The 220,589-nt window shown below is 41.3% G+C and overlaps 12 protein-coding genes across 31 annotated transcripts; 7 read left to right on the top strand and 5 right to left on the bottom strand.

Annotated features, from left to right (window-relative positions):
- The first annotated feature begins 9,599 nt into the window (after positions 1-9,599).
- CPAMD8 (C3 and PZP like alpha-2-macroglobulin domain containing 8) lies at positions 9,600-65,203 on the top strand. 2 transcript variants are annotated; one of them, XM_062596016.1, is made up of 43 exons: positions 9,600-9,760; positions 12,602-12,753; positions 14,020-14,042; positions 15,454-15,619; positions 15,761-15,813; positions 16,303-16,320; positions 17,299-17,353; positions 17,499-17,612; positions 18,415-18,499; positions 18,774-18,882; positions 19,362-19,589; positions 19,762-19,932; positions 20,316-20,444; positions 22,215-22,404; positions 23,454-23,626; positions 23,736-23,885; positions 24,006-24,167; positions 26,172-26,314; positions 27,018-27,080; positions 30,317-30,545; positions 31,161-31,314; positions 31,882-32,024; positions 32,521-32,572; positions 33,289-33,587; positions 34,038-34,263; positions 34,859-35,035; positions 38,103-38,184; positions 39,697-39,853; positions 40,295-40,369; positions 42,338-42,503; positions 43,060-43,146; positions 44,202-44,338; positions 44,703-44,858; positions 45,289-45,351; positions 45,734-45,972; positions 48,313-48,400; positions 53,090-53,164; positions 53,866-53,971; positions 54,060-54,170; positions 54,864-55,076; positions 55,528-55,602; positions 60,684-60,852; positions 61,158-65,203. In XM_062596016.1, coding segments are annotated over exons 1-43 (5,547 nt in total). In that variant the 5' UTR covers positions 9,600-9,677; the 3' UTR covers positions 61,159-65,203. The 2 variants fall into 2 exon arrangements, with proteins under 2 accessions (XP_062452000.1, XP_062452001.1); XM_062596017.1 differs by having other exon boundaries at positions 60,687-60,852.
- F2RL3 (F2R like thrombin or trypsin receptor 3) lies at positions 65,096-67,344 on the bottom strand. The gene is made up of 2 exons (XM_062596018.1): positions 67,168-67,344; positions 65,096-66,433 (listed from the first exon to the last, which is right to left on the bottom strand). Exons 1-2 carry the CDS (start codon positions 67,301-67,303, stop codon positions 65,358-65,360), a joined length of 1,212 nt encoding a protein of 403 aa, XP_062452002.1. The 5' UTR covers positions 67,304-67,344; the 3' UTR covers positions 65,096-65,357.
- Positions 67,345-72,052: 4,708 nt separating this feature from the next.
- On the bottom strand, positions 72,053-86,745 carry SIN3B (SIN3 transcription regulator family member B). Its single transcript, XM_062596315.1, has 19 exons — positions 86,641-86,745; positions 86,264-86,370; positions 85,533-85,686; positions 84,247-84,510; positions 83,618-83,761; positions 83,240-83,362; positions 82,618-82,707; positions 82,089-82,207; positions 81,144-81,351; positions 80,329-80,445; positions 79,716-79,954; positions 78,846-79,029; positions 78,024-78,618; positions 77,345-77,514; positions 76,614-76,787; positions 76,238-76,330; positions 75,824-75,918; positions 75,169-75,373; positions 72,053-74,783 (listed from the first exon to the last, which is right to left on the bottom strand). The coding sequence occupies exons 1-19, from the start codon at positions 86,743-86,745 to the stop codon at positions 74,553-74,555; spliced, it is 3,417 nt and encodes a 1,138-aa protein (XP_062452299.1). The 3' UTR covers positions 72,053-74,552.
- Positions 86,746-87,514: 769 nt separating this feature from the next.
- On the bottom strand, positions 87,515-105,940 carry NWD1 (NACHT and WD repeat domain containing 1). The gene is given in 16 exon segments (XM_062596580.1): positions 87,515-87,738; positions 88,482-88,590; positions 89,313-89,374; positions 89,377-89,868; positions 90,223-90,496; positions 91,209-91,363; positions 91,766-91,856; positions 92,640-92,912; positions 93,054-93,253; positions 93,418-93,540; positions 94,019-94,216; positions 94,797-94,871; positions 94,874-94,966; positions 95,439-95,556; positions 104,318-104,377; positions 105,932-105,940. Coding segments are annotated over 16 exon segments (2,556 nt in total).
- Positions 105,239-111,720, bottom strand: TMEM38A (transmembrane protein 38A). 3 transcript variants are annotated; one of them, XM_062596421.1, is made up of 7 exons: positions 111,488-111,576; positions 109,913-109,991; positions 109,389-109,545; positions 108,619-108,794; positions 108,242-108,329; positions 108,008-108,125; positions 105,239-107,398 (listed from the first exon to the last, which is right to left on the bottom strand). In XM_062596421.1, the coding sequence occupies exons 3-7, from the start codon at positions 109,532-109,534 to the stop codon at positions 107,177-107,179; spliced, it is 750 nt and encodes a 249-aa protein (XP_062452405.1). In that variant the 5' UTR covers positions 109,535-109,545; positions 109,913-109,991; positions 111,488-111,576; the 3' UTR covers positions 105,239-107,176. The 3 variants fall into 3 exon arrangements, with proteins under 3 accessions (XP_062452405.1, XP_062452406.1, XP_062452404.1); XM_062596422.1 differs by lacking the exon at positions 109,913-109,991 and having other exon boundaries at positions 111,499-111,720; XM_062596420.1 differs by lacking the exon at positions 109,913-109,991 and having other exon boundaries at positions 111,488-111,695.
- Positions 111,721-111,833: 113 nt separating this feature from the next.
- Positions 111,834-113,983, top strand: SMIM7 (small integral membrane protein 7). 2 transcript variants are annotated; one of them, XM_062596423.1, is made up of 5 exons: positions 111,834-111,888; positions 111,967-112,008; positions 112,365-112,417; positions 113,170-113,266; positions 113,872-113,983. In XM_062596423.1, the coding sequence occupies exons 1-5, from the start codon at positions 111,863-111,865 to the stop codon at positions 113,885-113,887; spliced, it is 234 nt and encodes a 77-aa protein (XP_062452407.1). In that variant the 5' UTR covers positions 111,834-111,862; the 3' UTR covers positions 113,888-113,983. The 2 variants fall into 2 exon arrangements, with proteins under 2 accessions (XP_062452407.1, XP_062452408.1); XM_062596424.1 differs by having other exon boundaries at positions 113,176-113,266.
- A 3,266-nt stretch (positions 113,984-117,249) lies between these two features.
- On the top strand, positions 117,250-140,925 carry MED26 (mediator complex subunit 26). Of its 5 annotated transcripts, none has more exons than XM_062596391.1 (3): positions 117,250-117,352; positions 136,521-136,595; positions 138,215-140,925. In XM_062596391.1, the coding sequence occupies exons 1-3, from the start codon at positions 117,278-117,280 to the stop codon at positions 139,904-139,906; spliced, it is 1,842 nt and encodes a 613-aa protein (XP_062452375.1). In that variant the 5' UTR covers positions 117,250-117,277; the 3' UTR covers positions 139,907-140,925. The 5 variants fall into 5 exon arrangements, with proteins under 5 accessions (XP_062452375.1, XP_062452376.1, XP_062452377.1 ...); XM_062596392.1 differs by lacking the exon at positions 117,250-117,352 and adding an exon at positions 117,854-118,113; XM_062596393.1 differs by lacking the exon at positions 117,250-117,352 and adding an exon at positions 132,933-132,951.
- A 2,448-nt stretch (positions 140,926-143,373) lies between these two features.
- Positions 143,374-151,528, top strand: SLC35E1 (solute carrier family 35 member E1). Its single transcript, XM_062596387.1, has 6 exons — positions 143,374-143,819; positions 144,692-144,762; positions 145,275-145,412; positions 146,147-146,272; positions 146,778-147,023; positions 147,515-151,528. Exons 1-6 carry the CDS (start codon positions 143,426-143,428, stop codon positions 147,746-147,748), a joined length of 1,209 nt encoding a protein of 402 aa, XP_062452371.1. The 5' UTR covers positions 143,374-143,425; the 3' UTR covers positions 147,749-151,528.
- Positions 151,529-153,151: 1,623 nt separating this feature from the next.
- CHERP (calcium homeostasis endoplasmic reticulum protein) lies at positions 153,152-166,888 on the top strand. 4 transcript variants are annotated; one of them, XM_062596079.1, is made up of 18 exons: positions 153,152-153,252; positions 153,356-153,529; positions 154,005-154,186; positions 154,943-155,080; positions 155,767-155,918; positions 156,298-156,409; positions 156,767-156,856; positions 157,490-157,724; positions 158,070-158,248; positions 158,521-158,917; positions 160,945-161,183; positions 162,015-162,148; positions 162,441-162,527; positions 162,829-162,978; positions 163,092-163,208; positions 163,718-163,812; positions 164,397-164,582; positions 165,836-166,888. In XM_062596079.1, the coding sequence occupies exons 1-18, from the start codon at positions 153,228-153,230 to the stop codon at positions 165,838-165,840; spliced, it is 2,697 nt and encodes an 898-aa protein (XP_062452063.1). In that variant the 5' UTR covers positions 153,152-153,227; the 3' UTR covers positions 165,841-166,888. The 4 variants fall into 4 exon arrangements, with proteins under 4 accessions (XP_062452063.1, XP_062452060.1, XP_062452061.1 ...); XM_062596076.1 differs by lacking the exon at positions 165,836-166,888 and adding an exon at positions 165,413-165,826; XM_062596077.1 differs by lacking the exon at positions 165,836-166,888 and adding an exon at positions 164,783-165,406.
- Positions 166,889-166,951: 63 nt separating this feature from the next.
- On the bottom strand, positions 166,952-171,843 carry C27H19orf44 (chromosome 27 C19orf44 homolog). 2 transcript variants are annotated; one of them, XM_062596081.1, is made up of 8 exons: positions 171,714-171,843; positions 170,849-171,481; positions 170,245-170,386; positions 169,621-169,697; positions 168,890-169,364; positions 167,975-168,070; positions 167,680-167,846; positions 166,952-167,140 (listed from the first exon to the last, which is right to left on the bottom strand). In XM_062596081.1, the coding sequence occupies exons 1-8, from the start codon at positions 171,759-171,761 to the stop codon at positions 167,054-167,056; spliced, it is 1,725 nt and encodes a 574-aa protein (XP_062452065.1). In that variant the 5' UTR covers positions 171,762-171,843; the 3' UTR covers positions 166,952-167,053. The 2 variants fall into 2 exon arrangements, with proteins under 2 accessions (XP_062452065.1, XP_062452064.1); XM_062596080.1 differs by having other exon boundaries at positions 170,245-170,593.
- A 289-nt stretch (positions 171,844-172,132) lies between these two features.
- CALR3 (calreticulin 3) lies at positions 172,133-175,661 on the top strand. Its single transcript, XM_062596581.1, has 9 exons — positions 172,133-172,268; positions 172,434-172,535; positions 172,672-172,875; positions 173,448-173,542; positions 173,852-174,061; positions 174,193-174,306; positions 174,396-174,539; positions 175,176-175,268; positions 175,390-175,661. The coding sequence occupies exons 1-9, from the start codon at positions 172,133-172,135 to the stop codon at positions 175,552-175,554; spliced, it is 1,263 nt and encodes a 420-aa protein (XP_062452565.1). The 3' UTR covers positions 175,555-175,661.
- Positions 175,662-178,140: 2,479 nt separating this feature from the next.
- On the top strand, positions 178,141-220,280 carry EPS15L1 (epidermal growth factor receptor pathway substrate 15 like 1). 8 transcript variants are annotated; one of them, XM_062596241.1, is made up of 24 exons: positions 178,141-178,184; positions 183,012-183,053; positions 183,292-183,381; positions 184,332-184,379; positions 185,127-185,222; positions 185,843-185,905; positions 186,823-186,948; positions 188,394-188,453; positions 188,795-189,031; positions 189,601-189,758; positions 190,219-190,375; positions 192,339-192,424; positions 192,880-192,952; positions 193,500-193,661; positions 194,063-194,260; positions 194,541-194,705; positions 196,740-196,866; positions 196,989-197,039; positions 197,348-197,484; positions 198,583-198,643; positions 199,005-199,087; positions 200,542-200,674; positions 212,254-212,459; positions 217,239-220,280. In XM_062596241.1, the coding sequence occupies exons 1-24, from the start codon at positions 178,155-178,157 to the stop codon at positions 217,383-217,385; spliced, it is 2,736 nt and encodes a 911-aa protein (XP_062452225.1). In that variant the 5' UTR covers positions 178,141-178,154; the 3' UTR covers positions 217,386-220,280. The 8 variants fall into 8 exon arrangements, with proteins under 8 accessions (XP_062452225.1, XP_062452228.1, XP_062452224.1 ...); XM_062596240.1 differs by lacking the exon at positions 178,141-178,184 and adding an exon at positions 181,061-181,153; XM_062596244.1 differs by lacking the exon at positions 196,989-197,039.
- The last annotated feature ends 309 nt before the right edge of the window (positions 220,281-220,589 follow it).

Raw genomic sequence — 220,589 nt, forward strand, 5'->3', positions numbered from 1 at the left:
TTACCTGTGTGTACTGCTGTTCAGGCCATGAATCATAGATGCTGCAAACAGCAGGATCATAGTCCTGCTATGAGTTGCAGCTATGAAGTTGGCCACAGGAGGAGAACTTTGCTAAAGGGACAATTCTTGAGTTAGTAACAAGTTGGGAGGTCTTTTTATGTGTTTTTTTTTTTTTTTTTTTGTTTTGTTTTGTTTTGTTTTGTTTTTTCCCTCCCTGGGTAAAACTCTCAATAAAGGTTCATATATAATGAAACCACTGGTTGGGCAACTGTTTTTTTTTGTAGGTTAGGGTAATTTCTAAACTGTCTGTCCTCATACCTTTAACCTACTCATCAGAAATACGTCATTCTGACACTCAAATTGTACTTAGAAAATTAAGAGGGTTCTTAAATTTGACAGGAGAGGGATGTAAAAAGTATACTATTTTGATATTTTTTTCTTTGCACAGATACAAGGCAGACGTGTTTCTCCTAGAATTTCATGATGTTAGAACTCATTGCTTTCTATGATTACTATTCTTAAAAAAAAAAAAAAGTAAATAAATAAATACCTAGTTTTAGGAAATACTTGACTCCTAAATTAAACATATCCTTTTCAGTCAAGTGACTTTACACCATTAAGATACTCTAGTATATATACCAAAATATTACTTAAGCAACTAAATTTTTTTTTAGAAGTACTTTTATTTCTAAGTAATGCGTAGTTGATCTTAGGGACATAGTTTCTATCTAAAGAATAAGTGTGCATGCTCCAATTTTAATAATGTTTTGTAAACCCTTTTGCTCTCCCCTTTGGAGCTGGAAGAGGTCTTAGGTAGTTTCAGCTTCCTTCAGGACTTTCTCACTCTGCTCATTGATACTATGAAGTGGAATACTACTCATTCGCTCCCCTGAAGAAATGTGTGCAAGGGGGTTCTGCTCACAGTGGTCAGAATTAGAGGCTCTAAGTCTTTTGGTGCAGTAGTTCATCTCTGATGCTGCAGGTGGCAGTCATTATCTATACAAGCAGAGTGGGAGTCTACAGTTAAAGGAGCTAAAGGCCAAATGCATGTACAAAACAAAGTGCTCAGGGATGTGTTACTCATTGTTTCAGAAGAGTAACAGACAGTGTCTTGATTTGAACATTCTGGCTGTTCTTTTCCTTAAGCTGAACTCTTGAATAAGTCTTTGTACAGATGGTAGAACAAGCGTTAGATACAGCAGCTCAGCCTGTCTAAGGAAGGAATTTGTACTGTTTTGAACTGAGTCTTTTCCATTTTGATCTGCCTGCATATTAGTTCTAAGTGGCTTCATTTTGGCTCTTTGAAGAAATAAGTGTTTTAGCGTTTAATGTCTATGACTATTTTAAAATGCAAGATCCTGTTACAGTTAAGACTGTACAGACAAAAAAAGAGAAAAGACTTCAGGATCACTGGAACAGGGGCTAAGCAGATATGACACCACTTATTTTGTATTTTCCACTTATTTTCTGGAAATGTTACGTATCTCAAAAGCTCTGAGTCTGGTAGGAATCTTGAACAGCTTAAGAGTGGTAACAGAGCTCTTTACTGGTTACCGGTCTCTCTTTTCTCTTGCACCTAGAATTAAGAATGTTCCCTTTCTGATATCAATGTACATTTAGGCCTGTTCTGTCTGAGCTAGTGCAGTATTTAATACCTATGTATTCATCCTTCAGACCAGAAGTTCATATTGTTCAAATGTTAGCAGCAGTGTGTCCTAAGGTTTTTGTTAGCTTGTTTCATTTTTATTTTCTTCCAAAGAGTAAAGACAACTTTAAACAAGCCAACTAGCTCTGAGAGCCTGGGTGGAGGGAAGACTGAGAGTGCTAAGGGGGGAGGGGGACAAGCCACAGAGATGGAGATATTTGTCTTCTGCAAAACTCTGCTGTATTAGTTGTCTAGAAGGCCACTGGCAAAGATCATTTTAAACTAACTTTGCCCTGCCTGGATTCTGGTATCTCTTGGAAAGGTCTGACCACTTTCTCTGAGTTACGCTGGTATTGCCTGTCTCTATACCAGCTCAGAAAGGCTGAGTCAAAGTGTTTTTTTGATGCAATTCCTGTGCTCCCTGTGTTAGGGTCATCAGGGGTCAACATAAGGGAGCATCCCTACTTGCCTGTGGTGTGCTATAGTGGAGCTGCAGCCCAGGAGATAATTGAGGCCTGTTTGTCTCTTCACCACCAGCCCCCAACACTCTAATTCTTTGTTCACACTAGCTGCAAATGGAGCTGATTCTTTGCTCATCAACAGCAACTAAGCAGCTCATGACCCCAGCAGATGTTTCTGCATTTTAGGCTAATGAGAATTTACTGGATTACTGCAGTCTTCCCTGCCTTGGAGTAAATACTACTTTGTTGGACATCCGGAAATTCATACTGAAAATGATAAACAAACTTCTGGCTGGACTGTGATTGCCAGGACATGAAAAGAGTTCCACAGCGGCGGAGAATCTAACAGTTCTGAATTGCACCACTGAGCCACACCAATTAAGAGCATTTCCAGTGATTATGTGAGCATTCCTGTTCAACCCACAGAAATAATTTTAGATTGTTTCCTCCACTGCATTTGTGTGTGGTCTGTAAAACAAGCACAAGAGTGGAGGACTTTGTTTGCAGAATAGTCTCGAATGCTGCTCATCAGGTTCTTTTAAAATATCTCTGTGTTAATGTATCTGTAAGACCTATCCTGTTTCTTTTTCTGTGTATGTACAAGATCTATCCTGTTTCCTGTTATTTCAAGATTTTAAACATTATACATTAAGGGAACAAACACAATTTGCTTCTTAGAAGACATAGAAGACTTTTTGGTTTATATAGCTCACATATTTTCAGAGATGGCCAGTGTGATACCCAAACTTCATTTCTTGTTTTACTATCTACTTCATGCAAAAAAAAAAAAAAAAAGAAAAAGAAAAAAAAAGAAAAAAAAAGTGGTAGCTGACTGAACAGTAGAGTTTTCAGGATTATTACCCCAAAAGATACTCTGTTTGTGCCAGTTAGTCCTTTCAGCAGTCAATTTTTGTTGCATAGTTCTTCAGAATTTTTAGGCAATGTTTGGTAATTGAAGTGGAAGACATGGAACTGTAGGAATACAGCGCGGATCCCAAGTCGATAAGCCATATGCAAAGTGATGCTTATCAGCTTTACTATAGAACAATATTAGTAAAGTTGTACCTCTTCTGCATATGGGCAGGTTAAGCATATTACCTGTTTACCAAAGGCTGTATAGGCAATACCCAAAGATATCAAGAGTCTTTAACCTCTTTTTGCTACCTTCTCTGCCTTGAGAAATTAAAAACAGCTTCACTTTAACTGAACAAAATTAAATTTTTCAAGTGAGTATGATTCATGTGATTAAAAAAGGTTCCTCTAACCAGTCCTCTTTATCAAAGGTTCCTCACACCTTCACCAAATCTGATACCCTCCTTAACTGAACTGCAAAGCTATTACAGATAGACTTTTTCTGTAGATTAAGAAAAAGGAATAATGACTTCCAATTCCTTACAGAACAAAGGTCACAGAATCATTTAATAGTTAGCAGAGCTAACTTCGAAGTAAATTAGATTGCTTAAGGCATTTTCCAGCTGAGTTTTGAATAACTTGAGTGGAGATTCCACAGCCTCTCTAGGTCCCTTATGATTTGTACATAAAACTTCCACCGAATGCTAAGACCATGCACAACTTCTATTATATCAATCATATGTGGAGCCTGTAGCAAATTACAATTCATTATAATAGAAGACAACTAAAAAGCAATTTCTTATTAAATGCACAAATGACAGTCACTTGCTTCTGATTAAGCACATTCCTGTTCTAAATGAGTATCTGCCCCTATTAATGGTTTCTTAGTACTATTTCAGTCATTTGATAAGAATTTAAAATATAGTATTACACTGAGAGTTCAGTTTCTTCTGTTCTGGTAGATGAATAATAGGCATTTTTTTCAGAGCTGTATAATAATCATATTCTCACTATCACTGTGTGCTGCTCAGATTGTATTCTTATTTTTGATTGAACTCTTTAATCAATCTATCCTGATAATTTTGTTCTAGAGGTGTTTGTATTCCCATGAGGCAGGATCACTCTTGTTTTTACCAGTGTGTATCAGAACTGATAATATAGTTACTGTAAAAAGACATTATTGCTGGTGAGCTTGGGTTAGTATGGCAAAACCAGTAGACACTTACTTTGCAGTTAGCAGTTTCTACATTAGATATCTATGTTTGACTAACAGAAAGGAGACTGTTACAGAAACACAAAAAAGAGAGAACAAAACCAATGGTTAAAGAAGTGGGTGTGTTTTTTTGCCATGAATATAGTGCTGTAAAAATTAACTAAGACCTTATTCTTGTCCCAGAGTTTGGAATGACTGACACATGTTTTTCCATTGGGAGGGAGGGGAAATAATGATTGTGGCTTCCCTTAAAGCTGATGATGAACTATTTGTCCCATTTTCTCACTTACCTTCTTTTGAAATTTAGTGAGTACAGGATTTAACAGCAGGAATAAGTCATTAATAGCTCTGTTTTTACTGCAGCACTTTATTTATACAATATGTGCAAGTGTTTCCAAAATCTTCTAATATGTGAACATCCATCACCACTTCTGCCTTACTGTGATCTTGGGCCTGGACATCTCTGTGACAGGTTAGAGCGGTAACACTCTTGCTGAGGCAGCGCACTGGGATTGGGGTAAGCACCGATAAACCTACCACTTGATTCTTTTGAGTAATCTTACTGATTCAAACCTATATGAGGAGGAAGGGGCACAAAGGGGGGCACAACTGGGAATAGCAGTGCCCAAAGCTTTTCTAGAGCATGGTGTTATCTATTGTTTGACCAGTACCTGTCTAATAATTGTTGCACATGTAGTTTAATTTATGCAGTAGTAGATGGGACATGGGAAAAACTCTTCTCAAGAGAAAAATGATGGAGAGAATGGTTTTGCATAGATCTAACTTACATGTTTGTACAATTTAGATGTATTCACACCTTGCTGTATAACTGCAAGCTCTTCTTCACCTCTATGACATGCCAGTATAGCCACATGAATTCCACACCCACTTTCGACCTGGACAAGTGCCTGAGATTCCTAAAATTTCATGAGGAGCAGAATTCCGGTTTTTGTAAACGACATAAAAATCTGAACTATGCACAGTGCAAGCGGTGGCTGAATATGGCCCATAGATTTGACTGATGAATAGTTTTTATACATAAGCAGTTCTTACAGAACTTCCTTTAAACTCCTAACCATTACCAGATGTGGGTTGCAGGCAGCTGCTGGAATTCCAACACCTGTTGCATCACACTGAATAGGATTCATTTTGGCAGGCACAGAAAATTCCATTTCAGTAACTAAATAGTTTGAAATGATATCTAAAGCCTCCTTTTTTCAGACCAAGCTGATTCTAGCCTTATTTACAGGATAGCACATGCTTTCATAATTAGAAGACAGCTTGCAGTCTTTAGAGGCTGTAATTGACTGATATTTCTTATAGTCAGTAAATATCAAAAGGAAGTTCTTTAATTAGGGACTACGGTTGTCTGATATTTCTTATGATCCGTAAATATCAAATGGAAAATCCTTAGTTCAAAAAAAGAGAAAAATCCTTTTATAAGAACAATGATAAGAAAAAAAAAGGCTATACTCCAAATAGTGGTAATTTCTAGCTGTGATTTCTGAAAAGTAGGACTATCCTGTTTAGTATTCAAGAATGTTATGGTGTTACATTGAATATGGTGGAGCTCCGCCTTAGAAATATACTCTGTTGCATACCTCAATTCATTGCTGGATTATTTTGCTTCTTCAAGTCCATACCCAGAGGCTTTTCAAAGATGAAATATGTACCAATTTGGATGACTACAGAATGGATGTTTAGTGGCACTTTGCAGTGAGTTTTTGTGGTACCAGCCTCCTAGATCTTGGGCACAAGAGTTTGTAAGGAACCATTTGCATGTCTGTTCTGTGTTCAAGTGTGGATGATTGGGATAAACGTAACAATAGCTATTTTTTGAAAACTTGATGCTGTTTCAATCAAAATTTACCCCATCTATAGAACTAGTATCAAAGTCATTATATTGATAATAGCAGCTATTGAGGTGTTGTGCATCAGCTGTAGATGTTACAGTATGAAAATGAGAGGTGTTTTGTTTTCATTTTGCCCTCCTTATTGTCTTTAATAAAAGACTTTCAAAGTGCTCTCAGGTATTACCCCTAGGAAGGAGACTAACATTAGTTACTTTGTAGGTGGGAAAATTGAGGCATAGTAGAAGGCTGTATGGATGTTTCTGAGAAAACAGTGAAGCTGAAAAAGAATTTGAAATTACCAGGTTTTGCTTTGTCAATGCATACTTCAATCTAGTTTGTTTTAATGAAAAGATTTCCCTTTTAGTGTACTTCATAAGTTGCTTCTCATAAGGTTTAGCCAGTTTGCTTGGAAATGATCTCTATGGGTCTAAATTTTAAATGAGCTTTATTTAGTTCAGTATGCAGCAGTACGAAAGAACTTGCTTCAATTTAGACACTTGCTATTTCCATTACGAGTTGAGTCTCAAAGGCCAATCTGTGTTACAAAACCCAATGGGTTTTTTTAATCAAAAATATCATAAGCTATTTGAAATGAAACCTAGGTTTGACAGAATTGGTGCAAGTGAGTTACAATCACAACTGTGTATCATGGTTGCATTTAGTATGGAGAAACATAAAATTAGTATGTGTAGAAAATGTGTAAGAAAAAAAATAAGCTCTTAAAAATGGCATTATATTTAATTTCTTATAAAAACAGTATAATGTCAGTTGAACTGACGTCACCCTGTAGAGTACTAGTGCAAGGTTTGTGAAGAGTAGTAGTATGTATTAAGTAATTAATGCAGTCTAACAAAATATCTGTCTCCTTACTGATACTGCCTCGCTTACATCCATGACCATCATAGCTAGAACTAACTCCTAGTAAAAGAGTAATAGTAACATTAGACTGCAGTTACATGATGTTTGAGGAATGGGAGATCAGAGGAAAACTTCTATATACTTTAAGGACAGAGGGAAAAGATGCATTAGGAGGGCCTCTTTTTGACTTCATGCTTTCTTGCACGTGTCTTCAATTTTAGACAAAAGAGTCCCCTGGTAGCTCTCATGGCATTGTTTTGTCATGTGAAGATACATGAGCAATGAAGTGAGCAGGAGAGGAACAGTTGTGCTTAAATAGCACAGCAGCAAGCAAAATGGATTCAGCTTACATAATATTAAAAGCTGAAAGCTGCTCCAAGACATTCTGCAACTCCTCCCACATATGAGCTATAGCTAGAAAAATCCTATTAAAAATAAATAAAAATAACCTTTCCCAAGGTGGTGAGCAATCCTTAAAAACCTCTTGTTCAGCAGTGAGAGCATAATTCTGAGTTTCTTATTATATTGAATAGAATTTATTCAATATTCCACCCTGATGTTGACAGTTAGAGAGGACAACTTTGAAAACACCATCTGTAGACAAACATTTGTCAAGGATGGTCGGTTTACATGTATTTATTTATGCCTTAATATAAGGGGTTGGACTAGATAATTTATTTAAAAATCTTCCAAACTACTTGTCTATGACTCTTCTTGTCCAGTCCTAAAAATTGTAATGAGCTTTGCAAAATACAGTCCTTTCAATTTGAGACTATTTTTTAAGTTGTCTAGTGTAAGAATTTTCAGGTGATAAGCACTTCTTTTAAGTCCCAGTCTATCTTTTTTTTTCTTTTTTCTTTTTTTTATCAACAAAATGAGTTCCCTCTTTTTCTAGGTTTGTTACACCCTCTCCACAGATCATTGGACAGTGCCGATTTAGCATTGGCTTTAAGCAAGAAAATGTAACAACATCTGGCAGTATTACCCATTATTGAAGATGATCCAGATTTATTAAAGAGTTATTGAGTTAATGATTTTTTTTAGAAGTCATTAAAATCTGTAAATTTCAAACAAGATTAAAAAAAAAAAAGCCAGCATTTTGTTGCTGTCCTGACTGTGGACTGATCAAGTTCTTAAATCCTATTCTGAAGTAGCCAGGAAAACGTCACTACTTTGACTATATTTTCAGGGCGTAGACTGCCTTGCAGAAAATGTATTACTGGTAATGACTCCACTAAAATATATGACAATTGAAATAATTTTGAGAGAGAAAAATAACTTTAAAGTTTAGTAGCTTTATTAACTTGATCAGCTATTCTGCCTGTCAGAATCTGGAAGAAAGGGTCTTTGGTGTACCACCAAGTAGACCTTTGAAAAGAGCTGTATTTTTACTAAATGAAATGTCAGGCCCTGTATCACTGATTTGTAGAAAATATAGAACTGAGATGCAAATAACTGGGCTAACCTAGAAAAAAGTAGATTTGAAAAAAAATTCTCTTTTCCTAGGTGTTTATTTTTTAAGCCAAGTTTATAGTACTTGAAAAAAACTTAGCTCTAACTATAAAAATGTATCAAGGGTTTTCGTTTATTACTGAGGGCATAGCTCAGCTCCCTTGAGGTGCACCTGGGATCCTGGGTTGCCTGGGTCTTCTCCAGCAAGGCTCAGAGAAATTGTTCCCTTGATAGTTATATATAGAGGCATGGCGTTTATTCCATCACCCTGAATCACTGCTGCTGTTTTGAGTATGGATGATCTGCTTGTACATCTTCCTGCTAAAGACCAGCTACGAGAGGGTTTTTTTTTTCCTTGCAATTTCCGTCTGAGCGATCTTTGCGTAACTTTTTGTGTTCAAGAACAGCTTTGCCTTAGAGATCCAGCTGAAGACATTTGGGTAAAGAAGGTGGACTGCTAGTGTTGTACATATAGCGTGTACAGGGTGTTAAGAACTAGGAGGAGAAGATGGATACGGTCAGATAAAATTAGAGTGAAAACTGAGGAGATAAAGGCCGGGTTCCCTGCTTTGCCCTGATCTGTGTAACCTCCCCTCTGCATCCGACTGGTGCAGTGAGAGCTCCCTCTCCTGTCCCCAACCCCTGTAACCACTGGCTGGGATCACGGGATGGGAATGGATAGATTGGGGCCTAAGAGTGGAGGAGGATAGCACTGGGTTTTGAGTTGGCAAGCAGTTCTTTGGCAGTGCTTGATGAAGCCCCCCTGAGTACCAGCGCTCAGTTACTGGGACCAGACCGTGCAGTAGATGCTGTGCGCTGGTCCCAGTTGACAGGACCTTGAGGAACCAGAGCTTCTGCAGGTCTTGCAGCTCTGGGTGAGAGCCGTGGGCACCGTCAGGGTTGGAAGGAAGCCAGAGAGCTCGGGCAGGTCTCCTCCTACGCGGGCTGGGGCAGGAGGAGGGGAGCCGGTGCCAGAGCAGCCCTCGGGGAGGAAGGCCGGCCGGGGCTGTCAGGGCAGCAGGGCGGGTGGCGAAGGTGAGGAGCGGCGGCTGGAGCAGCGGGGCCGGGGGAGCGGGCGGCGGCCGAGAGGCGGCGGTGCGGGGCCCGGCCCCCTCCCCCGGTGCACGCTGTCGGGAGCGGGCGGGGAGCCGCAGACAAAGAGCCGCGGCCGGAGCCGAGCGGGCACCGGGGCCAGGAGGGGGCGGCCCGGGGGCGGGGACGCGGCGGGGGCGGCGGCCAGAGGCACCGGGGAGCCGAGCCCGGCGGCGGGGCGGCCGGGAAGCTCGGGCTGCGCTCGCCGGGAACAAAGGGCGGCCGCAGCCCGCCGAGAGCTCCGGAGCACCATGCCCCGCGCCGGGCCCGGCCGCGCCTGGCCGCTGCTGCTGAGCCTCTGCAGCCTGAGCGCAGCCCAGCCGCGGGAGAGGCAGTAAGTAGCGGGCGGAGGTGGCGCGCCCGGCGGCGGGCACCGGGCGGCAGCCTCGCCCGGGCAGGTAAAGGGCGGCGGGGAGCGGGGAAGGGGGGGACGGCGAGCCCCGCCGGCGGCTCCGGGGGCCCGAACAAAGCCCGCGAAGTGCCCCCCGAGGGGCTGGGGTCCGGGAGCCGAGCCCCGGCCGCCCCGCTGCGGGGCTGCGCGCTCGTGCTCGCCGGCGCAAAAGTGCGTAGCGAAAAACAAGCGAACAAAAAAATCTGCTTGGAAATACCTGTCTCTGGCTCCTCCGGCGCGGGGCTGCGAAGCTTTTATCTGCGAGCAGTTATCTGAGGAATCCGGGGTGTTGCGCAGGGGCTGCCGCTGCGCCGGGACGGTCCGAGGCAGCGCTGGCCGCTCCCGCCGGACATGTGAAACCTTTGCTGGGGCGCAGCCACCCGAGGAGAAACGTTACACGCCGGGGAAACTTCTCTGGCTTATTGGAAACTGAATCCCCGGGTCGTCCCAGTGTGTTTGGGTTAACTTTGGTTAAGGTTCGCTTTGTTCTTTATCACTAGCTTATTATCGTCCATTGACCTCCTGAATAGCTGCATTAACCGAGTGCCGTGCAGAACTCCTTATTTTCTCTTGCTTACTAGAAAATATTTTGCATCCTGCCAAGCTTTGGTGAAACCTGACGGAGTTGTTCATTAAGTATGCTTACCCTTACGGGATCTGTCCAGTCCCTGTCAAGTTAACTATTTCATTGCCGAGTTAAATATTTAATATTCAAATGCCACTTATTAAATGACTTAGATAGTTATATCAACAGACTGATACTTCACAAAGAGTTGCAATAATTTTGAACCATGTGAATACATGTGCTCCACATATGGCACTGTAGTTCTGTGCTTATGTGACAGTTTGAATCTAATCATTTCATACTGGATGCAGATGGTATTCTTTCTCTCTTTCCAGATAGATCAGTTATGCTTTTCTTAGCAAGAATTTGCAGACTAAGTAGTAAATTTTTATTGTTATTTATTATTGTTCTGATGAATTTTCAAACCTGGCAACCATAAGGTTTTGAGTCTGTAAGTACCCCATGCAACACAATTCAAATGCCACAGAGATCTGAACTTCCTTTGGGGGTAATGGGATCTCCATGGCAATGAGGCCTGCTGAGAGAGAAACATGGGGTTGGAATTTGATAAAAGATGACTTGGGGGCTGTAAAACACCATCATCCCCATCCCAAAGTGATAATTAATCATGAACTAAAGCAACCTGGTTCATGGAATGGCAGAGAGGCAAGGGGCTGAGAGAGAAGGCTGGAAGAGTCATATGAAGAACTGCCTTGTTTAAAAAATCCTTTGGGGAAGAAAAAACCCCCAGAAAGGTGTGTGATGTCATCAAGAGGGTATGAATATATTGCTAACACCCCAGCACATCAAAGAGCTCAGAGATTGTAATGGAAAGACTGTAATGCTTTTAGTTGTTGAGTTCATGGCATGGTGCCATTCAGCACTGAGGAATGGTAACGATTCCATTCAGAAACACAAGGGCCTTAGTATGTACAGAGTATCTGTTAGGGTGGTTTCATACCTGCGTGGTTGTGTCTGTTACCGTAATTCCTCTTTGACGACAGGGTTTTTAACCTCACAAGATCTGACTTTTTGTTCAAACAAGTTTAGCAAAACCGAAAATTTGAGCCCAATCTTGCAACTGCGATTTTTGAGTTGCTTTTATTTAAGTTTGTGGTTTAGAAGTGTTACATGTATGCGAGTCTGGCATTTGGAAAGTGCTGGGTATGGGCAGAGAGAGTCGCGTTTCTTGTTTATCGAGTTGAGTTCTAAAAGATGGAGGCATGAAAAATAATTAAGGCAAAAACATTAAAATATATAAACTGTTTCAAAACAAAGAGTAAATCTACAAAACTCTATTGGAAGTTCAACTATCATCTTACTCTTTCATGAATTTCAGCCTGTTTGTGTGTAGCTAGTCATATATCGTAGTTTCATTGTATAGAAACATTAATATTAGTGCACTTATTTAAATATTAAGGGTTGAATCCCATAAGCCGCTTAAGCTCTGTTCATTTCTGTGTGCAGTTATGTAAACATGAATTTGTAGTGTATTTGAGAAAGACGGATATATTTTTGTCATATAAAATAGTTGACTGTGTTGATAGATTCAAAATACTTACAACATCTAATTATGGTTCCTGTAATAGTTAATTTGTTGTTGCTTTAAAATTTGAAGACTTGGTGTTTTATTTTTCCTGTAAATTACTGCAGCAAATCACAAATTGTTGCCCTGATATTGATTACAAGAAATTCTTTCAGTATTGTACAAATTTATATTGTCATCCCAGAAGGTTCTGTTTGCGGGTATGTGCTCGTAAAGTGTAGCTATTTTTGCAGTTCTATTGTAATCACTAATTACTTTCAGGTGAATCACTTTAAGTATGAACTATAGAGTTGTGAAGCCCAAATTTGTCCTCATCTGTCATATAGTTTCATCCGCAGAGCTGTGGATTTCTGCTTGTGATGGCTTATCTTTAGTCCTTTGATCAAGTTGGAACATTGCAGATACCTTGTTTTAGTTACTAATGCCAGGGCAAATTTCAGGCAGCAATCTACACTGATCTTCATTTTATGGATCCTAGGTATAGGCTTAGACTGCTGTTACACATGTGACCTGACAGGGGCAGATTCTGGGAACCTGTGTTACAGGATAGTCTGTTCTCTACTTTTTATTAGTCCATATGTGGTTTTATATTCTCTTACAAAGAAGCATCTAAGAAAGATTCCACTCTTGTTGCTGTTCTTACTGACTATCTACTTATGCTCTTATTCCCCAGGGGCTATTTGATTGCTGCACCTTCTGTTTTCCGGTCTGGTGTTGAGGAATCTATAAGTGTGACCATCTTTAACTCTGTTAAGGAGACAACAGTCCAGATTCAGTTAGTGGTCAAAGGAGAAACTGTATCACGAGGCCATGGAACAGTTTTGGGTAAGTTCTTACTATTGTGAACTTGTACGCAAGACTGATGTACATGTTGAGTATTGTGGGAGCATATCAGTATCTCTTAGAGAATTGCTTTAGGTGATAACAGAGCTGGAACCAATCCATTAACCAATCCATTGACTATGGCTGCATGTTCTGAGCATTGTGCTAACCTGGGTTTGATATCTGTTGTCTGAAACATCCAAGATCGATCATTTTGGAGCATCGAGGCATATAGAGACCCTGGATAAAGATGGCACGTTGATACTCAAGTATCTTATAGTGAATAGCTCTTTCCTTTTGAAATGTGAACTTTTGACACTGGGGAGCTGTGTAAGGAATAAGAAGCTAAATACAAAGAAAAATACAATGTCTTCAAAAACATCGTTTTTTATCTTCAATTTAAAATCAGTGTTGGAAATGTAGTCTCCTCATCTTCAGGACTGAATATTACTGTAGAGGTGGTAACACTTGTGCAGTTGGATAGGCCTTTCAAATCCAAGACTAATATCTGTATACCTATGTAGAAAGACAAAAAGGCTTTTAATTATGTCCAGCTTAATCCTGAATGAATTCACATTAGTGAAAATGCCACTACCAATAGTGATGGAAATTGCAATTTAGACAAGGCTTAGGCACTCAGTCTTTTTAGCTGTCATGTTTAACCCTTCTCTGTGCAAAAATTTGGAATGATAAAAATGCTATTGCCTTTCTTGGAACAGATTGTATCTGTTTTTATCCTCTCCTGTCCTCTTTGAAATTGGCTGACAATTGCTTTACTAAATGAAGGGGAGTGATGCTTACACATGTGGACAACATATGCTAAAAAGAAATCTTAGGTATGGCAGTATCCAGCAATCAAAATAGACTCTCTGGGTGTTTGTTTTGAGAATGATTCAAGTCCCAAGAAAGGCGAGGTCTTTTTTTTCATCAAAATGCTTATGGAAGCATAAGATGCCCTGTAATGAATCCTCAGCCTTGGTGGCACTCTCTGACTGTAGAACATTTTGCAGTTCACTCTGGGCTAAAATTGCACATAAATGTAGATCAGGGTTATGTTGGAGAACTCTACTAGGTCTGACTTCACTCACCCTGCAAATTGTTTTACACAATGCAGGAAAATTGCTTAATCAAATCATAATGAAGGGCGATTTTAGTTAGCAGCTTTAAGATTTTAGATCTCATTTCACTGAACCCTAACTGGCTCAAAGGATAGTACCTTAGCTTGAGAAGAGTATCACTGTTTAATTCTCTCTCTCTTTCTCATTACAGATAAAGGAACAATTAAACTGAAGGTAAGTGTCAATTTTTCTGTAATGTTTTTTTGGAGAGAATATGAGGGACTTGTTTCCAACCACATCAAGCACTGAAGCATTTGAGGCACAGATACAGGTTGTGTGCTGCTGCACTTACTACGGAGGAAGCAACCTTTGCAAGAGGAAGGGGGTGGAGTGAAAAAGACTGCGGCTTAATCCACTAGAGCTTGTCTGTCAGACTCTTAAACCACTGGAGAAAATCAATGGCTGAGGAGAATGTGAAGGAGTTTGGGGCAGAACTAGTAACTCTGGTTGGTGCAGACTTCAAACTTTTCTTTTTAAATGTGAACAGCCCAAGCATGAAAAAAGATCTATGTGGTTCGTTGTTGAACGTAAAGTTCTGCACTGTGGTTATTTTATAAGAGTGGCACTACGCTTGTAAGTGTGCAGTACTCTGGCCAGATCCAGGTGTTTGGAAACAGTTCTAATATATTGCTGCAACACGGCATGGATGCCTTCATGGCACCTACTGCACCGTCTACATTCTCACTGGCCTATAAGTAAATTGAAGCCTTTGATTTACAGTCATTTAACTAGCTTGATGATGATCTGTCGTGACTGGTTGGGCCTCTTCTGCCTTGGTGGCATATCCCAGAGTTTTGTTTGCCTTCTCTGTAATTGCTATATGACTGATGTTCATATTGTTCTGTCCTGCCGCTAGTTAAGCTGTGTCTGGGAATTAGGTTCTAGAAAGGGTTTGATGCATATTTCACCCCTCCCACCACCCTTTACTGGGCTAATACACAAATCCATTAGCATCTACTCCTTACATTGCTGGAAGGTATAATGTAGACATATGTGAGAGGAATCATACACAGTTAAATCAAATGCTGTAGACTTGTTTACCCAAAGCCTACAGCTTGCTGTTGAATAAGATCTGCAGTCATTGCTGATTTCAGAGGTTAATAAAGGCAATGCATTTTACCTATTTTTATCTTTTTCAATCCTAAATGAAGACCCTACTACCATAATATTAACAGATTTCTTTAGTTTGTAATTTTTAATTTAAAACTATTAAAGAAGGTCGGGTTTTGTTTTTTTCCTTTGGTAGAGCCATGTCTTCATAGCATGGTTAATTTCCCTATGTAGGATATCTTTGGGAGAAGCTGCACATGCAGGTCAGATCTTGCTTTGTTTGAGTGATAAGGAAAGGGTAGAAGAGAATTTTCTGCCATGTTTTAAAATAACTTTTCCTCTTTTGAAGTTTTTCTTTCATTATAAAAAATCTAATATGTTCTTCATTTTATTGCTAACACGTAGTTACACTGAAATGTAACAGGTGGCTGCTTTTTGCTCATTTCAGTGTCAATTGTTCTGGAGTAGTAACTGTACTACCCATAAAGCTCAAAAGCTCTTCTACGTCTTCTTCACCTTATGGTCTGTTTTCTAGGTGCCTTCAGGACTTCGTGGACAAGCACATCTAAAAGTCTGGGGCAACCGGCATGTGACAGAGGAAGGTTACATTTTTCACAACTATACCACAGTAACCATTGATAGCAAAGGGTCGTCGGTGTTCATCCAGACTGATAAACCTGTCTATAAACCTAAACAGAAAGGTAAAGTGACCTCAGAGAAATTCCCAGGTCCAAGGCTGCTTGCAAGCAAAACTTTTTTTCAAAGGTAAATTCTAGCATGAGATCATGTGTTCAGGGTCAGCTGTGATAAATAATAAATTTCCTCTTTTCCTATATTTTTAGTGTTAATAAACCTCTTTATGGTGACTTCTGACTTGAGACCAATCAATGACAGGGTAAGAAAAACGTTTTTTTCTTCCCCCAATGTAAAATGTGATGGAATACTTGATATCCTGTGTTTTACTCTGGCATATATTTGTACAAAATATATTGGATTCCTTCATCTATTTTGGCTCCTCTTGTGATTGCTTGTTATTATTTACAAATTATCATTATTTTTTAATTTGGGCACATTACTGTTAAAGGAGAATACACACTTTTGTAGTGGTATCAAATACAGCATTACTATACTAAAGCAGTTACGGAAAGAAGAATTTTTTTGGAGACTTGCATTCTATCAAGGCACAGATGTTTGAAGTACTAATTTTCCGGTCATTTGCTTGAATGCAATATTTGTTTCTCAGACTGCTCTTATCAAAAAAACATATGTTTAAACTTTCTTCCTTTGTGCATCATACCTTGCTTATGCAAGCTCAGCAGCTTGTCACAAGCAGAAAAGGAGTGTTGTTTCATAGAGCTTTTTTTTTTTTTATTATTTCTTTCAGATTGAAGCTTATGTGGTGGTGAGTATCTGTCTGCCAGTCATCTAGCATGTAACCTGTAAAGACCCAAGATTGTAGTAGCCTTAAGAGGAACAAGTAACAAGTCTGTATCTTCCCAAGTTCATTATGGCCATTCCCAGCTGTAACCTATGCTGTTATCTCTAACCTTGTGTCTTTAACAGATCTTTGTGTTGTGGGTTTTTTTGTTATCACCAACAAATATACTTGTTTTTTACTTCAGTTTCAGAAATCCATTCTCATTTTTCTGCCTGAGAAGAATTGGCTAAGTTCATTAGGCTTTATAAATATAATAGTCCCACTCAATTTCTCCCTTCTTTTCAATGCAGACATACTCCTATTCTTCATCTGGCTGGGCTGATATAGCAGGGCCAATTTCATCTCTGCACCCAAACATTATGATAGTGGACAATAGAAATGCATGGCAAGGAAAGGGTGCTCCTGTCTTCTTCTTTATGAGGTGAATGAGAGGTTCCTTCTGTGTCTAGTCTTTTTTTTTTTTTTCTTAATCCATATATTTTCTTTAGCTGTCACCAAGTAGAACTCACCCTCTTCCTTTGTTTGCATTCAGCCACAAATTTAATGCTGACAAAAACAGCAGGATTAATTTCATCCAACTTTGCCATCTAAAAATTGTCTTGTCAGTTTTACAAGTCTCTCCATGAATGGAAAGAAAGCATCTCAGAAGCCAGCTCCTCCCATCCAAAATAGGTGTCTAACGTAGGTGGCAGATTTACCCCTTGATGGCGCTTATGCGTGCCCATTGGCTATAAAAGCAGTGTAGCTTAAAAAAGCACTGAATTTTAGAAAACAAATCCCACTCTCCTACCCATATCTTCAGAAATTTTTGAACAGATAGATGCTTAGCTCTTAGTGAAGTGCTTAGATAAAATGAAGTTCTTTGTTGCAGAACGAGAGTTAAATGTTTTAGCAATATTCATTTTCACTGTGATGTTTCTCATTCCTAAACCCCCTATGCAGGATCCTCGGGGGTCTCGTATGATAGAGTGGGGCAATTTGAAGCCATTTTGTTGTGGTAAGTTCCAATTATCTTAGCTCTGTGTGTTATTATTTACCATTGCTAGCTGCCAGTAGCTTCTGCTTATTCTGAATTGTGTTAAATAAGCCTTTACAAGGACTGATAAGTGACAGGGAGTTCAGTGTCATCTTTTCTTTCTCAGGAATTGTAAATATGAGTTTTCCTTTGTCTGATCAGCCAGTGTTTGGCGAATGGCTCGTCTTTGCTGAAATGCAGGGGCATACATACAACAAATCCTTTGAAGTTCAGAAATATGGTGAGTTGTGTACAAATCAGCTTTGACTGTGACCCAAATGTGTTTAGAAGAAAAAAAAAACGTTGTGAAGTGTTTTTACTTAAGGTGAATCACCTGAGAAATAGTGCATCAAAAATGTCAGGTACTTCGGGCATTATAGACTCTTGAAATATAACCAAGTTCTTTGTTAATGTCCTTCACAGTATGTAAAGCAAAGGACCTCAAATGGAGTGTTGTATTGCACAAATTGTGCATGTAAAAACAAAGATTTCACTTTGCTTTGGAAAGCTCTTAAGGACATTTTTATTCAGTGGTTTCCTTCTTTCTCCAGAGCCCTCTTGGAATTTTAAGTTCCATTTTTTTTTTTTTTTTTTTTTTTTTTTTTTTACCCCACTTTTCAGTCTCAAAATGCCCCTGGGCATTGTTCTCCTCCCATGGGTGACATCAGACCTGCGTTTACAGGCGCTCACTGGTACAGGTACAGCTGCTGAGTATCTGAGTTCTGTTCCTGACACAACATGGAGGAATAGTGAATTATCCTTTTTGCCTTGTATCTAAGAGGGAACCTTAACCTTAACCAACCTGCAACTTGGATCCCTCTGAGAAGAAGTAATACTCTGGGAGGCTGTTGCTAAGGTCACCTCGCCAAGACGGTCTTGATTTGCTAACTTTTGTTGTTTCATTCTCTGGTTAGTGCAGTCCTGTGTAATGTTAGCTACAGTGCCCTTATCTGACCTTAAGCAGTGATATTGTCAGAGCTGTATATTTTTGCTATAATCTGAAATTCCTTGAAATGGCTCTGTTGTATTCCTTTTCGTTGTAGTATTACCAAAGTTTGAGTTGCTGATTGATCCCCCTCGCTACATTCGTGACCTTTCGACGTGTGAAAAGGGAACTGTCCATGCCAGGTAGGTACATTCTACAAATAGTTTCATTTGTTTAGACAGTAGTACAGCCGCAGGATGGTGCAGACACTGAAACTCAGATCTTGTCCTTTGCTGGTCATCATCAGAAGCTTTCATGTGCAAGAGCCTTAACAGAACATGTTAACAAGTTGGAAAGCCTTCTGTTACCCTTTTTTCCTCTTTTCTAGATGTGCAGGTCACATTGTTTTAGTCTTGATCTAGTCAGAAAACCAGAGAAAAGGTCTGGAGGTTTTTCATCATCTTCTTTCCATTTCAGATATACATTTGGAAAACCAGTGACAGGAAAGTTAATTGTCAATATGACTATAAATGGAGTGGGGTACTACAGGCATGAAGTGGGACACCCTGTTCTCAAGACCACCCAGGTGAGGGACATCTTTCAGTCAGCTGCAATAAAGTATCTGATCTCACTCTTTGAAGTTAATGTTACAGCTCCATTTTATGTCACTGATGGGAGATCATAAATAAGTAAATAAATAAACATGACAATTTGGCCTAGCATAAAATATTATGTATTTTTACACTATATGCTATGATTTAGGGGATAAGAATTTATTGGAATAGTACTAATCTGCTAGGTTTCTAGAGCGTAAGTGGCTGAGGGAGAAAATGAGAGTGAGAAGCTTGGACAGAACTAGTCCAGACAAGGGATGAGGGAGGAAAATGAGAACTGTTGGTTTTTCCCTCTGCCCCCGTAACTCTTAGGAACTAATTCCTTCCATTCTATATTCTTAAAAATACTGCTACAAACTCCAGTCAAGTACGTACACTTTACATTTGGCCTCTAATGCCTTTTTGATTGTGCATGCAAACTTACCTTTCCGTTCCCCAATACACCTGGTAGATTGATGGCTCTGCTGTTTTCGACGTGTGTGTGAAAGATATGATGCCAGCTGACGTTCCAGAACATTTTCGAGGCACAGTCAATATCTGGGCCACAGTGACCAGCTCTGATGGGAGCAAGCAGGTTACATTTGACGACTCAACACCTGTTCAGAAACAGCTGATTGATATCAAGTATTCCAAGGACACTAGGAAACAGTTCAAACCTGGACTGCCTTACAAAGGAAAGGTAAGATTAAAAATGGAGACACTGAAAAGTGGCTGGTATAAGGTTATATAGACCTGATTCCCAGATGTTACACCATGTTCTGATGTGTTTTTCCTACCTGCTATTTTTTGTTATTGACCAGAATTGCCAATAATGTAAAACACCTTGTTCCTGTGAATGAAATATTGTATAGGTAGAAGTCACTTATCCTGATGGGAGCCCAGCTGACAGAGTGACTATCCGAATTAAAGCTGAATTAACGCCAAAGGACAATGTTTATACAAGTGAACTGATATCAAGAAATGGCCTGGTGGAGTTTGAAATCCCCTCCATTCCTACAGCTGCCCAATATGTCTGGCTGGAGGTGGGTGAAAGCTCTTTATAGGATTAGTGGGCTTTAATGTAACTAATCTTGTCAAACCTGCACTTTATAAATCATTACCACAAACAGGAAATCAGTGCCTTTTAGTTTCAACTTCTCGATTTAAATGCATCAAACTGTTGCTTTGCTTCCTGCTGCCAATAGAACTGATTATTACAACCAACGTAAAAGGACGCTTCTCCAAATATAGCTTAACACAGTAGTAAATAATGGTCCAATATCTTAAGGGTATTGTTATTATGTAAAGATGACAAAAAGATAAACAGCTGGAAAGTGTAAAATGGGAGATGGGGATACAGGGTAAGAACAGACTAGGAGTCAGGCTTGCTATGCATGTGTAACATTCAGATGTGACTTTTGTTAAGACCAAAGTGACAGCGATTGATGGGAAACCGTCAGGGGACCAGTATCTGCCAAACTATTTGTCCATCAGTAGCTGGTACTCACCCAGCAAGTGCCACATCCAGCTCCAGGCACCAGATAAACCTTTCCAGGTATGTTGGCTTCATATTCCATTATGGCAACACTGCATTTCTTGGGTTTATGCACTTTTTTCTAATTAAAAATTTCCTGCCGTTGTTACCTGGGATTCTGGTCTTTTACTGTATCCTCGGCAAAGCTTAAAGTAGCTGCATGTTAGTCACCGAATAATTGTTCAGTATCAGCTGCACACAATGCTAAGCAATGTGCCTTTGATGCACAAGGGGAAAGGGATTCTAGCAATATGTACGCATATAGATAGATTTCTATTATCTGCGAATCTGGCAGGTTAGTGTTAGACTTATTGTAGTGAAATAAGAGTGGTATAGGGTGTTTTTTTTTTTTTTTTTTTTTTAATCACTGTATTTCATGGTAGTTTAATGGCTAATTAATCTTTTACAAGATTCCTGAGGAATAGAAAGGAGATTATACACTGCTAATCTGAACACATTGTTCTTATTATAACCTGATTAGAAGTAATTCTTCTGTGGGAAAGCTAGGAGTTGGATGTCCAACTGATGTGGGAACTGTTTCCCTGCTTTGCCAGCTCTTACTGGGTGTTCCAATTAGCTACCTTAAAAAAAAAAAGTTTCATCATTTTACAGTAGGAAATTCTTAATACTTCAAATATTTGATGTCACGAGATACCTCTCCCTGGACGTTGCAGCATTCTTATTGTATTTAACCACTAGCAGCTTCTTGTTTTCCTGTCCTTGCCATTTTGGTTTACACTGTATATACACTCTGATAAGACAGCGCTGTTGGTATTGAAGAAGAAGGCTTTTTAAAATGTTTAATTGGTATTTAACATTACTGCTCAGACTTATTTGGGCATGCTATGCTTTAAATGGCAGGCAGGTCAAGACTGGAAATTGCTGAAGAAATCCTGCTTAACACAAGTGTTGGTGGCTTCTTGTATGCCAGAAGAAAAAAAGTTTGTGTTTCTAGGAAATTCAGCTGCTCCACGGAAAGCTTATTACTCAGCCAAACATGACCCAATCCTATTCCCCTGACCATGAGCACTGAAATGTGTTCTGTTAGAATTGACAATATTTGGAGGATTTTATCTCCAGGGGATTTAGTGCTTATAAAGTACGTCTAGGTATAGAACTTGGAAGTGCAGAAAGTCAGGGTGCATCTTTGCAGCCTTTTGCAAGTGTCAGATGTGTTTGCCCTGAAAAAAGAAGCTCTCCTCATGCTTTCCTGTATCTTTGACAGCTATTTGAGTGCCAGACTTGCAAATTAATATCAAAACCTGTGTAATTTGAAAGCATTTTCTCCGGTCCTATTCCCAATAACTTCAGGCCATGTTAGTTATTTGAATCAGTGTTTTCCTTGTGACAGTAATCATGATGTATAATCTCAGTTAAAGAGCAAAAAATGTCAGACATGACACATATCACTTCCCACCCCTCAAACCATCTCTTTCAAGGCTGGACTATTGAAGGGGTGTCTAAAATTCAACCAATTCTGACAGCTGCTCTGTGCCAAAAGGCTTAACTTTCAAGATTCCAGAGATTCCTTTATTGTTTTCATTAATGCATACAACCCCCCATCCCATTCTCCTGCTAGACTTGCAGGAAGTGAAGAGCTGCACGTAGGCCCCTTCTTATTGTGAAGAAAATCCACAAAAACAGTGCTAATACAGTATCTTCAATGCATAAATTTCATAGGAGAGGTGTCAAATCTCTTGTGGACTCAGACACAAATCGGTTTGTGTTTTATAAATAGAAAGAGTGCATTATAACAAACCAAATCTCTTGCTTTTCTTTCTCTGGGCACAGGTAGGAGAGGAGGCTTGGATTGCAGTTAAGTCCACATGTCAGTGCAACTTTACTCTGCATTATGAAGTGGCATCGCGAGGCAACATTGTCCTTTCAGGATTGCAGCACAGTAACATCACCCAGCAGAGGAGCAAAAGAGCCACCAATCTCTTTGAGAAGAATGTTGATGTTTTGCGCTCCCCAGGAACAGGTAGCTTGCATCAGATGTGCTACCTCTCCCTTATTTTCAGGAAAAAAAAAAAACACCTTTCTGCAAAGTTTTCAAAGTGTAATTCTTTTAATTCAATGCTGTTTAAAGGGCATAGAATAATTTTGTGCAACCAAAATAGTAATATCCATTGCATACAAAATCATATATACAATCATATAACAAATTTCTCTAGTTGGGAAAGCACAGTTTTTCTTAATATATATAGCCTTTGGGATCAGTTTGAGTGGTAGGGAAGGAGGTGATGGGGCCAAGGAAACTTAGTAGACCAGTTGAATTTAAACTGGGAAGATGATGATAGATGGACTGATTGCGCAGGTGAGGCTTGAGAAGATTATGAAGTTTGCAGGGGAAAAGGATATCATGTGAAAACTCCTATTTTGTACAAAGGATAGCAGAAAGATACCAGATCTGGTAAATCCAGGGAAAAAGAGGAGAAAAAATGATTGGCCTCAGAAGATGCGCACAATGACTGTCAAAGGAAGAGTCTTCCTAGCCTCGCAACATGTGCAACAGCAGCAAAAGTCAGTTAGGGAAAAGGAAAAGAAGCATCCCTAGATGTATCCACCCAGCTTCTGGTAATCAGTGGTTTAAGAGTTTGTAAGAACTTTCTGCACAGAAGTTGGATCTGAGCTGTTGTATTTAATTATGTTAACAAACCTATCCTCTCACCTATAATTCTTTTTCAAACCCATTTGTATAGTGCTCTCAGCAGCATTCTGTGGCAATAAATACTCTTTTTTGTTTATTTTATACCTATGGTTTGATAGTATCATTGTGTGTTTCCTTGGATTTACATTAGGAATAAACACCAGGTAATCATTACTTACTTACCTTGTCCACACGATTCATCAGCTTACGCAAGGGAAAGGAGAAGGGAAGAGATGCTGAGCCCAAGACAAACTCTTGCAGCAGGAACAAGGGAGAGATTAAAGTCCTGGATGAGGAATTCTGCACCTCGCAGCACTTAGAGGAGGCAGAGAGACAGAGATTTTGATAAATAAAACTGCAATTTCTAATTTATTTTTCAGCACCTACCAGTAATCCTGCAGCAGAGGTTGAAGTCTGCGTGACGTTCCTCCATTTCTCAGTAATTCACAACATGGCTCCCTTTGGCCGTCTTCTGGTGTATTATGTCAGGGAAAATGGAGAAGGGGTCACAGACAGCCTGCAGTTCACTGTCAAGTCCTCCTTTGAAAATCAGGTATTGGCAGTGCCGTCAGTGGAGAGGAGGGGATGGTGTCTTGTTATTTTTCATAGTTTTATCTGCTGACTATGAGGTGAGATGGTGGGATTTTATGTTAAACTCCTAGGTTGCAGTGACGCTCTCAGCAAATGAGACCAGACCTGGTGATGTTGTGAACATCAAGGTCACAGCTGCCAAATCAAGCTGTGTCTGCATTGCCACAGTGGATAAGAGTGTCTACTTGCTGAAGACAGGTTTTCAGCTGACAGCTAGCCAGGTAAAAGGAAACTTAAAGCATTAATGTCTCTTTCTCTCTTAATACCAGTATCTGCACTTTACCTTCAATAAGAAACCCTTATACCTGGAAAGGACAGCAGTCTCTTCCATTTCTATGTAGGTTTTTCAAGAACTTGCAGAGTATGATGTATCTGATGCTTTTGGAGCTCCCAAGGAAGAAGGGCATTTCTGGTGGCCAGGCATGTCCTCACGTAGACGCCGTCGATCTTCTGTCTTCCCCTGGCACTGGGACATCACCAAGGATGCTCGCTTTGCATTTACAGTAGGAAGAATCATCCTCCACTTCTCTGTGGGGTGTTTTTGTTACTTTTATGTATGCAGGATAATTTTTAGTTCCATAGGCTATTCCCTTTACACATCTGAGGTTGTTTCTCTGGGGGGTAGCCTGAAAAGTAATTTCCAAGAACAAATAGTACTTTTGTTTCATCAAAGATATGAAAGAAATGTGCTTTGACTTTGGCCAGTCTTGAGGAGTGGGCCAGATTTCCAACTGGCTGAAGGAATCGTGCTGGGGCTCTGGAGGATCAGATGGGACAAGAAGGTTCCTTCTGTTATGTGTGACCTTACAGATCTGTTCTGCAGTTACTTTGAAGGGAAGGGAAGGTGGAACATGAGCCTTTCCTTGTAGGCTTTTCCATTTTAGATTATCCTTTGAAAATCCTGTAAACTTCTTCCCTGCCCCAGTTCTGGCACCTGCTGTGGCCATCTGTGTGTAAGATCAGTTATATTTTCTTTGCATTTTTGTTCAAATTATTACTTTAATGCTGTATATTTAAATAGTTTTGCTAGTTTGATTTCCTTCAATACTTTAACTTGACCAGATTTAAAAGAAAAACATTTTTCCTTTTGATCTGTGGTATTTGCTTTAACTTTCAACCTGAGTGTTTAAAACAAGTTAATTAGTTCTCAATGCACTAATCCATTTCTTTGTTGCTTGAGATACTAAAAATGTAATCCTTTAAGTTAATCTGTCTTCTGTAGGTTTTAAGACATGTTACTATATTTCCGTTTGCTTCTTGCATTCCTTTTTATTAAAATTAGCATTAAGTGTATCTGATCTATTTGGAAATTTCTGCATGTTCCTCCTTTCCAGCAGTTGCATGGTAGCAACCGTCCACCCTTTCAGGCTCTGCTGACATCCTGCCTCTTTGCCTTCCACACCATTGCAGCACATAATCTCTTTTCCATGACTGTCTCTGCTGACTGCCTGAAACTGTGAGGACATGCTATGTGAAAGGCCACGCTATACTTGCCATATGATTTACATTCTTTCCCTCGGCTTCCATTACTGGCCGCTCTTAAAGATAGACTGATCTAGCAAGCCAGAGTTGCAGTGCTAATGTTTTATGTTCTTTCCATTCTTAATTCATGCCGGTGCTAAATAATAATTCTTGCTTCCCCAAAATCTTTTATCAATTTTCTTTGTGCTTTCTGCATATTTAGCTAAACTGCTCTATTGCGTTGTCTTAAACCCTATAATTTCTCACATATTCCTCCAATGGCTCAATTTCTTAATAATAAAATCAAAATCCTCAAAATCCCACTTATGCGGGAAGCCCTGCTTACTCTCCTCTTCCTGGTCTGTTAGGTTTTTTACTTTGATGCCCTTTTTCTTATTGAGAGCTATAAACTCTTGGGAAAACGTCTATATGCTCATTTAGTAAATAGCTTGTATGAGTGCCTTGCTGTAAATCTGATTTGTAAAAATGGATGCGTATGTGAAAGAGAAAAAGGTCATTTTCCCTTTGGTGCATGGGAACTGCTGTCTCCTATGAATAAGTATATTTTGGGCACAGAGCTAGCAGACAGTTTTCTTGTGAATTCTGTGTTTTTACTGTAAAGCTGTGTGGACAGTTTTCATTTTGTTTACTTGGCATTCCTGGTAGAGCAGAACTAGTGACATCTGGCATGAGAGCTGCCTGCTCGCTATAGTGTAATATTCAAAGGGAAACATGCAAAAACTTTTCACCTGTAGTTTTCTGACAGTTGTACACATGGCCAGTAATGCTAGATATTGGTGAAATGCATTTTTCAAGCAAACAAGAGCTTTCTTGTAGAACTCCTGCCTATAAAGTACCTACGTATTCTCACATTATTGGTCATTTTTATTTTCCATAAAGTTTTTAAAAAATCTACAAGTTTCAACAGAACTTTACCCTATAAATGTTGGGATGAAGTGGGGGAGTTCCATTCAGAAAGGTCTTCAGTGGTATATGCTGAATTTTTCTGTGATTTCTGTTTTGTGCTCTTCATGTTTATTGTCTAGGAAACTGGCTTGGTTGTAATGACTGATATAGTCAGCTTAAACCACAGACAGAATGGAGGCATGTACACAGATGAGGCTGTCCCAGCCTTTCAGCCACATACTGGGACGTTAGTGGCTACAATGCATTCTAAAATTGCACCGAGGTAACATTTTTGATGTAGTGTGTACTGTTTGCGATACTCTTACATATATATATATATATATATATATATATGTATGTATGTATATATTATATTCTCAATTGTTTCTCACCTGCTATGTCCTAGGAAATTGCTTAGTTTAGTCAAGATTGGGCAGGGGAAAGGAGGGAAACCCTCTTCAGTTGTCTTGACAGACCTTAAAATTGTAACTGGCGGTATTTTCTTAAATTCAGTTAGTTCCAGAAAAATGCAAAGTAATATTCTTTGAAAGGATCATTTGAATTATGAAAATATTAGAGACTAAGACAGTTCCAAGTGAAAGAGAGGGAGAGGAATATGAAGCAGTGATTGTAGTAACTCTTTAGTCTGTGGCCAGGTCATGGGAATTCACGTGCTGTATGTGTTCCTGTTGTGCTTTTACTTGGTGAAAGAATTTGGAACTTGGTGAAAAAAACATTTCTTATACTGTCTTATTTATGGCTCCAGACTGTTTGATATGTGTGTAAACAATGGGATCATTTGGAAAGATTGTATTATGAATGATGCACACATTCACTTTTTTGTGATCTGTGCTAGCTAGAGCTTTAGTTGTTTGTTTGAGCTGCATTCATTTATCAATGAATACAAACATTGATTTATCAGTTATTATAACTAACTGTCTTATTAAAAGAATTCATTGCCAAGGATTTATTTCTTCTTCTGGCAGAGCAGAGAAGAAAAAAAGAACCTTCTTTCCTGAAACGTGGATTTGGCACTGCCTCAATGTCAGGTATCTACTGGGAAATCCTTTAATTATATCCAGTGTGTTGTATCCTCTTCAGCTGCAGAAAACAAAGCTCTTTAAAACCATTTAGGAGCTGCACTGGCATCCTCTGATTTTTATGTAGCTTTTCTTCGTTACTGCTCTAAGCAAGATTCTTTCTTTATAATACTTCTACTTTTGAAGTATATTCTCTTACTTCAAGTTGTAACTACCAGTCTTGACTGACTGCCTTGCAGTCCAAGTGTAGTTCACCATGGTGTCATAAGCAGAGGAGTATCTTAAAGGAAGAAAAGGAACAAGGAATTAGATTCAACACAGAAGTGAATTTCTAGGTTTTACCCCCTTAGGGTAAGAGCATACTGATAAGTTATTGAAAAGCAAGTGGAGATACAGCTTTGCAGTGATCAGCTGTGCTGGAGTACTGCCTCCATAGACTTAATTAGAAGGGACTGTAGGATATACAATGAGACTTTGCTTCCAGCTGTACACTAGAATCTTCGTATGGGCCAGAATTATATGTACCATATACTTAGGAAAGTAAAGAGGGATGGGAAATCTTGCTAGAGTTCACAATCAAGTGATAGCACCAGCTCTGCAGGGGTGCCGCTTTCCTTTTGCAACAGGGTGTTAGTCTGGTCTGGAGTTGCATTTGGGCCATAGGATAGTCTAGAAATGCCAGTTTCAGCAGTTGCTGGCATCTTCTGTCTTCTCAGCTCTGTGTTCTAGCACAGATTGCTTATGCTGTAGTGTAGAAATGATCCCAGAGCAATACACGTGAGGAGATGAAGGCAGAATGGCTACCTCAGTAAATGCTGGTATAACCTAGCCTTGCGCTAGTGAGTATTCTACATTGATTGCTTTTTGAGTTGTACAGAGCCTTTCCTTTCTCCTTCATCTGATGCAAGATGCATCTCCCTCAAATCTTAGTATACTGCCCAGTAAATCACAGCCTGTACCTGGTACAACTGGAACTACAAAATGAGTAAACAGATAACTAATCTCTCCCATAAATACTTTATCCGAGATGTGCCATTTGAGACTATTACAGGCATCTCCAAGTTTACAAGTAAACTTTACTCTCAGTAAATGATTATAAATTAAATTTGACAGGAATTTGCAGTAAGTGTATTCAAATCTGTTCAATTGAGCATGAAATATGCTTTGTAGAAATACACAAAGAATTTCAGAAGTGCCTGTTCAGGCCTCAGCAAGCTGGGGCAGTTAATTAAAAGTGGGAGAGTGTGGAATAAAAAGTTGCAGATTGCATTTTCTCCACTTCATTTCACTATAAATAACTGAGCTGAGCATTGCTTGATTTCCACTCTCTTGAACAGGAAGAATCTTTTTTTCTTCTACCATTTATAATTACAATATACAATCCTCAAAAAGAAACAAAAACCTAATGTCAACTTCCCAAACCAATTCTAAAAATTCCTAGAGCCTGGCTAGAGGGTCTAATGGCTGGAAATGTGTGTGTACTTTGGCCCCCCGCCCAGAAGAGTAAGTGCCCTCATGTGTGAAAATAATGTTGGTTATGGGCTGAAATCCCAGTGGAAAGAACATCAGCTGCAACAAATTGTCCGATTAAACAGACTGGAATGCAGCCAGTTCTGGGGCTGGGACACCCTTCCGCTTTTCTCTTCAGGGTCGAAGCTTATATTGCAGGTACCAGCTAACTAACTACAGTTAGGATAAAGACCTAAGCATTAAGAAATATGTGTGCTTACAAGAAGTTAAAATACATGTGGCTTGACTGTATCAAGCTGTTTCCCAGGCTTTCCACTCTGTAACCTGAGCTGAGGAAGTATCTTCTTTGGACAGGCTGCTTGGACTGATCCTGACTGAAGCTAGCATACCTTTCTGAAGGCATAGTGAGCTCTAGGTTTTATCAAACTACTTGTTTTAATCTTTTCCTATTGTAATATCAGTATGGAGACCTGCTATTTTATTAGCAGTTATATTGGCCTAGGCTTGTTGAAAATTATGCAAAGATTTGATTTAGATGGTGCAAATAAAGGTACTTCACTGGAGTCCTAAAACTTAAATAGCCTTCAGCATTGAAAAGCATGGTGACGTGTTCTTCATTTCGCTCTGGATACGAATTGGTAGGTATTGCAGCATTGAAAGGCATGTTATGCTGTAGGCCCACAGAGCTTGCTCTTAAGATCTCACTTTCTCATCTTCCATGCCAGCTAAGATGCATGTTGCTCTCAAAAGATTATGGAGTTAGCAGCATGTGTATCAAGCTCTGGGGAATAAATAAGAACTTGAGAGAAAACAACCTTAGGGTGTACTCATAACTGCACCAATCATCCTGCCAGTTGAGCCATGAAATAGCTTTTGTTCTTGCTTTAGAGGAAATGTTTTCTGTTTCAGGCAAGCCAAAGCTGCTTTGCAGGAGGCAAATAGCAAAGGCTGCAGAACAGAACTGAATTTATATTATTATAAAACATGGAAAAAGATACCAGGTTTATGATATCCTGTTGTGGTATGCACAGCAAAGCTAAATACCCAAAATAAAAATTTGTTTTATAGTATTTAGTCACAGTCCTCACTGTGGGAAAAAATGATTGTTGGGGAAATTTTCTATGAGTCAGACATACCAAAAATCAACCAAGCAATGTTTCTGAATCAAAATATGCCCCCCTGAACAAGCAGTTGCTGAACTTGGTAGCTGGAAAATTTCTCACTTGCCTTGATGTTCAAGCACAGTCTGTAATGTGGCAGTGAACACAACAAGGATGATAGATTCCAACAAAGATTGCTTTTATTTCACTAGCTGTTGAATAAACTATTGCTTAACTGTTTTTATCTAGGACTAGCTGTTCTTATCTAGGACTTCAGTCTAGGAATCTTTCTCTTTTTTCACTTAGTATAGACATTTGCCTCTTAGAAAAGCGACCCTATAGCTAGGATCCCTGTAAAGCTTTTAATCTAGTAAGGATTGCTATGTTAGATTCTGTGTTCTGCAGTAGCAGCTACTTGCTGTCCTGGTCGTTGCAGATATGCAAGCCTCGAGTCATGCACAGGTCTCAAGTTGTTACTTAGAAAGAAAATGTTGAGCGTATTTATAATCTGATGTTCAAAGCAGACACTGATATTCTTGAGTCACAGGTGATACTGTGTCATGAGTTTGTATTTGCAGAGAATTCCCAAGTTGTTTGGCTCTATGTGCTTCGGCTTCCTTCAAAGACCTTTCATTAATCTGACCACTCCAAGTTATTCCTTATTCTCTTTGACAGTCTATCAGGAGAAGCACAACTGCGTATGGAGGTGCCAGACTCGATCACTACGTGGATAACAGAAGCTGTGGGACTGTCCAAAGAGAAGGGGTTGGGCATTGCCAGTCAAACAGAACTGAAGACATTTAAACCTTTCTTCATTGATTTCACCTTGCCATACCATGTCATCCGGGGGGAGCAGACCAAAATCCCATTGACTGTCTACAATTACTTGGCTGTCTGTGTAGAGGTAACAGCCCCTTTATTTCTGTTGCAATGTTACTAAATTATGTTTCATCATGAAAGAAAATTTCTTAAGTGTTCTACAAGTTGCACCGGATAAGAAATAGTGATAACAGTGGTAAGCTCAACATAAAAACTTTGAACAAGATAAAAATACTCCTTTGCAATACTAATAAGTTATTGCTTTATTTACATTTAGCTTGAAACAACTGTAATGATCTGAAGTGCCTTGCAACACTTCAGAAATCCAAATACTGAAAAATTTGATGAAGATAGTTAGAAAACTCTAACTGAACAACAAAGAAGAATTTGCTTCTTAATTAGAAAGCCTCTTGAAATAGTTTATTTTGAAAAAACGTTTTTTTCAAGACGTACTTTCTCTATAGGTGATTTTTTTCTCAAATGCATTACCTCTCCAGCTAGTATCATTCTGAACTTCTAAAATTATTGAGCTGAAAGTAATCCTGACAGTTAAATATTACTAGAAGTTTTGAAGAATTGTTAATCTGTGCATACTGTGGTTTTATTAAGCATTATTTTTTGATTTTTTTCGATCTTTTACTAATATCTGTCATTTTTGCAGATGAAACTTGCAGTAAATGGCATTCAAAAATTTTCACAGGTTCATGTGAAGATTTCTGTTCCAAAAAGCATAAAGTTTGTTGGGCATCCTGGGAAACATCATCTGACAAGAAAGAAATGTGTTGCCCCTGGGGAAGCTAAACCCACCTCTATCGTTTTGTCCTTCAATGAGCTTGGACTGAGCAACATCACTGGTAGTACAGAAATAAAAATATCTTCCTGCTTGAAGGAATTTTACAAGTGTTTCTCTTTATTCCCTTTGCAGAAGAAAATTCTTACCTCTTCAGTACCCTAAAATGGAATCATTTACTGTACTTGCTGCCAACTTAGCTTTCAAACCTATTTATTTCTTACAAATGTATTTAACTAGAATGCACTGAAGAGTTCATATGACCAAACTTCAGGAGATTCCTCTGTCTTCAGTATTCCTACTGTGTGATATGTTGGCATGTATGGTTTGGACATGTTACATCTACCTGAAGAGTTGGAGTTTTAAAGTAAAAAGAACAATAGCAAATTATTTAGATCTCTTCAGGCAAATAATTATAGGTAGTAAAATTCACGTAACACTGGAAATTAGCAAAAAGTTTTTCTGTTGTCCTCTGACTGAATACTTATGGAATACAGCAAAGCTCTAGTTACAAAACACTTAATGTGTTGTTTATCAGCTGTATCTATTTAGTTTAGATCAGTGCTTTGAACTCCTGAAGATCTTCATATCTTAATCCCTGCTTCTTCTTTGCTTCTTTTCTGTTTCTTAGCAAAAGCTTTTGCTTATGGTGGAACTAATTGCTGTCAGGATGGAATACAGACCCCAAAGAACAGCAAGCACCCAGAGGACAATTATATGGATAAAAGGACCCCAATTGGAGTGGATTATGTTCGCAGTAGTGTTATTATTGAGGTAAGAAAATATGACTTTGTAATAACTCAGAGGAAAAAATGATATATGCATGGGCAACTCATGAAAATTCTTTGGTAGTGAATCAAACCTTAATAGGATTATAATGATCTTTGGTTCATGGTATGTTTATGTGATTGCAAATAATCAATTTTTGTGTTACATACACTGAAGGGGCCATTTAGTTCTGTTGGTGAATCTTCTATACTGCTTAGAAGAAGAAGGGATAGAAATGTACAGGGTATGTTTGCTCTGTCGGCCTAAGAAATGTGATATGATGCGAGGGTGGTGTATGGGGTTTTTTGTTGTTTTTGGAGGGTTTTTTAGTAATAATTATCATTATCTCTAGCTAACAGAATACAGTATAATCTCTTTTCTATAAAGGACTTGAAGCACTGTACTGCAGCAGAATTTTACTTATGTATTTTCTAAGTGAAATTGAATAGCTGTCATAACTAATCTACTGTATTTTTACATATGGATTTCTGTCTTCATATAGCCAGAGGGACTGTCAAGAGAATACACTTATAGTGTGTTCTTCTGCCCAAATGGTAAGTTCATAATTTGAATGAGATAATATTAAGTTTGTTTGATTTGGTTATAAATAGAAACATGTGGCTTTATCCCATGGGGGGAAAAAAAACCCTCTTTGTTTTCGTCTATTCAGTGGAAAAATGAATAAACTTTTTATCCTGTTTGTGATTGATGAGTTACGGTGTGTAGAAGGAACTTTTGAATAAAGAGTCTTTCTTACCTGGTTGGCTAATTATGAATTTGGTCTAACTGCCCAAGTGATTTCTGGAAATGGCAATTAAATTCCTTTACTTTATGAAACAGTTTAAGTATTCAGCACTGTGGACAGTAACTGTGGCTGTACTATATTTTTAGTTGATGTTTTAAAATTCAGTTCTGGAATCAGTATGTCCTTTCTGCCTGAGATTTGGATAGCTCAAACTTGGCTCCACTAAGCTAAACAGAGATGCTTTTGACCACTAAATTTGAACTGAAAAATCATATACAGACTTCACAGGAAATCTAACTCAGTGATATTGAACTGAAGTATCTTCTATATTGAGGAGGGTGTAAGCAGAAATAGGAAGAAACATCTCCATATATTTTTATAGTTTGATTTAAAGAAGCTGGAAAGAAGAATGTGTATTTAAGAAGAGGAAAGGGCCATCTGTTTAAATTTTAGCAGTTAGCTGTGGGTTATTTTTTAAGTATGTGAGTTCTAATTCTTACAACATTCCATTATTTTTCTGACTAGAGAAAATTCACATTTCTACGCCTAACAAATATGAGTACCAATACATGCAGAAACCTGCCCAGATGACACACTTTGACATTGCTGTGAAAGCACACAATGATGCTCACCTGGCCTTGTCCTCTGGTCCATATGACATGGCAGAGATGACTGAGATTGTTATTGGTGGACATCAAAATACTAAAACATGGATTTCCACCAGCAAAATGGGTGAGCCAGTGGTCAGCACGGACACAGCTGGTATCCTCTCCTGGGATGAATTCCGCAGCTTCTGGATCAGCTGGAAAAATGGAATTATCCAGGTAGTGAATATAGCTATGTAACAGTCTGGAAGCCTCTTGCTTTCTTAACTAGAGCTGGAGAACACAAAAGGCAGATTTTTAGTAGGTGTGTTGTAGAAGGAGAAAGCTTAATTCCTATTGCTTTTCTATATTAAATCTTGATCAGGCTGTTTTTATCAGAACACTTGTTTGCTTCTCATATTATACACTTGAGCCATTAAAAAACAAAGTTCTTAAAGCTAGATACGCTGAAGGCATGGGAGGCCGGGCCGGTGGCACACATTCCGGAGTTATCTCATTAAATTTGCCTAGACTGTTTTGGGGGTGGGAAAAAGAAAGGGATCTGTTGATATATAATATTCTCTTAGATGTGTGGTGCAGACATAGGTTACTGGGTCCAAGGGCACGTGGCAGGCTGATTTCACATGCATGGGTTCTTGGAACTGCATGGGTTTTCTTTGTTCCTTTCAGGTTGGCCATGGTACTCGGGTGCTAAATGAATCTATTATTGTGGAGTGGACAGTCCCCAAACAGCTTGAGGTGAAGTACATTGGCTTTTCCACAGGCTGGGGGTCAATGGGAGAGTTTAAAATTTGGAGAAAAGAAGAGACTGATGAAAATCACAATGAAGCATTTACTCTTGGAGTTCCCCACAACATAATTCCAGGATCAGAAAGAGCTACAGCTTCAATAATAGGTATCAATTATGAGGAGGTATCAGTAGGTATTAGTTATTAAATATGTGGAGATACTTCCAGCTGTTATTTGCTTCTGACCAGTATTTGAATAATATGGACCAGATAAAGTAGTCATAGGCAGTTACAAAGGTACATACCACTTAATTCTAGGACAGGGAATTTTTTTTTTTTTTTTGTTACAGTCACTTGTTTGAACTCCATCTGAGTTGATAGTGACTTAAAGTTGACACCATCTGAGGCGTCTTTAGAGGCCCTGTCTGTTGAGAGGCAGCATTTCGTAGCATTTGTAGTATACATTTCATGATCATCATAATCATAAATTGTACTAACTGCCTCCTGAGCTGGTAGTCTAAACTGAATACTCACAGATAATCAAAATCTGAAATGTTAAATTTCTTCTTTATTCCAGCAAGAACTTGAAGGGCTAAGACTGAAAATTTGAAGGATTTCCAATATTCTGCTACAGTTTATTTAAGCTGAATATGTGTAGCTAATAGAAACTAGTTTAGTCAAGTGGGTTTTAATCATAAGACATCAAAAAGAGGTAAAGCAAAATTCCTTGATACTGAGCATATCACCTCCTTTTTCAAACAGGAGATGTGATGGGTCCGACACTAAACAACTTGGACAATCTTTTGCGATTACCATTTGGATGCGGAGAGCAGAACATGATCCATTTTGCTCCCAATGTTTTTGTCCTGAAATATTTGCAGAAAACTAAGCAACTCAGCCATGAGGTGGAGAGTGAAGCTACCGATTATCTTGTTCAAGGTATCTCATTAAACATATAGTTTATAGAAAGAGAAAAGGCTTGTGAGTTAGAAGAGAGTTTTATTAGTGTTATTCTTTCTAATCAAGAGGATTCCAAGTGATAAGGATTCATCATTTCTTTAGTGTAATCTCACAGGTTAACAGATTTTGAATGCGAGATGTTTTCCCTTGAAGTGTAGCCTGTTTCCATTTAATAACTCCTATTTTACATAGTTATTGATTTATTGCTCTCTTAAGTAGCTTGTTTCTCTGTGTTTACAAATTTCAGAGTTATGTAAAATTAAATTTAGTCAAGATCTATGTGTTTAGTTCTTTTATCTGTGTTCCTAAATTGTCTTTTCAGTCCTTGAATTGTTCACATTACTCTTCTCTGAACTTTCTCCAGTTTATCAGTATGTTCTCAGGAACAGTATATGCAGAATTAAAAGTTAGTATCCAAAGTTGTTATCCAAGAGCCATATAAAGACAGCTTCCCCCCGACCTTTCAGTGCCTTGTCCTATCTCTCTGAACAGCTCAAAACAATCTAACTTTTTATGCACTGTTTTTCTTAACATTCAGTTGGGAAGAGTCATACACAAAATAGTTTATAATTAAATGCAATTCTCAGGACAAGTAAGAATTCAGCAATCATTAGTAAAAACAAGAATGACCCAGAGGGACATGGCTGTCTTGTATGTGAGTCAGAAAATAGTCATGTCATGAAATCAGAGGTGACAGGGTTAGGTGGTTCTCCTCTGAAAGTGTAAATATAAAACGTAATATATTCCTTGCATTCAGCAGCAAAAGCCCAGTGCTGCTTCCTTTGCCTAGCTGCAGTCATTTCACTTGTAATTTGCTGTGCTTGCTGATAGCACTGAGAAAAAGGGAGTTTTCTAATAGTCTGGGTTAGTTTTTCCTTTTCAGTATTATTTGGTTTTGTTTCTTTTTATGAATCTGCAAACCTTCCAGAATTTTGATTCCAAACTTTGCCTGTTCATTAACCCTTAAAGAAGAAATCCTCAAGAGTTTTAAGTCTCTGAGTTTATTGGAGCCCTGCCAAGTATAAGCTTCAGTTGAAAAAGTCTGTTCGTTCAGTCTGGAAGGTTTTTGTGACTTACCAAACCAGAAAACTTTATTTCATCGCTTAGCCATTCATCACAGAATATGCTGATGCTCAACAATTCCTACGTTTTCCCTAATCTTCAGAAGTGGCTTGAGCTGAGCTGGTCAGTAATTTTTCTGCGTTCCCATAATGCAGTTCTAAATAGGTGAACAGGTGAAAATTAGAAAGGTAAACCTTTGCGGTGAGCCTAAGCATCTAGAGGGGCGCCTAGAAAAGAGAAGGACAAAATTTCAGAAGAGCAAGCAGGACAGAAGCCAGTGGCACGATAACACTGGCAAACAAAGAGTAAGAGCAGGGGAGAATCGTCAACCCTAAATGAACATTAGAATAAAAGAACAGGGAGAACTGTAAGACTCTGAACTGTGAACTAATGTCCACTACCTACTTGCCCATCTAACATGCTGCAAGGGAATATTTAGGAACAATTAAAGGATGAACAGCTCTGCTTCAGTAGTAAATTGTATCAGAGGCCTGTGTAGGAAAAAAAGCAGGCTAATTTAATACAACTGTTCTTGTTTGAGAAGAAGAATACCATTGCTTGTGCTTTCTGTCACATGTATATATCCCACAATCCCCAGTCAGACTTTTATTTCTTTTTTTTTTTTAATTTTTTTGTTTACCATGGGAGCAGTTTCGGGTGTCTTTGCCCACTCCTCAGACCGTTCCACCTGTGTTCACTGCATTCCCTATAAGCACTGAAAGGCTAGAGAGCAACAGGAGAAAGTTCCTCGGAGATCATGGAGCTGCCTGTATCTAGAGAGGTCAACAAAGAAACTTGGTCTCTGGAAATGAAAAGTAATTCATTCCCATAAAAATGTCATGCAGTGTGGAATTAAAATGTCTATTTATGGGTCAGAGGATTAATCAGGCACTAAATGTGTCTCTGATCCAAAGCCCCTTGCGTGTTTGACACATCTCCGTGCAAGAAATGTTCATTTTAACAGTTTTGATTCCAAGGGGCTTTTAACAGTTTTATCAAAATGTGTACTGGGTATTCTTCAATATAGAGACTTGGCCTGCTTTGTTAGCATATGCAGTTTGTGATTATAAGGTTTGAGAAGCAAATTGTCCTCCTGATAGGAATAGCATTTTGACTATCTCTATTTTCAGTCTCAGAAGACGTTCAGGTAAAGAGTTCTTCAACTTAATTATTGTTATCTAAAACAGGCCTTATGTAAGCCAGAGCCAGTGTCTAGGAAGTGTTCACATACATTAAGATCACACATCATCCATCACATCTCAGAAGTAGTTGAAGGAAGATACGACTGACAAGGTATATGTGTATATGCTAAGGGCTCCTAAATAAGTAAGAACACGAGAAGACAGCGTGATTTTTTGCCAATATCTTTCTCTGTTAAGTGAGAGTTGTTATGTCTTCCCCTTCCTTTGGGATTTTGTCACTAAACAGTCAGCTGTTATATTATATTAAGTTCTCCCAAGTAGTAGTTTTGGAGGAAAATCTGAGTCCTGTGATAGCACTCAGGGAAATAGCTCCTTGGCTGCACAGTGCTTTCAGTAAATAGAAGTAGAAGGCTGTACATTTAAGTAAAAATCTTTCTTTTAATATTGCACCTTACTGAGGGCTATCAAATTTTAAAAGATTTTAGCGGCCTAAATGCAGGAGTTGATCTTTAATACAGAATGTTTCAGGATCTTAACTTTCTAATCATTTTTTGGATAGATGTGCTGCTCAGTAAGAGGCTAACAGCTGGACAAATAATGTTTCTTTCATTTGTATTCAGGAGGTATATGTAGACTTACAGATGTTAGCCTGAAAGGATTTCTGAATAAGCTCTAGCATACGTACACAGAGTTGGCTGTATCACACACAGCAAAATAGGAGGTTGCCTCGGGCAGCAGAATCCCTTGCACTAGTGCCAGATGTTCTGAGTCTTCATTCACTTTAAATGCTTATTTTCCTCTGTGAGGAGTTTGGACTCCCCCAATTCTTTTGTGACTTCCAGGCTACCAGCGCCAGCTGACCTACAAGAGACAAGATGGTTCATACAGCGCTTTTGGCGAGAGGGATTCCTCAGGGAGTATGTGGTGAGTTGCTATTTAAAACAGAGTTAGAAAATTCAGTGTTTGCTAAATGGCAAAAATACACAATGGGCAGGGAAAGAAGAGTAATTTTCCAGGCTTTGTCATGGTATGGCACACACCGGAGAACAGAAATAATCCTCAATGACTATAGGCCTACTATTCCAATGCTGCTGAGCATTTTATACTGAGCTAATAGGTGTATAATAGTTGTTTCCCGACTCGGGGCAGTTGAGATGGTCACTTCTACTAACGTGTCTGGGTGTTAGGCACAGCAGTTGTGGTATAGGGTATACTTGGTCCACTGGAATTTCAGTAACGATGTATGGGACACTTAAAACAATTCCACTAGAGAGTGGAACTTCACCTGCACGTCTGTCGAGAAGCATGGTGCCTCTAGATATGGCAGAGGCTTGTCCTGCTAGCGTAGGAGAAGCATTTCTCCCAAATGCCTTATATCCCCTCACAGATGAAATGGAATGGTATGGGTTTATGCCCTGGGAATCTGAAGTGCAGGATCTTTCAGAGTAAAACAGTTTGAGAAGGAGAAATTAAGGAATTGAGAGATCAGCTCATCTCACTAATGTCCTCTTCGAGAAATCACAACTTTTAAGGTTGCCTATTACATCACATTAGTGTGGTAGTTGACTATAGTGTCTCAGACCTAGTAGATTCTTGTCTTTTGTTTGCTTAAGCTGTCATTGACTTCTTCATCTGCTCTGTATTTTCCTTTAGAATAATTTTCTTCATGAACTCATCTGAGGGAAAGTACCTCTTCTACGATAGTGCCTCTTTTTAAGACAGTAAACCTTTATCTCAGATCTGGCATCTCCCAATCCCTAGATATAAAATATGGTGACACAGAATTACTTAACACTTTAAAAATCCCCTGCCAGGCAGCATGCCTCCTACCCTCCCATTCCTCAGGGCCTTGTAAAATGAATGATTCAGTCTCCCAAAGCTGGCCAGAGTTCACACTTGTTGCATGTCAGAGGTTTAGAATTCCAAAAACACTTCTGTTGCTTTCTTAAGTCCTAATTCTGTATAAAGTCTAATACAGCCTCAGACATTAGCAGTGGGTCTGGATTTCTTTACATATATATATGTATGTATTAGACGAGAGTAATGAAATCTGAAAATTTACTTCTCTCTCTTCTTTACAAATACCTCCATATTTATAAGCATATTGGCTGTTAATTTAAAAACTTTAAGTTGAGCAGCAGCTGGGCACCTATAAAAGAGAACTGAATTTTGGAATGTGTCATAACTAAGACAAATATCTCTTTTGGTTATAAATTTCGATTTAGTTTACTGCCCCTTAATTCTGCTCTTATCCAGAAGATTGAACAGTGTTTCAGTGACTTTAGGTACCGTTCAATATTTTTGAAAGGTATTTAGGGCTTCGCCCTAGAAGATTTTTAAAATTTGTGCTTTCTAAAAACATTGTTTTCCCTTGACTGATATGTTATCCTTAATTTGTTTTCTCAAAAATGCTGATAGCTTTTTTTTTTTTTTTAGGCTAACAGCTTTTGTCCTCAAGTCCTTTGCACAGTCTCGTGGATTTATTTTCATTGACCCAAAAGAACTAACAGCTGCAAAAGACTGGATCATCCAGCATCAGAAAGAAGATGGTTCTTTTCCAGCTATGGGCAGGATACTAAATAAGGACATTCAGGTAAAAACTATACAGACTTAAAAGTAGGAAGTGATGTAGTTTCCTTAAAGCCAAAATGAATATTGTGTTTGAGAGGCTGGGATAATATAGGAAAAACTAATTAGGAAAATTTCAGTAAAACCGTGTATCAGAGCATATCTGTATGCTGCCCAATGAGAACAGAAAGCAAAAAGTCAAGTCTTTCAGAGCACTTCAGTCATGCCTCAGAGTATCGAAGACATGGACTTTGAGTATGTTCTCAGGCTGTTACCAGGGAAGGAAGCTACAATGAGGAACTGGGTTTCTAAATTTCATATCCCTTATGTGCAAGGGAGAAGCAACACTATGGTGCCACAGCTTCTACTTTGGTTGCAATGTATTCCTTGCTTTGCTTCAAGAATCTTCTTATCTAGTGCCCTGTTCTCCAGTTTTCATATAGTGGTTTTGTTTGTTGCCCTCCAGGGTGGAATCCATGGTAAGATATCCCTGACAGCTTATGTGGTTGCAGCTCTTTTGGAAACGGGCATAACTTCTGAGGTAACAGAAACCTTGTTAAAATAGCTCTTGCATTCTACAAGTTCTCAAAATTCTCCTTTTCTTTTTTTTTAAACTTGATTTTACTACTGTTTGCTTTCAGAGGCTCTGTGTTCATTAGAGTGGTAGCACCTGGGTCACTGGCTGTTTTAAAGCCTTGTGACACTTCAGAGTAAAGAATCTATTCTGAAGTTGTTCAGGGTGGTTCCTCCATCCTCCAACTGTCAGCTCAAAGTTTATTCTACAGGAGCAAAACTCTTCCCTACAATTCCTGACTGCCCCCTGCCCGGACTGCAAATAACATTGTTTCTCTCTTGTAATTTCAAGGTGTAATTGCAGCCTATGCAGATAAAGGTTGCTTGCCTTGATATACTCAACGTAATTTTAACTAGCTAGCTTAGTGCTGATAGTTTAACTGGGACAGCGTAAGTTTCAACCACATGAATACTTAAGCGGGATCCAGAAAACTTTTGCAGTCTTGCCTTTGCTACAGTGGCCAAACTGCTACTGCTATTAGATTACAATGTCTTTGGAGAGCCATACTCTTATGATGTGCTGGACTAGAGGCTCTGGACAAAGATGTTGGCCTTTTCTGTAACGAGAGAGAATAGCAACGATCAGGAAAAAAATAGCTACATGGGAATGTGCAATTGCACTGCACAATTTTTGAAGCAGATAAAAGAAAGATCTGTTTTGTTACAGTTGGCTTTTTAGAGGTTCCTTTCTAAAACCTAGGGTAAAGACAGTGTTACTTTCCTCTGCGCTTTTGTCTGTGTGAGAATTCAATAGAGTGAATAATCTGAGATAATAATTGAACATAGTTCATAGTTGAACATTCCCACCAACCATGGTTAGGAAAATCTCCTGGATTGATTGATTAGTCCATGTATACAGTTCTCCATTTGTTCGTCAACAGCTAGGGAAAAGAGCGGTGATGGGTAAGTAGATCTGCATAGGTAAAATTGGAAGATGAAAACAGGAGGTGTAGTTAGTTGTAGAGCAGGTCTTGGTGATGTGTGTTCAGAAAAAAGGATAGCCCATTTGGGCAAGAACCAGTAAGTTTATGGGGGCTTTGAAACAGCCAGTTCAAACTGCAGTATTTATTCAGAAACCCTTTGATAAGTTTGGCACTTTTGGTGACCTCCCTGCAAAGCTCAGAGAGAGCGAGCGCCTGGGCTGCCACTGCATGCAGACACTCCCCACACATGTCCTCCCCAGTTCTCGTGGAAGTAGAGGGCATTCAACCTTATTAAAAACCAGTTCCTCAAGTGATAACGGAGGAACTTGCTGCCTCCCTGTCAGCAGTTTGCCTCTCTCAGAAGTGATGTGATGCTCTCTCTGGACTGCTGTGAGTCAAGACAACCCTAGAGTTTTTATTTGCTGGAAGTGCAGTTTATGTGGATCTAAGTTTTCTTAGAGGAGATTTGCAAGTGTTACTAATGATCTTAGCTAGGAAATGAGGAAGGGGAAGGTTAGTGCCACAGGGAAATCAAAGGAAACCAAATTACATCAAGTCCAATTAAATTGTTTCTATAAATTATCAGAGCCACGTTCCTGCATGGTGAGGTCATCGAGGGAGTTAATAAAACATGTTTGTTGGCTGCAGAGACCCCTGGGAACCTTGGCCTTTATTATCCTCTGGCGTCTGCTAGACGCTCCAGAGTGTCAGGAACACAATCAAACACGCAGAGCTCACTTCTGCTCTGTTCTGCTGCCTTGCAGGGGCATGAAACTTCTTCAGCTTTAGGAGGATGAAATGTGTCTCACCATTAGTCTAAGTGATTCCTGCTATGCTGTTGCTTCCTGTTTTTAAATTCTTGATGCATGCCTGCCTTAGGGAAAGGGGAGAGTTGGGTTTATTCTACTCAGTAAAATTCTTTCCTGGTTTTCTTAATCATGAGAAGTATAGTGATTCTAACTCTTGAGATATAGAGGCTAGTAATATGTCTGGGTTCTTTCCCCTGAATATAGGAAGAAAGAACAGCTGTTGCCAAAGCAAAACACTTCTTACAGTCCAACTTATATTCGGCAGAGGATCCCTACACTACCGCCTTGACTGCGTATGCCCTGACGCTGCTGCACAGTCCCTCCGCTGCTGTGACACTGCGGAAAATGAACAGCATGGCTATTACTCAAGGTACTGTGCACCTGGGGCCCATCTGACATGTCCCTCAACTGGCCACCATCTTAAAGGAACAAGTAAATAGCCCTTGCAGCTTGAATGGTGTGTTTGAGTTACTGGAGAGGATAGCACCTGTGGGTCGAGGATTTCCTCACAACAGAATTCAACTGTGTAGGGCAGCCAGTTTTCCTGATTCTGGGGAGAGAAGGCTGAGTGCCTTAGTTCTACAGATGTAGCTCATGCTGCAGAAATGCAAGTGCACTAGAGGCTTTGCAGTGACTTTCCTGTCAGTATGACAGAGTTTGCTTAGTAACACAGGTCAGATACCTGTGTATTTTAATCCGAAATCCTGGAATTACCTCGCTTGTCGCATCTTTGTAATCATAAAGTCAGCAGGAGTCTGCATCCCTTGCCCAGAGGATACTGGCCTAAAAGGAGAGACGGTGCAACTCAGGGCATGACTCTGTTCTTAGAGTTAATAAAATAGTGCAATTTGATTCTCCCCTTATGCAGAGGCTGAGCTGCAGGCCTGTGGTAGTATCATACGTATTTCATTGTCCTGTTGTTCTAGATGGCTTTACACACTGGAGCTTGACGGGAACTCTGGTCGCTGATGAAGATGCCTTCATGGGATTTAACGATGGTCTTTCTCAATCAGGTACTGGCATTGCAAAGACAGAGATAAAGGAATGGGCTGCAACAGCAGGCCAGTGACTGCATGCGTTCTTGTGTATTGTTTATATAATACACGTTAAAGTTTCTCTCACTTTTTTCAACTTGTTAGCATGTTGAGAGGGATACAAAATTTTGGTCCCCAAAGGAAGTTTATTTTACCAAGCATTCCAGAAATGGTAGGCAGAGTGGGGTGCAGATGAAGGCCCACCTAGAAACAAGAGCTGATAGGAGGCAGGTAAGTTGACATTGGAAGAGCTGGTAAATCTAAATGAGAGACAGAGCTAGGTGTGGTCCAGGCAGGACTGGCTTGTCAGCCCCAGCTATATCAACATTTCTCACTCCAGTTTTGTAAAGACACTGAATAATACAGAGGAGTGTTAACCATGTGCAATTCTTTCAGACAGGAATCACTTGAAATGGAAAACTGAGGGAATTCAGATATGCTTAATTTTACAGTAACAGCTGTTTGACCTTGGATTTCCAAGTGGACCTAGGAATTACGTGCCCAGCTTCTATTGATAGTCACTAGTAGTTCAGCACTATTTGCCTAGACTTTTTAAAGTTATAGCATTATTTATTATTATTATGGCTATAACCTGTAAAGTCACTTAAAACAATTGTGCCTTCTAGTCATATGCAAGTGCACAAATGTTCAGGAAGGAGGTAATTGGATTTTGCATGAAAATCTCTAGGACAGGAATACAGTATTGGCAGCAGAGAGTAGAATTGGAGTGGGAAATAAATAAGGTATAGGATAAAGTCAAGCAGAAAGAAGGCTGTCTGTTGTGTGAAGATACGAGCTTGTGTTGGAAGCAGAAATAGTTTTGAAAGCTGATGCATCTTGGGTGCACACAATTATTAACTTCATTTTTTCTCTTCCTGTGTTTACTTCTACAGACTAACATTTTTTTCAGTTAATGACTATTCAAAGAATCATCTCTAGACCTGCCCGGATTCTCAGCTCTAGTTGGTAGTTTGAACTTTTTTCCCCCCTTTCTCTCCCCCCCCTCCCCCCACCTTTTTCCCCTTGTCTTTCAGTTGTTTCTGCTGAAGTAGAAATGACATCTTATGCTCTTCTGACGTACACACTCCTAGGAGATGTGGCTTCTGCACTCCCAGTGGTTAAATGGCTTTCACAGCAGAGAAACGCACTTGGAGGGTTCTCATCTACTCAGGTGGGGCCATCTCTGAAAAAGGTAGCTTCAGTGCCTACGCAGTGCCTGTAGAAAACAATTGATTGGTTAATGTTGAGTCCGCATTAGACTTTAGATAAAGTCTGGAGTCTAGAAGCTGTGTCTTAGGAGAAGCTTTTCTTCTTCCCACCAGGACTGATGGTTTGAAGATAACCTAGAATCTGCCCTTGTAGATGCTTTTGGAAGGGTGACAGCAGAAGGGAACAAAACCTGAGATTTCTTTTGCTGTATGAATTACTAAGGATGTTTATGCTATCAGAAGCTGATGACTATACAGCACAGTACTTGTTAGTAAGTTTACTCCTGCGTTCTTTACTATTCTTATCCTCCTTCTTCTCATCCCTAGGACACATGCGTAGCCCTGCAGGCTCTGGCTGAATATGCTATCCTGTCTTATGTTGGAGGAGTCAACCTTACCATTTCCTTGGCTTCTACTAATCTAGACTACCAGGAGACTTTTGAGCTTAACAAGATGAATAAAAAAGTCCTCCAGACTGCAGTGGTAGGTGACTTTGTGTTAGTGTAGCCAAATTCATAGTGATCTGTCTAAGCTGGGTTCTAAATGGTAACAGTAGTAAATTCAGTAATGGCAAAAGCATGGATTAAATCTGATCTTGGAATCATCAGCAGAGAGTAGAATTGGAGTGGGAGAGAAATTACTTTTGAGGGCTTTTTGGCTATGTTCTGATGTGGAAGAGGCAGCCAACACTCAAAGTTGAGGGCATTTTTCACCATAACCAATGCCCAATGTATGTTTTGCCCTATTGCTAGCTTCTACCATCGTTAAATGCAGAATGTTCCATATTTGCTTCACTTGTACCATCTTGTTTATAGCTGGAAAGATCCTTCACACACAATGAAGCTAAAATTGGTATTCATTTCCTTTCTGAGTGCCATGTCTTTTCTGTGTCTTAACTGTGGATTCTCCCCAGATCCCCAGTATTCCGACGGGGCTGTTTGTGAGTGCCAAAGGTGAAGGCTGCTGTCTGATGCAGGTAAAGTTGCCTTGGGGCTGGAGAAAGTACATGAGTGGGCGAACTGACACAGTCTATTTGCTATTTTCTAATCCCAGCTTGCTATGAGGAAGGAGTTGCGCTTTAAATTTCTCTCAAAGTAATTATCATATATATAATGAGGTGTTGCTTTAATCCATACAAGTAACTGTGGTAGTATCAGGGTGAATTTGATCTGATACAATTTTATATAACTATCCCGTAAAGCCTTTATTAGCTTTGTGCCTGCCTTTACCTCTCTCTAAAGTGATCTGGGGTCCATGCTGGACTATGAGGAACACTTGCAGATGCTATGAAAGATTGAGCACCAAAAAACATCTCTGGTATGTTTTGGTTTATTTTATTTTTCTCTTTTCTGCTGCAGATTGATGTCACTTACAATGTGCCTGATCCTATTGCCAAACCAGCTTTTCAGCTCCTGGTTAACCTGAAGGAACCAAAGTCAGAGCAGCATCTTCAGGCTCCAAATCTCCCGCGGTCTGTCTCTTCAGATGAAAATCGCTCTGAAGCCTTGCACAGAGAGAGGGCACTGGTAGATGATGATGACCCAGCTTCAGATCAGGACCATCAAGAATACAAAGTCATATTGGAGACGTGCACAAGGTAACAAGCTGCATCCCATCCCACCTGTTTCTCAGAACTCCATTCAGTTTTGGATACCAAAACCTAATAAAAGATGCTGGCTGCCATGGTATCAATTTGGAATCTAACTTTACAGTAACAGTACAATATATGCAGATATTTATTAGCAAGTTCTCCAAAGTTGATTGCTTATCTCCTTATTTTATATAAAGAAATGTACAAAATAATTTTTTAAAATGCCTGGCATGATACTAAAGCTCTACAAGTTTCATTCCTAGCTCTCAAAGCCCTTTGCAAAGACATCACCAGTTTTGTCCTCATTTTACAGATTGGGAAACTGAAGGTATTAAGAGAAAATAGCTTGTCTGTAGACAAACAGAAACAGCAAGAATAGATTCTGACCTGTGTTCAATCCGCTTACATATGTTCTGCTTAGCATGGCAGTCCTGCTGTAGCTATCGGGAGCTGATGGTGTCGTTACAAATACTTTGGTTTTTAAGGAAATGATTGAAAAGTTGGCTTGAGAGAAGGAAACCCACAACTAGAGTAAATAAAGAAGGTTTATGACACCCCACTGTCTAACAGAAGACACTTCTCTGGAATTCCATAACTATTTTGCTTTTCTGTGATGAGCATAGCAAGTGTTGGGGCTACAGCATCATTTAAACAGCAGAAGTCAAGTGAACAGCTCGAATGTAGTTCATGGAAATGGAAAATTTTTGTTCCCCTATCTGTTTCCGTCTCCTTCCTATCTGAGGAAGCAAAACCATACAGTGAACTGCAGTGGCTCCAGGCCACAAGATGAAATCTTGTTATCTCTGTCAACACACTTGTCCCTTGCTCACATGACCATATTGCTGGCAGCTGCATTGTCTCCAATTGCCACCAGCCTGTGAAATCCTGGATCAGGCATTTTTCAGGCTAGTTGAATTCCTCCCTTCAGCAACAACAGCCAGTGACAAAGCAACTCAAAACTTACTGCTCCTCAAACTCATCATCCAGAAGATTGCTAGGGTCTGGCTAGCTGTACATAGCACAACAGCACTTCCTCAGCCACCTCTCTCCCTGCCCAAGCATTGCAGCTTGTGTTGGAGAGGCAGGTTTATGAAGTTTTGTCAGTCCCTTCAAGAGGCCTGTAACTAAGGAGGCTGCCCTGCATCACCACCACCTTTCGGTTGTTATTTCTGAAACTTCTGCCATGGGAATTGCTGGAGCAGAGACAAATTTGAGAGGAAGCCCAGGCCAAGAAAACTGATTGCTTGGAAATGAAGCAAAAACAAATGAAATCTTCCCTTGCCCCCTGCTTCTTCCTGTAATGATGTGTTTTAACTCCTTCAACATCTTATTCAGGCGGCTTGAATAGATGGGTGGGTCTAAGGACTGCAAAGGAAACATTTTGAGCAAGGGATATTGTTCATAGTGTAATTACTGTTTTAGAGAGCTGTCACGCTCAGTGGAGTCCTTGGGGCATTTTCCTTTAAAGAGCAGTAAGAAAGAATACAGTATGGGAGAAAGAGTGCTGTGATGCAACAGATAGGGGGAAAATGCAGGCGAAGTGTAATGCATTGAGTTAGCTCAAGACCAGCCACACTTACTGGCTCTGGGATAGTCTTAGCCCTGAATTAGCTTACCCAGAGCCAACTGGATCTGTCCAGAGTGCATTCCCTGCCACTGTGGGCTTCTGAGCTTGGGTGCAACATTAGATCCAGGCTGGCTCTGTGCATTGCTTCAGCAAACAAACCTGCCCTGGCTTTGGAGGCTTCCTTACAGAGCTCTCCAAGTCATCCAGCAGGATCCAGTCCAGATCTGGCAAGCTTGGAAGCTATATGCCATGTTTTCTCAATACTGTGCTTGAACCAAGCCCAAGCTCATTGTCTTCATGTCTGTGGTACATCTAATCAGCAAACAGGTAAGCTGCCAAGGAAGGATGGTTGAGAGCTGACTCTTTGTGAGAAGAGATAACCTTGTTTGGAAATTAGGAGGAGCTTCCTAGTTGCAGTGTCATCTCTTCTGCCATGCTGCAAGAAATTGAATTTTTCTGCAATGGCCCAAATAAGCTTTCTTTCCACATATTTTCATCGTATTTTCTTCTGCTTTTCTGCCTCTACTTGCCTGGATGTCTCCTATCTCTTTCTCCTCTGTGAGCTGCGCTCAGTTTTTGTTGAATATAAGCAGAAAAGAGGAACAAAATAGATTATGGCTTCCAACAAATTCTTTAAAGAAGAATAGATCCTTTGTATTTTTTTTTCTCTGAAACTTCTGTTTGTTATGCTCCATCCTGAGCTGTTTCATGTACCATTTGTTATCTTGAGTTGTGAGTTTATTTTCATCCTTTCTCTCTCTTTTTGTTCTCATCGGAAGATGGCTGCACTCCGGATCCTCTAACATGGCTGTCTTGGAGGTGCCCTTGTTCTCGGGGTTTCGTGCGGATATCGAGAGCCTAGAGCAGGTAAGAAGTTGCAATGAGAGTGCAAGGCGAGATCTTCAGCTGGGGCCCAGCTTTCTAATTGGCAGGGATTCCCTTTGGGAAGCGGTTGGAGGTAAACACCATTGTTCGTTAGAGCGCTGTCTGAAAAGATGCAATTACAGTTGAGGGGGCAGGAGATTTCACTCGTCAAAAAATGTTTGTTTGAAATGAGTAAACAGATGTTCTGAGTGAGATAAACAAATTTACTTAACATAGTCAAATAAAGGTTTATTACTGAGCACAGCCCATGGTAATTAAATGAGACCCATTTGGAAATGCTGAAGTGAAAATGTGCTCAAACAGGAGCTGTTTATGGCTTCTTAGGCTGTGTTATCTCCAACATCTGGATTCCATTTCTTTGGAGGCTCTGTGTCTTGGAATTTTTTGCCTTTTTATTTATTTATTTATTTTCCTCTCTTCCTTCTGGGAGAACATCATGTTTATTGCAAGCCAAGCTGAGGTGGACAGAATGTGCCTCTTACCCAGCCAGCCCTCTAGGGGAGATGTACTGTAATCTTTAACTTTCGATTTTGTTGAAGCATTACAGGGTATTCACTTTGTTTAATGCTGCTACAGTTTTTAAGGATGGTATAAGTGAAGAAGCATAGAAAAGAACTAAATCTGATCCTTGAGAATTGGTAAAGAACTGAATAGGATTTTGTTTCCAAAAGACCTCTTTCTTTAATAATCTTATCTTCATATAGTGAAGAGAAATCATATGTATTTTTTATATATATATATTTAAAAAGAGAGAGACAGAAATTAGATGAGGGTCTTGTCATGGTTCTGGTTTGTATTTTATCTCCTGCTGCTGAAGTGCTAGAGTGATGTTGTTTGTACTGCTTTCAAATAAGTTCTTTTTCACAGTAATTTATGCAAGCAGTGGGGGGGGCGGGGAAAAGGGGCAAAAAAAGAAAAGATGGAAACCTGAGTTAGAAGCAGAGGTCTCAAAATGGGACAGAAGCAGAAGAACAGGTTATCTTTATGGTGTTTATGGATTTTGATCACAGAACAGAAAGATTGTTAGCTTAAGTAACTATTCCCAGTGCTCCTTATTTTTTCTTAAAATGAACTAACAAAAAAATAGAGAAATAGGAACTCCTATTGTCCAGCCTGTTCTGGGTGAATAGCCCCTTTACTAGTTTCAGCAGGGAACAGAGTAAGAGTTTCTAGGCTGACAATCTGACAAGGCTTCCTGTGCTGACATTTCTAAAGGGACTGCACAGATGCTCTGTCGTTTCGGTTCTTAAACTTTCTATTTTTTTTCCTTTTTGCCAAGGCAGCTGTGCTGTGGTATGAGACTTGTTTACATGGTTGGGTCAGCCATGTATCCAAGATAAAGACTTGTAAAGCAAACATGCTTGTTTTGTATTAAGTTATTGCTACAAGGCGGCCACGTGCAACAATCTGCTCCTGTGCAATGCCTGATGCTTTGCACTAACACTGAAGACACAATGATACACAGTTAGCATCAGGACATACACTCCATGAGGGAACTCATATTCTAGTTCTGCAATGAGCTAACTTTTCAGGTGACTTTTGTCTCTGTTCTCCTTCCAGTGTGCTGCCAGAAGCCTGGGGCTCTGTGACCAGCCTGCCTTTGACGTTTGGTTTCCCATGGCTTCAGAGATTTTTGTATCATGTTCAATACCATCCTGCCAGTGCCTGAGCACTGTTGGTTTCCTGACCAGGTGCTGGTCAGTACTCCCAAGTCAGAACAAAACAGCAAATGTATTGAAACTCAAGCAGAGAAACAGGCAAACTTACCCCCACTGCTTGTATAAGATAAATGCATCAATATCTGGGGAGCATCATGTGCCAGCTTCATACCCCTCCTCTATTCTGTCACATCCCCTAGCCTGGCCTGGATGGAAGTACTCGGAGAGTAAAACAAGCTACCCTGCTGCTGCAGGAGAGCTGAATGAGCTCCCCAGCACATCAGGCACAAACAGACTTTCTCTGGCATTGAGCAGATGAGTCTTGTGCTCTCCCTTGTGGCATCTTCCCACCTCTCTGAATCTCATGTTCCTGCCTCTATTGATAGAGAGGCAATGAAGAGTCCTAGTACAGCCTGATCTGGGGAGGAGAGGACAAAACTCACTAGGGTATAGATTAACAGGTGGTTTGGTTTCCTTTTTCCATAGCTTAATGGGAAAAGGAGCCAATTCTCCTCCTTTCTTACTTGGGAGGCTGAGCTCCTGCAGCATAGAGCTAAGGCAGAGTTAAGTCCTTGCAAATCCCGGAAGGATGTCACAGGTTTCATAGGCTGAATACTTAAGTGCAGGTCAGATACTAAAGAGCTGGTTCAGAAACAAACAATCTGAAAGTTCTTTAGACAAAAGACTCTGTAGTTAGTGGTTTGATTTGGAGAAAAGATTCAGTGCTGAGCAGTACATTTCCATAGCTGCAACTGAATTACTTCCTTTGGGCAGTAGAAGATTTTGCTAAATTGGGAAGAATATTGCACTTTCAAGGAGGAATGTTCCCCTTGAAGAGCTGAATTCCATCTTTTCTTTGGCAGACATCCTTTGTGTTTGTAAAAATGGAAGGTAGGGACAAAGCTCAAACATACAGGTAGATGGTGAAGACACAGGTATAACCCCTATAATTTATTCATGGATACCAAATGTGTATCCAAACCAAGCTCTGAAAAATGAAGTTCTTCATGACGCCAGTTTTGTATTGTATTTTGGATGCCTTGTTCTGCGTTTGCAAGCCCTGTCGTTCCCGTTACTGCTTTTCTTTTTTTTTTTTTTTTTTGATACTACCCTAGCCATTTTCCTTCCTTCCCGGTGAGCAGCGGCAGGACTGTAAATCAGGTTTCCCTGTTTGTTGTTTGCCCTCGCAAGGGAGCAGTGTGCACGGAGCGGACCCGCACGCAGCTCGGGGAGGCCGCGGTTAATGACCGCTCCCCCGCGGGCTGGGGCAGCCCCCCCGGCTGCGCAGCCACAAATCCTTCTAATAACGCTGGGTGTCGACAAGGCCGGGAGGTCACCGCAGGCTGCTATATATCAAGCTTCACCAGAAAAATGCAACTTTAGCTGAGCCGAGCATTTCCCGGTGGCGCCAGGCTCTCCAAGCCCTCATAAAAGGACTGTCTGCAGCCATCTACTGCTGAGTAATAACAGCCACCACCAGGCCCCTAAAATTATAAGGACAAATTAAATTGGCCCTTTCCATATTGTGTGGGACTTAAACACATGTTCCTTTGCTTGTTACAGTAATAGCAGGAAGCTATGTGCAGGGTTTTACAACGAGGAGCACTATGCTGAAGAAATTCACAGCTAAAAATGTTGGTAACAGGTTTGGGCAAATTGCAGTACAAATGCTCTTTGCTTCACGTCATTCTTTCTAATGTATAATAATAATAATGCTTTGTGCTCCTTTCTGCAGAGCTTTCGTTCTAGGATTCCAAAGCACTTTAGGAACAGTTAAAAAAAAAAAAACCCAATGAGCTGAGTAAATATTATCCTTGTATCACAAATGGGGTGGACAGACAGAGTAAAGTAATAGAGCGGTTTGGAGAACTGGATTAAAGTATCAGCTCTAGCTCGCTGGTCCTTACTTCACTCCCAAAACAGATTAAAACACAAGAATCCCTTTCCACAGACCATCATCCTCCCCAGTTTCTGGATTAAATATTTTTTCACATAATGTACGTTTTGAATGGAATTTATCGAAATGGTGCTTGATCCGCGGATCAGGCATGCACACTGTGTGACAGTCATTGCAACATCAAGATGTCAGTTTTCCCACAAATAGTAAAAATGTAATAGCAATTTTAATGGAAATTTTAAAATAAGGTTTTATAGAATTTCATTAGACAATACCATTTATATTTGGGGGGGAGCATTCATTAGCATTCTGTGACAGAGAGATAATTACAGGTTCTTTGGAAAGGTGCAGTAATCGCACTAACAAGTGCTCTTGTGCTTTTTCCTGATGCCTGCGATCGTGATGCAGGTACAGAGCTGTGGTCAGCACGAGGGGACGAGGCAGAGCGTCCCTGCGAGCGGCTGGGGTGGATTAGGGGCAGGTGGGCAGCAGAGGGCTGGCCTGACCCCGTTCTTCGGGAGGGAGGATGCCTAGGGCTCTTTCAAATGGCTGCTCATTTCAAATGTAAGGATTAATTTTCCTGGCAGAAGAATGTTTTGGATTTTTCGGCTGGTGGGAGAAGGGAGCCATTAATAACTGGTGCGATACAGCAGCGTGATTCCCTGGCAGTCTGAAGGAGTGTGAGTAAGAGACTTCATCAGGTGTTCTGGGGTCTCTGAGGTTTTGCTTGAGCCTTGGTACTGAAAATAGTCTGGGAATTCTTCAATTAAATTATGGACAACGTGTCAGGCATAATCGAAGGGAGATAAATAACCCCTGTCCTCAAGGACCAGGAATAGCGCTCGGCATTGCGCACCTTGCCAGCATTCCTCGTAAGATCACAGGAAGGAACGTGGAGGGGGGGGTTTCCTTAAAAACAACTTCAGAGCAACTTCAACCCTCTTTTGCATTTCCCCTCTCTCTTCCTGAAGCATCATTTTCCAGCAGAAGAAATCTCAGCCTTCTCGCTTCTAATCATACATTTTGGAGAAGTCTGAAATCTTTCCTCTCACGTGATATCAAAATGCTTTCTGTAAGAAAAGTGAGATGAAACTAAACCTCTTCATTTCTTCCCAGTTATTGGTGAACAAGCAAATTGGATTAAAAAGATACGAAGTTGAAGGAAGAAAAGTCCTTTTTTATTTTGATGAGGTAATGGATTTTTTTTTATTGTATTACTTTTCAATGAAAGGCAAATGAGCAGCGGATCAGGCATAGATACTGTGTATTGCTGTTGATGGTCCTTTGTAGGTAAGGATCACGATGCAACTTTAACTGCAGTTGCCTGAGCCTCTTTTGAGGTAGGTAGGTTTGTGTTTTTGGTTGGAAACCAAACCATAAGGGTGACAGGTGATTAACTTCAGCTCATATAAGATCTCTGGGAGGATGACACTTAATTTTTTGCCCCAGAATAATCTGACCTTCCAATACAGTTAGCCTTGTTTGAAGGTTGTGGTAAAAATGCTGTCTAATTCAGATCTCACAGTACATACCTGAGAAGGGGAGATGAGATCTCTCCTGCCGTGGTGCCATCAGTAAGTTGTTAGCTAGTTGCATTTGCAGGCCCTTTGACAAGAGTGATGATAGCCAAGCCAGGGAACGCAGCTTGAGTTCCAGGTTTAACATTCTGATGTTGTATGTCACGTACATGCTTTAAAGGTCAGCAAAATATCCAGTTGGACTTTTATTTCATTATCTTTTCCTCTATACCTAGTACTGGCAGGTGTCCTTAATCTCGCAAAGTGCCCAGCATAATGTGCTACATTAGGGGCACATACTGTCTGTTATTTGTCTCTCTTTTTCATTTAAAATGTGATTTCTGTTGCAACAAATCTTTACATCGCTTTATACAGATTCCTAGCCAGTGTATGACCTGTGTGAAGTTTCAAGCTTTCAGAGAATATATAGTTGGGAAAACAGCTCCTGTTCCCATCAAAGTGTACGATTACTATGAGCCAGGTAGGTGCTGCTTTCCTTTGATTTTTGCCAGCTTTAGAGCTCTAGCCATGAAGCTTAATTGTGATTTCTCATTCTTGCTGGCCTGCAGCTTTTGAAGCAACTCGTTTCTACAATGTGAGTGAAAACAGTCCCTTGGCTCGAGAGCTTTGTGATGGGCCAACATGCAATGAGGTGGAAAGTTCAGCTAGCCAGTGGGTTGGTAAGTTGCACCAAAGCCTAGCAGATATTTTGGAAAACAGAACCCAAAGAAATGCAGTTGAGGAGTTCAGAACTCAAAATGATGTTTAGAAAAGTATTCTATGCCAGTATCTCTGTTAGTAGAAGGTTTACAAATGTCTCTGTGATAGCAACATTAAACTTAGGACAGCTAAACAGACCAATGTAGTCTGACCTCCTGTCACCAAAGTGATTATTATTATTAGATGCTTCAGAGGCAAGATATAACGTATAATTCTGCAAGAACCTGCACAAAGTGAGATGTGATAATAAACATAAATGTAAAAACTTTTTTAGTGCAATTTGGTTGTCTTTCTCTAAAATATCTCATATTAGAGAGTTCCACAATTAACTGTAGGAAGGTGAAACTCTTTCACATGTCAGTGATAGAAATAACTTTCCCCAGAAACTGTCATTTACTTTCTAGCTCATATGTTTTACAAAACTGGGAGAGTTGCATTGTCCTGTATCTGGAGTCTGCTGCAATCTGGTTCTTTCAGAAAGACAGCTTTAATCCCATAGCTTTTTACTTCACTAAGTTTGTAATTTCCTATGAGAAGCCTTAGGGAATTCAACATGAAAGCGTATGTCAGAGAAATAAAAAGTTATCACCTGCTTTTCTCCTTCCCCACACTGTGCAAAAATATTCTTTTGGATGTTTTTGCTTTCTTTTCAGGCTTTGTTCACTCTGGACCATGCAATAACATTTTTGGCTGCTTGGAGGATGAGTATTTTGAGCAATGCATGTGTTCGCGAGACTGCGGCTATGATGGGGAGCCTGTATGTGGATCAGATGGACTGATTTATCAGAACCATTGCCAGATGGAAGTAGCATCATGCAGGAATAATACAAGGATAGAACAGATACCCATGTCTCAATGTTCTGCCTGTAGGTTTCCTTTGGTTCCTTTTTCTGTTATGATCTAGTTGCAGAACACTACAAATCCTCCTCTAAGCAAATGATTGATTACATCCGTGTAGTAGGAAAAAGAGGAGAATCAAAAACCTCCTATTAGTGTTTTGCTACTCATACTACAGGAGACTTAAATTTTAAGAGCAGCTGCCATCTTGCTTTGCTCAGAACAACTAGATTTTATGAGTATGCTTTACTAATCAGAATGAACTTCGGAAGAAATTAGTGATACTGTTTATCTGAACTGAAGTGATAATCCTAAATAAAAATAATGTCCATGAAATGTAATATTTTGTGGGGACTCTGCATGTGCTTCCAAGATGTGTGTTGTGGCAACTCAGTGAACTGTACTACCTGCAGAAGTGCAAATGTTTTCTAGAGTTTTGTTATCAAATTTTATGACCACTGCATTTATTTTTCTTCACAGCCAAGAATTTACCAGAAGAAAGGGAGACACACTTCCTCACAGCTGAGCAACCCAGTGTTCAACAAACTCCAGCAGGTAATATCATACCTTTGCATTTGTCCAAGGCCCTTTTTCTTTAGAAGATTAGAATTTATCATCCCGTAATTCTGCAAATATATATATACGTATATATATATATATATGGCTCTTAAGCTCATTTAAATAAAGTTGCTGAAATTGTATCTTCATGTTTTAGAAAAGACAAAATATATCCAGAAATCAGATAAAATGAAGATGTCAAGGAAACTTAGGACGATAAGTCTTCAACACCAGTCTAGCTCTTCTAGTCCTTTCCAGAAAATCTTGCACAATACCTGATGCCTTCATCGCACATGCAAGATTTAAGTAATTGTTCATAGGAATAGGCAAGTGACCCTACTATTTTCTCAGCCTTGATATAGTTGAACAATACAGACTCTGTGATCTTTTTTTTTTTCAATATAAAGCTGGAAAGATCCTGTTTGAAACCAGGCTGATGTAATCTGTCACAACAAACAACTGAACAGGACAACAGACCAACTCAATACAAGACTCAGAGTCCAGGTGGATTGACTTTACCTTTAGCAGTTCTGTACAAAATTTGAGCTGGCAGTCCTGATCCTCTCAGAGCTGCTGTTTGGAATAAAGGGCCTTAGTGAGCAAAAATGTTAAGGTCAGTAGATGGAGCAGTCAGGAATTTGGCTGCTCATTTTATTTGGTGCTTACATTCATACTTTTTTTTTTCCCCAAGACTCATGTCGAACTTGCTCATGGCTCACAATAAATCTCACCAAGAAGCAGTGGAGGGTCAATAGAATAGTTTGTTTCATGCTGTTTCTAGTAAATAAACTGGACTAGATTTTTCCTGGCTGCTTTCCACTCATTAATTCTCCCCTGGCCTCTAACTCTCCCAACAAATTGGTAAAACAAGTTAATTCTTCAAGAGAAGTCTCTGCCTTCTCTTGTCCTCCTTGCATCAGGATTCAAGCTAGCATGTGTCTATACTGTAAGCCAGCCTTATGTTCTTTGCCCTTTCTCTGCTCTACAGAAGTTGATGGGCAGGTTTTTTTTTATTAAGGTGTAAAAGCCCGGTGAGTATTCCATTATGATCATTTCAATCGGTTATCCAGTCTCGGTGTGTTTTAATGCCTTTCCTGTTTTTTCCTCCCTTTGAACCTGGACTTGGAGTGAATGTATCTCAGACTGTTAGAGTAATGGAAATGAGTGCTTGTCTTTTATTTTGGAGAAAAACAGTATACCCAACATGGAAATTCTGTATGTAATCTGAAGTTTTTAAAGAAGTGGTCCCAAACTGCTCTGTAAAACACTGCTGGTATGCAGGCTGTCAGTAAGCCCAGTAGTCTTTCAGGAAGCTAAATAATAACAGTAAAGCAACAATAGTATATAAAATTTAAATAAATATGTAAACATTATATTAAGTGAAGTAAGAGCAATAAAAGATCAGTAGGCTATGGTGGCCTGTTTTGCTGTATGGCATTTTATACTTTTTTAATCTCCATTAATATCCACCTGTGTGCTCTAAGGATATGTTGCTAAAGCAAAAGCATTTAGGGCTGGCTGTATTGTAGGATCTATGAGCGTTAAATTAGAGAGTCTCCTGGAAGACAGATGCTCTTATGAACTGAGCTGTCTGAGCAGCCATGGCAGAGTGAGCATTCAAAAATAAAACAGGCTAAATCCTGCATCAGGAAAAGTGCCCAGCATGTGATTTTCATTAATCCTCTGGGCTCCCCTCGGGTCAGCCACACGGTACATGAATCAAAGTTTAACAAATGAATGAATCCCTCCTTATACACAGGTCTCATTTGGACTCACTGGTTTGTTATCATTGAAGCATGTGATTGGTTTAAGTCGACTCAGGTGCTCTGAGTTTCTAGTGAAAGTTCAGATGAGCCGTGTCTAAATCTGTGATTTCCTAAAAGGATGCAAAACTCCAGGAGCCAAATCAAGTTTAGGGCAGGTTGTTGAAACTGCCTCAGTGTGTTAATCTCCAGGAAATACCATTTTCTTGCAGAACCTCGTGGTGTTTATATTGTCTGCAGTCCTTCTGTATTTGCCATATGACTTGTGCAGGCTCAGCTTGGCTTGATTGATGCTTTCATTGTTAGCTCTTGTATATGTTACCCCAGCAATGGAAACAATGAGAGACAGCTTCCTTCCAGCAAACAGCGTGGAGCTTCGTAACGCGTTTGGGCTCACTCTGACAAGCACTAACTTGCAGTGTAGTTCATATACTCTAGTGACTTAGGTAGGATAAACAATAGCTCTTGAGTTTTGCTCTTCAAGGTAAGCAATTGTATATTGATGATCCTGAAAAATCAGGATGCAGGGCTTCTTGCAGCACCTTGCTGTAGTCAAAGCATTTTACACTGCTGTTAAAAAGTCTGCAACAGATGTTGCAGCAAGTGAGCTGGAATGGCTTGGGTTTGATCTTAAAACTGTTTGCAACCTTTTGTGCGCAGATAGGTAGGTCCTCTTTGCATCTTAAGAAATATTCTTTTGATTTAGAGGGAAATGTGCGTAGTGGTAAGACTCAGCTGAGATGAACACTAAGGTGGGGCATTCGTGTGTGAATCCCCATCCTCATTTCTTCTTTCTCACAAGTGAACTACTGAGACACAGAGGTATGGAACAAGTTTTTTGAGTGGGGACTCAGCTCTGCCCATTGAGGCTCTGCTAATATATTTCCTTAGGTCATTCTAGTCCTGTTTGTTTGGACTGAAAGCTCTTTGGGCAGGATTTTGGTTGACAACCAGACTATTAGTATCTTAATAAAACCAAAGACAGAAAGGCACTCAAGATCTTTGTCATACTAGGGTAGAAAAAATACTGGGTGGATTTCAGAGCTTCAGGGATCCTCAGCAGCTCTGATACCATCTCTGGTGAAGTAGTGCTTCAATTGCTTCCATAGTTTGTAATATTGTTCTGAAATTGCCCATGTCTTCTCTGCCCAAAGTTAAAAAGGTATTGCTGGTGGTGGTGGTAGACAGTATATTGGTATCATAGAAATATTGCAATTCTAAATGTATTTGATGGAAAAGCAATGAAAAACTACTAGTACTATGGTATCAGTGCTGCTGTTCTTGCACTCTCTATTGCTCTGAGCAGTCAGGCCACCTAGCTTCATGCTGTCTGACCCTAGCCTTCTCCCCGCAGCTGGAGGCATGTTATTGTACAGTTCTGCTCTAGCAGTTAGAAGGACCAGGAGCTGGAAGCAAATTCTTGGTGGTATGATGATACTTTAATTTGGTGTAATTATTATTTTTTTAAAAAAGTTGTCACCCATCACTAGCTCCTAACTGGAACATCAGAGTGAATTTTGCCTTCAGGTGGAGTCATCCCACGACACCCCCTAGCAGGGACATTATTCACAGGAGCATTGCTTTTTTAGGATTGATTGGACTGGCTATGGGCCATTTTTCCTTTCACCCCATCAGTATTCATCAAACATTGGCTTAGGCACAAACATTTAGAGATGGGGGAGTGGTTTGCGTGCAACAGGAAATGTCGGTCTTTCGACTTTGCTTTGCCTCCAATGCTGCATTCCTAGGAAAAGTGAGGTCTGTGATGTTAATTCCGTCCCTGGTGGACAGCAATCATCCATTCATAGAACGACCTCATGATCTGGCAGGTTCTCATGTGGAGAAGGCCAAGGAGAAGTGAACACTGAGACTGACTCTCCTTTCAGGCAAGTGTTCTCTTGCATAGGACTGAGCCTGTTGCTGGAAGGATGTGGGAGGCAGCAGGGAAGAGCCTTCAGAAACTTTATTCCTAGAGAACAAACATTTTCAAAGGCTTTGAAGAGTGTTCTCATTAAATAGAGCAAATTTTTATGGTGAGACTCTTCCTCCCTGTAGCAGCTATATTTAAGTCATCGCTTTGGATTAGAGCAGTAGCTTTAGAAAGCAAATAGGGATGTTGGGCAGCTGACTCGAGGAACAGCTTAGAAAACAGGGAGCTATTACAATTCTTAGAAGTTCTATCTTGTAGTCTTACCCTCTGGACAGTGAGGAATCACCCGCAATAGAGAGTTGCGATGTTTTTTTTAAAGCAGAAAATGCACTGTGTGAGTGACTTGCCAATGTTTTACTGCAGAGTGGAGCGAGAGCAATGAGGGTAAATATCTATTTTTAACTGTGATGTGTTTGTTCCTTTCTTAAATGATGGAAGTTCCTTAGCAGTATGTGACTGCTGAAGAAGACATAGCTACTACTAGTTAGGGCTGAGGGAGAAGACAAGATTTTTGATGTAGGTGTCTGGTCGATGAGGCTGAAATTTGCATTCTGATTGGGCTGAAAAGAAATCTTTCTCCATACACCGATCTCTATGACATGCACCAATAAATTGCTCTAGCACACTCTGCCCTCTAGCTTTGTAACTGATTTTTTTAAAACTAAGGTTAAAATTCCAGTTTCTTTGCACGTAGTCTCAAAATATTTCATTAAGGCTGCATCTGCTCTCTGCATAGACATAGCAACAATGACAATAAACAAAAAGAAGGGAAGTGGGTTTATCTAAAATCACATGGAGAATCAGAAGAAGGCTTCGTTAATGAAATGGTCCTTGATTCCCACATTGTACCTCTTTAGATGATTTGGTCTCTCCTTAACTGAGGTATTCAGCTTAAGACCTAGTAGTCGAAGAAGAATGGTGTATTTTCAGAGTGCAGTTTGTCTGGTGTTCCCAAAGACACCCCTTGCCTTTATTTAGCTATATACAGATCTCAGGGTGAATTGATTGCTAACTTATGCACCTCAACTACTGCCTAAAATTAGATACTTTAAAGTCTCTGCTGAGACTTCTCAAGTTACATGACTCTTTTCTACAATTCCTTTTACTTTTTCCAGTGCTCAGATCTCAAAGGGAAACTGAAGATTCTGATTTACAAGAGCTTTTTTGCTTGCATCTGAATCTGAGCATGCAAGGACGGGTTTGCTGACATACGTTGCCTGCTTTACTGCTGTGGTGTACTCATTTGGCCCAAGTACATTTGCCTCCCTGATTAACACTCCTTCCCTCTTGTGTCATTCCCCTTCTCTCAGTGATGCAATATGTGCTGCTGAAGTGTAGTTTCTTTGGCTAAAACACAACCTGAGTCTCTGTGGTTTCCTTTCCAGCAGAGGAAGGCCCTCCACTACAGTCAGATCTGTCATATTACTCCTATGAATATGATCCAGACCCTTACGCCTCTGAAGCTGACATTTTTGAGATTGTGGCAGAACTGACAACAGCAAGCACGTTAAAAGAAGCGGACAAGATTCAGGAAGTAGTGACCACAGTAGAATGGTGAGCCAGAGAGCAGGGAATCTAAATCTGGTTTGAGAGAGAAAATATAGTGTTCTAACTCGCATGTTGGATTAAATGTATTCAGGTCCTCAGAAGGGGTATTCTGGCAATGGATTTGCTAGCCTTCTTGGCAGGAAACAAGATTTTGTTGGGACAGTGCATAGGTCTTAATGGCCTGGGTGTCCTTATCCCTAGCACAATAAAAAAGTGACCCTTTAAGCTTTTCTCTGCCCGTGCCCAGTGATGCTTCACAAAGACATGTAATATAAAAGTGACTTTTCTTCATTATGTTCTCTTTTCAACAGAAATACATAATTTAAATAAAAAGAAGAGGCTCAGAATGAACTCCTGAATGAGTTTGTTCCTACAGATGACCTGCTGCAGAATGGAAACCAAATGATGACTACTTCCTGATGCCCTCAGAACTGTAGGCTTGGCTGCCCCGTGGGGGGGATCTGCAGCTCTAAGGGAGACACTCAGCATTATTTCTCTGTCAGTTTTCCTGCCTTTTGTGCATCGTCTTAGGAATAATTCCAAGGATCGGAAACTAATATGCTGTCCCCCTCTAGGTGAGAACAGGGGCTGGAATTCAAACCTGTAGGCCACTTCAAAGTGTTTTCTCTTTTACCAAGATTCCACAAATGCCGTTTCCTAGCTCCATTTAGAAGCTAAGTCCAGGCCCTGTGCTTAGCTGAACTGCTGTTTGAGGAAAGATGGCTAAGGAGTTTTCTCTCAAATTATAATAAAAATCAGTGTTTTGCTAAATATAACATAGCAAGAGGCTAATCGTCTTCCCCAGCCCACAAGTCCATTGCACCCACAGTACTGTCTCACGAGAGAGAAACTTTCCTAATGCCTCCATGTTCATCGGAGTTGTTTGGAGGTCCATTTCACAAGAGAGCTGAAATCTGCTGTCAGACTGACAGGGCTGGAAAGCTCGGCGGTCCACAACGTGGCTGTGGGCTTTGGCCAGGGAGCTCGTGAGCCATACCAGTGACGAGGTCAGGTAGGTGAGCCCCCTTCATGTTGCACTAAGTGCTGACAAGTGCTGCATGCAGCCTTCTCAGCAATGCAGCCCCCTTTCCTCCTTGTAACCCTGACATGAAAATAAAACTGACTCAAGGTAGGGTCCTTTTAAATGTTTGCCTGATCTTACCAATCACTTCTATTCAGCTTCCACCAGGGCCTCCATACAATGGTTGTTTTGGATATGGTTAACAGCGCGCAGTCCGTATGGCTCTGGGTCTGCTGGCCAGTGCAAACTGCCCTGGAGTCATAGCAGCTGGACTCCCTTAGACTGACCTGCCCCAAGCGATGTGGTGAAACAAGAAACTAAAGCTTTGTGCCTCCAAAATTTTGGGAGCCAATATTTTTTGGTTTCCCTTCTTGCCTGGAGCAGCGTCCTCCTCTTTGGATGAGTTACATGCAATTGCCTGTTGCAAAATAGTGTTAATATTTTATCTTTCTGCTTCCATTGTTAGCAGGACCCAGAGTGGGGTGGAAACTTCTTTTTGAGAGTGTTTATTGGTGAACGGAAACAGGAAAAAGCCCAACTCCATTCATTTTTAGGGCTTGTTTATACAGGAACCCTGACAAAATTATATCCCAGCATAGACATTCCATTCCAGAATAAAAGCAATTTTATTCCAGAAAAATGTCTACATGGGGACAAAACAGGAGGTATCCCAGAAGCTGGGCATATGTAGTTTCCAGTCTTTTTTTTTTGTCTGGGCCAGATATTTGCAGAATGTAGCTGACATGATGAAAGTCTGGGTCTTGAAGTTCCCAGAAATTTCAGAACTGCTTTTTGGCAAGTTTCCAAGCCTTCTTTCACGGCTGCTCTGAGCTCTCCTTGCAGCATTTTGACGTGGCTGCTGCCCATATGTACCCACTGCTTCTCAGCAGAGGCTTTTGCCATGTCTGTTCAGCGTGCATGAGCAGACCGCATCCTCGCTGTGTCCCCACAGCACAGCAGAAGCACTGGCGGCTGCATTCCTGTCTAGCAGGTAAATAAATGCCTTAAAACTAAATTTCATCTCCGTGTAAGCAACTGGCCTGGCAGATGCTGGCTATTGTGTACACACACAGGACTGAGTCAATATTTATCCTCGGGGTAAATAACAGACCTAGTGTGAGCTGCAACAAGAGTGTGGGTTTTTTCTGTCTTTCCCCTAAATATCAAAGCTGCACAGTACAAACCCTGCTGTTTGCTGGTTCAAACCTCAGTTTGATGCTGGGAGAATGAGCCATTTAGTCACCCTGATGATTTCTGTGTGACTAGCTTCCCAGAGAAAGTGGGATCTATGCTCTGGATTCTCCAGCCTCCTGTCCTTGGTCCCTTTCTGGCTTTAGTTTCTTTGTCACATCCACTGAATGTTTTTAGATAGATATTTGAATATCATTTTATATTGCTTGGTCCTCTCAGATCCTTGGGGAGTCAAACAGCATCACTACTGGGGACAAGGAGATGAAGGTAGGGAGCTTCAGCCAAATACTAATCTCTACTTCATTTCTCTCGAGATCTGTTACATGCAATGTACTAGTTCAAGATGCAAATGTCTTCTCGTTTGCTTCGAGCTGAATAATTTCTTCTGGTGGCACCAGCCCATCGATCATGGCCTTGTTCTGCAAGGTCACTGGGTGTCCATGTGCTAACCTGTTTGGGGCAGGGGAGTCTTGCCTCTGTTTTATCACTAGAGGAACTAGCAGAGAGACTCAGGTTTTCCAGAAGACTGAGACAAAACAGGCTTAGCATCCTTAAATGAAGGCAGTTAGAGCAGGACACTGCACGAGGTAAGGTGCTAAAGTTCCTGTATGCCAGAGCCTCTCTTGGGCGCTTCTTCATGGCTGTGGCACTTTAAGGGCCTATTCACTCTTCTGCTAAAGGATAAGTCTTGTCCTGTTCCTAGGTACCTGTTGGCAGCCTCTGCCTCCCCCCATGCCAAACCAAATACTTTCTGCAGTTAAAAAGCAGCCGTCTTATTTAAGGAGTTGAATAAAGAAAACTACACTATGGAGTTGTTGCTGCCTTTTCTCCTCCATCTCAGGAGTAATGGAGCAGAGAGGCTTTTGGCACATGGAGAATACCTTAGAAAAGTCTCTGTCCTCCAGAACCTGTCCACCCCAGCTGATGGTCCAACTCTGCACCCCTTTGCCTTGCCCCTGATTTGTTTTCACTGTTTCTTGCCATCATCATTGACTCTTTTATCTAGGAAAAAGAAATCAATACTCATTTTTCCTCCATTCTTTAAAGTCCTGGATGTACTACAGATATTCTTTAGGATCATGAGAACTGCTGCATACAGCACTCTTATCAGATTTGATGTTATTCATAGGCTTTGGCGCAGATGCGACTGAAGCTTATCAGAGTCGCACACCAGTCTCTGAGAGCACAAGGACATCCCAGCACTGAAAACTCAGGCTCTAACTTTGTGAAGATTAGCCCATCATAATTTGGAAAGAAGAGATTAATATTTTTTTTTCCCCCCACCAACGAGGAAATCAATTTGGTGGTGGAGAGCCAGCACGAATGGCCAAGCTGCTGCTCCTTTGGGCTTGGACTTGTTTCTGGCTTGGACACACCTGCCTTCCTCTGCCAGAAAGATGCTTCTCCTTTCCTTTCTCTGATTGTCCCTTATTGCAAAGGGAGAAAAGTGCCAGTGAGTTTTTTAAGACATAGATTCCTACTTCCATCAAGTTACATTACTGACTAGCTGCAGCAGTGCTAGTTACCGGTGATTTGTTTGCAATCCTTTTGATGAAATTAATATTTATATTTGTAACTGTACATTATGCAGAGTAATAGTTACCGTGATATTTATTTTAAAGTAATAGTTCCCTTGTCCATTCTTGTCCACATGTTTTGGTCTTGTCCCTCTCCCTCCTTCTTAATCATCCTCAGTAGAAAACAAGTATCAGAAAAATGTTCAACATGCTTAAAGAACATCATTAAAAAAACAGCACTTGCTTTGCTGATGCTATTTAATGCACAATAACCTGGATTTAATTCTTGTGATCATCTGTTTAGAAAACCTCAGTGCAGTGGAGTTTGTTTGTTTGTTTTTAATACTTGCTATTTCTGACTGAGTGACAAGAGCCCTGGCTTGCAGCTTGGCTCCACCAGGTCTCCTGCAGTCGGTAGCTGGCACATCCCCTGCATTTCCAGCACTGCACCCTTAGGAGGTAGACTCTAGTTTTCACCAGCATTTCACCCCCTGCATACATGTACACACAAACAGCTCTGTGACAATTTTTGGTGGTTTATTCACACAAATCTTAGCAAGTCTGAGTCCAGAAGAGGGTTTGTTTTAGATTTTGATAAATATTTTATTAAAAACTGATTTTAAAACAATTCTGTCTGCTTCTCTTCATTCCCATTGCAGGCTCTGAACTGGTTAGACCATATTTTTATGCTGAGGACAGAAGTGATGCGTCTTAGCGTTGTCTTTGTCTTCCCCCAGCGTGTTTTGGGAGGGCCTCGGGAGTGAGGAGCTGGGACGGAGGCCTCACACCAGTGAATCTTTGGAACTTTTTTGAGGGAGCGTTTCTTTGGATGTTTTTAAAGATGTGGTGGTTTGTTTGCTGCGATTGAAGAATCTTCTCCTCACCTTCTCTCGGAAGTCTTCAGAAACGTAGTAGTAAACGAAGGGGTCGGCGCAGCTGTTGAAGGTGCTCACGGCCAGGCTCACCATGTAGCTGATATAGGGGTCACCATACAGCTTGGAGCAATAGCTGGAGTAGTGAACAAGGAGGAGAATATTGCTGGGCGCGTAGAAGGCCACGAGCGTGACCAGCACGAGAGCAGTGAGCTTCATGGAGTAGGAGTACCGCTTCCCGCTTTCCAGGAGGGCTCGCAGCACCGAGCAGTAGCTGAAGAGCGTCACCGCCAGCGGAGCGAGGAAAGCGCAGGCGATCAGGCAGACGAAGTAGTAGAAGTAATACCGGTCGTCCTCGTGCCGGGGCAGAACGTCGTGGCACAGGGTGATGTCCGCTTCGTACAGGGGGTACGACTGCCGCTGCAGCGTTAGGGGCAGGGTGAGGGTGGCGGCGCAGAGCCAGACGGCAGCGCAGACGCAGGCGGCGAAGGCAGGGGTGCGGAAGGAGCGCGAGGAGAAGGGGTGCACCACGGCCAGGTACCGGTCGACGCTGATACACGTGAGCAGCAGCACCGAGCAGTACATGTTCCCGTAGAAGAAAGCTGTGGTGAGGCGGCACAGGCCTTCCCCAAAGGGCCAGTTGTTCCCCAGGAAATAGTAGGAAATCTTGAAGGGCAGCACCAGGACGAGGAGCAGGTCCGCCGCGGCCAGGTTCATCAGAAAGACCGTGGAGGTCAGCTTCTCGGCCCTGGTGGCCAGCACCCAGAGGGCCAGCCCGTTGGAAGGCAGCCCCACGAGGAAGACGAGGGTGTAGAGGCAGGGGATGAGCCGCACCGTGACCACGCTCCTCAGCTGGGAGCGCGAGGCCTCGCGGATCACCAGGTACGTGGTGTTGTCTACTGTCACCTTTTCCCCGGGAATGGCACGAGGACACGGAGCGTTCTCTGACACGGTTACCTGCTCGCTGGTGCTGTTTTGGGAGTAATCTGTCAGGGCAAACAGTCTGTTACCTGCTGTTTGTGCGGTTGCCCGCGTACTGGCACGTTGCAGAGCAGGCTGGATATGCACCACCTACCCCAGGCGCTCAGGTTTTGCGTTTTACGTTGGGGTCCCTAGCACTGAGAGCATTTTGCAAACTATACGATGGGCAGGAAAAATGACAGATGGAACCAAGTGCGCAGGAGTAACTGTCAGTAACCGGCCTGCCCCGAGCAGATGATCTGTTCTGAGAGGCGCAGACGCTACTTTCCTTCTCAGACCCGTCCTGCTCTGGTTGGTATCTGCTGCAAGCCCGCGTAAACTTGCACAGTTCCTCCGTTGTGTGGTTTCCCTCAACTCACAAATGATTTTTGTGTCATAGTTATCAGCAAGCCTAAAGGAGCACCTGCTCTGGGCAGATTCTTTGAGAAGAATCATAAAACCTGGAGCCTCCCCAGGGGAAAGCTGTGGCCGCAGGAGCCCAATTTTGAGCTGAAGGCTTTGGCTTCAAGCGCTCCCTGGTTTACTCCTCCTCTAATATGTTCCACCCCAGTTTCTTTCTCTTCTCTTCCACAAGCATCTTCTATCACCTCCTGCTTCAACTAGTGCCTGCACCCGTCTCAATTAGAGTGTGCATCCATATGACAGCTTCACAAAAATGAGTTCTCAGGGTCCTTATGAACATACCAAGTATCTAGTGCTTTAAGAAGAAGGAATTTTTCACCCGAATGTATGCACTCACCATCATAGTCTGGAGAGGCCAAGCAGAGTCCCCAAAGGGCACAGCACAGCACAAGCCTGCGTGATAGCCGTCCATCGCTGAGGCTCTCCATGCTGGAGCAGGAACCAGCCAGGCACTGCCGGGCTCCGAGCTGCATGGGGATGGCGGTGCCGCTGACCCTGCTCACGCATTTCCTTCTGACAGTCCTTAACTCACGGAAGCACCGGGCTTATCCTGGCCAGAGCAGGATGAGGCATACGAGGGCTGTCACGACATTCCTGGCGTTCGCCTTGTCTAAGCTCTTGTCACTTAGCTGTGTTGGCCGAGGCGGGGGGGGGGCATGAGTTCAGATCCACAGGCTGTCAGCGAGACTGCTTGGTTTAAGTGACTCATTTGGGTCTCCTTCTGCCTCCAGAATATTCCTGGAAACACTAAAGGTAGCCAGATTTGATGCAGCTTGAATTTGGTTTAGATGATAAACTGAATCCACCATCCCTCAACGCCTCTAATCTCCTGCACCAAGCATCTCCCCACCCAAGAGAGATCCAGATGACCAAATGTGAGATCCAGGTCTTTCCCCACCACCCTGTTTCAAAAAGTTTCCAGGCAATGTGGCAAGGCATCAACCCCTCAGAGAAACATCAACGAAGTGCAGGAGAGCTTCAGGTCCAGACAGACCTCCCCGGCTCCCTGGGATTAGGGTTACGCAGGGCTCCTGCCGCCTCACGCTTGGCAGTTAATGGTTCTTAGTTTTCCCCAGGTCTGGCTGGGCCTTTCAGCGATCTCTTAGAGGAGCCTCTGTTTCTCCTCCTGCTCCCCACTTAGACAGGAGACAGAGCTCCTGCATCTTCCTTCTTGACCTCACTGCAGAGGTTCGTTGAAAGCCCTGGGTCTGAGCTATTTGCGCTGCAGTGAATCAGCACCAGTCTGGAGAGCTGTAGTAAGTGAACGGAGAGCGGCATGGTCCCAGGGTTCAACGGAGGCACAGTGCTTCCGCTGATAAGCCACCAGGAACAGGGACAGCAGCTCCAGGCAGCAGAGAAGGGCCCCGACAAGGGCCCCCAGGATGTCTCTGCTGCTGGGCAGATAATGGCGAATTTCAGCCACTCTTGTCCTGAGGAGAGCCATGCTTGTCCAGAGATGTGCAAACTCCCCAGTAACCCCCCAGGAGGGCAGGGACTCCTTCTTGCTAGCTAACACCTTGGAGCAACAGCAGGCTGCTGTTGGCTGTATGGAGATGACCCCTGTACGGTTGTAAGAGGGACCCTTTGGGCTGACAGATGGTACCTGAACCTTTAGGATCCTTTGCTACTTGAACTCCTTGTCTTTAGCTCTTTGAATGTGGATCCCCTCCGTGCTCTGCCAACGCCTTCCGTGCGTTGCTGAGGAAGGTCCAAATCCTCTTGCGGCGCCTCTGTAAATGCCCCGGCATGACCACGTCCCGCAATCAGGGGCGCAGGCCAGTGGGACGGGAGGTCACAGCTTGAGAGGTTGCTGGGTTTTAGGCTTTTGCTCTCCAGTCTCCTGCCTGGCTCTGCAAGGGAGTAAACACAGAAGCTGGAGTCCGGGCAGTAGGAACTGTAAATTTGGTTTGGCAACCTGAGCAATAGTTCGTTTCTTTCTGCTCGGCTTATGAATGGCCTCTTCTGTGAAGGTTGCAAATCTGAGCCTGGCTGCTGTTTGATGAGATTCCTCTATTCCAAGGAGAAAATGATCCTATTTCCTTTGCTTTTGCCGTATTCCCACATCCTTGCGCCGAGCATGTTGAGAGGTGGAGTTCTACTGGCAGGGACAGGGAAGATGCAATGTTAGATGTTTTGCTTTTTGTGATTCTCTTAGGATTTATGAACCATTACAGAATGACTCATGTGGCCGCATATTTTCCATGCCTCAACCAAGATCCTTTCCATGCTCTGTATGCAAAAAATTAGACATAATCAGGTTCAGATAGTGTGCAAATCACAGCCCTGCTTCCTATGGCCAGGTCTCTGGAGTGGAGCAGAGAGGTTACTCATTGCTGTAGCCTTCATTTTTCAAATGCTGTGTGATCTTTAGTGACTGCTTTAGATGATACAGAACAGCTTGCTTGAAAATTCTAACGCCAGAGGTTTGTCACGGCTTGTTAACATCTCTTTAAGTTGTGTGATCCCTGTCCTGTGGGGTTACAATTTGGTTTTAAAGCTATTTATTGTGCAATAGATCACCTCCTGAGAGAAGGAACTTTTTTTTATTATATTATTATTTTTTTTATTATTCTGTGGTTCTTAACCCAAAAGATGTAAGGCTGGAAAATGGGTTAGGGAAGGAGGATGTAAACACCACCAGGCCTGCCCCAAACGTACTTCTTTAATGCTTGGAGGATCAACATTTGGAAGGCAAATAGCCTCTTCATCTTAGAGCTCGCTATTCCTGCTCGGTTCCAGGGGCTCCAAGGAGTTCTTCAGCTGCAAGTTAGGAGATGTTGAGAGAGAAATCTCAGTGCAGCTAATACCTGCCCCAGGCTGAGCTTGCATTCGTGATGCAGACAGGAGAGGCAGCCAGCCATGGTGGCAGAGGCTTTGCCTTACAGCCAGCAGCATGGAGCATTTCCACCAGTGTCAGCACAACCTCACTTTTTCCATGAACGCAAGGCTGGCCCTGCCCTTCGCAGCCCCTGAGCGTGCCACCGCCTGAGCGTTCGCAGAACCACAAGGCACGGGAAGCTTCCACTGACCATTGCTATAAATAGAAATGAAGGTCCTTTTAAGCAGGACCCCTCCACACATCCCAGATTTGCCTTTGCCTTCCAAGAGAGGAATTGCAGGCTCTGGCACATACAGGATTATTTCATGCCTTGGCCACTCTTCCTGGCTTCACCATCACACCAACTGTGCCTCCTCTCACTTGGTCACGTCTCTTACTGTCACCCTGAAGAGCCAGGGAATTGCTCTGCCTCTGCCCCCTTCTGCTTGTCTCACAGGTCTGTCCCACTGGGATCCCACCCCGCACTTTTCACCAACCCTTTTGTGGTCATCTCCTCACCATTTGTAAGCCTTACGCTGGCATTAACACTTCATGGGAAACAATTGCTTTCAGAATTACTCTTCTGCCTGCATTTCCATTTCGGAGCCTAGAAAGCCCGTGTGAAGCCATATAATTCACTGGGTATTGGATCTGTAACAGCTTCTGTGGCCCTTTCTCAGGAAGATGATGACAGTGGGGTGGGAGCTGCTCTGTGTTACACAGACACCTTCAGCCCTTCTCAGCACTGAGCCCAGGGCGATTCTGTCATCTTGGGTTCATCCTTTAGCATGGATATATTTTAGACTCGCTAGACTCAAAAGTGTAGTTTTGATGAGTGGAAGACAGAAGCTATCTCTGGTTTCATTATGGTAAAGCTACTTAGTTCTGCTCCGAAGGAATGGCTAAAGCATGAAGAAAATCTCCACTCAAGTTTACACACAAATACTTAACACTACACATACATACACACATATTACACATACTACCTATACGTACATATACGCCTACTACACACACACATATACATGCTAAATTGTCTCATTAGTTTATAGTCCTTCTCGTTCTCATTGTGAGATGAGAACATGTTATAAAAAAAAAAGTCCTAAGATATGAAATACTGAATTTAGGAACTCCCTTCAGCATTTCTTAATTGAATTTAGAAAACCATTAGTTCTCATTCCATCCAGCAAACTTGAAAGGTATTTTTAAGCTGTCCTTTATCATTGCCAAATCTGTCCACTTGCTGAGATCTCCAACTGCTCTTGGGTGATGTCAGATCTGGCTGTCCCTTTACAGAGCCTATTGCCTCCGTCGGAGCCCAGGGGATGTTCTCTTTGAGAGAAGTCCAAGATCTCCAAGAGGAGACTTTTGTGCAAAGCATGCTGTGTCCTCCGAGACACCACTACCATCATTTTTATCAAATTATTACATGCAATTTATGCATCAGAGGCTTGTTATTAAGAGAACAACATTTTGTTTCCCTGTGAGTAATTAATATGCTGAACAGAAAGTAGAGTTGCCTTTTGTTATGGCAACGGAAGTGTTGAGAATGATGTAAAGGAAACTCCTATCAGATCTGGGTCACATCACTACAGCTTAATTTGCAAAAACTACACATTTGTTTGTTGTGCAGAGCTCGCAGGGAACAGTTAAACATGTTATTACCCAGGAATTCAGGGAGGTTGAGGGAAATGCGGGTGGAGGGTTATTTTCATGGTTGCAGTTGTATTGTCTTAACCTGTAGCAGATGTGCTTATAGATTTCGGAACTGGAATCAGTCTCTTTCTTGAACGTCTGCTGTATTTAGCGTGAGTACTTGGGGGCCAGGCCTGGACCATATTTTCACACTACACTTCCCATAGCAAAGGTGCTGCTAGAAATAACCAATCTATCTGCAGCAAGAAACGCTTTACTGCCACTACAAAATGTTTTCTTTTGAAAGTTATCATCTCCACGTGGAACAACTATGCCACCTCATGGACTTCCATGCTCTCGTTCGATTATGGGTGTTTGCTCTAAGAGAAATCCTGGCTATACACATTAATAGATAGCCATAGGCACTAAATTTCTTGCATCGGATTTCTTATTGTGCACCACTTGCAGGAAAGTTATTTCCCTTTTAAGTTAGCTTGTGAACTAGCTCACTTCGGCTTACTATTCACTGACTTCTCTGTGTGGGCAAGCTCGAAGATTTGCTGCTTGCTGGTCCATTGCAAGCGAGTTGGCACATGCCTAAATGAATAAGCGCTGCAGCCTGTCCTGTACCTCCTTAAAGGGAGGTTCATCCAGCTCTTCAGTCACATTTTTGTATTGTTTAAAATTCAGTTTCAGGTTCAAGACAATCAATTCTAGAGGCTGCCAGAAATTCTAAATTGATTTAAAACAAAGGACTCTGAGAGTGGCAGACTTTTAAAATCAATATTTTATTTTACTTGAATGTGCAAATAAATATAAAAAAAACTACATTCAAAGAGCTGGCAAAGCAATTACAAGCTCAAAAGCAAAGATCCTTCAAAAAAATGGAAGAACAAACTCTTTAATCAATGTCGTGCTAGCAGATACACAGCGGTCAAGGTTAAACCCTCAGACATTAGCAAGCCACTCTCAAACCTGCACTGCCCGCTTACTTCATTCGCATCATTTACTACTATCATTTTTGAGACAGTAGCACTGTAAAGGGCGAAAGTCTTACTCAATCTGTTCAGATTATAAATTAAGTTTTACAAAATAAGGATGCTTAAAAATACCTGAAGTACACTTAAAAATGGGGAGATAGAACAGGATGGTGCATAGGTGTATTACCCTCCTACACCTTGGGAAACTTGGAATCAAATGCATTTTAAGCCACAAGCTGCAACCTATTGACTAATAAACATTTGTCTGTATCATAAAACCATAAAATTTGGCACAGTTGTCATCTCCACTGGAAGGCAGCAGAGGCGAACAGGACTGAGGTGTATTTTGTTGAGCTGTCTGGAAGCAAAAGGGGATACTGTGTTTTGCACTGGGCTTGTCCCCCCTCCAGCCAGCTCTCACGTAGCTATGTGGTTGGTGTCTTACATCATATACTGCTGCGAGAGCAAGGGGAAGAACCTTCAGACCATTTCAGTAACCAAAATTTGACAGAGACCCCAGACAACGAGAACACAAATTCTTAATGAAAAGTCCTCCGCTGGCAGTGGTTGTGCAAGTGGGCCACGAATGCCAGGAGACTGGTCTCCCTCCTACGGATTATCTTGCAAAAAAGACAAAGAGTCGGTACAGTTTTATATTAAATGTACCCCGAAGGCCAATTTTCTACTGTCAAGTGAGACAATTGCAAAATCAAATGCTGTACAGTGGAAATAACCCAGGACAAATCCTACAGGCTTATACTTAGGTCTGGCAGAAGTAATAACCTAAAAATCAAAGCCACAAAAGATATTGAGGGGTTTTATTCCCCCAAAAGCTAGGAAAACTTGGAAGCAGAGCTGAAAGGAGGCTGGACCTGCCTCAAGACATTATGTTTGTTACACACTCCATGGATAGTTGGCTTGCCCTGGGCCCCTGAAAAGCAAGAGCAAAGTCACAGTAGGGTTTCAGAGCAGACACAACGGAGTTTTCTTGACTTTTCAATAGATTTAAGTCACGCAATTGACGTAGGGTTCTGCACGGTTCAGGGTACTTTTTTGTTTTTCTTTCATTTTAAAAAAAAGCTTAGATAGAAGTACAGACGGTTCAGTGAAAAAGCTTCTCTATGATGGTTGTGGCTGGGTCTAATCCTCCCCATTACAGATTTCCATGCGTCACTGCAAAATACAGCATCTGTGCTGACCTAGCAGAAACAGCAGCATATCTGGGGCAAACTTCAGATCCAGGGCAAACGCTATGCTTCGAGAGCTCCATCTACTGATGTTATTTAAGTGGTACAACCCAGCAAAACCACGGAGTCCGGGCATGCACAAGGAAAGTGAAGCGCCTGAGAATGCAGTCTCCAGAGGCTGCCCATCAGCATGCAAAATACAAACAAAAAGACCAGACCTCGCAGTGGATATTCCTCCTTCCTCCCCACGCACACACTCCAAGCAGCTCCAGATCTGAGAAGGCAGAGTCTGCAGCGAGTTGTAAGTTCACAAAGCAAAAATGTGGGTTCCGGTGCAGTATCTGCAGACAGGCAGGTGACGGGTCTGGACTGCCTTGTGCCGCAAGCTGCTCTCTTGGCTAGCACTGCAGCTCAGAGTTTCTTCCCCTTAGTTCACGCTCCAAAACACTTAGTCGATGAGTGAGTCAGAGGGTTCAGTATGCCCCTCAACCTTGTCTCAGTTTTGGCATTTTCTCACCAGAGCACCAGTAACAAATACTGCATTCATAGCCTTATTAGTACACAGAGATAATGAAGCAGCCCCTAGAGGGGCTGGCAATCTGTGCCAGGTGCTCTCAGCCCGCTGGCACTAGGAGGTTACGCTGAAGAGTTTTGCAGGCTCCAGAATGGCATAAAACCCAAGAAGACAGGGAACATCAGACCTTCAAAGTGGAAGCAGCTGCCAACATCTGCTCAAGCACCAGCCCAACTCCATCTCTCCAATGAAGCCACTAGTGGTAGTTCACCCAGGGCCTGACCCCCTCACTCAGCCTTCCTGTGCTGGCTGGTCAGCAGTGGCCTAACGCTAGGAAACTACTAAAAAGTGTGGCAATGCCAAGAGCCCTCTTCCCATAAAGCTTGTAGGTCTCTTCGTGATGACTGGAGGATTACACTGCAAGGAGACAAATCTATGCCATATGGAAAATACATCATACTCCAAAGTAAAATGCTGTTTGGATAAATATCATTAATACATACATTGCATTCCCACCACTATTCTCAGAGTAAAAGTGTTTCACCAGCAACGCTCCTACTTGTCTTGGTCCCAGGAACAAGTTTCTGCTCATGGTGAAGCTGGACGGCGACTGTACTGAACTCTGTATCTGTTCACTGGGACTCCATGGACATTCACGGTCTCACAAGTTGTTTTACAGGGCACCATCTCCTCATCTTCATCTCCCATTAGCCAGTCTTGAACTAGATCAACTGCTTCCATGGTCACGTTCTCTTCTAGCCACCTATTGTGCCATTCTTCAAACTGCTGGTGGTGCTTTAGCAGCACCATTGGCTGTACCTGAAAACAAGACAATAAAGATCACCAAGAGGTTTCTCAGGGAGAAAACAAAATCTTCACCCCTTTGTGTATCTGAAATGTGCATGCTTTAAAACAACACAAGCAGTAAAACAGGAAGCCACATACCTGCCTTTAAAGATCTGTGTTTCTTAATGTTTGCCACTCCCCCATAAAGTTTGCACGGTAAAGTGAATGTAGCTAAACTAAACTAAAGCACAGAGCATTTACCAGCTCTCCTCCCTGTTTCATCCAACAAGGAGCAGCAACTTCTGTATGTAGTTTGCTGGAGTTCAGCCACAAGACTTATTATCGGTACCTGTCTTTTGGCTCAAATCCTCAACCTCCGCTACTGTCTGAGCTGCAGAGAGAGTAACAGGAGATGCACCTGCTTGGCTCGGCAGAGAGCTCCCCGTCTGTACATGTAATCCTCCGAGTTCATGATGAACATCATTTTGTGGGTGTTGAGCTTGAACCGGCAGTCCACGTTGCAGGCACTTTCCACGCCAATCAGCCTCTTCCAGGAGCTCTTCACTTCGCTCCGCAGAGCTCTCACTTGCTTACATTGCCACTTGCGGAATTTTTTTAGGTTTCTAGAACAAAACAAGGATTGTAAAGCATTTGTCACATTTGGTTAACTCTGCTAGCTTAAAAGACTGGATAATAGCACAAATATTAAATTTATATTCCTACGTTTAGTTTTCAAACTGTTTCTCCAAAATCTTCCTCCGTACGCTCTTCACCAACAAGTACTTAGTGAAATGGGAGAAGATTAACTCTCAAATTCCTCCCAGAAAGAACAACTAGACAGTCCCACTCCATTCTAAACACAGTTCCATGAACAAACCTTAATGTTGTGGTCACAGAATTTTTCTTCAGCTATTTAGTACACTGCCCTGGACTCCAGCAGCCCCATCTAGACCTCAAAAATAAGTGAAATTCTCTGGAGCTGTTTTTACAGCACATCACCTAAAATCATTGCCACATATGCAGGTAATAGTACTGCTGCTGCAGCTATGACTCAGGAAAGCTAGAGAGCTCACCTTTGCAGAAAGACCGGTTTCAATAGGAAGCCATCATTTTGGTTGCTTGGAGCTCCTTCTACCCCAACATACTGCTCCATGTAGTTAGCCAGGTGCTACATGAGAGAGACCAATTTCAAGTGAAATTTCTCTGTAGTCAGAACAAATACTGCAGGAAAAAACTAGTTTATTTCCAAGCTGCTTTTTATGAAGCTGCTGGTATCTCATTCAGCCCCAAGTTGATTTACATTAAAACTGTTTTGCTAGTATACCCATCTGTATAAACGGCTAGAGCCTCACCTACGCAGTCTTCCCACCTCCTAGGCAAACTCATTCTCCTGACAAAGCTCACATTTTGGAAGAAGAAAGTAGAAGAGGATTCCTAGACATCTGCTTTGTCCGCAGCACAGCGGACTCCACAGTCACTGGTGTTACCTGGACCTCCACAGGATCTTCTGTCTGAGTTTCTTCTGTATCCAGTAGCTCAATGGTCATGATCACCTGTCCCTTCCGCTGAAGAAACATTACCTGTAATAACGTGACAGGCACAAAAGATATTTGCCACACAGATCCCCATCCAAATGCGTAGTATTCACAAACAGTCACTTGGACAACTGGGATGAGCAAGGATAGGATTAAGCAATAAGGCTTTCCGGTTAGCCAGTATGCCACTACACTGCCTATGCTGTTTTGGAGACCTTTTCTACATAGCACTCCTACTCAACATTGTGGTCTTGGAGCTTCCAAACCCACTTCTCCCAGGTAAAGTGCCTCAGTCACTTTATGAAGTTCCCTAGCAGCAAATTCTTACCTTGAAACAGTTTTCATCTGCCATGCACCGTTCAGCCTTCCACTGATAGCTGGTCTCCTTAGCTGCCCGGACACATCTAGAGGATAAGTTACCTCCAGCAGCACCTCGCTTCCTTTCGTTCAAGTAGAGCTCAACAACCTTCAAGCAGATGTCATCGCTCACTAGATGGTGAAGCTTCCATTAAAAAAGGGGGGATTTAGTCAGCAAGTCTGGGCCAAGAGTTAACTCTAGTACGTTAGGAAAGGAGTGCAAAACCCAGCACAACATCACACCTCAGATAATGTACCAAAGTCTTAACTCTGCTTCCACAGACTCCATACTTTTCATTTCCTTTTCATTACTTTGCAGTAAAAGATACGGAGAAAAGAGCAGATGTGCCTTAACTGTGACCGAACTGTAATTTAAAAAACCAGATACTAAATAGAAAGGACTGAGCTCACCTCCCCTCCCCCCCCCCCTTTTTTTTTTTTTGTTTTGCCTTAGATCAATTTTAGGAATAGCAGAACTCTAAAAAGACTGGAACAGGCAAGGAACATTCAGTCCCCTGAAATGGTTCTATACTGCACCTGAAGCTGAACTGAACTGCCACTTGGCACTTTCCACTACAAATATAACTTTTCTACGAATTTGTTCTGAGCTTTGTAGGTTCTTACATTACAGGATACTAAGAAAGTTATCTGTCTACAGAAGGAAGATGTGCTGTCATACAGCACAGCTCTCAAACTAGTTACCTGGCGGACAATATTCTGCACCAGTTTGTCCATAGTAAAGCCAATATAGGCATGGATAGTGAACATCTCCCTCAGAGTGTCCTCATACTGTGTTGGATCTATATTCCCATCCAGCAGACTCCTCACCATATCCAAAAATGCAGGGTAGTACTCCTCTAGTTCCACTTCACCTAGGTAGGAGAAAAGAGCAGTCACTCACTACATGCAGGAGACAGTGAAGTCAGGAGATAGAAAGGACAACACTGCTCAAGAATCATGGTGTTTAGTACCAAGAGCATGTTTACACGTAAAAAGAGAGATTTCCCTAGGGAGTGCTGACAGCTTTTAAGAGCTTTTCTCATGCCCTTCCATGACTCTCTTGGGTCTAAATGGCTAATTGCTCCTGGAGTCATTTACATTTTTAATCAAAATAACAAATTAATACACCAAGACACTTCAGAACATCTGACAAGTGTGCTTGCAGAAGGCCTGCATAAACTATGCATAAGATCCCTCAAGGGATAAATTACATGCTAGCTATCTGTTAAGCTAGCTGTATCCATGATTCTCAAATATAGTGGTTGTTTGTGCCTCAGCATTCCTTACAGACTTGCCTGCTGTTCTGAGTTACTCAGACACATAAGATCTTGCATGAACAACCAGAACATTAGGAATAGACTATGTCTCAGACTATTCTTACTTGGTTGCTTCAGTCTTAGTTCCATGGCTGGATCATTGGTCTTCTCTTTTCTTCCCTCACAGAGAAGTTTCTCTCTCTCTTTTTCAGTCCGATACTCTAGAAGCTGCTTCTGAGCTTGACGATAAATCTTTAGGAGCCTGGAGCATAGAGTCTGGTGAAGGCGGAGGAAGAAATACCAGTTATTATTGACAAAGAACAGACTGTAAACATCATCCAGAGTGTTGTGAGGCTCAGCAGCTGTAACATCACAGAAGGTTGCTTTCGCCTCCAAAGGACTGCTTGGAGGCCCAGGCACATGTTTCTTCCGTAGCTCAGGAGTATCCAGGTTCTGCCCCTGATGGTTTTCTCTGTCCTCATCTGTTGATTCTTCAGAAATACTGTGCTCGGGAGGCTGAGAGAAAAACAGCTCAGGTATGAAGTGATGCACTATCTGCCGAATGGTTGCCTGATCCTCCTTTTGAATAGTAGGCTGTCGTTTTACATAGTAGCTGATAAGAGAAGCTGCATCTTCCAAAATCTGCTTATCTTCATAGATAAAGATAAGATGAGGCTCATTTGTGGATGAACTTCTCCCCTCTGAATGCTGTTCCTGATGCTGTAATCAAGAGAAAAATAGGTAAAGATCCTTCCAATCCATGCTCAAGAGCCATTCCTGCCAGAAGAAATAAGCCAATATTACAGGCTGTGTTTGGGACAGTGTCATTTTTGACTGCGAACTCTTCAGAACGCTACCACTTCAACAAGGTCCCAGGTTTGATGTGAAACTCTAGATAATACTGCAAAAAAGTACAAACAAGACAGATTATTTGCTAGCATACGCACCTCATCATAGACACTCTCAATTTCATTCAGCAAGCTCTTGGAGCGTAAAGCTTTGGTGTCATTTTGTTTGAAGTTGACAGCTTGGTGGTCAAGAGATTTCAAGTAGGCTTTCTCATACTGTTCCCGCCAAATTTTGTTGAAACCCTGCTGGGCTTCCCTCCATTCTTCCTCTTTTGCTTTCAATCTGCAAAAATTTACAATCTATTTTAGTTTGAAAAGACAATCACTGAAATACACACAAACATTTCTAAAGTAGACAACTGAGAGGCACCAAAACCTTTCAGTATTTCTGGAAGCAAAAAAAACCAAAAAAAACCAAAAAAAAAACAAAAAAAACACTACCACGGGAGAGGAGCTGTCCTTTAAAATAATGGCAATAGAATACAAAACAGTTATTTAAAAATTCTCAGGAGGAAGTCTAGAAATCCACAGTGGTTTCCAACACCCTAACTTTCTTTGTGGAGCAGAATCTTTCAGCTTTTCATGGACACTTGTTTGTTACTGCAGTACTCAAAACCACCTACAGAAATGCAGAGAACTAGGCTGGACTTAAAAAGTTAAAACTCAAAAATAGTTCACTTCCAAATCTAATTAAGAATAGAGTTTTCCTTTATGCTCAGCCTGAAAGTTTTAATAGAGAAGGGAGCATTTTCAATAAGCTACTGAAATATTTTTAGATATACCTAAGAATCTGCTAACGCACTTGTGACTTTAAAAATAAATGAAAACCTACTTTATGTCCTATTTCTGTCCTGAATTATAATCTAAGGAAGCAAATCACTTACTTTTTGAGAAAAAAGCCAAACAAGCTTTATAATCCTGTATCAGTTTTGTAAAGATAATAAGTGAGCATAGGAGAATGGGAATTACCTCTTAAGAACAACAGGAACTGCAGTAACTGGGTTCTTTTTAAGACTTTCAATGATCTCTGGTGCTTTATCACCATAGATGCGATAGATGGCCCTACGCTGGATCACTTCCGATGTTCCTCCCAAGCAATCATCCAGTCGGAATTTCTCCTGGTCCTCTTGAGTCAGTCGAGACAGCTTTTTCTGCACGCTTTCCAGCACGCGTATTGTGGCTAAATTGGTCTCCAAGACAACATCCAACTGTTAAGAGTTCACAAAAGACACAATGTAAGAACAGGCATAGCACGAACACGTAGACTAGTAATACTCAGGTCTGTGGCATGCACTCCAGGCCCACAGGGTGGAGCTAAGAAGCACCATCAAGGCTTCTTACTGGAAAACACACCTCCACCAGTTCTCCCCAAGATAACTTCAAACTAGACTTAGCCTGAAAGGAACATACGAGACTCCAGACAAGTGGAAAAGACCAAACTCTAACTCAAACCAATGAGTACTAATAAAACTTTCAGTGTTTGGCCACAAATTAATTCAGTCAAAATTTTTGTAACTGGAAGTTTTGCTTTTTGAGGAGGCAGACCGTATGGACAGGCAGCAAAGCAAAACAGCAGAGGTACCTCAAACCGTTCATCTTCACAGCGGTGCAACTGCTCCTCATAAGGAGTCTTCTTGGAGCTGACAAAAGTTGAGTCTTCAGACCAGGATGGAAATGAAACCCAGGTATCATTTAACACCTGCAACAGCACAAAGACATGACATTGCACAGAGTCTCATGTTCTCAGAGGTGTTCTCAAGGGGCCTGATACTTCTGTTTCATTCTTCCCTGTGTTTCTATTTGAAGTTTCAGACCTAGTACACAAGTCACAGTAAGGACAATTAGAGGTCTGTGTAGAACTGTGCGAGGGCCCTGCTCAGAAAGCTTGAAAGCACTTTTACTACCATCTCACAAGCACAGAGATCACTCCGCAATAATTAGCAATTGCAAGCAATGGAGATGGAGCTGTCTACAAGTGGTACCACTTCTGCAAATGACCACTCTCAGTAAGAAGAGTGCCTAACTCCAGCTCACTATTTTCTTTCCAGAAAACAGCTTCTTTTCATGCTATTTAATCTTCTGTCTCTAGAACAAAATCTGTGTTTCTACACACACTCAAAGAGGTTAAAGTGAGAGGTGTGATCTGAGATAGGCTTAGATAAAATTGGTAAACTGCAGGTGGGTATTCTTATTTCAATAAATTGGATGAATAACAGATGCAAGATTAAAGCTGGCTAATCAGCATTAAAGAAAGAAATCCACATAGAGAAGCTGCAGCAAACTAAATAACACTAGATTATCATAAGAAAACAGCAGATGTGAAGGTAATGACCAGCCTACTTTGGGAAAAGCTATGTTACAGGCTAACAGAGATTCCATAGCTTGATTCCAAAGTACCTCCTTGCAAATGGCTGTTCTTCCGCTACACTTTGGCTGCTGATAAGTTTTTGGAAGAGCCCGGTAACTTGATCCTATGCGTTTGCAGGAAGCGTAATCAATTTCCCGACTCATTCCATCTCCAGATCGGTCACTCAGTGGAGAAGCAAATGAAAGTTCTTTCACACCAAGAAAGGATTTGAATTGTGCAAAGAGCTCTGGGAATTTCCTTCAAAGACAAATACACAAGTAAGTATATTTTATATTACTTCATTCTGACAGCTTTAGGGTAGATAATATCCTTTTCTGTGTGTCATAAAAGTGAGGGTGAAAACTAAACAAAGTTAGCATTACAGCAAGAAATCCTTCACCAACATTTTACCTGTGTTATCATCCCCTCTGAAGTGCTTTATGTTCTTTTGACTTAATGCAGATAAAGAATCCCCCTTCAGAACTTCACCAATCCTCCTCTTAATTGACTGAGGAGTTCCTTGTCATATGGCACTCTCTCTTCCGTTGGAAGCCAAACAGCATGAGGGGCTCTCATCAGAGAACTAGAACTAGGTATCTGTTTCACAGCTCTGTTCTGAGATTTCATATCATATTTTGAAAAATTAGAAGAGGGAGTATGAACACCCTCCAGAACATATGAGATTCTCTGCCTCCAATGGTTTAGTGTAACATCAGGCAGCCTACTGCTTGTACAGCTTTCAGCTGGATGCACAGACAGAGGAAACTATCCTCCCAAACTGCTCTTTAAGAGCTTTAACTTGTAGACAGGTTAAAAGATTCAGATTTTATAACCTCTCTTTGTGGATTAGCTTTCAATTTCTGGCATACTACCCAGAAGATGTCACCTGAAGTTAAATCTAAAACTTTGGTAACAAAGTTCATAATGCCTATTATAAAGTATCAGAGCAAAGCCTAAAAAGTAAAACATAGTAGAGAAGATAATCAGTAACTTACCCTAAAAATGGTGTAACTAGCTGGAGCAGCTCAGAGCCAGAGACCAGCTCCTGGTTGAAGAGAGCAATGCAACGGAGAAAGTTTTCATAGACTTCCTGACTCTTTAGTACCCTGCGCACCTAAGGCACAGATTGGAGAGAAATATCAGACTGCCTGAACTGGTGTTTAGAGTTGATATTCTAGATTGTCTGAACCTTGGGTACAGTGCCAGTAACTCTATCTTCATTGCAACATAAAAAGAGAATATGCACAAAATGCCCAATTTCAAATAATAATTTAGTAACTAGAGATGGTACTATGAGGGATGTCACAGAAAAATAAGAGAAAAAAAAGTCAGAGAAAAGCATTAAGGAAAATGTTAATTATGAGTCTCCATTAGTCTTCTTTTTCTCAGTCTGTCTTCCCCTGCTCAAAAAGTCAGGCAATTGCTACATATTGACAAACATTACAAAAAAGAGCAAAAAATTAATAACCCTATTACATGGTTGAAAATGAGTCCACAGAATGTGAGAACAAGCCAGATACTGACCTTATCAAAAAAGGAAAATTCTTGCAGTGTTCCATATTTTCCCACTGTTGCTACTGAGAGATCTTTGGTACCTCGCAGTTTCATTTTCTTCTGTTAAAAGAACATGCAGTTATACTTAAAAGACTGAGACTCAGATGCTATAAAATTCCACTTTGCTGACCTATAACAACTCCCTGCATCAAAGGCTTAAACTCACTATTCCCTAAATAGCAATCTTAACACTGCCATGTCAAATCCTCTACAGCAATCTCTATCAAATTTCTTCTTCTGCCTAAGAAGAAGAAGCAAACAAACAAAAAAGACCATCTGAGGAAGAATTTTAGACAAATATTTCTTTGGAGAAGCAATCACCTGGCACTTTCCAAAGTCCTGTTCTTCCTCATATTTAATATTGAAGGTCCTGGTATTTAGTGTTCAACATGGTAGCATACCATGCTTAAGCATACGTTAAAAATTCCCTTTCACTGCATTAAATAATTATTTTTAAAATAACTTTGAAATTTTGTTTCTTGTACCTAACACATACATAATTCAAAGATTCAATTCATTACAACTTTAAGCAATTATCTAAACACAACAAGTAATATCAGAGTATTCTAAGTTTTTGCTTGCAAAAGGATACCTTTGCTGGGCCAGAAACAGGACGCAACAGCAGTGGCCTGGATCGCTTTTTGCTGTGTTCCAGATTCTTTTCATGCTCAGTTTTCTGGACACTGTTCACTTCACATGGTCCATTTCCTGTGAACTGAAGTAAATAAATAATGATTTCAACGTGCTCTCTTTAGTCTGTGCAAATAAAAAATCCTGTTTATCTAAAAAGAACAGAGAGAATGCAGTTAAGTCTCCTGTTTTATAAAATTCCAAACAATGGAAAAGAGCAAAGTTCACCTACTGGCTGTAGGCTTTTCCATAATATTTTGCATTCCTAAAGCTTCTTTATGTACTCTACATACAAGCAGAGAGTTCTCAATATTCTGCCTTACACTAAGTATACACATACCAAAGATCTTTTAGCCTCCGGAAGGAATTGTCCAAACTCAGACAGCAGATCCTCCTGCCCCCTAAACAGGTTTGCTACTTCAGTAAACACTTCTTCCTCTGACATGCCTCGAAAGGGTCGGCCTTTAGTGTTCAGCTGTTCTTTCTGAAAGATACATACAGATGTTAAATAGTTAAAAAATATACCTCACTAAGCAAGAAAATTTCTTAACTGCACAGCAGCCAACAGCCAAAACCAAAGATCCTAAGCAATATGAATAAACTTTATATAACATCTGCTAGCTCAAGGCTGGTTGGACTAGATGATCTCCAGAGGTCCCTTCCAACCTCAACCATTCTGTGATTCTGTGAAGGTTCTTATAGTGCATCCTATCACACAGGATGTCATTAAATCAACTGAAGGTTAGTAAAGACAGATCTAAACACAACCTCTTTACGCCTCAGAGCCCAGAAAGTTCAGCAATTTTCACACTTTTGTCATTTCATGTGAATATCTACGAAGCAATTGTTGGACAACTTCTAGTGCTTGGGAACTGTGCAAGCTTTTCAATAGACAGATGCTTCATTTGACAACACCGTTCAAACAATTACAATGCAAACCCACAGGCTCTTATATTGAAGACTTTTTACCTGGTAAGTATGAAGAATTTCTAAAAAGGATCTGTAAATTTCCGGATGGTCAAGAAAACGCGTTTTGATCTTATTCACATAACTTATAGCATTATTGAACTCTACAGAATCAGATTCCAAAGGAATTTGAGATTTATCTTCTTTGTATGGAAGCTGTTGCCTAAACTCCTCGGAACAGTCACTATGGTTGTGCGAATTCTCCTGAGAGTAATGCAACAGCAGCCCGCTGCCAGGGAGAGCGCTGGGAACAGGCTCTGAGGGCACCTAGTGGCACAAGACATGAAAGACAGTGACTTGTAGAGAAACACAGGTGCAAGTTCAATAATTTAGCATCAGTATTGTCAAGTTGTTTAGCTAAAAAAAGATTAACACATAAAAGAGAAAAAAAAAATAATTTAGCCAATAAATTTCCTTATTTATGTCATTAACATTATCAGTTAAAAAAAAATCCTGTAAGCCAGAGCTGGCTTACAAACTATCTGACTCATTAATGCTTCCAACTGTTACTACATTATCCACTACACTTGAGAGGGCAGGGAAGCCACAAAGGTACCAAATGCACTGCAGCTTCTATTGCCACTGTTTTACTTCAGAAGAACTGTTGGTTCTAAGAAACATATTACAACATAGTGCCCTTTAAAGGCGTTAAATTTCTGAGCAACAGAGAGATCTAAGAGAATTGAGATCTAGAAGAGATTTACTCCTACTAATTAGAGCTAAACCATATGTTTATAAGGAGGAAAAATTCAGGTGATAGCTCCATTTCAGTCTTCATAACCACAGGAAAAAGGGAAGCAAAGATCAGTCTGCATCTATTTATATTACAACAGATATCTTTCATTGCAAGATGTGGCCAACTGGATGGCAACACCTGACATTTTTTCTTTTTTTGCCTATTGCATAAATACATGTCTCAGTTTCTTACTGGAAGACTGGAAATACAATTCTTCCAGGATTTTTTTCAAGTTTGACATTACACGCCATACACTGAGAATATATGTAAATACGTGAAGCCAGTCACAGTTTCAGTTTTCAAATTTAACTGAAGAATTTGGAGTTGCAGTGGCAATTCATTCACAAATTTCATTCCTAATTTAGCAAGCTAAACTGACAACTAGTTTGAGAATATATATTTAGATTTATACTAAACCCATTCTTACAGACTTTGAAAAACGCATCAAAACCTTACATTTACATGTTGCTATGTAGCCTATACTGTGCAAGAGACCTACACAGCGATACATATACCACAACTCATTTATAGTAATGTAAGTGCTTTAACCTACCTGATTAGTCAGTGGTGACTGTATACTTAACTTCCCATTCTTTGGAATTTCTATTCTGTAGCCCAAAGGGAGGAAAGCATTGAATCCCACAATGAGGTCAGGATGCTCATGGAACAGCTGTGAAACACGCCTGATTACTCCAGGGGTGTCAATGCTAGAAAGGAGAGAAGTGTTACTTGCACCCAAATCAAAAATACAAGTTAAATCCAGAAAATTACACAGGTACGTCAAACATCTGGTTCCTTAGAGATGTAATTTTTCGCAAGGAAGTTTGGGATCCTCAGGCCTACAGATTAGCCCAAACAGAGGGACCGACTGCCGTGCTCTGCAGCCTGCCGCTAGAAACAAAACGTTCTGCGCAGAGCTGAGACATGAGTGTGCAGGTTACCCAAAACGGGCAAGCCACCATCACGCCCAGGGCTGGCAGGTCACAGAGGGGCTCCGCACTCAAGCTTCTCGTCCAGATCTGGGTTTCAGAGTGGACAGTAACAACAGATTTGCTTTTTCCTGTGGCTTCTGGCTCTGGGAAACGACGGAGCAGCTGATGCTGGGCCGGACGCAGACCCTCCGTCTCCCGCGTGTCCAGTGACCGCAGTACGGGGGCACGAGGGCGGCCTGCGCGGCGCAGGAGGCTGCCGTGAAGGCTGGGGGGACGCAGCGAAGCTGAGGGACCCCCGCAGAGGCCGGAGGGGGTCCGTGAGGGGGCCGCGGGGCGGGGGCACAGCCTTTACCTCTGGCTCTTGAACTCCTTCATGATCTCCAGGAAGCCGTTGTAGGTGGCGGGGTCGCTGCCAAAGCGGATCTTCACCTGGTCCAGGTAGGAGAGCGCGTCCTCCACCTGCGCGGGGAGACACGCGTGAGCCCCGGCGGGCGGCACGGGAGGCGGGCGCAGGCCCCGGGGCGCCCCACGGTACCGGGGGAAGGGGGGGGAGGGGCAAGGGCGCCCCGTGGTCCGCGGTGGGGGGAGAGAGGGAGGCCCGGGGCCACCCCGCGGCACCGGGGAGGGGGGCGGCAGGTCGCGGGGCGGGGCGGGCAGGGCCGTCCCGGAGGGTCGAGGGTGGCGGAGGGGGGCAGGCGCAGCGCGGCGGTGCCGAGGCGCCGCACTCACGTGAACCGGCAGCTTCTCCTGCGCCGCAGCCCGGCTGCCGCCGCCGCCGCCGCCGCCCCAGCGCGGGGCGCTGCCCCCGCGGCCGCCGCCGCCCCCCGCCGCCATGTTGGGAGTCGGGCAGCGGGCAGGCGCGCCCCCTCCTCCCCCACCCCCGCCGCCGCCGCCGCCGCCGCCGCCGCCAGCGCGTGCCGAGCGCCTTGCGTCAGCGCGCACGGCGCCGCCGGGTCCGCCCGCCCGCGCGGCACCGAGCGGCGCCGAGCGGCACGGAGCGCCGCCGCCGCCGCCCGGAACCTTCGCGGCCGCCGTCGGCGCGCGGTGCCGCTTCCGGCCGTTCAACCGTCATGGCGGGAGGCGCGTCTGTGGCGGCGGCTCCGGCCTGGGTGAGCGGTCCCGGGGAGGGGGGAAGCTCCCGGTGTGCCGGGAGCCGGTGTTCCCCGCAGGAGAAGAACGGCGAGGCTGAGCGCGGGCAGGCTCGGTGCCCGCGAGCAGCTTCTGCTAGTCCGCTTTCAGCCGCGGTTAGTGGTAGAAGCTGAGTCCCGGTTTCAGCTTTGGTATAGCTGGATGAAATCTGATTATTTTGTTCTTTGCTTATTAACCTTTATTACGCGGCTATTGCTGTGGCACCTGGCAGCTGTTGGATAGTGCCGAGATATCAGTAGACTGAATAACCACAGTAAGGGAATTTTCAATGGCGTGTAATGTTATAATGCTAAAACACTAAGGCAAAAGGATGTAGCAGACGGAAAGAGAAGCCTGTAAGCACTGCTTTGGATGTTTATGCTGTTGTGTTGTATTCACCTTTGTTTTCTATACTATGGAGCAGATTTGAGAGAGTTTGTTGGTACGGACTGGATTCCCAGAAGAGCTTCCTTGGTTATACTGCTGCTTGTTCAAGTTTTCCCCTTTTTTTCTTTCTGGATTTTACTGTACACGTTGCCACGTTGTTCTGGAGTGGGTTATACTGAGGAGATGTGGTCACAGGACAGCGAAACCACTCATGAATGATATAGCCAAGTTTTGTTGTTGCAACAAACCCGTCTGCGGTTGGTGCCATTCTGCTTGCAGTTGTGTATACCCATTGTACAGCTAGTAAGGCACCTGCAGAAACCAAGGGTAGAATACAGGAAAAGATTTACTGTGTGGTATGAGTCCACTTGAAACATGTCCTTTTCTTCAAATGATCCCCTGTCATGAGACAGTTTGGACTCGGTGAAACTAGGTTACTGATGCTAAATGAAGAGAGAGGAGGAGAGGTGATTAGTAAGTCATATTGTTTGCGTCTCCTTAGAACAATATTGATATTTTGCTTACTAGAAACTTGCAAAGACCTTAACTTGCTTTGCCATAAAAATTGATGCTGATATTTAAGCCCAGAATATTTTTCTCTATTGTATGGTAGAATACTTACTACTGATGTTCTGTAATTGCAGCTTCTTGTTGCAATTATAATATACTACTTCTGGCTTCAATAATGTTCTAGTTTCCATTCTGATAATCGTTCAGGATACATATTCCCTGTTGTGGTTTCCTGTTGCAACGATACAAGTTAGGGTATGTGACCAGGTAGTTTGTAGGATGTTTGTAGGGATCCAGAAAAGGGAAGCTTAGTGCATGTTCTGAAGTAACTGTAGCCTAATAAAGTCACCTTTGTTCATCAGCAAACTTCTTTGGCCAGATATTTGGCTATGTTTTCTGCTCTAATATTCAATCAAATGAGTATCTGTGCACAAACTTGCTGTATGGCACGTTTCTCTTCTTACAACATAAAGAATGCTATAAGCCTATTTAAATACAGAGTGTATACTTGTTTTTCATAACTGCTGGAATTCAAAAATACTCACCACTTGCAACATCCCAGACTGTAATAGACTGATCCAGTGCTCCAGTGTACAAGTACTTATCATCTTTTGAGAAACAAGCACAGCAAATGCCTTTCAGGAGAGATGTAGGCTAAAAATGGATGATAGGATTAGATTGTTATACTGGTAAACACAGGTTGAGATGGAGAAGCCTTAGAACATTCAATAGATATTCAGTACTTAAGAACAGGGAACTGTTAGTTACAGAACTGTAACTAAATAAAAATTTTTACAAGGCAAAGTAGTCCTGGAAGGAGGGTGGGAAATGTCCTTAGGCCCTTAGCTTATGAAGCACCCTATAGCTGTGCAGAAGAAAGCCCAATATGATCACCCAGAAACCCATTATTCCACCTGTGGAAAGGAGTAGTTCAGACTCATCCGTGATATATTGTCAGGCAAAAAGATTAACAGAATAGATTCAGTATTCTCCATAGCTTATTGTTTTACTGAAATCCCCTGACCTGGCCCTATTTACCTCCTCTGTTGCTTAAACCAAGTAAAGGACCAACGATAAGATCTAAATAAATAACTTCTATGACTTATGTTTTAGTGTCAGAATGGTGTTAACAGAATGCATTCATTTTGGCAGCATTTTTGGACTTGGGTAACTTAACAGTGTATCTAGGCTATACGAATGCTTTAAAACCAGACCTAAAATGCTGAAAATAGATTGCTGCTTGTAAATTTGAACACTTCTGTACAGGATTTGGGTATTCTCTCTAGAGCTGGGATTTCTGTGAGTTGAATCTTCCCTGATAGCTTACTGCAATGATTGACAACAGACACCAACTTCCCTCTCTGTCAGTGTAGTACCTTATAATAGCACATCTCGTATTCCTGCTGACAAGACTCCAAGTTCCAGAGACATTGCAGGAATCCTCAGATCCACTGAGTGCCCACTGCTCTCCGTGGCTGCTTTCCAAACAGGAGATCTGGCTTCTGTGAGCTTCCAAAGGAAACACTGTGGATTGAGGGCAGTCATAAAGGAATAAGTCCCCACTAGTCATGCCGTAGAGGACTCTGTAGTCTGCAAGGACAGCCACACTGGAAATCAGGGAGCCAGGGATGTGGGTGTAAAATGTGTAGGTGGGCCTGTTGATCACTGGGCATGGATCTGCAGGGATAATATCCAGCACAAGGACTAAATCATCATATGCTATGGCCAGCTGCTTTTCCTCCTTGTTGATTGACATATCATTGACTGGTTTACGTGACTCTGGAGGTGGGATACATGCTACATCCTGCCTGGAATTCAGTGGAAAGACAAAGACTGTTCTAGACACAAGTCCAGTGAAAAGGAGCTGGTTTTGCTCAGCTGTTTCCAGGCATCTCACTTGGGCAGAGGTGTCCAATGTGTCGCACACTGAACCTGTAAAAAAGAAGGAGATCAGCAAGACTGTTCTTATTCCAACTGCATGTCAATGTCTTCCATCAGCTAAGGCTCAGGATGGCTCCTTGTTTGTGAAATTATTCATGTTTCTGTTTTTTCACTTGTCAAAATAATAAGCTATTCTAGACAAAAACTTTGAAGAGGAGATTAAAAAGCCTTCCAAGCCTGAACACTATTCTTCTGAATCTCACGCTTAGAAAAAGCAGAAAGGAGCAGACTGTCCTTGTCACACATGCTGAGAAACTAACTCTACTGCCTCCATGATTTGTTTTGTTTCTCTCCTACCCCATGTGCAGGCTTAATTTTCTGCAGTGTTTCTGAGATGCAGTTCACCTTCTATGGTGTCCTAGACGATGATTTTTTGTCTGTCTTCAGGCTGGGTAAAATAGACATAGTTCCCACCATGCGACAGTGCAGTGCAGCCTGTATCTGGAACAAGTGCCCGAGTTTTCTGCTGCTGGTTGTAAATGAGGTTCCACACTGTTAGATATGGTGCGTTGTGGGAAGCAGAGACCAAAGTGCAGTCACCCAGGGCTAGGAGTGTTACTGGTACTCCCATGGCATCCAGCCTGTCAGTCAGCAAACCCTGCTCTGTTAGACTCCACACCTGCAAAAAGTTGGGGGGAGAAGTCAGTACCTGAGCCGCTTTTTTTTTCCTCTAGCCTTCTGAGTTGAAACAACAGATCTTCACTGACTTTTACAGATGTGAAACATAAATAAAGTCTCATGATAACAACCTACTCCTAATCTGGAAAACAGACTCTTGAGCAACTACTGATACAAAGTTACTCTTAAACAAATGTTTCGAGTATCTGGAGCTATTCAATTCATTTGCTTTCTTTGCTCTGAAAGATCCCTAATTAGATCCTGCCTTTTGGGGGCTATACTGTGTATTTACTTCTTTCTTTGAAAAGGTGTGGTTCTCCTGATGTTATATATTCCTCGTCTGCCTCACAGATGGGTTACAAGGCAGCTTTTAGGAGATCAAATTTAAAATATTTTAGAAATAAAATTGTATTTTGGTTCCTGGGTATACACTGGCTTAAGGCTGGCTCTCTGAATTGGTAAAATGCTTTCCATTCAGTCCCAAAAATAAAAAGAGAACAGAGAGGCTTGAAGCAGTAGAGAGAAGTAGGGTAAACAGTCATTTTTTCAGAAGCATAGTAGTTCAACAAACATCTTCAGAACTGTAAACCCTTGGTCCCCCAGGTTGCTGGGGACCAAGATAAGCACATTATTGGACCAAGGGCTTATTCTGTGATTTGTATTTGTAAAAGATGTTCTGCTTGGAAAGCTGCCCAGCCTTCCTTCCTTCCTACCTTAATGGATGCAGTTTGAGAACCAGTAACAATGAGGCTGTTTTCAGGAGATATAACAGCTGTATGAACCATTCCTTCATGTTCCAGATCTGCTGCTAGGAACCTGTGGAATCCCTTTAAGTCAGCCAGAAACACTCGCACATATTCCCCAAAGCGTAAAATAAAATGTTAGTTACTGATTTAGTAAGTCTTTAATCTCGTACAACACTATGTGCCTATGCATATTCCTCATCATTTAATACCTGTATCTTTAAAGGTAGGTGCTAAGGATAACTTAGAAACCCTAAAAAATACCCATGACAACCTAAGTTCTCCTCACTGCTTGTATCTCACTTAATCTCTTGAAATAGAGCTCCTGGTATGTGAACAAGGTTCTAAGTCTTCACAGAGTGAATGTCACCCAATTTTTGTTACCCTCTTAAACACAATAGATGTAAAAAAAAAAAAAATAGCAGGCTAATGGAAAGTCCCACATCCTGGTCCTCATTTAAAGGATGCTTGACATGTGAGAAAGGAGCTATTGCTAACACTTTCTTAAGCAATGGGCACTATTAAACCTGCAGCAAGAATGGACTCATCTTCTGACACCACCACAAAGGAAACCCTTCCAGGAAGCTTCTCTAGCAGACTGTTTCCATCAGAAGAGATCTGTACAAAATAAGACAAGAGTTAGATATGGCATTAGGATAGCTAACTTGCCTTTTCCTTGAAAGAAAGAGGATAGATTAGCAGTGAAATTTAATTTGGCCTCTTGGTACTGGACAGAGCTTTATGTGCAATGGCATATCGAGTGTTATCCTTGTCCTTTTAGGAACTAGGATGCAGAAGTCTGAGGATGGTGCTCTATTCCAAGTGAAGAAGGAAGGCCCACTGACCAAATTTGTTGCCTGGCTCAGCACAATTCTGCACAGTGTGTAGGAACTGCATTTTGTTTTATTTTGTAACTGTGTGGTGACAATCTTTTTTTTCTTTCACCCTTCCTAGGAATGTTATGCAGAACACTTGTTCTGTGCTTTCTGTGCAAGGAGTTCAGTTTGATGCAGTCTGTGATCAGACAATGCATCAGTAGATGCAGGATGTTCATGTGTGGTTTGAAGGAACTGAGGCCCTCTTAGAAAACAGTTTGCTCAATCATGAAGCAAATCTGTGGCAGTGTTTGGAACAGAACTCAAAGTGGCAATAGTGGAACCCCACAGTTATATTGCTGGTGACAGAGACACGGACAAAGAAGGGTAGAGCCAGGTCACATTGCTGTGGGTGCCTGGAAATTGAATGAAATGTGAAAATATGTCACCAGAAATTGCTTATGATGATAAAGGCAGATACCAGCACAACCGAATGAAATGGATGACATGGCGTACAACAGAATTAGTATTGCTTAGAATTGCGATCCTTGAAATATTACAAGAAACTTGAAAGGGAGATGTGTACCGTGGATAGAGATCCCCCACTAAATCCCACTATCATCTTCCCTTGCTTCTGGATGGGAACGCTAGCAGTTGGTATTTCTTCCTGCAGGCCTGATAGCTGGCATTTGGATTGCAGCTCGCCTGTGTTGCTGTTCCACAGACTCAATGTCCCTCCTTCAGACACAGTCATAATCACCAGCCTTGGGCTGAATACTGCAGAACACATCCATGCATCTGTCACCTCTCCGGAAATCTGGAAAATGAGTTCTGCTGTCTCCAAGTGCCAAGCATTAACCTAGTAAAAAAGTGAAAAAAGAGATGGGAGTAGAGAGAACTAAGGCAGCTTTTCCATTTACAACCCTTATGATTCTGTGATTTCTTGTGTTCTTGTCCTTTCAGCACCCTTTACATTAAGAAATGTCACTAAGTTCCATACCTTTGTATCTGAGGAAGAATATACAATCATCTGCGTCTCATCTACATGAAGGCAATGTGAGGGCTGCTCCTCAAAATGAGTATCCTGGACAACAAACTTAGCTCTGCCAGTGGTCAGATTCCAGATGCGCAGGCTGTGATCCATGGCAGCTGAAACAGCACAAGTTCCTTTTCCAAACACTTTCACACACCTCACCTCAGCTGTCAAACAGAAGAGGAGAATTAGTGAAATGCACAATTCTCAGTGCTTCTAGCAATTGGGAGAATGCTGGCAGCTAGGAGGTGTCTGTGTGCCTAAAGCTCGAGAATGGCTGAGCAGTCAGAGCTGTCTTCAGCACTCCATTCGTGAAAAAGGGAAGGCTCACCAGATTGCCCAGGCAGGGCATGGAGCATCTCAGTAGCTTCCATATTCCAGACAAGCATTGAGCCATCCTGGGAACCTGCCCCCAGCAGCCTGTAATCAGAACTAAGTGCCATTGCTGTGACACCTGCAGTGAGACACAAAAGGGAAAAGCTGTTCCAGATACCGCAGACAAAACCCAGACACTTTGGGGTTGTGGCTATACTGTGCTTCCCCAGCTGGGAACCTCCTGTACTGACTGAACCCCGTAGACTGTGCCAAAAGCAAGATTAGGTTCTCTTGGACATATCTAGGTCAGTGTGTGCTTTTGTTGTCCTGGCGACAAAATGACCTACTTTCTTTTCATTTGTTAAAGCAGTTGCAAATGGAACTGGTGCATGATAGAACATGAAGGCAAATGGACCTTTATCCTGCCTTTGTGTGTAAGCTCACAGGCCAAATACTATTTCTAGAGAAATAATGTTCTCTTGTTCTTTCTTTCTTTCTTTATTAGTTTATCATCGTTACTTCAATCTTATTCATAACAGATGGGTTAATAGACGTATTATAGTGCTTATATATCCTAGATATATTATAGTGCTATATATCCCCAGGATTAATCCTACCTTTGAGGAATCCAGTGAGCGTTGTGTTCAGGGGCCCACCAGGTGGCTGAAGAAATCCACACAATGGAATAAGAACAGGATAGGGACAGACACTGAACCAGCTCAGACACTGCTAGCACAGCTTCCCAATTATGTCAGGGTAAGAAGGCACGAGAAAAAGAAGCCTGGCCAGCACTTCTGTGTATAGTATACTCAGTCCTAAGAGGGCAAAGACAAAAAGAGTTTTAGAACATGACTGTGTTGGGCCTGTGAGAGTTACAGTGGTTGCATTCGATGTGATGTACAATGCATGTACTAGCAGTACATAATGAACCAAAATGAGCAGCTAAAAGCTGTCCTTAGCTGGCCAGGCACTCAAATAATACGGGGAAAGCTACAGTGTAAACAGCGGACAAATTTAATGAGATGACAGGATTTTTCCCTTAAGGAATGTTTGGAGACTGAGGAGAAAACAGAGGAGCAGCACTGTGTATCCTTTCCTCTTGTTAATGTTAAAGCTGCAAGGGAATCTAAATTGCTAATAGGTACTTATACTGAAAGAGGGGCAACAAGCAGACTACTCTAATCAGATACCAAATACCTGATAGCAAAGAAACTTCAGGTTCCTATACAGCGGCCCTTCCATCCAGAGTGAGGCATTTATAAGGTTTTTGATGGATCACAGAGTAGAGAATTTTGCCACTACTTGTAATTCCTCAAAAAAGTAACTTGGAAAAAAAGAACCTATTTCTTTCCCCCAGCAAGACATGTGCATCTCTCTCTGTCACTTGGACACAGCTTTTACCCTCAAGGCTGTCTATACTGCTGACTGCTGGTTTCAAAAGGAGAAGTGTGTTCTGCACAAGACGTAATTTGGACAGTCGATCTGTTCAGTGCACATGACAAAGTCATCAACAACACTCTGTATTCCAGAGACAATTATTTTGTAGCTGATCCAGTTCATATTCCCTGCAGAAAGAAATACTATTAGAACAGAGAGTATCAACCCTGAGAATGCACAGTAATTTTTAATAAACAGATTAAAAATACTTTTGGGGGCAGGAAGAGTATAAAAAGATTAACAGCCATCAACAGTGGAATTAAAACTCAATTGCAGAGAAAATTGAGGACTCCCATTGTCATGGTTCCTTCTTTAGGTTCTTAAATGCTCTATGTAGTTTTAATGATATTTTTTAAAATATTTCCTTCTCAGTTTTGGGAGAATCTAGAGCATTTATTTCAGGTATGAAAGGACTGTAGCGATAATTCTAGGATGGCAGTTTGTAAGAGTAATTTATTTCTTTTTTTTCAAGCTTCCTTCCCATGGTGATTATTAATGCTATGCAGAAAGATTATGATTCTACACTGCCATTAGCAGTGGCTGTAGGCACGAAGCATGCTTCTGCAAAGCACTGTATACCTCCATTTGCCCTATCCTTACCCAGCACATCCTGTTTTAGCTCCTCAGTTCGTCCTGCATTGAGTAAGTGAAATGGCAATTCACTCAGCTTCCTCCGGTTGGCAACAGTATCCGTGAACCAGAGTGGTTGAGGGGCTACCTAGGAAGAGCACGAGTAGCAGAACAGTTGATATGAGACGTGGCTTATGGATTAATCTCTCTGCTGCCACAACTTCACTTCTAGATGCTGTGTCACAGTGTGACAGACAGTGCTTCCAGGGCTGAGGCCTATTTCATTGTTTCGGTTTCCCAGGAAATGGTTTTCATGATTCTGAATTTCTCTTGATGCAGTTTAAAATTATGATTGCCTTTCTGCAGATGTTAATAATAGATTATTCCCTTCCTGACTGAAGTAGACTTTTACATATATGCAGACAACATGATGAAGTTTGTAAATTTACTGTAGATCTTCTTGGTTGGAGATATCTCTGTTTTAAAAAAATCAGTTTCATTATTATTATCGTGTCATTTACCATTATTTCCATTGTAATGCTGTAGTGACAGCTGTGGTGTGGGCTGCCCTCCTGCCTTACTGCCCGGCATCACCAGGGAGGGCTGCTCAGGAAACCTGCCGGGAACCACAGCGCACTTGCAGCTTCCCTGCTTGCGTGGGGACAACCAGGCAGAGCCCCGGCTTGCCCCGTGGCTGCGGAGAGCCTGCTGGCCCCTGCCTTAGAGGAGCTGCTCCTCAGGCCCTTACAGCGAGGAGGAGGGTGAGGAGATTGGCTTTGGGAAGGTGCTCTGGGGGTGCAGAAGGGGACAGGGCTGAGCCTGCGGGGCTGCCAGTGAGGACTGGAGGCTGGGCTGCGGAAGAGGGGGATCTGAGAAGAGGCAGCATCTGGCATCCACGTCCTCCAGAGAAAGAGTGAGCTCAGAGATTAGGACCCACCATCTAAGCCTTGGACAACTCCCCCCCCTGCCCCGGTCTGCGTGAAGGGAGAGGGAGTACTCAAACCTTTGTGGCTGGCTGAGGTGGGATTTGTAGATGCAGTGTACACTGAGAGCCAGTCTGAGGAAGATCAGGCCTGGTGCCGCCTGCATGTGCAATATGTGCTGTTAACAGGTGTAGGAGCCGCAGGGAGCTCGGAGACGGTGAGTTCATGGATGCAGTGATGCTGTGGTGAGGCTCTGATGGTCTCTGCCTCAGAGATTCTCTGCTGCTGGCCTCTCGTGGAAGTGACTCAGGGGAAATCAGGCACAACTCACACAAATACTTATTTACTTGTGGCTTCTATTAGGCTCACTGGGGCTACGTGTTCATTTACTCTCTTTGTTCAGCAAAGCTTTCTTTCTCTCTTTCTAAAGCCCAAACAACCAAAGAAAGCAAAGTACTTCTGGCGTTTCTGCGGGGGTCACAGTCTGCTCTCTCCTCTGCTGGCCCAGAAATTCTGGGTGTGGATTTCTGTCTGGGACTCCAGAAATCCACACAGCCCCAGTATCTCCGGCTCTGAAGAGACCATGTTAAAGGCTGGACAATGTGTGCGTGTCTGTCCAGCCTGTCTTGTCTTTTAGGGACTCCTGACGTTACTGATATTTTCTCAACCCCATCAGCTAGCTGGTTAAATATTTGTGAAGCTCCTTATGCAGGCCAGTTATTATGAAAACCATCTTCTCCACTGTACCTTTGCAAATTCTGAGTGCGTAAGGCCAACCCTGTATGTCTCACTTCAGCTATAGGGATTGAGTCTGCACCGCAGTGCTGGTACTTACAATAAAGGTAGGACCTGCTGATAGTTTCTGACAGGCTTCAATTTCTTCCAGAGTTGTATGTTTCTGGGGTCAGTGCCCAGGAGCTCAGAAATACCCCATCTCAGGTCAATTACTTGCAAAAGAAAAAAAAATCTTAAAGACTAGTCAATAGTGTCATAAAAAACAGTGACATGGGAGAATTAAGTCATTCCATCCCTTTCATTTTTAGATCAGTCTGAAAACTAGTAATATACAACTTTGATTATTGCTATTCTACAAGATTCAAAATCTCTCAGTAGGGATTTCTGCTGTGAAAGACTTAAAGATGTGAACCGTTGTCAACCAGGTATACAGCTTGGACAGTTTTTCAGGACAAGGAACCTCAAAACTGTAGGTTATTTGCTACAATATTTGCAGCCTGTTTTTTGTCACAGCAGATCATGATCCCCAACAATTCAAAGGCTCCTTTTATGTTAAAAGATTAGTGCAAATTATTATAGTCAGGACCAGTCAACTACTCCTGAAGTGTACCCAGTGGAATTTATACATACTATGAACCTTTTTTCCAATTGAATACAGACACAAAAGGGTGATATAAGCCCTAGTGTCCAGATCTTGATGATGATTAACCACTTTGCTTTTAACTGAAATCCATGAAACTCAAGCATAAAAATTATCTTAAAATGAAAACTCTAGGAAACTGGTACTGCAATATTTGATATCAAAGAAACTTCTCTGGAAAATCCATGATTTTTTTTTCCTCTATCCCACATGTTTTGGTGGCCTTTGGACAGGACAGACAGGAGAGGAAGTGATTTACCTCAAACATTAGGCTGTGCTTCTGACAGAAGGCCAGCACTTCTGGATATGCTGTCTCCAGGAGGGTCTCTCTCTCCGTAGCCATGTCTACATGGAAGGATTTGTGCAGCTCAACAAAAGTTAGGAATTGAGAGCCTAATTGTTGCTTTCCCTACTTGTCACATATTGACATTACTGTGAAAATGCAGTTCACATTGCTATTATGTAATCTGCACATAGTTTCATACAGATGATATTGTGGTTAAGTCTTGCAAAACTGTGGGTTTCAGATGTCTGCAGACTTTTACTCATGTTACTACATCACCTGTGCAAGTGTATTTTAAGGATTATGTTCAAATTCCTATTGGACTGTCACAGTCTACACTGTGTTTTCATTTATGAATATGAAATCTCTGGATTCAGAAAAATGTATTCCTTGCATCTTGCTGTGACAAATCCTCTATCTTATTTCAGATTACTTAGCTTCACTCTTCTGTGTCAGCAGTGATAAATAGCCACAATAAAAGGCAAGTCCTACCCACAAGGAATCTTTTTGTAGAGTCAAGTCTGTGAAATTTTTATGGCTGCTTCCCTGCTGTACCTGTTAGAAAGAGAGATTACCACTTTCCAGAATTATCTTTGTGACACCTTTTAACAGTGTCATACTCACTGAATTAAATCAAACAACAAAACTAGGTAAGTTTAAAATAAAATATGAAGAGAGAGCAAATAGGGGAAAAGTTAAGCGTGTATATGCACACAAACACAAGCATGTGTGCTCACTCTCAGTGCTCACATGCAGAAGCATGCACCCTCTCTTGTTCAGTGATACAGAGGTCTTACATTCATGGATACTTTTCATACCTGCAAAATGAAAAGACAAGGGAAAAGTAAAGAATGTGTTTCTGCTCATGGTATGTATTATCATATGAGACTGTTATTTCTCCGGAACTGGAATTTCCTCCAGTTCTCCTTAATTCTGTAACCATTCTCGGCACTACCTTATCATGTAATAAAGTAGTGCAAGAGGGAATGCTAAGGGACGGGGACTGGCTGTATCTGCAGCTTTCCTTGGGCCTGTTCTAAGTGAAAAGCGGTCACTAACAAAGTCTGTGCCAGTGTCAGATGAGGAAAGGGTTCCCTTGGGTTAGGAATTGTAATGTCTGCACTGGTGTCCAACAGAGAGCAAGCTCTCTCAGCATAATCCTCCTGGAATAATTCATTAGCTCTCACAGGTGTTGTAGTTACAGTTCTGCTCACGAGTATATTCTAGGAAATCCTTGTATTGCTTTACATATCCAGCCCAAATGAATTCTAGGTGAGGGAATAGTTTAACGTATGCCCCTGTCCAAATCAGTCACATCACATCCTGCATCTCAAAATGATTCCTGAAATTACATGAAGTCTACCACAACTCAGGTATTGTAGGTAGTATTTTAACACTACCTATATCTTTATATGCTCACTAATTTCAAATTGTCTGTGGTTCTCATACATTCCCTCTAGAAACTGCAGCTGTAACCCATTCCTTAAATGCTGACCTGTCTGCTTAGGTGAAGGCTCTTCTCCATCCAAACAGTATATTCATCATTTTACCTCCTACTGGAAGAGATACTACAGTATCTTCTTTCTTTGGAAGCTAGACATGCAGGCATTTCTAACTTTTTCTGGAATGGGAAGCTCTAAGCCTATGGGTTTTTTTTACTAACAAACTGAGACAGAGTGAATGGTTTCCAGAGGAGGGAGAAATCTGGGTTTTGTAATTCCTGAAAATCTGAGTCATTGCTACCCACTGCCAGTTACCACTTTTGGAGCTCACTGGCAACTGTGTCCCAGTAGGCAGAGGAAGTGGGAAGTATTCAGATGTTGTCTTCCCTGGTATTTCTTGCTGTTAGAATGATAGATGGGAATCAAATGTGTGGCCTAAGTTTACAAGAAAGCCTGCAAACATTGCTCTCTTGTGCACAGACAGGCATTGCCCTGCTGAATTTGGCTTCCCTGCAAATGCTGTTAGTCCCTAAACCACTGCAGAATACTGCCTCTCTGACATGTTCTAAGTGCAAATTGGGGGTGACAGAATAAAGCTGTGTGTAAACTGCAGCAGACTGTAGGCATCTTCACCTTCAAATGAAGCTGCAAGCTTACAGCTCGCTGCTAAGCATGGCAGTCTCAGCACGCTGCAATACTGCACAGGCTTTAGCAGAGCGTACCCGACAGCATTCAGCAACTTCAGGACTTTCAGCTTATTTACCTGAAAAAAATGAGCTGATGAAGACTCGTACCAGGCTGGAGGGCTGGAAGGGAAGAGGAACCATCTTCCCACGGAGAAGATCCCAGCGCGTATCTGGACCGAAGCTCATGCTGCCAGCCAGACTCCCCGAGTCCTCCTCAGCAGAGGCAGTTCTTCAGAGAGATGACTGATGGCAGTGAGCACCTATCCGTGGTGCCTCTGACAGCTCAGCTCGCCTCGGCACTCTGCACGTTACTCCAGAAAGCTGACGGGTTCCTTTCTTTAAGGAAAGCCTGGTAAAATTTCAGCTACTTTGACAGGGGCTGTAGGAAATTATTGACTGTGTTTGCACTGACATGCAGTGAAACTTTGCCACATCCTGGAGCGATCTATCTGTATTTATGTTATCTCTGTAGCAACCAGTGTTTGTCACTTGGGCCCAGTCCCCAGGGCCTCCTCCTAAGGTGCCGAATGCGCTCCGTGTCAGGTGCTGTCCATCTGAAGTCCCTTTGTTCACTGACCTTGACTGCACTGGAAATACTTGTCTATATTTCAGCATCGGGTAAACATACCAGTAGCATTTATGGCTCAAGCACTCTATGCCATTAAAGTGGGTTTCTTAACATGCTGGCACCATGCCCCTGCTCTGTCACCATTTGCCTTGTGTCAAGCTGTGTAAGAGTGAATTACTAAACTGTTCACAATAAATATTTCCTACTGCAGGGGCTTGGCAAAATTGGGCTACTGTCATTAGGTTTTTTACTATTTCTAGTTACTGAAATAAGAAACCAGCTTCAGATATCCAAGTTCTAAAATTCTGACTAAAGAAAGTCATTGTCAGCATTAGCACTAAATAGACAGATTTTTGCTTTTCTCTTGGTCCTGGTCTATACTAACAAAAAAGCCTGTTGAAGTCCCTTTGATGTGTACATTCTTCTATTTGTAGTCACTGAGGTTCTGTAAATCCAGATCATGATGGTAGCTGGGTATAGCTTTTCTTGTAAGACATGCTGCTTTCTCTGTGACCTGTGGAAACAGATGGTGCTGTGCCAGCCAAGCAGATTTACTCAGAGATATTTTCTGCTTCCCCATTTCCCCACAGAAGACCATAGTCTATTATCCTTGCGGCTTTTAGCCTTTTCCAGGAAACTCTGAATGGAGAGTATTGGGAAAAAACTTAAGATCAGCAAAAGCAGCTGCTGTTTTTCATAAAATGAGACTAAGGAGGCTGGTTTTCTGTTCCTCTCGCTCCCTGGCATACAGAGGTATAATGAAAGAAAAATTAGTAATTTGTATTTATGTAATAGGCCCCTTGTGCAGACAATACTTGATTAACCTTTGCAGTCATCTAGTCAAGTATAAAGAAATTAATAGACATCCTAATCTATCATAAATCAAACAGGCAGGAGACCGTCTTGCCTAAAGAGGCAAACATTAGAGAGGGCCTACACAAGGGCTAAGCCAGCATTAGAGTTTAGCCTATGTTGGTCTAAATCTAAGCCAACATTAGGACTTAAAAGTAATGTATTTTCAGACTGTTGTTCAACCTACTGCTATCAAATACAGCTCTGTAAAGGAAGCTGAGAATATATCATGCTGAAGAATCCCAGGACAGCAGACACAAGCTGGAGAATGAAGACAGCATCCAGGTAATCTTAAAAATGGAAGATATTGATGGAAAGAGATGTAAGAACCTTTTTGTTATGCAGGCATCAACACAGAAGTTGTTTGGGACTCAGGATGTGTCTCAGCAGCACTCTGCGATAATGCTCTGTGCATCTCACACTGCATATACATGTCATTATTACCGATGACACCAATTTCTGTCACTAACAAAGCCAAGAAAATTAGCTGACTCGCTGATTAAGGCATTTGGCTCAGGGAGCCGGATGCACCCAGCAAAATTAATTTTAGAATCCGGGCCCATATTAGCAGATCATGTTTGGAAAAACAAGATCTGCCTGGCCTAATGAGAATCATAAAGGGTTGGGATAGTTGGAAAAAAAAGGAAGTTTGCTTTCTGCAGGAGTGCAGCATCGTCCATTCTGCCAAGCAGGGAGATTTTATAGTTTGCAAATCAAAAAAAAAAAAAAAAAACAAAACCAACCAACCAAATCTTTTCAAGGGACATTCAGGATTTCTTTAGGCTATAAAAACACTCAGACCTCTAAACATATCAGACTTGTTTTTCTGCATTCCCCATCTATATCCTGCCTGTACCCTAAAGCTCTTTAAGATGAAACAAGTGTCTCACACTGATTCTTTCTAAAAGGTTACATTTGCAAGTGCTCTAAAAAAAAATCTTTCAAATTCTCTTGAGGAACATAAAGAAAACAGAGGTCACGATGGAAGATACTATAAATGGTACTTTGACGTGGAATAAAGTGTGAAAAAGGCAAATGTTAGTGCAAGTGTGAAAGAGAAGCCAGACTCAGAGATAATCATGAATGTCGATCTTAGCACTATCGACATCTTCTTTGTCAGAAATGTCACCGCAGAGATAAAGTGAGTAGCAACTGTGAGTCACGATGGCAGAGCAGTCTCTGGTATGGAAGGAAATCAGTTTTTTCTCACCGTCTGTCTGCTTCACGCAGCCAGTGAGCCGTCATCCCCCGCAGCTTGCTCACAGATTGCTGCCTTTACAGACCGCATGAGGGCAGGATTAAATTCTTAGCTGGGTGGTAGTTTTGTAGGTGGTTACTCAGTAAGGACCTCACTGTCAGTGTTTAACAAAATCCAAAACCCTTTAATTGGTTTTTATTTACAGTTTTGAGAAGCAGTCTGGTCATGCGAGGCACCCATGCACCCAAACAAATGTGATGCTGAACATCAGAATCCCAACTGTTAGAAGAATCAGTCAGAGTCAGCAAGAAGTAAATCCACAGCACCTGAGAAAGGCTAAATCTAAGGCCAAAGGAGAAATCAGTAGGGAGCAGCTGCTGATTTGCATGCCCTTGCCCCCTCCTGAGACACAGGAGGTGTGGAAAACCTGGATGAGCTACTCATACCAGCTTTCATGTTCTCCCTTCCAGTCCCAGGGGAAGTCCTCTTCTCTCCCTGGAAAGAAACTTCTTTGAGGACCCACTGACAACTCTGAGACAATAATCAAACTATCAAGGTGTAGAAATTCTTTCCTTTGATTAACCCCCAGTTTGGTTACTTGCCTTCATTTACTGTGAGGAGTAATTTTAAGTTTCCTGCAGCATTATCCATTATTTTTCTACAGAGGAAGGGCTTTAGAATTTTCCTTATTGGTGAAGTTGATCTGTGAAGATAAAATCTATAGACACTTTATATGGCTGACTATGTGTAAAAGGAAAGGCAAACCTGTCAATCAACAAGAAATGCTGAGAGCAGCAATTGAAACACTTTGCTTTTTCCGTCAAGCAACGAAGGCCTCTTTAAGGATTAAACCTATTGCTAAATTTAAGTACATCTCACTAGAGTTAATATCAGGAGTTATCAGATCAGAACATCTTTGTAGGCAATGACGTCTGTCCCATGGAAGTCGAAGCCTTGGCACGCTTCTCTCCTACCCCGTGCTGTTGCAGAGTTTGGAGCCGGGAACATTTTGCACAGCCAGCACAGCATGAGGCTCAAACGCTGTAGGATTTTTCAAAGCCCTTGAAATACCTACTCTCATCTGCTTGCTTTTGTTTACTATTCTCTCTAGGTCCTCAGCAAAATTTGTTCATAACACTGAAACATATGTTACGGGAGAGAAGAATTGTTAAACCATATTAAACATCCTAGCGCTTTTTTTCTGACATTTTTAAAAATGTGTAACAGGACTTGCACTGACCTTCTTTTCCATTGGTCAAGTTGCATGGAGACTTTAAAACCCATACTCCAACGTAACTTACATTCTCAACCGCTATGATAAATAAGGGAACACTAGTAAACATTTTAAAAGAGTTAGATGGGGGGCAGAAAAGTGACATTCTTAAGAAAATAAGTAGCCCTTTCCAGATCTTCATTTAATCAGCCAGAAGACTGACTGCACTGAGTTCTCCATAGTGTTCCCAGCTCTGTGCCGTGGAAGAAAGTTATTTCATCCCTCCAGGAAATGCCCCTGGTATCACTATAAGCATTCTCATTCTGGCTGGAGCAATCTTAAGTTTATGTGTAAGTAAGCATAAAGGGCTTCCCAGAGGTATAGAAGCCCTGTAGAACCCTGTGCCCTTGCAGCAGTGGCTAAAATATACTTTTGAAAGAACCATCTTTGCTATCTGAGATGAAGGAGGCTGGTCTGGAATAGTACCAAAGGCTACCAGAGCTCAGCCCTGAAAATTCAAGAAAGGTTCTGTATCTCTCACTATGAAGTGCTTCACTAAATGAAAGTTGAGACTCCTTTCTGGCAGGTGTCTTCTCAATACTGATCATGTCCCAGAAAAAGGTATTTTGAAGGTGAAGAAAACTTTAGATTTTAACATATCTCAGAATATTTCTCCTATCTGTTCTTAGTTAGCTGCTATAATCTGACTCAACCCAAAATACTTTGAAGAGTAAGGACTCTGGCACTTTGAAAACAGCAGCTGCTAACAGTACCATGCTAAATAAATATTCAGGGTTCTCACACCTGTTCAAGGCATTGATTTTTTTTTTTTTTTTTTTTTTTTTTTAAATAGGAAGATTGAAATTCTACACAAATATGCTAGAATTGTGTATGTGTGTGTATACATACCTGTCCCAGGTGAATGCTTTCCTTTATCTTACAGTCATAAAAGGAAAGAGAGAGTTAACTGGTATAAACATCAAAGGAGAATATTTTGGAAATTAGCTTTCTTATTTCTCTCTCTGAAATTTCAGAAAAATCTACTTAGACTGTAACACCACAAATACAACAACAGCAATGGACCTTTTCCCATATTATTTCCAATTATAATATACTTAGAAATACACTTAGAACATATCGAAGTCTGTTGTCTGCCTCCAGTTAAATCAAGTTGTCATCAAATCAAGGAACAAGCAGAGTAAGTCGATCAAATGAGTGTGTGATTCCTGAGACTCGCAAAAGTAAAAAAAAAACATGCTTATTTGCTCAAGTGCCATTGAACAATCAGAGTCACTTCACAATTTTTATTTATTTTTTTTGAGGGCTTTCATAAAACAAAATTCCCCTTAAACCAGACATCTCATAAAACATGAATTACAGTCTTGTGCATGCTAGTGATACATCAGGTTTCAGGAGAATAGTATTTGCAAACCAGGTAGAATCCTTGTTCCTACCAAAGGGGAAGGAGAGTCACAAAGTTAAGGCACTTTCAAAACCCCAGCCCACAGTTTGTCTGACCTCCTGTACTGGCTTTCATCTGGTTGAACACAAGAACCTTTAGGTTACAGGTACTCTTTTGTTAAATTAACCATTGTAGCTTCAGTTTTGCAACAGGGACAAAAAATGGGGCAGTTCTCAAAGTCCTCCAATTTATATTCCCAGTTTCAAGCTCCTCACTTACCACCACTTTCAAGAGGACAGCAAAAAAACCCTTGTCATTGGGGTTGGCAACATGCTACTTAACTGAAAGCCCAAGGCTCCATCCCCAGGCATGCCATTTCCACAGCAGTGATCTCAGCTCTTGGTGATGAAAAAAATTCAGAACAAATTCAGGTCTTTAGCGCACAGTGCTCCAGATGATGCTTTTAAAAACAAAATCAGTTACAAGAACAGTTTGAAACTAGTCTAAAAGCCAATATTCACTAAGCTGAGACAGACTCCTCCCTGAGCCATACAAGACACTTGATATTCTCCTTCACTCACTGGGCACATGCTCCTCCCACAGATCAGTAGTTTGACTAAAAGGGACCTACAAAGGATACTCAGTTTCTTCAGCTGGTGTTCTCTTATCAGTCTTTTAAAGTACTTTTAATCCATTTGTTGTGAAATCTCCTTTCTCAGCCTTTAAATGTTGATTTAAAAATATGGGAAATACTATCTGTACCTACGGAAAGAGTTGAGGCTAACCTCCAGCACAAGCCAGCACATAGCTGTGGGCTTAGGACCTTACTTAGAAGTATCCAATTCTGTATATAAATATGCAAAGCTTTAATAAAAAGCCAGTTTCAGGTCCATTAATTTGGTGCCCTGACAATTACAAATAAATAGTAATAAATACTTGTTTACTCTTTTACACCCTTTATGTGTTCCACAGGATTATAAACAAAACAGAACCATGCTTCTTCCTCAGTTAAATACAATGAGATTTGAGTTGGGACATACAATTGCTAACAATGTGCAGCAACACTACACAACAGTTTAGAAGAACAACAGTATCAATACATAGCACTTAGAGCATTCTGCAGCCCTTGCAGGGTTCATTCAAAGCCCTTGCAAACAAAGACTTAGCTAAGAAAGAGACAATGTTATATCCATAAAGAATCAGAGGGAATTTAGATGAGAAAAAAAAATGTAATTACCCAAAGTGGAATTTGGCCAGGACACCAGAATTGATGTCTTTATTGCACATAAAATGTCACATTAACTGGAGATACTGCAGATATGGGAGCTAAGAAAATTAGATCAGGTTCATATGAGACCTTTTAATTTCCTTGAGTATGAAAATCCAATTTCCACATGGATTGTGTCTAAACAGTTTGATGTTTTGGTAGACATCAAAAAGGTCAATGAAAACTCAAAGGAACCTATCCAGCTGCAGGAGTACAAACCACTATCTCCATTCAAAAATTAATACAATGAAAGATTTTACATCAGTTGAAAATGTTGCATCGTAATTGCTGGCAGTTTGGGAACTGGCATCAAAGTATCATCCTGGCACAAATCTACAAATCTCTGAAAACAAGCTCAGAAGAGAGAGACAGAGACGAAGTAGCAAGAAGCAGCAAAGAGTGCAGATGAAATTCAGGGACCCGCCTGGCAGAGTCCTGGCTTCCAACTCTTCTCTGAAGTCTCAGAGAAAAGGACTGGAGGATAAACGAGGTCACAGGTGGCTTTGAGATGCAGCTCTGAAAGAATTTTCTTGGCCTATTTACTGTGCAGTTGCTTCTTTTATTCAGCTTTCTTTGCTTTCCGTTTTCTTGTGCCTTCATTTAGCTCCTCCTTAGATTTTGCAGGAGGAGGTGGAGGATGGGAAACCTCATGGGAGGCACCATGCTGGTCATGATGATGACTAGTGTGTTCATTAGAAAGTGAGCCAAAGAAAATTGGGCAGAGGAAGTCTTCAACAGGAGCAAAAGGTGAGGCATGAGAGTGAGTTGCTGTCATGAAAACCTGCCATGCAACAGTGGATACTTAAAGTTAATGATCACATACATCAGTGATGAAATACTAATAGGAGCATCCCACTAAGCACAGATAAGAGTCCCTATTACTGTATGACTTGAGGGAGAATTGCAAGGATCTTCCTCTGCCATAGTGCCTATATGATGGAGAATTCAGTCTATAATTTCTTGAACAGATCTTCCCTGGTGTGTACAGGCAATGCCTTCAACAGTGGCTTAGAAAGGTGATCAAAGCTAGGTGCAAGAACTAGTCCTAGTATTTCTTAACAAACCAGTGGGACTCATAGGTTGCTTTCCAACTGCCCTGCAGAATAGCTCATTTTCATCATTAACTTTCTTAAAAATAACATTTTCAGTTTTTCACTTTATGAACTTACTCATGCAGAGATTCTACACAGGCAAGAAAACACAGGCACCTACATTAAAGTTCTGTAAAGTTAGGAGGCACAGATCAGCAGAACCCACTAAAAAGAGTAGAAAGCAGGATTCCAAAACCAGCATTTTGACTTAAACTAGTGAATTCCCACAACTTGACTCTACACCCCATTTCTTCTCTGGTCCTGCACATATTTTAGCAGCAAATGTGCTGTAAACTTACCTTGCAAACTATCATGAACATGGTGAAAAAGAAGATGAGGTTGGCTTCAGAGATGGGGAGCCAGTGAGTTTGCTGCAGAGTGAAGAGGAGCGTGCCATACAGGCTAGCCTTTGTAGGGCTAGAAGAGAAATAAGCAAGTTGTCTAGAAGGTTTGCATAGTTTATATCCAGTCCTGAATCCAGTTCTTTAAATTCCATTTTCAGTCTGGCAGAGAATTTACAGCTAGCTACTTACAAGGACATATGGAGAATTTCATTTGTTTCTGGCTTCCAGACCCCACGCAACAGTTGCTCAAAGTTAGACATTAAAGCAACACCAGAACCTGCAAGACAGTAAAAGTGAACAAATAAAACTGCCACAGCAGAAGAGTGCTTATCTCTCTCTTCCAGATTCCCAAGGAAGAAGGATAACCCAAGATGAACAAAAAAAATCATAACTTTCTTCCCAAACTTAAAAGTTGTTACTCTAAAATACCAGTTAACCACATACATTAACCGGCTTATCAATCAGCACCAAGTGATGTGTTCACCCTAGCTTCACTCACAGATTCTCCCATCCATCCCCACACAGGCTGCGTGTCCCTGCTGTGTTAAGAGTATCTCATGTTTCACCTTTGACCCATCCGGTAGCCATCATAACGAACCACCCGTGGTGGTGAGCATGGTGGACCCCAGCAGCAATTTTGCGAACTCTGACCACCTCCTTCATTGCCACAAAGACAAGCTTCATAGGCAGAAAGCTAACGCACTTGTAGAAGAGGTTCATGGGACAGAAGAATATCAAATACCTGGAACAAAACCACAAAGAGTTCAGGGGCCCATTTGTATGTCTTCATTTGGGATGTTCAGACAGGAATAAGAACACTGTGGTGTTAGCCTGAATTATGTCAGGGAAAAAGAAAATGCTAGTTCTGTCACACAAAAGCACATAGATTCCCTATGCACTGAGGAAATTAAACCTTTGAGAGACTATGGTTAACTTGTGCACATTTCATGAATATAACCAAAAAACGACCCCCAGACTTCTCTTGTCTGCGTGACACTCTTCTACTATATGTGGTGTCAGCGCAGTGCATGCTGCTTTTGCGGTTTGGCCACAGTTCAGCTGTGGCAGCTATGAATAGAAATGCCCTGCAGTTGGACTGTCTCCAGACCATATAAGCAAAACATTAGACAACTGGTCAGACAAACTGGAAACCAAATCTAGGAATACAAAAGACTCGAAGACTACTTCACATTACCTCTTCTTTCCCCCACTTAATCCAAACAAATTAATACATGTGTGGCGCACAAACAGAATCCCTCTCTTCATACAGGATGATTTCATACACACCCACCAGTGTCTTACGCTTAGTAAGTGAGATGAAGTGTAAAAGACTCACCAGACTGCTGTGGCCAGGACAACACTGGAGTTATTACTGAAATAATGAAGAGGTGATTCTCCAAGTAACAGATCAGCAAGTATGTAACTTCCAAAGCAGTGGAGCATAGCACAAAGCCAAGAGGCGAAAGGGCTTCTACGAGACATCTCCACAGCTCCTGTGAAACAAATTCCAAATGAGAAGACACATTCAACAAATACGCAGAAGCTCCAATACCAATATCCAAGAAACTTTCTTTGCATTTTATCCAACAATAAAATGTCAGAGAAAAGTGGTTGAAAAACAAAATACAAACATGTATTCTGTGAAACCTGAGCACATACTGATGTTGTCAAGAAACGACACCTGATCATACCTTACAGGCCCCCCATGAGATTTCATATGAACAGAGTCATTAAAAGTTTATGACTTGGCTAAGAGCTTATCTCCTATGGTTTCTGCTACTTCCTGAAGATAGAAAGAACAATTTTTTCCCTTGAAATCAAAGTCTTTTTACAATCTAAAAATAAAATGCATACTAGTACCATTCTCTCCATTGCTTCAACCTAGGTGCCCTCTAGAATTCATGAACAATCTGTTCAGCTCTTTCATTCATAAGATAACCTGTAAAAATAGAACAGTAATTCTTAATCTTTCATTTAAGAGAAGGGGATCTGAGGATTCTTTCCTGCCCCTGTTCTAATTTGCAAATGCCCTATAACTTTAGAAAATAGAACTACATATTAAAGCAGTGTTACAGTTTGGTAATATATTACGGTCTCCCACACCCTTCTACTGCATTGTTTGTTTGGGGTTTTTTGATCCCTTTTGCCATTTTCATCTATTGCTGCACTTCTTCAGGGAAGTCTCTCAAGCATATCAATTTCGTAAGATTCTTTCATCACCTTAAGCTGATTCCAGAGTCCTTCGTGCAGGATTTCAGTCACCATACTCATTCAGTAAGCCAGTAACAGGCAGCCAAAAGACAGAATGCTGAAATGTTAACAGTGGCTTAGCTTACTTTAAATAACAGTAAGTGAATCAGCATATGCTAAAACTATGAGTATTTGTACTCTGCCATCATGGAAAGAAAACTCCATCCTCAAAGACATTCAAACCAGCTGAAAACATAGTGGAAGTGACACAGGTAGAATCAGCTTCATATAATGGCTGTTGTACAGGAACCTGAAATTTAGTTTGATGCTAATATTTAGTAAAACTTTTCTTTTGTTTCATAAAGACATGCCACCTCCAAGGAGGAGGCACGTTACCACCCGACCCTCATCTTAAATATAGGTTCTCTGGGATGAAGCAGTCTAATAACTGAGTGAAAAGTACAACCAGCCTTATGCAATCCAAGTAGATTATTGGCCTTACATACTTTTAAAGGTGTTTTTGTAAGACCTGCCTGTTAACTGTTCAGTTTAGCACTGTGTGTTGGGAGACAGCTGCAGACGGCCAAACCTTGGAAACCCAACCGTTCCGTTTACACGGAGTCTAAATAGAACAGTACAACAGCACGTAGCTTGTGCAGCACAGCAACCTGAAAGCTGCAGAACGGGAGGATCTCAAAGTCATGCCAAAGGGGAATTTTGGCCCTCATTCACCAGGTAGTTACACCGAAACTGTTCAAAACAGAGCACGAAGAATGAACGCGGTGCCAGAAACGCAACAGAGACGAGGCCGAGGCACAGCCAGACCGCAACACGGAAGGAAACGAAGGCTAAGATGCAGGCGAGCAGACCTTCACTAGAGAGGCCCTCAAGACAGCACGGTCCGCTAGGGTGTCTGAGAGCGCACCGGGAGGTGGGAAAAGCCGAGGTTTTGCACCAGCCGGCACCCAGCCCTCGCTTCTCTCTGCTTCATCCCCCGGCGCGTGCCAGCACCGCGGGCTCCGGCCGAGCGAGGGGCACGGACGGGCAGGGGGGATTATCTGTTCTCGCACCAAGTGTCTCAGTTAAGGCCTGAGGAAACATCACCGCCACGCGCCGACCGTTACTGCTGCTGTTACTGCTGCTGCGGCCCCCGGCCTGGCCGACGGCGCTGTTCCTGCGCGGCCCCCGGCTCGCCGCCGTCTATGGGCACGGGCCGGCGCGGCGGCGGCCCCGGCCCGCACTGACCTGGCTCGTACTTGAGGTAGAGGACGGAGACGATGAAGTAGGCGAGGTCGAAGAGCGGGAAGACGGGGAGGGCGGCGAAGGCGGCCGCCAGCTCCCCGAGCTGCAGGGCGCCCGCCAGCTCCATGACGCCCGTTCAGCGGCGGCAGCGCCGGCCGCTCTGCGCCGCTCGGCACCGCCCCCGCCCCACGCGGGGAGGCGCCTCCGCCCCACGCGGGGAGGCCCCTTCCGTCCGCGGCGGCCCCGCAGCCCGCGCCCCGCGCCGCGCCCCCCCCCCCGCGGCCGCGCCGCAGCGGCGACCCCTGGCGGCGGCGAGCGGCGAAGGCGCAGGCGCCGAGCCGCGCAGCACCCGCCTCTTCCGCTTCCGGCGCCGCCGCGATGATCGGGGACCTGCTGCTCTGCGGGTAACCGGGGAAGGGGCTCGGGGGGGGAGGTGGCGGCTCCGCGCCAACCGGCCTCACGCGCTCTCTGTCTCTCCGCAGGACGCTGCTCATGAACGCCGGCGCCGTGCTGAACTTCAGGCTGTGAGTGGAGGGGGGGGGAAACGGCCGCCCCCGTGTTACCATGGCAACCGCTGCCCAGCGGGAGGTTCCCTCACCCTGGTTGCTATGGAAGCGCCGTTCGAGAGGGGAATCCCCCACGCTGGTTGCTATAGAAACCCTTGGGGGGGGGGCTCCCGCGCGCTGGTTGCTATAGCAACTCCCGCTCTCGGAGTGGAAGGGTGGGCGCTCCCCTCCCCCGCCCTGATGCCGCCTCAGGGGAGCAGCCATGTTCCTGCTCGCCGCTAGCACGTCCCTCCGCGTCCCTCCCTCCCTCCCTCCCGGCCGCGGCCCCGGCGCTCGCTGCCCCGCGCGGTAACCCTTGTGTCGCCGTCCCGCAGGAGGAAGAAAGACACGGAGGGCTTCGGCGAAGAGTCCAGGGAGCCGACGACTGGTAACCGACCTGGGAGCGCTGGAGCTGTGTCGCAGCGCCGGCCCCGCGTGACCGCGAGTGCCGCGTTGTTACTCACAAAGTGCTTCTCGCCTCAAAATTATATAGATGCATACAGGAAAGGGCGTTTTCTGCAGAAAACTCTTGGTTAAAGCATTTTCAAGGCACCAAAGTACAAGTTTGCCGTGTTTTGTTCAAATGTGAATTGCCCTCTGGCTGGAACGACAATGTACTAAATTGCAACATAAAATTTGACTCGATGGTGATATTTACATTTAGGCACCACAGTGGAAACTGTTAATCCCAAATCTATGTCTCAAAAGAAATATAATGTATATATCTTTCTGCATTCTTGAACTTAGGTGCCTGTGCTGCAGAGGTAATGCTATGCTTGCACTGTGATTTCCATATTAGTATTTATGCACCCACACTGCTCCTTTGCATCTCTTTCTGCCATAATGATTAAAGTGACAAGGAAGCTGCAGGCTACCACAGAGGGCTGTCCTCTTTCTAATACCACAGTGACCTCTCTATCACTTATTCTCCTAGAAGTTACTATGGTAAGGAAGTATTGAATGTAGTATGGATCATTGCTACATAAAATTTCAGTTTTCTTTCTTTTTTTTTTTTTTGTTCTCTGACCTTTTTGTTTTTTTCCCTTCTGTATTCAGCTGCTTTTGTTTTTCAGGCAGTGTTGAAAATGTGAATTATCGACATATGGGGCATTTTTCACACCAAAAGTTTCTTCTCCTGAGTTGCAGGTGACAATATCAGAGAGTTCTTGCTGAGTCTCAGATATTTTCGAATCTTCATTGCCTTGTGGAACGTCTTCATGATGTTCTGCATGATTGTGTAAGTAGAGCTGTGCAGCATCTTGTCATTTGTTTATCCAAAGTTAACTACCCCCCCCCAGGATATATTGCAACTATCTTTCTTTTCTGATTTCTTTCTTTCTTTCTCTCTTTCCACTTGTTTCTTAGCTACTTTTCATTTTATATGTATCTATTTTGATCCTCAAAGTCTTGTTGGCTGACCTCACATTTTTTTGCTAATGCATTCAACCTGTAATACACAAAACTCTCTCTGCGGGTCTATAAGTCATTTGGTCTTAGTTATAGAGTTCCTTGTGTGTTGCTTAGATACATCATCATTTGGTTCAGCATTTCAGTGTAACTTTTGCCATGTTTTTAATTGTAGAGGGAGGAAAAGCCTCCCAAGCAGTAGGTTGGAATCAGCTTTGCAAATAGTTTCCGGAAACCATAGATTTAAGTCCTGGTAGACACCCTAGGTAAGGTAGCAAATATCCTCTCTTTTGCACCTACCTAGCTATATGTTCTGATACATGGGAGAGCAGAACTGCTGTCTAGATGTGTGCTAGTGTTTCACCCGGTTGGAATGCCATGACTACTAATGATTGTACTCAGTTCTCATCTGCTTTTTTCTGTTGCGTCCATTAGGTTATTTGGATCTTGAAAATCATCCACAAACGTGTCTGTTAACTTGGAGGAGACTTGGCTGGAAACATAACTTTTCTATAAAGTAAAAGATCATAAAGTTTTGAAAATACTGCCCTGGGACTGTGGCTTGTTCTTTGGTACAAGCTCTTAGCATGTTAAAGGGAAAGGACACGTTCATCCTCTTCAGCCAGTTGTATAATTACATTGCTTATGCTGGTTTGCGTGCTGCCTGGGGAAGCAGGCTTTAGGCTCCTGAACCAAAATCTTCAAAATAAAATCATTTCAACATTACTGAAATGAAGAGAACTTTAAAATGTTTTGCTGGGTTTAGAGTGTGATGCTTAGTATTCCATGTAGAATTGCAGCATGACAAAAGACCGCAAACTAAAAACTGTGTATTGTTAGTCATTTCCAGCTCTTGATTTGTCTGTTAATGTCAAAATTATCTAGGCTACTTGAAATCTCACTTCTTTATTCTCATTTTTAAAACAATCTAATACTTTGCTTAAGCTTTTAAGTTCGAAAAAGCTTCAATTTTTTCTTCACTATTCCATTTAGTTTGTTGAAGAAATATACAAAGATGGTGGGAAAAAAGTGATTCTCTCTTCATTACTGTTTTTCCAACAAAACTTTCAGATTTTTTAAAATTAATTTTTCAAGGATGGTGTTTTTTCCTAAACAAAATGTAGGGAGGGAGAGTTGAATAGAAAAATTGCAAAAATTGTTCTATATGCCCACCCTGTGGAATAGTTTTGGAATCATTTTGAATTTGGTTGAATATAGAGTCTACTCATGGGTAAAAATGTATTTGATGTACATGTTCATTCTGTTGCATCAGAAATCAATTCAGTATTAATGTTTCTGAAAAATTTTAACTACTCTGTCTTGTAATTGTGACTGGCTTTTTGTGTGTATTAATTTATTTATTTATGTTGTTAGCTTCTTTGGCCTGTAGCTTTTCCTCAGCGTCACCAAAATAATTTGAGAGATTTTAGTGGTCATCTTTTAACGCAAAGTGCAGACCTATTAGTGGAACTTTCTCAGCCTCAATTTCTTCAGCTGTATAACTGTAGAGAAGAAAGAGAGGCCTCAAGGTTTTAACTTGAGGCTTGAGTTTTAACAAGTACCTTGAATTTTATCTGGCTGCACCCAAGTAGTTTTACACAAGTGTCATGTACTCACAGTAGTTCACTCCAGTTATGCTTTTTTGTGTTACCTGAAATGTTCAAAGTCCTTATGTGCTCTTTTGGGGAAGAATAGTCTAGGGGAAGATGCCTTGCAGTAATGAACATAGAGGAATATATGGATAAAAAGATCCTTCAGGAGGTTTGTACTGCTCAGAAACGTTTACAATCTTCAGCTAAATTATAGATGTCTTCTGTGTAACTTTGGATTCTATATTTTAACTCTTTGCTAATGTATTTTAACAAGCAAAAAAGAGTAATATGCTGTCCTTGTAGTATCTGTGAGATTGCATCCAAATGAATCTACTGCTTTATATAATCCTTGGAAAGCATTTTCTCCCTAACATTCATTAACCTGAGTCTTCCTCAGTGAAATTTAAACAGTAAGGAGTGTAAGTTTCTATCAGATTTATGCTGGAGCCACTAGAGGGCCCTTATAATCAGCAGAGAAGCGCTAGAGTCTCATTTTCAGACTTTCTAGGTTTTAATTCTTACTCAGAAGAATGGTTGATCCTGTGCAAAACTTACATTCTGCTTTCTGAGTGACACTTTGGTGATCACAGGAAGTGGAAGATGATTAAATTCTATTGGTAAAGGAACATGGACAATTTTATAGCTCCAAATAGATAATGCAGATTGAGTGCTGTCACCTCCAGATTTCAGTTGTTTCAAAGAATAGAAGTTCAAAGGTAGTCATTCTCCTCCTATCTAACTGCTTTAGAAATGACTAGAGTAGTTAAATTTGAACTGCTCTTAAATGCTATGGAAGGGCTGACTGCTTACCAAGCATGACTTGACGTCTCTCAGTATAGGATTCTGTACATTTGCTTTTGTACTGAGTCCAGTTTTGTATAAGCTTCAGAAAACCTGACTTTTAAACTTGCACTTTGTTCAGAATTAAGGAGAGAAGTGACAAGTTAAATTCATCTTTGAAAAGAGCTGTATTTGTTCGGATTTTATAGCCTTAGTTCTTTCCAGGTAATGATTGGCAGTTTATGCATAGTTTGTATGTAATAGAGGAGTTGCCTTGCACATTGTTTTGAAAATCATGAAAAACTCAAGTTTCTCTACTAAGCAAAAACTTTTTGTAATCTTTTGCGAGTTTGGAACTGGAAACCCTTTCTTTCAGAATATACTTTTCACAATGAAAAAGAGCATATCACCCTCCTGCAAAAACAAAGTAAGGCCTTAGAATCAAAACAGTCTGCACGTGTAGTTGCATGGCATCTTTAATAGCTGAGTAATAGCCATATGTACAGGTGCTAAGAGAGAGCATGGGTCAGGAAGCAGTAAATGCATTTTCTTTTAAATGGTACATTCCAGAACAGGAAGTATTCTCTGTTCATTTCCATCCTCCACTTGGACTCGAGATGCATACGGATCTATACTGTACCGGCCGGTAGCTGCTGAGAGTGTATTTTCTCCGAGAGCCAACACTGATTCTTGGGTTACCTTTCTTAAGGTGAATTCTCCTGGATGTCCTAAGTACGCTAGATATTTGCACGTTTCTCCTGTACCTGTCTGAAAGGCGTAGTCACGTCTGACAGCTAAGAACTGCCTCTTGTAGACGATGACTTCTAGACGTGCTGACAGAGCAGGGACGATTAAAGCCTTTGAAAATAAACGCCTTGGCGTCCCGAGGGTGTCCGGTGCTTTATTCCACTGCTCGCGGTGCTGCGGGGGCGCCGGTTGCACGCGGGGCCGCGAGGGCCGCCCCGGGCACAGCGGGGCCGGGCTCCTCCGCGGCGCGGCGCCGCTCCCCACCCCCAGCGCTGGCCCCCGCCGGGCCGCCCCAGGGCGAGCGGCCGCGCCGCCGCCGCCCTGCCCCCCGCCGCCGCCCGCGCAGGCGCGCCACCCCCTGCGGCGCCCGCCGCGCATGCGCGCCCCCGGCGTACCCGCCGCGGCGTGCCGCGGACGTCAGAGGCGCGCCGTGCGTAACGGCGTCGGGCGTGTCCCATGGTGCCCTGCGCGGGGCTGGCTCCTGCCCACAGTTGAGTTCGGCCCCGAGCGGAACAGTCGGGCCTGGCCCGGTCGCGCCGCCGCGGCCCCCCCCGCGCCCAGCCCCGAGCGCCGCTCCCCCCGCCCCCGCCTCGCGGGGAGCGATCATGCGACTCCGGCTCCGCGAGGAGGCCGCCGCCGGCGAGTGAGGAGCCGCCGCCCCGGCCCGGCCCGGCCCCGCCGCCCGCCCGCCCCGGCCGCAGCCGCCCCGCTTCGCCCAGGCAATGACAGCGGCTCCGGCCCCCTCCCCGCAGCAGATCAGGGACCGGCTGCTGCAGGCCATCGACCCGCAGAGCAACGTGAGTACGGCCCGCCGTGCCCCGCGGCTCGGGGGCCGGCAGCGCGGGGGGCGCCGGCCGCGGGCCGCCCCGCCGCCGCCCTCCCCCCCTCGCCCCGCGCCGCCGCCGCCGCCGCCTGCCTGGGGGAGGGCGGGGGGGGGGCGCGCTGCGGCTCGGGGCCGCCGCCCGCCGGGACCCCGGCTGCGGCCGGGCTCCTCCCCGGGCACCGGAAGCCTCCGCTGCGGGCGGTAGCGGGGAGCCCTGCCGGCGCCGTGCCCGCCGGGGGTCCCGCGGCGCCTCGCTGCCCGCTGTCCCGCGCGGCGGGGCCGGGGCCGGCGGCCTCCCCGCTGCCGGGGGCCGCGGCCTCCCCCCTCCCTCCGCCCCGCCGCCGCCGCCGCGCGGCTCCCGCTTCTCCCCAACCCCCTTCCCTCCCCCGCCCCAGCCCGGGGCCGGCCGCTGCCCGGCCATGCGGCGTGCGGCCCGGCTGCCTCCCGACGCCAGGCCGCGGCTCGGGCGCGGCCTGCAGGGGGCTCTGGGCCGGCTCCCGCCGCTGCTCGCCGGGACCTGCCGCGGCGCCCACCTGTTCCTCGGGCTCGGGGCTGCCCCCGGTCGGCCTTACCGGGGCGCCTGGAGGCGTCGGACGGTGCTTCGGGGGCTCCGGAGCCGCTGCGGCGCAGGCCAGGCTCGGTCCTCGCCTTTATCCTTCTCCGCACAGCGCTAATGAGCTTATCCGCTCGCTCCGGGATGTAGCGTGAGCGCAGAAGTCGGCGTATGTTTCACCTGTAAGTGGGTTCAGCATATAAGTTGTGGTTATCTGAAGTGTTATTTAATCCTTTTAAGGTTTTTTGGGGCGTGTTAAAGCAGTTCTCCGCTTAGGCGTTTGTTTCTGTGAGGGGACTGCGGAGTCTGCGATCTGTCAGATTTTTATATGTTAGCTAAAAAGTCGCTGCAGCAGGATGCGAAGGTGGGTTTGGCTTGACTGTGGCTTGTCCTGGGGGCAGGCACGGGGGCATCACGCTGAGCGCCAGCTCCAGGAGGCTGGATATATACAATAGTGTTTTGGCTCTATTAAAGTCACACCTCTTTCCTCTTAATAAGCATATTCCACGTTAAATGCATGTTGCAGTCTTGAAGTAGATAATAAAGTTCTTGCAATTCGGAAGCATTCTAGAGCAGCCTCTATGTGACGTGAAAACGGAAGAGAAATCACCCTGACCTTGTAACTTCTTGGGTAATCTACTGTGATGTACATTTGTCAGGAGCTGGAGTATTACCTGTTCTAGTAAGAATCATGAATTATAATGGTAATTGTGGGCTTTTAAATGTCAAAGTTATTCAAGTTTGCAGCACTTTAGCGCAGTTCTGGGTGAAATGTCAGTACGCTTCATGAATTTTGTTTGGTCCGAGTTCACTTTTTATGGCTGCAAATTTTTCACTTTACATTAGACTGACTGACTACCTAGTTAAATAAAACTCTTAAGAAATCTGTGGTTTCTTTTAACGTTAAAACTGATGGCCGCACTGTTTATCCTACTTCTGGTGTTACTTTCTAAAACTCTGTGGCTGTATGGCAGGAAGTACCCAGGAGATATATTTCATGATGGACACTTTTTCCTTTCCCCATCCATTAACATTAAATAATGCTGTATTTTCCAATACGTTTAAGAGTTCTTCCAGCTTGGTTGTTATGATAGGGGTCAGAAGTAACTATAGGCAAGTGTGCACAAAGGAAAGTAGAGCATCAACCAGCAGCTCTGCTGAGTTTCTGACAGGTCAGTAGCCACATATGCTTAAAGAGTAATGTATATTATGTTATAATTCTACATACTTGATACTTATCCAGGGCAATAATTAGTGGTAGAAAAATCTGTCTATTGTTTAGAAATGCCTGTAGGCAGAGGGCCGTCTTCCATTTTAACCTTTTCTTCAAACGAGAGCAGGGGTGGTGTAGTTGAGGTTAGTCGGTGTGAACTTAGAGTTCTTTTTCTCTGAAGCCTGCAGAATACATGGTAAACAATAGATAAAACTATCAGTCTTGCCATTTTCACGAAGGGAAATAAAAGCTTAATTTCTAAACACTTTAAAAAGTAAATTCTGATTTAAGGCTGACTTGAGTGCCAATGTGAAAGTACAATAAACTGTTCTGATGATCTTTTCCTATGGTAAGAAGTTAATGCAGCTGTGAGCCTCAGCACTGTTAGTGCTCACAGAAAATTGTGGCTACTTTCTTCTGGCCTTTTAGAATCTTGTGCTAGAAGAAGTGATTGCATTCAAACTTACAGTATTCATTATTGTGATTGGCTTCCTTGTTCACCAAGAAAGTCAAGCTTTGAGGCCTGGATTTCATTCGGGCTTTTCCAATATAACTGTTGTTGTGTGTATGTGTGTGTTTCTGGAGAGGAGTAAGGGTGAAAGCTGCCCTGATACTGTCAAGCGTGCAGAAGGCCAGTCCAGTTTTGTGTGGGTGAGGAGAGGGAGAGGTTCTCCATAGTGTTTTGATTTGGGATGATTTGAATTTCCGCTTCACTGATGTGTTCTCTAACACAAACTGTTTCTCTTCTGTGGACTTCCCAATGTGACTGTAAAGGTCTTTGAAGTATATACAAAGCTTGAGCAACTCTGAAGTCCTGCTTTAAAACAAAAAAAAAGAGAAAGGGAAGGAAAGAAAGAAACGGAAAGTTGCCCTACCTGCGTTGAATTTAGTTGTTCAAAATAATCTTTTCTCTGGGTTCTTGGTACCTGCTTGCTTATCAGAAATCATCTTCTGCACCAACTGTTCATCTTGTTTTAACCACTGCATTAAGCCCCACTGAAACAGGAACAATGTTTTAGTTGTACAGATGCATTTAGCACACTTAGTTTAGAAGGTACATGTATGACCTTTATTTCAAAGGACACTTTTAAGAAATAACCTGCTAAAATACTATATCATCTTGGAGGGCCCTCAAGATATCTGGTATTATGTATTCCTCTATTCAGCCTTTTCCTCCTGGGACGTGGGGGGGGGGGGGGGGGGGAATAAGGGCAAACTACTACTACTGCTACACTACTTAAACAGTCAGTATCTGTATCAACTTCCTTCCAGATCTTGTAGGTTGGTGACAATGTACCAAGGCTCACGTTGAAGGAAAATACGAGGTTTAGTGTTATCAGACACGGTGATGGAAAATCCTCTTCCTGGAAGAACTGAGTAGAAACAATAGCTGGAGAAGTGTGTCTGACACCTTATTGTAGCAGCTGCGTGAGCTCATAGGGAAGAGATTCCTTGGTTCTGGCAGAAACAACTCTTTCCCTTTGGGTTTAGTGTGCTGAGAAGCCACCTCTTCCACCAAGCAGCACCTTTGCCTTGTTAAATCATTCTTTGTACTCTTCAGGGAATTTATTACCTGATGTTAGGAATAATGAGATTTGTTACTTTTTTTCTCTGTGGGAAAGCATGTCATTTCTAACTGGTTATTAGAATTGTGCTTGCAATTAAATGAATCCTTGTCTTGAATATGTAACAATCTTTTCCTTATTTAAAATATTAGACAATAATCTAGTTATTTGCCACTAATACCTCTCTCACTCGTGCAAATCTAGCTTTGATTTGTAAGTAGCAACTCATTATTTGTTTGCCATGTGGATTGAGTTGGTTGAAAATCAGACTGCCATTCATGCAGTATCTCAATTAACCTTGTTGCTCAGTCCTTCAAGAAAAGTCCAGGATCTGAGTTTTATTAATAATAAATTGGTCCATGTGATTTAATAAGCTAAGCAATATATTGTCGTGGGGTGATCTTCTGGTTGATGTGTGAGTTGTGCAGTGAAAGATGCTTCCATGACTCTTTTTTTCTGTATTGATTGCTATATCAAAGTCCTAGGAGCAAAAACCTATCATTAGTGATAGATTTGCTTTCTAGAATTGAGTTTTTTTTTTAAAAAGGCAGTGTTCCAGAAAAAGGTGCTATAGACACTGCTGTAATGATATAAATGTTAGGAGTGAAGGATCACAGTATTTCACTTCAGGAGGGTCATGGTAATTTCTTTAGATGCAGGGAAGTTGTATGTGTGGGCGAAAGTAGAGTAGGCATGGCTTTTTTGCTTTAGCTTTATCCTTTTCTGCAAGGACTAATAAGCTTATCAGTTTTGAGGAACCTGCAGTGTGCAAGGAGGCTGGAGCCTGTTGTACCTCTTAGGATTTCTATTTATTTCCTTATTGTACCTAGTCTTGTTTTGGATAGTGATTTCCAATCACGTTTTTTGTATCGAGGCAACCTGTAGCGTTTCGTGTGTGTGTTACTCCATACAGGTGGCTGCAGCCTTCTCGTGAGCCTGGAGTTTGAAGTGGCATTAGCACACCAGTCCTAGGTTCCAGAGAGATTTCCTGCCTGCTGTATTAGGTCCAACTGTATTTAGTTTGTAAGTTCAAATGATCTTAAATGAATATGATTGGATTTTGATGCTCTATATTTTCAACAGCTGGATCAGTTTGAGCTTGTCCTGGAGCTTTCCTGTTCACTTCTTTTCAAAACAGCTTGTAAACTTCTGGTTTTTGGCTTCCTGGCAATATATTTATTGCAAAGGTGCCTGTGATACTTGCATAGATACTGTGTTTAAGTAGTATGAATTGGTGCCATTTCTGATCAGTTGCCTAGATGGTCCTAAACAATATGTTATTGGCGATAATACAGCCTATTACCTTTTTGAGAGTTTTTTTGAGTTTAAAAACTTTCATGATTGCATGCTGCCCCTTGCAACAGAAAGACTTATTACAAAGTTTGTAACTGGGGCTTCTGAGACGAAAAGCAAGCGCAACAAAAGTAGCGGGAAGTTTGGGTGGGGGTGTGAGACCGATGGAAATACCAAATTGCCTTTCTGTTGTTAATTCCTTGAAACTTTACAGGTTGCAGCAATGATGACAGCAGTCATTTGCTCTTAAGCTGTAATTTGAGTGTGTGTTTCGGCAGCAGTGGTAACTTAAATAACACCCACTGCTTATTCCTGCTACGCACACCCCTTTTACGTGTGCAGTGCAACAGTTTGCAGGGTCATGTGGTGAGCTGAATTGGGGAATTGATCTGGCCTTAAAGAAAAACCCGTGTGTTTTTTCCAGGTAGTTTTCAGTCTAGATGAATTACCTGATAGGCTTTCTGGTGGATCCTGAGTAGTACAGCACAGGCGTGGCTGCAGGAATGGGTGCTGAAGTGCTTGAATAGATTGGGGGCGTGAAAACGTATTGTTTCTTTGCTTCCTCCTGATTTCCTGCTACCTTAGCGGGTTGAATTGGGAGCTCATGGAAGAAACTAAGTGTTACCTGTAGAAGTTAACCACCCCTGGTTTTTTTGAGGTGAGCGGATGCCTTCTGGAGTGACAGTTCCAGCTGCTGAGTCTGTATTGTCGCTGCGAGGTGCGTGAGGTGCAGGGGCGCCCGGATTTGTACCCTGTGCTGTTGTCGTGACGTAGTGACGGAGCTGCCCTGCACGCTGCCCGGGGGAAACGCAGGGGAACTTCCCTTTCCGGGCACCCGGGAGGACGTTCCTGACCGGTAACTGATGAGCCAGCTGCGAACTTGAAAGAGGCTGTGCGGATAATGCTCCGGATAACCAAAAATTGAATAGACTTAAACGTGCACGCTTGGACCAGCTGAGGGTGCCAGGGGAGCCACAGCTGCTGCGGTCCCGCTCGCTTCCCCACCTCCAGCCGCGCGTTCGTGCCCCCGCCGCGGCGCTGGGCCAGCCCCGGGAGCGGAGCGGAGCTGCTCCCTGGCCCGGCTGGCGGCAGCCTCGGGGAAGTGGCCGTTCTGGCAAGCGGGGAAGCGGCGGCCTGAGCTCAGACCGCTGTCGAGCGGCGCCCGCCGGTCGCTGGCACCCCGCGGTTTATCAGGTTGTTTCGCTAAGGGATTGAATGTGCCTCGGTCCGAATGGCTCTTGGGGCCTCCGAACCCAGCTGCCTTCTGCTCCTGCGAGCTAAGAACAGCGCGTGGCAACAAGTGCCCGTCCGCACGCGCCGGAGCGCGGGCCCTCGGTCAGAAATGAGCTGTGAATACCCAGGGGATGGCTGGAGGAAAGGGAAATAACTACTGTGATACGCTTTCCTTGACTTAACCCCGAGACAGTTTACTGAATGGACAGACCGACTTCTTGCGGGGAGAGTAACCATCCTCACGAAACACAGTAGGGGAAAAAACAGCTGCTGTGCGAGACGCACGTCCTCCCAGGAGGGATGCGCCGACGCGAGCTTCCCGCGTGCTCGGAGCCGGGGCCGAGCCGCGGCGGCGCCCCGCGCTTGCCCCCGCGCGGCAGCGGGCCCCGGGGCGGGGGGACGCGGCTCTGCCCGCCGCAGCCCGATGACCTTGTGCTGCCGGGGAGCTGCAGCCTCGCAGGCTACGGGAAACGCTTGCTGTTGGTGACTGCCGAGGGAGGAGAGCCCCCGTTCGGAAGCGTTACGGCGTAGGGGGGGCCCGTCGCCGAGGGAGCCTGGGTCCGGCGCGGCGGCTCTGGCTTCTCGCCGGGCTGTCGTTGCGGCTGTGCGCCGAGGCGGGGGCCAGCCCCCTTCGGAGGGGGTGACCTGGGGGTTGGTGCTCAGGGCTTCTGGTACGGACTGAAGACACAACAGTGCTCTTACTCTGGCTCCCGATCAAAGCAGTCTGAGGGCAGCTGAAGGTTTTTTCTTCTCTTTCCCCCCCAGATCCTGAGAGGGGAGATCCTTCTCCAGCCTCTCCAAGGAGCTGCTGCACTTGTTGCACAGACTTTTGTTTCTCAGGGACTGTAGTAAGCTGCAGGATGGGGAAAGGAGGAATTGATTTTGCCTGCTAGGGTAATTTGGTATTAATTCAGAAACGCTAAGAGCATAGCTATTCTGATATATTAGATTTGGAATTAAAAATGAAGGTAAGCTTTTTTTTTTTTTTTAAGACACATCTGTTGTAGCTGATAACGCTTTATGCTATCCCGTCTCACCCATTTTGTGCTTGTTGATAACTTAGAATATACTTTTTTTTTGGTCTGTATAACACATGGTGAGATGTGGCCCAAGTTAAGCACTTGTCTTTAAAGAAATATTTAAGTTACAGGTAAGTACATTGCATTCAGTTTAATGTGTAGGTTTGTTTATTCAATATTATAAGTTAAATTATTCTTTCTGCAGGTAATTCATGCTCTCAGCATTTGGAACAATATTTAAGTGCTAGCAAATTGCTTTAATTTGAGGTGTAATCTGCTAAACTTAACAATGTGTCAGTGTTTTCTGGGGCATGGCTTCCACAGGGCAGCTGTGCACGCTTAAGTGCAATTGTTAATATCAAAGTATACAATTTTCCGTTTGTCCAGACAGTAGGTGGTAGAAATCTCTACTGAAGAGTCACAAATTAAAATGTAATTAGTTCTGTTTTATTGAACTGAAGCCACTTTATGGAAGTGGCTTTCTAATTTAGCTGTTGGGGAGGAGAGGAACCCTCTGCCCAAGTCTCTCTGTAGTATTCAGCAGTCAGCTGGGTCTATTTTGAAACTTTGTACTGTGAAGATGATTGTGCAGAGGTGGAAGTTTTGTCTAAGAGTGACAGCCAGTACTTCTATGGAGCATATAGTTTTCATGCAGAATCATTTTGCAGTGCATCATCATTATGTTGTAGGTCTAACTTGATTAAAAAAAAAAAAAAAAAAAAAAAACTGTGTGGAACCTCTTAAGGTAGGAGCATGGGTTTTCCCCAAGATGGTAACACACGTTCACAACCAGTCTTCAACGGGCAAACTTCCTGTGCAACTACAACCGGTGATATGTTTCTGTAACTTGAGTCATCACTTAAGCAGAGCGGTGTAGTATGCGCAGTGTATAACACTCCTTGTGCTGGGTGAGTCTAGTGGGGTGGGAACATGGCGTTTGTATAAATTTGAATATAAATTACAGTTCAGAATGTTCCAGAAAAATACATAACCTTAATATTGTAGTATATCCCTGAGGAAAGTACAGTTAACTATTAAATAGTGGAGCATGATGAGATGGAAAAGAAGGAGAAGAGAATAAAAGAGGAAATGATTGGAATCTGTGTTTCAATTGTATTTGAAAAAGTGAGATGCCTATGTGATATGTTATTGAGTTACAGAGTAAGCACAGCATCAAGAGTCTAACTGTATCATGAAAATTCAGATTCCCCTCGTGTGTGCAAGAGTTTCAGTGCATCGACCTGAGTTACTGGTTTTTGTTTCTTATTCTTTTTTTCTTTTCTTTTTTTTCTTTTTTTTTTTTTTTGGACTTTGCTGTATCTTTACTGGACTGTTTTAAGGCAGGGTTTCAAAAGGACTTGGGCTTTCTTAAGAGGAAATCATGAAGCTGACTGATAATAGGTTACAGGAATTAGAAATAACTAAACTTGCCTTGTGAAAATCAAATTCCAGCTTCCCAAGTGTTGAGTGTTTAAATATAAATAAAATTGTGATAGGAGCACTGAGTTCTTTTGTGCTTTTAGGAGCCCACTGGGTGATGGGCTCTGCAGTGAAGCCCGATCTTAAAGTCAGGTAGCCTGCCAGCTCGCAGGCTCTGCGATGAACGGTTGTGTGTTTACAGTCCTCCAGGGAATGATTTTTTCCTGCTAAGGGGAGAAAACTCATATTGTTCCTAAGTAGCTGTTAATGCTTGGGCCCCTGGATGGAATGACTGACCATTCCCGGACTATCAGGGCGCTTCTTCAGGTCTCTTTCCTCCTACAGGTTATAGTCTTTCATGGACTTGCACTGTCCTCGGAGAAGGGAGGTTTTTGGAAGTGGGTGATGGGCAACAGCGTTTTGTTTAGAACTTAGTGAGCAGTAATACTAGGAGAAGGATTGCTCGATAAGAGATTGCGTCTTGTTTTTGGCATATCCGTGAAACTTCTCTCTATAAATACGCCGATAACTTCTATATTAGTAATTGCAGTTGAAAGGATACAATGAGTTATTTCTCTTCAAACTTGATATTTAAAACCTTCTCAATTTGTAAGACTGCTTTTCCTCAGATTTTTGTGACCAAACGCACTATCCTTAAATTCTCATGAGCAGTCATGCAAGCATATATCACTTCTATCTGATAGTTTAATACGTTCCACAATGCAGCGTATTCTGCAGGCTCTTAGTTTACCCTACTTTATCATTTAAGGAATCTGTTCAGAAGCTTCTTTGGTACTTTGAAGAAAGTTGGCCTGCTACATCTAAAGTACCCTGCTATGGTAATAGTGAACGTCTTTATTTCTAAGTGTAAAAATCATATATCAGAGTGATGTCAGCAGGGCTTTCGAGAGTTCATTAAGATTAAGCAGGTGACTGCAGTATGATGCTGTCCAGTTGCTCTCTTTAAGGGTCATCCTCGCGGTCTGGTTCAGTGTCCGACTTTGCCCTTACGGTAATACAGGTAGGTGATGGCAGTGAGTTCAGGTGGAGTCGAGGGGTGCTGTGCTGGGAGCCCCTGGCTCTGCTGGCGGAGACCAGTGGTAGCTAGTTTCCCTGAACAACTGCAGTCAAAGTGTAGTGTCCTTGCTGAATGAGTGGATCTCTCCGTACTGTAGAAAGCACTGAGATCATTATGAACTAAAAAGGAGTGTTTTTTGAGGAAGACACTTTCTGTATCAGCCTGAATAATCAACAAACTCTTGTTTCTCTCTTGTTGAAGTAGAATCAGTTGTCCCTGTGGCTGCTTTCAGGGAGAAACCAAATTTGATAGCTGTTCACGTACTTAAGTCAGTATTTCTCATAATCTATTAACTGGCATCTAAACTATTCCTTATCTCCATTCATCTAGTTAGCTGCTTTGCAGGAAGAGGAGAATTGGCTCTCACGTACGTAACAAAGTAAGAATGTGTCTTTAGTAGATGTCCCTAGGATCAGTGTAGTGATTAGGAGAACAGCACACTAACACACAAGCCCAAGTGGTGTTTATTGTGCTGACATAGCTGTAGCAATTGTTGCACATACGAGCAGCAGAGGGCACCTTGCATTATTCCATGATTTTTGGCTGAGCAGCTCAACACTTGGAAGAGTCTGGGTCTGATAAGCCATGCTAGATTGTTTAACACTATTAAGCAAAAGCAGCACTTGTAGCTGCTCTTACTGTGATCTGTGGAAGTTACTTCAGGAGGCAAAGGATTTATAGGGTTGGATCAAACCAAGTGTTTCCATGTTTGTTCTTGTTTCATTAAGTCATCTGCTTTGTTTTGGCAAGCCCGTGCCATTTTTGAAATGTGCTTGGGTGTGGGGATGGATGGTGGTAACCCTGAGGTGGTTGCAATGATGATATTAAGCATACAGAGGTAGAGTGGTCATGAACAATCTGAGAAGGCTGTGACAGACTTGGACATCTCTTCTGGAGGTTGCTTTCAATCAGAGCTATGCCCTGAGGAGTAGAGGCAGGGCATGCCACAGGCCGGTGGTGGCAGTGGGTGGTTGTCCTCCAGAGGACCAAGGTGTAGGAGTAAGCTGCAGGTTGGAGGGCTCCTACAGTGCAGGTTGCTGTTGTGGTCTGGAAACTTATCTCCACCAAGACTTCTCCAGCAGCCTGCTAGATTGGCTGAAGAACTGATTTAAACTGTTTTCTAGGGTGGAATGTTGTAATGCATGTTATAATGCCAAACTTGGAGTGAAATTGAGAATAAGCTTGATGCAGATCAATTTGCAATTAAGGAAAGTTTAGTCTTTAATTTCCAGATAACTGTGGGGGAATTGTTTATGGCTTTGAAATTTCTGATCACCAGAATTACTCTCTACAGCCTTCTTGCAAATTAGTTACTTTTCAGTCAACACCTAATAAACCCTCCTGTGCTGTTACATTTCTCTTCTGAGCTGCTAGAAACAAATCTCCTCCACAGATTATTATGAACTATATTTTGATGAGCTTTGTCTGAAGGCCTTTATAAGACAAGCTGTTTTGTGTAATGGCCTATATGTATATCTGAGAAGATAGAATGAAATATTTTGAATCAGCTCTTGGTTAGATTAAATAGAAACGAGACTGGCTGTTTCAACATGTTTCTAATACTTGATGTTTAGCATCTATTCCACAGATGTGAATCAGAGGAATGTATGACTGGAAGGGACTTCATGAAGCTACATGGTCCATCGCCTTCACTGAAGCAGCATCGTGTACATCAAACAACTCCTTCCAGATGTGTCTGATCTGTTCTTAAACCTCTAGAGTCATTATAGAAACTGTTTGAGAGCTTATTTCAGCACATCACTGCCTCTCTAGTTATTCCTAAAATGTAATCAGTATCTCTCTTGTTGCAAATTAGGCCAATGAGCATGAAAGCATTTGATCGCCGTTTTCTTTATTATAACTATGTAAGGCACAGGAACTGCACAGGAAGGCTTATTCTGAGCTTTGTCTCCTCCATATCTGACCTTCTTCCCCCCTCCCGCCCCTCAAATAGTATATGAGCTGAGCACTTGAACCTTTTCTTATTAACCATGTTTTGAAAACCTCTTATCACTGCTCTCCTCTGAACTCTTCTTTGTATACATTCTTCTTGAACTGTGGCGCCTCACAATGAACATGAAATTCCAGCTGAATTTGATTTCTATACCATTTCTTATCAGTATGGCGTTGAGTGAAGAACAGGGCTAACATACCTTGCTTGTAGTATGCTGTGGTAGATACCATTCTGAGAGTGTTCTGGTCTGCCATCACACCAGCTGACTGGCTTTAATGGTCTGCAATACCGACTTTTTTTTTTTTTTTTTTTTTTTTTTTAACTCTGTTTGCTTGACTTGAATTTGTGCCACACATGTCTTTCCAGCTTAATGGTGTTTCATGTAACCGATCTGTATAGCTTTCAAACAGTTGTGCCACCTTTTTGTAGTGGCTTGATCTTAGATGATCCACTTGGCTGCTCGAGGACTGGATCTGATTCCTTGCTTTGTTTATGTTTAAGCTTGTAGGGGAGAGGAGGGGATATGCTACAGGCTGCTGCAGTACGAGTTGCTGGAGGCCGTACTGGTTTCTTGCTGCTCAGTGGCTTTTCTGTTCCCCCCCACCATTTTAGCAGCAGCAAAGATACTTTCTTCCTCTCACCCACGACTGCCTGGAGATGAGAGACTGTTCCATTGTTTTTCCTTCACTGACTCTGGCATTTATTTAATCTGATACTTAATTTGGTCTGCGGGCTAAATTATGGGAAGAGAAGGTAGAAGAAATGCCCAAGGAGGGAGGGGAGTAATTATTTAAGCTGACACTGCACTATGGAAAATTAGCTGTGGTTCTTTGACTTTTTGTGCTTCCAGTCTTTGGATTGCTATCATCTTTAGGTCTCTTAGAACCTGTATAACTTTCATAGTCCTAACCTTTGCAGTGATCAGATTATTAAAATGATCAAGTTTTTGCTTTTCCATGCTTTTTCACATGCTCCTGATACCTCTCAGTATCAGAGGTCTGCACGAAGACTGCCCACTTACCTTTTTTTAACCTGTTTTTGACTGTATTTTGACTTTTCACTTCTCTTCCAAATTAAAGTTGTTTAATTGGTGCATTTTTTAATTGTACAAAAGACTACTTTTTCCTCCAAAAAAGGTTTTGTTCAGTTTCCTGTTCTGGTGAGGAGTAGGCACTAGAGTACTATGTGATATTATATAGAGACTACATGATGAATAGTGAGGTTGATAAGCAAGTATTCCTGCCCGTAGTAACAGGGGGTCTTCTGATTATTGACTAATGAATATGAATAGCAAAAAGTATTATACTGTTGTATACTTTCTCATTGGCTTGAAGAAGTTTGTGTAGAGCAGGGAGATGTTTCCTCATGTACCACTGCTGTTCTGTGAACTGATTATGTTCTGGGTATGCATCTTGGCTTTGTATATCTGGATTTACTAAATGACTCCATGAGTGAATAATTTTTTTGCTAGGTAGTTTCCTCTGCCCTGCAGATGTTTGTTCTTCCTGCATCAAGGCCAACCTTGAGGAGCTCTGCCAGAGTTAGGAGTCTCCTGAGTAAGTTCCAGAGTTGTGCACACAGCAGAGCTTAAGTGTTGATGGCATATTTACCAACTGCCGTGGGTTCTTCTCTGCAGGCTGTTTGTAGCTGCCACAGTCAGCTGTTCTCTGCTGGGAAATTCCTCTTGGTCTCTTGGCTTTTCTGGTCTCTATTACCGTACTGAGGTGCATACATACTGCCGAAAGGTAAGACGGCTAAACTATCGTCTCACTCCAGGGAGGTATTTCAGGTTGGCTAATGTCTTTGCAATGTAGTGTTTTGTTGGAATCTGACTTCACTCCCTGCTTGATAGTCTTGACTTTGTAAAGTGTCTGTGGGAAGGTATCTTACCGGGACTGGGTAACGTTACCTTACCACTGAATAAAGCGTATGTACAAGTAAAATCTGTTCAGACTGTTCCGACTGTTTAAGTTAGACTCAGAAGCTTTAAACCCAAAGGTGGGGGTCAGTGCTTGCCATGCCTAGCCACTTTTGTGACTATTCATGGTAGCCAAGAAGTGTTTCTTCTAGCTGTTGTCTTGCAGCACCGATTTCAGAGCATAGATTCCCAATGAACTCTGGTGTCATAGAAGATGCTATCAGTGGATGACTTTAAGCCAAATATATGAAGACCACTGATCCTATCATGTTTAAATACTGATCACTAGAAAACTGGCCTCCACCTTTAAAGAAATTTTTTGTATACTGGTGAATATTTGAACCCCATTTAGGAAACTGACTCTCAAATATTTTCAATAATTATGATCGAAGTAGTGCATGGCCATCTTTTTGGCCTTTAATTTCTGTGAATGGTATCTCTTATACCGTATCTTTAGACAACATCGTGTAATTGAGGGTAGGGGAAACTCTTAATAGATAAGTTGCAAGGGAGCTGATCTAAATCACAGTGGGTTGTCACCTGTTTGATTCTATATCTTTGAATAAATAGCATTCTAGTTTACGGCACACAGTTTGTATTGTTAATACCTGCTATCTAGTGCTTCCTATATGGAGTGTTAAATAAACACCGTACTACTCTGTTTCCATTACAGCATTTGAATAAAACCTATTATGAATAGCAACTTTTCTTCTGTCTTATTCCATGTTTCAGATTATTATGCAATGAAGTAGGGTTTTTTTTTTTTTTGTTGTTGTTGTTGTTGTTTCAATATAAGTGCACTGTTGTGGGCAAGATCTGATGCTGATCAAAAAGACCAATCTGCGGCAGAAATCAATGTTTGTAGACGTAAGTGATCACTCTGCATGCTTCCACTAGGATCATTTCTGCCTTCTTGACCATTTCAACAATATTGACCGTGACCTCAGGACTTTATTGTAAGTTATCCTTTTCTACTGAAGAATATACGTGACCATAGATGCACAGCAGATTTTATAACTAACCACCAAAATGATACTGTCCTGGGAGAGGGGGGAATGACGGTTGGAAGACAGTAAAAATGGTATAGATGCCCTAGGGATTTTCTGGATAGACCATGCTGTATTTCTTATATTAATTGCTAACAGAAATCATCAGCTTGGGAATAGAGATCTGGATTCACGTTTGTAGCAGAGGTAGAAAGATCAGTAGGTCCACTACTTTGCTCGCTTTTATAAAATTGCTTTGGTACTACAGATGGGGAAAATGCTTTGAGACTAGCAAAGTATTTAGTTGGTAGGGTATATTCTGAAGAAAGAAGCTGAAATTGGATGAGAAACATAGTCTCTCGAAGTTAGAATCTGATGCATCTGTGTAGTCTGTTTCAAACCACTTATGATGGAGTCAGAGTACTGATAATTGCAACTTGTGATTTTGGGAGGATTGTAGCATTACATTTTGTTTTGGGAAAGTTTCAGGGCTTTGAGGGCTAGGTCAAGTTTAACTACCTTTTAGAACCTTTCTAAAATATTAAGGTGATCCATATGGATGATGATGTAGTTTCCAAAGATGCCTTTTATTGCTGCTATTTGGGCTTATTGTAAGTAATTTAAAAGAGGAACCACCAGTTTCCTGTTAAGTTATATTTCTATACCTTTCTAGAAAGAAATCCAGTGGGATGAGAATCTGTGTTAGCAGCTTTACTGCAGATTTTTTTTTTTTTTATGGTGTACCTAGTTCTCAGGTTTTCTCCTATATGCAAAGTCGTACCATGAGGAAATACCCTTTCTCCTGCCCCCAGCCTGTAAGCTCTGTCTGTAAGCAACGTTGTCTTTGATACTCAGCTTTGGTTGGTCATCTACTGGGTATAATTATGCAAAAGCCTTTGGCAAATATCCCTATAAAACCTGGGGGTTTTTAACACAAGCACGTGATTTCTGCTTTACTCAAATGACTTTGGTCGGATGTTTCCGTAACACTTACTTCTTAGACAGCAGTGGAGTGAGAGCAGCCGCAGGGCTGTGTCGTCTCGCGTCTGGGGACGAGAGCGGAGCCGTTACATTGACGTTCGCTTTCTGGTTTAGGTCTGACTGCTCGTTGGATGGGAGAACGGCTCCTCATCCGCCGCTGAGCACAAACCACACGGTCGTGTTAGGGTGCCGGTTCGACGTAACACACGGCCCTGCCTGTTGGCTGCCCTGGCCCTTCCCGCGCTTGGCAGCGGTGATACCAGCTCACGCACGAACTTGGGCGCGTAGTTCGCATCCTCCTTGGGAGAGGGGCTGTAGAACAGGGGGCAGCAGGGAGCAGTTGCACCTGCAGGAGGGGAAGGTGAGCGGTGGCTGGTGCGCAGAGGTGACGTAAATTGTCCTCCCAGGGGATGGGACGCTCCCCGAAAGCCCAGTCAGCCCTCTAGGTAGGGAGTTACTGTAGCTCAAAGTTCCTGATCTGAACAAACTTCTTATCCTTTCAAGCTGCTGTGTAACACTTACCCTGAAGGTAGTTACTGAATTGCTATTGATTTATAAAAGTTAAAATAGGATTAAAGTGGCAATTAAAAAGAAGAAATTAAGCTGTTTGATCTTTTCCACAGAGTTCAGAAACCCATGCTTTTGTCTGTACTAAAACTGTAGTAAAAACATCTACTGCTTAACTTGGAAGAGATACCAAGTAGTAAACTCCAGAGTATGGCTAAATGACTTAAGGAGACTTGCATGGAATAAATAAGATTTGTTTTCTGTGACCGTCATTAGGGTTGGCTGGAAAGGATTATTGCAGATGACTCAGAGCAGATGTTCTCCAGTAAACTTTGGAGTGAAGTAGCCTCTGTGCCAGTCAATCTTCAAAACATGGGAATAGCACAGGGTAATTTGAAATGCAGTACAAATTGATCTTATCTGTCTTCTGTGAGGTCCTGAATATGAGGTCCTGGGATTGCCGTATGGAGAACGTTTTGTTTTACGGGATGAGGGCTGACAATGTAAGTGGATAAGGGTACATAGGAACTTACACACTGCTTTAGTTTCTGAGACGCTGAGTTGTTATGCAGTTGTAATCTTGCACAAACTCCCTCGTCCTACGGTGCTTTATTTTGCCAATCTAGCGTATGTAGCTCATAAGCATTTTGACTAGCAATTTGCATCAATAAATGATCATTGCTACTGCTGCTCAAAGTAGGATTATGTCCTGGCAGGTTTTATAACTTCAGTCTCATGTCAATTATGTGATAATACATGAATTTTATTAAGCCAGTAACAGATGGTTTAATGTAAAGATATGGATCTTCTGAAGAGATGTCTGTGTTGCAGAGATTCTCTGAGGTGTTTTGGAGGGGTCATCTTGTTTTTATTTCCTTTCACAGTCTTTATTATTTTGAAATAGGCAAATATCATTTTTATGGTAAACATATCTTTATGCCAATTTGGGTGAAGAATTCCAAGGTAACCATACAAAACTACTGGAGAAGCGTGGAGAGGTTGTTGAACTTGCCTGGTCCTTCTTTTTAAAAGAACCACACTTCCATGAAGCTCAGAAAGGAGAGAAGAGAGAAGCCGCTTGACATTGATCTGTGCTGTGAGCGTTCGTGCTCCTTGCAGCAGCAATTACTTCAGTGCAGCAGCATGTTTTCAATCGGTTACAAATGTGTGAAGAGTCTGAAATGGGTGTCTTTGGCCTACCAGAAGTTGTGTTCAACACAAACTCGACGGCTAAGGCTGGCTTCACTTAACTGGTATCAGGCCTCCCTTAAAGGAGGGAATAAAAGAAGTCCCTCGGCCTTGGAACAGACCTGGTATCTGGTGTTAAATGGTGATTTAGCATTCTAGGGGCATCTGTATGTGCATATTTGGGTATTTTAAAACAAAAGCAGAGCTGTTACTGGAAATTCCCTGGCCAAATTCATCTTTCTGTAGGTGTGTGTATGTATGAGCATATCACATTCCCCATCTTGACCTTTTGACGGACTAATGATTTTTTTTTCTTTTTACTATCAGTTTGTCGCTTAGATAATGAACTTTCGGGGATTACCAGTAACTGAAAAAATAATTATACCAATTCTTGGTGTGTGCGATACACAGAGCCTTTTTACACCCAGATAATTCATAACCTAAAATAATATACTGAGAGGGGCAAGTATCTGTGTTTTGCAGGTCTAGAAATCTTTGTCTGGAAACTCCCAGAACTGAGCATTAGCTATTCTAAATGCTCCAGTTCTAGAAACTTTGACAAAACTAGTGTTGTGTGTTACTTAAGCTGGGAGAGACTAAACCATCCATCCTGGGCACTGAGGGCAGTGCAGGGATAAAAGCGTGAAGAAACATCAATGTACTCAAGTGAAATATTAAACACAAAAGTGTGCAAAAAATACTTGATGTGTTAAAGCTTAAGCAGAGCTTTGTCAGACCTGTCTAGATGGTAAAGCTTTAAATATCTGCAGAGGCACTGTAGTTTAGTGAAGAAAGTCTTGACAAAGTCATCGTTGAATGTTTTATGTCTTGTAAGAATTATAATCACTCAAACTCTATACATGACTTTTTAATAAAAGTAACTCTCAAGCTAGTGAAATGCTTCATTGCTGACAGCTTTATGCAAGTATCTTCAACCTTAAGCAGTCCTACTATGATTGAAGGAAAGCATTTTGTATGCATGGAGGTATCTGAAGAACAAAAAAAAAAAAAAAAAACACAAAAAAAAGAATTTTGCTCCCAATTTCCCTGTTGTTGCTTAATAGAAAGGTAGAATAGACTTTAAAAAGCTGTTTCTAAGAAACTTGCACTGAATGAACAGTGTTGCAGCAGTGTGTGTGAGGGCTTGCCTGATGGTACTCCTTATCCAAGTTAGCGTAACGGGGGATCCCTGCAGAGGTTCTCGTGGAAAGACTTTTCTCGGATGGAGTCCACGTCCAGTCACAAATGTAATTAAGCGCTAAATGAGACTCAGTGATTCAAATTTTCCTTTGCATTGGCTTTGAAATCTATCTACAAAGGTGAATTAGAAATTCTAGTTTTCAATGCTCTTAATACCAGCTAGTGGAACTGTGGATTTATGTGTAGCCTGAATTTTCTCATTAGAACTGTTAAAATCACACTCATGTTAAACATCTACAGATTGTGGGCGACTGTTTCTGCGTGGAATTTATTTCTGTATAAGGAAAAGTTGCAGTGAAGCACATCTGAAAATCTGGCTCCTGTTGCACACTATTGTAATATACTGTGAATTTGTGAAGCCACTCCTCACCATCTTAACATATCGGGGAATATAACTCCGGGATGAATGCTGCGTGCGTTGTGAAGGTGGCTGTTCAGGAGCCAGGGTTGTATCCCGAGCTTCGTTCCTCTGATGCTGAATGATAGTCTGAGGACACCTACTGGGCGTTGTTTGTTTCGTGTCTAGTTTTAAACTTGGGGGGTAGCTTATACCTAAGTTTTTAGACTCTTTCCTAATGCAGCTACAGGAAGCACCACTATCTTGAACAAAATTGTGGAACAGAAACTTGTATAAATCGATAGTAGTGCACAAAAGAGTGGATGTGAGACTTCTGATTTAACTGGTAACTCTTCCGGCTCTGTTTGGCACCTCTGTTTCCAGTTAGGCTGTTGAACAATTAACTAATACCTTACCTAGGGGTCTCAACTTTTCTGGTGTATGTTATGTTGGTTTTAGTGCTGATAATTTATTTAAATTTATATAAGAGCATGTCTGTTACAGCTCCTTTGGCTTCCAACTAGGTCAGTAAAGTGTCCTTGTCCCTATTCTTTGAGCAGTCAGCTCCCTAAAGCCAGACAGTGTGATAGCAATTTTGGGATTAATGCTTCAGCAATTATGAAGGGGAAGGCCTTAAATTACTTGGTAACTAAGACCTGTGCATGAAATGTGAAGTGACTTTGTCTTCCTTGTTGCAGATCCATAACATGGTGGCAGTGCTGGAAGTGATCTCCAGCCTGGAGAAATATCCTATTACCAAAGAGGCACTTGAGGTATGTTGCTCTCTAAGCATCACTTCTTTTTTAGAGGTATAAAAGACTTTTCTGCCTATCTGATTTCCATGAGTGCTTTTCTTGAAACAATAGTTAATTGCAATTCACAATTAAGGTAGTATTTCATTCCTCATGCTTTCTCTGATGTTCAGTGTACATAGTGATTCTTTCTGGATTTAGATCAGTATTCTGGGTAGGCCAGTTTGTTTTTAAAAGGCAGTAAATTAATCATTACTTGCTACTGATTAATTTTGGTGCATTCAGCAACATCACTCTGCTGGCTGAAGACTGGTTGTTGCCTTAGCACCTTGATGACCAAGGAATAAAGAATCTGAAATAGGAGGAATATAGTTACTCTATGTCCATAAAACTACTCTTAGACTCAATTAAGCATATTACAGTGCCTGATCTAGTTCACGAGATTAGGTGTATTGAAGTATCAAGTGGGATAGCAATTGTGGCATTATTGGCCACTCAAACACAGAGCCCAAAGAAGTTTTTATGCCTGAAAGTATAAAAACATTTCTAGTCTGTATATTGAATTTATTGGTGTAACTTGCTTTATTTACAGCTTTTTGTAACCTGCAAGTAATCCTTAGTATTGTGAAATGTGATCAGATGTAGGATCTGAGTGATGCAGCTGCAGATACAGCTAAGCATTCTCTGTGCTGCTTGGGAGATGTAATGAATCCCAAAACAACTCTTGCGATTCAGAGAAAGCAGTGTTTTGTGCCAGCAGTTTACCTTTGCATTCAGAATGGACTCGGATAGTTTGGAAGCGCATTGCTTTTGCGGACTGGGCAATTCTGTAAATGCCAGGTGCAATACTAAGATCTATTTTTTTCTGATTGGAGAAGCTGAAACCTGTGTAGGTTGTTTATCAGCTTCAGCTGTATTTCAGCATGTGTGTCACGTGTTGCATCTTTCTCAGTCCAGTCCATGTCTTCCTTTGAAGTACTATTCTTAATTAACCTGACTTGTGGAACATTTTTTTCGAGTGTGCTTCGGAAACAATCAAACACTACTTGTGCTTATAGAATTATGTTAGGACATCCTAGGAATGCTTGTTTAAATTGATCTTTCATCTTCTTTTGAGATACTAGGGAGTGAGGTAGAGGAGGTGGAGGAAGAAGGGGCATAAATCATGCGTTGACCAGTCAGATTTGTGAAATCAAAATTTGTTAACGTGTTACTGTAACAGGCGAAGATTCTCAAGTGCCTCTTTCTGCAGGTCTCACTGTGGTGAACATGCTTTTCTGCCTTGAGTGTGGCACATTCCCCTCAAATCTGAGTTTACACATTTATTTTTCAAGATTCTTGCTGATTAAAAGAATTTCTTTCTGATGCCTTTCACAGTTAATGGTTCTGATACTTTAGTCAGGGAACAAAGACAAGGATGACTCAAAACCTACAGTAGGTTTCGTGCTGTGTTGCAGAGCATTGGACCAACTGGACTAATTCTTTATAAAAAGATTAATTTAGCTCCTATCTCTTTATTGTTTTATATTAGATATTTATTAGGGCAAGCATTAAAAAGTATATTTTCTTTTCTCAAAATTGAAGTCAGAACTTTGTTTAGAATGATAAATGTTTGTAAAACAACTTTTATTTCTTTACAGGAAACGAGGCTTGGGAGGCTTATCAATGAGGTGAGGAAGAAGACATCCAATGAGGAACTTGCCAAACGTGCCAAGAAATTGTTGCGGAATTGGCAAAAGTTGATAGAACCTGTAACCCAGAATGAGCCAGTGCCAAGAGGGTTGCCGAATCCACCTGGATCAGCAAATGGTGGTGCTCACAACTGCAAACCAGAAGCACCGCTTTCTACCATGGCTGTATCAAAGCCAATCAGTGAATTGAAAAGCAGGAATGATATACAGAAACTAAACTCTCCTAAAACAGAGAAATTGGGAAATCGGAAAAGGAAAGGTGAACATAGGGATGGGCATCAGGGCCCTCCTGCCCCAAAAGTCTCCAAAGCTAGTCATGAAGTATTACAAAACTCTTCACCCCCTCCAACGAATGGAATTGGAGGTAGTCCTGAAAATTTTCCTAGTCCTGTAGATGTAAACCTACATGCAGGGCCTGAAAGCAGCAGGACAGAACTCAGTGAAAATGACAAACACAGTAAGATCCCAGTAAATGCTGTAAAACCTCACACCAGTTCTCCAGGACTTGTAAAACCTTCAAGCACTTCCTCGTTATTAAAGACTGCAGTGCTTCAGCAGCATGATAAATCAGAAGAAACCACAGGACCGCACCAACCTAAGAGTCCTCGCTGTTCCTCGTTTAGCCCTAGAAACGTTAGGCATGATACTTTTGCTCGGCAGCATACTACGTATTCACCAAAGGATTCAATGCCTAGTCCATCTCAAAGGTCTCAGTTGTTAGATACTGCACAGGTGCCATCACCGCCACCGTCCTTGATGCAACCATCAACACCTCCAATGCCAGCAAAAAGACTGGAGTTCTCTCAGCAATCAGTAACTGAGGTGTCTCAGCACTGGCAGGAGCAGGTACCTTCTGAAAGCCAGCACAGGCATACCGCAGGGACACTTCAACAGCACACATCTCCCAGCTGCAAAACCAGCTCCCATTCTGGGGAATCTCTCACGCCACACACTGGCTTTTCACAGGACACTTCAAAAATGGACAGTGATGATGCTGCTTCAGGTTCAGATAGTAAAAAGAAGAAAAGGTACCGACCTAGAGACTACACAGTCAACTTGGATGGGCACGTCACAGAAGGGGGTGTGAAACCTGTGAGATTAAAAGAGAGAAAACTTACTTTTGATCCCATGACAGGACAGATAAAACCTTTAACACAGAAAGATCCTTTGCAGGTAGAAATTCCTGCACTTGCAGAACAGCACAGGACAGAAACGGAAAAGCAGGAGCAAAAACCCAACCTGCAAAGCCCTTTTGAACAAACGAACTGGAAAGAATTATCCAGAAATGAAATAATTCAGTCATATTTAAACAGACAGAGTAGCTTGCTGTCTTCATCAGGAGTACAGACTCCAGGAGCTCACTACTTCATGTCTGAATATTTAAAGCAGGAGGAAAGCACTAGAAAAGAGGCTAGAAAGACTCATGTTCTAGCTCCTAACAGCAAACCTACAGACTTGCCTGGGGTCACGAGAGAGGTCACAAGTGATGATCTCAACAGAATACGTGAACATAACTGGCCAGGCGTGAACGGTTGTTATGATACACAGGGTAACTGGTATGATTGGACACAGTGCATATCTTTAGATCCACACGGGGATGACGGTAGATTGAACATCCTGCCTTACGTCTGCCTAGACTGAGTACAGTTTTGCTAAAATGCTTTTACATCGGCAGTTAGCAAAAACGGCAGACACTATGCCACTTAAACATGGAGAAAGCCTCCTGTCCTGGACAAACAGGCCCAACAAGCAGAGGGTGTGAGGGAGCTGGTTATTTACAGCTCTTTCCTTTAAATTCTCCTTTTGTGAAATGCTGCTACCAGTTTACTAACAATTGCAAGGGAAGGCATACGAAGGTTGATAAATTGAGTTCAAAACTCTATAGCGAGCCAGCTATAAAAAAGTGTTAGTCCCCAAGAAGTGAAGATGATTTCCAGCACTTTCTGAATGCCGGAATCTTACTACAGGCAGGTACAGAGAAAATTGTGAAAGTTACCTTAACAAAATATGCATCTATTTATTTGACTTGATTTGGGTTTTTATTTGGCAGTGAGATATTCGAGAGACAATGTGCAAAAACTGTAGTTTTATTTGTATCACATCTTCGAACATGATTGCGTTTTTAAAGTCATGTGGTACGGAGATTGGGTTTTAAACAGCAGGTGTTGCACTGCAGGCTGGGAAACCAGCTTCAGCTCAACATTCCATAGGCATCCACATATTTTAGTCTGGTTTCAGTTTAAATCCAGTCTCTGAGAAATGCTGCAAAAACTAGATGTTTAAAGATATTTTTGATCCCACCACCACCAGCCAAATATTTTTCCTCCTTTTCCCTTCCTGCAATCTTCTAGGAAAAAAAAAATCACCTTTTCTAGAATCTAAACGTAATGAGGGTGCTACAAGTTTGTAATTGTACTGTGAGAGGGAAAAAGGAAGCCTGTTTGTATGCTGGAAATATACTTGTTACCATTCCTTTAGATATTGTTTGCCTTATGGATATCCATCATAAACGCAATTTGCAAAAACAAAGAGCCTTAGTGAATGTACAGTAACTAGACTTCTGTGTTCTTGGGATGCAGAAGGGAGCAACTTTGCTATTTGGTCCTTTAAGTGGACACATTGTGATATAAATGTGGAAATAAAAAAAAATTTGCACAAAACAGTTTGTGAATTATTTATACTTAACTGATTTATTTTTAAAAGTTTGGTCAGTTCAGACAAAGCGATCATCGGCACTGAGAACCCACTGGAGCAGTGTGGAGAAGCTGAATCCCATCTGACACTCTCTAGAGCAGCTGGCTGTTAGGGGTGTACAAGATGTCTTCCAAATATGTTGGTGGTATTCAGTCGCATGTGTTTTTTGTTCTTTTTTTAAACTCTGGTTGCATCCAGGGTTTGGAGACTGATAACCCAATTACTGTTAATGTACCTCAAAGATCATAGTTCATCTTTTCTCATCTCTAATTTTGTAATATATTACTCCTAATTGTTAAGCATCTCAAAGTGGCCTGATTCAGTATAAAAGGCTAAGAATTTCTATTAACTATACTTGCTTTAATATTTCAGACAAGTTGTCTTCTGCAGTCTCCAGTAGTGGGCTTCTGCCAGGGGTAAGGGAGAGCAGACAAAATACCAAAAATATTGCTAGTTTTAGTGATGTTAACTCTGTTAATCCATTTGGGCTGATCTTGCTTCTATGGAGAGCCTTGGCAAAAGCTCTGCTGCCTTTGAGAGCAGAGTCAAGCTCTTAAGTATCAAACCGTGATTTAAGAAGGGTGTTCCTTACCTGATATACATTAGGCTGGTTCATTCTATGGAATACAGGTGTTAAGGTATGGTTTATTTTAAGTCATTCCTGTTCAAACATACTGATTTTGTGATTTGACTGGTACTGAAATGTCTGGGTGTTCCAGAAATCTTACTGATGTCTGTTTGCTTCCGTTTCTGAATTCTGAGGTCTTAGATTGAAATTTCATAACCAGAAAGTGGTTACCAAAAAATGTTTCCAAGTATATTTTCAGTTTACTTCCATTTTATCCTTCTGCAGTTGATAGGTGAAGGAGTGTGTTTAGAGATGGGGAAAGTCAGTATCTTGCAGTTCAGGAAGGTAGATTTGATGGTAGAGGGCTAAAAAAAATGGCAATGCTTGATTTTTTTGTTTATGTAACAATACTGTGTATTAAGGGACTCTCTTACCCATGTCCAACCCTGCAACCCTGTTGCTCCTTCTCCCATTTTTCCTGAATGGTCTTCACTTAGGAGCAGAATCTGTGCTCTTGAGGCCTTTGAATGCAGGGCAAATTTCAGGTCTTGCATTCCATCCAATATATTCACCGTCCTTTTCTCCACTGCTTACGTGGACAGTCGTGGTCCATCAGGGCTGTACTGAGGGAGGAAGTGCCCAGAGTTCATCACTGGTTTCAAGTTACCATATAGCACTTAGCAGCAAACTGACCATGCTGATGCTCACTTTGCTGAGGGAGTGTTGAGTACTGGGCACAGCCCTTTGCCTAATAGTACAAAATTACTAGGAAAAATTCATTCAGAATGCAAGCTTTAAATCTTGTTACCTACCTAGTTTGTTTCTGCTGTAAGGGTCAACTCACTTGGATGTAATCCATGGTGAGACAAGGCTTGACAATCTTTATTTCAGCATGCTAGTATAACCAGTTCTGTGAGCTCCAACAAATGTGAATAAGTTTACAAGGTGATTTTTTTGTCAATTTTGTAAACAAGTTCAAATGAAGTTTACCTGGTGCACGTGTGTATCTGCTGTGTTACTCATTTTTGCATGAACTCAGTTTCTCTACTTGATTTTCCTAACTGCCTTACCAAATTTGCTATTCTAATCCTAAGATCTTAATATACTGGCATCTCTTTTCAATGAATGACATGAAATGGCTCATCTGTGAATCTCTGGGGAATTGCTGTTAGCTGAAGCTCCTACTTTTCATAGGCGCATTAACACGACATAGAAATGCCTTTTGAAGGAGCGCATGGAAGAAATAGGCAGTAGAGCCCTCTCCTCCTTGCCAGGTACTCATCCGTCTTTTAATATACCTAGCACTGCGTGTTTCCTGAGCTAGTTTCAAAGGCCGGGAGCAACCGTCGCTGTGAGTACGTGAGGGTTTGGTGCCTGGAGGCGGCCTCCAGCAGCAGCGCTGCCTTGTGGCCTGCTCTCTAACGGGCTGCTTGGGCTCCGAGACCGGCTCAGGAAACAGCCCGGGTGCGTGTGTTAACCCCCGTTCTCCCGGGGCTTGTGTCTAACGGGTTGTTTTAACCCATCCTCTCACCTGACCCCCACCCCACCCCCGCCCCGGGCTGCGCTAGGCTAAGGGGGAGGAACGCTCAAAGCGGCGTTTGCTGAGGGCTCCGGATTAAAGAGGTAACAGGCCTGAAATGAGGGTGGCGGGTGGGGGGGACACAGGCGGCGGCCGCGGGGCCGGCGCGGACGCTGAGCGCGGCGGCGCCTCCCGCCCCTCAGGAGCCGGCGCGCGGCGCTAACGCCCCCCCCCCCCCCCCCCCCGGCCCAACAGCCGCCCCGCGCAGCGGAAGTGACGCGCGACGGGCCGCCTCCTGCCGGCCCCCGTAGCCTCGCCCCCAGGAAGCGACGCGCTGGCGCGGTGACGTCGGCCCGGCTGCCGGGCGGCGCAGGCAGCCATGGCGGCCCCGCTGGCGGCGGGGGGCGGCGGCGGCGGCGGCGCGGCGGCGGCCACGGCGCGGCGGGGGCGGGGGCCGGCGCTGCGCGAGGGCGCGCGGGTGTCTGCGCTCTGCCTCGCCTGGTACGGGCTGAGCGCCGGCGGCAACGTGGTGAACAAGCTGCTGCTCGGCGGCTTCCCGCGGCCCGTCACCGTCTCGCTCTTCCACATCCTGGGGCTGTGCGGGCTGCTGCCGCCGCTGCTGCGCGCCTGGCGGGTGCCGCCCGCCGGCCCGGCCCAGCTGCCGCCCCGCGCCTACCCGCGCTACATCCTGCCGCTCGCCTTCGGCAAGTACTTCGCCTCCGTGTCCGCCCACGTCTCGCTCTGGCGGGTCCCGGTCTCCTACGCGCACACAGGTGAGGACCGGCGGGGTCTGGGGCCGTGTCCCGCGCCCGGTGGGTGCTTGGGGGGGGCGGGGACACGACCCGGTGCCGTGTCCCGGGCCCGGTGCGTGTGTGGGGAGGGGGCCGGTGCTGTGCCCCGCGCCCGGTGGGTACTTGGGCGGGTGGGGGGTTTGGACACGACCCGGTGCCGTGTCCCGGGCCTGGTGCGTGTGTGGGGAGGGGGCCGGTGCCGTGTCCTGGGCCCGGTGGGTCCTTGGGGGTTGGACACGACCCGGTGCCGTGTCCCGGGCCCGGTGCGTGTGTGGGAAGGGGGCCGGTGCTGTGTCCTGGGCCCGGTGGGTACTTGGGGGGGTGGGGGGTTTGGACACGACCCGGTGCCGTGTCCCGGGCCCGGTGCGTGTGTGAGGAGGGGGCCGGTGCAGTGTCCTGGGCCCGGTGGGTCCTTGGGGGTTGGACACGACCTGGTGCCGTGTCCCGGGCCTGGTGCGTGTGTGGGGAGGGGGCCGGTGCTGTGTCCCGGGCCCGGTGGGTGCTTGGGGGTTGGACATGACCCGGTGCTGTGTCCCGGGCCCGGTGCGTGTTTGGGGGGGGGCCGGTGCCGTGTCCCGGGCCCGGTGCGTGTGTGGGGAGGGGGCCGGTGCTGTGTCCCAGGCCCGGTGGGTGCTTGGGGGTTGGACATGACCCGGTGCCATGTCCCGGGCCCAGTGCCTGTGTGTGTGCGGGGTGGTGGTGCCGTGTTCCGGCAGGGGACGGCCCTGCGTGGGCCGAGGTGGTGGGGACTGTTCCGCACACCCTCCCCTGGCCACGCTCCCCGGCTGCCCTGAGCACGTAACAGGACCGAGCTGATCTTCGATTCCCCCTTGAAACTTTCTTCCCGTTCTCAGTAAAAGCGACGATGCCGATATGGGTCGTTCTTCTGTCGAGGATCATAATGAAGGAAAAGCAGACGACGAAGGTGCGGATGGGTTTGCTGATGTTTTTTCTGTTTCTGGTGCCTGTGTTGTGCTTTGCTGGCGGGCATGAGGAAAGCTTTGGTTTTGGTCACCTGGGTGAATTTTGTGATGTAACCGCAAGATTGTGCAACTTCTGTGTGTTCCTTTCATCCTAACTGCAAACGTCAAGAAACGCTGCCTAAACGCAGTGAGCAAGGTCGTGCTGTCCTGCCTGTGTTGGGATGGTTCTGGTGTAGATTGGAGTCATTTAGTCTCCTCAAGCTGTAGCAGTGGCCAGGTTGATCCAGCGTACTGCTAATAATGCCAAGGTCGCAGGTTCGATCCCCGTACGGGCCACTCGTGTGAGGGTTGGACTAGACGATCTCTAGAGGTTCCTTTCAACCTTACTGATTCTATGAATCCCGATTCTGTTGCTATATTCTTCCTCTCCATCCCCCCAAATCAACAGTATGTGTGAACTCGGTTAAAATGAAAACGTTTAGACGTCAGCTCTTCTTTTCTGCCTCCCTTTCAGGTATATTTATCTCTGATCCCCATCATAAGTGGTGTCCTGTTGGCCACAGTCACTGAACTTTCGTTTGACATGTGGGGACTCATCAGTGCACTTGCTGCTACGCTTTGTTTTTCACTCCAGAACATCTTCTCAAAAAAGGTAATAGTTCTGCTATTCTTACTATTGGTCAGTAACATCATCTTTCAGAGGGCTAGTATGCATTTTCCAGTACAGATTTTTTTAGTTTTAGTTTTTGTTTTGTTTTTTTACAGTGGTGCTTTATAGTCAGAGGATCACAAAATAATTTTTGTCTATTTTGTTAGCTCATTTTCTACAGCTCTTCTTACGTGTAGCAGTGTTATACTGAAAATTGGCCAGAACTCGGAGTTTATCCTGAGCCTTTTCTTTATTCCTTGGCATGGATTTTTTTTTTGCTTCTGGTGACAGTTAGATAGTTCTTAAGTTTAATGATTCATTTGAAAGCTTCTATTTGTCTTGCTGTGTCAGATCCTTTCTTTGTAGTCAGTGTCAACACAGGGCACTACTTGAAATCTTTGGAACAGAAAGGCAAAGATAAAATGTGTGTCTTTAAATGCATTTAGTCATAAAAATATTTTTCATTTGTAGAGCATTGTAAATGTATTAATGTTGATGTCATCATTAATGTTAAATGTCATCATGTTAATGCTGAAAGACTTACCAGTCGAGAAATCATTGTTCTTCAAATAGGCACCTGTATTGTTTTAGTGATCTTTACAGCAAATTCACACTGCAACAGTATTTGCTTATTCTCATAGCACATCTGTTTGTTGTCTGAAATTGTTATGTGGCTCCTGAATTTCTGGTATGTGGGCAGTAATAGAAGAGGGGATGTTTGTGATGTTTTTCATCAGGTGTTAAGAGATTCACGAATACATCATCTTCGGTTGTTGAACATACTTGGATGTCATGCTGTGTTCTTCATGATCCCAACGTGGGTTTTGGTAGATCTTTCCTCCTTTCTAGTAGAGAATGACTTGGTAAGTCTTTGGCAAATGTATTTGGGAATCTCTTCTGTATTAAAAAAAAAATACCTTAACCAACAAAGTGCATTTCAGTGTAGTTCCATGTCAGCACGGAAGGAACTGTTGCGAAACATCTATGAACTGTTTCACAAAATAATATAAAAAAGATAGCATAGCATTTACCATAAGAGTTTGTGTCCGAATTAGGAGACTTAGCTTACGTGGCAGCACAAGTCCCAGAAATTAGCAACTAGAGACTGGAGCCCTGAAAAGTTATTCCAGATTATTTGCATGCTAGAATGCACGTAACAAGTGTGTAGAGAGATATTTTCTTATAATCAGCAGTTGCACAATGTAACGTCAAGCCTCTTAACTCTAGACAAATTGCAGATGCTCTTCCTATCAAAAAGCAGGTAAGAAATGACTCATATTAGATCTGTGTTTCTGTATGAAAGTTTCTTTGTCTCTTATCTGAAGCCTGAGATAAACTTTTTTCTTGTAATGTTTGTCTTTATGACAGAGCACAATGTCTCACTGGTCCTGGACCTTAATGCTGCTTATAATCAGTGGATTCTGTAATTTTGCCCAGAATGTCATTGCCTTCAGTATTCTTAACTTGATCAGCCCATTAAGTTACTCTGTTGCAAATGCCACAAAAAGGATCATGGTCATCACAGTTTCTCTTATAATGCTTCGAAATCCAGTTACCAGCACCAATGTCCTTGGAATGATGACAGCTATCTTAGGGGTATTCTTGTATAACAAGGTAAGTGGTGGATTTGGCATTTTGTTTTATTTTTCAGGAAACCCACATGGAACAATAATTTTCATGCACTGCTCGTATTTAGTAACTTTGAATCATTTCTTCCAAAACAAGTTGACAATTAGCAGAATAAAAATGGAGAATGCATGGCATAAAGCTTCCTTGCAGAGGAAGGTATTGCCTAAGCTCAGTACTTAGCTAAGTATTCAGGTGCTTGGGTCAGGGCAGTTGTTAGCTCTCTAGTGAATTTTTATTTTGATCTTAATATTTTGTTGAGAAATTAATATTGGGAAAGAAATACTCAAGTCTCTTAGGCCAAATCAGTAAATCTCTGTTTTGCTCATCAGAAGAATGAGAATTTTACTGTGAGTCACAAATACTTTAAGATTCTAACAAGCAGATTATGGTGTAACTGTAAAAGTGCATAATTTTTCTAGGTATAGAATATCGTAGGTGATAATTCCAGGAAAACATATTCTTTCTTTCTTTCCCAGACAAAATACGATGCAAATCAAGAGGCAAAGAAGCAGCTCCTTCCAGTTACAACTGGAGACCTTGTGAATTTGGACCGGCATCGAAGCACTCCTGAGAAGTCTCAGAATGGACTTGTGGCATTTGCACAACATGGAGACTATCAGTATGGTCGAGCCAATGTCTTAACAGACCACTTCCAGTATAATCGACAAAACTATCCAACTACCTACAACTTAAATCGTTTTGATATATAGAATCCTGGCAAACAGGTATAGACTGTGATATCAAAGTGTCCCCAACATTATCAGAAACTTTTAGTACATCCGTGAATGTAAAGCCATTTTATCGTGCAGGTTTTGCAGAAGGGAAGATGCATGTGTAGTGAAAGCGGTACAGACCTTTGACTTCTGCTAAGCAGATCTTTAAACATGAAATACTTAGATCTGACACTGGAACTAAATGCAAAGTGTAGCTCTTGTACAGAGATTGTCATGAAATGCAGATACAAAACTTCAGTGTAAAATATCTGCTGTCACTGCTCCTTTTTGGAGTCTGTCAATTGATTATTGTTTTAGCAGCTAAACTGTGGCCAGTACTTTGTTTCCATGCGAATAACTTCACCCTTAATTTGTTCTCTAATATATATTTTAAGGATATTTAGACAAAATTTTCAGAAAAGTGAAACTATGTGCACTTCTGGTTATGAGGAGCTGTCAGTTTGAGAAGAAATGACTTATGTACAATTGCAGACAGGTAGACTTGAATTCATCTTGAGCAAATATGAAACCTCATGTGAGTATTAATTACCTCTATGCCTATGCCTTCAGGAGTGTTTCTGAGTGGACAGTAGAAAGATTGATCCCTTCAATAATATTTTTTCAGGCATAGAGAACCATTTTTTTCTAAAATCATTGTTGTCCCAGTTGCTGTAGATAACAAAACAAAACAGAGCTTGTTTTCTGAATAATGTAGTCCTGTAACTTCAGACATTGCTCTTCCCTGGCAATACAGAAAACACCTTGACAAATAAAGTGTTTGGAACAATGTGATACTTTTTTCACTTGCTTCACACCTGTTCTTACAAAAGTCTTGTGTTGGCTTAAAAATTCAAAGTTTTAAGGTGTTTTCTTCTCATTTTTTTTGCACAAATTATGCTCCTTTATTTCATTCATATTTTATGGAATGCATGGATTTGCATAATCATCATTCTTAATTGTTTCTTAAGTCTGTAATTTTAGTCCCTAATTGTTTTTATAACTTTCTTAATCAGCACTGTTGGAGCTGCTGCGTGCATTTGGCCTGACTTCTACTTTCAGCTGAAGGAGCTTAAATTTTATATCCTTCTCTCTTCCTGCAACTCCTCTAGCTTCAATAGTAAATTGTTAAGAAAAAGTATTTTGAATCAGCAGTAAATATATAATTTATGGGTATTAAGTACTGATTCAGTTAGCATAAATGAAGGTACTTAATTCTAGACAGGTTAACGGTTGGGTGTCAGATACTGCATTTGTGCATGAAAGGAATGAAGACAAGTGAATGTTGGTTTTGCTCATCCAGACTATTATTACTCCTTTAGCAAAGATGACTTTAGGGGCCTTCTTTCCTTAACAGAAAAGTTGTTGTATAGTAAGACTTTGATAGCATATGTATTATGTTTTTACTAGAGAGGTATTAGATACTGGTGACAACATTTATAATGTGGTGCTGTACAAAACACTCCTCTACTTATTTAATGCTTTTAAAATGACTGTTTCCTTGAAGTGAAATGATGATTTGACTCTTTTCTGGTTACTAAAGAATTTATTTTTAAGTGCAAAGTCAACCTGATCTCATTCTTTTGGTTGTCTGTGGAGGTAGTAATGTAGACTGCCTTCCATGATACAGTCCAAAAGAGGAAACGGTCCTTCTAAAACTTTAGAGATGGTTTAAATATGCTACTAATGTTCGTGAGCAGAACTTCTTTGACTTCACTGGAGTTGAATCTGTTCATGCTGGCATGGAACTTGGGCATTTAGGTTAGAAATCTGAATAAATTATTCCCAAACTTGATTAACAGGAAGAAGATTGTGAGGAAGAGCATTTGTTTATATGAAATTGCTTTTGCCATTTCCAGTATTAATTTGTATATTTCTTTTAATGTGGAAAAGTGCAAAATTTGTATTTCTAAGGCTTGCTTCTCAATGTTTAAGTGCTGTTGCATAAATGTAAAAAGGATCTTGCAGACTCTGGATTTGGATTAGATTCTACCTCTGCAAAAGACTGTTGACTTTAGGATGAGACATTTGGGCTCTTTTTTTTTTTTTTCTTTTTTTTTTAAGAGGGGCGAAGTAAGGTGACCAACTGCTTTTAAAGTGAGCTACCTGTAACCTGTTAGACTCCTGCAAAGGCTTGATTTTGTTCTTTGTGCCTCAGTTTCCCATTTGGGAAATGAGTGATTCTTCCCTACCTCAAAGGGGGATGAAACACTAATAAACAATAGCAGCGGGGGCCATCGGGATGCGCAGAAGTACTATGACTTAATCTGAACTTTTTTTGGTATGAGTGCCACTAACATCTGGGTATGCATCTTGAACTATTCCTTAGAAGATAAATAAAGCTCCACACACCTTACTCAGAGCAGAGGCTTGATTGAATAAACGTAGATGGCTTATTTTTTAAGAGATGTAGCCTGATCTTTTTGCGACTCCTTTCCAAGCCGGTGCTGCACACTTAAAACTGTGGCAAGTCTTTGACTCTGCTGCTTCTGGCAGGAGTACGGCCGCAGGTGAGGGCTTTCTGTTGAAAACATCTTGCCCCAGGTCCAGTTTGGGCTTGTAGCTTCACCGTATCTCCAAAACAAAGCTGTTGTACTTAGTGCAGAGGAAAAGGGAACTGACTCAAAATAGGATATCTTATTTAAGACCCAGAGAGTGAGGTCTGGACTTCTCCAGAGACTGCCTGACAGCATTCATGCTCTTCTAGATCAGGTCTATGGTCAATGGGGATAATTTTGTACAATAGAGTATATAATTAAATCAGTTAAGTGAATCGATTACAAGGAGTGGTTTTGCTGAATACCTGAATCTAAGTCCTTAAGCAATATTGCCCACATTCAGGTTAAGAAAGTTTCTGATATTCTTGTAATTTATATTTTGATCTTGGACAGCTACAAGATCGTTTGGCAAAGTGAAACATTTCTTTTAACATGGTTTGTAAATTAATGACATATTTAACTATGTACATAGGTCTGTAGAAAGTATGGAAGCACTGGAATAAAAAGGGCATATCTAGACAATCGTGTATAAGGACCCTGTTATTAAAGTGAAGGGGTTGATTTGTTGGGGTTTTGGTTGTTGTTTTTTTTTTTTACTTGCAGGACATTTTGGGAGTGCCATACATTAGTAATAATGGCCATTTGAGAAAAATCAGATTATTGTTTTGCTGTATGGGTGTGATGCATTATCGGATGTTTTACTTAGACTAGAACTAGCCTGATTTGGATGCCATAACTAGTGTCAGGACACTATTGTTGGTATCCTTAGAAATGTTTTAATTTTCACTGTGCATTTATAACATACATGTAAATGTATCACAAAACTGGGGAAATTCTTCCCAAAACAGTCCTGGGTAGTTCTAGAAATATCAGTGTGAGAGAAACCAATTTCTCCCTACTACATGTAGTTTTTTTTGTTAATAGCTCTTCAAAGTATTTGATGCTCTTTGAAGATCTCTTGAAAATGTTTCACCTTCAGACTCAATTTTAGTACTCTGTAGTCATTAGAACATCTTTTCCATTTTGTAAAATCCTCCTCCCTTTTTTTTTGATACCTAAATACCAAATAAAATTGAGGCAATACTTAGGAGTGCGGTGATTTGTAAAACTAGTGTTGGGAATTTTGGGTGAACTCATGCTGATTCCTGAAACTCAAGACCTTTTCTTTCTAATGTGTATTCTAAGCTGCATTTTTCTGATGTAGCATTTTAAAGCAGAAAAGAATTCTGCCATGTCACTATTTGTGAAAAAGGTGCAATATAAATAAAAGGAGTTTTGTTTTTCTAAGGCTTCCATTTCTGAAACATACTGTAAACGGTTAAAAATAATTCTGAGATACTTTTGTGGTGATGGTATGAGCTGGTAAAGCAATCTGTAAATCCTGAGATTGCAGATGTTTTATGTAGATAGTCAAGTGCAAATATGCAGGTGGCAGTCACCTCCTATCCTTTTTTGTTTTGTTGGTACTTTATTGGTTGATGTGACTATGGGTGGTTTTACAAAAAAAAAACACAAAAAACAGAAAACAACAACCCCGTATCATATGAAATCTGGCACTTGAGCAAACGCACACTCTTGTATTGGTTTTTTGTTCTTATTTCAATTGTGTTCTGTAAAATTCAGTATGTTTCTTAGTCCGATTGCCGGTGATGCACCTCTCCAGCCTGTCCGTGTTACTCCTGAAACTGGTGTTCCTGTATAGGATGACGGGAAAAAATTGCATTGGTGATTTTTGGATAAACTGTGACTCTTTCTGTCTAAAGTAAGAGTGTTCAGATGGCTTTGGTGGACACCTCAGGTCACTAGGCTTCTGGGCACTTTGTGGATAAGCTATTGCTGCGTGCTGCGGAACATGGAAGCCCAAAGGACAGCAGCATGAGCACCAGCGTGCAAAGCACAGATGTTTTTGCTGGGGTAGAGGGCAACATTACAAATTTGGAAAGGTTTCTTTCTTTTAAGAGTGAGCTAATCTGGTCATCTAGGGTATGTGTTATTTTCCAGGACTGCAGAGTGACGTAGGATCATGCTGACTCTGTGTTTTTTTGTTTTGGGGGTTTCTTTTCCACTTGTATCTGGATACATGCAAACATCCATTTTCTTTCTGAGTTTTTATATTCTGTAGATAATATAGTGGGGTCTTCATGGTATATCTTGTTAAAAATAAAAAGCTCTACTTTTTTTGTGAGGATGTCTTTGGCTGTCATCTGTGTGACTGGAAATACTGCAAAGTGTAGTTTAATGCTGAAAACTTAAGAGAGGGATCACAGCTCCAGGTAAGCACGGAGGAGAAGCGTTAGGATAGCAGGGTTTGCTTTTGGCCACGGGTGACTCCCCAATGATCGCTTCCTTTTCTAAGGTCAATTTTCCTAGTATGTTAAATAACACCCAAGCGATTTGGGCCCCACGTTGAGCTTTTGGTCTCCAGTTCTCGTGAACTGGTCCTCGAGCGTTTTTCTGGAGCTGTGTGACGCGGCAGAGCTGAGCGGTTCTCTCCTTGCTTTGCACCCCTGACCCAGGCTGCGAAGCTGAGCGCCTTGGGCCGTCGCCTTCAAGGGGACAGGAGCCAGGGGCAGGAGCCAGCGTCGTCGGGAACGCGAGGCGGCTCTGATCCCACTTTGAAAGACGATGAAATGCTCCCGCATCACGGGCTGGAAGCTCGGGGCGCCGCAAGGAAGGCTGAGGTAAGGAGCAGGGGCAATCCGAGCGCTTTTCCCTTTCGGCAACCGAACCGCCGTCAGCGGAGGCGGGAAAGGCGCTGAGGGCAGCGGCGATGGCGGCCGGGGGGGGGGGGGAGGGGGGGGCGCGGGCCCGGCGGCACGTGCGGCGCGCCTGCGCGCCCGCCTCCGCCCGCCGTCTCCATAGCGACGGAGCCGTAAAGCGCGGCCGCGCCCGGCGTCTCGCGGCACTTCCGGCCGGTGAGGCCTAGCAGCAGGAGCGGTGGTGGCGGCGGCGGTGGCGGCGGCGCCCCGTTGCCCGCCGCCATGGAAATGCCGCTGCCGCCCGACGGTGAGCGCGGGGCTGGGCCTGGGGGGCCGGGGGAGCCGGGGCGGGGGGGAGCGGGGCGGGGCGGGCGGCGGCGGCGGCGGCTGACGGCGCTGCCTCCCCGCAGACCAGGAGCTGCGGAATGTCATCGACAAGCTGGCGCAGTTCGTGGCGCGGAACGGGCCCGAGTTCGAGAAGATGACGATGGAGAAGCAGAAGGAGAACCCCAAGTTCTCCTTCCTCTTCGGCGGCGACTTCTACGGCTACTACAAGTACAAGCTGGCGCTGGAGCAGCAGCAGCGTGAGTGCGGCCCGCGGGCGGGCAGGGCCGCGGCGGTCCCCCCCCCCCCCCCTCCCCCTTCCCCGGCGGGTACCGGAGTCTTTTTCCCCTCCCGGCCTCGTTTGCAACCTCCTCCCGCCTCCAGGCGCTCGGCGGAGCCCCGCCGACGGCTCTTCACCCTGCTCCTCCCCCCCCCAATTCGTGGAGTTTGGGGAGGAAGGCCGCTGTGCCCTCCCAAGCTGGGTGGCCCACCACAGCGACCCCTCCGAGGAGCAGGCCTCGAGGTGGGATGTACCTCCCTAACACGTGCGAGGAGCTGCTGCCTTCCCTCTTCCCACCACACTGTCCACCCTCAGCTCCTTGTTTTTCATTTGCATGTTAAGCACTTAAGCAGAAATTGCTGATCTGTTTTGGAACCAGCAGTGTGTTCACCCGTAGGCTCGTGGTAGTGGGTTTCTCTTTGATGCTCACTTTGAAAGTTTACTTTCTCTGACAGTGTTGTGCAAGCAAAGTCAAGACATTGAGGCTACTGCGCAGATCCAGCCGCTGCCACAGCAGTCTCTCCCACCAGCTGCGCCTATCCCAGCCCCTCAGGGAACTCCTTCGGTGGAGGAGCTTATCCAGCAGAGTCAGTGGAACCTCCAGCAGCAGGAGCAGCATCTTCTTGCTATGAGACAGGTCAGTTTAGCATAAGCTGTCACCTGGTTTGTTGTAGACTACTGGTGGCTGTGCAAAGGGGTAGGAACGCTTTCTTCAGACTGGTGGTGGTGGCACTGTATGTTGGCGAGGAGAAAGAGGGGGTTTTGCTCTGTTTATTTCTGTTCTGTGGATATTGCCGTAATCTCCTTAGAAGAGATGCGTCTGATGCATTTGTAAATTTGATCCTTGATACAGCAATTTATTAGTTGTAATGAAAACTCTTGTTGGCTTGCACAGAGTGGAATAAATGGTGATTGCTCTGATCTTTATTTGATGCTGAAGCTTGCTAGAATTGCAAGACATTCCAGCTTGCAGCACTCTGAGGAGAATTCTAATTGGGGTGGGGTGGCACTGTGTTCTTGAATTGGTTGTCTTACAGACTGCATTCTGCTTTGGGAGGTATCAAATTGAAGAATTTCCAGAGAAAGGGAGTTCGTGTTGATTGTGCTGTGCATTTAGCATCTAGCTGCAGTTATCAGTTGTTTCATGATGGAGAGATTTAGGAGGCAGTGAATAGTGAATAGTTTTTCTGTTGTGAATAGTTTTTCTGTTCAAGAGTGAGAAGAGTCTCTTCTCAAGAATAACCAATCAAAGTGTGTTTATACATGGTTGTGTTACATGCTAAGGGTCTTGGTCTTTGAGAACAGAATAACTGCTTATGGTTAAGAGGACAGGAATACATCAGGTTAGTTCTTTAAAGGAATATTGGATGTGATGTAATTCCCCTTTTTTCAGGAACAAGTTACATCAGCAGTAGCCCTTGCAATTGAGCAGCAAATGCAGAAAGTTTTAGAGGAAACCCAGTTAGATATGAATGAATTTGACAACTTGTTGCAGCCGATAATTGACACGTGTACAAAAGATGCAATCTCAGTAAGTAAATATCCTTGCATAACTTACATATCAGTTCTGTTCCTGTCTTTGCAGGAGATATGCTACTATGAATACAACACTAGGAAGGATGTGTAGGGCTTTACTTGTACAAAAGGCCATCTGAGGGGTTTCATTTCAGTTGCAATTGCTTTTTCTTATGTTAGCTGTTGCTGACTCCATACATTGACTACTTTGCTTGTGTTCAGCTGCTTAGAGGATGATGTCAGTCCATAAACTGGAGAAGAGGTTCTTCCCAAGAAACTGTGGGAGTGGAGGGAGTCAGCTTACACTAATGAAAAAGAGATCACTCCCTAACTTCAAATATGTTGGGCTACCAATTTTAATGTCGCGCTGGGATTTAGGATAAAGTAGATTAAAGTAACTACTGATTATAAAGAAATAGGACAGAAATTACCCTCAAAATAGGCAAGAAAAATTAAACCCCAATCATGGAGCAAGTGATTTAAGTGATCTAAAGCTGAACTGTTAATCTACAACTGTTGTAGATTAAGTACAAATTGAATTTTGAGACTATATGATTAAAACCAGCAACGTTATTGTATGGTACATTAGAGGACAGCTGTTAAAGAAATCTTTTCCTTCTTGCAGTTATTTCAGTTTTAGGAAGTCCATAGGATGCAAGTACATCAGACTAACTTAAGATATTTTAAAATTCATTTTTTAAGGCTGGCAAAAACTGGATGTTTAGTAATGCGAAGTCTCCTGCACACTGTGAGCTGATGGCTGGGCACCTGCGAAATCGTATAACAGCAGAAGGAGCTCACTTTGAGCTTCGATTACATTTAATCTACTTAATCAATGATGTATTGCATCACTGGTAAGAATTAAAGTAGTGTTTTCCAATTTGCTGTTTTGATTAATTTGGTGAAATCTCTCTCTTCTAGAGACATTCTTAGTTCATCTAGTCACCTTTTGTTTTTTTTGAAGTATACATATTCATTATTTTAGCAGCTGCCTTAAGGTGTGTATAACTGGTGCAAACAAAGATCCACTGCTTGGATAATTATATTCAGCTTTTATCTACTTTGTGTTTGTTTATTCCAGATAAGGCTGTACAGTAAAAATGTAAAGAACTCTCTCTGTATTTGTGTGAATCCCCCTACTTTTGGTACAGTGCAGATTAGGAGGAGTTGAATATTACAGTGCTGTTAGTGTTCTAGCAAAAGGCAATAACTCTTCTCTGTCCTTTTTCGAAGCCAACGGAAGCAAGCACGAGATCTTCTGGCTGCTTTACAGAAGGTGGTTGTGCCTATATATTGTACCAGTTTTCTAGCAGTAGAGGAGGATAAACAACAGAAAATTGCCAGAGTGAGTAGCTGGTTTTGGTTTAACTGTGCTTTGCTTTCTTAGGTTAGTGCCAGGCAAATTCACAAATATAAGGACAGAAGAGGGCTGCTGTATGGTTGTCTTCCTGTCACAGGATGTATTTTAATTCATGTTTGAATCAGAACTTTAAACAAACAAACAAAAAAAAGTATCTGGGCTTTATGGGCTTTATTTAAAAGTTATCATGATGATGAGAACTTCTGAGTCTTTGGTGGTTCCAAAGACAAATGACTAAATCCTAGGCCTTCTGGCAAAGCTAGAGGCATAAAAATGCTGCACCTTGATTTTTCTTTTATTGTTCATCATTTCTAACAGCCTTTTGCTCTTGCATTTATGCAGCTTCTCCAGCTGTGGGAGAAAAATGGGTACTTTGATGAATCAATTATTCAGCAGTTGCAGAGCCCAGCTCTTGGACTTGGCCAGTACCAGGTTAGCCACAAGAGAAAAGTAACGCTTTCCGTATATAAATATTTGAGAACCAACTTAGGAATGTTTCTGTTTTGAAATATAGATATTATTTTTTCCTTGTTGAAGTTCTTTACAAAGGTTTGCATAAATAATGCAAAACATAACCTTGTTATTTCAAATATTCAGTAATCTGGCTGCTGATACAATCTCAGAAAGTTCGCTGTGACGGCATTGTGGTAGTTACAAATGCAAGTCTGTATTTTACAGCTTGTTTTCCTTTTTATGGAAATGAATAGTTGGTAAAAGAGAAACTAAAGAAAACCATAACTTAAAATTGTATGTACTTAAGCATACAAATTATTATGGCAGCAGGAACTATTCATTTTTAGCATTAATAATGAATGCTGTTGATTTTAGCTGTTCTTGAAAGCTAGCTTTAATACAGACGGTGAATTTTAACCAGCAGAGAACATTTTGTAAATTTTCACATAGATTTATTGTGTAAGTTCCTCTGCCAACAGACTATGCTGCATTTTCATGTATTTCTTGGAAGGGGGTGGAGAATGGTAGAGGAGATTCTGAGTGAGCAGCTAGGACAGCTGCTTCAGCTGCTACATTAACTTTCTGAAAATGTTCTTAATTTAATTTTCTCAGGCAAATCTGATCACTGAATATGCAACAGTCGTACAGCCTGTACAGGTAGCCTTTCAACAGCAGATACAGAACCTGAAAACTCAACATGAAGAATTTGTAAACAGCTTAACGCAGCAGCAGCAGCAACAAATACAAATACCACCACTAGAGAACGAGGTGAAATCAACACCCCCACCTCAGGCCCCCACATCAGCACCAACCACCGCTCCGCCATCTGTTCCAGTTACGCAAGCAGGTAATAACCTGTTCTGGGGACCTGTGCAGAAGTCAGTGGGTGGCAACATTGAGAGATATTTACTGCCTTTTTTTGTAGTGAGCTACTGTGCTATGCTGGTTTGTTTCAGGCAAAAGTCTAAAGCTGCCTGGAGACTTGCAGTTGATACTGTTTGATTCTTGAACTGAAGATGCATATTTTAAACTGAGATCAAAAATCCTCTCTCTCAGTAGCAGTTTTCTGCTGAATAGTGACCATATGCAGGAGAACTCGGATGGAGTAAGCTGTAGCTCTGCTGTAGGTATGCTGGTGTTTTAGAAACTGCTTGCAACCTGGATGCTTATAATTTTCTCCTCTCTGTTTCAGATGATGGTAAATCTCAGCTTCCTCTAGCTGGTTCTACGGAGTATGACACTACGGGGTCTGGAGTGCAAGATCCTGCCTCTGGTGGGCCGCGTGGCCCTGGATCTCATGATCAGATTCCTCCAAATAAACCACCCTGGTTTGACCAGCCTCACCCTGTTGCACCCTGGGGTCAACAACAGGTATTAAACATGGTTTTGAAACAGAGTATAGAGGGAGATGAAAGTTCACCTATTCAGAAAGATAACCTTGGTTGTGGAAGGGTGGTGGCAGTTTGATCTTTTTTTATTCCTTCTCTGAAGTTGCAGTTGTTCAGACCTTGTGTTTGGAGAATCCTTCTCCCCTCTGCATATTGTCTATGGTTCTAGGCAATATTTGGTTTAAAAGATAAGACTATGAAGTAAAGAATGTAGTAAAAACAGTCTCTGACCAGGCTCCTTACCATCACCACCAGGGACCCCCTCATTGTCCTCCATGGAATAACAACCATGAAGGAATGTGGAACGAACAGAGAGATCAAGGTTGGAACAACCAGCGAGAGACGCCTTGGAACAACCAGCCGGATCCTTCTTGGAACAACCAGTTTGAAGCACCATGGAACAACCAGCATGAACAGCCTCCATGGGGTGGGGGTCAAAGGGAACCTCCATTTCGAATGCAGCGGCCACCTCACTTCAGAGGCCCATTTCCTCCACATCAGCAACATCCCCAATTCAACCAGCCCCCGCATCCACATAATTTCAACCGCTTCCCACCTCGCTTCATGCAGGATGATTTTCCACCTCGCCATCCCTTTGAAAGGCCTCCTTATCCTCATCGTTTTGATTACCCCCAGGGGGATTTTCCTCAAGGTAAAGTGTGTACCAGGGCAGGTTTTCTTATGCTGCAATGCTGATTGCCGTTGCAGAATTATTTAGTACTTTGGGGAGATGGCTTATTCCTGGAAGACGATACAGTTTTCGTGAGCAACTGTGAGCTTGGGGGTTTGGGAAGCTGCTGCTGCGTAACTCAGTAAGAAGCACATGGACAATTTGATGCTTCTGTGCTTTTTGAGCCTGCCTTCCCTTATTGGATATGGGTAACAGAAACTGTAATACAGACTCTGGTCAGCATATGAAATAGTTCCCCATCTGTTTTTCTATTTGCAGTATCTAGATGCTAACTGGATGTTCCTTTTCCAAGTAGTTATTTCATTTTTTTAAATCTTAAGCCCAGAGGTGAGAAGCAGTCCCTGCCTGCAGATTTGATTTTCTGCATGTCAGGCTATAGATCAGGACTCTTCAGCTGGATCTTTCATAAACAGAGAAAGTTAGGGAAAGACAGGCTGGAAGCACTTTTTCTTGAGCATACATTCATCCATGTGGAGACACTGGGTTCCCTATATTTTTACTGTAAGAACCTCTAAACCTTAATATCTTGTGCAGTGTGGTTCAGTAGGATCTGGAGAAATGATTCTTTTCTCCAGTTCTCCCTCCCTCCCTCTCTCCTTGTTTGGTATGCCCTCTTGTTGGAATGTGTGGAAGCCTGACACTGCAGTGAGTGGACTGCTTGCCTGGCCTTGGTGGCGAGGATTTGCCTTGCAGGCTTCCTCCAAGTCTGATAAAGTTCTGCCCTGATTTAGTTCCTATTTCATATTCAGAAGTTATGATTAATTTAGAATGATTATTGTCAACATTAAGTCTAAAGGTCCTTGTGGGTCCTTCTGACAAGTTACTTAAAAAGTAATTTTGTTGCCATTTTTGAGCTTAAAATGGCAAAGTAGGAGTTGCTATTTTAAATGTAAAAGATTCTCAGTTCTACAAGTCCAAAAAAGGCTGAAAAACAATGAATTAGAGCTTATGTATTTAAGATTGTGATTAACTTCTGCAACTTTTTTTTTTTTAAGAAACTAATTTTCTTTTGACAGAGTTATGTTAGTGAGTAGGGAGAACAGCTTTTCTTGTCCTGAGGGAATTTAGGTCAAAGCTCAGAAAAGGTACGGTGTTTTGGATTGTAGTGGTGACCTAGATAATTTGTTGATTCAAGTAAAGTTCTTGGAGGCAGGGATCTGCTGAAGGTGGCTAAAATTAATAAAGCAGTGAAGCAGTGACAGCACAGGCTACGCTGAAGTTTTGCTGGACATGAATCAAACAGCACTGTGGGCTGACGACTGGTCGGCGGCTGTAAAGGCTTCCGCTGTAACCCCTCAGTCCTCCTGAGGAGGATATTGATTTCCAGGCTACTGTTTTTCTCTGCATAGTGCAGAGAGCTCAACAGGGTATGCTGACATTCATGGCAAGTGGTTCATCCATCAGTGACTGGGCAGATGTCACTCACCTCTCTATTTTAACAGGGTATTATCTCTGCTGCTTCTCAAAACACCTCTTTAAACAACGTGTTTGCTTGTCACTTATTTCTGTGAGTTAATTTCTGTCATGTTTGCTTATTTATGCATACTGGTTTTGTGTAGAGACAGAACTAGTTGCAGATCTCTTATGCTGGTGCCAAGCTATGATTGTTTGTTCAAGCTTCAGAAATTGAGCATGCTGGTAGCTGCCCTACTGCATCTAAAACCTTTTGGTCTCGGGAATATTTTTGTTGTCGTACTTTTTGACCAAAAAGTATATTCCAAAGCAAACAGTGGCTTAGGTTAAATTTTCCTGTTTTGAGAGTAGTTGCTATAGCCAGAGATGTACTGCAAGTTTTTTGTGAATTTGGACCTGTAACAAGTTCTGGTTCTTCTGTTTTGTTCCTTTTCTTGACCTTCAAGGCTCTAGGTACTGTGATTATATGATTTTTTTTTTTTAGGGTAAATGCACTGTTTGAAGCACTTCTCTCTGATTGCCTTCCTTTCTCTCAAGCTAAAATAAAAACTCCTTACTCCTCCTGCTCTGTGCAGAAATTGGTCCTCCTCATCATCACCCTGGTCACAGATTGCCTCATCCTGGAATCAGCGAGCATCCTCCCTGGGGAGGGCCACAGCACCCTGATTTTGGGCCTCCACCACATGGATTTAACGGGCAGCCTCCTCACATGCGGCGACAAGGCCCCCCTCACATGAACCATGATGATCCCAGTCTGGTGCCAAATGTTCCCTACTTTGACCTTCCTGCTGGACTTATGGCTCCGCTTGTGAAAGTAAGTGCTCGAAATGGGCCCTGGCTAGTTGAGTTAAAAGATTGAAATCCCGTGGTCAGATTTAGGAACAGTTTAACATGGGTATTTATGATTTAAAATCTTTCCATGCAGCAGCTATCAGACAAAGTTGTTGTAGGGTTTCCATTGGTGGGCGGAGGAATGACACAACTGGTGAAAATGGTAACATTTTCAAGTGTTGCATCCCGTTGAAATTCAATTGAGTTCATATGCATGAATGACTAATGTGCTCTTGGAAATCTTACCTGTGTTTTAGAAATTAGTAGCACCCAGTGATTTCCAGATGGGCAGAGGGACTTGGTGTGGCCACTGAGCACTAGTATTGGTGTTCAGAATTCTTTCTACAAAGATTTTTAGTAACACTAATGTGATACATACAAACAAAGAACAACATGGAACAGGAAACGTTCAGCCTCTCTGGAGATGCCAGCTTCTTTGGGGATATATACGTTTCTGCATTCTGTGTTTGAGATAGGTCTCTTCCATCTCGGACTTTGTATTACTACACCAGCTTTTGCCAGGTTTCCATTCAGGCACTGTTATCACAAAGGTGGGTAGATGAGAACTGCATTTTTTCTGCCTGGCGATCCGTTTAATGTTCCAACAGGTGTAGTGCTGGCTTATCTCATAGAAATCAAAATGGTAGTGACAGCACAAGAAAGCATTGGGTCATCTGCAGAATCCTTATTTCTGGACCATGTTTTTATCCAATAATGAAATGTGAGGTCCCTACGCAGTTAAATCTATATTTATCTCTTCAGGTAGCCACCCCATGACACATGACACGAATGTAATTTGTTTTGTTTCCGGCAGCTTGAAGATCATGAGTATAAACCTTTAGATCCTAAAGATATACGTCTTCCACCCCCAATGCCCCCCAGTGAGAGACTACTGGCTGCGGTTGAGGCATTTTATAGTCCACCATCTCATGACAGGCCTAGAAACAGGTAAGAGTAGGTATAGCTAACAATGTGGTAAGGAAAATGCCCTAAGAAGCTGTCTCAAACAAAGAAGTGCCTCTCTCTTCCTTCACCTGTGTCTTGGTTCTACTAATGCTGAAAATGAGTGCTCTTGTTTTATTTTAATCTGCGCACACTGTTTGATCTCACGCTGAGATGTGTGAGAGCTTTTGGCTGAGGCCCTCTGTTCCCTACAAAATCTAGTGGAAGTCCTGAACTTCTCTGTTGACCAAAATAGAATTTTCATAGGTGTTGGTTCTGTGTGGTTGATTTATTGCAGTGAAGGCTGGGAGCAGAATGGCCTGTACGAATTCTTCAGAGCTAAAATGAGAGCGAGGCGGAGGAAAGGTCAGGAGAAGAGAAATAGGTGAGCGATGCTATCTTTTGCCCTCTGATGTGTGCTGTTCATTTGGAAGGTGCTCTTAATACATTAGACTAAATTAGGGAATATCTGTTCAGTGGTGTGCTGATGGAATCACTGACTTTTAACTTGCTCAATTTTTGTCTACTCTATAGGAAATAGTTCTTGCCATGCTAACAGGTTTTCATTAGATTGTCTGCAGAAATACAGTGCCAATGTGTAATCTGAATTTGCAGAAAAGCGTATTTGCATTTCTTATGCGTCTCCTAGGAGTTTCACTGGAGTTGCTTTTCTTCTGTCTATGCAGCGGACATTCTCGATCTCGCAGTCGCTCGAAAAGCCGAGGTCGATCATCCTCTCGGTCCAATTCGCGATCTTCGAAGTCATCTGGCTCCTATTCAAGGTCACGATCTCGCTCTTGCTCTCGGTCACGATCCTATTCACGCTCTCAGTCCAGGTACAGTGCAATGGGCTGAATCTTGGGGGTGAAGAACCCATCAGGGCTGAACAAGGAACCCTGCATTTGCTCTGCAATTTGTGCATCTGATCTCCTGTACTCTCCCTCTCCAGAAGCAGGAGCAGGTCCCGCTCTTCTCATAGCCGCTCACGGTCACGGTCAAGGTCACGATCAAAGTCTTACTCCCCAGGAAGGCGGCGCCGGTCCCGGTCTCGCAGTCCCACTCCTCCGTAAGCATTTGTTTGCTTATTTCGCTTTTTACCTGAACTGTTCAGAAATGTACCATCAAAGATGTTTTCCCGTAACCTGGGGGTATATTAAGCATCTCAACAAATATGACAAAAGAGAAGATAACAAGCAGATTTAGGAACATTACTTGCATGCTGTACATATTTATATAGAGAGAGAACAAAGTTTCTCTGTTGTGGCTGTTTGTTTTAACAAACAGCATGTAGCTATGAAGGTTTCTTACACATTCATAAAAAGGAGGAAAACTCCTCTAAGTATACTGTGTGTTGGGAAAACTATGGTGTTTGACATACCTTGTACTAGGTGCAGGTACAGTGTTTCTGGCACCCTCATAATCTAATAACTTCATATTAAATTACAGTTTATTAGTGAGACTGGAATTAAATTGGATATTAATGTTTAACATAACTTGACTGACTTTGATGTCTCATTGTGTTACAACAGTATGGTTGATTTTTTTATGGTTAACACAATCTTTTTACTTCCTTAGTTCTTCTGCTGGTTTGGGGTCCAGTTCTGGACCTCCTATACCAGAATCAAGACTTGGAGAAGAAAATAAAGGCCATCAAATGCTAGTGAAAATGGGTAAGATAATGTTCTTGAATGTTTTAACTGTGTTTTTTTTTTCTGAATAAAATCTTTCACAAACCAGGAAACAAAAATCAGGCACCCAACTCTTGGATGCAATTTCTCTGATGTTCGTAAGTATGATCCCTTCCAACACCTTCCTGTTCCAAGGTCAGAGTAAGTATATTTTGAGCTGTAAGTATACAGAAGATGGAGCAATGGTGATAATTCCGTTTCTGGGAAGGACACAGAAGACAAGGGCAGAAGTCTGGTATCGAAGAGACCTTACCTATCTGAGGCATTTCATCCTCCTGCAGCATGGATCAGCAGGGTTGGCTGGAAAGACTGGGCTTGCTCTGTTTCCTGCGATTGCCCTCTTAAAGGTTTTTAGTGACAGCGCTGCTTGTAGGCTCCCCAGAATTACTGCATATTAACACTTTTGAAGTAAATGGGACGGTTTGTATGTTGTTTCAGGCTGTCTGTGCCATCCTGCTATATCAAACTCATTTTTGAGCTTGTTTCCAGAGTGTTTATCCGAGCTATCTTGGGTGCTCTTGTTTCTGCTATTAAACTCTGAAGACAATGTTGTGTCCTTTCTGTAGGATGGAGTGGATCTGGTGGATTGGGAGCCAAGGAACAAGGAATTCAGGACCCAATTAAAGGAGGAGATATCCGAGACAAATGGGATCAATATAAAGGAGTGGGAGTTGCATTAGATGACCCTTACGAAAACTATCGAAGAAATAAAAGTTACTCGTTTATTGCACGCATGAAGGCCAGAGATGAATGTAAGTGAATATTGCTAAGCAATTTAAAAATTAACTTTGCAGATTTAACAGCCCTTTTGTCTTATTTAAAAAGGGTTTCACCGTAGACTAAACCCAAATCAAGACCAGTAACTCTTAATTCTTTCTAAAGTAATTAATAAAATAAACCAGCAGGTAAGTAGACATATACTTTGACTAACCCACCATCTTTTTCTTTTCAGGGTTTATTTGCATTATAATTTAATTTCTGGAACGTTAATGTAATTAGCCTGTTCTGTGTAAGCTATATCCTGTCTGTAGTACCAGCAGCCTGTATCTTTTTACCCTATCCTTCAAGAAATAGGGTCAATCTCAAAGGTAATTGTATGGCAGGAGCCGTACTTCAGGTTGGATGGCTGACAAAGCAGGAAGGAGGTCTTTGCGCTTTACATGAAGTCAGGCCACGCTTGTTGTTTTGCCTTGCCCAGCTGCAGGTTTCCTGCTGTTATTGCTGTACCCTGTCAGATTCGGAGCTGGAAATGAATTCACTCTAGCGCAGTTGCAGGAAAGGCTCAGAAAAAGTGGAGGTGTCTCTTTAATAGATGGTGAAGAGGATTCCTTGAATGAGACTTTGCGGGGAATCTGAGTTACGTAGGACACCTATACTTGCCACCAATTAAAAGGAAAAAATTGGATATGCCAAATGGGAAGTCACTTCTGCCTGTGACTGCAGTAGATCTGCGTAATAAAATGGATTCAAACAAAAACCCAGAAGAAAAATTCCTCATGAATAAATCCCTCATTCCATGAAATACTTCAGCCAGCTTAGGTAACTGTGGGATGTGTAAGAACTCTTTTCCCTATTGTTTCAGTGAAATGTGAAACGCAAGACCCTCCACCACCTGAATAAGACTCTGAAGAAAGATGTCTTACATGTTCTGCAGATCATTAAAACTGTATAAATCTGGATTAAAGTCTGGAGGAAGTGACGAATTACTTTTAAAACTATGGTGAAAAATGGAAAGCTATGACATGTACTTCAACACTTGTGGTTTAGTGTTTATAAAGGCCAGTCATTACGATGACATGTCTAGCAAGTTTAAGAATTTCCATTTATTTTGCAGAATTTTTCAATTAGTTAACCATTTTATACTAGAAGTAAACTCTAGTCAAGCCATCCCTGGTCAGAAATTGTGATTCACTCACAATTTTTTGTGATTCCTATGGAATACAAATGTTATCTGATACGGTTCCATGTCTTTAGTTCCATAATGTATGTTTATTTCTCTCAAAAGGCTAATTCTATTTGAAGTGGAGGGGTGCTGCCTTGGGATCAAGTCAGACTGATGCTGAGCAGTGTATCCTAATGTCTAAATGGGGAATGAAGCATCTAATTCCAGTACAGGTGACCTACGAGCACTGTGCAAGCTTGTTAGAACCTACCATACAACTTAACACCCCTACACACCAGCTGCTGCAGTCACAACTGTTCAGAACATGAGGGTTAACTGCTAAAGATGTTCAAACGCTCTAAAGGATGTTCAATGCTTTGTAATGGAAGACATTCTTTAAGCTTTTTATATTTTTGTATATACCCTTTAATAAAAGCTAATTAGTTCAATAGAAGAGAATCAGTTTTCTCTGCTCTGCAAGTTTCTAACAATGAAACGTTCTTGGAAACTTTCTTTAAACTAAATGAGAAAAACCTTTTGTAACTGTTTCGAGACCACCAGCTAAAGATGTTAAGTCCTTACACTGCACTTCCACTCCAGAGGTCTGCTTGGTGGTAACCTCTTCCAGAGTCATTTGTTTGTATAGCAGAAACCCTCTTAAAACCATTCAGTTAATATGGTGAAATATCAGTTTGTTCTAGATCTACTGTAGTTGTGGAACTGTAACTGTCTGTGAATCAGCATACAATACCTGTATGTTATCAACTTGTGAATTTTATTGTTTTGCCTTCCAATAAACACTTTTTTTTAATAAAAATAGAATGGTGGCTCATATTTCAGAGTAAGTAAATTCCAGTACTTCAGCTGTAAGCCCCTCTTATATTGAATTTGTCTTAATTTTGTGTTTAAGTTTTGTTTTGTAGTAGTTTAACAAAGCTAAATTTATATATAACACTGTTTAAATGAGGCACTAAAGTCTGGACAGTGTTCTTATGCTACTATGATGAATGCAATCACAGTAGAAGTTTTAATTTTTACCATGATAAACATGTAAACTATGACGACCTGCACCAGTCCCTTTAGAGAAATGTTTTCCTGGATTGTGTTCTGCTTAACGCTGACTTAATTTGCCTCAAGCCTCTTGGCTATGCCTGTATTGTGTACATTGGTTAAAATTCAGACGTAGGAAAATAGTTTATGTATAGCAAAATACAGAGCAGTTAGCACAAATCCTTACAGTAGTTTGCTTTTTTTCTTTTTAATCTGTACATTTTGAAAGGGTTTCTTGTACCACCTTGAGATTTGTAAATTAAATTCTAGTTAAAATTCACAAAGGAAGAGTCAAAGCAGTTTCTGCTCCTGTGCTTTCTCAATTTCTTGGAGTGCTTGCTCAATTGTTAAAGGTGGGGATTTGTGATTCTTGATGTACTGTAAAAAAAAAAGTTAATTAACACAAATCTATTCTGTAGATAAATACCCTGAAATATTTAGTAAATAATGCAGATGAATATTCTATAGTATTTAATGAATAGTAACTATAAATACTTTGCAGTATTTGGTAAATAATAAATCTTCGTATCAAGATACCTGCACAAGAAGCTGATATTGCTGTTACAGCATTAGGAAGATCCTTGCTCATTTGTGGACTACTAGACAGTACAGCAGAAAAAGCAAAGCTCTAGCACACAGTAAGATCTCAGCTCAGTCTTGAGCTGACTATAGTATTCTATAGTATAGTATAGAATACACTATAGTATTCTATACTATAGAATACACTGTATATAGAAAATATATATACACTATATATAGAATACACGATAGTATTCTTCTACTATGAAGTAATTCATTTAATAATATGAACTTTCTCTGATTAATTCACTAAGCAAATAATGCTTGATACAGCTGCTGAAGTGTTTGGAAAGAAATACATGCTCACTCCAGGCTATTTTCTATTCTATCATAAATACCTCTTTAGCCTCTTCCAGTGTATGATAGTGGAACTGCTCGTTCTCTAATGAAGCCACAAGGGATAAGTGAAGGTGGTGGATGTTCTCTACAAACTGTTGAGTCAACATCAAGTGCTGTTTTAACATGTCATTTAAAACAAGAACTGACGGACTGTATGCTGTCAAGGCTGCAAGGAAAGGAGAGTGTGTACTTCAGTGATAAAATACAAGCCAGATCCTAAGTTTTAAACAATACGAGTGTGAGTTAGATGCACAAAAGTTTAATAAAGCGCTATTAACAAATGTTTTTCAGTACCTTCTACTGTATCCATGCTGATGACGTGACTAGCGATAGGTACTGGATCAATGTAGCCATTTCCTACAGGTGGGCCAAGCACTGCAGAATTGTTTGCTGTGTAGAGGATAAAATTAGTATTACTATGTTTGGAGGGTGAAAAGGTTTGTTGCTAAAACTCAACAGTTGACCAGAAGCCTCTGTGCGGACTTCTGCAGAAAATCAGTAGAGCCCACAACAGGGAGCTGTCAGCCAGATGCTGCTGAAATAATGCTGTGGCCTCCATATTTTTTTCCCCTGAAAGATCATAACATACACTGTTTTAGAAGACATCTTTTCTGACTCTAAACAGAGTGAAAATAAGGGTTCTAGGCCACTGTTTTCAAGCACACCTTAGTTGCTTTTGTGTCCTCAAGTGCAGCAAGAAGTGGCTCTTACTGATTCTTCTTCTAAAAGAAAAGGTAGGACAGAAGCAATCCCTCAGAAATAGCTAAAGGGCACGTCTGTGTTTTGTAAATTAGACCGTAGGGCACTCCCAAGAAATTAATACAATGCAAGAACACCTCTACAGTAGAAGATCGCTTTAGTAACTGAAATATCATAAAGATGTTGAATTGCCATTTGAGGATATTACTTGGGTTAATATAAGCCCTGGCTTTTAGTGTGGTCTATTTAAGCCCTGTTGGTAACATTAGCTCATCCCTCCTGGGTTTCTGGTTGGAATATGCTGTTTTAGCAAAACAGTTCAAGGTTGTTCTATTGTCTGATACTCATCTTTTCTATAGATAGCAAATAGAAGTATTAGGCTTTTGGAAGTTTTTAACAGCTAGGGGCTGTTAGTACTTGAACTAAGAACTCTAAATACTGAGTAATAACATACAAAATACAAAAATCTCAAGACTGAATAGAGCAGTATCTTGATTTAAATGAACTTACTCTTTGACCAGCAATACGTAAATGGAGAATCAACCGTCTGAACTGCAGTTTCCCTTACAGTTACTCTGTGTACCTGGTCATGCCTCTCTCTGGCAAATAAAGGCGACAATGCTGAAGAAGATGGGTCTTTTCCAGAATACGTGCAACTCTTAGGTTGTTCCTCTGACGTTTTCGATACAGATTCACTGTCTGTTTCAGACAGGGACTTTTCAAAGTCTTCAGAATATTCTGAATTAATAGTTCTGTTGTCGTGATCAACATAATCTTGTCTGTGTCTAGGAAAATCTGCAGAAACTCCACTTAAATGCTCAGAGATTTCAGCTTCAGTCACGATTCTTTCAATAATCCCTTCAGATACATCATTCATACCAGTTACTGCACTTGTCGTTTTAAGGGATGTTTGGTCATTTTTCACTTGGAATGTATCTTTTGGGGGGTCTCCCTTTGATTTTTGGACAATTTGAATGTCTGTCCTCTGTAAAACAAAAATGCTGCTTTTATATGTCATTTTGTGTACTTTGCCTTTTTTTTTAAATTTACTGAGGAAATGTAAACACACACACATGCACAAATTTGATCAAGTTTCAGTACCCTGTAAAAACACCAAATCTAACTCTTACACCAATAGGGCTTGCTCATATGAATAAAATAGAAGTAGTTATTTTAGAATATCCATCCTGCACCAAGCAAAGGCAAATGGAAATATGAGCTACTAGGGAATTTCTACTCACTTTCTGCTTTAATTCTGGTGTCTCACTGGGGATATCTGATGCCAAGTCATCAAGGCTCAGGATATTCACTCTGAAGTCTGCAATTGAATGACAAATTGTCACCTAGACATCAGAGCACGAAAATTACAGTACACTTTCCCTTAAAAGAGAAAAGGGGGAAAAAATCAGTACTACATTCCTCACTAGTGTTATACTAGAAAGTAAGAGTCAACTTTTTTTTAATCTTAGCAACAGCTCTTTCTAAAGTTTCCAGCTTTGCCTGTAGGAGGATTACTAACCAAGTTCAAGAAGATTTTTGATGTCCTTTATTTTCACTCAATACATTAGTATATTGTCCCACTGATGAATGAGGCCTATTTTAAATGTTAGAATTGTTTTGATGTGATAATCAACTGTCATCACTCCACATCCAGGAAACTATCATTTAACTGAACTCACTACATAAAAACCCAAGACAAATACAAATACATTACACTAAAAAAAAAAGCAGCAGCATTGGTTCCTTTTCTAGACTTATGTAAAATTAGATTACTGAATCCTTTCACTGAGGGTATTGCCCATGTTTAATACTGTACCATTCATACCAAGTCTACCTAGACAATTGAAATATTTAAGAAAAGTTACCATTTGAACTTCGGCTCGTTGAATCTTCTGCCTTTGAAAATAACTCATCTAATGACTTTATTTTACTTCCATCACTTCCAAGTGATATGTGGCTTTGCTTGATGTTGCCTGTTCTGGGCAGTGTAATCTCTGCAGAATTGTCCTTCATGGAAGAAGACAGTGATTGAGATCTCACATTATTTAGTCCTGACAAGTTTCTACTGGTTGGTGAAGGGATTAGTGAATTAACTCCAAGAAAAATGTTTTTTTCTGAGTCTTTCCTGCGAAAAGAAGGTGCTTTAGATATCTTTGTCAGAGAACTTTCCTTATGAGATGGAAGAGGTATTCTTGATGACACTGTAGTCTCACTCTTTTGAAGAACATGAAAGAGAAATTCATGCATTACTTCAGTTACTATATGTAGATCACTAAAAGCAAAAACAAATTACAATGGATAAACTCTAATAAATTACAAATATAAGCTGAAGCTGACTCATTAACAGCTACAAGTGCAGAATTAAGAACTAGTTTCTGGTATAATCTAAATGAAAAGTAATCTACCAGTTTAAGACTATTTCATAAAAGTGTAAATAAAAATACACAATCCAGAAAAGTCTCTATTTACCTTTCCCACCTGTTTAGAATCATTTACAGGTACCCTCTGATTCTCATTTCTACTGGAAAGCTCCAAGGAGCTCTCCATCAATTCTCTCATTTCCTCTTCATCACTATCCACAACAAGCTGTTGTTTAATCGCCACATTCTCTTTAGATTTCTGGATGCTTTCATCTTCCTTAGGATGGGCATTACTGGAGGCCACATTTTCACAGGCTGTAGCATAGTTCTTCCGATATTTGTTGCCTCTTGCACTGTGTTCACGACTGGAAGCAGATGAAAAGCACTCATCTGAAGGCTTCTGGCCCAACTCACTGTTTCGCAAGTCCATCTGCTTTTTCCGATTCATGATTTTGCTTTCTAGCTGTGCCACCTTCTTCAGGGCAGTGCTCGATCGTGCGTGGGAGGTGCTACCCAGGGCGCCTTGTGCCGGGTGCCTGCCCGCGGCCGCCACGGTGCTTCCGGACGGCTGGTACCACCTGTTTCCCTGCCCAGTTTGCGCCTTCAGGAATCTGCTGCGAGGGAACGGCGTTTTTCCAGTATTCTCCAGCTCCGAGTCCTCCACAGACAGGTCACTAAGGGAGCTTGGGAGGCCGCCGCGCCCGGCCGCGGGGGTTGTCCTGTGGAGAGCATCGCTGTGTCCCTGCCGCGAAGAGGACGCAAAGTGAAGGCGCCACCGTCGCTAAGCCCCCAGCGGCGGCGGCAAGCGGCCCAGCCTGGCTCCCGCCGCCCAGGCTGCGCAGATGCTGCCGCCCCCGCGGCTCGGCCCTTGCCCCCTCCTCCCGCCGCCCGGAGCCGGCGCCGCTGGCTGCAGAGCGGGCGCGACCTTGCGCTGAGGCACGGCGGAGGCCAGGACGGCAGCTTGCGCCTCTCACCTGCCCTCCCCCCGCGGGCGCCCTCCGCGCCCGAGCGACTGCGGCCATCCCGGGCCGGGCCGCAGCGAGGCGGCAGCTCCCTCAGGCCCCGACGAGCGGCCGCCGCGCCGTATCCCGGAGACCGCGACTCCCTAACATCCCGCCCCCTCATTGGCTCCGCGCGGCGCCCCCTCGCGCGCCAGCCGATCCTTGGGCGTAACCAGCCAATCGTAGGGCGGGCCGGTTACTGCGTCGACTACAAATCCCAGCGTGCATCCCGCTGCGCGGGCATGTGCTATCTTGTTCCTCCCCTCCGGGCGCTAAGCCAATCGGGCCTCGCCTCACAAGGCGTGTGAAAGCGCGAGCCAATCAGGGCCCTCCGTGAGCAGGGTGGGGCTCCGAAGGCGCGAGGCTGCGTGTCCGTTAGTGCGTGAGGGGTGATGGCTGCGGCCGGGCTGCGACGGGGCCCTGGGAGCGCCCCGGCCGCTGGAGCGCTGCGGCTGGTCCTGCTTCTCGGAGCCGCGCTGGGGCCTGTCCGGGCCGCAGTGTATTTCCAGGAGCAGTTTCTGGACGGAGGTTGTGGGCGTGGGGAAGGGGATGGCGGGCGCGGCGGGGCCGCGGCCGGTGTTGGCCGTTAAGGGGTAACGGTTTCCAGCGGCTGCGCGGGCCAGTGGGGAACCCCCCTCGCTGACGAAACTCTTGTATTCCCTTGTGGTCTCTGGCGACGACACTGCGGGACAGCCAACTGGCACAAGAGGTGGATGAATTCTGAGTACAAGCCAGACTTGGGGAAGTTTAAACTCACAGCTGGGAAGTTTTATGGAGATCCAGTGCGTGATAAAGGTCTGTGGGGTTAATTTAAAATGTACTATGGGAGCCATAGGTCAAATCCCTAACTCTTCCCATGTGGCAATAAAAGTAATTTTTTCTTTGCAACTGGAGAATAATCAAGTTTTCCTATTACACTAATATCTTACAGGTCTACAAACTAGTGAAAATTCTAAATTTTATGCTATCTCCTCACGATTTAAACCATTTAGTAACAAAGGGAAGACTCTGATCATTCAGTATACTGTGAAACATGAGCAGAAGATAGATTGTGGTGGAGGATATGTTAAAATTTTTTCCTCAAACTTGGATCAGAAGAACCTGAGTGGAGATTCACATTATTACATCATGTTTGGTGAGCTCAGTTACTTCTGCGTTACTATAACGCTGTCATTATTCTAAGCTTATCTGGAGTACAACTGAAAATGGTTAAAGAATAAGCTTAGAAAGAAAATAGTAGTTGCTCAGCAATATATATATATATATATATTTAAGAACTGTGACTGAAAACCATCCTGTAGGCCATTATCTACCTTTATCTATTCTTATGTAGTTTGCTTTTTGAGAAATTTATACATTTGTATCTCAAAACGGTATCTGTCGTAAAGTTTACTATTGCATAGTGAATGCAATATAATAATGTAGTTATTCAGCTTATACCACGGATAATACTTTTACTGGATTTCTGTTGTTTTCTGGGTTAGGGCTGTAACAGAATTAAACCTCAAGCCAGCCAGAATGCAATTCTAAGATGGATTTAGAGACTTTGAGCAAAAGCTATGTCATTAAACATTTATCAAAATGGAAGGGAATTCATCAAATAATAGGTAGAAGGCGAAGTTGTCTAGCAATGTTAGAAGGAAAAATGTAAGCAATCTGTTTTTGTACAAAGAAGTTAAGGATACAAAGCATATAATCTCTTTGTAGGGCCAGATATTTGTGGATCTGAGACAAAGAAGGTCCATGTTATTTTGAATTACAAGAATAAACCTCATCCAATCAAGAAACCAATCAGATGCAAGGTAAATGTAAATTCAAAGATATGTAAATTAAAAAACAACCCAAGCTACAGGGATATTGACACAAAAATATATTCTGAATGTACATCACCATTTGAGAGTTAGCATTTTTTCATCGTGTCTTAAAAATCATTTTAACTTTGGATTTTCAAATAAATTTTAATACATGATTACAATTTAATGATTTTACTGCTTACAATAAATCCATTATAGACTAGTATTATAATTATTAATATAATTAAAAGTATAAGGCTGTTCATGAGAGCTATGTATTTTAAAGTTCTTGAACATTTTACTTTCTTTAAAACCCAGGTTGATGGATATACACATTTGTATACTTTGATTATAAGGCCAGATCAGACTTACAAAGTAAAAATTGATAATGAAGTGGTTGCATCTGGCAATTTAGAAGATGATTTAGATTTTTTGCAACCAAGGAAAATAAATGATCCAAGAGTGAAGAAACCTAGTGACTGGGATGATAGAGTTCAAATTGATGATCCAAATGACGTCAAACCTGCGGTAACTTGCTCTTACATCTGTTCTTATTCTTTAATGCTAGATTATTTTATTCTTACTAAATGCCTATTTGATGCCACAGTTCAAATATAGTTTGTGCTACTTGTTTTACTTCTTCCTGTATCTTTTTATAGGATTGGGATGAACCCGAATACATTACAGACACCAGTGCTCGGAAACCTGAAGATTGGGATGATTCTGTGAATGGAGAATGGCACCATCCTATGGTCAAGAATCCTCTATACAGAGTATAAATAACCTAGTAATTCTAGTTATGGGTTACTTTTAAGAAACTGTTTTTTGCCTGACTGTATTCAGAACATGTGGTGTATTGTAGGGTGAATGGAAACCAAGGCAGATTGATAACCCAAATTATAGAGGAGTTTGGCCCCATCCACAGATTGACAATCCAAATTATTCACCAGACTTCAGTATTTACAGCTATGAAAATATTAGCATCATTGGACTAGATATCTGGCAGGTCAGTTGCCTTTCTACAGATAGTAGAAAATAAAGAGCTTTTCATCGAGTATACAACAATCTGTTTAGCCCTTGCATATAGATATTATCTGTTGTTTTGGGGATCCTAGCTGATGACTTGTGTTATTAAATATATATACAAAATTACTAAATCTGTTAGATCTTCTATTGTAGTTATTGTATGGATCATTATCACCTACAGATAACTGAGGGGCCTAAACCATTCTGTTTAATTTATAAATGTTCTAAGATATGACTCATCCCACTTGACTTGAAGTGCTTAACTGGGGCTTCAAGGAGTTGACTCTCCTCAAAAATGAATGAGGAGAAAACTGTCCTCTGGAGATGCCTCTGGGATCTTTCCTCCCCTACCTCAGGCTTCCTTACTACTCAGTGATTAGACTTTAACTTCTTAGAAGAGTGCTAAAGTATCTTAAGACAAGTTCTTTAGATTTTTGCAAAGAGTTCTCCAAAAAAGTGAGTTTTTTTTCTGTGACTGTGCAAATAAAGAGTTTTTGATGGGATTAAAATGTATTAATATGATACAAAAACAACTAATAAGATACAAAACTATTAAGAAAAGGGAGGCAATTTTGGTCTGGTTTGGTTTTTAGTTTTCCTCCCTCTTCCCTCAAAGGTGAGAGCTGGCACAATTTTTGACAACTTTTTGATAACTGATGATGAAGAATATGCAGAGGACTTTGGAGATGAAACCTGGGGAGAAACAAAGGTAATATGTGAAATTTTTGTGTCTGTTTTGGTTCTTTATTACCAGATTTTAAAAATTCCCTATCCAATTTTAGCAAGATTTTATTGGTGCATATCCAATATAAAAAAATCTTTAATATTAGGGTCCTGAGAAGGAAATGAACATAAAACAGACTGAGGAAGAGCAGCAGAGAGAAAGGGCCACAGAAGAAAAATACTTGGAGGAAAGGTTTAAGAAGGTAGAGAGAGAAAAAGAATCTAGAAGGGATAGATCAGTGAGGCATGCTATCAAGAAAGAAGACCTTTAATCATTATTTAAAAGAAGTTCAAAGACAGTTTTTCATTTCAATCTCTATTTTATAAATATTTTGATGCTAACAGCTTCTTGAAGTCTGCACTGATAAAGATGTATTAAAACAGGATTAAAAACACAACACTTAAAATTTGTTAGCTATTTCTTTTATGTTTAGCAAAAATACCATAAGGTAGTGATTGTAAAATTCTCTATAGGAAAGGTTAATTTTTATTAAATGTATTTTAACATTGCTGAAATATATTAAAAACATCTATAATAAAGCACTAGCTTTTGGAACTGTTTTATTGACCTATGAAAGTGTATTAAATGTAAAATTTGTGTTCATTTTTGTTGAGGAAATATCAAAGTAAGCTTTTAAAATTATTTCATTAAAGGATTTGGCAGGTCAAATGTGTGAGGCATGTTTCACAACATACTTCAAACTAAGGAGCAAGGCTTTTGACACTGTCTCCCATAACATCCTCCTAGATAAGCTCAGGAAGTGTGGGTTAGGTGAGTGGACAGTGAGGTGGACTGAGAACTGGCTGAAAGGCAGAGCTCAGAGGGTCATCATCAGTGGCGTGGAATCCAGTTGGAGGCCTGTGGCTAGTGGCATCCCTCAGGGCTCAGTACTGGGTCCCATCCTGTTCAACTTCTTCATCAATGACCTGGAAAAGGGGACGGAGTGCCTCCTCAGCAAGTTTGCTGATGATACCAAGCTGGGAGGAGTGGTGATACACCTGAGGGCTGTGCTGCCGTTCAGAGAGACCTGGACAGGCTGGAGAGTTGGGTGGAGAGGAACCTCATGAGGTTCAATGAGCCCTGCACCTAGGGGAAAATAACCCTAGGCACCAGTACAAGCTGGAGGCTGACCTTCTGGAGAGCAGCTCTGCAGAGAACGACCTAGGAGTGGATGACAAGTTGACCATGAGCCAGCAATGTGCCCTTATGGCCAAGAAGGCCAATGGTCTCCTGGGGTGCATTAGGAAGAGTGCCAGCAGGTCGAGGGAGGTGATCCTGCCGCTCTACACAGCCCTGGTGAGGCCTTGAGTACTGCATCCAGTTCTGGGTTGCCCAGTACAAGCGAGACATGGAGCTACTGGAGAGAGTCCAGCGTAGGGCTACGAGGATGATCAGAGAGCTGGAGCATCTGCCCTCTGAGGAACAGCTGCGAGAGCTGGGCTTCTTTAGCCCGGGGAAGAGAAGACGGGGGGGGGGGGGAAATCTCATCAATGTGCGTAAGTACCTGAAGGGAGGGTGTCAATGGGATGGGGCCAAACTCTTTTCAGTTGTCCCATGTGACAGGACAAGAGGCAATAGGCAGAAACTGAATCACAGGAAGTTCTGCCTGAACATGAGGAGGAATTTCTTCCCTGTGAGAGTGATGGAGCACTGGAACAGGTTGCCCAGAGAGGTTGTCGAGTCTCCTTCTCTGGATATCTTCAAGGCCCGCCTGGATACAACCCTGTCTGACATGCTCTAGGTGACCCTGCTGAGAAAGGAGGATGGACTAGATGATCTCCAGAGGTCCCTTCCAACCTTACTGATTCTATGATTGAAGAGAGAAGCTTCTGTAGTAATTGTGCACTTGTCACAACTGTAAGGATTTCTGTGCTTCTGTAGTTTCTGGAAATGCACAACAGCTTCTCTTGGCACTTTTGCTGTTACTTATCTGCTGATGAAACTTCCTTGCTCTCAGTATATGTCTTCAGTGATAGCTGTCTGTCCACCCACAAGTTTGCCCTTAGAAATTTAAATGCATTCAGACAGTTTTTTTCCCTTCAGAAATCTGTAATGAATACATATGGTGCCTAGAAGCTGTCTTAAAACAAGTTTATTATTTTTTAATAGCAAAAAAATCCTTCTGGAGGGGAAAGAGGGGATTTTAAAATGGTGAATGAGGTGCCTGTTTTTATCTGACCTAGTTAACAGTCTTGTTCAGGCACTTCACTCCATCCCCTCTGTGGCTGTTTTCCTCTTCTGCATTTCCAAGCTCTTTTCTTCTAAAAAGAACTAATGCCATAGATTTAGCAAAACTGGAGACGTTTCAGAGCCATTGGCTTAGCATTTACATTTCAGCTACTCTGATAGCGGCGGCGAAGAGTTTTTTTTTGCCCAGCAAGGAGCTGCGGAACAGGAGGACCCGCAGGAGCCCTGTTACCAGCCTGGACACTTTCTAGCGCGACTGAGGTCAAGTTTTCCACTGTCGCTTGTCTCCAAACCAGATCCTTACCGATTTCCTTTCCACACGACCCAGCTGCTCTCGCCTCCTCCAGGCCCCCGCTCACTACTTCCACGTTCCGGGCGGGGAGGTGTTAGCTTGGGTGTTACACCCGATACCGAGTACTTGCCCACAGAGCGCAGGACGCTTAATTTGGCCAAAGGCGGTTTTGATCGAGGGCCCGTGACTCGGTTACCTGCAAGACGGCGCGGCGGCAGCCGCTGTCCTTGTGCGGCGGTCCCAGAGGACGGAGGGAGCCCGCCCGGGCCGGGGCCGGGGCCGGGGCCGGGCGCGGCTGCGGGCGGCGGCGGCCCCGGCGCGGCGCCAGGCGCGGCCTCCCGCCGCCGCTCGCCTCGCCCCGCCCCGCCGCTGCCCGAATCAGTGGGAGGAAGATGGCGGCGCTCAACCCCCTCAGCCAGCAGGTAACCGGCCCGCGCCGCGCTGCCGCGGGGAGCCCGGCGCCGGCCGGGGCCCGGCCCGTGGCGCCCGCCGCGGCGCTGACGGGCGGCGGAGCGGGGCCTCGCCGGGCGCGGATCCGCCGAGGCTCCGCAGCGAGGCGGCGGCGGCGCGCAGGGCCCTGGCCGCCTCCCCGCGCCGAGGCCCGGCCCGGAGCGGCGGGGCAGCGCCGAGGCTCCCCCAGCGCTTCCCCCTGGGTGCGGGCGGGGGGCCCGGGGCAGGGCTGGGCCGCGGGGGCGGTGGGGCCCTGCGCTGCCTTCGCGCTCGGGCGGCGACGCCCCGTTTCCACGTCGGGCTGGCGGGGGGAGCGCGCTGCTGGCCGTGCCGAGACCGCGCTCGGTAATTTTGGGGGGCGAACGATGGAGGAACAGGAGGGTTTTCGGGTGTCAGCGAGAGGCTCCGCCGGGGCACGAAGCCCCCGGAGCTGGCGGCTGGGCGCCCCTGCGGAGAGGCCGTGCTTCCAGGGCTGGCGTAGAGGGGCTTTTCTCTTGTTTTAAGTATTTTCGCTAACATCTCACCCAAATAATTGAGACCTGAGCAGCGTGCTTACTCTTTGTGCTTCCCGTAGTGCCGTAGAGATGTCCAATGGACTTATTTCCCAGAAGAAATTTAAACTAATGCCTTGAAGCTAAAACTGCTTCCTCCGCTATTGCTAGGCCAGTCAGGAGCTCAGGACAACTGCTACTGATAATCCGATTCACTCAAGTGCATCCCTTTCCTTTCAGGAATAGGTATTTTCATTCATGACCCCCTGAAACCTTTCTATGGAGTTATATTATGCCTGGTTGATACGTAATTTGCTGCGTCTCTTCCTAAGAGAGAGCACTGCTTTTTAGCTTTTCAATAGCAGTAAGCATCTTGATTGAATACAACCATTTATTTAAGCAGATATAAGAAACATCCGCAAACGTACACACTGTTATCAGACGTTTCCAAATTAACTAATGCAGTGCAAAGTATATATGTAAAATAAACCTTTGGAGTTGAAAAGCTTCGCTGTTGTGGAGTTCCTGCGAAAGCCTGCGTGCAGTCTCACAGCAGGCTGCTAAAAACGGATCCCATGTGGTAGGTCTCAAAAACTTACCGTGCTAGAAATCATGCTTTTGTGTTTCGCAATTTTTAACTGATATTTGAGGAATTGTGGTATCAATCATATCTTCTCTTTTATATAATGTTCTCTTCACAGTACGTGTCTTGAGGAAAAAAAAAAAGGGGGCCTTTTCCTGTGGACTTATCTATTATTTTGACATATTTTTCCAACTAATTCACTGGAAGTATTATAGTCTTCAAGAGAAATACTTTTTCCTCCATTCAGTTGTCAGGAGTAACCTAATTATAGTCAGGGCAGTAAGCAGAATTTCACTGGAAGTTAACAGACTTCCTCTTTTAATAGCCTCAATTTCATGTTTACTACAAAGATATCTGCTAGTTATAAAAAAAGGCCAGAAGTGTGTTAAAAGGAATAAGAAGGGTTAAATGTACTGTAACGTTGAAGCACATTCACTCAGAGTATATAAAATAAGAATATTCATATCAATATATTAAGACCCATGAACAATATACTTAATTCAAGCATGTGAAAATGCTTAAAATAATCATATTTTTTTCTCAGTAAATGTGTTTTACTAAATGTTCTTCCTGTTCCGTAAAGTTATGTTTTTACAAGTGGGGATTGTCTAACTCACAGTATGTAAAATATTTAACAGATTTCAGCTCTGTTTAAGCTCGCCATGCATAAAAAGAGTTTCAGAGCAAGCACGTAAAATCAGTTCTTGGTGTTAAATAACAACAGAAGCCAGTGTTGATTTACCTCTGATAACTTAATTTTCTTGCATATTTGATCACCTTATCAGTAGTCTCTCCATTGCGCTAGACATGTTCAACCTACACCCTGTAGAGGTTACGGAGAGTTATATTGGAGATATTCGGACAGCACTGATCGTTTTGTAGCTCTCCTAAGACAGCTCAGGAATGCTCGGCAAGTAGCGTAAGGGTCAAGTGAATCCTTCAGGGACAGCAGCCACCTTCTTTTGGCTTTTGCTTTCGTGGAACACTTTGGTTCTTCCTCTTTTGCAGTACCTGTTTGCATCCACATCTTGATGTGATGAGTGTGACCAAAGGAAAGTTGTGAAACATGGAAGTTAGAAAAGTTAGGACAATGTCAGAATAGTTCATCCAGTCCAAAGTCCTGTGTGGACCTCCCTTGACCTCAAGAAGGAGGGCTGCTGCGAACTGGCTTTGTTAACTGTTCTGGTGGCCACAGCTGACTCCTGCCTTGCCTTGGGCCTGTGTTAGGGGGACATCCAGATGTATCCATATGTGTCTGCTGTGTAGCATATGTTGAACAAATCCAGTGCACTAGGTCAACTGTGACAGTGCAAATACTGAGACCTGATCTTCATTCAAATTTGTACAGGAAATCAGTGTAGAGTTCAAAAGACATGGTACTTGGATTGTGAAGTGGCTGTTTGAGAGATGGTGTAAAAGCACTGTGCGTGGATGACGTTATTTGGCAACTAAGAGTTGGCATAGAATCCAGAGCATTATAAAACCCCTCTCAACTGCAAACTCTTTCTTTGAAATGTTTTTTCTTGATTGCCAGCATTAACACTGTCTTATACAGGTCTTGCATTGGCAAACGTCATCAGATTACAGAACCATCTTAACTGATAGTGATGTAGCTGCATGCAGTGAAGAGTAGATGGGCAGCTGCGTTATTTTTATCACTTGAGCCCATGCTGTCTGGTCTGCTTTATCACGGAGATGCAGTCAGTTAGGTAAATTGGTCAGAGAGGCTTAATCTTTGCTCAGTTCTGCAAGTAGAATGCAGTGGTGAAGACACCGCTTTCCAGCAGTGCTTGGATTAATGTATTGCTGTAGAAGAAACTTCATAGCATTTAAGCACATCACCCTGAATTCTTGCCACCTTTGTCAGGTAAGTCAGCTGTATGTCGTGGCTGACAATATCAAATGAGAATGAGAGGAATGTCTGCTGATACCATGAGATCATTCATTGCTGCTGCTAGAGCGGTTTGCTCTGTGTCTTGGTATGAATCCAGACTGCGCAGGCTCTAAGATACTGGCCAGATTAGAGGAGCTTACAGTTGGTCTTTGGCTAGATTATCTGAGCTTTCTGAAAAATGAGAGGTATATGGTTGGCTGATAGTTGGCTAAAACATACTTTCAGGGTAGATCTTATTCAGAGTTGGCTAGGCTATTTCCTACTTCCTCCTTTTCTCTGAATGATGTGCTTCCTACTTTGGACAGGAACATAATGCTTGTCTATGAGGCTTTCTACAAGCCAGCAAGATGAGTCAGGTTTATGACATGGTCACAGCTTCCTTCTTCCAAACTCCTCTCCAGCTTCTAGAAAAGTGATGAGTGTGCTGATTTTGGAGAATGCAGTATCTTATCTTATTGGTGGATACAAGTAGAGTACATTCAGGCTGCTCTTCCGAAAATGCCTGATCTTTTTTAGCCAAGTAGAATAATTGATCTTTAAAGGGCTCAGTGTTCACTTGCTTTTGGTTAACAGGTGTTAATTATTTTGAATCCTTAAATTAGGATTTGGCATATTTATTGGAAACTTACTAGAAACATGTAAAGTTAAGTTTCATGCTCTGTATCAGTCTTCATTTTCTCTCATCAGATTTCTGTTCCCTGTTGCCCTTTGGTATAGACAGAACATCCAGAAATCCATGTGGATAAGGAAGAAGGTAGCATTTGGGAGGTGGCATAGCAATGATCAGAGTTGGCGTGAAATAATCAGTCATTGGGTGTCTCACTGATGTCCCACAGGTGGAGAGCAGATGTCCTGGCGTGCTCTAGAATGTGTTGACATCCCTGGGCCTCAGTGGTTAGATTGTGTGTCTGGGACTGTTTTGTTGCTTGTATTTTTAATGCATTTTCATAAGAGGCTGGTATGTGTTGAGATAGTGTTTGGATTGTAATGTTTTTGCTGTTGATGTTGAGACTGGAGAGACCTTTGCGTAACTAGAACTTGTGTGACAGTCGCAGGAGACGAGTGAGAAGACAGGCTTGGGCGCTTTTGGCTCTTTTGGTGTCTCGGTTTCTGTTTGCTTGGAATGTCTGCAGGAAGGAAGGGGACTGTGCTTGATCAGGGTGCTGAAAGGGCAGGCCCACCTTTGACTCTGCTACTTTCGTGTAATGCAAGAATGACATCAAGCTGAAATCTTCAAATAACTTTGCCAGGGGACTGTGACATCTGCTAGTTCATTAATTCTATTTTTTTATATGGTTTCAGCTTAAGATCCTCTGAAAACACGTAAATGCAGGCAGCTTTTGATACCGGGGCGTTCTATGTGCGTGTATGTAATTGCTGAAAATATTCCATAAGTATATATACAAAGCATGAGGTAGTCAGGTCAGTGTTATGATGAAAAGTTTACCTTTGATATCAGTAGTATCTCAACTGGGATGTGAAAGATTGGCAAATAGTTCAAAGCTGGTCTACAAAACTTTATTATCATATAGTGTTGCCCATTAGAAGTATAAGTATGAATGCTGGTGAACAAGAACTTTTAAGAGGTGTTAGTAGTCCATTGGCCAGAATTTTGCAGGGATTTATATTTTACACACTTAGATTTCAACTATCTAATTTGGAACCAAACACAATAATACGTGGTTTTATATTTTTGGTGGAAGTAATGCACAAAGCTTAATTTGAATAGGTTTGTCCTATATAGTATATGCTGCTTTGGCATTCTCTAAATGTAAGATATCAGTGACTGCCGTTCATTCTTGGCTTGCTAATCATCTCTCTTCTTTTTTAGCTTTCTACTGGGAATCCATTATATGAAACTTATTACAAACAGGTAGGTTTCAAAAAAAAAAAAAAAAAAAAAAAGGATTAACAAAAATTAAATACACCTTCCACTTCCCCAAGATTTCCCTCCTTCCCTTCTCCCAACTTCTGTAAATTCTCCTGTGCTGCAGCACGGTAGTCATGTGCTTGTGTATTTCTTTTTGACCTAGAGGCAAGAGACATTTCACTTCCTACCTCTGCTTTTGTGGCAGACATGCTTCAGCTGAATGTGAATTTTTATCTTTCAGGTAGATCCAGCATACACAGGAAGAGTTGGAGCAAGCGAAGCTGCACTGTTTCTTAAAAAATCCGGTCTCTCTGATATTATCCTTGGAAAAGTAGGTTGAAAGAATTTTATGATGTTTTGCAGTAATTGTACGTATACATGCGCAAGCGCAGCTTACATAGAGTAGAAGGAGTTTGCAAAAGGAAATTCAGAGGAGAGCAAATCGGATCCTTTGAACTGCTGGTAAAGTATAGATTGATTATGGCTCCCAGATCTTGTTCACATTTTCATAGAAATCTGAAAGAAACATGCACAGGAAAAGAAGGAAGGTTTACATTAGAGCAGAATGATTAAACAGTTAATAAAGACTAGGGTCAAGTAATTACTTGAAGTGAAATGGCCTGGTTATGAGATTTCAGTTGGGATAGTTGGAGGGAAAAGTTAAGTTTCTAAGTTATTAAAGTGGAAGAATTGAGAGTTAATCGCATTCACTGTTTTCAGTAGTCTATTAAGCAGACATTATAACGGTGGTGACTCTATGTGAGTCTTAATAAAGAGAGTGAGATTAGATTTGAGGGGAAAGTCAAAGATGACTGGTTACTGAAATTGTATAATTATGTGAATAAATATTAAATACTAATTTAAAAATGAAGTACTAGGAAATCAGTTTCTTTTCTGTTTGATTCAAGAGTAGGGTAATTGGGAAGGAATGTAGAATCCCCTGTTGAGCCCAGAGTGCAAAAAAATGCTTGTTCATTGTTTTGTGACACATTCTTTATTATTAGAAAATTCTGATGATATAAAAGAGAGAAACTTCTGTATTTATATTTTGTTCCATAAGAGTAATGTCACTGCAGTTAGGCCAGTCTCCATGTGAAAGAGGAGCTGACTAAAATAAAATCAGTCTTTCTGCAAAACACTTTTTGTTCTTAACTTGAGAATGAAGTAACATATTTCATAACTTGAAGGCTACAGTGAACAGTTCAAGATATAACATATGAATTGTTGATACGAGTTTCGTTATTTTTAAAGTGCAATAGCTTTTATTTTGTATCTCTACAGATATGGGATTTGGCTGACCCAGAAGGTAAAGGGTACTTAGATAAACAGGTAACTGAAATGTGCACATAGACCTGTTACATTACCTTCCACAGATTAGCCTTGGTTCAAGAAAACCTTCACATCCATATAGTAGCTATCCGTAACTTCATTTGAAATTTTTGTATGCAGGATGAGTTGTTTTTTTTTCCCCAGGTATATATATCTAATAATCTAATAAAGTTTAATGAACATTAAACAGTGAGGCTGCTGGAGGAGTTTGTTAGTTATAATTTTCTGTCCCTCATCTGGTTTTTAAATAATCAGTGTGTGTGATACACATGTATCGATACATATTGAGATTTTAATAAATAGGATCTGTAATTGTGAGATTTAGTTTAGAAATGTTTCTTAAATGCAAGAGCATAACTCTATCACTATTAAATATTGTTTGGAATATCAGGTTCTCTGGTTACCTTGTTGATATGGAGAATTGTTGGCTTGTTTTCTAAATGTTATTAATTTTTATGAAAAAAAATCTGATAAAGTAATCTAATTACAAAAAAGTTCTTTCTAAAAACTAGCTTTTTTTGTTTCCAGCACTTTTTGCTGTATTATTGTAAAATTTTGCTCGAATCATCTTTTAAAAAAACAGTGTCAGTTGTCAGTTTGCAATTAACTGAATGGCTATGTATCTGTGTTTTCCGTACTTTACCCTGTGGCACGTGTATAATATTAGTAAAAATCCTAAATAAATTGTTGAAAACAGTGATTTAGAATGGTTGCTTATTTTAATAGAATACATCGTATTGTTTGTAGGGTTTCTATGTCGCATTGCGCCTTGTAGCATGTGCACAGAACGGCCACGATGTTAACCTGAGCAGTTTGAACTTGACTGTGCCACCTCCTAAATTTGTAAGTACCATGTACTTAAACATACGTTTTTATAATTTGAGAACTAAGGCTTCCCATGAAAAGCTGCAATAATCCTCTACCTCATAAATATTATGGTTCTGAGACTTTAGGCTATTGTCAGACCTCTCCTTAAGACAGCTGCAGTTAGGGCTGCTGTAGTCCTATTTTCCCTAGTAATATGTTCCAGCCCCTTTCTGGACTGGTACAAGTGTAACTGTGCAGTGAGCTTGTTCAGGGAACTGATGTGGCTAAAAGTTAAATGTTGTGCAAAGGAAAAGAAATTATTTTGGGGCTGGGTCAACAGAAGTGTGTAGTAAAGGGCAGGACTGTAGCTTTGCCAACAGAAGCTGCTCTTAGCAGCTTAGCTCATCTCTTAGTTTGGTGGTTAGGTAACCAATACACAATCCTGGTCCAGCTACTGTAATAGTACAAATCAATATGACATAGAATTTTTTTATTTGGATACATATGCAGATCTTTTTTTCTTTTCTCAGTGTAGTTGAGCTTCGTATCTGTAACCATCTCTTAAAGCAATCAGTAAGCATTAGAGGCAGAATTGCATATGTATATATACGTGTGTGTGTGTGTGTATAAATATTAAAATTTTTATTTAATTTTAGCATGACACTAGCAGTCCCTTGCTGATGACACCACCTGCAACAGAGGCTCACTGGGCTGTTAGGGTAAGTGTATAAGATAACACATTCCATCCATTCTTTAGAAGTAAATATTTTCCTTGTCTGTAGTTTTCCCATTGAGAGATTTCTGTATCAACTGTATTTCCTGATTTGAAAGTCCTTCCTTTCGAATAGCAGACTTGTGCACAATAGAGAATATTGAGCTGTAGTTTTATATTTAAAATAAGTGTTAAACAAGCTTTTGACATCCCTTGGTGTAACGTTTTTAAGACACAATGAATTTTAATCTTCTGCCTGGATTTCTTCCAGAGTCTTAATAGTAGGCACTTTCATGTTTGTATAAAGGAACTCCACTGAGAACAGTGAAGCATTTCACCAAATCCACCCAGAAGTATTAATTTACAGCTTGAGTTCATAATACTTTCTAATTTATATTCAGTGGTGCATAGAGTATGTATCATTGGAGTAGAATAATTTTTGATATATACATTGGAATATTTGTATTTAGGTAACTTTTAATGCAAACATTTTCCAAAAGGCAGAAATTTGATAAAAATCCCTTCTAATGGTGATTTTTGGTGTGTGTGTTGCACTATAAGGTGGGAAGAAAAGTGTCAAAATTCTAGAAATAATAGGGTTTAGTTTTAATTCTACAGAGTTTGTCAGAGTTGCTTAAAAACTGGTTACTAGTATTTTAATGTTTTGCCCTTTCAGAACACTTCAGAAATGTAAATATGACATATTATACTCACTTAGTTTCAAAGCTGAAAATATTATAGTTAAAGTCCTAAATTTAGTTCCATGGGTTTTACATGTAAATACCACATAATGTTACTTGCAAGAAAGCTTGGAAATTCAGAAGGAGTAAGTTACTGACCAGACTTACTTTCTTGCAAGATCTCATTTTCAACACTCACACAGGCACACTTTTTTACTTATTCAGGCTATTTCTTACCAACTAGGTGGAAGAAAAAGCAAAGTTTGATGGTATTTTTGAAAGCCTTTTGCCAGTAAATGGTTTACTTTCAGGAGACAAAGTAAAACCAGTACTGATGAATTCAAAGCTACCTCTTGACATCCTAGGAAGGGTAAGTATGCTGTTTAGATGTGGCTTTTCTCTATTTAACTGCTCTCAGTTGCAATGATAAATATTTAAGTGTAACTTACCAACATAGATCACGTTTTGGCTGAGATTTTACATGAAGTGCATGCCATAAAGTAAGAACATTAAGTAGGCTCTGAAGTCATCCACTTAAAAATAACAGTAATAATAGTAGTTTGGGCCCTAGAGTAGATGGGCCTCATTATCTTTCTTCTCATTTTAAGAGCTAGAAACTTTGTTTTCATCTTTTTAAAGAAAAGAAAAACCTCTCCTAAACCATCGTATCTTTTGAAGCATTATAGTTCACTGTTTTGTCATTTCTCAAATACAAGTTATTAGACAGACCAAAAATTCTATCCACTGTTTGTACAAGAGAAGCCTTTAAATCCTAATTTAGTGTAGCTGTCAAATTATCAATTATATTTTTCAGGAAGTTTTTGTTTGTTTTTGTTAACCCCTTCTAAGATCGATGTTTAGTGCATCCATTGCATATTTGCAAGGGAAGCAAACACTCGTAATTTAAGTTTCTGCTTCAGTTTAAAAGTGTATTCTTTGCTGTTTTGCGTATTGATATGCTTGAGAGTTAATAAATTCTATGTAAGAGCTGTAGCTGCCTTATGATATACTTTCATCTCTTCAGGAGGGACTTCTTTCTTTATATTATTTACAAAAGCTAAGTATGACTTGTTTTAATTTTGTACTGGCGTATTACGAAGCATTCAGTCTTGAAAGGCTTCCTATTTTGTCTTGTTATTGTCATGGTAGAAATGCAGGAAACTTGTTCCTGTTTCAGAAAAACTTGCACAGAAGATGGGGGAGCAAGAAAATGGGCAAAAGAAATAATTCAACAAGCTTAAGTCTGTGTAGAGGCTCAGTGTTAAAGCGGGCAGTAGAATTCAAATGACTGAGCCACACTCTAGCATTCTGTCTGTTATGCTGTATTGTCTCCCAGTCATATTAATGATAAAACAATATTAGCTGAAAGCTAAGTATTAGAGTACCTCAGGTTTTGTATCCCTCTAAATCCTTTGCAAGTTCTGTTGACTGTACTTGAACTAATAATGTAGCTGAAGTTGATAGATGCTTAAACTCCCTTTGCAGAGTTCCAAAAGCACCTTCTGGATGTTTTTAGTCATTTTCATGAGTCCTTAACTGCCATATGGAGAGATGAGAAACTTGCCTACGTTGCATCTAGAATTTGTTAAAACCAGTGTTTCTACCAAATACTTGTTTTATGTTGTAAGAAAACTCTAATCCAATCTGTTTCATCAGAGAATGTTTAGCTATATCAAAAATAACTAATATTATCTTCACAAAAATCTATTAGGAGTCTTTGTAGTTTGTTAGCCTACTTAATATGATGACGATTATCATCAACAATACAAAATGTTACTTGTCTCTAATTCATTGTGTTTTTCCTAATTGCCATAGGTCTGGGATCTCAGTGATATTGACAAAGATGGTCACCTGGACAAAGATGAATTTGCTGTGGTAGGCTGCTTTAAATTCTCAATTCACAAAATGTGCTAGAGCAAATGGCTCAGAATTGTCTCTTAAGAGCTTTGCAACTTTATCTGCTAGTCTGCTCTTCTAACCTAGATCATTCACATGCAGCTATGTAACAATCTTATTCAAAACTATCTACTGATTCTTGTCTGTGTCATGAAGTTTAAACACTTTGGAATTACTTTGGAAAGCACCTTCTGGTCTGGCTTGTGTTTCTAATTTTACTATCTTTGTTTTACTAACATGTGAATGACTGATGCTGGGCAGTCTTGTTGCTTTTTGTTCTGTTTGTTAACATGTTACATCTGACCTATTCGCTTTTGCAGGCAATGCATTTGGTTTATAGAGCTCTCGAGAAAGAGCCAGTTCCTTCTGTATTACCCCCTTCTCTCATACCACCTTCCAAAAGAAAGAAGACACCTGTATTTCCTGGTGCAGTTCCTGTTCTCCCTGCAAGTCCTCCACCAAAAGATAGCCTACGTTCTACCCCCTCTCATGGTAGTGTGAACAGTCTGAATAGCACAGGGAGTTTGTCTCCCAAGCACAGCATCAAACAACCACAGGTACAAATCTTGTTTTCTGATTATTGTTTTTAATGTATCAGTAAATTGTAGAAAAATTAAATGGATTTTTGCTGCTTCCTCATGTAAGCACTTTCAAAAAATGTCTGTTGTTGGGGGATTTGAATGAAGGGAATGAGGATTGTAAGATTTGGAAGAATGAAAGACTAAAAGGTGAATTTCAGTCTTAAGGACTGTGAGGTAGTGAACCTTACTGGAAATTTTTGCTTTCTATAGGAAGGTTTTATTCACATATCTGCTTTAACACCAGAGAAGGAATTCGTCTACCTTCTAAAACTCCAGGTAGACCTGAGGGCTTGGTATGTCTAGCCGGGTCTGTATTCAGAAAATGGTATGTTTTTCAGCTGATAAATGGCTGTTTATCAATATTTGTAATTCAGATTAAAAGTATTAACCTGAGACATTAATGGGAAAAGGGGAAATACCTATTTACTGAATAAATTTGATTGTACAAGATGTTCAGCACGTCCAGCTCTGAAGAGTGTTGTAGGCAGTTGTTGATAATGATCATTTATCTTTTTTTGACTGAAGTATAAAACTTTGTTTTACAGCCATCTGTGAATTGGGTAGTACCACTGTCTGATAAAGTGCGATACGATGATATTTTCTTAAAAACAGACATGGACATGGATGGTTTTGTGAGTGGCCAAGAAGTAAAGGATATTTTTATGCATTCAGGTCTGTCCCAGAGTCTCCTAGCACATATATGGTAAGAATTAAGTAGTAACTGCATTTTTTTGCAGCTATCTGATCTAGGAAATCTGATTGATCAGACAAAATTTTGAAGCCAGCAATACAAGAAAAAGTCTTTTTACTTGTCTTTTTGATGTATGTAGACATGTTGACTATATGGAGAAACTCCTCCTTTTTGGTACAGGGAGGAGTAAATTCTCACTTTGCTTTTCTGGGAGGGGGATGTAGGTCAGTCTGTGAATGGTGATTTTTTTTTTTTTTTTGGTTCTAATGTTCTAAATATTTTTTTTAGAGAGTAATGCTGCTTTATTCAGCTAAATATGCCTAATAAAATATTGTCCTATTTATGGACCTTTTTTACTAGAATAAGCAAACTCTGAGGCCAAAACAAAATTATATGTATTTGGATTTTAGACAATAAAGTAGTCTGTCTTAATATGCTTTGCTTGTTTATAAGTGTAATCTGTTTTTACCAGGGCTTTGGCAGACACAAGGCAGATGGGAAAGCTAAGCAAAGATCAGTTTGCACTAGCAATGTATCTCATTCAACAGAAGGTCAGTAAAGGGATTGATCCTCCACAAGTGTTGTCTCCAGATATGATCCCTCCCTCAGAGAGGAACACTCCCATACAGGTAAGACACTGAGTACAGGTATGCCAAGTTTATATAATTTCAAAGTAATAGGCTTTGAGTATTAATTTTTCACATTTATATTTCATAATATTATGGTAAATCATTGCGAGCTGTTTTCCTATCTCCTGTTACAAAGTTTTTTTTTCACATTTCAGAATACACATATATTTTTAACAATACCATACAATAAATAGGAATATAATACAGTATTATGTGAATAAAGTAATAATAGCTCTCAGAAAACCCTGGGGTGAAAAATACTGCTTTGTCACAGAGAAATTTTTACCTTATGTAAAAGCAACTAAATTGAAGAATGAGCAATAGTAGCAGTAATAGCAATAGTAACAAGAAGCTGACAAAGAGAAGCTGGCTACAGAAGAAAATTGTGCAAAAAAAAGCCCCCACAAAAACAACAACAGAAATCCCAAGAAGCAGATGCCTCTTCCTCCCCCCAGATGACTGAGTAAATTTGGACTTTTATTCAGCTGACGTAGTATGATTTTCCTGACTGTGGTCAGTATCACACTTCTCCCATGAAAATGTAAAATTCTTCTAATTCATTACTGGAGAGGCGACAGCCTAATTTCTGGGACCTGGTGGTTGACTTATCCCTTGAGTCATGATAGTGCATAGTCCAATGGCCATCACTTTTAGTACTATGTATTTGTTATAGGACTGCCTAATCATTTTACTGAGGCCTGCCTTGATCCTTTCCTCAATAGTTTGTGTCGATGAATTTCTAAAACTTACCCCAGTAAATACTTTTATTATGTCCATATACTCATCTTTTCTGTAAACTGAATCTTTTTCATTTACTTCTTTTACCTTCCCTAACCACAAAACTTTTGAGCCTTTACATAGATTTTTGCTGTTGCTATTGCTCTGATCCTTTTAAGGTTTTTCCTATATCCTTTTTCTATAGACTCTGTCAGGTTACTTGACCCCTGTAGGAACTGAGATCTCTGCACTAACAGAAATGCGTCGTGTGAGTAGTTGTAATGTCCTAAAGAATGCAATTTTGTTTTTCTGTTCTACTTTTAATTTTTAAAAAATATTATTTCTTCATCATCTTCTATATCTTTGCACTTGTGTTCTGTGACGCTTGCTCTTGAAATAATGATAATGTCACAATAGTGTGATGGTGGTTCTGGCTGCTGAGCCAGTGGTATCAGTTCCCTCACCAGTTTTAGATGCATTGATTTGACAAGCAATTCTTAGGCAACTTGGTGTGGACATATTAAAATTACTGATGCACTAATTCTCTAAAGTTGTGGGCAATATAAATATACCTTGGTGCAAGATCTTTAAACTTCCCATAATTTTCACCTTGATGGTTTGTGTTTTTTGTCTACTATGGTTTTAGCTGAATATAACATGAAATAAATGTTATATTAGTATGAAAACAGTAAAACAGTACCACATACTGATATTATTTCTTAATGATTTTTAATAACAAATTTATTGCCGAAAAGGCAAAGGAGAACATTTATATCTTTCCTCTTCTACATCTGAACGGTTATAAAAGTGACTAAGCTGCAGCTTTGATGAAACCGGACGTAATTGCAGAAATTCGCATTTTTAATTTGGGGCAGGGCTCAGGATGACTAAAGGCATTTTGATTTAATTGAGTTCCCTGGAAGTTTTGGTATTGACTTTAACAGAGCTGGGGTTTTCATTTTTGAATTTTTGTTCTGTTGTTGCCTGAAGTTTACTCTTTGTGCATGTGCGTTATCTGCTGTATACTTAAGCCATTTTATTTGTTAAATAGGAACAGGGAAAATTCTCTGCACAGGGAGGACCATGTGGCATGTGCGCTGGTTGTTGCATAATATTTTGATATCTCCCATAGAATTATTTAAACGCATAAAACGTGGGTCACATCCCCCCTTTGTCTTCAGCCTTTTCAGAGAGAGATCTTCTGTTATCACTTGGCATTTTAATATCCTGTTTCATTCTTTAACAGGATAGTTCAAGCTCTGTTGGATCAGGAGAATTTACAGGCGTGAAAGAACTTGATGATATTAGTCAAGAAATTGCACAGCTGCAGAGGTAAATGTTGTGGACTATTAACAGAGAGTGTTAAGAGCAGAAGAACCATTTCAGTATGTAGTATTGACATGCCTATTACTTGTGTTTCATTAAACCTTGTTGGTGCTATGTTGTCTTTTAATCAGTGTGATTCATAAGCTTTAACTAGTGGAAGCTGATATGAATCTCCCATTGATATCCTATGATTAGTAGCCAGTTTTGTAAAGCTTACCCTGGAGCCCACTAGGTCATTTCAGAAAATTACTTGTTGAGCAGATAATATTTTTCAAAGAATAAATGATACACACTTTTATTCCTCAAAAGTATATCTCAGTATGGTCTGGCATTTTTGCCTGTGATGTGTTCCCAGAATAATTGAGTTGTGGGTTTCTTGTTTGGGTTTTTTTTTTTTTTTTTTCCGCCATGTGTTGTATTATTTAACCATTTAACCAAAATGTACATTTGTTTCCTTACAGAGAAAAATATTCCCTAGAGCAAGACATTAGGGAAAAGGAAGAATCAATCAGACAGAAGACCAATGAAGTTCAGGTAAAAACTGTGTTTATCATTATTGGTATATATTTCAATCTAAAATACTTTTGGGGAGAATTAAGTACTCTTTCTTCTAAATGCATTTTTTCCTTATATTGCTTCTGGGCAAGTCTTTCTTTCCTTGTATTGCATTTTGCCCAAATTTACAGGAAAGTCTTTATTTTTCTGTTCTCCATCAGAGATGTTTTTTTCTGATGTTGGCAAATGAGAGTACATGATATATGAACAGTCTGTAATTTTTTTTCATTAGTACTTGACTTACACTATGTAATTTAGGAAATCATTGTTCAAAGAGTGTTGGTTTTGATCATTACTTAGGATAGCCGAATTCTGTGCGCTTTGTGTCACAGTCTCCTTCCATCTTGTGGATGCTTGTTTTAGGATGTCTCATACAAGCTCCCTCTGAAAAAAAACATTATACGCATAGAATAGTCTGTATGACATAAGGAATCTTTTTGAGTTTGCTAGCCTGTTTCTCTGTGGTTGATCACCCTTGTAAGGGCAATGGCTAAACGTAACTCTCAAACTGTGGAATTTTCCTCAGGAACTGCAAAATGATTTAGACAGGGAGACAAGTAACTTGCAGGAGCTAGAGGCTCAGAAACAAGATGCCCAGGACCGCCTGGATGAAATGGACCAGCAGAAAGCCAAACTGAAAGATATGCTGAGTGATGTAAGGCAGAAGTGCCAGGAAGAAACACAGGTGGTGAGTGTACGTTAATTCTGGAGATGCTCAAAAATGTTACATCTTTTGCTGAAGAAAGTGCTATTCATTTTGTAAATAAACGTGTTTTGTGTATTCATTTTTACCATAAATAGCAGTTTCCGGAGGTCCCAGAAAGGATTTTGCTAGGGAAATACCTTTCATAATGATCATAGACTGCAAGGGAGCTGTTGAACCGAAGGTCTTCCTGCTTTTACCAAGGATTCTCTGTTAGATAATAAGAAGAATGTAATTCTTCAAATTAAGTTATTTTTATCTTCCTTAGCTGTTGAAAGCTTGCTTTACAGCTTTATTATTTATGATAATTTCATATAATATTAAAAATTACACTTATTTCAAATTTCAGTCTGTTTTTGGCATTGTTTTGTAACTTTTTATTTCAGATTTCCTCACTGAAAATGCAGATTCAATCTCAGGAATCAGATTTAAAATCGCAGGAAGATGATCTTAATAGAGCAAAAGCAGAGCTAAATCGCCTCCAGCAAGAAGAGACTCAGCTAGAGCAGAGTATCCAGGCTGGAAAAGTGCAGCTTGAAACAATAATTAAATCTTTAAAATCAACACAGGAAGAAATAAATCAGGTATTCATTGTAGTTTATGCATCTTTTTTTTTTGCTCCTTTAAAAAACCTAAGAGTTGAACATCAGCTAGAAAGGCGATTTCAGATGAGAAAAATATTGGTACGTACAATTAGCCTTTTTGACTGGTGCTCACTAGTTAATTGCCGGTTTAAGTCAGAAAATATCTAGCTCTGGAAAAATGCAATTGTCTTGCAACTATGTTTGACCTTGGATGAAAAGATTCCCTACCTATTGAGTAGGTGAAGTAAGAGTAACTTACCAAACATTTTTCTCTGTTTAGGCAAGAAGTAAACTTTCTCAACTTCAGGAGAGTCATCAAGAAGTCAATAAGAGTATAGAACAATATAATGAAGCTCTTAATGGGATTCATGGTGGTAGCCTGACAAATTTAGCAGACATAAGTGAAGGCCTTGCACAGACGGAAAGAAGCAATTATGCAGCTATGGTAAAGATTTTACACTGTTTAGAGTATTTTGCAATAATTGGGTTTATAACTTAAAGCTAATCAGAAATTATTAAGGTGTTGGTTTAGTCGGCTTTTGTGACATTAGCGAGTACCACAATCCCTGCAATATAACAGCCTCTGGTGCTAGGCCAGGCAAAGGTTTTAATGCAGGTGAAAAACTGATTTTTAGGCTCTCAATTAAGTTCTGTGCTACAAAGGACTTGCCTGGGTAACTTTAGCAGTAAGCAAACTGTAATTAAGTAGGCAAAAGAAAGAGATAATGTTAACCCTTGATTTCTAGCCTGTGAAATCTTTAGTCTGAAAAATTAGGTATGACTTAATTTTAAACTCTAGTGACTTTTTTTCTTGCAAGTTCTCCAGTTTACCAAGGTAATAACTTCCCTTGCTGTAAACTCCCCTTTAATCATATGCGTCTTTCTCATTTCCAAACCAAGCTATAAAAATTTCTTCTTTGCAGTGAGCTATATGTATTTTTCCTGATATATAAAGTACTTCAGATTCTTAAAGTTTTTTCCCATCAGTTTAATAACTTAAACTGTGTTTTTTTACATTGTTATGCCTATTTTTTTCAATTTAAAGATAAAAGTTGCATACTTACTTGCTTCTACTTGCACATCTGCTTGATGTCCTCGTGTTAGGAAAGATGTTTTCCAGAGTCCTTGTAAGTACACTTGCTTTAGGCTTAGTCTGGGGAAAAAAAATACAATGTGTATAGTGTATTAGTAAGTATTCAGAAGGTATGCCACCTTTGTGCTTTGCTTTACACTTTCTCCATATAAACAAAATGCGCAGAAGAAAGAAGAGTGTAAACTAAGAACAGTAATGCTGTCATTGGGATGTGGCTTAAAACTCACTTGAGTGCTTAGTTTTTGTACTTGCATGGCTACTGTTATGTTTAATTTTCCGTGGAAATTTCCAGAATGTTTCTCTTGCATGTAAAACCGAAGTGTCACTTATTGGAAGAAAACTCCAGTATTATGTTCACAGCAAACTTTTAAAACTTTTTGTCCCTTTCCTGTTTCTTAATTCTTCCTTCCTCTTCCTTCCCCTCCCCCCCCCCATTTTGAGAAGTGTTAATGAAAACTTCTTTTATGCCCTGAAAAGGGAGGACAGAAATACTTTATCTTTCTCGAGCTGGAGGCAGTATCAGTGGGTGATTGTTATTAAATATTTCTTACATTGGAGTTGAAAGGCTTTCATTTTAAATGGAGCTCTGTTACACAGGTGCTATATGCACAAGTGGCTACGGTGGCAAAAACTGATTTGAAGGAAGAGACTCAAGACAGATGAAAAACAGGGATATGCGATGCAATCAAATGAAAGTGATAAAGTTCCATAGCTTTAGTTCGCTATTTACTCATGCTGGCTTGTTTTGCAATTTGAAAAAGCTGCAGGTTGGTCTCCACTGACAACCTCTGTATTACCAAAGTGTTGGGAAACTGCCTTGACCGGGGGTGCTGCTGTTCCTGCCACGCAATGGTATTGCCACAGAGCACTTTGTAATGTGAAATCACTGCTTGGAGCTGTGAGCTCATGATGAGTTAACAAGAAGCAGTTTTGATTATGACTTCTCAGTAGCAATTTATAGCCTAAAAAATGTTTTGTAGATGCTTTTCTTTCAAAGATCTTTTTCACCTGAAGCTGACCTGTAAAAAACGATAGGAAGAGATTTGTTTGATAGTGGTTTTATTTCCCTCCCCCTCCTCCCATATTTGAGAACCAAATGTGTTAGTATCAGGAACAGTTTAATTTTTCATTGTGGTCCCTGCATACTTCTTGGTGTTCTGTAACCTCAGGTTACATATTTCTTTCTGCTATGTATTTACTTCTGTTTAGAAGCCATTTATTCAGAAAGGTGGTTGTTGTTGTTTGTTTGTTTGTTTGTTTGTTTTTTTGGAAGACATTTTAAAGATCTTTAAACAGGAACAAGATACTGTAGAATTTCTGCTGAATGGATAATTGAGGATTTTAATCATTGCAAGTTGCTGTAACGTTTCTCCTCTTTGTTTTTAGGATGATCCATTTAAGAATAAAGCCTTGATGTTTACCAATAATACCCAAGAACTGCATACAGACCCATTCCAATCAGAAGATCCTTTCAAATCTGATCCATTTAAAGGAGCAGACCCCTTCAAAGGCAGTAAGTGACCAATGACTTACCTAAAACCTGGAAGGCCAGTTGTTCAATAAACGATATTTTCACAAGCTTGTATTGTCTTGCTAAATAGTGGGTAAAACAAATGATTTTTTTTTTCTGCATAGGTGACCCATTCCAGCATGATCCTTTTGCAGAACAACCACCTGCTCCAGCAGGTAATAGCCCTCCTGATGACAGGATAGATGAAATGAACAATTTGTAGCCAAATGCCAAGATACATTTCAAGGTTTCCGTGGCTTCAGATTTTTGATTTGCATTAAGGAATCCGACAGTCTCACAGTGTGTGCATTCAGGATCAGTATGTTCAATAATATGCATATAAATTTATTACTTACTTGTCTATTTCTAAGAACAAATACTTCAGTGAGAACGAGGTCAAATGCAGAATGGTTCCTTATGCACATTTTCTGTTGCTTTACTTATAAAGTATTACCTATTACTTACTTTTTAATACTCCTTCTAGATCCATTTGGAGGCGATCCATTTAAGGAAAGTGACCCATTTCATACTTCTGCCCCTGAGGATTTCTTCAAGAAACAGGTGAAGAGTGACCCATTTACCTCAGATCCATTCACAAAACCCCCTGCTTTACCATCAAAGGTCAGTAATTTTAAAATACGCATATAATAGAGTTTCTGCAATTTGCCATTTCTTTTGTTTTAGCTTTCAAAAAATTAAATATCACAAAGTACCTTTTTTTCCCTAACTGATGAAATGCAATTACTTTTATTCTTAAAATTACATATGGATTACTAAAGTGATCAGCAGTACTTTACAGTTCCATTCTAATGATGTATGTTCACTACGAAAGAGACAGTTAGGTGGATTTCCCTCCTTTACCTCACCACTCCCCCTGGCAATTTGAGCCCATCAACATCCACCCATTTATGCCATTACCTTGATTCCATTTCATGTTTCTATTTGTGCAGTCTCGTAGTGAATCAGATCGAGGAACTGATGTAGCTAAAGCATTATTACTAAGCCACCAAAAGCAAATTGAGCTTTCCAGCACAGTGAAAAGACTGAACTGAACGCATTTGTCAAATGTATGGTCACAGTTCTTAAGATGTACTTACATGTGTTTTGGGATTATTTTTTGTTTCTTTGTTTCTCTTTGTAATGAATCCTTCCCTCACTCTTACGGAATTTATTGACTGTTGCCGCCCAGGTGTTGGCAAAGTATTCTGGTATCAGTCAGTGGGAGGTCAGTTTAAGTCTTGCAGTATAGGTATATATTTAGATAAGGGCAGACTTTCTAAGCTGAAGAGCAACTATAAACAGTTTTAATTTAAAGATAAGTTTAGGGTATACAGTATCTTTGAGTTAATGATGATGTGAATATTCAAGTTAGCTTGAATATTCAATCTCTGTTGGTTAAAAACTGAAGACTCGTGGGTGTAATTTCTTCTTTTGCCTTGGTAACTAGTATTGGTTGTATTTCACTCTGATATATTTTTCATTTGGATCTATTTTTATTTGTAGATGCTTGATTGTATTTATTTTTTGCTATCAATAACCAAATGCATTAATAATGCGGATTTCATAGGTTCAGTTGACTTTATTCTATTACATGTCCACTGATTAGAGTGGTCTGAAACTGGCAATAATTTGTCCTAATGCAAGGGATTTTGATATGCATAAAAAGACAAGTGCACAATGCAGCAGAAGAATAACTAGATATCTGTTCTTCTTATTTAGCCTGACCCTTTTGAAAGCAGTGATCCTTTTACGTCTTCCAGTATCTCTTCAAAAGGCCCAGGTAAGAGGAGTAATTTTTATGGTGAAGGTAAATAAGTGAGTATTTATTTATGAAAGAATAATCAATTATTGAAGTTCAGAATAAAAAAAGCGTATTGTAAACCAGTTAAAAATATCCTCATTGTGACCTTATTATGGGTTATGAACAGTAAACCTCATACACAATATACTTCACTTTTTTTTTTTCCCCAAGCAAGTATTAGAAGAAGTATAGTTTTGCAAAATTCTCTCAAGTTTGTGTGTCAGAGCAAAATACAAATAGTTTTTAATCATCTGCCTGGTGTTACACTTTATTGGCAATAGGTTGTTCTTCATAATTCTTAGATACTATTTTAAATGTTTTTTTTCTATATCTATTTCAGATCCATTTGGAACATTAGATCCATTTGGAAGTGGTGCTTTCAGTAGCAGTGAGGGATTTGCAGACTTCAGTCAGATGTCAAAGGTAAAAATTATAAGGAAAACAACAATATTTAAACAAAATTATTTTTTTTATTTTTCTTAAGGGTGTAATATGACTGTAATTTTTCAGGTGACAACTCTTGTCTGGTATTTTTATTACAGTCATGGTCTCACCAGATACTTAGCAAAGTACTTTCTATCCATCTCAAGTCTGGCAGATTTTTAGTAAGCTTTAATAAGTCTTGCCAAACCAGTAGATTCAGGAGTGGGTGAATCAATTTTTCATACACATTTTCATATACCACAGGAGGAAGGCAAGTAACTTCTAGTTTTTATTTGTTGTAAGCAAAAGTAGTTGTATGAGATATATTTCAGTGTCCACCCTTCTTCTTCTAAGTCCTAAAGTCTATTTCTTGGTAATACATTGCTCATGGTATCCTGGCTTGTTCTCACACTTTTCCCTGGGTGCAGGGAAGCAGAGAAGGTTGGAAAACATTATCTCTTGACATTTCACAGCTCTTAACAGAATTGCTGTTTTCCTAGTCTCTTGATACAAGCCAAGTATTTAAGGGTTTGACTGTACTTGAAATACCCTGTCTACTCATCTAGATATTCACAGTCTGTTACTAGTTTTCTAAGATGGGCTTTGGAATTTGCAGTAAAAGTCAGCTGCCCAACCTTTGGTACTTAGCCCTAGAATAACACTTGAATGTTGTGGAAAATGTTAACTAGAAGATAGATTATAATATCACTTTGGCCAGTCAGTCTTCCAGAAGTATTTTCTAATTTTTCTGTTTTTGTTGTTTTTTTCCCTTTCCACTAGGTGGCAGTAGTCTTTACCAATATCGATGGGGTTTGTTTCTGTTAGAAGTTTTAGCAGAAGTCTGAATTTGAGCTTGAACTTTGCATACAAAACTCCTTTTATTTCAGGATGATAAATTACATGGCATAATTTTTAGTGCCTTTTTTAATCATTAGGAGCATCCTTCACAAGAGCCAGCTGAATATAGGAAACATGTTAAATATTTGGAGTTTTCCCTGGCCCTTTAAAAGAAGAAGAGAAATAGGCATGTGTGACTTAGGAAAAGTTTGGGAGGAAAAAAAGCTGTCCATTCTGCAGTCTACCATGTTTTCTTAATTGCTAGTTTTGTTTCACAGTTCTTTCTATCGTAGAAGGAAGGCCACACTGTAGTATGACTGCTCGTTGCCAACTAATAAAAACTAGTGTTTTACTTCCTTTTATTTTTCTCATCAGCTTTTGTCTAGGAGTAGAAGCTCTAGAAGTAGTTACATAGTTTAAGAGCATAAATACTTCTGAATGTTAATGAAATTTTGGCACCTCTGCCAGTGGGTGTTAGCCTGACACATCACTGACATAATTCTAATTTTTTGTCCTCACTTTTTTTAGTTAGTGCTTTTGCTTGAGTTGCCTTTTAGCTTTCATGAAACCACAAATATTCTGCAATGTACTTATTTCTTTTCTTTTTTCTCTTGTAGTCGGTAGCATCAGATCCCTTCACCTCCTCTTTTGGAGGAGTGGGATTCTCAGATGATCCTTTCAAAAGTAAATCAGACACACCAGCATTACCACCGAAGAAAAATGTCCCTCCACGACCCAAGCCACCCAGTGGTAAGGAGGTATTCTTTCTTTACTAGCCAGTTCCCCTCGTTTACTATATGTTCTTGGAAGTGACAACAAACTGTCAGTCTTCCTGCCACTGCTGAAATACAAAATAATGAGATAGAAGTCTGAGATTATCACTGAATGACATAAGTTGCCAATAAAATAGACTGGGACTCTTCAGCCTGGAAAAAGATGATTAAGGAGGGATATGACAGATCTGTAAAATCACTCTTAGCAGGGAGAAGTGAGGATCAATTGTTCTGTCTTTTCCAAGTACGCATCAAGTGAAATTAGTAAACGGCAGCTTCAAAGTAAACAAAAAAGGTACTTTTTTATACAGTGTGCTAAACTTAAGATTTTTTTGCCAGAGAATATAGTGAATGCCAAAAATTTAAATGGGCTTAAAAAAAAAACACCTAGGTTATCCTAGAAGAAAAAGCCGTCAGGGCTTACCAAAAGCCAGAGTACTCTCTCTGGTCCAGGAAGTCCCTGGAGTGTATGTTGCTGAAGGTCTGGAAGGTTATCTGAAGATCTGCTATACCCTTGCCTTGTTTTGATGTTCTTCCTTAGGCATCTGCTACTAGACACTAACAGAGAACAGGGTACAGGGCTACATAGACCTGTCCTGATCTGTCATGGGATGGTCGTTCTTGCATTGATGCATTGTTGTGTTAAATCTAAAACATTTTCTGAATACATAGTTTGTTTCTGCTTCAGATCCATTATGTTTGGAAATTCTTAAAGGTGTATCAATCCCCTGTATTGGAAATAAGATCCCTTTTGATAGGGATTCAGCATCAGTTCTTTTGCCCTCACAAGAGCTGATTCTCAAAACATTCACATGCCAGTGAAACTGTTTCAAGAACTGAAGCCACTTTAGAGCTGTTGGTTTCAAGTCTACTTTTAACAACTGTGGTATCGTTCAGTTAACGTTAGTGGTGAACGTTTAGCTAGCTCTCAAAAAAAACCAACAACAACAAAAAAAACACACACAGAGATGGGTTCTACAAATAGGCAAGTAATTTTGCCCAGGAGATGTGCGGCTCAACATCTAAAACTTTCTGGTATCCACTGACAGTGTTAGCAAGCATAATACAAAGGATCAGGTCCATTATTAAAGCCTCTCTGTCTACAAATACAGATCGTCTGTCTTTCTGCTGTTGCATTTTGGAGCAAAACATGCACCCTGCACCCATCCTGTTTATAACAGATACAGTTAATCTGGCTTGTTTTGCAAACCAGTTATGCTAAAGCTTCTTGGCAACATGAAAAGTGCCGTTCTATTGCAGGGCATTTCCTGAGGATCTCATTAAGGTTTTCAAACTTGAAATTAATTGATGAGGTTCTGTGTAGGTGGGTATTGATGAAAACTGACCAAAAAATGATTTAGGATTGTAAGAAAGTTCTCAAAGCAGTCAGTTCCATGCATACTTTGTGTGAATATTTTCCTTTATTGAGATACTAGACAGCCTTTTTAATAATTTAAAGTAGATGCATTATGTAACTTTGACAAATATCAACTAATAGGACACAAGTGGATAAAAGCAGAAATAAAACAGTGGAAGGTAATCTTATTTGCCATTGAGAAGGCTGTTATTTTTCTTTCTTTATTTGGTTTTCAAGGGAATTATGTAAGAGGCCATCTTTTTAGGTAAAGTCTGCATAAAATAATTCAGTGTTTAAAAAGGCTCTGTGAAGTTGAATGAGTCAAACAAATTCTAAATATACCTGTATTATTTCTTTCATGTGGTTTCTTTCTGTTTCTTGCTCGAAACGTGATTATTCCTATCAAATACAGTGCAATACTAACAGCAAAAATGGAGAATACATGCCCCAGGATAGACTGACCTACATGGGAGTTTTGGATTTAGATCTTCTTTCATTCCCTCTTTTGTACATATTGAAGACTATTGGAGAACATTTAGCTTTAGTAGTCTTTTTAATCTCTTTATGTGCACTCATCCTTTTATTAGTCTTTTCAAAAATTTGTTTAAAAGTAGACTTCTCCCTCTTAGTGAGAGACACAATATTCTTAAGGTTCCGCTGCTCTACCAAAAGCAAATGTTGTTATGATAAAATAGACTAAGGAGGAAACAAAGCAGGTTTTTTTAAAAGCAAATGAGCCTCATGTGCTTATGCAGTTATACTCCTCCCTTCCTTCCACACTAAAGCAATCTTCAGTGGTTACTTAAAGCATGAGAAATTACATAGTAATACACGGCGATGCTAGCAAGAGATACAAGTGTGTGTTAGAAATGGGAACGCTGCTCAGAAAACAAACAACAGAAAAGAAACTTCCGTTGTTTCTTACCTTTCTCATTGGACTGTTTAATTAAAAAAACAAGTATGAGATAAAGATCTTGCTGAAAGATTAATAAATGCCAGTTATTACCAGACAGATCCATATTTTACTTTTCTATTCCCAGTTCATATTCCCTTTAGTGTAGTTGTTTGGGGGCTTTTTTATTGTTGGGAGGGTGGAGCATTTTAATGTTGAAAAGTACTTCTGTGGCTTTCTTAAGTTCTGTTACTCGGTTACAATAGAGATCTAGTAAAAAAGCTTTAGTAGTCATCAACACCCTACAATCAAGTAGAAAGATTAGTTAATGTTTTTGCAAAGATAAATTAAAACCTGTCTGATTTCCCAGAGCAGCCCTTGATGGGGAACACTGCTGGAGGTCTGCTCTGGGCTAAGTGCTTTTGAGTAGTCAAAATTCATTAGGAGCTGTGTGACATGCAAGTGTTGCGTGATCCGTCCGGGTACTGCAGGATGTCCTGGCCGATCGGGACGTGGCCAAAGTGTGCCGCAGTTCCCTTCTTGTCCATGTGCTTATGTTTTGTCCAGATAAATGAGGAGCTGTGCTTCCGGTCTTGCTTCTTCCTGAAGCGCTTTAGACATAGCCTTTTTTTGGCTTTTGGTGAAAATTGGATCAAAGGACCTTCAGCTGTACCTGCAAAAATTGTAAGTGGGATGTGTACCTCAAGTTAGCTGCTCTCGTAGAAAGGCTCTGGGGGCAATTTTCATACAGTGTTTAGCGGAACTTTACAATTCCTGACCTCCTTGCTGCTGGCTGCCTGTAAAGTGAAAGGTTTTTTTTTTTTTTTTTTTTTTTTTTTTTTTTTTTTTTAGCATTAATGTTTCTTGTTTTGAAATCTTGACGGCAGCTACAATCTGATGACTATATTAGCAGGTACGTCTGCTCACAGCTGTCTGTGGTTATTACTATCTGGCGAGAACAGGCAAACACTCGTCATGTGGCATGGATTAGAAACCCTTGAGATCCATATCTTTCCCGTCTCTAAAACTATGGTCATGAGTGGGGATGACAACCATGAGATTATTTCCTTGAAGCTGCATTTTAGGCTGAATCTCAGGCTTATGTTTGTTCTGTTCTTTAGAAGCGCTTTACTCCTTTTTCTCTCTCTCCTTTTTGAACCAAAGCCTTCAAGATCTTCCACGTTTCTCAGTTTCAAACTAGTCCTTACTTGGTCCAAGACACATCCCATGTTTGTTTTTCTGATTAAATGTTCTACTGTGCTTTTTCCACGTAATGCTTTAGATTAAATGCAGCATCTTTAAGGAAAATCGGTGAATAATAATAGAGAATGATGAGGAGAAGGAGTTATAGAAGTAGCAAGTATAGATACAGGCATGCATCAAAACTTCGACATTTACGTGTAAAGATTTCAAAGATCAGTATCTTTTTCCCTTACCTAGTTTAGGATTCTTTTTAGGCTGAGGAAGATCAACTGAGAAAAACTCTTTAGCTACTCTGCATGTTTTTTTTTCCTCTTCAGGAATGTATTCATAGATTATGAAGTTCCTAATGTCCAAGGTTTAGTACAGCTCCCCTGGGACTTTGCTGAAGTAATTTGAGGTTCAGCAGGTGGTACTGAAGAACTTGAAGGTTTCTTCTGAGGGAAGTGAAAGGTTTCCTATATTTATCAATACTGTATTTTTAATAATGCTCAAAAGCACAAAAAAGTTACCTAGATACAAACAGGCCTGCGCTTTTCATAGTGGGCTATGTATTGTCTGTTCAGTGGACAATATTAATTATTGCTTATATTAACAAAAAATGATAGTAGCTTATTTCAATGTACCAAGGAAAATGTACCCTTTGAGAGGGATCTAAATCTTAGTGTGCGTTATTTTCTGAAATTGTTCTGAAATGGAGCTTAGGTTTTATAGATTTATAAATACACTTTATTTTCTGTCATAAAGCATTCTGTGTAGTCTTTAGCACTACTGAACTTCTGGTAGTTTAGTTGAACTTTTTTTCAAACTAATTCCTGGGGTTTTTAGAACTTTTGTGTAATTAAGAATTAAAAAAGGCAGAAAGAGCTGATGCACTGAAACCTGTCAGTTAAAATGGTCTTTGTAGGTTCTCACAGATTAACAATCATGTTTTCTGCCGTGAGCTGCAGATTGAAATCAGTCAGAGTTCACCGCTAACTAGTTTCTAGGTAAAAGTTGTTGATTGCAAAAAGAGAGAAACAGATTTTTTTTTCTTTTTTCTTCTTCTTCTTCTTTTTTTTTTTTTTTTTAAAGTACAGGAAGTTGCTGTGTGGGTGTCAGTGATTGGGTTATAAGTAAAATTCAATGCTCTAGTGCTTTGATCGTGGGACCTACTGCATTTGCCCCACCCTTACCCACTTCCTTTAAATGCAGCACCATGTATTCCACATTGCGGTTATAACAGTACTGTTAACCAGTGATATTAGTGGAAGAACCTTCACCACTAACCAGTGTGTAACCTTCAACCTCTTCTAAATTTTTATTGCTTGCTTATAGTGGTTTTGACCTTTTTAACCTTGAAAGAATATAAAAGTCCTAAAATACAAGAAGCAAATGTGCTTTTCAAATTCAATGTGCTTTATTTTTGCAATGATTGCTTAATAAAAACAGGGTGTTTTTTTATCATTAGCTTTTTTTTAAACCTGTGTAAATTTTGTTATTTTTATTAAATATATTGTATATTAAGAACTGATAGAGGTAGAGGGAATTGCATTAATAATTGACTTCCTCAGTGATAATGAACTTTCCCACATTTCTGTTTTCCTTTGGAATACCAATACACTAATAAACAACAGAAAAATACCATATTATTTTGGAATATTTAATTCATCCATTGTAAAAAGGAATTACTAGATCTACTTAGCCCCTATGATGATATTGGAGAGTTGTTGCTCTTCCAAATTGATTCACTGCATTTTATATTTAACTGCCTGACACAGTGAGAATATCAAAAACCTTTGGCTTTATGTTTTGATCCATTTATTATTTATAACTCTGATGTATTTTGCAAACTGAAATTTATTAATTGGCATTTCAGAAGTTAGTGGTTAACACCTCTTGTCTTTGAGTTAAGGACTTGAATTCCGTTCTCACATTGTTTTTATGATTGGTAGTATTTTTGAAGTGTCAAATTATTGCAAAAAATCTTCAGAAGACAGATGTATTAATCAGCTATTCTTAAATTATGAAGTTTGATTCTAGTCCTTTAGAGATGCCTAGTTTATGCAGAGCCCCAAAAGACCTCTGTGCCAGCACAGCATTTAATTTGAATGACTAGAAACTATTATAAAATAATAGCAGTGATATTACTGATGATAAATAGAACAAACCAATGTGTTAGCTTTTAATGATTTTATCAAACTGCTGGAAGCATTTTGCTATTCCCAATGAAGTTAATGAAGACTTTAGTAAGATCTGACTGATCATGTCCTGTGTGACCTCTTTTTTTTTTTAATCTTGCCAGTTGGCAGATAAAGATAAATGGTATTTAGATCTGCTGATACTAAAAACAAAATGGAGGGGAGGGTCTTTGGAGTATAACTTAATATTCTATCAAACTAGTCTGGAAGCCGTTTCAGCTGTGATGCATGTAGTCGTAATCCATGATCTACAGGGATAAAGAATTCCCTTGTTTTGGGTGAAGAGGCTTCGCCCTTTCAGCACAAGTGGCACTTTAACAACTGACACTTCAGCAAGTGGATGCTTTAGTGAGTAGATACCTAGATAAGATACACTAAGCGTGCACACACATGCCAGGCTTACTGAACCAGGGTTGTCCAGCTAGGAGCTTTTGAGCTAGAGTCAATCTGTGGGAGTCCTTTGGACCCCTGAACCATTTTAGATGTTTGTTGGTACTGCTGTACCAAATCAGATGCCTGCTGCTTGCAGCCATCACTATGCTTGCACGAATTAGAAGGGCAGGGCAAGTGCCTCACAGAAAGCTGATGTTTGTACAGCCTTGCTCTGCCACTCTCTTCCTTTGTATTTGATGCTTCCTCCTCCTTTATGTCAATCATAAATATAGTTCTTTTACATATGTGTCACTTCTCTAAATTTAAAGACATTTTAAGGTTTGACTGTTTTGACCATTTTGACTTAATTTTTCTTCTATAAAGCAGTAGAGAAGCCCTGTCAGCTCACTTAGACAGTAGTCGGTGAGAAAAGGAGAAAGCTTGAATCTTCACTGCTTCTAGAGCTGCACATATGTGTTCTTAGCAGAGTTTGTGTGCCCATGCTGTGTCCTCCATGTCTTAAATAAGCGGAAATGAAGACTTCACAGTTTGCTCAGTGTCTTGGTCAAAAAGCTTGCATTACAAAGCCTGAATGCTTTATGTTGTGTGCCTTTACTGATTTAATTTCTCGAATGAAAATTATGCTTTATGAATTCTTAAAGCAGGGAGCATTCTTTTTGACCTGCACCACGTACAATGTCCTCAGGATATGTATCTGCATAGAAATTTGCTCCATGTATTTAGTGAGATAATTTTCAGAAGAAAGCCTGGTGGATATATTTAATCAGGAGCTATGACTGAAAGAAAGAGTATTAAGCAATCAGTTTAACTAAAGAAAAGAAAAATAAAAGAATTCCCTTGCAGTTCAGCTTCTTTATTTGCCTGTGCGTATTCAGGTCATATTTTGGTGGTCTGGAGGAGAATGCAGAATAGTGTTATTAATGCATCATTTGATCACAGAATTGTTGTGTTTACTTCTAAGTGACTATGGCACATCTGCTTCTTGAGAGCTGCTCGAGTCCCTAAGGTTATACCCGAGCAGCACAGTGCCTGCTCACCTTAATTTTCTCCTCCTCTGCAGCTGAGAGTGAAAAATTCAACCCCAAAGTTTGTGACTGACAGGGAAACTTTTTATTTTTTTGCTCGACTTCTAGAAGACCTGACAGTTGTGTTAGAGTACAGGCATCCCTTGTTGTATAGGATAAATGACTCATAGGTGGAGCACCTGCCCCAGCCACAAACTAAAAATTCCATTCACGCTTTGATTCTGTTGTTTGTGCTCATCTCTCGCACCGAAGATATTTCAGTACTAATTGATGAAACAAGTTGTTGAGAATCTGTTTCAGAACAGATTGTTGATCTGAAGGCAACGATTTCTAATCTAACCTCCTGTTTCCAGAAGTTTGTAGGTTGCACACTATTTCTGTTAAGCTAAGGTTTTCAGAAATAACGGCTAGCTAAAGGTGAGCCTGCAAGTAGTAAGCAAAAACAGTTTTTAGTTCTTCTTGAGTAGGGAAAATATTTTCTTCTGTTACTTAAAATACTGCTGTGATTTGTGTATGCGTGTGTAAACAACTTTATAGCCAGAAAATTTGAGTTTGAAATAACAATGTATAAATAGCCATTGTTGAGGACAAATGCCTTTGAGTATTCTGCAGAAAAATGGTTTTAGTGTAACTAGCCTTCAAGCACACTTTGAAAACTGAAAAAGCTGAGTAATTTAACAGCATAGTGAAAAACATGCTGAGTAGGTTAGGAATGATACATAAACCTGGTAAAATGTCAAGACAGATTTTATGGGAGGCATCTCACATACTGCACAGTCTCCAAAGTTTTCTAGAGGAACGCCTTCTCTGGCAGATACGAGATAGAGGAGGTAGGAATCCTGGTATTAATTGTTCAAATATAATTCCAGAGATGGACTTCACTCATGCTACCACTATTGATCCTAAGCAGTAAGACTCTTTGTAAGATGTATTTTTCACTTTAGGAAGTTTCCTTGAAAGAACTATTTGTTCAGTGAAAGCTTAAAATTGTGTCACTTTAACTTGGTCATGTTTGCCTGTGAGTATGCATCATTATGATACAGTCTTTAAATACATGAAAACATACTGTTTCTCATAATACAGAAAGATACTCTTCTGAGCAGAAAGTTAGGGTCATCTTTGAAACATGGAATCTAGTAAAAACTGTAAGTGTTTCACTTCATTGTTTCATCGTCAATATATTAGAACTCAATAAGACAATTTCTGTAATTGCAGCCTACCAGAAAGAACTCTAGATCTCAACCCTAAAGTTTGTGTGGGGTTTGAAATTAGATAAACCCTTCATATGGGTGGAGTTCACTATAAGTTAACAGCATTTGCTGTGGTAAACCATTTTGTTCATCATCTCTTTTTGCTGAAGTGAGTCCTCGGTGTGGTTTGGGTGCACCACTTGGGTAACTGCTGAAACTGCTGTGGTTTCAGAATAGGACCTGTTTTGCTTATTTCTGAGTTTTTTTTCCCTGAAACTATTAGCAGAAAAATGAAATAAGTAAGGGTTACAACTGCTCACCTGCACTTTCTTACTACTGTACCTGAAAAATGATGAGCTGTGTCATCATAAAACATAATACTTCTAATCTTCAATGAATAAAAGATGAATTTGATCTTAGTCACTACTAATAGCGTATTTTTGCAATATTTTGTTACCAATGTCCTTCAGTTTTGTTGGTGACTTTTTAATGTGGTTGGGGGATTTTCACCTTACATTATAGAAATACTATACCCACATCCTTGAATACATGGAACTAAAAAAACCTTCTACATTCTCTTGCTTCACTGGGGGATGCACATTTGGTGTAAGTCAGCAAGGACTTGTTGTAAGAGAAAGAATTGTGATGTTATTGAGGCCAATAAATTAGCAAATTGAATATCTAACTAAACCATGCACACTTCTACCTCATTTCAAAACCATGTTTACTGAGTGTGGCAGGATGAGGCAAGCTAGAACTAATGTACAAAGTTTCGTGAACGAGGACTTGCTGAGGACCGTCTCTGTCCTAAGTACTAGGATTGGCTTATTCAGTGTGGGTACTGCCCTTAAAATTGCTTTGCAAAAAATGACCCTGATCTTGTAAAGGTTGCCCTCTTTCAGTGTTTCTTCAAAATAACAAAGTCCTCTTCTATTCTTTAGCAGGCAAAAACTGATTAAAGTGGCATTCAGAACGTGAAATGGAAGATTTCTGTATTATCTCCATAGTATTCACAGTTGCATTTCCTCTACAGCACAGTTATTCTTTTGTGATCTGTTATGAAGATGAAGCAGAAGAAACCCCAGTGCTCATTATGTATGCTTCGAAACCGCTAGGGGCTTCATGCGAAAACATTAAACAGGCCACCTAGAAAAAACAGTTTTGCTGAGCAAATACGTTTCAAAACCTATGTTCGTATTAACAGTCACCAATCCCACACGGTGGTTTCAGCAACAGAAATTTTAACCTAAGAAAAGGACAACTGAAAATGGAACAATTTTGCTTCTATCAATAATATTTGGTTTTGGACAATGGAGAGTGAAATATAGTAGAGAGAATTTGCTTGCTAGTATCTGCAGTAGAAGAAAAAATATAGAGGGCTCTTATTCTGCCTTGACCTTAAATTCGAAATATAGCTACTTTATTTCTATTTATAACTTAATTTAAAATTACCGTAGCTGTTAGCCAGGATGGAGCACACACACTGAAGCATGGAAAATAGTGTTGAAGCAAACAACAGATATCTAATCTGTCCACCAGTTTCAAGGTGGCTCAACCTGTGTGATTTCTAGAAACAATTGTCTGACCTGTTCTTGGAAATCATAATGGGATGCAACAAATTCCCTAGGCAGTCTTGAATATTCCAAAGTTTTAGATGTTTTAGCAATCTCCTTTGGTAAAGTCTGAATCCATTACCTGTAATTCATTAGTCTTTTTCCTAGTGGGTGTAGCAGATTTGCCTGCAAGACTCTGATCATGTTTCCCATCAATATTCTTAAGACTAAACGAGCCTAATTGTAGCTCCTACTGCGAGCGTGTTGTGTTCTACACTTCTTTCTGTCTGCTTGTTCTCCTGGGGACTTTCTTAACTTGCTTTGCGTCTGTCCTGAAGCATAGTGCCTGAAAGTGGTCACCATATTCCATCTGAGGCCCGAGCTGAGTGCCAGAATAGCTTCCCCCATCTAGCATACAGCGCTTTTGCCTGTCCCGTTCAGTGTGATGAATGCCTGCATATAATAGCCGAAGATTTTATTACTGATCAGCAAGTCCTACCTGAGACTGGGAAAGAAACCTACACTTTCGCTCTCTTGTCTCCCATTTTTATAGGTACTGGTAGTTCATTTTTGCCTGAACTGTAGGTTAATATATGAGTCTGGAGGTTACAGGGGATCATATACTGAAAAGAAAAGAAATGAGAAGCTGTTACTTTCTTCGTAATTGGCTTATTTGGCAAGCATTAAATCTCAGACATGACCTCTCAATGCAGAGCAGGGCTGATGTTAGTGCTTAGGAGACAAAAACACTGCGTGATTCCTTCGGCCACCCGGTAAATCTGTGCCCGCTGGAAGCCGAGGGCTGTGGGCCGTTTCAGCTGGTGCAGCTGAGCCCGCTGGTGGCCAAGGCTGCGTGTCCGGGAAGCGGCTCGCAGGGGAGGCGGACGTCTGGCCAGCCTCTGGGCTGCGATCGAACGGTAAGTGCAGGCAGGCTGTTGGTTAGGTCTATGTAGTGTGAACTCTGCTGGCCTTTACTTCTCCTCTTTTGACAAATGAGGATTTCCACAGGTTTGCATAAATGGTGTTTAGTGTGTGCAGCTTATAATGTTCATGAGCACCTACCATTGGCAGAAAATGCCTTCTTAAAAGATACCAGGTTATGTCTTAGACATACCAAATACATGCGCTGAAGTATTTGGATTTTCAGCTCCTTTGCCGAGTTGTACTGAGGTGGAGCGTAAGGAAAAGCAGTCACCTGCAAAAGCTGGGTTGCACAACAAGCCCTCCAAAACAGAGCTTTTTTTTCATCAGTCTCTTTTGCGTTGTACATATGCAGTGTCATGGCAGAAGGGCAAACTAGTCCCAGAAAAAAAGAGAATGTGTGCGTACTATACACACAGATAAGTTACTATCCAGTTCTATTTAACATGATTAATTATTTATCTTCAGTGATACATGTTTCTTAGTATTTTCAATTTTATACAATCCCGAACTTAAATGTCTTTAATGCAGGAAAATGAAATAAAGTCTTACCTGTCAAATTCTTCCAATCAATGTCATTATATTGGGGTTTATCATACCAAATCTTGATGGTATTAATGCTATAATATGTATAAATAACATAATAAATCCATATAGCGAAAACATCTGTTTGAGATGATTGGCATTGAGTGATGAGTGCTATTGTATTTAGTTAAATTTTAAACTACCCCAAGAAGAATGGATGATGCTAAATGCATCAGCACAGTTTCCTGTTAAGGGGTTTGTATTGTCCATGGTAAGTAACTTCTCTTTTTCTTCTTTTGTTTTTCTCCTAAACTTTCCAGGTAAAAGTACTCCTGTAAGCCACCTTGGGTCTTCAGATTTTCCCAAGCCCCATGATCCATTCCAGCCATTTGGGGCTGACAGCAGTGACCCGTTTCAAAGTAAAAAGGGGTTTGGGGACCCATTTAGTGGAAAAGATCCATTTGCTCCCTCCTCTTCAAGTAAAACTTCTAAAGACTCTTCCTTGGGTTTTGCAGACTTCAGCTCTGTAAGTTAAGTTCATTGTCTCTGAGCAAACCACTTTCTGCTCTGCTTGCAGCAATCTATTGGGTTTTTGTTTTCACTGCAAACCTGCTGTTCTCTGGCTTCTGTCTCTTAGTACCTTCATGCTGTCCTTGTTGTTTTTGTATTAATACTTCTGTAATAAAAAAGGCATTATTTCAATAAAAAAAACAGTTTTGAATTTCATACTAAATTTTAAAGGGTTTACTTGCTTTTAAATTATTTTAGTGCAGTGTGCCTTTACTCACAAATTCTTTGTAGCAAAATCTTGTGTATTATTTTTGTTGCATGGAGGCTATTTTGTAACTGATTTGGGGGAGCCAATGATGTAAAGATTCTTCAAAAATTATTGTTAAACACATTTATATAGCTACTTCACCATATCCTGAGAAGTAAATCCTTAAGGAGAAAGATTCCGTAAAGTATTTGTAATTGTTTGTGGAAAAAAAAAAGTTCTGAGAATCCTGTCGCAATGTTGTTTGTATACAATGGAATGTGATCATAAGGATACATATACAAGACAGAGACTGAAAATTTAGCTGTTGAATTTTGTTCCAATTACTGATAATGTAGAGAAGCCCTTGTTAGACAAAGCATACAAAATTGTTTTGTAGAACCAATATAGAAATATTGCACTCCAAAAGACAGTATCTGAAGGTTAGAAAGCAAAGCCAAGTGCCCTTTCATGAAAAGAACATCAGGATTTCTAGAAGTCTGGCTTTGTTTTCAGTGTTGGCAGGCACATTATTGAATTAGAAATCATTGTAAATACAGTAGTAGTGTTCTTATTACTTCCATGAACAGGTAGAAATCTGTTCCACCCGTAGCCTCAGGCTTCTTCCTCCTTCCGTGTGTTTTTGTTCTGTCACATTGCCATGCAGTAAAATTGCCAACTTAATCTGTTACTTTAAGCCTGATGGGCACAATTCAGTGTTCAGCAAGTGGAGATCTTAAAACTGAATCGTTCAGGTTGCTTATTTTTTACTGTTTTCCCCTCCTCCACAATTATTAATTAATAGTAAATGTGTATAATTTTCCTTTTTGATATTGTTAGTTGAGGTCATCTGTGCATACCTTTAGCTGGCCTCAGTTCTTTAATTTACCTATGATAAAGTTCAAGATACTATGTATGCTTTACCACAGTTAGTACTAGCCTGTTGAATTTAGTGCACAGTTAAATTCTGTGAATGTATACAAAATGGTGACATTCTTAATAAAAATAAGACGCAAAACTTGCTTTATCTGAAATTTCTTGAACAACACCTAATTTCTTCTTTGAATGGAAGCAAAATAATGGAATGGAATGCCTGTTACCCAGCTACTGTCATCTTATTTACAGACTGCATTTCTTAAGAGCGTGACTTACACTGAGTGATTGTATCAAATGATTAACCAAAATCTCCTTCTCCCATCCCAGTGGGTGCCCTAGTGTTTAATTCTTCATGCCATCAAGTTTCAGGAGATAAGATTAACTTTAAAGATAAGAAAAAGTAGGAAAAATGAGATCCGAGTAGTAGCAACTTGTAGTTTGTTTAATTGCTGTTAGGTGGCACTTTGTCCAATAAAATTAATTTTTTAATTTGGTTTTGTGAATTGTTTTATACTGTTCCAAGAAAAAAAAAAAGTATTAACTGAAGTTGATTGAAAAGAGAGAGGCTTTGTTTCCCTGTTCTTTTCAGTATTTGCTTTTTGCTTGCAAATAACACGATTACGTTACCATGTTTGAGGATGGCTGATTCTCCTGCATGAAGCCTTGAGTGCGCTAGTTAACTTGTAATCAGGAAGAATATTATGTCATTACCTGGCAATATTATATTGTCTTTACCTGTTGTTTGGATAACTATCTTCATAATAAATTTTGCTTACAGAAGGTTTTCTGACCCGCAGTTTGAGACATGGAATCTGAGAACAGAATCATAGAATCACATACTGTTGACTAACTGAATAGTACGTTTTTTAGCTGGAATTCTTTACCCTTGCAAAGAACTAACACGAGGACTTCGTTAATTTTTAGTAGCATTCTGTAGAATTTGTCATTTTGGAGTTCCAAATTCACACACCTAGAATTTCTTAGGTATATTCTTGTTGCATTCTTAACTTTTGCACTGGCTTAAAGTATAACCCTTTGGAACAAAGCAAACTGTTTTGCTAGCTCATGTTTCAGGTATTTCTAAAGTATATCTTAACTTTACAGATAGACAACAAGAAAAGTAATTTTTTTAGTGTACAAAAAGCATTTTAATTTCCAAGAAACAGAGCATTTAGAACTAAACTACTTTTTTTTCCCTCTTTTCATATAAGTTGGTAGTTTTATAAATACAAGTCAGGGTGGTTTTCTGTGTGTTTGGTTATTTTCTCTGCAGATTCTGCTATTTTTCTCACTTATGCCTTGTGTCTAACTGTGCTTTTGGACCAAGAAAAGATAATATGTGAGAGTGTTTATGAAATGACAGATATATGACATAAATTTGTAGTCGTCTTAAACTGGACATATGCAAAAAAATGTTTTTCTTTTAAATGACTTTGAATTTCAGTTACGTGACCTTTTTATAGGTAATTGCACAAGAATCAGGGGGCCACAATGAATTGTTCTATGTGTCACTGGTGGTCAGAGTTGTGCTCCTGGAAATTTTGCTTTTTGCTAAGCCTTTGTAATATCTGGCTCATCCAGATTTGATTTCCTGTGATTCACTTCTCTCTCTCTCTCTCTCTCTCTCTCTCTCTCTCTCTCTCTCTTTTTTCCCCCTTTTTCTTTTTTTCTTCTCAGCCTTTTTAACCACAAAAATATAACTTACATATCATAAACAAATCTTAAGTTGGATTCCCCTAAGCTTTGGAAGACTTACCCTAAGATGTAAGCCATATAAGTAAATATGTTTTCTCAACATTTTAAAAAAGATACCCCAAAGGGATTAGCTAAAGTTTATTATATTTCTGAAAACAGTAACTCTTATTCTCCATCACGGCTACAGGATCTTCTTTTTGAATTCTTGGAATAAGTGGAGAAGTCCTACTTCCAATTGAGTCTGCCTTCACTGTGTCTTGAAAAAATCATGTATTCAAAACCTTAATGAACTTTTAAATCTTACCTGTCAGCTGTTCACTGAAATTATTTAAAGAAGTAATGACAGTAGGATTTCTTCATTTTAAAAGTAAAATTTCATATAATGTGTGGTACCTTTATTGTATTTCAACAACACTGAATGCAAAGGTCTTCATCTAGATTTTTTTTGGCAGTGACAACAGATGAATTTTTTGGGAGAAAAGTGATTTTAAAAGTAGTTCTCTTTTTTTGCATCATATCCTCTTGCTTTTTCAGATGTTAACAAAAATAAAATGAGGAATTGTGAGCATCGGGAAAAGTATAGATAAAGCATAATTTAACTACAGTGAATGAAAGTTGGCCCTGGGTTTAAAGAAATATAAATAGATGCATTTATTTGAAAATATGAATTATAGATACAGTGTGGAGCGGAAAAGGCAGGAGTGGGGATCTTTGTATAACACACATCCAGCCAGGCAAAGGTCTACTGTTTAAAATTTTATTTAATATTCAGTACAATGTTTGCAGCTTCCCTGGGAAGCTATAGCCATGTCAGCTAGTGGAGTGGCTTGTTTTGCAGTGTTCAAAGTTACAGTTTTGTGGACCAGAGACCAATATTTGCAATATGTATTCAACTGAAATTTAAAACTGTAAATTCCATGTATTTTTCTCTTCCAAAAAACCCAAATAATACCTTTTTCCTGAACTGAAAAAAAGAAGATTGTACAAAGCAAATTTTAGAAGTGGGATATAATGCAAACATTTGCTCTACAAACACTCCTGTAAACATCATCCTCTTCACCAAATGCTAAAATTAGACAGTACCAGATTTTATTTTAGATTTAAATTAGTATTATTTCTATAAAATACTTTTATAACATTTTATTCAAAAACCTCAAGAAAGCAAACTTCTGCATACTTCAGTGCTAAATATTGAAATATAATATTGAAATAGTTTTGCTAATTACTGCCATGTACTTAAATGTATTTTGGAAAGCTCAAACAGGCTTATAAGCTGAACGTTAAAATATATAATATCTCCTTAGTGTTTTTTGCTGAATTAAATTGGATTCTCTTACATTATTTCTTGCTAGAAAAACTCTAAATGTATTTTGTAGACAGTTACAGAAGGTTTTTTTTTTTTTTCCTTTTTTTTTTTTTTTTTTCCCCGCTTTGGCTGGATAGTGAATTTCCCACAAATTGACAGTCTGCAGATTCATTAGTAAAACCCCTCACCATTAACAGGCGATATTACAATAAAACTCTTTGCAGTGTAGTTGCACAAGCATAAATAACTGTTGGTTTTACCAGGTAAAAGCTAACAAATTTAGCATTCTAAAGAGCGGATGTAGGTTGCTGTGCTCCCAAACCACCAACAAACTTGTGTGTGTTTGTGGAGTTTTTGTTTGGCTCCAGTCCTCTGGCTGTTTTCGTAGACTTCTGAGGCATGGAGGCAGGGACACGCAACCCAACGGGGTTAGTCCTCTGGTGGGAGGAAGACAGAATTAAGAGTATAAATGAAAGGATGAAGTGAGGAAAACAGTGAGTGACTTTTTTTTTTTTTTTTTTTTTTTTTTTATGATTCCAAAGAACTAGCCTGATACAGCCTGGTATACTTAATTTTGTATATTTAATGTGTTTGATTTCTTGTATTTTTTATATAACTTTTCTGGCTTTATAGTAAGTTTGTTTATTAATGCATTTTCCATTTTCGTTTTTTAGTTTGGAAATGAAGAACAGCAGCTGGCATGGGCAAAGCGTGAGAGTGAAAAAACAGAGCAAGAAAGACTAGCTCGATTGCGGAGACAAGAACAAGAAGACCTTGAGTTGGCTATTGCGCTCAGTAAGGCTGATATGCCAAGCTCTTAAATAGAGGTTCTTTGGCTCTATCCTGGCCAAATGAAACCTTTAAACATGGCTTTTATAAAAGTACTAAATTCTTGTTTTATGTTGTGAAAATAATTCTAGTCACCTTCAACTCTAAGCAGGACTGGCTGGTTATATCAAGCTGGGCTCTGTGTGGCTTTTCAAGTGCATAATATACAGGAAACACTGTATAAGGCGTATTGTATGTTCTAGGTAAAAATTACTGCTTGTAAGAAATTTAACATATGATCCTAAGACATTGAAAGCAAAGTTTCCTTATCTTAAGACAATGTTGCATATAGTAAACTGCAACTTGTGAATTTGGCTTTTTATTACCCGAATCACATTGTTTTTTGAGGCTGCAATATGCAATTAAAAGAAAATGTCGTAAAAAGACAGTATTTATAGAATTAGCTTTCACTTATTACATTGACTTATTCATGGTAGGCTAATGAGTACAAATCCATTTATGTCAAAGTCTTCAGCACAAATTCATTATTAGGTGTTCCCTTTTTATCAAGGAGATGCAGCTGTTAGAGAAGAATTTGATAATTTAGAAATGATGGATACAGAGAACTGTAAAATACTTTGAATTTGAAGCCTCTATGAATGAGTAGTTCTTATTTAAAGATTTATTTGCATTGAGTTTTAATAATTTTGTGTGATGTTGTAAAAGAGGGAGTTAATTCAGTTGTAGTAAATTGGACAAATGATGGCTTTGGCAATTAAATCATTAGGTAAAGTCATGCTTTATCTCATAAGCAAGTATGTTTACAGAACTGTGACAAAAGTTTGAGTTCTTCTAATGTAAGATCAAACAACTGAAAACTTGCTAAGTTTGAGCTGTGCTCTTCCCTGCAACTTACTTTACCCTCTTTTACTCCAAGCACCAGAAAATAGATCATATTATTGTATTATCCAGCTGACTGTGTGAAACTGTCTCTACCTCTGTTTCTTTAATTCCACTGGTCTTATATTATGGGGATACAGATCAAAAATAGTTTAGCTGAAATATGGGCAAGTTGAAACAGATTTTATTTGCCAAATACATGTTCATGCATAAGTTACAGAAGTACTGGTAGACTGGGTTGGCTTTAAAAGGCAAGTTGCAGTGCTAAGTCCAAATAGAAGCAGATTTTAAATATACCTGTAGAACTCAATATATGCCCGTGGTAAAGATAATGCAGAATATGTTTTACACGTCCTATCTAAAATAAGTCCTTATGATAAGTTTGTGACTTATCTACTAAATTACTTACTAAAAATGCCTTTCTTGGTAATTACAGGAATTCTAACACTTCAGTTGTCTTTGCCTTGGACTCTTATGTCTAAATAGAGTAGACACCTAGCACAAAATTTTCAAACTGTCCCTAATGTATGTCTGCTTTCCTGTCCTTGGTTCTGTAGGAATACAAACTAGGTACTTAACACTCGGTGTTTTCACTGTTGCAGCCCTGATTTTGTAAAATCTTCTGTTTTTTGGAAAATGTTTTTTGGAAATTCCTTCATCGTCCTTAATGCATTTACATTTCTTATACCCTTGCTTCCTTATTTTTATTTCTCGTGATACAGTCATAGTGCCTGTTTACTGAATGAAAGCAGCCTGTCTCCATCCTGTTCCAATTGCCTTACTCTGAAGGCTTTCCTTATGCAGAGGCAAAGATCACGTTAGATTATTTTAATCTAATTAGCAGTTGCCAATTCTGAAATGCAGCTAAAATGTAACGTTTGTCTCCAGCTTTTGTGAGTAGGTACATCAGTGAGCGTGTGTCTGTGTGTGCCTGCACACGTGCACGCACACAGATATGTGCAACCATCCGTTTACATATGCGGCAATATATTTGACAAAACTGAAAATCTGTATCTCAAAGTACGTTTTCAGGAGTCGCAATTCTGCACTTGCTGTGTATCTCCTGTGGTAATGGTACTGCAAATACTGTGAATCCGTGATTTGCCTCAGAAGGGGAGAATATGCATTCGATTTAATGCTCAAACCTGAGTTCAGAAATTTCAACAAATTCTCTTTGCTGTTGGTCTACTGGCTTCCAGGTCTCTGAAAGCAAATTTGGCCTGTGTATAACTGACATGAGCTAAACCTTTTGCTGTGAAAGAGCTATTTTCAAAATTGTGTAAGATTCTGCTTTTGTTTTGGGCCTGAGTCTTCATGGTGTCTCCTCTGCTATAACAAAACACCATGCATATGTAGTGCCATTTGATAAAGGAAAGCCACTTTCGGACTACTGCCTGGACGACGCCACTCCAGTGGGACAGGTGGATAAGTTAAATAGCTTCATTCGTTTTTCCTAGGTAGACACTGTGACAAGACATTTTGCTTGTCAATTCTCTGAAATAGTGTGCTTTCTAACGCTTCTGAGGCAATGAGTTGGTCTTTCCAAGATGCTCAGCGAGCAGCCAGAAATGTGAATTAATTATCATTCCACGTAGCGTTAGAACTAACTGTTCACTTTGGTGTTTGCTTATGGACTCGTTCTCCGTATTTGCCCGTACAGTAACGGAAGGTCAAGCAAATTAACAGATACAGAACGTGTCCTCTGTGCGCGGTGTATTAGCGTTAGTAATCCTAGGTTTACTGAAACACTTTTGATTCAGAATTTTAGACACTGCAGTACAGCTGTGATTTCTCCCCGTCGTATTTAACACAGGTTTTCCATGAAAAAGAAAGTTTGCCCCCATTCTTCCCTTATGCATGTAACTTAGTGTTTTGTACAATACCTGTATGTGCTCTTCTAAAACAAGATTTTATTGCAAGATGTTGATCTTATTCTTCCTCCAGAACAGTGAAATTTAAAGCACAAATAGGCCTATTGCTATTTGGGCAGATAAATATGTACAATGCAAGATATATAAAATGTAAGTATACACAATGCATATACAGTGTATATTATAAGATTCTTATTATTTGTGTGTATGTGTGTATATATATATATATATAGCGTATTGTATAATGTAATAATAGTGTGTGTATATACTATATATGTCCACATACTATGTCTAGTATATAGTTACTTCTACTGTACATAAAATATGTATATACCATGAATATGTAGAATATTGATATATATTCTATATATTAAAGTTTGTGTATGTATGTATTCTCTATACAGAGATGGATAGAGAAATGGAATCTATACAGAAATTGAAATTTGATCATGGCTCTTATAATTTCAAAGTTCTGGTGAAAGAAAA

The sequence above is a fragment of the Rhea pennata genome, chromosome 27, assembly GCF_028389875.1.
Source record: "Rhea pennata isolate bPtePen1 chromosome 27, bPtePen1.pri, whole genome shotgun sequence".
In the NCBI taxonomy this organism is placed as follows: domain Eukaryota; kingdom Metazoa; phylum Chordata; class Aves; order Rheiformes; family Rheidae; genus Rhea; species Rhea pennata.

Excerpts from the sequence above, each read along its gene's own strand:
- CPAMD8 (XM_062596016.1), top strand. The coding sequence starts at position 9,678 with ATGCCCCGCGCCGGGCCCGGCCGCGCCTGGCCGCTGCTGCTGAGCCTC. Across the intron at positions 19,933-20,315 it reads CCCAATATGTCTGGCTGGAG|ACCAAAGTGACAGCGATTGA; the intron begins GTGGGTGAAAGC and ends ACTTTTGTTAAG. Across the intron at positions 20,445-22,214 it reads CACCAGATAAACCTTTCCAG|GTAGGAGAGGAGGCTTGGAT; the intron begins GTATGTTGGCTT and ends CTCTGGGCACAG.
- F2RL3 (XM_062596018.1), bottom strand. The coding sequence starts at position 67,303 with ATGCAGCTCGGAGCCCGGCAGTGCCTGGCTGGTTCCTGCTCCAGCATG. Across the intron at positions 66,434-67,167 it reads GGCCTCTCCAGACTATGATG|ATTACTCCCAAAACAGCACC; the intron begins GTGAGTGCATAC and ends TTGCCCTGACAG.
- SIN3B (XM_062596315.1), bottom strand. The coding sequence starts at position 86,745 with ATGGCGGCGGGGGGCGGCGGCGGCCGCGGGGGCAGCGCCCCGCGCTGG. Across the intron at positions 77,515-78,023 it reads ACTAAGACTGAAGCAACCAA|GTGAAGTGGAACTAGAGGAG; the intron begins GTAAGAATAGTC and ends TCTCCTACCTAG. Across the intron at positions 75,374-75,823 it reads AAACCGGTCTTTCTGCAAAG|AAACCTAAAAAAATTCCGCA; the intron begins GTGAGCTCTCTA and ends GTTTTGTTCTAG.
- TMEM38A (XM_062596420.1), bottom strand. The coding sequence starts at position 111,611 with ATGGAGCTGGCGGGCGCCCTGCAGCTCGGGGAGCTGGCGGCCGCCTTC. Across the intron at positions 109,546-111,487 it reads CTACCTCAAGTACGAGCCAG|GAGCTGTGGAGATGTCTCGT; the intron begins GTCAGTGCGGGC and ends TTTGTTTCACAG. Across the intron at positions 108,126-108,241 it reads GAAATTCTCCATATGTCCTT|CCCTACAAAGGCTAGCCTGT; the intron begins GTAAGTAGCTAG and ends TTTCTCTTCTAG.
- SMIM7 (XM_062596423.1), top strand. The coding sequence starts at position 111,863 with ATGATCGGGGACCTGCTGCTCTGCGG. Across the intron at positions 111,889-111,966 it reads GGGGACCTGCTGCTCTGCGG|GACGCTGCTCATGAACGCCG; the intron begins GTAACCGGGGAA and ends GTCTCTCCGCAG. Across the intron at positions 112,009-112,364 it reads GCCGTGCTGAACTTCAGGCT|GAGGAAGAAAGACACGGAGG; the intron begins GTGAGTGGAGGG and ends GCCGTCCCGCAG.
- MED26 (XM_062596391.1), top strand. The coding sequence starts at position 117,278 with ATGACAGCGGCTCCGGCCCCCTCCCCGCAGCAGATCAGGGACCGGCTG. Across the intron at positions 117,353-136,520 it reads CCATCGACCCGCAGAGCAAC|ATCCATAACATGGTGGCAGT; the intron begins GTGAGTACGGCC and ends TCCTTGTTGCAG. Across the intron at positions 136,596-138,214 it reads TTACCAAAGAGGCACTTGAG|GAAACGAGGCTTGGGAGGCT; the intron begins GTATGTTGCTCT and ends ATTTCTTTACAG.
- SLC35E1 (XM_062596387.1), top strand. The coding sequence starts at position 143,426 with ATGGCGGCCCCGCTGGCGGCGGGGGGCGGCGGCGGCGGCGGCGCGGCG. Across the intron at positions 144,763-145,274 it reads AGGAAAAGCAGACGACGAAG|GTATATTTATCTCTGATCCC; the intron begins GTGCGGATGGGT and ends CCTCCCTTTCAG. Across the intron at positions 145,413-146,146 it reads AGAACATCTTCTCAAAAAAG|GTGTTAAGAGATTCACGAAT; the intron begins GTAATAGTTCTG and ends GTTTTTCATCAG.
- CHERP (XM_062596076.1), top strand. The coding sequence starts at position 153,228 with ATGGAAATGCCGCTGCCGCCCGACG. Across the intron at positions 156,410-156,766 it reads AACAACAGAAAATTGCCAGA|CTTCTCCAGCTGTGGGAGAA; the intron begins GTGAGTAGCTGG and ends GCATTTATGCAG. Across the intron at positions 158,918-160,944 it reads CCAGGGGGATTTTCCTCAAG|AAATTGGTCCTCCTCATCAT; the intron begins GTAAAGTGTGTA and ends TGCTCTGTGCAG.
- C27H19orf44 (XM_062596080.1), bottom strand. The coding sequence starts at position 171,761 with ATGGCCGCAGTCGCTCGGGCGCGGAGGGCGCCCGCGGGGGGAGGGCAG. Across the intron at positions 170,594-170,848 it reads ATTCTAAACAGGTGGGAAAG|AGTGAGACTACAGTGTCATC; the intron begins GTAAATAGAGAC and ends GTTCTTCAAAAG. Across the intron at positions 169,365-169,620 it reads CACCAGAATTAAAGCAGAAA|AGGACAGACATTCAAATTGT; the intron begins GTGAGTAGAAAT and ends TTTGTTTTACAG.
- CALR3 (XM_062596581.1), top strand. The coding sequence starts at position 172,133 with ATGGCTGCGGCCGGGCTGCGACGGGGCCCTGGGAGCGCCCCGGCCGCT. Across the intron at positions 172,876-173,447 it reads ACATTATTACATCATGTTTG|GGCCAGATATTTGTGGATCT; the intron begins GTGAGCTCAGTT and ends ATCTCTTTGTAG. Across the intron at positions 174,307-174,395 it reads TCAAGAATCCTCTATACAGA|GGTGAATGGAAACCAAGGCA; the intron begins GTATAAATAACC and ends GGTGTATTGTAG.
- EPS15L1 (XM_062596240.1), top strand. The coding sequence starts at position 181,085 with ATGTATTGCTGTAGAAGAAACTTCATAGCATTTAAGCACATCACCCTG. Across the intron at positions 189,759-190,218 it reads AGTCTCCTAGCACATATATG|GGCTTTGGCAGACACAAGGC; the intron begins GTAAGAATTAAG and ends TGTTTTTACCAG. Across the intron at positions 212,460-217,238 it reads GTTTTGCAGACTTCAGCTCT|TTTGGAAATGAAGAACAGCA; the intron begins GTAAGTTAAGTT and ends TTCGTTTTTTAG.